This window comes from Cygnus olor, chromosome 1 (genome assembly GCF_009769625.2).
Source record: "Cygnus olor isolate bCygOlo1 chromosome 1, bCygOlo1.pri.v2, whole genome shotgun sequence".
In the NCBI taxonomy this organism is placed as follows: domain Eukaryota; kingdom Metazoa; phylum Chordata; class Aves; order Anseriformes; family Anatidae; genus Cygnus; species Cygnus olor.
In genome coordinates, this window is record NC_049169.1 from 194,557,820 (window position 1) to 194,804,989 (window position 247,170).

The following is a 247,170-nucleotide window of genomic DNA, read 5'->3' on the forward strand; positions in this document are numbered from 1 at the left end:
ATAGCCTCGACTTCATCAATGGCCAACAGAGAGAGAACAAGATGCAGATGGTCCTTCATCCCACCTATGAGTCTGTCATTGTGGTACAGGACTATCTGCCTCTTGGAAGTGACTGTGTCTTTATATTTGACTGAGCAGAGAACCTGATGAATGAGATAAGAAAATTTTCAGATGTCCTGAAAGTCTGATGACCAAAATACTTACATTATTCTGTCTCTTCCCATAAGTTCCCTTCTCTTGTAACAATTGCATTGGTTTGAATAGCACAAGCCAATGACAATGTGCATTAAGGAAAAAAAAATTCCTTTTGCAAGTATGATTGGACATAATGGGGTATGTGAGAATGAAAGCGGGAAATTGCAGGAGCAGACTAAATCATGATCCGTTTCTTGCTCTATTGAATAGGAGATAGACATCCTAGAAGAATCTATTTATAAGTGCCCTTAGAAATTAACCCCTGGAAACTCCCATTTTTAGGAGGAAAAAAATACTTTAATCAGTCTGTATTCTTTTAATTCCCTGCAGCTCTTGATGCTGCTCGTATCATAGAAGAGAATATAGAAACTGCTGACTTAACATGTACCATAGATATGAAAGAAAGTCAATTTAACAGAGAAGGAAAATTCAACAGTTTTTATCCTCTGGGTTCAAATTACAGTAGTTATTGGTTGAGTTGATTCCAAGAATTGCCATCCAAAGTGCACTGTGCATTTTACTACAACACGGGAAATTTTTCCCATTTGATGGGCCTCATGTTGAGCTAAGTTATTTATAAGGAAGTGAAAGAGAAACAGGAGGTGATACAGAGATGAAGAGGAATTTTGAACAATGGGAAGTGTCCCTTTTCTCAATCATCTGCCTCTTACCGGTGAAATCTTTCTGCTGATCTCCATGAGATTTGGATCCTGACCAGGACAATGATGTGGCAAACAAGGAAGTGTGAATATCCAAAACCTCTTGCATGCAGCAGCTAACAACTGTGCAATTTAGCAAGAATATTCATATCAACCATCAGTCAAAATTGTTACAGTTTTTTTTTCACCAAGAGTTTTGTACTTTGATATATGCCAAAGGGTTGAAGATCAATCAGCTTACAAGAATCATTTTAGGAAGGATTTTTGCTGCTTCCTTCTGTTTCCTAGCTCTGGTCAGGAACAGATTTATCTACTTGGGAAGTTAAAAGTTATCGCACATATTCTCTCTGTCATTTACCCCTCTCAGCTTCCCATCCACACTGCTACTGCATCTGACCAAAAATATACATTTCTTTTGAAGTGCTCACTATTGAAACATATCCCTCCTCTCAATCCCTTCTGCAGATGTGCTCCTGATTTCAGGCCAAATTTGACTTTTCCCAAGGAAATAACTACAGGGCTGGTACCCTAGGAAACCACAGAAAAAAAAAAAAACATAACGGAATTCAATGACAATAGTTAAAGACATATTTATTTCAAAACTGATTTTTTCCTTTAGGTTGATTGGTGATGGTGGTTGTTGGTTGGTTGTGTTTTTTTTCTGTTTGTTTGTTTTGTTTTGTTTTGTTTTTGTTGATGATTCATCAGTAGGATATCATACTTTTGCACAAAGTTGTGCACAAAGATTATTCTCCATAATGTGAGTACTTCAAAACAGAATAAAAAAAATTATAAATCAGGTTTAAATCAGATAGACAAAACATATGTAATTAACTCTGTAAATCGTAAGCAAATACTTTTTTTTTTTTTTACACTGTGAGAAAATTCAAAATAGCTGATCGCAACTGTACCTTCTGCTCTAAAAATCATCAGGTCCACATGACTGATTTATTGCAATACATCACAGAAGACTCAAATTAACAATCTGTCAAATAACAAACTCTAAGTTTATTATGAAAACTGAAATATACTTTCAAATTTGATGTTAAGCCTAATGGATCTTTTTTCGTTTGTTAGGACATGATCTGTTCATTGGGATGTGACTGCTCATGAATTTGACAGTTCTCTTGGACAAGGGCACTCCAGAAATGCAGACTCTCTCATGTTCATAGAATAGAAATTGTTCAGCTCTTATTACTTGTCACTCTGCAGTATTCTGGAACAAATCCAAACATTTTGGTACCATTTCAGGATTTAGAGAAGTGAGGTGCCCTACAATGTAGTGTTTTCAGATATGTGCACATTTTCCCTAAATACGTAGGTAAGGGCTTTTTTCATTGGAAGTAAGTATCTGGCTTCAGTGAAAAATAAATAAATAATAACTTTAAAGTGTGTACAAAACACAGAAGAGTCCTTTTTGCAATGGCAATGATGGTGGGAGCAAGAGAGGCAAGAATGGTTTAACATTCCAGTAGTTGAGTCACACAGGTTGGTAAATCCAGAACTGTGATGGTCCATTAAATGACACTGCACACAGACCTATTACTGCTGGAAGTTTTTGAGGGATCTTCATTCATTCTTGCAGCCAGTGAGAGAGTAAAGCGGATTATAATCCATAGCACTGGGTTAACGTTTTTTCAATATTCCTTATAGCTCCTGCAATGGCATAATTAACAACAATGAGCTTTTAAGCCATGTTGCCTCAACCTGGATGCAAATAGTTGTGTATTTGCCTGGTGAATGTCTCTTTTGAACATTTTATTTCAGTATATAAACACTGAAGGCGTTGTCGGATGCTTTAAAGCAAAAGAAGAGCAGACTGAATATACAATTTATATTCTAATGGTCCCCAAGTTTTATTTTAAGATTAAATTGGATCATCTTTAGATGATGAGTAAAGCATGTCCAAGAATTGTGTTGCTTTTCTCTAATACAAGTTAGAAATATAGATTCATTCAGTATCATGCCTTGTTTTTTACATATGCTTTGCAGGTGTAAGTATTCCTTAGAGAACACAGCCTTGAAAATGAGACAATATATTCCAAAATCTGTCTCTGGGTAAAAAGAATGAAGAAAAAGGCCCAAAACTTATGTCCCTGATTATGAAAAACTAAAAAAACAAGCCAAAAGCAAAAATAGCAACAACACAAAACACTTATTTACTAGCAGGTTATACTTTAGTTTAAATTCTTTGTTTTAAAAATTTTCTGGTTCCTCCAGAGAAGAAAATTGAGAAACATGGCTACTTCATAACATTTGACTATTTTTGGAAATGATCTTTTTCTCAAGATTCGTAAAAGTTTATTTTCACAGTATGTAACACTTAGTTATCCGAAACCATATTCTATGCCTTAGATTCCCACCTAAATATTTGAAGAGCATGTTCTTTGCTACCTTATTCATTCACCAGTTACTAAATTGCAGACCTAAATAAATAAATTCTCCACAGTTTCTAGGTCATTCTCAGTCTAGAGCAAAACTGTATCCATCACTATTCTTGTGTATCTTTCTGTGTTGAACACTATAATTTTGCGTAAAAATGCAGTGGTGACTAAAATAGAGAAAGTATATATATTTCTGTGAGTAAATTCACACTTACACACATTATCACATTGGTGATATTTACATTACCATAAGCATCCAATAGGAAAAAAAGCCAGATGACTTATTCCCACCCATGTGTAGATACCTTCTCCATGCTGTCATTTGTTTTCATGAGATTCTGATAAAGTTCTTTAAAACCAAAAAATAAAAAAAAAAGATATACACATTTTTATTTCTTTGATGAAATTCACAAAGTACTGAAGTACTGGAGTGTAACAAAACCCGAGAACTTTTCCCATAGATTAAAACTGCTGAAAATGCAGCATTTGAAATAGGAGATGTGTGGTAAATGTAACTTTCCTTTGTTAAGCCACAAAAAAAGTTTTAAATGTAGTATTTTTTTCACATGTACTCTTGACTTTGCTGAACATACCAACTGATTCCATCAGGCAGCTATCAATACAACCTTTAAATTACTCTCATGGTTATTTTACAGCAGTTGTAGGGTCATAAAATGACAAGCAGAGCTTACTGAGACCACTGGCATACTACAATCATTTCTACAGAGCACAGAGGAGAAAAACAGATGCTCCTCAGCCTTTTACATTGCCTTCACTTTGGTCTGTGGTCAAGAAAATCAATACTGGCCGTGGTCCAGCACACCCATTATTTTCTTAACCTCAACAAAGTTCATTGTTTTACACATAATTCATAGGAACTGTAAACAAGTAAAGCTAGATTAAGATTTTCTTCCTAGATTTCATTTACCTATTTACTGACTCTGAAGAACATTCAAGCGACTATAAGTAGGAGAAAGTCCTGTTTGAATGTTGATGTTCGGAGGCATCAAAAGGACATTGTCAGTGCTGAGCACTGCTTTGCATGCATGCAGCTTTGAGCATGTGGGTATTCATGTAAGTATACTCGTATTTCAGTATACTAGCGCCTACAGCATTGCAAGAAAATGATGCAGGGAATGTATATTTGTTCAAATGAGTTAGTACCTGTAAAATGTTTCACTTGATTTTGTACCACAAATCTAAAGCTCAGAGACTCAGTATTCTGGTTGTCATCCCATCTTCCTAAAACCCAATGTGCACTTGGTTCCAAAACTCCAAGGAGAGTAGTAGGTAAGTGACTAATGTCTTTTTAACCTGTTGTTCTTCTTACCAGGTACTCTGCTGCACCACTCAACTACCCTGGCATTAGAGCACTTACTCTAACTGCTAAGCTAAATCTTTTCACAGCAGACAGCAAGAAAACTTCCCTCCTTCTTTCCCCTTCGCCAGTACAACCCATGTATCTGTGGAGTGGTGTCACATTTTTCTTCAACCCTCTCCTCTAGACTTAGCGATCCCACTGCCTTACACATTTTCATGTAGGATATGTTTTAAATAACATTCCTGTGGCTCACCTCTGTGCTCTCTTCAGCTGATCTCCGCCTTTCTAGATGCATGGTGCACAAAACTGTACATGAAACTTTCCTCAGAGACTTATCAGAACCTTATGAACGATGATTTCATTTGTTTTGCTTCCTGGATGATGTTTGTTGTCTTCAAAAGATGAAAACATTTTTGAGCTTGTGATCAACTATTAAGCAATTCCTCATTCTGCATGGTAATGTGGAATATTCAACCACAGCCACAGCATTTAAACTTCTTTATAAACTGCATCTTTTTTTTTTCACGTCTTGGAGATCAAACTTAAATGCATATCTCAGTCTTCCTTAATGTGCACCTGCAAATTCCAGAAGTCTTCACTGCTTCTATACACAATACCTGTACTTCACATTAAATACTTAGTTAAAAATTGATAGCTGATTTTGTTTCCTAACTCCACTATTTAAAAAACGCTTTTTCTTTAAATATGCATTCTTTTGTCTGTGAGTCCTAATTTGTAGTATTAATCATTCACATAGCCTACTAAGAACTGATACATCCTTGTATTTATTCCAAATAGGAATATATTAAGCAATAATTTAGTAACCAAACCTCGGAAATAAAACCAGTGCCCTCCATGTTGTTCAGCTTTCCTTGGGTTACTCTGTGCAGGATTATGAAATGAAAACCCTGTTTTCTGCTACATGTGAAAGAATAAGAAATATTCACACATGTTTCTAAGAAAATAAAACTAAGCACTTTGAATGAGATACTAGTACAAATCATCCCAATTTTTAGTAGCATGGCCAGACAGAACTTGGCTAGGTCTTTGTTAAAATGTAGTAGCTTGGGTAGGTCTAATAGTAATCACACCTTGTCATTTAAAGCATTTTCTATAACTCACAGCAGGACTTTAGCATCAGGTAAGAGCAGCTGTTGAAATCATAACACCAAGTTAAGCCAAAGCACTGAGGGAGAGGATGACTGGTACTACACTAACTTCTCCAGGGACTCTATCTGTGCTCTGGAAGTTCAGCAACCATGGCATGCACTGGGGCTGAGCTTGTAAAGGACAATGTAATCCCAAGAGGGAAGTGAATGTTGCAAGTTTTTATCATACGTTTTGCCAATCTTTGTCTCAAAGCCGTGTTGCCACATTTCATGTTTTATTACTCAACTTACTAAAATTAGATTTCTTGAGATCTAAAAAAATGCATATTGTTGTTTTGTGATCTCTTCCCTCATTCTACAGTGTTCAAATGGTTCGGTCACCCATACCAAAATTCCACGCTCCTCACATGACTCCAGCAACTCTTTTTAAGGACAGATTTGTTGTAGGGTTTGTCTGTCATTTTGCTCTCTCTACAGCAGTCACAGGTTAATTTATTGCTATAATTTTATATTTAATAATGCTTGATATTTCAGGCACCTCATAAACACTGAATTAGGTTAATATACAGTATACCTTCTCTTTCTGTGCTTGCCCTTTAAAGACAATTCAGTCCACCTTAATCTGTTCAACTTTAGCTATCTCAGAATCACAGGATCTAATCTCTAAGTCACAGAATCACAGACCTCTGAAGGTCATTTGCTCAAAAAGGGACACCTGCAGCAGCTTGCCCACGTCCAGGAGGCTTTTAATGGTCTCCAAGGAGGAAACCCCACAGCCTTTCTGGGCAGCCTGTGCCAGGGTTCCATCACCCGTCCAGCACAGAAGTGCTGCCTGGTGCTCAGACGGAGCCTCCAGGGTGCCCGGCTGTGCCCATTGCCTCCTGTCCTGGCTCTGGGCACCACTGTAAGGACCCTGCCTCTGTCTCTTTTCCACCCTCCCTTCAGGTATTTACAGACACTGATGAGATCCCCCTCAGCCTCCTCTTCTCCAGGCTGAGCAGTCCCAGCTCTCTCAGCCTCTCCTCATAGGAGAGGTGCTCCAGTCCCTTCATCAGCCTGGTGGCCCTTCGTTGGACTCTTTCCAGTATGTCCACATCCCTCTTTCACACAGGGTCCCAGAACTGGACACAGGGGTATGGTGCAGAAAATAATAATAATAATAATAGTAACAAACAAAGCAAGTGTTGCACAATGCAATTGCTCACCACCCACCCAGCCAGTCCCTGAGCAATGGCAGCCCCCCCAGCCAAATCCCTCAGCTTTTGTTGCTGAGCACGATGCTATGTGGTACGGGACATCCTTTTGGCCAGTCTGGGTCAGCTTCTAGTTGTGTCCCCTCCCAGCTCCTTGTGCACCCCCAGGTACCTCACCGGCAGGGCAGCACCAGGAGCTGAACAGTCCTTGGCTCTGTGAGCCCTGCTCTGCAGCAACTAAAACATCCCTGTGTTATCAGCATTATTCCTGAATCCAAACCACAGCACCATACCAGCTCTGTCCCAGCCAAAACCAGGACACAAGGCTGAAGCTCTAAGCCAGATTTTAGTGTCTCGTCTAGATCTGATGCAACCTTGAGTTAATTGGTCTGTGTTATGGCAGAGAGTGGTGCAGCAGTACCAGGTAATAAGGAAGTCTGGTTGGTTCTCTGCTTGGTGTTATTCTTCTCAAGGAAGGCTTGAGAAAAGTGCCACAAGCCAATGTGCCTCTTTTTTGGAAAAAGGACTGGGATCATGGGAAAGGGAAAAATGTCACAGTATCTTAGGCAAAACTAGAGGTTGGGTAAAAAGTGTGTGTATTCTAAGTCCGTTTACTTTCTTTCCTACTTTCTACTACACTTTCTTTTCTACTTGTTATAAACTTCTTGCATGGCACTTCTGTCAGAACAGTAATTGCTTCAGATGTCTCATTTTCTGTTATAGTGATTTTATACCAGTTATCTATTATTTAGAATTCTCTTTTCTTAGTCCTACAGGGTTGTACTCTATAAGCATTAAAAGTTAACATAACTTAATTTTTTATTCTTTCATGTTACATGAAAGAAATCCATGTGTAAGGACAAGAAGCTGTATAGTCTAATTAAAGCTCTAGTTTCACAACACAATCTGTAAGTACATCACAGTTTGCAGATTTAACAAATCTAGCCCAGCTGAGCTGTGTGCATTGCTTGCCTATTCTCATTCACTCTAGAGCATAGTAATGATGCTATGGGCTATGTTCTGTTAGCAAAGTAAGCATGATTTGAGAACAGGTTGTCCAAAGTATTCAGAATGTTGTATATTTCCAAGAAAACTCAGAATTCTGGCAAAAGGCATCGGCTTTGGTCCTGACTTACCACAAGTTTTGCTCCTTGTCAAACTAGAGCAGATATGTAGATTTGAGAATGCAGGTCTCTCAGATCCCAGTTCTATGAATCCAAAACCTTTTTCTGATCTTGGTCATGCATTCAAGAGCAGGTTTAGCTGCCAGAGAGATCCATCTGACATCTAACTACTAACCCTAGCCTGAAACTTCTCCCATCCCACAGTAATGATGGTAAAATGAAAGCTGAATTTTATTTTCTTTGGTATTGTTCAAAAGATGGTAGCAGCAGCAATGTAGTTTTGGCTACTCTATATAAAGTATGCAAACCTCTCCTCCCCCCAGAAAGATGATATGCTGTAGCATCGTCATGTGATACTGCCTAGAAATTTGCTGAAAGCTACATAAGAGGCCAGCTATACATTGTGTCCAATAGAGAAAAACTGTCAACCAACATAAATACAGTTGATCAAATATTGATCCAAATTCTCATCTTAAAGATCTCCAGTACAAACATGTGAACTTTGCCTTCATGCAGCAATGCCTACAAATGTGACTTGGTGGGCAAGTATAGAGCTGTCTAATGATCTGCCGCAGCTTTCATTCTCGCAGACATAGGCTGGGCTTTTTTGAAGCCTTGGAACAGGTATGGCAAACAAGGGCAGAGTTTCCCAGAATTTAACACTACCCACTTGTAATTGATGCAAGTGACCTCAGTGGTTACAGTCACACATCCTGAATGAAAGCTGAACAATATGAAGGTTTCATTTTTACTCAAGGAACCGCGATAATAAGGCAATGAGTGATGTTGCATAATGAAGACTCTAATAACTCCAAAAACACTGGTGTCAGTAAGCGCATGATGTATCCATTCATTTAAGATCTGGCACTATTGACCACATTAACCACAGGAAAAGAAGTCCTTTCTTAGCAGGAACATTCACATCATTGAAGTGAGTACTTTTTTTCTCTCAGAGTTTCGGAGGCCATCACTATTCACAGTACAATATCTATAGCAGCACACACGGGCTAACATCCTTCTGTTGTGAGCTTGATAGAGAACACCTTCCTGGTACAACGCCTGTGACTTCACTGTACACCTATGATTAATTTAAACTAATTGCAAACTACAGAAAAAAACATCTGCATGGGAATTTTATAAAACATAGTGGACTGGTTTTTAGTTCTCCTTGTCATGGTATGGTCACTGATCTGTTAGTGTGGTGGAGTCATATTCCTTCTGCCCTTTTTAGAGCAGTAAATGACAACTTCCTCCAGAGCAAGCCAGAGTAACATCAGGCTAGGGCAGGTCATGTTCAGACATCTCACTGTGATAATTAATTCTAACTGTGGCTTTTGATAAATTAATTCTAACTGTAGCTGTTGATTTGTAGCAAAATACTTCTTTATTTTCTACTCACCAGTCAGGTTAACTAAGCTAGTTTCCGCCTTCCATTAAAATGTAAATTTGTATTATGTAAAAATGCAAACTATGAGGCTACAATAAAGTTCTGGGACACAGAACCAAGACTAGGGAGAGTCTTCCTTTAATGTGTAATCTTCCTTTGTTACACATTAAAGTAAAGAAACATAAAGGATTAAAATACACAGCAGCCTTTTGTTCCTGACCTGTGCCCAGTGATAATCACCTGGCAATTGCAATTGTTTCTGGAGAAAATGTAGTGACGTTAACTTGATTTGGAGGGCCAGGAATGATGGGTGTGCTTCACCCTGGTAGTGTTTCACTCCAGACAAGGCCTGTGCTTTGAAACCAGTCCCCTGACCATCCACATTCTTTACACTCGTGTCCACACTGGGAGCAGATGGACGTGAGCAAACATGGTCCCTTTGGGATGGTACTGAGCCCAAAAGTGCATTACCTTGCTGACAGATGCTCAGTCCACTGGACCAAACCTGAATTGGTCTGGAGTAGCCCCTTCCCAAATGGATGCCCAAGCCTCAGCACCCATTGTTTCACCTTCCACATCTGTTTTATTCCTTAATATAGACATAGACTTTGGTGCCTGGAAAGAGTGTAGGCAGACTTACAGTAGTGACTGAATTGTGGTGTGGAATTCCCCCTTCTTTCAGACTGAAAACTCTCTAGTTGGTGCCTTGTCCTTAGCTGGTTACCAGAAGCCAACCCAGCTGGTCTCTCACTCCTGGTCCTCATCAGGACGGGGGAAAAAATATGATGAAAAATGTTGTGGGTCAAGATAAAGACAGGGAGGTTACTTCCCAACTACCATCACAGACTCAAATTGGGGAAGATTAATTTTATTTATTGCCAATAAAAAATAGAGTAGGAAGGTGAGAAACAAAGACGACACTAAAAGCACCTTCTCCCCACCCACCTCTTCTTCCCAGGCTCTACTAAACTCCTTCACTCCTGACTCCTCCACCTCTTCTCCCCAATGGGTGCAAGGGGATGTGGTCAGTTCATAACACTTTTTGGCTGTTCCTTCCTCCTCACACTGTTCTCCTGCCCCCTCATACAGGATACAGTCTTTCACCAACTGCTCCCAAGTGGGTCCTTCCCACGGGCTACCTTACTTCACAAACTGCTCCAATTATGGGTTCCCCACAGGCCACAGGCCCTGCCAGTCTTCCTGCTCCAGCATGGTCTCCTCTCCTCACGCGGCAGCTTCCTTCACGGCACATCCACCTGCTGTGGCATGATGTCCTCCATGGGCTGTAGTGTGGAGATCTGCTCTGGCATGGCCTTCCACAGGCTGCAGGGGGACAGCCTGCTCCACCAAGGGGCTCCTCCACAGGCTGCAGCGTGGAGGTCTGCTCCATGTGGGACCCATGGGCTGCAGGGGGACAGCCTGCTCCACCAGGGACCTCTCCACGGGCCACAGGGGAACTTGTGCTGCACTCCTGCACAAGGAGCACCTCCTGCCCTCCTGCTGCACTCACCCTGGGGGCTGCAGGGCTGCTTCTCTCTCAGCTCTCACCCCTCTCTCCCAGCTGCTGTAGCACAGCAGATTTCCCCTTTCTTCAATCTGCTCTCCCAGAGGCCCACCCAGTGTCACTTGTAGCTCAGATCTGGCCAACAGCAGGTGTCTTTGGAGCCGTCTGGAGCTGGCTCTGATCTGACATGGGGCAGCTGCTGAGCTCTGCACACACAGGCCACCCTTGTAGCTCCCCTGCTACCAAACCCTTGCCACATAACCCAGTATGCTAACTTCTACCGACATTCTGTCAATTTTATTCAAAAATGGTTGTCCCTTAACAGTTTCATTGTCAAAGTCAAAATCTCATATTGTCATGAGAACTATAATTTGAAAAATGTTTTAAATTAGGTTAACTAAAATAGCTTGCTTTGCCTTTTATGTTCTGTATTTCTTTTTGTCATGAGGTAGCAAGCTTTGAAGCAAATATTTGTTTAAGCTGAAAAAAAATGATTTTTTTCACTCAGAAAGTCTCAAAATGCATAATTTCATCACCTTCAAAGTACTTTAATGTAAAGCAAAAAAGTGACCAAAACTTTGACAAGCCTTTTTTACACCAACAATTTTAATCTGGACATCTCTATCTATGCAGGTAAACTACTTTTGGTTCAATAAAGAAATTTTCTAAGAAGCTTCCACACGTGAAGCAGTCACTGAGAGCAGCAGTGATATCTTTTAATGTTTATCCTTGTGGTATACTTTTCTACCGGAGAAGCTTACCACGCTGGCTTATCAACTCAGCTTTCCAACAGAGAAACATTCCACATTACAGATTTCATTGAGAGAAATTATTAAAATCACGGAAAAGAAATTAAGTTGGAAAGGATGTCATCTAGACCAAAAAAGAGCTATTTCCCTTAGCTCCTGCAGGTGAATCCCATTTGGCCCCATGGACTTGTGTATGTCCAGTTTGCTTAAGTAGTCCCTGACTGCCTCTAGCAAAGGTGATGCTCTGTCCCCATGGTCACATGCTGCCAACAACCTCCAGGGCCTGTGAAGCATGAGGCCATACAGTGAAAACAGATGAAGAGACAGCCTTAAGTACTTCAGCCTTTTTCATGTCCTTAATCATTAGTTTCCCTGGGCCACCGAGTTGTGCAACCACAGATTCCTTAGTCTTCCCTTTGCTGCCAATGTATTTGTTGCCCTTCACATCCATCACAATTTTAAATTCCAGATGAGTTCTGTTTTTTCTAAATCCACCCCTGCGTGCCTAGACGAAATGTTTATACCTCTCCCAGATAGTCCATCCCCATGCTTATCTTCTGTGGGTCTCCTTTTTTGCATTTGAACTCTCTCAGGAGTTGCCTGTTCATTCATGCTGGCTTTCTGCCATGCCTGCTGGAGCTCCTGCACACCCATGTGGACTCCCATGGCTAAGTCCAAACAGTCTTAAAGGAGTCAGACATAAACAAACATCAGCTTGAATTCCACCCTCAGGGTTACTCTCTCCTCACAGGTGTGGGACTTTGATGCTGCTGCACAACAGACAGCATGTGTAAAACCCAGCAGAAGGATATGGTCCCCCTAAGGAACGTGACTATGCGTAAGAGGAATCAGAAAGAAAATATTTTTATTATAATAGTAAGCCATCTCAGCACTTCTTGTTGGTATGTGGTTGAACAGACATCACTGATTTTCTAAAATTTCTTCTCTCTCTTTTCCATGTGTTTCTGATTTGGTTAGTCACGTGGAGCCTGGTTAAGCAACCACTCAGGCTGGTAAGCAGCTACATGAATAACTGTGCTAAAGTTAGCCAGACTGCTTTGTGACTCACTCTTCTCCACTTGAGTGCAAACAGCCCTTATTTGGTTGTGCAGGCCTTTTAATGCTTGTGTTGCTTTTTTAATGATGCCAAGGTCAAAATGCACCATTCTAGAAAACTCAGTATAACTTGCTTTGTGTGAAACAAATGCTGCAACTCTGCTTAAAGGAGAACAATTTTGGTGAAAGAATGTCTTAGTAGTATAACCAAGTTTATCCAAGAAGCTGATGTTACTGTCTTTATACTCAATTACTGGAAATCAGACAGGAGAAGAGAAGGACCCAACTCAAACCCAGGAGCTGCCTGACCAGCAGGCTTTCAGCTTTCCAGACATGAATTAGTGTCATGAATCAGAAATCATTTCCAGAAAGAAAATAACATGGTCATATCTGACAAATTCTAGGAAAAAAAAAAAAAGTTATGATAAAAAATTACCAATGCATTCACATATGGTTGACTTTTATTTTTTCACCATTCTTTTTTTCTCAGTTCCATCCTTTTTGATTTAGATAAAAGTCTCACACTTTCACAGTCTCACACTTTTTATTCTAGAGCATAAAACCCCAGTGGTATGTCTGTAATTCTTCTGGAATTGCTTTGCTGCCAGTCATATCTCAATGAAGTCTGTAGCCTCTCTGAGGGGCGGTATATTTTCATGCTAGAAACAGAATTTTGCAAGTCATGCTAAATGCAGAGTTTGGGGTTTTACTTATATTCCAGAGATCTATAGAAATCATCCAGGCTCAGCACAGGTCAAGATACAAGAACCTGTCTTTCTGTGTCTACCCTGCCTTTCAAAAACCCAGTCTCTGTCATCACCAAAACCCAAACTCACTGTGCTGTCCCAGCAGGTATGGACGTGTGCAGATCCACAGGGTGAGTCAGGACTGCCTCAGATTGCTCCTTATTTTGGGTTGTGTTTAGTGTGGACAAACTGAGTGCAGCATTTCCATGCAACCAGCCTTTCCATGCTGCTACAGCAGCAAGAGAGTAGTAAGGGTCTGCCTGTCCTTGCAGCACCACTACATGATCTGTCTCAGTCTGTTTTAAATGAGACTCTGCCACTTATCACAGAAATCTGCTGCTGCATTACTAGAAATCTGAGGTTACCTTAAGCCAAGTATGAAATTAAAGGTTTCCTGCATGAAGGGATATAGTGTCTTTTTGTTTGTTTTGTTTTGTTTTTTAAGACAAGACATAAGCAAGGCTTTAAATTGCATCTTGACCCAGTCCTTTAAAGATAGTGTTGAGCCAGACTTACAAATGGGTGGTGAGAGCCAGCTACAAAAACAGAATTCACAAATGAAAGGTGGCTATAGGAGGTCATGCCCCTGCTCCTGTGCCAGCAAGATTTGGATCCATACTGCAGCGAGATGCAGCTGACTGACCATCTGCCCTCTTCCCTTCTCTCTGTCCTGTATGTGGGCTTCTGGAGGAAGGAAAGACTGCATGCACCCAAAGGTTATATCTTATGACTTAAATTTAAAGTGAATAAAGAAAATTATTACATGGAAAATTTTAAGAGATCCATATATTTCTTTTACCCAGAGGAAAAAGAGATTCCTGATTCATGGCATTGACCAGAGAAGCAGACAAATTCAACAAAGTACGATGTCAAACCTAACACGTGAATGTAACATTCACAGGAAGGCTATCGTCCTTGTGGTTTATTGCTCAAGGTGATTATTGTAAAACCTTTTCTCTACATTTGCATCTTTCTCCCACATGATGACCCAGTCAAAATGTTCTAAATACAAAGTTATTAATTGCAAAGTAACTCTAAACAACCATAAGATGGTAAATCAACAAGTCGAGATATGTTAAGTGCAATTGCTTAATTACTAGTAACCTAAGTCTGTTAGTTCTTATCACACTGTTTGTGCTGCACACAAATGTCTAATCCCTTCTTCAGGCCTTTCTTCCCCTAAAGCAGTGGGGCATCAGGTACATCCTGCTGGGAAATAGCTCAATGCATCTTAACCCAGAAAAACAGGAGGGAAGAACCGGGTTGCCTCTCTCCAGAAATGGGCTGACATGCTGCTGAGAGGCCTCAGCAGTGACTGGAGTGCTTTACTTTCACACAAAAGGGATATGTAGCCCTGGTTTCCCTGTCTCAAGGGACTCCATTGAAGAGACACCCCTCAGGGGTGAAATCTATGGAAATGGAGTGCAGAAACCATGGAGGTGGGACACCCTCTGCAGTATAGACTTAGATAAGAAAAATGGCTAATAATAACCATGCGGGAACTCCAGATTTGTGTTGCTCAGAGGCAATTTTGCATCCAAAAGGAGTGTGCCATGCAAAGTTGAGATGAGGAGAATGAAAGGCGGTTTGTGGAAAATATCAGCAAGGTTCTACGTGCAGATTGGGCCTCACTGGGCTTAGTCCTGAGAAACTGAGAAATTGAAAAAAAAAAAAAAAAAAGAAAAGAAAAAAAGAAATTAGCCAAGTCAAAGATATGCCAAGTCTGATTTTTTTTTTTTTTTTAAATCAAATTAAATAACCAGAACAAAAGGTATTGATTGTCCTAGAGACCATAAGAGTCCAGGTCTATCCGGTTTGGTTGGAGCTTAAATAAAATATTGCATAATTCACAGGGGACCCAAAAAAAACATTTCCCAGGAATTTTTGACCATTTGTTTCCATGGTATTTGCTATAGTGGGGCTGACCACAGGCAGCAGGTAACCACCACACAGCCACTTGCTCACTCCCACCCACACTGGGATGGGTGAGAGATTAGGAAGAGCAAATGCAAAAAAAAAAAAAAAAAAAAAAAAAAAAAAAAAAAAAAAACCCTTATGGATGGAGATAGAGTGAAGAAATCAGAAGAAAAAAGAAAAAGTGATGCAAAGGCAATCACTCACTACTTCCCACAAGCAGATTGATATCCAGCCAGTCTCCAAGAAACGACTACCTCAAAATACAACCTCCGTCTCCACCTTCTTCTTCCGGCAGCCCAGTTTTACTTCTGAGCATGGCACTCTATCATACAGAATTCCCTTTGACGAATTCAGGTCAGCTGTCCAGGCTACATCCTCTCCCAGCTTTTTGTCCACCTCCAGTCTATTCAATGTGGGAGACAAAGAAAGCCTTGACCCTGTGCAAGCACTGTTCACCAATACTCAAAGCACTGATGTGTTATCAATACTTTTAGCCACAAATCCAAACACTGTAACATACAGGCTGCTACAAAGAAAGTTAACTCCATCCCAGACAGACCCAATGCATTCACAAAGACAATTTAGCAACTCTTGACCTGCACTAACTCCACAGTTTGCTGCATTCAGGTTGGCCAGAGTCCAGCTGAGCCTTCTGCCCAAGTCAAATGACCAGGAAACAATGATCATTCACCGCTGAATCATTCAGTTCTACTTCACTTTTTCATCCCACTGCAGGGCACAAAACTGCTCATGTCCAAAGGAGGCTCGGGTCTTGATTTTATATATATTTTTTTCCCTAGACCACAGAGACTGGTGCCCATCAATGGGTTCCTCATAGGACATCTTTCATGAAGTATCCTTGTTCACAGCAGAATTACTCACCTCATAAAATATCACAGTGTAAAAATTTCTGTGGCAATCTTGTGAGCCTCCTTAATAGATCTTTACGTCATATATATACAAACACTTTTATTTTCAATGTGTGGCTACAGTTATTCCTATTAATTATTAAATGTCTCTAACAGTGTTTCTTCTGACTTCCTTAATCTCTTCTACTCTCTGGCATAGGCACAGGTTCTCTGCTGAATGCAAATGATGTGACTATGACATTTGGACAGTAAATTAGTTTTCCTGACCCACAACATTTTGTGTCATTCAAAACCAGGCAAAAAATATAAAGTGTGCAAAATTCACACAGAAAAGTCTTTAAATTAGCATTCAATCCCTTTTAATATTGATCTTCCTACCAGAATTAGATTGATTCCCAATGGTTTTGAGCCCAAATAAAATGAGTCTATTCTCACGGAATGATTTTTTTTCAATTCAAGCCCCACATTCACTTAAAACCTCTCTCCTGAAAAAAAAAAAAAAAAAAAAAAAATGTGGGGGGGGAGTTGACAGATATCCATCAGAAGATAAAAAATGGAGCATAAAGTCTGTCCTTTCTCAGCAAAATCTTGCACTTACACTCTCCTTTTCAGCTTTGTCCATGGCCCAGTTAAAGACACAAAGTAGATGTTCAATAGTCTGTCAGCTGGAATGCCTTTTGAGGCCTTCAAATTCCACTCAAGTATGTGAGGAAATAATCAGTACCACACACAAGATTCATGGAGCTTAAACACATCCTCGTTCTCGCCTGCCACACAGACCCTGGTCCAATATCAAGAGAAGCCCCATTCCTTTAACAACTATTTCAGACCTACTGTGTAATGTAGTTCTCTCCTGCATAATTCAATAGTGTTTTGACATAGATCATTTCTCTCTGAAATCCCAAGTCTTTCTTATCGGTCAGGAGTGCACTGGACTTAAGCCAGTAACCACAAACTCGTCCATGTATGTTCACCTACTCCCCTTTGAGCTGTCCTATTGTAAGAAACAGTAACAGTCTTTTCCCATTTATGTGCCTTTCCACTTGGGTAAGGATAACACTGCCACAAAAATACACAGCCTGATTAAAAATCGCAAGCCTGCTTGTGGACTGGTGTTTCCAGCCCTCAAACCTACCACTTCCAGTGGGCTTTGGTGGAAAGCAGCTGAGACCAGTGTTGGTCTCAGGGGACGGAGGTTGTGGCTGCCCTCCTCACCTCTGGTTTTCTCTACCAGTGCTCCATGAACCTTCATCAGGTTGCACTGGTACAGCTGGAGGTAGAAGATGGCTACGTATTTGTTAGGGTAAGCTCTTCTCTCTTTTTCCTGTGGGCTTTCACATGTTCTTGTAAAGTGAGATAGCACTGCCATCCATCTCACCTCTGCCCCTGCATCAACTAACACACGCAGGTTGTCTGACCAAAATGTTGCAAAATGTCTTTGTGTATAAGGACTTTGAGAGAGGCACTGTAAGAAGTGATTATACAGTAACTGTATTGATGAAGGTACAGAGGGTGACTTCCCTGTGACCCTGTGATTTCACTACTGGAATAATATGAAAAGAGAGAGCCAAAGTTGGCTGCTGGTTGTGACATGACATCAACAGGGAAGTCAAAGGGAAGATTTGTTTAACGTGCCTTCCTTTACTTCTTGGAATAGTGATGCCATTACATTAACACCACCAAAAACTGAGTCACGTACATGATTGCTGCATGGAGCTAACAGGATCTATATAAGCATTTTAGCTGTGGTCTTGGGAGACAGAAGGTCGAACACTTTCTGCTGTAGCAAGGCTCATTGTCAATGCTGGGGACTATGCAATACCTACTTCTTTGTGCTGCCATCCTCCTACCTCAGAGTTTTGCTTTTCCAATACAACTTAACACAGAACTATGGAGCACACTGATTTAGAGGCTATAAAGGTATGTTACTAGGGGGACAATGTAACTGCATTATGAATAACCTGATTTTTAACTTAACTTCTACATTCCTTTCCTGTCTGTTTATCTTATCTTACATTGCAACGTTTTTTGCAGAGGTGACATAAAACTATTTAGATTTGCTGATTGACTTAGACACCCTAAGTCTAACTTGTAAGAGACCAAATTCCAACTGTCAAATGAAGGGGAACACATCATTTTAAAACACCTCAACAATATTTTATATATTATTTTGGAGGTTGGTGGATTTGAATGCTGAGTAAATTGCATTTATTTAAAAGGATTCCTTGTTTACTGTGTTGTGCTGCTAGTAAAATTATTTTCTTATATGTTAATCTATGCTACAGAGAAAATGTCGTTTGTTGCACTGAAATGGGAAGAAAAAAATACATCTAAAACTAGCCATGACTGCAGGACAATGAAACAATTCAATCAAATGTAAATGCAGTTACTGAAAGATCACAGATATAAATATTAATGTTTATTTTCCTTTTCCTTTTACAGGAGTATCTCAATAAGTTCTTCCCAATTCTTGACAGAGCCCCTAAACTCAGCTTAGAGGAGAGGATTAAAGAAATGCAGAAGTTTTTCCACCTGACTGTAACTGGAAAATTAAATGCAGAAACAAAAAAAAATACTGCAACAACCCAGATGTGGAATCCCTGATATAGCAGATTACAGAACATTTCCTGGAAATCCAAGATGGAATAAGAAACTTTTGACTTACAAGTTAGTGATGTTTCAGGTTTTATGCAAAAGGGGTTATTTTGTGCTTAACTAGGCAGGCTTCCTTCACAGACTAAATGCTATTCTTCTGTTTCCTTTTGCTGCCAGGATTGTTAATTATACACCTGATCTACCCCAACAACATGTGGATGACGCAATTAGAAGGGCTTTTATGGTATGGAGTGATGTGACTCCACTGAAGTTCAAAAAAGTTCCCTGGGGATATGCAGACATCGTGATTAGATTTGCACGTCGTGGTGAGACTAAATCATTTTTAAAATGCAGTGCTCCATAGGTTTGACTTGCAGCATCTATTTTTATAGCCAAAAGTTTAAGAAAGAACAAGATGTTTGGAATTAAGTTTCCATGGAGTTTATCATCTCTTTATCATGCCACCAGTTTTATATATCATAAATCAATTTTACTCCCATGCAAACATTAGAAAATCCCTTAGGAGTTACAGCTGTGAAATGGAGGCAGAATTCAGCTGCAGTCTGAGACACCTAAACTGAGATGTTCGGGGGTCTGTCTGCCTTGACAAGCAGTGCAAACTAATGGGAAGAGGTCTGCAGAGCAAAACAGATGATGCTGAAGAATCAGCATCCACAGGTTGGAGTCAGGCAGGATCAGGCAGCTTTACTTTGGGATAGCTCTAGTCTGGTTGTCTGGACTGAGCAAACCTTTGGAAGCTGGGTTACATTAGGTTTGGCCCCAAAGAGTATCTTCTGGTTGATTTTATTCTAGAAGGAAATCCCACTAGTGCACTCCAAGACTGCACAAAGGGGCAAGCCAGGGCATGGTAAATGGGGATGACTGGCAGTATCACTTCAGAAGCTCATGATCCATATTAATACATGAATGTAGGCATACCTTTTACTCGTGCCTGGCACCTAAACTGACTCAGCTTAACCAAACTAAGAGAGGAACAGGTATTAAAACCTTGTCTTGAACTAGGACTAGGGTCTCCTCTGCCTGTATTAGGTCTGCCCCAAGGTCCGTCCATGTGGTCGGGGGGAAAGGACACAAATCAGCATTCGAGTCCCCCCAAACCCTCAATCAGTCGCAGATGATAGCAGTAGATAATAGACCCTACAACAAGGCTGGGGACAAAAGAACTCAGATATTCAGTTACATGGTATTCTAGCCCAAATCATTGGCTTCCACTATAATCTGTATAAGTGAGTGTCTAAAACTAAAGTTGCACAGCACCATCCAACAATAAAAACATTCAGGTGCTTATAATGTTGTCAAACATAAAGTTTTTATTCTGAAATAATCCCTGAATGCTGCTTCAGAAACACTTTTCTGGCAAAGGCTCAGCTGTCTCTGAAGCTGTCTCAGAAACCTCAATTATCAAGTCTAATTCTTGAATTTAAGTCATGAATTTAGAGAGTGTTTCCTAAAGCCTTGCTCCTTGTTTTTACAAGCTTGTTGTTAACAGAGAATTTTTATTTTTCAAAGAATAGTAATGAACAAAAGTAGCAGAAACAAGCAACATGCTAAAATTTGCTGAATTTTAGAATTAGAGCTGACGCTATCTGGTGACATTTCTTTCTTTTCAAATATAGAGCACGGTGATGGATATCCTTTTGATGGAAGAGGTAACACATTAGCTCATGCCTTGCACCTGGAGAAGGGATAGGCGGAGATGCTCATTTTGATGATGATGAAAGATGGTCAAGGTACAATCAAGGTAAAACCCACATTTGTGTATGAAGGGGGAAGGACAAATATTGTATATGTCACAAGAACACAGCCATAGGAAATACTTTCCATAACACTTCATGCTTCGGTACCATTTTGGTACCAACATTTCTTTCCTTCTTTTCAACTATCTAAGTGCTTTTGCTTCCTTATCATAAGCACCTATATAATGCCTGTTCTGTACGGATTTTAAAGAACTTTTCAAAGACTAAATAAGGACCATGATTGTCTGTTTTCTATATAAGGTATGAAAAGGTCCTATGATTTGCTTGTAGGAGTAAGGCTGACTAAAATCAGAGTTGGAAAGAGACTCAGGGTGTCTACATATGTATGCAAAGGATAAGCAATATTTTGATTAAAATATTAGAGTTAAATGAGAAAGTTCAGTAGTAATGATTAATAAGTGATCAACACTCCAATGTTTCCTTCCAAGGACAAACCAAGGAAAGACATAAATTCTCTCACTGCTTAACTGTTTGTATGCTGAAAAGAAATGTCCTAACTTAACTTACTTTTCTATGCTTTTATTGTGCAGAAGTTAATTTGTTCCTTGTTGCTGCTCACGAATTTGGCCATTCTTTGGGACTCGCCCATTCAAATGTCCGTGGAGCTCTGATGTACCCTCTCTACTCATATGTGAACCCAGAAACCTTCACACTTTCAAAGGACGATAGGCAAGGAATTCAGAAGTTATACGGTAAATTCGTAAGATTTGATTTTCAAGATAAAACCTACTGGTATATAGGTTTCTCTGCTCTCCCTGATTGCAAGGGCTTCCTCATAATACCAAAAAGAAAGAAGAGGAGTAACCTGGGAAAAACACATTCCTGTACACTCCATCCACTATGTGTCCTCTGTAACATGTCCCCATTGCAACCAAGAGCTGACGGAGCAGCAGTGCAGCAGCCTGGCGCACTACCTGTGCACAGCCAAACACATCTGAGGGAATGAGCTGTTTCAGCAAGTGGGGCCACATGCTAAGTAATATATTGTTCTCTAGGAAGACAAGAGCTACTGTCCCACTTACCAAGTCAATGGGACAGTTTAGTTAAGGCAGAAACTACCCAGCAGTAATAGTGGGGCTTAACTAGAATTGACCCCATGGGATACATGTGATAAACTTTGCCAGAGTTAATTTTCTTTAGGCACCATTTTTCTCATGGCATGCTAGAGGAACACTAGGAATAAAACATAGTTGTTTGCCTTGTCTGTTTCTAACACAGTCTCTATGTTTTGTGTTTCTTTCCCACAGGGAGCAAGCCAGCAAACTCTTGAAGAAAGGTTTCAAAAAAAATTAAGAATTCAGATCGGTGGTTTTGGTATTCCAAAACCATTTTAATGCTCTGGCTAATTAAAGTGGTAAACTTCTGAATGCCACCTTCTATCCTGAACTTTTCATAGATTTGTTTATACTTCATACAATTTCACTTGACAATTAAAAAAAAAAAAAAAAACACCTTGTATACTCTGTTGTTTAATGTTTTTCTTTCTTCTGGCATTTCGCTGGTGTATTAAATAACTCCTACATGTGCAATAGACAGGCAGGCAGGCAAATATCCTTCTGAATAGAGGTGCAGCTACCAAAATGGCCTGTGTGCATCTACTGCTGGAGCTACGAACTCTGGTCCTGGCTCACTTCCAGTTTCCACACAGGAGTCCGTCACACTAAAGCAGTGCCTTCAGCAACAGCCATCCTCTGGGCCCCACTGGGACTCACTAAGGTGCATCACACGGGGTTTCCATACTCTCACAGTAGCCCCAAGCACTTCTCACACACCACCATCACAGAGGAAGACACATGAATACTAACTTCGTAGAATCATAGAGTGGTTTGGGTTCGAAGGGACCTTAAAGATCAACCAGTTCCAACACCCTGCCATGGGCAGGGACACCAGACCAGGATGCTCAAAGCCCCATCCAACCTGGTCTTGAACACCTCCAGGGATGGGGCATCCACAGCTTCTCTGGGCAGCCTGTTCCAGGGCCTCACCACCCTCATAGAAAAGAATATATTTCTTATATCTAATCTAAACGTACCCTCTTTTAGTTTAAAGCCATTCCCCCTTCTCCAATCACTATCATTTCTGGCAAAGAGTCTCCCCAGCTTTTCTGTAGGTCCCCGTTAGGCACTGGAAGGCCACTGTAAGGTCTCCCTAGAGTCTTCTCTTCTCCAGGCTGAGCAACCCCACTCCCTCAACCTGTCTTTGTAGGAGAGGTGCTGCAGCCCCTTGATCATCTTCATGGACTTCTTCTGGACTAGTTTTAATACTTCTGTGTCCTTGTGTTGGGGGTCCAAGAGGTGAACACAGTACTCCAGGCACTACTTCCAAAGGCAGCAATAGCTACTTTCAGGCAGCTACTTCCAAAGGCAGCATATCAGATGGCATAGCAGAAGGTACATTTAGCCACAAGACTGGTCTTCCCACTTGGAGAAAAGTGAAAAAAATAAAAATAAATAAATGACTGTGACAGTGGACGATGACCTGAGGGGTCCTGGAAAGATGCGATGTTGACATAATGTAGCCTGTTCTCTTGGCCAAGATCCCCACGGGGAACATAGCACAAAACAGACACACATCATGCTTTTTGTTGAGCTCAAGCTGTTTGTTAGTGCTGCTCAAATGAAGTGGAATAGAATACAATGGAATAGAATGGAACAGAACGGAATGGAACGGAACAGAACGGAATGGAACAGAATCACAGAATCACAGAATCATCTAGGTTGGAAGAGACCTAGTCCAACCTCTGACCTAACACTAACAAGTCCTCCACTAAACCATATCACTAAGCTCTAAATCTAAACGTCTTTTAAAGACCTCCAGGGATGGTGACTCAACCACTTCCCTGGGCAGCCTATTCCAAGACAGAATAGAACAGAACAAGAACAAGAACAAGAACAAGAAGAACAAGAACAAGAACAAGAACAAGAACAAGAACAAGAACAAGAACAAGAACAAGAATAAGAATAAGAATAAGAATAAGAATAAGAATAAGAATAAGAATAAGAATAAGAATAAGAATAAGAATAAGAATAAGAATAAGAATAGTTCGGTTGGAAGAGACCTTCAAGGATCATCAAGTCCAACTGCCTGACCACTTCAGGGCTAACCAAAAATTACAGGCTATTGATGAGGGAATTATCCAAATGCCTCTTCAACACTGACAGACATTTGGCATGAAGCGCCTCTCCAGGAAGCCCCTTCCAGTGTTTGACCACCCTCATGGTACAGAAATTTTTCCCAGTGCCCAGTCCGGCGCAGCCTTGTGCCATTCCCACACATCCTGCCATCGGTCCCAGGGAGCAGAGACTGGTGCCTCCCTCAGCGCTTCCCTCCTCAGGGGGCTGCTGGGAGCAGTGAGGCCACCTTATTCTCCAGACTGGACAACCCAAGAGTCCTCAGCCTCCCCTTGCAGGACATGCTTCCTGCCCTTTTACCAGCTTTGTTGCCCTCCTCTGGATGCTTTCATCCTTAACATCTTTTTTATATTGTGGAGCCCAGAACCACACACAATATTGAAGGTGAGAAATATTCTAGTGTGCAGTTACTTTCCATATGAACTGAGGTGAATGGGATAACCCTCCAGAGGTGTGTGTGTTCCTCAGAAGACCATCCTGACCATGGGACACATCTGAAAGACCACATCCACTAAGTGCATGAGCTGCCTGCCCTGCAACAGGGCCCGCACACGGTGGGACAGAAGCACCCTCATATCTTCAAGGAGGCATCTTTAAGGGGCAGGAACGCTCATCCAACACATCCATAGCATGTGGAATATAGTAGGAGCCAGAATCTTCTGCTTCAGAGAGGGCAAAGGTCAGCGTCCTACCGCTTGCTGAGCTCCCGTTGTGCTTCCAGTCTCATAACAGGACCTCTGCTTTGGGGAAAACAGCTGCCACTGGCTCACCTCTCCTTCAGTATGCTCCTTGTCCTGCTTACTAGATGTAACTATGCAATATCTGCCTCCATCTAGTGGTACAGCTCGGCAAACTCTGTGCTACACCCTGATGAAGGTGTCTAACCTGTTCACAAGCCCACAGCAGTTACAATACAGCTGTATTAAAAGGGAAATTAGGGACAAGAGCAATTTTAGCAAGGGGCCACTGCCTCTTCCCTCTTCACTTTGTTCTATTGCATTCTGTGTAAGTTTTTACATGATCTCTCCACTACAAACCTGAGGACTTCTAAGTTCATTTTGTTTTTTAAATAGCATCTGCTTGCTCCTCTTCCATATATAAGAAGAAATGGGTAATTGCACAGTATTTTGCGTTGGTAGGACTTACAGTTTTATTGAATAGATTGCACTATGGTCCTGTTAAATAAAAAGATATTAAAATGCATCTTTGCTATTCCAGATAGTATAACGAGCAGCAAATGTAGTCTGCCTTGGGAAAGAAAACTGTCTACATTTATGATGAGTCCTTTGACCACACACATATAAAGGATAATCCTTACTCCTGTAAAAAAGTCATGGTTCCTACCCTAGAGAAGCTATTGTTGGGACTTTACCCACTTATTCAGGTATCCTGAGCCTACTTCTTCAAACACAGGGTGACATTCTGAGAAAGCAAAGTTGATATACTTGTGATAGAATTGAAGTACAAGGACGTCTAGGAAAAAAGATGGTTTAAATTCACACTACATTATTGATTCTACTTCATTAGAAATAGCATCTGCTCTCTAATAAAAGTTTAAGACAAAATGCATGTTTGTATAATTTTAATTGTACCATCCTTTCATTTTTCTTTCTTTTTAGAAGTGGTTTTAACTATAATTGTCTTATATAAATTCATCTGTACATGTAGATATAAATACAGATCAAAATTGATTAGCTTAAATTGGAACACTATCACAAGTTAGTTATTTTATTCCTTGAATAAAAGCATGGTAATACTACTGTGCTCTAGCTCTTTTTTCATTATCCAGATTTTAAATATTTATTATTTAAGAAGTCTTAAATAGTTTGTATATCTAAAGACATCAAATGAAGTGATGAAGTTTGTAGTTTCCTGAGCCATCACTTTGTCATTTGGAGGCAAGGAGGGGAGGGAGATTTATCAATCTCCTTTTTTTAGTTTTAAGTCACTGCTTTTTCCCTTCTCTGTCAGGTTAGATAACATATTCTCTTCAGATATTTTTTAGGTATTATTTAATTAATGCATCTGGCATTGTTTCCTCTTCTCTTTGGTGACTGTAACAGTGGTTGGCTATGTTGAGGTAATGCACATTCAAATGTGACCTCAGTCTTTTTTTCAGTCTAGAAGGATACACGGTGAAGAATCATCTTTAATCCAGACCTTCTCTGTGAAATGTGTGGCACTGTGTCTTTTGGAATTCGTTTCCTTTGGAATCTTGGGAACTAAAGCATTTAATTCTACAAAGAAAGCCAGGAAGGAGACTATAGTAGGCATAGGGACTCTTTCATTTGTCTTTTAATGCATTAATTTTCCTAAAGAACATCGTACCAAAAAGAGACATATTAGTGGAATAAAAGATATCAAGACAGTGCATCAGGAATGAAGGAACATTTTGACATTGCCCAGATAAATGCAGAATACTACTTGAAATATCTCAAGGTAAGAAATACACCTTTGGTTCAAGTTGTCAGCTTCAGGAAGATGGTTTGCCAACACATGAAATAACAATAAGCCCAGCTCTAAAGTTCCTCAAGCAGCCTACAACTCTTCATTTTCTGGTTCTCCATGCCTGAGATTAAAGAAATAAAATGTTCAGGTCATGTCCTGAACAGTACATGCTCCCAGAGCTTTGTTTTTTCAGTGACATATTCTGCACACAGTATTAACAGTGACATTCAGTAGAGCTTGTCTGATTTCAACACATGAGAATCCAGTCCTGGTGTCATAATATAAGGCCCAACTCCTTTTTTCTTCCTAAAAGGCCACCATTCTTGAGGAAATTCTCAAGTCTGGAATAAAATTATTTTACACCAGGTAGTAGGGGCATGATATGAGAACTGATTTTTTAAAGGTAATGGGTGTTCACCAGAAGAGCTTGGTTTATGAATATGAGCCCCTGTTCTAGAAAGTAACTGCAATCAGTACAGCTTTCTAATTACTTAACTCATTCTGAAATTTTTGCTATTAAATATTTTTTTTTTACATCATTGCCATAGTTGATGCTAAACTACATTTCAAAAAGAAAAATAATGTAAATCATCTTACTGTAGCCTGAAATGTGACTGCCTCAGAAAATCTGTTTGTATATATAGATGTTAGTTATTTATAAGCAGCAAGTAAAACCATAACTAAAAAATACACATTGATTTACCAGGTAAATTTCCTTCAACCAGTTGCCAGATTGCATGTTTTAAAACCCTAATGAGAAACACTTCAAATTATCGGTGTGAACAGAATTCAGTACATTCACTTTCTTAATGCAGTCTCACTCTGAGCTAACAAAAGTGTCTTTAGCATTTGCAGTTCTTTGTTGAAGCCAGATCAGGGTTCATTTTAAATTATAAATAATAACTATGAATGAATAAAAAAAAAAAAAAAAACAGTATTTGTGGTCTTCTGCTAATTAAGGAGAGCCAATGAGGGGAGAGGGAAGAAGCTGACAAAAGATTCAGAATTCTCTTTATATTATAATCAGAGTCCTTTTACATGGTTTCAAATACTGCCTGAAGAAATTCATGGAGGAAATAATAATAATAATAATTAAATAGGTAAATACAACACTCCTACCCACAAATTACTAAGCCCTAAGCCATTTTTTTGAGTGGGGTGGTAAAATTATTAATATTTAAGATTTGAGAGGTCTGGCTAAGAAGCTATCTTGACTAAAAGCACATTCCTTTTGACTAAAAGCTAGCAGTCTGATTGTTTCCAACCTCCTCACTTCTGAACCAAGATGATACTGGATGTGCTGCTGCTACAGTTCCACCAAAAGCCACCTCTCCATCCTGTCAGCTGTGGCGGATACAAGCAATTTAAGGAGCCCACTGCTCCCAGGAATGGATGCCTGGCCATGCTAACACATAAATGATTGTCTGGAGTCCGTCCCTCCCAAGGATGGCTCCCACACCTGGCTTTGTTAACACTGGAATGATTTTTTCCTCACGTCTTCCTTTCTTTTGAAGCAGTATGAAAGTGCAATCGCTTGGCAGAGAAGAGAGGAGCAGAGTGGGGCCTGCTGCCCAAATGATCTCTCACTATGATCAGAGTGCACTAAGCTTCTCTCTGACCTGCCTTCAACTGTACTTGTGTTACTCTGTACTTGGAGTCCGTGTGTTCTCCAGCATGGGGAATTACTACTGTATGCTTGTCCTGTTATTATATTCTCATCCAGATGGTCCTCATGGGAGATGAAACACTGAGCTATACAGATCTTTTTTGGACTCAGTACAACTGTCCGTATGTTTGACTCTTTTATTTTTGTTTCCTCTTTACAAGATATATCTTAAACCCAACCCGTTTTTTTCAAGCCTCTTTGCAATCTGCCCAAATGCTCTCTCATACCCTGCTTTTGCAAGCTTATTTCGCCAACCAGATCTCCCTATCTTCATCTGGCTATTTGATGACAGTCTGCCTCATTGCTTCCAAATAGTTCTCCTTTTATTTCTCATTTATACACAAATCCATCTAGGGCCCCTTTTCCTCTTCTAATGAATAATAAAAATATGTTTGTCTTTACTGACTGCTGTTCATGAGAGACGAGGGTATGCCTTGGCACCCCACCTCCTGTGATGCACTCCGACACAGGGAAAACCAGCTGAGCTCCCAGCCCAGCCCTGCGTGGAGCCTGGCTTCACACAACAGCTCCTGTTGTTTCAGCTTTTAATTCCATAATGTGGCTTAATTGCTGCATACTCTAGATGAGGTCCAGTGATACCGGGTATTAACAGGGGGATGAGATCTCTGGAGAGCAAATTTAATGACATCAGCAGCACCAAGTCCAGCCTTAGCAATGCATACTAACAATGCTGCAGGTAAAAAGCTCACAAATATGTGATGGGAAAGAGCTGGTGAGCCGCAGAAGTACGAAGCTATGACCTGTCACAGTATCATGCTCTGGCTTTTCTTTGATAGTGTTAACTGGAAACGTCATCCAATCCGAAGATGCTTTTTTCTCTGTTTTTATAAAATAATATCTTCAATAAAACCCACCTCAAACAGGATGTCTTAATAGTATCATAATTATTTTTCAATTTCAGTTATGTCAATCTGAAGTAGTGCCATTGACGTCAATGGAATTGTTTTGGATTTATGTGTAAGAGTAAATGTTAGCAAAGGACTAGAGAAAATATTATCTGTTTTGATATTGTTACAGCAGGAACCATCACAAGCCAGGGAACCACAGATAACCACTGTTTGTTGGAAAAGACGGAGGAAAATTATTTGGGGGTGGAAATTGTTACTGTTTTCTGTCAGCTCTAAAATAAGTTCACAGATAATAGAACAAGAAGAATAGAGAAAAGCAAAGGGCAGATCAGAGATACAGGACAATACAGAAGTCCATCTGTAACAGAAAAACAGAACACAATAGAGGTCTTCAGCTTGGCCACATGAAGGGAGCTGACAGAGCTGATATGCTTGCTGAGTGTAGTGAGATGCTCTTCTTCTCTGGTAACTCAACAAGTAAAGCACTGCCAATTAAATGTTCAGGGAGATCTTAGGTGAAGAAGGAAGTACTTTTTTTACATAACAAATAACTCAGTTGTGGAATTCACTAGCACAAGATATTTACTGACTGTGGGGGCTCAAATTATAAATGGATTTTGGAAGGTTCAGCCGTATTCGTGTAGGCTAAGAGCTATTAAGCATGAGGGTCTGGTGGCAAATGGTGACTCACTACCTTGCTGACTACCAAGGAAAGAATCAATTAAAATTTGCCCAGTTTTGTTAATGTTGCAAATCTTGCTACAGGTGAAAGGAACGCCTTGTCAGAAAAGCCAAGAATTGTAAACTTAGCAGCCTAATTAAAGAATTACTATTACTCCAGATTTAAAATATTACAGAGGAAAAAAGGAAAATAAAGAATACTAATACGGAAAAAGTCTCAATGATACAGCCAAAATAATAACATACACTTCTCACTAATTAATCCTTTCTCTGTTGTTGTGTTCACCCTTCCCCAGCCCCTCTGGATCTACAGTGCTTAGTGTCCATCTGAGGGGAGAGTTATGGTGAGGTGCCAGCATCCCTAGTCCTTCCCATGGGTTCATGATGTTGTTGATGGTTTCTCTCTTCACTCTAGAGCCTGCCTTTTGTTGAGCTAAACAAAACAAATTCTATCTTTAGAACACATTCCAGTTTTCTACTCAGTCTGCTGAGTCCTCTCCCATTCAACACCTTTTTTTTTTTTTTTTTAATTGTAGGCCCCAGAAATGGATATATTCAAGTAGTTACTTATCATGTCAAATGGTAAAAAAAAAAAAAAAGGAAACCCCTATCAACCCTGCCTGCTTCTTTCTGAGACATCCTTATTTATTATATATTTTACATTTTACATTATACATTGGGGTATATGAAATGCTTTGGTTACTGTCTCACACTGGAAGATGATGTGCAACTAGTTATCTACCAAGACTTGTAAGTCACGGAATCACAGAATAGTTGATGTTGGAAGGGACTTCTGGAGGTCATCTGCTCCAAACCCCTGCTCAAGCCACCCATCTAGAGCAGATTGTCCAGCACCATGTAAAGTACTTTACACAATCAGTGTCCCAACATGTAGGACAACAGCATCCTGCTCTAAAGGTCATGTCAGGGTGAAAACGATATGTGGTATTACTGTGGGCTTTCTCTAGATGGAGCTTTGCACTCTAAGAAGAGAGCTCTAGGAGCAAAACTGAGATGGTGCAGAAATAACATGCGTTCAACACATCAGAGCACACCATCTACCCAGTTTCAGGCAATGAATTACAAAATAGAGTACATGGACAAAAGCATTTGCCTATTCCATTAGACGTTTTTGCAAGCATTTTGAAGATAAGTTAGAGTGTCTAACATTAAGTATCTTTTGTTTCTCAACTACAGTAAAGTCTTGTGGTGGCATTCTTGATGAGGCTACTACTCCTCACAAGTAATTCACTAGGAATTTAACTGTTACTCTGACATCAACAGTTACCTGATAACTATTATTCCCCAATTTTTCTAGCTCAGCTTCTGCATTACAAATCTTGGGCAAACCAAGGACAGTGCAAGAACAGTCAATAGCATAACAGAGACGGCAAATAAAGCAATCCTGCACAGAGCAATATTTAGTGCAAGAGTTTGGCCACAGTGACTGGCTCCAAAATGTAAGATTTATGCTTATGTGTATAATATATGTGCATGTGTGTATATTCATATTTATCAGCTAGACAAATACACTGCATATAGAGCATATGGATGTATTTTAACTACAGGTCAGTAGTTTATATGTCTTTTGTGACATGCAATTATTTCCTTAGCTGCAATTTCAACAGGGAGACATTTCACACTGAGCTTTGACTTTGAGATCCAGACATAGGTGTATACAATATGATGTAAAAAAGAAAGGCAGTAAACTGCCACTTTGAAGCCAATTAATCAGCTATAGGAGAGCTGAAATTTGATGTTAAGCCATTGCACAAATATCTAAAATATATCTGTTTAGACTCTGAGGATCTGTAGATAAGAGAATCAAATGATCCATGTACTATGGTTACTACAGAGAGGTAAATTATCAGCTGCTTGTCTTCTTTTAGGAAGAATTTGTGAGATCTGGAACACACGATCAGGGGAAAAAATATTTGAATTTACAAACACATGGTACAAACTCAGGAAACATTCCATTGTGCAAATCCATGCAAATGGAATGAGGGTTCATACCATTTATGACTAGCGGTGCCTTTCTTTCTCATGACATTTATGAAAAAAAAACATGTAGCAGTTGAGGATGAAAAGGGAAATTATTGCAAAATACATTAAGAGACTGCCTACTCTCTTAATGGAGCTCTTTAAAGCTTCCAATTCTGTTGTATTTATATAGTACTTGGGGAAACATGCAGTATGAACATCACTTTAAAAATGAACAGTTGAAATGTTTGTGAGAATAGTGGTTGTCATCAACTGGGATTATTAGAAACATTTTTGCAACAAGCTTCTTTTAATATTTTCTTATGCTTCTGAGTATGGATGGAAAGCGTGATATAGGACGTGGGAGAGAATCATAATGTGGTGAAGAAATGGTGTAACTTTTTCCTCTCTGCCATATGCTTTCCTTCATTCTTATTTTTTGAATTAGGTACTCATGAAATAAGAATTCATCTTTCCGTAAGATTTATGGTTTTACATCCTGGAAATGAGAGGTTAGGTGATAATCTGTGCAGAAGTCATGTAAACTAAATGCTGGGACAGCACCATAACAGCTCAATATTCTTCAAATGTGCTTTATCTTGCAAATAAAACTTGATCACTTTGAGTTCCCTTAAGGTAATTTACAAACTGTGTAAAAGATCTAATTTTATTTAGCAGTGAGTAGAATATTGTATGGTAATAAGGAAGACACCAGTTTATAAGAAGCCAGAATAATCAAGGAAGAAATCATTTCCTTCTCTTACTTGTGTTTGCTATGGCTACAGAGCAGAATGCTGATATCACGTCACTATCAAGCTAGTATCAAACTGTTCAGAGTTAACTCAGGTTGCCACTTGTGTTCAAGACGACAGATAAATATTGGTCAGTACTTTCGACTGAGCTATTCAATCCTACAATATGGCGACTGCAGCACAGAAAACGTTTGGATGTTGGACATTGGACTGCTCTAAGTATGTAAACTGAGAAATGTGACCAAACTATTTTTCCATGTTCCCTATACAATTTTAAGCATTAGAAAAGCCCAACACAAGTTCACACCACTTACATTGTCCATCTTCACATTTGTCTTAACTATTTCTGCTGAGGTTTTTCCAAAACCACTCCATAGTGCTTAGGGATCCAGACACCTTTATGCACTAATCCTAACCTTTGCATGCTGACTTCCTGAGAGGTTATTGCACTGTTATCTCTTATCTTCTATTGTGTTTGTAAATATTTCAGCTGTTACCATGTTTTCATCCTGTTTATACACTACCTCATACAACCAGCCCTCAGTCCTGTGTGTTTAGCCTCTTCATAATTACAGAAGATGTAGTGGTAAAAATAATACTCTCTCCTCTCTCCCAAAACCTCTATGTACTAGAATTCAGAATCACTTACATAACTGATAATATATTTCTGCTTATACCTCAGTTAAAAACACTGCAGAGCCTAGATATCGCTAGCAATCTAGATGACTGCTAGAGGCTGTCCTAGGCAGTATCTTAGCACTACTTTGTTCAACAACCTATACAGAGAAAATAGAAAAAAAACACCTGGCAAGCAGTTCAGTGTGAATATCCTGGATGTGCCATATCAGACCAAACATACTGCTTCAAAGAGGATCCTGTGTCTGGACCCTTTTCCTGTCATTCCTCCAGGTAGCTCTAGTTTCTGCACATCATTTGTAAAATGTTTCCTCTGTGGTGGTTTTTGTTTGGTTTTGTTTTGTTTGTTTTACATAAGATATATTGCAGTGCTTTCTACTTACTGATTCTGAGAATACCACAGTTCTTTCATGAATTCAACCCCATTTGTCTAAGTGTGCACTTTTGAGGCAAGAATGATAACATCCACAAGAGTTTCCATGAAAAAGGAAAAGGAAAAATATACATGTAAACTCAAATATTTTGCTCTTACTAAGTAAACCATGCAAAGAACCTGCATAAAGTAAACAGCGCTTTTATGAACCAAACCTTAAGTTTGGTTTCCCAATTGTTCCCATTTAAAGAGTTGAAGCAGAAACATCATCTTTGCAGCCACTATAAATGAAACACTGAAACTTGTAAACCTATTATAGACCTTTTTCAAAATGCCTTTGCCTTAATGTAAGAGAAGTATTTCTCCTTATGGTAATTTGTGCTATCAGAAAGGTATAATGAATCTAATATTAGTTACTCTAGGTACCTTACTTCTAGGTTATGTCCATAAAATATCAAAAAATACGATTTTAATGACTTCAAACTTAATTCAGGTATCATACCATGAAAATCTTTCCAATCTGAAAGTGAACTCACAAACTGATGTACACCTTAGACAATTTATATGAGGTGCATGAATGAGTTCCCTTTCGTTATAAAACAACCCATGGCCCACAAATATGATAACCCAGGCCAAGCTGAGATGTGAGATGTTCACTAACGATTTAGATAGGGAATCAAGTTTCAAGGTGTTGTCTGACTGTTGGCATCCATCTTGAAAATCAATGTCACCAATTTCAACTGTCTCCTTACTATAGAGGCAATAATTATTATCACTGAAGAGAGTGAAACATCGTTTTATACTCTATGAATTCCCTGTGCTTAAATCTCTTTTTTTTTTTTTAACCTGGGGATTCCCAGGAGTTTGTTTCAGCAAATGACTTAAATGAAAGAAATCAAATGGATCAAATACAAATGCATAGGTACCCATAGTGAGAAGTCCAGATATTTGGTAAAGCTTTTTCAAAATGCCAAGAGTTACTGCTGGAAAACAATTTCTGTTATATCTGCTTTGCCTTCTTAGTTCTACAGCAATTTTTTTCAGCTCAGGATCAAAACCCATTACTTTGTCACCCTCATTGGTTTATGTGAAAGTGGTTCCCAGCTGCTTTGTGGCCTTGTACAGTACTTGCCCGAGTGCACCAATATCATGGTGCTCACAATGAGCAGTGTGTCAAAGCCTCATGTGAGTTTGCAGCTAACAAGCTGTTAATTCCCCCAAAGGTGACTCAGTCTACCAAACAAAATGACTATCTGCTTGAACTAACTCCAGTATAATACTTCATATCAGTGTTAAAGTAGATTTTAGAGAAAACAGAAGCAGAAGCCTCTGGAATCTAAAACATTTACACAATGAAGAGTTAGCTTTAGCATACTGCAGCACTGACCTACTTCGCACGCATTTTCATAGCAATTACAGACATATGATTAATGTTCACTTAGAAGACATCAGTAATAATTAGGATCTCAAAACAGTATCTGCTAAACTGGGTGAAAGCATTTAAAGACCATTAGTAGTGAAAGTGTTGAGATATATGACAGACATCATTTATGGATTTTTCTTTTGCTAAATCACACACAGTATTTGTTGCTTTTAGAAAGGGTTTCGGTTTGTTTTCTCTATATCAGTGGTTGATTCACTTGCCTTGACAGTTTTCATTAACAGAGATAAGAATAAACAAAAATATACATACACTGTACTAGAAAAGCCATCACATTTCAGGATACTCTATAACATTAAATAAATTTAAAAAATGGAATAAAAACTTGGCAGCCCTGACCAACGGAAGTAGACCACTGAACACTGTCTTTATTACAATGCACTGTCAGAGAGTGTTAGGCTCTAATTCATAAAGTCAGAAGATAAGAATTCTTTGTAACTGATCTAGAAAGTTGGGCTATTTAAAAATAGAAACTATTTACTGATCTGCAAGCATTTTTTTTTTTTTTGTATGAAGCCAAAAGAATGCAAAGCATGTTTATTGCATATGGCTGTGAATAGTTTATTGGATTTGAGGATTTGTTATTATATTCAAATAGTGTGTCTCCTAAAAACATGAGATGAGAAATTATAGCACAGGTATGTGTCTAAATGTATTACATAAAAAAAAGGAAAAACAAACAAACAAACAAAAAAAAACTACTCTCCAGCAAACAACCTATGTGTAGGGGTCTCTCCATCTTTCTCTGTATACCATGCAACTTCATTACACAAACTGTGTATGTTACATTAGAAGACAATATATGACTGCATTGAAAATGAATGATACAATTGTATCATGCCTTTAAAACAAGCAATGTTCATTATTTTTACTACCTCAGTATATCTAATTTCTCTTTAAATTTCATCCAGTAAACATCATATTTAAATCAGATAAGCCTCCTATGATCCTATAAAATACACATGAATTTTCATTCTTTTCCCTTCAAGTCTGAACAAATTTTATACATGCTTTGGATCTATGTAGACATACTCAGCTGAGTTTGCTCCCAAAGAATGTGAAGATAATGTTTTATGCTAGTTTACTATCTTTCTTACAATGTCTTTGTAACAGATGCTTTTCACATTATTGGTCTGATACATAGCGCATTTAAATCATGTGTAGTGCTCAAAACTTAGTACTGGAGATTTTTAACTTGAGCCAGCATGCTCAACTGAAGCCATGTACCTAAATACTGCATTATGTAAACATGCAGCAGGGTAATCCATGACTCTTTACACAATTCTGCAAAAAAGGCTAAACCACTTGAAAATGATGAAACAGAAACTACCAATTGCTGTTGTGAAGATTTGTTCTGTTTACAAAATTGACAGGCTAATTATTTGAATATTTCAGGAGAAAAATATGTATTTGAAAATAAAGTTATTTTCAAATCTGTATTTGGATAGCTGAGTAAGAATAATAATAATAAATCATTTAGCAAGCATGTAGTCACCAAAAAGAAAGGATAAATAGCATTTGGTTTCAGACACCTTTTATCTCTTTTGATTGAGTTGTTATTCACCCTACAGAAGGAGGATAAGGACTCATCACTGTGCTTCATCATATGTGGCGATCTTCAACTCTGCATTCTGTTTTTACCTAGTATATTTCACCTGTGAATTCTTTAGCAATCTCAATGGATTCTCCTTAGGTTTACCACAGAATCCAAATTTATATGCTGGAGGAGATTAAAAGAGAGTGCCATCTTTAGATAGATATCCCCAATGCAAGAACACTGAATCTGCCTATTCACAAGAGATAGGATTCATTAAACTGATCTGATGCAACGGCACAACCTCCCTAAATAGCACAGAAATGGTTAAGACATGCAACACAGGTTTAGCAATGAATGGCCAGAAACTCTTTGAACTGGAGCTGCCTGAGCTTTTCACAGTGTGGAATGAAAGCCAGTGTTGCATTCCTCCTTATTGATATGCTTTGTGTAGTTTCTTATTGCATGTTTGCTACTTTGTTCATTGATTTAAAAAGATGATGAGCATTAATTCTACACACTGTTAAAGAGCTACCAGTCAGTCCATTAAACGTAGCTTACATCTATGGGTAAATGACACAAATTCCCAACAAAAGAGGGGAGCCCTGTTCTCAATCCTCCCAGGTAATATTGTGGAGATGTTCCTCTTTGGAGAATCTATGCCATCTCCTTTATTTCTTGGTATCAACCATTTTTGTATTTTCCCAGTGGAATGCAATCAACAACATGGAAGCAATATGTCTTCAAATTTTTACAGGATTACAAGCATCAACCATTCAGGACCACATTGCAGAAAAGTTCATAAACTAAATGACAAAAACGCCTATACTACAATACATGCTCTCCAAACAATAGCATTACTTCAGTATGTTACATATTGCAGTGGGTTGAACTCAGCTGGCTACCAGACACTTACCAACCACTTCACTGTTACTCCTCAGCAGGACAGGGAAGGAATAGGATGAAAAAGCTCATGGGCTAAGATGACGACAGTGAGATTGGTTACAAGTTACTGTCATGGGCAAAACAGACTTGACTTGGGAAAAAAATATTTTTTTGCCACCTAAAATAGGCTTGAGTAGTGAGAAACAAAAATTAAAACAACACCTTCCCCCCACCACACATCCTTTTTCAGGCTCAACTTCACACTCCCATGACATAGAGCTTGCCCTACATGACACAGGATCTATGGGAGGTCCCTGGAGTGCCCATGGGGGATCAGACCAGATATCCAAGGATATCTGAAGTGCACTGGACACCTAACTTTAAGCACTAAATTATTCTGTACAAAGTGTTCAGTTCCTCACAACCCTGAAGTGATTCTGCACAGCATGGTCCTGACAGCTGAGCCCTGCTCTGTGCAGCAGGGGTGAGCTACCTGGCCTTAAATGAAGCCAGTGGGCTTCTAGGTGTTATAACTGGCATTAAAATATATATTTAATGAAATACGAGATGCCCTAGTGCACCCCTCCTGGCTGACGTACAGGCATGCATTATTCCAGGTTCCAGTGTCCAATCTGCCAGTTTCATGTATATTCATAGGGGTATTAGGCTTTAAGATGGCCAAAGTGCCACTAGGTAAGTATTAAACACCTAAATTGTCCCCCAGTGTTTAGACAATCATTTATTTATTTTACTAATGAGGTCTGCAGCCTCGTGCTGAGCTTCACCTCCCACTGTCCTGGCCCTGACAGCAGGAGGAGACCCAGGGGAGGTGGCATGAGATGGGACAGGGCAGTGAAGGGCCACAAGGTGATCACAAGATCACCTGGTCAAGAGGCTGTCCCCACGAACAGGAGTGACAGAGAGCTCTCTGCGTCAGCCATTTTCCTCATGGGCATGAGTTATTGGGGTTTGTCGTTCCACTACATTTGAGCAGGCAAAAGAGCGACAGACCCTTTCCTCTGGGCAGTCGAGGACTGAGCCTTCCATCAGCTCCTGGTACCCACCCCTGGTGATGTGGTGGCTGTGTCACAGCGGCAGAATGTTGGCTGTGGCCCATGTCACAGATGACACAGCCACCCAGGATGGAGGCGAGGAGCAGGCGAGCAAGGGCTGAGGTGAGGAGGGGAACACGGACAGGAAGGGATGGGTCTGGGTAGGGATGCAGGGGTTGTCCCTGGTGGGTCAGGTGGTGGCTGTTCCTTTTTCATCCTCTAGAGCTGGAGGCTCATGCAGGGACACAACCAGACCATGGCGCACTCCTGTCCTCAGCCACTCAGCTGAAGGGATTTGCTGCTTTCTACAAGGACACCGACATCAAGATAAAGCATCAAAATGTTATCTCTGGGCACCAACCCCAGTGATGCAGTGCCCATGTCACAGCAGGCAGCAGGCTGGTGGTGGCCCATGTGCTACCTGTGCTGTTGGCATTAGCCAGCTTTGTGCAGCCGCAGGCCCAGGCCGGGACACAGCTGGGCCATGGCACGCTCCTGGTCCCACCTTCCTCAGCCCTCTCAGTCAGAGGTTTCTGCAGCTTTCTGTGGTGTCCTGGACCTAAGGGTGAGGAACACATACAGCCCCAGACTGCACTGCATCATGGGCTCACAGGTGTGAGACACACATCCCACAGCCATGGATGAGCGGAGCTCCGTGCCACCCACACTCACTGTTTCTCTATATGAAGAATCTGAAAAGGAAATGCATCTCAAAAAAAAAAAATATTCTAGTTCATGAACCTGTTGGCTACTTCTTCTGGTTTTGTGGTCTTTTTCAGGAAACCTTTTGGGGTTTCCCTTACTTTCCTTATTTCTGTATTATATTCAATTTAAATATCTTCATATATATAAAGATAGATATATATGTATATTTATGTATGTTTGTATACACATATGTATGTACATATATAAAGATATCTTTATTCATAGCAATATAGATGTATGTGCATGTATAAACACATCTAAAGTGTATCTGTATTAAAATATCTATTTGTGCATAACTGTATACTCATATATATATGTACAGAAGAATCACTATATAAATCTGTATGTTGTTATGGGTGAGCACACACTGATGTATAAGGAGTGGGAAGACAATCAAAAGGTGCTCTGAGATCACAATAGCATAACAGTTTCCAAACAGGGCATCCAGCCAGCCAGAGAGCAGTATGGAAATGTCCTGTGTGAGCGTCCCAATATTTCATTATGTAGTTTTAAAAAAAAAAAAAAACTCAGCTTCTCAGCCAATTGTAAGTCCAAATCAATAATAATATACAGTACCGGTGTCTTAATGATATCTTAATAACATCTCAAAGTCATGGTAGAATCTTAGTTTAACCAATGTATATAAGCCATTTTGTTGTGATCCAGATGCCACTGGGGTTGGCCATGCCATGAGAGCCAGCACAGTGCCCTTTTAATTCCTATGGAATGGGATCTCATTTGCTGCCTTTCTACAGTTCTTTTTGTTATTATTTGAACTAATGAGACCACTAATTGAATAATAAGATGGAACTAACTACAGAATTACAATATTGTCTATAAGAGACTCAGAGCCTTAAATTCATGGGTGATTTAACATCTGTGCTACTGTTTCCCTCTGCTCTGATATTTTGAGCCAGACCTTTCCCAAAAATGTCAATGCTTATAAAGGAAGTGCATAGAAGTCATGTTTGCAAAGCCAAGTGTGACATCCTTATGCTCCTCAAAGTGTCAAGAAAAATATTGGTTTAACATAGGAATATTTTTATAAAGGATCTATCATGATCAATATTAGTCATGTTTCAAACTGTACTATGAAATACTCTTACTTTTTGCTCTTTAAAGGGAAGGGCATGCCGACTTGTGAGATGATACATGCTACAGTTCATAGTAAGTTTGAGATAACAAGAACTCTGGACCTAAGTAGTTTGGAATCAAGATTATGTCACTAGGATGACTGCAAAAAGCAGCCAGAAGCATCAGGGAGACCTTGCCATATTAAGCAAAGAGCATCCCAAAGCAAATGGTTCCTATGACCAGCACACCCCTTTGCAGCTAGCCAGCTCCTTTGGACTCTGACATCAGCGAAAGATACTTGCCTCATTTCTTTTATTAAACATCATAAAAATAACCTACTCTTACTTTATTACTATTTAATTTTAATGATTTATTATTTACTATTTCCTCAACTCTGTATATGATTGCTCAAAATAAAAGAAAAGGTAGAAATCATTGCCATGATCATCACAGTATTCAGCTGTGGAAAGAAAGATACTATATTGTATAAAGAAAGATACAAAAAAAATGTATAAAGAAAGAACTGTGGAAAGAAAGATACTGTATTGTTTTACAGAACATGCCATATATAGAAATATTAAAAAGCATCATTTTTATTGAAGTGTGTTCTGCACACTCCTTCTGTCTCTATTTCAAATTATTTTTTGTTTTATTTTAATCTTGAGATTTCTACTCAGTGAATGTCCTTGGTGGCACTAATTTTCTAGCATGCTTGCTATGAGGTCAGGTTAGTGTCTCTGGAACCAGGATCTCTTCACATGTTTAGTTTTATATGGTGATCATATTTAACTTTCTGGAACATCTGTTTCATAAAAATTAACATAACAGCGTGTTCATAACAGGCCTGTATGAATGTGTAATGGAAACAAAGAGAGAACTAGCATCCTCCCTTTCCTGAACATGACACAAGCAGCCAAAAATGAACCATTGAGCACAAGCAGGCACCCCTGAGGGCAGACAGCCCCAGCCCCGGTACAAATACAGAAGAGTGAAATGCTCCTTGCAACAGTCACACAAGACCCACAGAGACCACAACGAGGGCTCAGGCACTTTTTATCTCATGATGCTGTAATAATGCAAAGGCAAACCAATAGATTTATGAGAAAATCAGGACAGTTCTAGCAATGGATGCCCATTGTTAGCAGCCTCACTCCGCTGGACTGAATGCTTCCCAGCAACAGTCCCTCTTTTAGTAAAATATTCCTGCTTAAATTGCATCAAATCAATGTGGATTTAAAATGTTTTGAGGGACCCCTTTATTCCATACATATCTTTCAAACATCACTTACAAAGGCATGATGGACTCCCTTAATATTTAGTACAGAAGTACTCTGGTCCAGAATTCCACTTACTGGAATTAGAAGGAAAAGCATTTGGATATATTAGTCTCTTGTCAAATATCATACAACAGTAAATTCTGTGAGGGAGTACAGCCAATTTCTCAGAAGCTGTGATTAGAAATATATTTTTAAGGTTTATCTAGAAACATAAGCATACTCCAGTATATGTATCATGAGATTAGCATCAAAATGAGAAAAGAAAACAATTATATTTCATGGGAGTACCAAACAAACCATCTGACCAAAACAGAGACAGAAAAATTAATCCCTGAATCACATTGGTGTAAGCCCAGAAAGACTCCAGTAAGATTTATAAAAGTCATCCTGGATTTACTACAGACAACACAGAATAAAATTTAGCCTATAATATTGATAATAAAAACAACACTTCCTGACATTTTTATTCTATATTTTAAAGTATCTACAAGGAATTTTTTTTGTCCATTCAAACATATCTCAGTACAATCAAATGTGTCACATTGCCTATCCTTCCCATGTTTCCAAAAGGTTAATGTACTGTAAATAGCTCTGCTTCAGGGGAAAAAGAACTTCCCCATAGATCTTTCTCCCACATGAAGAGGAAACTATGACTTACTAGAATTTCTAAAATTATGAAACCCATTCAGCAAAAAGGAACTTTGACTGATTGTCAGTTAGTTCATTAAAGCATTGACTTTCAGAAGTGGTTAGTATCTAGTCAGCCTCAGGAGAGCTGAGGATGCTTGAGGTGTTTTATCTCACTTTTTTTTTTTTCATAGTACTCTAAACTGAGGCTCCAATACTTGGACTGAATTTTACATTAAATTTTAAAGGCTACTCTTAATATTGTTTTGGTTTTTGTTTTGTTTTACAAATTGTATTGCTTCTGTTGCTTCTGGCTAATTAGGCAGATTTTTCCCTTCCTTCAATCTGCTCTCCCAGAGGCCCAACCAGCGTTGCTCATGGCTCAGCTCTGGCCAGCGGCGGGTCCCTTTTGGAGCCGTCTGGAGCTGGCTCTGATCTGACATGGGGCAGCTGCTGGGCTCTGCTCACAGAGGCCACCCCTGCAGCCCCCCCACTACCAAAACCTTGCCAGGTAAACCTGATACACTCCCTCTCTTTCCGTCTATGTAGACACACATCTATGTCCAAGTCTGAATCAGATCCCAGAAGCCAGGTGGGTTAGTTTTAACCAGCTCTAGGACAGACATGCTCAAGAGGCACCTGCCCAAAACAGAAGGAAGCACCGTTGTCCATGCCAGATAGGTAAACCTTCCTGTTCAGGACAGTGTGGAACCAAAGTACAGTTGCACCAAGGGCTGTTCTTAGCTGTTCCTCAGTTCCACCCATCTGGCCAGGTTCCAAAATCAGCTACTACATTTTGTACCACTGAAATTCACCTGAAGTTCCAGTTACATGTATTTATTTTTAATATTTCCTTTTTTACGTCATTAGAGACAGCTGTGGCATCACCTCTGTAGGTGGCTGCAGTGCACTTAGCCAACAACCCCCTGCTTCCGTCACAGCACAGCAGGGAGAAGTTACCTCTCTTAAACTCCCACTCACCACCAAAGTATGTGAGCTTTCACTGTAAACTGAATAGTCAAAATAAGATGTCTGCTACATTTGAGTTTTATAAAGTGCTGTGATCTGTACAGAAAAACTGCTGTACATGATGTATTTTTACCATTAAAATTACCCATCAATTATGACTGGAAATGTTTCCGTCTGATAAGCCAGTACATTATACAAGAGGAAGCTAGCTGTTGTAGTCAGTATCTTACTCATCAGTATGTAAAACAACAGCAAAAAGTGGATAAGAACTAAACAGGTGTGGTTCCCATGTTCCTGGTAATACATAAGCAAGACTCCTGAGCATCCTCCATAGCAGGCTCCATGTACCTGTACCAGATCTCTGGTTGAAAGGATCTATATATCAGGACCTGCATGCAAAGCTAACTGCCAGGCACAGGATCCACTGAGATATAGCAATGTGGTTTTAGTACAGAACTCCATATATGAGATAGCATCATAGAGTTTGCAGAACAGAAAAGCCAGCAGGAGGTTCATACTTATACTGAGTATAACACAGTGATGAATAATCCGCTGCATGGCTTGGAAAATTAAAGGCTATCCAGGAATAGAAACTTCATAGAGTAAAAGGCTTCCAAACAATGATGTATACAGATCTTTCTGACTGAAATAGTTGCATTATGGTTTGTTTCATCACAGTTGTTCACTCTTAGACCAACAGAGAGCTCAAGGAAATGCGTTTTCATTCAGAGTGTGCTGGTGCTTCATGTGGGAACTGCTGCTCAACAAAATACAGCTAATCCTGATAGCATCGATATAATTAAGAACACAATCCCTTACTCTTTGAAAATATGAATGAAGAAACCCAAGCAAATGCAGATTGGCTAACACTGATTAGTTTGGTCTACCTTGGTTCTTACCTCACTTAAGAAGTAGATTTCTACAGAGCATAAGTGTAATATTTGCAACACCAAGAAGCATGAATTAAAGTTACTCTTGCTAGTATTTCAGCAAAACATGTTGCATATTCCTGTATTTTCCTACATAGAAACACTTTGCTGAGCTAGCAATGTCACTCTGATGTCTCAGAATATAAAAGCAACAGGATTTGTAAAGCACAGTGTCGTCTATTATGTTTGGAACAACACCTTTGGGGGTGGGGAATAAAAACTCTTACATGTTGGATCCAGACACAGCAGACATCAAACTAAGTACAGGCTGTGAATGACTGCTCTGGGTGTAACCTAAATTAGTGTTACTCAAGCATTGCGAGAGAGGAAGACAGCTGATTAAGTATGTTAACCAGGAGAGATGACAGTCTATGAGATGTAGGAAAACTACAGTGGTCATAAAGCTTTCATTGAGTAAATACTGAGTCCAAGGTTTTGAATACAGTTTGCTGTTTTAGGTCCTTACAAACAGCTGTGGCATTATCTCCGTAAGGTGGCTGCATTGTGCTTAGCCAACAACCCCGTGTTTCCGTCACAACACAGCAGCGAGAAGTTACCTATCTTAAACTCCCACTCACCACCAAAGCACCTGTGAGCTTTCACTGTAAACCAAATAGTCAAATTAAGAAGTCTACCACACTTGATTTTCATAAAGTGTTTTGATCTGCATGGAAAAACTGCTACATAAGAGGAAACTGATATTACTCAAAGATCTTGAGAGGAAGACAGCTGACAAGGAGAGATGACAGTCTATGGAATGTCATTCTACACCTGCCTGAATTGTGAGTGCACTACTGAGCCTTAACTGATAGCAACAAACCCTGACCAGCCTCACCTGGAACTTCCATCCACATGCCATGTGCTCATTCATTCAGGAGCTCTATTTCAACTCAGGCCTGGGCCATCAGTCCTTGCTAGATCTACCTGATAGCTGTGCCTGTCCCCAGCCACCCTCAGTGACTGACAATGGGGGCAGCATTATGCCCTGCCTTGTCCCCTGCATTGACCTCGGACCTGTGTCATAGCCTTGTTTCCGAGCCACGTCCATTCCCAGCTGGGCTCCCTGAATCAGGCTCATCACCTTGCCTCATCTGAGACCAGGGCTGATCACCTGGAACTACCACCACCCTGCTCAGGTCCAGCCTGTGCTGAGGTCACCCATAGTACCCGTTACCTGCACTAGGGATAGCCCTGTTCTTGCTGCTCCCTGACATGGAATACCACATACAAAATTTAGGAAAAGAAAAAAAGAAAACCCTCACTTATTTTTATTTGGGAATCTAGATGAGAAATCATTTATTACACCATGTACCAAAAGAAGATGGTAACTTCAGTAGATTTTCCCAGAACATTTCTTTCTTCTCAGCACATGAACAGTTCTCAGCCACCCCCAGACATATTGTCAGAAATTCACTTCCCACAGGACTATGAACATCAAATAGAACTTGATCAAGCCAAAATGACAAACACCAAGTTTTCCACCACCTCTGTCTTTACACGGCAGAGCTCACGCTATTTTTCAGCGCATCTCAGCTCCTGCTAACTCATTGCTTCTTCCAGAGTTATGTTTCTATCTTTCACAAGTCTATGACTTCTTTTTATTCTATGTATTTTGACCACTCTTCTCTTGCAGATATACAAGTTGAGCAATGTTAATTAGGCTAGTCCCAAAATAAATTGTTTCCAGTCTGTTCTAAGTCTGATGTTTGCCAGAGTTGTGCAAGAGCTGAAGGAGGACTTACATAATTAATACCTTTATCCTCTAAATACATGTTAGATTAATAAAAAACTCTCATTACAAGCTTTGCTTCTATAACCACAAGCCCTTATACTTAATAACATATGTATTATTAGCTTTACCGGAGTTAGGCTAGCTGCAGACATTATTCCTACTGCCATGATAAAGAAAAGCTTTGGGGTTTTGAGGGAATCATTTCAGAAACTTCACAGGAAAAAGGCTCACGTTGGTCTTCAGTTACCTTACTCAGGAGAACTACATGGGAAGCAACGCGAAACAAAGGCATAAGAAAATACCCTAAGTATAACACATATTACCTACTTTCACCAAATGCAAGGCCTTTATTTAACATTTTTGTTTACCACTCTCTTGCTGAGACTTACAGAGCAAATGCATGTGAAAGGGTAATTCCATCATAAGGAAGTGAGCCAGGTCTCGAGCAGTGCCTCGGTACAATGTCACTGCCTGCCCTTCTGCTCTCAGGCCAGTCCCTTTCTTTGGCTTGGCATGCAAATATCTTTTTCCCACAGGGAACATAAACATAGTGATGCATGCTAACATCCTCCTGTGACCTTGATGAGGATGCTACAATCACCCACATTGAAAGTATTTTTCTCCAGATTATTAGAATGCAATTTGTAGCAGCATGCAGTCATTTTTCCTTCAATAAAGGCTTTTCTAGCTGTTTTAATTCTTAAGAATACGTTCATAAATTCCCTTTACTAAGTTTCTGACACCAACTTTAATGTTAGTAGCATGCAAGAAAACTTGCACAGTAACAGACATTATCAGTTCTTTTACTTTACTGCCCTTGTAGTCAATTTTGTAGCTGACTTTGCTGTTAACGATGTATAGAAATTTTAGGATAGCTCTGTGGCCTCCACTTAGGTTACAGAGCTGCATTAAAACATGAGTGGAGACCGTACGATGGATGATCTGTACCGAATTACCCAGTGTGAGTAGCCTGGCAGTCACAGTAGAAGCACAGTAAGCTGCAGAGGACTGATGAGTAGATATTATTGAGACAGGCATTACCAACAGCAGAATAAGACCCAAGTTCACCATTGAGACTCGAGAGTTATTAAAACAGCACACAGAAAATGCATTTATTTATATTAATAGCTGAAAGACATGCATGTAGCACTCCTAGCACTCAGCCCCCGCTTCCCCTACCGCTCACAGACCCACAGCACTACTACTCAAGCACCGTGGCAGGTCATCCCCCTCTTTCCCCTCCCCTCTCAGCACCCACTACACCACCCCTCCACCACCAGAGCCCCCAAATCCCAACTCGACCCCCGGCCCAGCGCTGAGGCAGTACCGGGCAGGGCGCCCTGTAATGGCCACCGCCCCTCGCCCCGCCCCGGCCCGGCCCCGGCAGCGCCTGGCGTGCCGCGGCCGCTGCCGGCCCCCGGCTCTCTCCGCGGCCATGCGGCTCTGGGGCTGTGCTGCCTGCGTGCTGCTGCTGCTGCTTTTCGCCCCCGGTTCCCGTGAGTAGCACCCGCGGGGGGACGGGAGCAAGGGGCTGGAGGCTGCGGGGATGGGTTGAGGGGAGCCGGGGAGCACCGCGCCCCGATCTGCCTCAGGCCGACCCGGGGGGTCGCGGTGCCCCGGGTGTGTTGCACCGCGCTGGGAGGGTGCCCCCTTTTCCTGCCCTTTTCTGAGTCACGGTGACATTGTGGCGAGTGGTTCTGGGTGGCTTTGAGGGAGTTTGGGCTTTGCTGTTGGGACAGGTGGTGGGGTTTGGGGTGTTTCTGTCCCGCGCTGCAGCAGCGCGTCCCTGTTCAGTGACTGGCTCTCCTAAACGGCTAGCTTCTTGTTTTGTGGTGGTAAAAGGCGGGATTCAGGCGGCAATTGTCAGAATGCGCTCGAATAAAAGGAGAGAGACAACGGTCCGAGCTGCCAGCATCACCTTTTCCAAAAACTGAAGTGCCTCGTGCAGTACTTTGCAGTTTTCAGAAGTATGTAAGCCAAAAGATGGGTACCAAAATTAACTTGAACAAAACAACATTATTGCCCTAAAAAAAAAAAAAAAAAAAAAAGCTTTTCTTTTTTACGCTTTTTTTTTTAACAGAAACTTACTTGTAATCTGTTTACAGCTTTGCTGAGATTATGGCCTCCATTTCACAAAGATAGACTGCCATTTCATTTGATAGGAGATTGGCCTGATCTGCCTTTTGTCGGGCTGCTTCCTGGTTCTATATGCTGGTTTAACCCGCGTGCTGTCTGTGCTGTCTCCTGGGGCAGGGTTGGTCTCATCTAACTTTAGGCAGGCTAACTTTAGTCCTTTTATACTTGAGTTTGTTGTGTAGGTTCCACTTATGACCTGGTGAGAGAAACTGTGCCCTTTTAAGTTCGGTTCAATGTATCTATTGAGGTGTCTACTGTAGGATGAGCCAGGGAGCCCCTTAGAAGTTATTATTTATCAGTATGAATGGATACACTTGATTAGATAACAGCTAGATTTGGGTCAGGCTCTGATGCGCATAGTCTAGGTCTGGTTCCTTAATACAACGGGTTGAAGTACAGATTTCACATTCAGACAGAAGTGAAGAATACATCAGTCACTTAAGCTTGCATTTTCAGTTAGTCACAGAACAGCACTTATACAGTATACTTTGCTATGTCGTTTAATATTTTTTTTAATTGTTTCTGGATCTTTTTATTCTTCCCACACGTTCAGCAACTTCCAGAAACTCCTGCTGAGGTCTGTGTTGGTTTCAGCAAGGATTGGTGTGATGTGAGAAAGTGGCAGTAGATTTATCCTCATTCCAGTCAAGATTGTTGGGCAAACTGGTTATTTCAATATAATGCCGTTCTTTTACTCTGCTAGAAAGTTTATTTCTGTGTGTCAAGTCAGTGGAAGAAACATTTACCAAAATAGTATGGTCTAGAAAAGTCCCCCCCCACTATTATATAAAATCCATCTGGTTTCATGACATCTTAGTAAGGAGAATTGATGTTCCTGTGCAGGAAGCCCACCCCCTTCCTACTCATTCAGAAAAGGTCTTCAGCATCTCCTCTGAGCTTACTTGTGTACAAAACTGCTCATGACACCAAAAAAGAGCAGCAGCACTAATCTCCAGACCTGAAAATGGGCATGGCATTTTTATTTCAGTGCATCTCCATACTTCTCTTAGATCCTTGGGTGGCAGTAAAATGTGTAATTGTTTTTCAGTCTCAAATAGACTGAGGTTGAGAATCAGTTACTTTCGTCCCTGTTGTTTCCTTAAGCATCTGTGTAATGGTATGCATGCTTTCCTGTGCAAGATTGTAAGATAACTTCACAATGTTAAGGCATGAGGACCTGTCCAAAGAGTTGCAGAGATAATCCTGCCTGATCTTTGTCACAGGCTGAAGCAATAACCTTGCTAGCTCAAGACCACTTACACACAAAAAGACCTTGTTGAGTTAAAGGGAAAATAAATACGGAGTTTCTGCATAGCAGCAGGGTTTTAGATTTATAGTTGTCAAAATTGTCTGGTTAATGTTGCAATAGATTTGAGACCAGGGGGTTGTCTTTGTTTTAATCTCCAGAATTTGAGTTTGATCCGTTTCCACTGGGAAGAAGGAGAATCCTAATGGTGGAGACTGTCAGGGGGCTGGCTACATTCGTGTTGCTGCTTTAACTGTTCCAGCACCTTGACTTTTACTCATTTGGATTGTTAAGAGGCTAATGTGCAAGCCAGGGATCTGTCTGATAGACTGTGTGCTGTCAGTGCCTCTGTATTATGTTGTTGTTTTTAAACTAACAAAAGCTGAACAGTTCAGAGACAAAACTCACCTACTTACCTGCTTGGTGTCCAATGTGAAAAGAAAAGGTTCTCAGGCACAATTAAGTAGGTGACTCTTGAAATGTCCTCAAAATGACTGTGAAGTTGTGCTTAGAAAAAACCTGAATCGTATTCTGACATCTTTCTGCAGCACTAGGTTTGGTTAGACTGGTTACAAAGCCTGTGAATCCTTAGAAATGTGTTTATCTTAGCTGTGAGTGTCAGAGTGGGCAGATTGTCCTTCGTCTGTACTGGGAATGGAATGAGCAATGCCACCCATTTATGTGCATGTCTTCTGTCAGGCTTTGTCTACAGAGAACAGTGATTTGGTGCATGCCTGAGCTGGAGACTGCAGATTTCTAACATTAAGGGTTAATGGGAGTTACCCACTGTGTTGATTCTTTTTTTTTTTTTTCAGGATATGGCAAAATTAAGTCAATTTAAAATTTTGTCCTGCGTATTTTCACATTTACCTTGTATCTGCCTCTGTGTTCGGTTCCCGTGTCTGAGCACCACTCCTGGAAGCTGCGTTCGTGCTGTAAAGCTGGAGGAACTCGAGTGATTTTGACCTTTTGGAAGTTTGTTTATCCAAATTGTCTCAAGCTCGTGACATCTTATGCATTAGACCAACAAAACCACAGAGAGGCCCTGAAAGTGCTTGTTGTAGCTAACTGTGCCGTGTGTTTCACAGGAAGCACGCTCGCCTTCAGCTGCGCCCCAGCCAGCCACAAGCAGTTAAGTTTGTAGCTGCATCTGTGCCCGACCTTGAAGAGAGGAAAGCACAGAGCTGTCTGACAAAAATGCTGCCTATCCCCTTTCCCTGACCTTTTCTCGTATTTGGAGCGTTTGGTGCATTGTTTAAATCGGGTATTTCCTTGGTTCAGTTCTGTTTCGTCATGAAAAATGAGGATCTTCTCTTTTTTCTCCTCTGGATCACGGTAGAAGCAAGCATCAGCAGATTTTCTCTACCCAAGATTTCTAGCCCCAACACTGCAGCTAATCCTGTGACCCATAGAGCTTTATCTCTGCGTGTGTGCAGTCTTCCATGCTGCAGCTGTCTGCCAGCTCTCTTCCCCCTTCCTTCCTGTCCTCAAGCACATGCGTGTACATGTGAGTCTCTCAAGCCATCTAACCCTGGCACTTCTGCTCCTGGTGACCCCAGAAACCCTCGCTGCTCTGCTTTGGACCAGTTGCACCGTGCAGTCCGTTGTCATGAGTGAGAGCTGCTGACTGTCAGTAGAGCCATCGCTGCGCAGAAGGGCGTGCTGCTTTTCCCTTGGCTGTAACACGGGATGTCCTTCCAGTCTCCCTGGGTGAAGTCTCCTGCCCTCCCCAGGGTGATACACGCACCCCTGATTCCAAAACCACGGTTTGAGGATACAGAACAGTTCAGAAATGGTGGTGTTTTCAGCTTTTCCTCGCCTGTCCCGTTCACTGCCACGTGTTCCAGTGTGGCCTGTGCTTCTGCAGTACCCCCATATAAAGATGTCTTGGTATGCAAGGGTGCTGGCTCTGGTGGGGGTCACGTTCTGCAGGATTGGGACCTTCCTGGCGAAGCTTAGCTTGCCTGTCTTGCATAAAACCAGGGGGCTGCGTGGTGTTTTCCCCTAAGCTTCGTAATTAAATATTCTAACGCATCTTGCAACGCTGCCCTCAGTCTTGCCGCCACAGTGATGAGATAACAATGAGTGGTTTATTACTTGTACTCACAAACTTTACCATTCTGAGTTCTTTCTTGACTAAGGTTTTGTAGCTACTACTAAATGCCTTATTTCTGGGATATTTAGTTCAAGTTATTTGCTTGCTTGTGATGTGAGATTGCCTTAAGTGATCAAAACTAGACACTGCTGTGCAAAGGCAGGATCCGCAGCTGGTCCTCTTGCGAGTGTGGGAATGCCAGACACTGCGTTCTGCGTGGTTTATGTTGAAATCTTGCCACTTGTGTGTAGGACCAGGCCTGAGGACAGACTAAACAGGCCTCAATCTTAAGGGTATGATGATATTTCGCTGGCAAACGTGGTCTGTCTCCATCCCACTCCTAACCTTACAAACACTCAGCGGATTCATTAACAAGCTATTAGTCCCAAACTCAGCAGCGCAGCTTCGTTGTGGAGTTATCTCACCATGCTCTCCATGCAGGGGCAGAGCAAGCACTCGTCTGCTGACAAAAGCCTTATAGGCCTTAGAGGAAAAGATTTATCTGAGAAGTTCTCTTCCTTCTGCTGTAGGTGATGCGGATCGTATGTTGTTACTGAAGGAAGGTGCCTGACTTTCTACCTCTTACTTCTTTCAGTCTCCTTGCTTCTCAAGGAAGAAGAGAACTTGGGATGATGATGATGGGGAAGATAAAACTGAGGATGGGAAGGAGTTCCAGCTCATTTGATGGTTGGGTAGTGCGGTTGCCATTTTTAATGTGCTAAGAGCAGGCTGTCATGGTACCGTTCGTTTATATCGTCATTACCTAACTCCTGTCCACAGTAGTTTAGTCGTGTAGATGCCCAAAGCAAACGACAGTTGCTGTACTATATACTAACTTCTTTTTTTCTCTTCATGGTAATAAAACACCTAAACTAAACCATCTTTTTTTTTTTTTTTTTTAAGTTGGAAATACCGATGGAAAGACAAACACAACCGTCAGTAATACAACCCTTAATGAGAACTCACACTCTAAGGAGCAAGGTAATACTCCTGGCACTTCTGTTTCTACTTTTCAGTAGCATTGAGAAAATATGTATCACTGTATGTGTTAAACTGCCTTGTAACAGTTGACCCTTTATTGATTCATGAACAGCTGTAGGGCAGGAGGGGGGTACTCTGATTGTCACATCCATTCCAGGACGACTAAAGATATTTAAGAGAAACTGATGAACAGTAGAAGAAGACAAGTCAATTCTCATGGTCTTAGGTACCCCAGAGCAACAGGATGTTACTCCTTACCAGAGAGAGATGATATCAAGTGGGAAAATTGTATGTGCAGAACTAGAAATATCTGCCAACATCAATTTACAGTTAAAAAGAGGAGAACCAGGTCAAGAATTCTTCTAGGCTGTTGACTTCAGTTCTGCTGAGAAAAAGGCAAGGCATTTGCTCATTTAAATTTTTTTTTTTTAACATCAAAGTGGATTCTGGGTCCGCCGTGCTTGAGCTCATTGCTAAAGCATGCATTTATTTCATAGTGTGATCTCATTTTTACTGCATTAAAGTGCATGGCTTTAAGCAATGCATGATGTTTAAGCCACCCATGCAAAAGGGATTTTTCCTTGGGTCATTTTAACTCTGTACTCCTTTGCTTGTCTCATTTGCTGTTGGCTAACAAATGAGATGAATAGCCAATACTCTGCTCGTTGACTCACTTTGTCATTGTATTAATTGCATCACTGACTCACGCCCAAATTCGAAGTAATCTACACAGCTTCTTTTCACCTGTATGAGCATGCAGTCCACATCCAGATGTGTTCCCAAGGTTGCAGAAGCAAGCACTCAGAACCTGGGGAAAACCCAAAGCTGCGTTCTGGCTTCAATATTGGGCCAGTGTGGGAAAGGTTTAGCCCCAGGCATATCCATGGCTTATACTGATAGAAAAATCAACGTATACAAGAAAGAATGTGTTTGTAATTGTACAGTCATAGACTGGTTCTCAAAGGCAATTAAATCTGCAACCTAATATCCCAGATACTTCAGTATAAAAGTTGTGGGTTTAGTACTTAACATTGGGGCTAGTTGGCTATGATTATACCAAGGAAAAGGCAATGAAATCATTCTCTACTTTTTTCTTTTTTTTTTTTTTTCCCTCCTCTGTTTTGGTGGATGATACAATGGTATAAATTGGTGCTCATAAACCTGAACTCACTCGTAACGTGTGCAATTGCAAAGAGGGTTGACAAAACTGTTCTAAAGTAGCCTTCTTCAGTGTTAAGAACAGGCGATCCTTTCAAAAGAGTTATGCCTGCTGCTTGATTCTGATGGCAGTTGCTCTTCTTGTCTCTATTATGTACTTTATTTTCCAGCCACGATGAGAAGCAGTAGAGCTGCTGCTAGTTACGTAACACTTGCAATGTGGAGGATGCTGTAAGAGACCAGTTACTTCAGAGAAAACAGTAATCACAGAACAGACATAGGCAACAGTGCAGAACTGGATGTATGGACAGTGACTTTGTCAGGAGTGGGAGTGTAAGAACAGCCCAGGAAATCATTGCTAGGCGGGAGAGACCATTAACCTTTGGCTAATTTTGAAGAGGGACACAGGAATGAGGACTGAAGAGAGAGTGTTAGGGTGCCTGAGAAACTGAAGTAGCATGAGTGGGAAGGGGAAAAAAGAGAACTGGAAAAGCAGAAGTGAAAGAAAGGAGGGAAGGAGAAAAACATTAAAACTGAAGCAGTTTATGTTTTAAAAGTCTGTTGAAATAGGTGCATTCACAGGAGCCTTTTTGTGCAGAGAAAGCATAAGCTCACAGAAGGCTGCTTCACTGAGTGTCAGTCCATCCCTGTGTAACACAACTACAGTATGTTCCAATATGAGCCCAGTTTGTAATAAAGATGAAACAAAATGAAATAAAAGATTGGAGGACAGGAAAAGGAACTGAAACAGATGAATAAAAGCTAGAGAAAACACAACGCCTGAGTAGGTCAAGAGAGTCAGTGACAACATGGCAGATAAAACAGCTGGATTAGACCATAATGTGAAAATGGAAGAGAGCAAAGAGAATGAGATGCAAAGAATTCAGATCGCAGAGTATTTGAGCACTGCTGTACTTACAGTGTAAATATGTTCTTGCTGCACTGAAGTCTGAAAGCATTCTTTAGAGGGGAAAAAACAATCTGGTTTGAGGTGGAATGCTCTCTGCTCTATTCCCACTTGGAGCCTGCAAACGTAAAGGAGAGCATTGTGCTGTGAGTACTTTAATTATAGCAAGTTAAAAATGAAAACAAATAACATTTCTTTTCTTGTTTTCTTTTGTCCTTGAAGAGAATAGCAGCAATTCATACAGGCTCTCTCCTACACCATCCGCACAACCTACATCTACATCAAATACAACAGGTATGTGTTTGTTCATCTGTTCTTTGCTATGCATCTGGAAGATAGCTCCAAAACTACCCCCAAACCATACCAAATTCCAAAGGAACATCCATCAAAAGTGGGTATTTGAGAGAGGCATTATAATTTTAGAAGACTGGGAGCCAGCATGTAAAACAAGTCTAAGATGAAACTATACTATTTTTAAAGTTCAGATTGCATGCTTCATGGGTGGAAGCAATGACATTTGCAGTGCCACAGAATAACAGGAATCAAAAAATAAAGTTTCAGGGAAGAGTTGAAAGGAATGCTCTTTTTTTAATGCTTATTCTTTGTCTCCAAGCAAACTTCCTCCATTTTCATGTAGTAAAACTGAATGTGTTGTTATGTAAACAGTGCGTATCTGCTTATGATATTTCACAGCAAATAGAGTTAGGGCATAATGAAGGCACTGGGACTTGAGTTTCAAGACTCCATTTCCTTTTAGGTAAGACTCATGGCACCTTATACAATAGCAACTAGTCTTTGTAGAGCTCATAGCACGAAACACTGGAGTTCATGCAAGACATGAGCAGCAGATCTGGGACAGTCTGTCACAGTATTTTTGTACTGTTCTAGCACTACCATCTTACCTTCACACCTTGGCGAAAGAACTGTAGGTAAAAATGATTTCTCAACACTGTTGCAGTTCTGGTGCTCCAACACAAATAACGTGTTTACAAAACACATCTTTGTGGAAATGAGAAACAACTTTATTAGATCAATTACTAGAGTTTGAAAGCAGATTTTTAACCTGAGACACAAGCAGTTCATCCACTTGGATCTGCAGTATTCCAACCTTTGGCTATGTTAATGTGAGATTATTAAAAATGGAAATTAAGAAAATGTTTTTCTGGAAGAGCTTGAGCAGGCATATTTCACCACATCGGTAAAGACTGGGTAAGAATTAATGTCATGCAGTCATTCAGTCTGTGATGCACAGATAAAAGGTTGTGTCTGAGAGAAGAAAAGAAGAGCTAGTTTCGTGCATACATCAAGTCCCCTTTGTGCTAACAGCCATGTGAAAGAAGGGCAGAAATGTTGTGCCTACCCTAAAATACCTTGTGTATTTGTGGAGTTTTATGCTGATCATAAGGTCCCAGCTAAGTCACTGCATTTCCAGTACAACTCTCACTTTGTGCATCTACAGTCTCCAGATAACCTCTGAGCTACCATGATTTGTTTGCAATTCATTTAAGAATAAAATACTCATCAGGGAAAAAATAATCTTTGCAAAGAGCTTTGTGTAGCGAGGAAGTTTCTCATTCCATTGCCTGCAATATACCAGTTTAAGCATGCCTAGCTTGGAAAGTGGAGAGGAGAGATTTTTGTAATCCCTTTGTTGCCTTAGGGCCTTCCCCATGTGCAAAGCCAATGTTAAACACAGGTGTTTAATCCGCCCTGCACGCCAGCCCTGACTGTGGGCTTTTTGCAGAGGTCTGAGATTTATTACATAGAGATAATAGTAGTAAAAAGAGTCCTGAGCCCTGCACTATTAGGCACCATACCAACCTAACAGACAGCCATGTCTTGCTTCACCTGGTTTACGATTCACATCCTTCAACGTTTTTGTCTTTTTGTTTGTTTGTTAGAAACTTCAGAGATTTTTGCTTAGTCTTTGCTTTGTGTTTTTTTTGGTTTGGTTGCTTTTTTTCCATGGCAGCAGCGAAAACCTCATTCTTCAGAAAAAACATCTTCTGTGAAAAAGGAAATATTTATTTTATGATGATCAGTAATAATTATTCTGTATGTTAGCACAATGCTTATGCAGTTTGAGCAGTTAGTTGTGCTCTTTCCTGTTGAGTTAGAACACACATGGTGTATTGCGTGGTGCTAAGAATTATACACTGTACGTGTAGTTTGATGGATGCATATAAGATAGCTGCTTATTCTTTAAACACAAGTAGCTTACAAAGTAAAATACCTGTCTCTTAAAATAAAGCTTCATAAACCTGAACTATATTACTGGCATGCATCCTTTTCAAATAATAAAAATTAACTCATGCAGCCTGGGTTTATTTAGCATGTTCAATTAAGCCCAGCTGGTCTTCTGGGGGGAAAAGTAATTAGGGAAATAAAAGATAAAAGGACAGATGTTCCTAGCAAATGTTCTTTCATCTTACCTCTGTTGGTAAAACAGTACGGCTAAGATTTCTCAATGACAAAGAAGAACAGATTGGTGTCCAATTCATATCAGCTTCTCAGATTCCCCACATGCCTCTGAAGGCCTCCCACTGATGTTCTGAAGTGACTGGCACTAAATACATCATGAAAGATAAGTCTGTAGAAGATTAACCAGGCTTTACTTTTAATATAGAAGTTCCATCACCAAGTGCTGTAATCCTGATAAAGTAAGAAAAAAGGATCATTAATAAGAAAGAGAGGGAGAGAAGGTAATATACAAACTTGCTAAACTTCCTCGTGATAGCTGTTTGGATGTTTTTTTGCACTGACTCTTGTTTTCTTTAGGGTAATGTAATGCCCATGGAGTAAGTACCATCTTTGTGTAACAGCATTTAATAATGATATGCCTGGAACCATTATCACAGAATCATAGGATAGCTTGTGGTAGAAGGGACCTTAAGATCATCTAGTTCCAACCCCCTGCCATGAGCAGGGATGCCACCCACTGGAGCAGATTGCCCAGGGCCTCATACAGCCATGTTAGCCATTATGTTACTCAGAAACACGAGCCAATTTGACACTCAGAAATCATGGTTCAAAAAACCAAAATCGTTATTGATTGACACTTGCATTCGGATTATTCTTTCTTCACTGTAGGTGTCTCTTTATATTAAGAATGTAGTGGCCAGGTGTGATTTCATGTCATATGACTGTAGATGGTTTCCACATAGACATCCATATCTTACTTATTTCTTACAATGAGGAACCATTTGATATTTATAGATCGTTGTACATTTGGGGAGCTTGCCTGCCAGTATTAAAATGTGCCCTGAATTTTATCTGATGTATTTTATACATGCTTCATAGAGGAACTGAATTTCCTAATTATAACAAGGTAAGCACATAAGTGTGGTACTCCATATGTTCCATCTCAATATTTATTTCAAAACTGTTTCCCAGGGTTATGGCAAAATACAACAATAATATCAAAGAGCAAGAAGATAAATAACATTTACTGTGGGGACTGTATTGGGCTGTTTCAGTAATTTTAATGTTAAATGTCTCAGAAAAGCATCATGTAGGCCTGTTCCTTTCTGAATGCTTACATTGTCTTAGTGTTTCATTGTTAAGAAACATTTCAGGTGCTGTGCAAATAAGCAGAAACTGAATATCAGGTTTACAGTGGAATTGAGATGACACTACCTTTTATTCAATTGTTCTAATATTAGACAATTTCAAGAAAACACAGGTGTCATTGGACATTTGAATTCCCATAGTGAAAATGAATCCAGATTGTATGAGGTTGTAGAAATAATACAGCAGTAGACAGTGCAAAGGGAGCTTTTTCCCCTTAAAATTCCTTCATACATAAAAGCTATTTGCGTCATATTGTCTGCTTAGAGAAATTTTAGTTACACAAGAGGCTCGTGTTTCTTGTTACTTCCTTCTTAGAAAAATTAGTAATTATTCTTAAGATTTTTCTAGCTGGCTGCCTTTTGTCAAGGTTCTAAGGATTTTGCTATAAATATCAACCTCCTCTATTATTACTCTTGCATTTTGCCTCCTGGTACTTTTATTCTGAACAGTTCATTACTGCTTTAAGTGAAATGGGAAGGGGAAATATTGGGTAAAAGCAGAATAAAAGTTAAAGACGTTAAGTGTCAAGCAAACTTGTGAAACAGCATTCCAGTCCTCTGTTTTAACCATGGCAATATAGGCAGCTATTAAGTAAGTGATACAAGCTACCAGAGTTAATTTAGTTGAACTTTTACCATGTGTGGAAAACCTTTTGAACCTTAAGTTTAATATACGTGCGGAAATTTCTCTGCTAAGTTTAAAATACATGCAGCCTCAGTAAAGTCAGTCTTTCAGTCAGAAGTAAATTATTAAATCATTGATAAAATTTGGTGTTTTCATGCAAAATCTGCTCTTATAGAAAAGCTTAGTTACCTGGAAAGTTGGAAAATTATTTCTTGATTCAGAATTTTATGACATTTTGAAATACTCTAAGTTAGGAGTGATTCTATGGAATTGAATAGTGTTGCCCAAAAGATTTGATACTTTTAAAAGTTATTAGATATTATTCAGGTCTTATTTACAGCTTTTCCTTAAAACCATTCCTGACCTTGAGCCCTACAAATTGGGAGTTAAGTCTTTCTAAAGGAAGTGCACAAGTGAAGGGTCTGTATGCAAGCCTGGATGTACGTGGAATGATTGTTTCATTGTTACCCTGTCATTTTAGGTGGGTGTGACAAATCTTGTGTTATTCAATGCGTGTACATTTGATTATTTTAATATATTTTTCTGAGTGATGTCAAAAGTACAAATTTCCCAGGTACACCCGCCAATACCAGCCAGCCCACCAACACCACGATGTCCACCACTGTGACTACTCAGCGCACCAGTACCAGCCGGACAACAACTTCAACTACAACTTCATCAGCCACATCTTCACATCTCAATATTACAATGACCACTTCCAAGATCCCTCTCACTTCTGTAACAGGTGAGCTCACACCTCAAGAAGCTTGTATATGCGTTGACACATGTACAATTCTGGAACTGTTATTTTTGCAGTAGTGTTGCAAAGAAATAATATATTTGCATGCTGAAAAGCAAGAGTGACTTTTTATTTAGTTGGTCACAGCAACATTCCTCTGAACACTCCACATACTCAATAAAACTTCACTTACCCTGAGTGACCTGATGTATTTAAAAAAAAAAAAAAAATAGTCTGAACCGGCATCCACCAGTGAGGAGATTAGTGTGTTAGGAGACAACCTGTTTTTTATGAGACTTTGCACTAGGCTTCTGAGTGCAACTTCTGTAGTTCTTGTGTTCTTTCTTCTACAGTTTACACGCACTCATCTCTACTACTTCCTTTCTCAAGCCAACCTGTGGCTCAGAATACGTCTGCTGGCTTGGTAGAGGGTCTGAGATCTGTTAGCCCCATTTGTAGTAATGTAATGAATTTTATCCCTAACAGAGGATAGGGTATGACTATGAATGAGTCACACTTCATGTGAAAGTTGTAAAATTCAGTTTGACAGTACCCTTGAATTCAGAAACAGTACCTGTAGAGTTCACTGTTGCCTTACAAGTGAAGCATTATTGGGTAGGTAGAGCTGTCATCAGATCTTTGTTGGCCACGTAATTTTCCTTTTAGCAAATACAAACCAGTACAAACTGAGTCTTTTGGTGGCAAATAAAACCAGTTCTCACATGGAAACTACTAGGGCTTATTGAAGGTCATGATATCTATGTCAATATTTGATATTTGGGGGAAGCTCATGTTGGGCTGCAGAGCTGATCTCAGTCTGGCTGCTTATTCCTGCAGTGAGGATGCATACCCATGAGACACAGTAAAACAATCCATTCATCACCACCAAAATACTTTACTCCCACCAGTTAACTATGCTGAATGAGTTGGTGTTTGCTGGCCCCTCTGTAGGCTGACCCAGTATGTTCATCTGACTAAAACCAACTTCCTTTCCTGCTGGGTAATTTCAGGACAAACTTAGCAAGCTAAATTACAGAGTCTGAAAAATGCTGGGACTGGTGTGTAAGAAGGGCAGGAGCTGCATGCATGGAAGGAGGTGAGAGCAGGGGAAGAGAGGGTTGGAGAGAAGTGGCAATCAGTCTTTCAGAGAGAGGAAGCAGTTGGATCAGCTGCTCCCATGTCACCAGAATTTGTCACTTTAAAAATTAGCTCTAGGTTTCAGTGTGTTTGGTTGGTACCTTGCCAGTTGGCCTACGTTAAATTTGTCCAGCTGGGTCTTTAGAGGACATGTCAGTCATCTGGGGGATGCAGGAGACAAAGGAGTCCCTTGAAACAAAATTTGTAAAAAGTGAATTTTGTTTTCTTCTTTCAGCCACATCAAAATCTGAGACTGTCGTAGACAAAAAAACATCCAGATTTGACGTGGGCAGTTTTGTAGGTGGCATTGTGCTGACACTTGGTGTCCTAGTTATTCTCTACATTGGGTGCAAAACATACCACTCCAGAAGAGGCATTCAGTACAGAACCATGTAAGTTTCAGAGAAGTTGTTTCTGGTCAATTTATGACTCTTCTGTGTGTTTTTTTCCCTGTCATCTATTATATTATTATTTTTATTTTTAAGGACATATGCATATAAGTAAGAAATGCACGCATACTTTCATCCTAACTATTTGCTAGCACTGTAAATACTTCTGCCAGCTTCTGCTCCCTGTGTTGTTTACAACAATATTTGTGAGTTGTTTGCTGTATTTGCTAGACTTCTGGTTCTTCCTGATGCTTTTTCCTGGACTAATTTGTCTGTTTGATTTGCCTTCACTACCTCACCACCACCCCACCCCATTGTTTCTGTTACTAAATGGTATTTTATTGAAACTGTCACCATCTCTCTTTCATATCACCTTTTTCATACCTCAAAGTTTAGTTTGCCAGTTTTCAAGCCAGACATTTAATATTCCACTTTCGTAAGCCACCACTGTTGAAACAATTAATTTGTTTATCACAGAAAACATACAACTGCAGTAGTGCCATTATTCGTGTTTTTAAAGCACAATATTTGATTGTTGTCAATACATGAAATCAAACTTCTGCCCCACTTCACAATATAGGCAGGGCAGCTGGTTGATTTCTAACATGTATTTTTGTGTTATCATGTTCAGATCTCCAGAAACCTGTCCATAAAATTGTATGCACTGAATGTGCTTTTAAGTACTCTTCACAAGTCTGTGAAATGAGGTAGAATTCATTCTAACAGGATATAAGCATCTGCATCTGTCAAATCATTTTTATTACCCTAAAGTGGGCACTTAAAATCTGCTAGATGAGTCAACCTACCCATGCTTGTTTGTATTCATCCACTATGAGGACAGATAAGAGCCTCAGATAGAGAAGCATATGTCAAACGGTATGGGCCGGATCCCACCTAAGGTCACTTGTTCATTTCATGTGCACCAGTGACTTTCAGCCTTCTGTGAGCTGCAGTCCATTGGTACTTCGCCTGTGGAACGTAGGTCCTACAGAGCAGATACAAACCTGCTGAGAGCAAGCTTGCTTTTCTTTTAGATTCTGTAGAAGTTGTCTGACAGCATATAGCCTACAAGTGGAAAACAACAATTTTAAACGTTTTCTCTAGGTGTTTCCCCAGGTGGTCTAAATTAAGTGTATGTCAACCAATTTCATCCAGGAAACTGACTTGTGAAAGGAGATTGTGGGTGTTCTTGTCTTGGGCACGGTTCATCCTCGTTGAGCTACTCCCTTCCTCTCCTGTACAGCGTTCACTTCTGAGAGCAAAACACATTTGTGTTCTGACTTCACACTTTATCTCACTACTTTTGCAATGAATGCTGCAATTTTGATTGAACCTTATTGGCTTATCAGCTTCAAGTGATTAATAAAAATTAAATGCTGTTTAGCTTACTGTAGAGCTGCAGAACTATCTCATTTGCCGTTAGCACCCAGTTCTACTCAGTTTTCTTCCAGGCTTGCCTCCTTGTCACATATTTAGTTTAAGAACTGGGAGGTTTTGTAACTAGGTTGCTTTCCTTTTTCCTGTTCAATATAATGCATATCAGTTGTAGGAGCTTGTTTTAACTGAGGTGATGTCATTAGACTAAGTGAGAAGCTAGTGTTTGGGACTTCGTTTTCTCTCCATCTTTAACTACTGTTGGCTGGCCATGGGATTCAACAAGTCCCCACTGTGCATGTTTACCCACAACAGTGTTTGAACAGATAGTGTAGAATTCAGGTGAACAGCGTCTTTAAAACAAAGGAACTTATAGCTGAGCTTGTAAGCTGCCTTTGATCAGCTGTTACTGCTGGATATAGGTAAGACAGAATAAAAATGTCCAATAAACTACTGATCTGGAAGTATTAACATTTTGACTTCCATATTTCATTCAAGTAAATAAGGCTAGTGAAGCTTGAGGAGTGTTGACACAATTAAGTTCTTTTAGCTTCTGACTTGGCTCGGAGAGGCCTGTGATTCCAGATTAATGTGTACTTTGGCCTTCTCAGCAAGATGGCCTTTGTTCACAAAATATCCTTCTTAGCAGCAACTGGGTGGCTGTTTCTTACGTTGACTGATGCTTGTACTGCAGAACGTTAATTACTGTGTTTCTATTACAGTGATGAACATGATGCCATCATTTAAAGAGACTTCAGGGAGGACAATAATGGAAACCCATCCTATCACACTTGTCTTAACTTACTTCTGGAAAGAGTTTATTTCATAAAGATGATCACCATCTCTAGAACTGTGGGTTTGATCCTGCAAAATGTTGAGAATCCCCTAAGTGACCTGATTTTCTTACATTGGCTTTGATAACAACAAGAGGAGCTCAGCACTTTTTAGAGGAAGTATCTTCTTTTTCCAGTATTTGTAACCAAATTTAAAGAATTACGCGTATTGAGTTGTTTGCAGGTACACACACAAGGCTCTGAAATGGCTAATCACTAGCCCAGTAGATCACATCATTACCTTGTTAAGTTCAACTATTTCTCACATAGCCCAATAAATCCATTGCGTTCCATAATGGATATAGTAGAATAAATAGGACAGACTGCCTTTGAGACCAAGAATAGGCAAGTAAAATATTTTTTCTTAGTGTTTTGCATTAAATTGTATTTATTTTGAAGTTTGATGTGATCTTTAGTTTGGAAATCTGGGGTTTTGAACAATTCGGTTAATTTTTATTAGGATAGTAAAGGGACATGGTTTGCTTTGCTAGCTGTACAGAAAGTGATAAGGAGTACTTTAAACTTCAGTCATTAGCTCACAGTGACCTGTAGAGACTTCCCTTAACAGGCTACACAATGAAACTAGCTGCAGGAACAACAGGCAGACTGGAGGTACCTATTCACAACCCCTTTTTATGAATGGGTCCTTATTATTAATAATAATTTTTAAAAAGACTATGCAATCCGTAGCTTCTTTTTTATAGCATGTCCTAGTGTTCTGAAGATAAACTCAGAATTGTCCCCATCTTAAATACGAAAATTCTTGCTAAAATTGTTTTTTAAGTTCAATGTAGCAATCACTTCACTTGTAGGTTTTTTTTATTATTATGAGAAAGCTGCATACAATGTTTTAGCATTTGACAAGCATTGAAAGTTACACAGAAATGGAAAATCTGTAGGATATCATTTTAGAAGAATATAATCTGCATTTTTAGAACTATTTGCTGAACTTGGTACTGCTGTACCCATGTACAGCAGCCTGGTCAAAATGCCACGGAAGGCAACAGGGCATCTCCCAGAAAGCTTTGGATTAAGTTCCAGGTTACTCTGGGAGTCGTGCGCAAGACAGCTGACGCTGTTTCCATATTACTTTTGCATTTACACTGTGGTAAAACTGCTGCCTTCAGTAGATGGGCTCCTGATTTACACTGGTGTAAGGAAAAGTAGAATGAGGATCAAGAAAGGCTTCTCATGCACCTCTTCTACAGCACCAAGAAATTGTTGGGTCCTGTTCAGGCTCCGTTTGTAGACCTCTCCCTGGAGATCAGGGTTGGTGCAGTGGGACTTGGCTGTCCTGGTCACTGCTGGGACACGTCCGTCACGCAGTGCCAGAAGGGAGGTGGTGATAGCTGAGGAAGGTCGTGAAGGGAACTGCACGCGAGTCTGTCACTGGTCAGGGGTGCAACAACATTGGGGAAGTAGAACTACAGCTCTGGCATAGACTGATTTTTTTTATTTTTTCCAAAGAGCAGTTGATTCTTACACTTGCTAACCATGCTAAAATGGGTGGATGGATTTTCTTTTCTTTTATCATATGGAGTACTAAAGCTTTTGTCTGAGGCACAATCAAGTCCAGCAAGCCATGGTTTATGAGTAGTACCAGCCACACTTGAAATGTAGGTTATATGGCTGTTTTGTTTGTTTTTTATTGTGATACAGCAGAGGAGTGACTTGAAGTAACTTCTGTGATTATTTTCTTTTTTTAATTAATTGCCTTGTTTGGTGTTTTTAATTTTTTTAACTTGAACAGTTTGGAAAGGATTGTTACATAGCACTGCAATTCTTTACTTTGTGGAAATTAAGAGAATTAAATTCAACTCCATTATTGGGATTGCCTCACCTCTGTTGTACAGATGAATAAATAAAGTGAAATCTTTGGAGTTACTATATCAATCTCAGTTGGATTTTTATTTTATTAAAAGTTTTCTATATTTTTTTATAATTACCATTTCCACAATCATAACAGTTGAGTAAGATATATTCACTGTATATACTTTTAAATGACAGAATACTGGAACTATGACCCTTTTGCCCAGCCCAATCACATGTAGTCCATTTTGTAACTTTACTACTACAATAAAGCAAAAATTATTTGCTTAAGGTTTCAGAGGCATCAGTGCAAATATAAAACTTCACTTCCTTCCACGTCTTTGGATACTAGACAAAGTGAGGTACAATTGATAAGTCTTACCTTTAACTTTGCATTTGCTTTCCAACAATAAATGATGTATGTGACTTGAAAAGGGGATGAATAGGTCAGTTTTTCAACACTCCATAGCTCCACCAAGTACTTATTTAGGCCTCAGTCCCAGAGGTTGTTCAACAGGGGTGGAACAAGCAGTGGATTTGAATTTAGCTAGACTCTAGAGGGGTCAACTGTATGTAATAACTAAAATAATAACTTAGCATCCAGTAATCCTGATTATGGTAATTGAACATTATCAGTTCTTATTTCTGCAAGGATTTCAAAGGATTTGGTACAGCAGTCTGGAAATCTTAGGCAAATATGACCAAGGTCTAGCACTAGCACCATCCCAGGCAACTGGGCCATAATCCCTATGATAAGATACATTTCACAACTTCCTCATAGAAATCTCTCCCCTTCCCTGCTGATTAGTTCATCTAAATTCCATCATAAGTCTATCATCTGCGCATACTCATTTTATGTAACAGACCTTTTAGCATGAATGCTGCTTCTCCCCTTCTCTAGGTATATTTATACCACAGTTGGCATCTTTCAGTTCCTTAACTAAATTAGAGTTTATCTGGTAAAGATGATTCACCTGTTCATTGTCCATTCACTCAACAGGACTCTGTAGTTGTTGTTTTGCTTGATTGTGTTTTTTTAACAGTACTGGTGCCTGAGCAATGTGGTTCATAGTTCTCTCTTTTTATTAGGTATCCCTCTGGTGACACATCACAGAACTGCATTTACAGTGTCATAGTTTAGTACCATCGCCAGACATTGATTACAGTTCTTTCACACTACCTAGACACTCATTTTTAATTCTTAAAATTCACATTTTTGTAATTCCATATTAAAACTTACTACACTTACTACTGCAATCTTGGGAAGTCATCCACTAGCTGCAGAACAGGGCCAAAACCTTTGGTTATAGATCATGAATGTTACTTTTGCCTTTACCAAGTAATAAAAAATGAGTCAAGCTCAGCCATATGACCAAATCTCAGGACTTCAGCATTCTGCCTTCCTCCCACAGGTCATTTCCTTCTGTGCAGTGCTCCCTTAGCCTGTACTCTGGTACCAACTCATAACCTTTCCAGCTTAATTTTTTGGTGGGGCCCCTGTATCAAAGGTTTCGAGGCAGTCCAGAAATACAGGAATGCTGTATTTATTTATTTAATAATAACGAAAAAAAGTCTATTAAGATTATCTGAGTAACATGATCTTGCATCCCTTTGTAAACCTGCTTCCATACATTTTCCTTCATGTTCAGAGACTGTTAAAGCTCTTACAGTCTCATGCCACTCTCAATTTTTGCCCTGAAGACCTAGCATTCTTAACATGCTTTATTGAAAAAGATACAAGCAACAAGATGACAATTTCTTATAAATCAAATATTGCCAAAAGCAAAATAAGGAGAATACAGGTAAGTGTCTACAGAAGCGGATACGAATGAAAACAGACCTGGGAAGAATATAAACGTTCTCTGTATGACACTCAGCCATTTAGAGCAAACCAGCAAACCCTGACGTGCGTGACAGAGATGGCAGTCTCAAAGACAGGAAACCTAAATGAATTTAGGTCTGCATTCGGCTGTTCTCACAGAGAGCACAGAGCGGGCCTGCCAATTCCTTGTGTTGATCGTAGTGTCTAAGCGTGGGCCTGAATTAGAATTTAGTGTTTGTGTCACTGTAAGGCACTTTGAATAATGACAAACTTTATCCTTCAATGCCAGGTCATCGCTACACTTCAAAGTGTCATATCCAGTAACTCCAAAAATTGAAAGAATAAGAGGAACTAAGTTCTGGAGGTTCTTAAGCATCTATTTAGAAGACCCATGAGTAATATAATCTCACTCTGATACTTAAAGAATTTGTCTGTTATTTGTTCTGACCTTATCAATGGAAAGTTTCAAGCAGCTTGGAAACCATGGCATTGAACCTGGCCAGCAATCAGTTGAAGGATGCTTCTGAAGTTTTAGAAGAAAAACTGAGGAAGACAGGGTTCATAAAAATAGAAAACCAACAAGCGTCTGTGCAAATGGGGTACTTTCTTACTACTATTGTTGCATACTTGACAATCTTTTCTAAAGACTCTATTTTTCACCGACAATTGAAGCTATCGTCCACTGGCCAAACCACAACCCTAACTAATATCCTATTCTCCATAACTACCCAGTATTTCTCATTTCTCTTTCTGTGGAAAGAGTAGAGCATCGGTAAGTCAAACTGTGCAGATCTGAAAGGAAGAGATCTTTGTTCTGAAGAGGTCCATACACTACCTGAAAGCACACGAGCAAAGAAAGCTTTGGCAAGTTCTAGGATACTAGGACCACATGCTGTCTTCAATTTGAAGAGAGCTCTGCTTCCTGGTCAATGCTCAAAAACAAGTAAAAGACAGATACACATCCAGTCCAAAAACAAAAACAGCAGGAAACTCCTAAATAATTATGATAACATTTCTTAGCACTAGCTTTACAAAAGAGCCAGCTGCTACTTGTGCCTTGCAGTATCTCAGGACAGTATCGTAAACTGCAGCTGCTCTGGGCTAGAGCCTTTGCAGATAAGTGGCTTCACTCAAGTAAAGCCACTGCTCATTTATAGCAGCTGGGAATATTGCCTTCTAGCTTTATCTTAGCGCAGACCTGGCCACCGAACACCAGTGACACTGAAGGTCTCACCTTCCACCTGTAAGCCATATGAATGCCTGCTGCTAGCTCGAGCCACGCGGTGGATGCGGAGCGCTGACATCTGGCAGCAGGGAGCCAGGCAGGTGGAAGGGCTGCTGGCTGCTGCCTCCTGGAAGACTCCTGTGAGCTGCTGGTCACCGAACGTTTACTGTATCAGCACTGCCAAAAAGACACAGCTCTTGAGCTTTCCCAGTGGAAGCTTTGGAAAATGCTTTCAAAGGAGATGGACACGGAAAGAAGTGTGAGCATGGTCAGCTAGTTCACAACTAGCTAGTTATGAGTGTAACTGCTAGTTACACGTGTAACTGCTCAATTGTAGAGCATTACCCATCAGGGCAACCACAACCATCACAGCAGGGAGTAATGGAAAGCTGCAACCTACATTAGCCTCCCTGCCAAAACTAGGTCAACGGATTTTACCCAGCAGTTTCTAGGTCAAGTTCTTCCACTTCTCAGAAAGTGGTTCAGGTGCCTGGTGGAGGAGGAAACCCCACAGCCTCTGGGCAGCCTGTGCCAGGGCTCCATCACTCAAACAGCACAGGAGTACAGCCTGGTGGTCAGAGGGAGCCTCCCGTGTGCCAGTTTGTGCCCACTGCCTCTTGTCCTGGCACCACGCATCACGTTTTAGTCTTCCCCAGCTCCCTGTTCAAGCACAGGGCTTACGTGGTAACACTTCATGTGAGCCTGACCCCTCCAGTTCTCCTACCAACTCTCATCTTAATCGGTAGAAAGTTTACATGGTTCTACTATTATTGCTTTCTGAGCAATAAATGAACATAAATTTCAAATCATGCACATTACGCTTTATCAAGCTTTTTATAATCCTTTGCAACTTCTTAAGTTGCTGCATAATACAAAAAGCGCCTTTAGAAACTTCAAAAGCAGAAAAGCAAAAGGATGTTAATCAAAGCTGCTTAAAACTACATGCAATGCTTGAAATATTTTCACTTTTAAACTGCAAAATTAAAAGAAGGTTATGTACATATAATACAGTTGGATAAATGTACAGTTAAAGAATCCTATGTACTGCAAGGTATGTATGTCAAAGCATTACAGTAAGCAGGGTGCCAGCTACTGTACAGCATTAAACACAACACTGCAGAAATTATGGAAGAATGGATGAAGCCACAAGTCAGTGTCCCTGATTTCACACTAAAAATAGAGAACCAATCGAGTCGTCCCCTCTCCTCAACCCCCCTAGACAGCAAAGCAAGGGTACTTCAAAAATTGTATGTCCAGTATTGCCCTGAAAGGGCCTCTACAAACTGCTTGGAGGCAGGGCAAAGACCAGCAGATGAAAACCAAAATGCATTTATATCTTCCTTTGCAGAATTGCCCCACTAAATTTAGTGATTTACAGTACTACTGGTGTAATAACACACAATCTGCTAAAGTCAGTCTCATTTGCATAATTAACTCAAACAAAATGACATGGTTTTTGTTTTGTTTTTTGTTTCCCTTTTTAGCTAGCCAGAACTTCGATTCAATGCTGTGGCTGCGATTGTTACCATACTGGTAGCCCCACGCAGCCTAAATTCCAAACTCAACAGGAAGCTTTCCCAAGACGGCAGCTGGTTAAGCCAGGAGACCCGGAGGTTTCTTTTCGAGACTTAGATGGGACGCTGTCATTAAATTACAGTGCAGATGTACAATAGGAAAGATGTGTACAGATGCCAACCATGTGACATCTCTAACTATGAATGGAAATTTATTTGCTAGTGACAAGCACCTCCCTGTTTAATGCAGGTCTTGCTCTAAACACCAAGCAACCGTTTCGCAGGGTAAGGCACTACAACCAGCACAACGTGCATCGCCTGCACAGTAGGTATAGACTTCACTACCTTCATACACGAGGTGCTCCTTTTACAAAAGATAACGGGTACAGATAAGAGCCACACATGAAGTGATGAGAACCACTTACATGTGCACACTCATCCTGGAACCTGAGGTTCAGCATTTTCACATCACACTAGAGTATAAGACACTGAAGTACCGATAAGCACATCTTATTGCTGGAAGGTCTGAAGATTGAGAAGCCTGTACTTGGGCATTAACATGACTTGGAAAGTCATGACTTGGAAAGACTGGTTTCACAAAGTCCGACAAATTGACAATGCTGCATGACTTGTTGGGAGTTATCCCGGCAGTATTCTTCTCCCACTGTTTGGTGCTACGTCCTTGAAAAATACCGATGAACATTTCCCCCTATAGGTATCTAATATGCAAGTCCATGTATCCAGAGCAGAAAAGGGTGAAGAACCAATCATTAAGGAAACCGGAGTCATTGGATTACCAGTTTATAACACAAGCCCCAAGACTTCATAGGAGGTTGGAAGATCCTACTATTTAATTGCACAATCAATGTAAACTTCCAAATACAGAAAAGCAGCTTTTACATTTTAATCCTCAGCGTAAAGGTTACATGGCTGCATAGCTACCCTCCATTTCATCATTTCATCTCTAAGATCCTGAGATCTGGTCAGGATTTCTATTTGAAAAAATCAAGACAGAAGGAAGTACCAGATGCTGTTTCTGTTTCCAAAGAGCACAGGAAAAAAAAATACCACCACTTCTAACAGGAAGAGTTTAGTCACTGCAGCCTGCAGAGAATAACCAACAATCAGAATAGAATGAACAAGCACTCATTTGCTAAGTAGAAATATTTTAATTCAGCCTTCATATAAACTATTATCAATACACATTACACAAATATCTCAACACAACATTTAAAAGTCTCACTGTTCCTGCAACAGTTAGCCTCTTTTCTCCACCCTGTCCACAAGAAAGCCAAAACAGAACTGTAACAGTAGCTGAAGCCATCTTAACTATTTCCTCACATCCTGTACTCAGCTTACAAGGCAAGGATCTTGGTGGCTTGCAGGGGTGGCCTCTGTGAGATCAGGGACAGTTCTAGCCAGTTCCAGAATGGACTCACTGCTGGCCAAAACTGAGCCAGTGAGCAACCCTGGTTGCACCTCTGATGGCATATTAAAGGGAAAAAACTGCACAACAGCACCTAAGTGAGAGACAAGCGAGAAAATGAACTAAACAGCCCACCAAGGTCAGGGAGTGAAAGGGAGGAGGAGCTCCAGGTACCAGAGCAGAGGTTGCCCTGCAGCATGTTGAATCGACCATGGTGGAGCAGGCTGTCCTCCTGCAGCCCGTGGAAGACCACATCAGAGCAGCCATCCTTCCTACAGCTTGTGGCAGACACCACGCCACAGCAGGTGAATGCACCCTGAAGGAGGCTGCAGCCCATGGAACACCCACTGAGGAAGGCTCCCACCAGGAGCTGTCACCCTAGAAAGGAACACGCACTGGAGCGAGTCTTCTGCCAGGAAATGCAGTACAGACCTGTGCTGGAACAGTTCTTGAAGAACTGGAGGCCACGGGAACGACCCATGCTGGAGCAGGTGAGAAGCATAAGTAGGCAGGAGCAGCAGAGACAAGCGGTACAAACTGACTGCAACCCCCACTCCCACTAAGGGCAGGAAAGAGGTAGAAGAGTTAGAAGTAAAGCTGGACCTGGGAAGACGAGGCAGGTATTTTTTTTTTTTTTTGAGTTCTCACTGTCCTACTCTTATTAATAGGCAATAAATTAATTTAGTCTTGCTCCCTGTCAAGTCTGTTTCACCCATGACAGTGATTTTTGAGCAATGTCCCTGACTTTATCTTGATTCAACAGGCTTTTCCGTATTTTCTTGCCTCATGTTGCTGAGGGTAAGTGAAAGTGCAGCCTGTTGGGCACCTGGCAAGCAGCCAAGGTTAGCTCACCCCACATCCAGATGAAAGAAACCCACGACAAGAGCTATGCCAAGCTCCATTTTAGGAACTTGACAAGAAAGGTCTTTTTTTTTTTTATTCAAACAGATAAGGGCATACTAATCAAGTTGCTTTCCTTAGAAAGGAAAGCTACAGGAACATCACCTTAGTAGTGAGTTAGTTTTATAAATAGAAATTGTCTTTGGCAAGGAAGACTCAGTATATTCATAATGTTGATATACTTCATTACACAACAGTGTTAGGTAGCTGATTAATCATCTTCTTTAACACAATTTTCCATTCTCAAGACTTTGCTGGCTTAAGCTTCAGTGCCTGGCAGATGACTTTTTGCAAGTTTCCTTCCTTATGAAAGAAATGTACGAACTGTGCCCTTTATCGTTCCCCTGCAAATAGGGCATTTTCTGAGGGATGGTGCACATTCTTTGCATACTACTAGGTGACCACATGGAATAAAAACAATGGAAACTTCTTTGTCCATGCAAACTTTACACGTTCTTTCTTCTTGCAGTCTCCTCAGTTGTTCTTCCATAGGTAAACCTGGAAAAAAGTTAACCTTTTAAGAAGCCTGAATATATGTGCGTTCTACTTAGAAAGCAGATTGGAAAATAAAGGGTGAAACTGAATGTGACTATGTTCACTAAATATAGATGGCAGTGAGAAAATAAGCACGCTTTCCAGAGCTCAGAAACCAGCGTGCAAGGAACCAGTCTGTACTTTCCATTTCTAAGGGACAACAAACAGCTCGGGGCTGGAGACCAGCTATAGTTCTTGAGACTTATGTTTATATTTCAGCATATGCTGTACTTTTTGTGTTTGGATATTAGAAGCACAGAGCACAACGACTGGTGGAAGTGAGCTATATTCAGATTTGTGTACCTTTCCACAAGTCTGTTAACATATTAAGTTTCATATGCATCTGAACTACAAGAGTAAGAATCAGAGCTAACTCAAACTCAAGTCTGACAAGTTTATCCATCCAGGTGTTGGCCAAGCAAGATCTTAGGACAGCTATAACCCACTTTGGAAAAGTAAAAATCACGGTACCTCCTATGAAACGCTAGCCTATTATTCACTGCTTGATCCCTCCCAAACGCCTTCGTGAGAACTTGTACCAGGACCAAGCCCAGCATGTGCCTGAATTTCTTGAGCTCCAGAAAACTCAACCTCCTAGTGCAAAGGGTCCTGTGTAAAGCACAATGTATAGCTTAAGGCATATAGACTTGCGTGCAAGCCTGCGCATGCACTTAAGATGTGCTTATCTCAAAATTACCAATATAAATCAGGTAGAGGGTCAAGCATGAAAAATCAATTTCTTAACCAAAGTTAATCTCTTTTTAGGATGTTAGTCAATTGTCCCAAAATACCCTTTAAAGTAAGAAAGTGGAGTTTAAGATACCTGACACGTCTTCCGTGGGAACATACTTCATGCTCTTCTCCACTAAAATAAACGAAAATGAACAACCATGTCATTTCACTAATCTACATTCCAACAGCATCTGACTTTTATCTTTAGATGGCAAAGACAGCACTAATTAGTCTTTGATAAACGTACATCCTTTAAGGAAAATGACATACCAAATAAATCTTTGTAGAGTACAGGGTCACAATCTCGTAGACAGTTTCTGAATATGCTGGCTGCTGCGTTTCCTTTCACTAGGACTGTGTCTATCAGTTCCCTTGCTTGCAATGCTGTCTGAGTCTTTTGTTTAATAACGTCATGCTCAAGTTCCGTTATCACTTTAGCTGACAATAAACTCCCAAGGATTGGAAGTACACATGTTAAACGCTGGAATAAAGCCATTCGGTTCTTCCGGATTAAGGTCAAATCATCTGGAATAGAAAGTGGATTGGGTGTTTGTTAGGAACACAGTACTCCAAGCTGCATTTATGCTTAGTAACCGACACGTTCTATAAACTCTACTTGAAATGTTCACTTACTAAAGAGCATTAAAAAGACCTCAAGGAGTTTTAGCAGTACTTACATAAAGAACACACTTAAGAAAACCACATACAAGCAGCTTTGGAGCTGAAGCCTTTTCATTTACAAGGCCTCCTGCTCCCATCTCTACATTAAATGGTTTGAGGGGATCTTGTCTAACTTCATACAGGTCATGCTCTCTGCGGAACTGCAAAGAAAAGAAGTGGAACAGCTCTGCATAACAGAAATGCTAACCCACTGACAATTGACAAGTTAACTTCAGTCAGCGACGGTCAAAACCATGACTGAGGTGTAGATGGGATCAAGCTTTTCTAAGAGGTGTCCAACAGAATTATGTGCAAGCAAACCAGAAGCATAGCACAACTAGATTCAGTTTTTAAATATAGCCTATCACAATTTTACAAACAAAGTCTCTTGAAGATTTAATGGCTGAATCCATCTCTGCTTTTGTGGCAGAATATACAAATAGGAAAGAAGCCATTTTATTTCAACTTGTAATTGAGAAGCTTCATTACTGCTTCAAAGACTCTAAAAACACAGGGGTGAAAGGGATGTCTTCAAAAAATGTACATAGTCTTGATGCAATAGGGAACATAAAAGGTGCATCAAATAAACACCATTCAATATCTGACCTACATGGTTGTTTCAGACTGAAAAGCTGACCTTTGACAATCTTACAAAACCTAAATTTGTAAAAGCTAGCCAGCTCCTAGAACAGGAAAATGTTGGCTCACCAGTTCAAGTACCTTAAAAAGCAGGCAAATTTGGAAGGAAAAGGAAAAAAAGTATGTTAAAGTATTTTGTTTCAATTTATTTAATTAGTAGTGATATAAAGGCACACAGAGTTATTAAAAAAAATATGGCTTTGTTCCTGTGGAAAGAATAAGGTGATTCTAAACTCCTGGAACCTCTATGAACCATCTTCCTGAAAGGGAAAGAAATAATTACGAGACTGCTAGCTATACAGATTGCCAAATAATGCTCTTAAAGAAGTTGATCCTAAGAGCAAGTAAATTAAATCACTTTGCGAATAAAAACAATTATAAAAATCACACCAGAAAGTAGAACGATACAAACCACTTCTGCTTTTGTTTTTATTCATGCCTTATGCATACCTGACGCCACTTCTTCAAACTGTCTCTCTTTCTCTTCTTCCCTCTTCTCATCTTCAGCAGTGAGCAAATCGGACACAAGATCATTAACAGTCTTGTAGTTTTCTTCAGTGGCCAAGATTTTACTTTGCACTGTTTGCTTTATTAGCCGTCTGCTGAATCCCATCTCCAAGGCAGCTTTAACTACAGGTGTGTTCATCATGATTGCATCTTCTGAATGATTCTCTCCAGGTTCAAAACGAATGACTAATCAAAGAAGAAAATCACTGTGTATAAGGTAAAGAACAGAATACTCATACAACCTACAAGTCAACACATCAACATTACCTACACGCAATACCTAACATTAAAAAGTTCAGTAATTTCAATAGGTAAACAGACTTTTTTTTTTAGTAATTGGTTTCCATTTTTAAAACTAGTTACTTGCATTCAGTTGGATTGAATCCATCATAAACTTTGACCCACGTCAGGTTTCACAAAAAAAAAAGTCTAGGATAATCCAGAGAAAGATCAGAGACTCCTATTATGTCTTCAGGTTGTCGTTCCCCCCTCCCATACACACACACTTATAGTCATGTTTAACTTTAGCCTTAAAAAGCATCTTGACTGAATCTTGAGTTAGAAACTCAAAATTCGGGGCTTCTAGTGCAAGCAATTGCTCTATTTCAGCTCTTGATCAATCCATCCATCTTACTGAGCACCAGGCACATGGGACTGACTCATCATCCTCAACCAGCAGGGACTACGATATTATCTCCTACTTACCCTGTGGGAGGAGTTTATTGCCACCATAACTGGAGCTCCACTCACAATGGAACTCGAAGACTTCACTTTAACAGCTTGTCCTACCCTTTCTCCAACTACTGCCACTCAACTCACTGTTTACCTAGCTCTGTGCCTAAAAATGGAGTTGCATTAACTGCATGACACCTTTAGCAACTACTCCACCAAGGTCGATACCACAGATCAATTTAGCAAACTCCAGCTTGACTTGTTTCTGTTTAACTCAACAATGAAACAAAAAATAAAGGAAGTGCCAAGCATTCAAAACTAAAATCTAAGCAGGATATGGCAGTATGTAAATAAGGAAAATGAAAGCAGATATGTCTCAAAGGAGCTTCCGTAAAGTCTGTTCTTTAATGTTACATAGACAGTTATAGTATTGTTGTTCCCAAGAAAACCTAAGATTCGCTAAATAAATTAGTTTTGGAGAGCTTATCATTAAGTCTGCAAAGTGCTGAGGGTCTTCACAAACACGCTTTTCATGTTATATTAATATACATACTTGGAGGATCCATGTTTTCATCTACAGGTGTATCAGAAGTTGACAAGAGCTGTAAAACACAATGGAATTGCGTTAGTATCCAAGAATTGCTTTTTCTTCTACATACCCTTCTAGCAACTGCTTGTCTCAAGAAGTTGGGCTGGGCTTTTTATCTGAATGATATCAGTTAAGTATTTTTACATATGGTTACACAAGTCTCAATTTCTTCAACTACATAACCAATATAAAGTTAGTGCTGACCACTTCTATTAAGAGAGTTTTGGCTTATTCTTATCGTATCTTGTATGGATAACGATAATTCAGCTGTGAGGAGCTGCACAGACAATTAAAAACTCCCTGTGACTGGTTTCTGAAATACCAATTGCTCATCTGCACTATTCGCCAAAACTTACATAATCATAACTTTCTTCTCCTGACACAGAGGCTCAAAGAATCTAGTTGCCTCATAATGAGGAGCAAAGGTTTGTCTGTAAATGACCGGGTGTTGTAACCCCTGAATTACTACTATAATATTATACCACCTACTTAATAATTTCTCATGAAACTCCTTCCACGAGTAACCCTCTACAGGGTAAGTTCCAATATTTCAGTTCCTTTAGCCATCGTTCAGCACCGAGTTTATTTTTTTGTGCCCATAAAGAGCATATACCATGTGAGAAACTTGGTAGAAATATATACAGAAGTAAGGCAGAAGGATGTATGGAACTCCCCAAAAGAACACAGCACTCTTCAACAAGGGAAAAAGGAAAGTTCCAAAACAGTAAGGTTTACCTGTTCAAGCAGATGGGGAAACCTGGCCTGAATCTGACTTACAAACTCTCCTCCTTTTACACGAAGCAGATACTCACACCTGAAACATTGGCAAAAATGTATTCAATTATACTTTCTATTTCCCAATAAGAAGAAAAACAAAGAAGAATGAAACCGTCTACAATAGCACAAAATAATTTAAATGCACGTTTCATGCTGAGTGAAGGAAGAGATGAGTTTTCTTAACTGGAAGCTTGATGTAGCCTAGTACCTGGTAACACTTCAATAAAGCTTTTCCATGATGTTCAGCAGTCAGTAGTCTTACGTACATAAATGCAGCAGCTTTACATTCTGCTACCACTTTTAATCAAAATGACATATCATAAGAAATACTACGTCAGCTTCCTTGCAAAGAGCAGTGATAAAGTTTCTAACTCAACTTCTTATTGTTCTCTCTCTTACTTAAATCATTTTAAAAAAAATTATCAAAATTCAACACCACTACCAAAGCCAGATCTGCTTCATGAACGCAGAGTTTTCTCTCTTTTTAAGTACATTTATTGACCAGGCATAACAGAGGGAAACAAAGGTGTCATTTAACTGTAAAAACATCCTGTATCCAACAGGAGCTGGTAAATTGCCTTTGTAAGATTAGTTGGAGCGTAAAGAATAATTATTCACTTTCCTGAAATTAAGTGCAGCTATTTCTGTCATTAATGAACATGGAGATTTCCACAGGCTCAGACAGCAGTCAGGTATGCAACTGCCATGTAATTACAGGGAACGTATCCACAAGTTATTTCTGTCATTTTTCCAATAGAGATGTGTTAACAGTCACTGAAACCTTCTACGCAATCCTTCCTACACCTAGGAGACTAAACCACACCTGCCGAAAGGCTCGTTAAAGAACATCCAGTGTGTGCGCAGAACTAGACTGAAGTTCTAAGTTCTTCCTACCTCAGTGCTCAGAAGCTTTTTTCTCCTCCGCCTGCTTTCTGAGTGCTTCCCTTATCTGCATATGCTCACTAAGAATGCAGCATCACTTGCTAACAGTGATTTGGGGATGCACACAGCTTTTAGTTATGAAGGGGAAAGACTTAAGTATCATGCTTAATGAAGAAGCATTTTAAGACACCTTTAGCACTTCAGAGCTTTCAAAAGGAGGAACATGAAATACATCCAAGTGATAGAATGAATTTGTACACTATGTGGCAAAATTAAGAACATTCAGCGCAGCATATAGCTGCCAAAATTAAAAGTACTTAAGCAGTAAGGATATGAACAAATTATGATAAAGAGTTTGCAAGTTACCTTGGAAACCATTTTGCATGCTCAATCCATGGATCATCTCCAGATTCCCAGCACCTTAACCCACCATCACAGCAGAAACACTTCACATCATCGTTGCGGCCTTTAAAAAAGGAGGCAAAATATCTAGCAAACATTTACACAGGTTACTTTAAAACAAATGTTGAAACAGCAGTATGAATAAAATCAGAGATAGCAGGTTTTCGTACTTACCTACATAGTAAAAGCCAGCATCTGCAAGCTGTTCAGGTTGAACTGTAATCCTAGTTGGCCAATTTATGAATGTTTTAACACGTGCTTCATGAGTCTGCATGCTCACATTTGAAACATTGAAACTTGTTTGGTCTGGGGTGAGATTTTCCACAAAAGGACAGTTAGGAAAGTGTCTCCGATGCTCTGACAAGGCATTATCTTTTGGTTCCCAGTTACTCAACTGACCACCACAGGAGAAACAAGCAACTTTGTCTCCTGTCCCCAGGTAGTAAAGTCCAGCCTTTGCCAGATCAGCGGGCGAGAGAAACATCAGGGGCCATGCATGAAAAGTGCGTAGTCTAGCCTCTTCAGTACTCATTGAAGGATTGTGAGGCTTATGTCTTAAGTGTGAGAGGTCTTCAACAGCCCTAGTAGTTACTGGGTCTTGAGGAAAACTGGAAAAAGAGCCACTGAAATAGCCAACTTGTTCAAAGCTTGGAGAAAGCGTCATGGAATGTAGAGATGATGAGAGACCGCTTGTGACCAGAGGTGAAAAGGCGGAATGAGAGGACAGCCCGAGGTTGTTCACTGAAATCATGTCCTGAACAAAACTGCAGCTAGGATATAGCTGTTTGTGCTTTTCCATAGCATTATCTCCTGGTTGCCAGTTGTCCAACACCAAGCCACAACTGAAGCATTTAACTTTATCTTGCACACCAGTGTAATAAAACCCAGCCCGGGCAAGACTCCGTTCTGACACTGGCACATTGACAGGGAAAGTAGAAAACGTTGACATTCTGTAGAGTTCACAGGATACATCGTATTTCAGTTCACCACACAGAGCGCTCTGCTTCATCATGCTAGCCAAGAGAGGGCTATTTTCCATTATGTTCATAATGGAGTATTGTTGGAAAAATGGGACAAGTCTTCCTCTGGGAGGTAGTTGTGTGCATTAAAGGCAATTCTGAATAACCCCTGCCTGTGCAAAAGTAAGAACCTGAAAATGAAATATTTATGTGCAACTTTCAATACAGGTACGAATAGAATTAGCCACATGATTAACAGACTTCAAACATTTGCTGAGTTCTTGTACTTGTGTCTACACAACTGCTTTTGCACAAAAGCTGATCTATCCCATCAACAATTAAAGAAAGCATGTTTAAAAGGACAAGGACTGTCCCTTGAACTACACATGCATCACATGCTTTCCTTGTGCTTTGTATCTGGGAGAGCAGCGCCAATTAGTCAGGCTAGTAGAGGCTGGGTCCAGAGGGCAAAACCTCAGATGGGTTTATCAAAATCCTTTGTCAATAAAGAAACTAAAACTGAGCGGGGGGGGGGGGGGGGGGGGGGGGGGGGGAGGGAGAAGCTTCAAATAAAATGAAATAGTATGTTACAGTTCAAAATGATGTCAAGTGGTTTAGGATCTACTGCACCCTAGACAACTATACACATGCAAACTTTTAGTTTTTAACTCTCATTATGAAACTGAAAGTAACAGCTTCTTAAGCTCAAAAGAGCCCCTGAACTGACATTACTCGATTGATCTGGTGTATCTGCTACTACTGAACTGACAAAAACACCCTCAACATCTGCATATTGTTGTAGCGATTGTTAAGACTTAAGAAGTCAGTTTCTACTCAACTTCAAGTGTATCAAATATTCAGCTATGAGATGCATAAATCCTATGCATTGCCTCTGACAAGAACATACTGCCTTAATGAGCCCCAGGCTTTTCTGTCTGTAACACTGTCAGCACAGGCTGAACAGAGCATTTCAGTTTTAACCTGGTGCCTTAGTTACAAGTATGCACTTATCGCATTTAACATAAATAAATTGCTTTGTGTCAGGACATTCTAATGCTTTATACCAATAAATTAAGTTTTTGCTGTATGCCATATTTATAAAACAAACAAACCTCAAACAAAGGAAAAAAATAAAGCTTTAGTTTCTTTACTGTGCACAGAACTACCTCCCAGAGTTCAGACTGAAGTCCCTTCTAAGGTGCCTACGTCTCCATATTTGATAATGACTGTTCACAAGAAGAAACTGTAGATGTCTATAGCCTCAATGAACTCCTTTGGGTGGAACAAAACCTGTAAAGAAGGAAGAGTAGTGTTTCAAAAAATGCAAAGCAATGTGCACATAGTATCTACATAAACAAACTACACAAACTGAAGCACTAAAATCGCAGAGGAAGCTTTTCTGAGATGTCAGCTAGTTTCAGGAAGTCAACTTTATGTACTGTCATATGGAATGGATCTTACACAACTTCCCTGCTACTGACACATATGCAAAACTGTTTAATCCACAGGCAGAAGCATTTGGCAGATGGATGAATCAGGCTGCACGATCACAAACTGTATCAGCATAAATAGAGGAAAAATCTTGTACAGAAGATGGTACGCCCATTTAAATTTGCTTAAGGCTGCAGAATCTGAACCAATAAAGATCCAGTTTTGTTACACTGTCTTATATTAGGGCTATTGAAATTTCTTATTTAGCTAGATCTGACTATATTTAAAGGGTAACTTCAGCAAAATTTGGAATTTCACCAAAAATTTCAGTCAAGAACAAAGTTCACAAGTTCTTAAATATAACATATATATAGTAACCTGTTCTGCAGTATCAATTTGTTGCAAGTTCTTCCAGAAAGACTCAAAATGGATGTATTTGTCACAATGACACAGCCTTAGAAAAGTCCCCTACAGGAAAACTGCATTTTCTAGCTCTTACCATGGTCATCCACCCTATTAGTGCCCCCACTAATTTCCTAATCCCGAGGAAGTGATTAACAATGGCACAAAGGCCACGTGCAGCTGGGACTGGGACATCAAGGTCTGTGCACAACACTAGTCCAAAAAGTCTCCCGACTGGGAAAAGCCAAAATAAGCGAGTTATATCACAGCACGATGATGTATCCCTAGGAATCACTGACTGCTTGGGCTGTTACCTGATAACACTCCTCTAGTATTACCGTGCGTTATATCCCTACATAGCCTCGATGCCCACAACCTCCCGCCCACCAAACCTCATGTATCCCCCCGGTTACCCCGCAGCGACACCGATAAGTTAATTAAGCCCAAATAAGCAATATTTAACGAGCCCAACACCACACAAGGGGAAAGCGAGCTGGCTCAGGCGCTGCCGGCGCCGAGCGGGGACACGCAGCAGGGGGGAGCTGCCACACAGCCCCTGAGCCCCCTCAGGACCTCTCCTTTCCCCCCGTCCCTATCCCCGTCCCTGTCCCCATCCTCCCCGCTCCACGAGGCGGCTCCCCAGCTCCCCACCAGCCCCGCAGCAGGCCGCGTCCCGCACCCCCGAGCCCGCAGCCCCTCACTCACAGCCTCCGCTCGGGCCCCTCGCAGCAGGCGGCCGGGCTGCGCGCCCCAGCCTATATGGGGCGCCCGGCCACGGGGCTCAGGGGGAGCGGAGCCCCCTCGGGCACCGCCCCGGCCCGGGGAACTCCGGCCACGGCGGTGGCGACGCTGGTAAAGCCCCGGGATCAGCGGAGCGCATGCGTTGCCCGAAGGGAGAGGGCGGCCACCGCCTCCTCCTCCTTCGTCCCGCCCGCCTGAGATGGCGGCGGGGGGCTCCCTGCGCCTCCCGCTGTGTGGTGGTGTCTGGGGGAAGGCGCGGTGCTGCGGGTCATCAGCGCCCCTTAGCCCCCTCTCAGCCCCCCGGAGCGGGGCTCGGTCCCCGCCGGGGTGAGCGGGAACGCTCGGTACTTTCCTAGCGGGCGGGGAAAGCCCCGGGGGCGGCGTGCTTCCCGCTCCGCCCCGGGGCTTTCCAGGCTCCTTCCTGCGCCATGCGGGACCCGGCGGCAGGCGGGCGGGCGGGCGGGGGGCGAGGTGCCGGGACCCCGCGGGTCCTGGCTGAACCCGAGCTGAGGGGGTGCGGGCCCGGAGGTTAAACCTTAGGGCTGAAAGTCTCAGGGGAAGGCAGTGAAAGTCGCGGGGGGAAGGCAAAACTGACGGCACGTTTCCATCGGAGAGGTTTAGGACGGTATCTGCACGTAAAAGTCTGCAGAACTTCCACAGGAGGTACAGTACTACTGACCGGCGCTCAAAATCTCCCGGCAGAATTACGATATGAGGTTTCATATAAAGAAACGGCAGACAGAAGGTGAAAAAGCCCCGCTTGGTGCATTTGTGATGACAGCGATAGCGGGGTGTTTGCACAACTGAGAACTGAAGGGTAAAAATAAAGGAAGCATGACTGAAGAGCGTGTTATGACACCGACGGGTATTTTTTTGTAAGTGTTCCAGTAAGGTGAATTTGCAAAAGACTCATTCATATCTTTTCTAAAATGGTTTCAAATTTCCTGTCATATGCGATGACGCTAATCAATAATAATACCGAGTCAAATTTCAGACATCTAAGTGCAGTAAGGCAGTACTGGAACACCATTTAACTTCCCTTAAGTCTTGACATAGAAATGTTTCAGCACTTGCTAAAAAAGAAAAACAACCTTAAAGTTTAAAATTGTTATCAGATCACCGACGCGTCATTTTAAGGAAGGTTCTGACATTGAGAAGACAACAGTAGGGATTCAAAAATGGACTCAGCTCTCTAAACACCATATCTGAAGATGGATAGGGTGTGGGATTTCAAGTTTGTTGCACACAGGGAGCTCAGTATCACATAAGCAACTGAGCTCTGTGTATGTGTGTATGCATGGCTTTAATTGCAGCTGCTGAAACATTTGTTTTCATGGACCAAGCTGCTGATGTTCTCAGCTTGGGACTTCAAGCAGGAGTTCCCAAATGAATCTGTTGCTATAGATTCCAGGTGGCCTCTTGACTTTTAACCACATTCTCCCAAAGCTCATTAATTCACTGTTCCACCTTAACTCTCTGTCCTGCAGTGCTTCCCCGCTTGGTGCCACTCCATGAAATCAGAAGATAACTAAAGGTTTCTTAGCACTGAAATTCCCAAGGAGTGATGTGTCACCAGCAGCATCCCAACTCCAGCTTCAGCATGGGACCAGGGTAACTCTCCAGAGGCAGGGGCAGAGGAGTGCAGCCATAGTGCTTCCAGTCATATGCAAGCTAAAAGCAGCACATGCACAACATGAGCATTCCTTTCACCGATTGCATCAGAGTTTGAAGATCACGGGCTTGACCTAAGAAACAGTAGGATAAACAAGATGCTCTACTTTGCAGATTTGTTGCTCTGGAGGAGGGGAAGGAAGGCTGTACTAGGATAAAGCTCTCCTCAACCAAAGGGAACTGCTCTCTTAGCGAGTCCCATGTAATCAAAGAGGTGACAGGACTAATAAAAGTGTGGCTGCCGCATTACCAGTGCTTGTGAAAATAAACCTAATGACAGTGTTGACTGAAATAGCAAAGGTGATATAGCCAGTTTCTGGAGGTGGAACATGGTGAGCCTGCAGCATGAGTGCATGATGAATGCCAGCGATAAGTAGGACAGACAGGCCAGGAAGCAGCTGATAGGACTGCACGTCCAGAAATCTTCTCCAGGAGGCCTGATGAATGTCTGTCCGTGCTGGGACCCATCTCTTGATTCCTTCTGCAGTTTACCGTCTTCCACAGCATTAAAATATCTTGCTTTAATGGTGCCTCTGTAACGCATGCCTAAACATCCCTGAAGAGGAGAGGGTAAAAACACACTGTTGTTTGCCTTTCCATTGCTACTGCTTTGCTCTCCCTTAAATTACAGGGGACCTGTAACCTAGTTTTTCACCACCATAAGTGACTATGTCAGAGTATCTCACTAGGATTTCAACTTTACCGATACCCGCTCTGGATATGCTTGGATACTGACAGTGATTTTCTCTCAGATGTTTCCTGGAGATACAAGCAGCTCAAAGCAGTAAATTCATCGTGTCTGTGCTACCAAGGATGAGATACAACATAATCTGCAATTTCAGTAATAGTGCTCTGGTCTTTAGCCAAGAATGGACCCCTACTTGTTTTTTTGTTTTAGGGAAAAACATTCTGTTAGATGAAGAAAAAGTACTCCCTAGAACATCGCTTGTATTACTTCAACCATGTCTATAGCATACCTATAGCCTGCTTGGCTGTCAATTTATAGAAACTAATGAAAGTATCTAAATTCCAAAATTGCTTTTAGGAGTGAGAAAGCATTTCTCCAAGGCCTTACAGTGCTTCGTCTGGGAGCCATGCAGCTCCACCAGTGAAGGAGACTCCTGTACCTTCTCTTCCACTCATCTAAACCCACCTATAAAACTCCGTACTTGTATTAAAAAGGAAAAAGAGTTATTGCCAGCTAGCGTCCACACTTTTCAGCTTCCGAAAGGTATCAAAAGCTGCTATGGAGAGTGTTCTAGCAGCTGTGCTGATGCTACTTATTTTGAATCAGTAGCTGCCATTCACAGTTCGTTGGTAGCGTCACCCCCTTTCCAGCAGTAAAGAGGTAGGTTTTGTCTGCTAAACTGATCTAAGATGGCAATTAGCATGCCAGAAAAAAATAGCGAGCAAATTTTCTTTGGAAGATGTGGCTTATCAGCTCTTTCAAAATATTAGAGGAGGAGGAGGATGGAATAGGAAAAAAAAGAAAAACAACAGATGTTAAGGGCGACTTAGGAAAAGCCAGACTGGGACAGAATATTTACTGTAGATAAAGTAGTAGGACCTATTTGTTTTAGAAATGAAGCCAAACCCCAAGAGCAGAGCAGTTCTGACATCTTGTAGACATGACGTCAGACAAACTATGTTTTGATAATCTGAATGAATGCAAACTGCTTCCCACTTCACTCCAACTAAACACAGCAACAGGGCACCTATGTCTAGACCAGCAATAACTATTACTTTAATTTTGTGACAAGACTTTATTAACTGCATTTGGGCACATAGCAAAACAAAATAAAAGCGAATATCTCACAAAGGACAAATATCATATCTAGACAGTAAGGGTATCATGACTCATTGTAATAACCTCTAATGTTCAAGAAAAAAAAAAAAAAGAAACTTCATCTTGCAGCTCCCATACTGAAGGTCAGTAGATTCACCATCCAGAAAGTTTCCATTAGCTGTGCAGCCAGACAGTTCTGTTTTACACATCCTCCTACACAACGGAGCACAAGAACAAATGTTAAAGTTTGCCTAAATCTGTTGTGGGTTTTATTTCATCACTTTCAGTGCAAAGAAGAACTCCCACAAGACATAATTAGTCTGAAGAATATATCAGAACCACACTGAATAAGCTGAAGCTTTTACATCAATAAAAAACTTTCTTTCATTGTTATTTGCTTGGAGAGTCACAGGAAAATTTGGTAAATTTTGCATTCAGTTCCCTTTTTAGATTTGAGAAGCTGTTCGCTTTTCCAAGTTTTATTCTTGGCTTCTAGGAAGACATTTGTGTTCTGCTGATGGTTTAATAAACCTTACATTCAGCAGGAGAAAAGAGCCTGAAAAATGCCAAAGCAGAGATGACTGGGCTAAAATAAACAAAGTTTATGTGGAAAAGAGGACCACATGTACATCGAGGAAATCGAAAGGCTGCTATTCAGCTGCATTGACTTGTTTAAATTCAGGGCTTCTCATTCCTGCTTCCGTCAGAGGTGCTGTCTTTCTAAACAGCAGATTGTCTACTTTGACTCAGTTACTTCCTGCTGTTGTAACACAAAAATTTCTCTAGGGGTTTTAGTTCCCTTTGCTTGAACTAACTATTGCTATTCACATTCTTGAGCAGTGTCATGGTTTTGGCTGAGACAGAATTCGTTTTCTTCACAGGGGCTCGTAGGGTGCTGTGTGTTTTGGATTTTTGTTGAAAATAGTGGTGATGACACAGGGATGTTTCAGTTGTTGCAGAGCAGGGCTCACACAGACCAAGGACTGCTCAGCTCCTGGTGCTGCCCTGCCAGCAAGGTACCTGGGGGTGCACAGGGAGCTGGGAGGGGACACAGCCAGGAGCTGGCCCAGACTGGCCAAAGGGATGTCCCACACCCTGTGGTGTCACGCTCAGCAATAACATGGGGGGCAAAGAAGGAGGAAGGGGGGGATGTTTGGAGTGACGGCGTTTGTCTTCCCAAGGAACCATTACACGTGATGAGCCCTGCTTTCCTGGAGGTGGCTGAACACCTGCCTGCTGATGGGAAGCAGTGAATGAATTCCTTGGGTTGCTTTGCTTGTGTGTACAGCTTTTGCTTTGCCTAGCAAACTGTCTGCATCTCAACCCATGCCTTCTCGCACTTTTACCTTTCGGATTCTCTCCCCAACGCACCTGAGGAGAGCGAGGGGCTGTGTGGGGCTGAGCTGCCTGCCAGGGCTAAACCACAGCAAAGAGTCATAAGGAATCTTGTATGCTAATGCTCCTTCAGTTGAAAGAGAGCCTGATGTGACACTGTTTGATTTTGTGAGGATTACTGTGGAGGTTTACCACTAAGACTACTGTGAGGCTCAGGAATATACAAGGGGTTTGGGAATCACGCTACATGTGATGGCATCACACTTCACTGTGGGAGTGGGTCACAGCTGCGACAAAGTGTTCCGTTTAAAAGAATGACATCAGAAAGAGTATTGTCCATTCAGAGGTTTCAAATGTCACTTCAGAGCATGGGAAATCAGTGACTTCCAAAAACCTACATGCAAAGAAATTCAGCCTTATGTTCCCACATGCAAAATAAAGCCCATAAGTCCAGAAGCAAAACCAGAGATGTGAGCTATGTGCCTGAGTTCCCAGTGCAGCAGCTGGGAACTGATCTGTGGTTTAAAACAAACAAACAAACAAACAAAAATGCTCTTCACAAACTGAACAAGCCATAGATCATCTCTACAGTCTACTAGAACAATGATGGCTCAAATACTTGTAGCAGACATGGGATCTGACAATAGGAGTGGGGGCTGCTTATGTTAATCCTGCTGACAAATGGTAGTAAAACTGCAGCCTGAGAGAAGCTGGGCTTTTCCTTTTAGCGTTCTGCAGTGTTCCTTAAGAATATGTTGAGAAATATGAAGAATCATAGTTTTACTGTAAACCCTTTGTATTTTTAGCACTCTATTAACTGCAGTGGGAAGACACTGACTTACAGAAACATGGGATCAAAGAAATAAGGAAATGAGGCCTGCTGAAAAAAAAAATCTCTTAAACTTTAAATTTGTAATATTTTCATGATATTTTCATGTAATATTTTCAAGGATATTACAAGGAAAAGCATAGTGAAGACAGGAAAAAGTGATGAACCTTTGACAAGAGGTTAAGCTAGTATTTTTTTTTGATTGTGACTACAAATTGAATATTAACTTGCACACTGATACCCATTGGGTATGTATAACAGGAGGAAGGATAAAAGACAGTAGTTGCTGAGTTAGTGGGTATAAATTACTATTTAGTGAAAAGGCTAGAAAACTGGGTTGGAGGGGCTGGAGTTTGCTATCAAGTTTCCACAGATCTGGTATTAAATCAAACAACTGAAAAATTATTGGGGTAGAGTGGGCAGACAGATACATTCTCACAAAAAAAAAAAAAAAAAAAAAAAGATTGCATAAACCAGATGTTAAAATCAGGCTGAACAGCACACAATAGTTGTCATGCTGATTAGTCACTTTTTTTTTTTTTCCCCTTGGTGGAGCAGGAAGGAGAATTGCTTCTCTGCTGGTGTGCTCATTCAGAAGGACCACCGCAGACTCAGAAAACAAAGAGCAGACTGACAGGGCTGAATTTAGAAACCAGCAGTGGCTGCACTGACCTAAAGTCCATCAATCCCAGTACCAGCTGGTACCAGATATCCCAGATAGCAGATAATCCGTTTATGCAATAAATCCTATCTTGACCTCTAATACCATAATCTGGGGCTGCTATCCAAAGTTTGGTGTTGTTACTCGTGATATAGTCCAAAAGGTCACTCAAGTTATTTTATGAACAAAGCTTTGGAGGAAAAAAAAAATGCCTGTATTGTAGTAGAAACATTCCTGGGCCAGAAATTCAGAGTGGCACCAAGAGCAGCTGGCTCAGGGAGCTGGAGGCTGCTGCATTCATTACCCCACAGGGCTGCAGAGAGAGGATACAGCAGCCTTGGAGGAGCAAAGGGGTTTTGTTACTGTGTTGAGTAATTTTCAGCAGGGAGAGACCATTTTCAGCTGGAACGCCCCATTCCTAACACACAGAAGCAATAAGAAATATTTGCACCAAAAAAGAAAGCTGGTAAAATATGCTTGTACAGCATCTGCAATAAGAAGCCCCATGCTCTGCAGCTTTAAGTTGCTATTATTTTACAAAATACTAGTGTTGTAAATAGTCATGAGACTGACTTTATACTGCTCTCTTTATCTCTTTATCCTGACAGTGAGGCACATATTTAAAATGACAAGATTCAAGGTGCTATGCCCTCATCAGACTTTGCTAATTGTGGAGATTAAATTACCTTCTAAGGGCTAGCAGAGAGGAGGTCCGTGTGTCTCAGTATCAAACGTGCCAAAGCCCTACGCACACAGTATTGTTTCCAGCACCGCCTGCACACTGAAAAATCCAAATGCAAGGGCCTGAATAAAGTACCAGCATCTTGGGGTTTGATAGTGGCCCTCTTGCCAGTTACCTTTCATCCCATCTCGAAGCCCTTCCTGATACAGCTCTGAATGGGTATCTGACTGTGAACCTGGTTTGTGCCTGAGCTTTGTCAAAGACATGCTGTAGGTCTCCAGAACGCTGTCTCCTTCACTTGGACACTCAGTTCTGAACATAAAATAAGCTACTGTGAGAACGTATCCAAAATTAAGCAGGTTATCTTCCTCTGAGAGAATATATAACAGTTTGGCATCTACCGAAGACTGAAGGAGTTTCTCTTTTTAATGTATTTCTTACTTGGAAACAATGGCAGTATTCATGCCTAGTTAGTTCATAAAGTTACTGCTTCTGAATGTGCACTTCCCAAAATGCAGGAGTCGCTATAAAAGATGCAGGATATTTTGGACCTTAGCAAGTTCAGTGTTATGACAGTGATTTCCCTTCTGCTGGCTCCTCTGGAGTAATTGAAAAATGAATTTATTCTGAAGTCAAATGTTGCATGTACATAGTAAGCCGCTCAATTCTGATCCAAACATGTAGGCCTGTGGGCCGAGTCTTTGTAGATTGAAATCCGTTTATATTGTGAGCGCTATTCTTTTATTTCTGCCCTTTCAAATCTCTCTTTCCCCCTCCAATCTGTTTGTTTCTATCCAAGGCTAATCTTCTGCACGCAGAAAACCCCCACATTTCTACAATATCCTGTTTTTCAAACGCTGTGTTATCTCTGCAGTTGCTGCGCACGAGGACTCTTCAGCTGACAGGCTGTCAGCTACATTGCTTGCAGGTTGTCAGGCCTCCCGCGTTACAGTATGTCTGTCCGGCCCCAGCAAGAAAGACCATCACTTTTTCAGAGACAAAGATAAGCTACAAAACTCATTGTAAACCAATTTCTTCTGCTCAATAAATAGTAGGACAAAAGACAAGCCTCTGCAAAGCAAAGTGTGTTTGTCTTCTGTAATACGACACTATGATGACAGGCGCTACAGAAAGCTTTAGAAGGCAGACATTGTACAGCAACTCTGAAAACAAAAAGAGCTGCTGACCAGCAAAACTCTTAGAAAACACCAAAAAAGAGTGCAGAATTTGGATTTCATGCAAGAGAAGGACAAAGGTTACAGTGATGCAATTAGCAAGAGAGAATCATCCAGTGAAATGCAGAAGAGATATAGGATATATATATACATCTGAACTGGTCAGTCTTTATATTTAAATGGAAATTAAAAGGTGCTTTTAAGATGTTTAATGTGTTTTTCATTAAATCCAGAAGAAAAAAAAAAAAAGGAAGAAAAAAAAAAAAAAGAAATGCTTAAAATGGATTACACGAACCACCCTGAAATGATGTTTTCTCTCTGTAATTGCAAAGGAGGTGAGAGTGTTAAGTCGCTAGAGAGCCTATTCTCAGACAAATAGCAAAAAACAAATCTGGTTTTAATCTTCTGTTTCTCTAACATCATAGGGAAAATGATAAAGTAATAAGTCAATGGTTGCTCCAGATCTACATGCTTTTCAGTGCGTGCTTTATGTAGGATAAACAGGCAGGAACCCAACAACTGTTGCCTTGAACCAGACCTGTGGTCTGCCTGGGGTGTTCTGCAGTTTCTAGGGACCTTCTAGCAGAAGGTACACAAAGTCCTACAGCAGGAAGTTACAGATAAACACAACAGATAAATATGCTTGGGGTTTGTTTCTGTTCATTTTCACTTTTGTTTCATCGAGGGCAGGATTTGATAGAGCTGCAGGGAAATGAAACTAAACTTTTCACTGCTACAACAGGGAACCAGAACCAAACTGCTAGTTTTTTTTAAAAAATGCACTGCTTTGGGGTTTTTCTTTCGAAGATAATCTGGAAAGGGTCGTTATTTTACTGGGAGAATTACAAAGAATGAACTACAACAATAACATGTTCCTAGTAGGACAGTAAAAACTATTTGTAGATGTCCATTTGGCAGGCCTGGGCTTATAAAACACCAGCCCAGGAGGCCTGGTGGCTGGGAAGCTGCATGCCCTGCTCTGTGGCTACTTAGCATCAGGCATCCTCCCTGTGACTCAGGGCATCGCTGTCCCTGCTGCTGCTTCTTGTTGGCTCTGTCAGCTCTGACCTGTCGTAATCAGAGTTAGCTCTCTTTTCTTTAGAGACCTCTCATTTTCAGTCATGACCAAAGGAGAAACTGAAGGAAATTAGAGAAAACAGCTCATCCACCATCTCACTTGGAGTGTGAAAATCCAGGTACCCACCTGTCGTGGCAGCTGTATCTCATGTATTAGCAACAATTCTGCAATCTCGTCCTCATTCTGTAAGTCTGACAAGCAAAATGCGATTGGTGCCTGCTATTTGGGCTGTTTGGGATGGGCAGAGAGGGCATGGTGATGAGCTGCCCCTCCGGAGGACAGTCCTGCAGCGGAGCACAGCACAATACCATGTTTCACACATCAGGATTTTGGAAAGCTGAGCAGTCTATGGGCTGGTCCAGACACACAGAAACTTTTGACACACTTAGGAGGTGCAGCATGGTGCCAAATTTCACAAGACAAGTAGTCAAGTTAATCAAAATGATCTGGCTCTTCCCACCAAGGACCATGTTTTCCAGAGCACGATCTATCCTGAAGCATAACAGGGGGATTTTATTGCCAAGCAGGCTTCAGTGAAATCCTAAGTGAGGTTTCAGATTGCTTTCTGGGGAACTGAGCTCTCCCTGGGGTGTGGGCAGGAGATTTGGCAGGATTCCCCTCAAAGTTTGTGGGAATCATCTTCTGAGGCTAAAGGGTGGGAGAGACCATGGCCTGAAGATGGATCTCCCCTGCCTGTGGAGCTGAGGACTCACGGCACAGAGGCACGCCACTGCTGCAGACCCAGAGTGTTTCTGCTGTGAACATCTACTTTTCCAGAAGTGTAGTCAGCGGGGAAAGTCCATCCCTGGGGTTCCTATCACAGCCACTGCAGACCACACACCTCAATGGAAAGCTGCTAGGAAGAGCGAGCAGTGACACAGCCTGGTGCTGGCTCCTTTGCCTTCCCCTTGGTGTTCCCCTACCCTAAGGCCCTCACCTCAGCACCTCCTTCAGCCAGAGGCCATGGAGGCCATGGGTCCATGCTCCCCTTTCTGCATCCTAGCAGGGAGCCACAAACAGCTGCATCTACAGGGAGAAAGCGAGAAGGGGAAAGAGTAGAAGTTATGGGGCCTTGTTGACTTGCAGCACAAGAGGAGCCAGGGTTCAGGTAAATTCGTGCTTGTGAACTGGAAGAAGCCCAGCCCTGGCAGAGCCTCAGCGCACCCACACGTGTCTTGTCACCTCACCCGGTGCAGAGGACAGCCGGGCCTCGCCCCCGCCACGTGGCCATGCTCCTGGAGCATGGGCTGTTCTTGGGCCCTCACGCAGCCAGAAGATAAGTGGTTAACAGGTCTGTGCACATCAGCAGTCATAAACTGTAAATTAGGCCAGGAAGTTAATAAACAACAAAAAAAAACTGGTATGGAGAGGAAGAACAAAGTACTGCCTTGTCTGCAAGGAATTAGCTGCCCATGTACTAAGGCTTGCTGGGGATTTTCATAAAACCAGAGTCCAGAGATACTGCTGCAATTGTCCACGTAGCGTATACTGCAAGAGTTACTACAACAACTGTAATCATGTCACAGGCTATATGCTTTTTTTTCTCTCCAATTTTAGCTTCAGAGACTTCTCCCCTTCAGACATGTGGATCCACCTGCCCTATTTTTCATGTTAACTCTGAGAATTAGGGTTAGGAAGCTTTCCTGGCTGCTCAAATCCCAATCCTTCTCACTCTGAGCTGCTCCACATGGGATGGGCTTAGCGCTGGACACCAAGATGTGTGAGTCACGTGTTGCAGATTAAACTTGTTTTTTCTTTTTCATCCATCTTTTTTTCCTACCAGTTGATTAGCAGATTTATTTATTTTTATTATTATTATTATTTTTTCCCACAAACTTTGCCTAGGGGCACTAATTCCTTTTGGTCATCTCTTTTTGAAAACAAAAGTAATTTTGGTAGCAACATTATCCCAATCACTTTTCCTGGAAAACAATGCAGGGTCCTGAATTAATCAAATTATAATCAACAACGGAGAAAAAGATTGTAGGTTTGCTAATCTCTCGCTATGTAATTAAGCATGCCAAGAGCTTTGTGTTGCTTTTCTCTATGCCACAGGAAACAGAGAGCTGAGGTGCAGGGCAGTGACCCAGGAGCTCATCAGGTTTCCCAGTTATTGACTTTGCAGAGGTAGATCTTTACAGCCAGAACTTGAACGTCCCCCAAAGACACCAGACACTCCAACTGATGCACAGCAGTGAGAAAATGCCAAAAAAGGGCTGGTGTTGTTTTAGCACCACCGAGTGGACAAATAAGGAAAGAAAAAAAAAAAAAAAAAGTTCATTTTTGAGACTGGATAGCCAGGTGTAGCTGGGCAGGCAATGGCATGGTGCTGGCTGCTGGAGCCCTGAGCAGCGCCAGCCACCCCAAGTCCAATGCTGTGGCCATACATCCCACACCCTCTACAGCCCTCTCTCATATATTGGAAAAGACACACGAGATTCCCATCTTTGGGAGATGTTTCCTGGGAACTCAGCCTGTGACCCTGCGTGGCCACCAGCTCCCACACCAGTCAGCATTCATATACCACCTGTGCTCCAAACCCTTTCCATGTGGCATCTCAGCAGTAGCAACCCAGTGGCTAATCACAAAAATACCCTGCTCATTTATTTATCACTTGCAAGAGGTCTCAAGTACCTCAATACCCTACAGTTCTTATTAGTGAATTAATTGGTACCTCCTCACCCATCTTCTTATGGTATCCACAGACATCTTGGCAAACTTTTGTACATCTTGTCACCAAATCAGTCTGTTTTGTTACGCCGCACGTAGCTCCAGAGTCTGGAAAGTCACTTCTGAAAAGTTGCGCCTGAAAATATGAACATGATATCTGTAATAAACAAGTATGACTGTAATATAAAAACAAATGTAAAATCTGCAATTCTTAATGCAGAATTTCAGTTGCCTCAGAAGCAGCCCAGGCACTGCCTACTGTTTTCTGCCAGCTGTGTGCCTCCACTGAAATCAAAGCCCTGTTACATAGATAAGTGAGTTTTTCCCTTAGTCACAGGCAAAAAAATATATTAATGTAGTGTTTCCAAGTGTTCCTTATACCCCAACTGTTCTGTGGGTTTGGGGCAGTAACTTGTGGGTGGCTGGCTGGACTTGAACAGCTTTTAACGCTGTTCAGAAAAGATATATGAAGACATGTAGCAGCTGTAGCTATGTAAGAGCTGCTTTCCCCTGGTACCAGATAAGATAGTTTATTAAATTAGATAAAACTGCCTTCATCCCCCCACCCCCGATATTCTCTATACTTTACTGTCGTACTCCTGCCTAGAACTTTGGCCAGCTCTGTCTCTTGTGACTTATCAGTTGTGGATCTGTTATTTGGATTACCCTGCAGCCTGCAGAGCCCTTTGTGCTACTCCAGAAGTGCACGCGCCGTCTCTGCGCTGGAGAGTTTACAGTCTGCCGAGATAAGAGAGGGAGGAAAGGAAAGGAAAGGCACTCGGCAGCAGGGCGGCCGCGATGGGCTGCAGCGCGCACGGGAGGGCCCAGGTCAGGGTCTCCGTGTCCTCTCCTACGGAGCCGGCAAGAGCTGGCCCCTGTCCAAGAGAGGGCCTGCGTGGCTGTGTAGGAGATGGAGGGAAGCAGAGGCAGCTCTCCTGAAAAGCCATCTATCAAAAGTTGAAGCTTGGAGCAATGGTAAGTATCCTTTGGGATACTTGACTGCAACTCTGCAGGCAGCAGAGCTGTCCTGGAACAAGCGCAGGCGCAGACTACACATTTTCTGCAAATTCCACTTTTCATATCATGTTTGTTGCTTGCTTATCACATACAGCCTGCTTAAAATAGAAGCATTTAAGAAACTGCTGCCATCTTAGGCCCTCTCAGCTTTGAGCGAAGGAGAAAAAAATCCCCTTCAGAAGTTGAAGGGTGCCAACCTCCAGTTCTAGCCAACCTTTGCTGCGTACTTGCCCTTGTTCACCCCACCCACACACCTCTGGAGGTCGAGCAAACACTCAGGGCCAGGTCTGACAGTAGGTTTCTCAGCTGTTGGTAAGAATTTGAGTGCCTAAGTCCAAATAACGCAGCCAAAGACAACTAGTTTTGGATCTAAAGAAAGCAAGAAAGAGCCTGACCACTATTTTGCTTGTTACCAGCCTAATATTTCCAGCATTTACCTTGGAGGCCTGAATTCCACTCCCTGCCCTTAAGACCATTTCTGTTTTACCTGATAGCTGTTTCTGTGTTTGATAGGAAGCTGGTTTGGGAGAATCCACCTCCAGTCTGCCTGCCACTCTCCTGCACTAGATGAGGCAGTCATGTCCAGCACTCTCTAGTCCTTGGCTGCTCGACAGCCCAGCTACCTATAGGAAGACAGGGAAATCAATCACAGCATTAGTCCAAGTTACCTATAATCAGTAGTCTGGCCCTGTTGGTTGTGCTGGTCTAAATCCTTCAGAGCAAGGAGAGGATTCTCACCAGGTACAGCAGGCTACTAGGTCAGCATGATGGCACTGTTGCCACTGCTGGGTCACCTCCTTCTGCTGATGGCACCAGTTTGCAGTCACAAGAGCACAACATCATACCTGCACATGGGCACTGTCACAGCTCTTGGGACTGGATACCTGAACACATGGGGACACAGAAATTACTCAAAATCAGTAAGAAGATGAAATGAGTTTCTTCAATCATATGCAACATGCCCTATCATGACAATCTCTACCATCTCCCCTTTTCTGAAATGAGACTGAGCCTTTCTTCCTCTGGCCCTAAGTAAAGCAAGGTAGTGAGAACTCTGAAACACAAACTGTTAAGCTATGAACTTCTTGCCAGTTCATTCCAAGAGGTTTCGCACCAAACAGCCTAGTATCAGATAGCTCTCACTCTTTATGTTGGTGTTTTGGATCCCTCTGAGATAGCTGAGTCCTCCTAACGTTGCACACAGGGAAGGTGGGTACCTAACACGGGGTCCAGCTTCCATTCTGCATGGGAAGCTCCTTAAAGTCCAACTTTGCAACGTTCAATTTGTAAGCACATAAATAATCTTTTACATCTGGTTCTCAACATCTGGGAAATCTATTACCGAGCTTGTTTAGAAAGCATATTTGATCTAAGTTCTGGCTGGAGCACAGTGTCTGCATTTCATCTCTCCTCGTCCTGCGCTGCCCAGCTGTTTGTGTACCAGCTTTCTGTGTAAACAAACCTGCTCCTGCCTGATTCATTCAGCAGTTTCACAACCCAGCATCTGTGACCTTGCAATTCCCAGGCCTCCTTTGGAACAAGGCTGATTAAAGGCGAGCCTGTACTACCCCACAGTTGTCTCAGTACTTCACAGCAATAGGAAAAGGAATACTGAAAGCGAGGACCACAAATTCATTTGAATACAATGAAGATACTGTTCCAGTTCGCCCAGCTGTGGCAGTGACATTAAGGAAACCGAGGAGTTTGGTCTCTAGATTTTCATACAAGGAGTAGGATGGCTTTAAAAAGCACAGATACAATACGTAGCTCGGGTCTCCCTTATGCCTGTTGCCACATGGCCAGATCAGGCCCTTGGTCTGGTTTACACACTGCAGGACTTTTTGGAGATGTAGCAAAGTGTTTTATCTCCCTGCTGAACTTCAGTGGAAGATACAACCTCGAGAGCTAAACCCAGCTGGCTCAGCAGCCTCACTGTCTCCCTGTCCCTTCCCTTCTTCTGGAGACCTGCCTGCCACCTGGTCACCTCTTTGGGCCCTGATCCTCCCCAGGAGGCACCAGCGAGCAATTAACCATTCTCCTCCTGAGCCTACATAGCTGCTTCACATCATCACCAGCCAATATCAGGGTAACTGAAAGCAGACATGGAAATAGACACTGGCACAGGCTGCCCAGAGAAGCTGTGGATGCCCCATCCCTGGGGGTGTTCAAGGCCAGGCTGGATGGAGCTTTGGGCAACCTGGTCTGGTGGGAGGTGTCCCTGCCCATGGCAGGGGGTTGGAACTGGATGAGCTTTAAGGTCCCTTCCAACCCAAACCATTCTGTGATTCTAAGTAAAACTCTGATTTTCCTACTGTTCCAACAGTTCCATTTCGGGCACCTTTACAATGACACCTGCAACCTATCTCTGGAGCAGGATTCAGCACCTGTGCGAGGGCAAACGCCTCTCAGTGAAATGTGTCCCACCTTCTCAAAGTTTGTGGGAAATGAGATTTTTCATTGATAGAAAACCCAGGCGATTTAACCTATTAGTAGATTGCAAATTAGTTTAACAGCAAATTACGTAAAGGAGCCTGCTACTGAAATGCAATCGGCTATTTTCAAGACAAATGTTCCTTTTTAACATCTGCAGTAGGTGGAACAGTTCGCATCCCGGTGAGGAAAACGTTTTCCTGTTGGGTAACAGAGGTGCTCATTAACATCACTGTGATTAAGCTGCTGGGGTTAGCTGGCAGCTGGATAACTGCACATCACAGGCCTTCATCGCCATTAAGACGCCAGCTATTTAGGGAACTTGCAGGGCTCTCTACTCACACCCATGGTTAGTCGTGGTCTGAAGCATTACGGCTGCAAAATCTGGGGGCTCATAACGCCCAGCGTGTGAAGTACCTTGAGCTACCACAAAACTGTGCCTGGATGTTGGCCTTTTTCAGGAAGACCGTGCTCTAAATTAAGTAAACATCCACTCAGGGAAGCCCCACAGCCTGGGTTGTGCAAGACATTGGATTAGGTTTACAAGGCTGTCTCCTGGATTTACAACTGCAAAACGGCCCAATCCGCCCCCCAGCTGACTGGGCACGATGTTACCCCCCGGAAATCTAAGCAAGAGCTGGCTGGGCGAGCCAACCTGTGAATAGTTCCCACTGCCTGGCTGGCAGCAAAATCCGCTCACAAATATGCCATGGTTATCTAGTAACTTATTTTTAAGCTTATATCTAGAGATTGTACAAATGAAACGCATCAGTGAGATTCATTGTCTACGGATGTGAGTTACAGACTGCTGTTTTGTTATGTTTTTCTAAATTGGCTTTATCTGAAGCTCACTTCTATGCTAAACTGTAAGTTAATACTTCTTCCTTGCTTCTCACGGGTATTTTCTGCAGCGTTAGCATTTTTTTGTTGTTTGGTTGTTTTGTTTGTTTAATAATCATTAAAAAGTAGGCAGTGAGGGATGAAGCATTTATTAGTGCTTCTAATTTTGGGAACAGAATAAATTTTAGTAAGGAGTTCTAGGAGATGGAGCTATTATACACTAAGATGTCAATGATTTTTTGCAACTGATTTTTTTTTTTTTGCTTTCTAATTTAAATAATGTCTCATGATAAGGAAATAGCTTTACATAAACTGTCCACTGAAAGACAAAAGTATTAATGTATTCAGGATCGTAAATATTTGATGATTTGCCTCCTTTTTTTAATACCTTTTAAAACAAAATCAAAATATTCTGAGTTGAGTAAACCATTGCAGAGATGAATATTAGCGGAAAGAGGAGAAAAGTAAGACCAAAAGACAAGGGACCCCAGATATGTATTTAACAGAAAGCTGAAATTAGAGAGTAGAGAGAAGAATATGAGAACGCTCTTCCAGATGGCAGGAACTGCAGAGGAGGAAGAGCATGATGGCAAGAAGCAATGAAGGGAGGCTCACGATGGGTGAAGTAGGATGAGAACAGACACTTTGGGGCACACATCCAACTCTTTGGGTTACATAAAATTATCTTTACCGTTTATGCACTTCCCTCTTTTCTTTCTGGGTGATGCATATTACAGATAGAGCTGGTAGCACTGCTTGTAATTACCACCGCCTGACAGTTCTCGTTATGAGATTCTGCTTTCGATTGCTCATGAGTTTGTTGGATGTTACTCACGCGGGCTGAAATGTCTTCTGCCAAGGACTGGCCTCGGGCTGATTCTTTCCCCCCTCCATTTTCTTTTAGGAGGAGGGGAGGGGAGGGCAGTTTCAGTAAAAATGGTTCTGTGGTTTTCAGGGCAAGATTAGGCAACCATTTATTTGAGCAAGAGTCTGAAATTTGGCAAAAGGCGTGGAGGTCACCCTGATGCCAGAAGACGTAGCCAAGTTATAAATGTGTTTTTAAAAAGCCTCAGCTCACGTACTTCAGCAGAGACTTGTCAGCTTGGCAGATGGGCTTGCAGAGGGTTGTGCCAGCATGGGGCATGCTCCGTCCCCTGCCAGCTTCCAGCCCCCAGCAGGGCTGTCCCCAGCAGAGCTGGCTACCGTGGGCCACCACTGGTCACCAGCCTGGAGCAGGGGCAGCTACGTCCCTCCAGGGACAGGGCTGCAGCTGAACTGGGGGGCTCAGAGCTCAGTGGGGGTGGGAGCAGGGAAGTGGGGCTGAATTAGCAAGGTAAATAAGTGCTTGGTTATAACCCAGTGAAAACAGAACTGTGCTGAAATAAATCACTGGGAAAGTAAATACCAGCACCACCGCCTAGCAAAGAACCCAGGACCAGAAGGAGGGTGGGTGTCTGGTGGGACAAGACGAGCAGGAGGAAGGAGAACAGCAAGGAAAGGGAAGAAACCAATCTTGGTGGCAGCTATCATGTGCTCTCCAGAGCCCAGAGCTGAGCCCAGGCCATCCCCTTTCCTCTATCACCAGCAGAAATCTGGAAGTCCACTGACACACGTGGTTCCTCCTGCTTGCAGTGCCCAGGATGAGAACATGTTGCCCCCGTTCTTCTGTTAGGTCTACAGGATTATCCTGACCCCCTTCTCCAGCTGCTTTCTTAATTTGTGCTCAGGGATGGTCTTTGTTGTCCTCCAAACCAACACCGACAGTTTCTGGGAGGGGGCCCTGCATAGCCAGCTTGCTGGCAAGGGGTGGCTCAGCAGCAGCCTCTTGGGCAACCAATGCCATCGGCACACAACTGGGCAATACCACCTAGTGGTATGAGCTTGGACCTCAAAGCATGGTGTAGGAATCAACTTGTATCACAGTTAGGCACAGAAATGCCACAGTGGTAAGCAATATTGAAAAGAAGGAATAAGGGAAAGTTCCAGGAGTGATCTTTCCACAGTCTCCTTGTTCCTGGAAAATGCTCTTCTCAACGAAGCATTGCTTAGGATAAATACATGACATCCTTTGTTAAGGTCGGTTTGGTCCAGTTTGATCTACTTGACCTGAATGGCTTAAAAGTTTTAGAGATGAGAGCACAGATGAGACGACAGCATTGTACACTGGAGAAGTACAGGGTGTGCTCATACCTGGAAAGCTCTGGGCAGTTTTCTCCTTCAAAAATGATGGTGTAGAAATTGAAAGGTTCAAAGAAGGGCAACAAAGTGATGGAGGCTGTGGACCAATTTCACACAGACGGCACTTAAGCAAGCTACAGCTTTTCATTTCAAAAGTAGAAAGAACGAAGGAGAAAGTGCAAATAAAAATAAAAATAAAAATAAAACAGTGGTGATAGGACAGGAAACAATTACCCTCTCTTCTGATGCAAAAAGCATGACATCAGATGACATGGGCAGGGACCAGGTTCAAAACACGTAAGAGGCAATGGCTATTTGCTCAACATTTAATTAGCCACATGATGTAGCAAATACTGAAATGTTTGCTGTGTGTCAGGAAGCGTTCAGAACTTCTACACCTTACCTCCAGAGCACAGTCCATGATAATAGAGCTACACTCTGTACTTCTAATGCCATGAACCATCCTGTGCTTGCAGCCTTTTCCTGGCAATGGGGAACCTGCATCACAGAGCTTTGGTCTGAGAAGAGCAGCTGTTCCCAGGGGTGCTCAAGGGTCTGTTAGAAAATGTTTTTTATTTAAATATGAGTTCAGAAACCAAAACAAAGTCTACAAAGATATATAGAGAAAAAGATCTAAAAAGATCCCAAAAGTTTTACAGTAGTGGGAAACCCTAAGAATGATTTTCATTGTGCAATGACACAAGGATATCTGAAATACCACTGTTTTCCCAAAATTAATCTTGGCTCCAAGGCTCTTTTACATAGTATAGGTTGGTTGTTCGCTCACTGGATATTTTCAGTGTGTACTTCCGTAGGGAAAATAATTTGTAGCTGTATTTATTTGAAGACTATATTACAGTGACTAAGCATAAATAACGTATGTGGGGAGGCAGTGTAGAATTGCCTGGCAGCCTTCAACGTGACATTGCCATGACTGCTGAGTTGGCAATCTTAATGTAGCTCTTTGTGTAGGACAAATTACAAACCAAATCGTAGAATCAAAGAATGGTTTGGGTTGGAAGGGACCTTAAAGCTCATCCAGTTCCAACCCCCTGCCATGGGCAGGGACACCTCCCACCAGACCAGGTTGCCCAAAGCCCCATCCAGCCTGGCCTTGAACACCCCCAGGGATGGGGCATCCACAGCTTCTCTGGGCAACCTGTGCCAGGGCCTCAAAACCCTCTGAGTATAAAATTTCTTCCTCATGTCTAATCTAAATCTACTCTCTTGTAGTTTAAAGCCATTCCCCCTTGTCCTATCCCTACACTCCCTGACAAAGAGTCCCTCCCCAGCTTTCCTGTAGCCCCCTTTAGGTACTGGCAGGCTACTGTAAGGTCTCCCGGGAGCCTTCTCTTCTCCAGGCTGAACAACCCCAACTCCCTCAGCCTGTCTTCATAGGAGAAGTGCTCCAGCCCCTTGATCATCCTTGTGGCCTTCCTCTGGACTCATTCTAACACATCCATGTCCTTCTTGTGCTGGGGGCCCCAGAGCTGAACGCAGGGCTCCAGGTGGGGTCTCACAAGAGCAGAGCAGAGGGGGACAATTCCCTCCCTTGCCCTGCTGGCCTCGCTGCTTTTGGTGCAGCCCAGGATATGATTGGCTTTCTGGGCTATAGGTGCACATTGTCGGCTCATGTTGAGTTTCTCATCAACCGACACCCCCATGTCCTTCTCCTCAGGTCTGCTCTCAATCCATTCTCCACCCAACCTGTGTTTGTGCTCAGGATTGCCCTGGTCCAGATGATAAAATAATCCTGAGGTAAGTCTTTAATTGCCTAGATGTTATTTTTCAGTTCCATTCAGGTCCCAAGTGCTGTCAAAGTGCTAAAGTTTCAACCACTACAACTTTTCATACTGAAAAATCTTTTTTGCTTACTGTAAGATGGAGCTGTCACATCTCTGGTAGCAACAGGGGTGATGGTTTTCACAAAGATATCAAAAACCATTGAAACTCCTCAAGGTCTCCTTGAAAATTCCCACATGGAGACAACACTGTTGAGGTGCAATGAGTCAGTGCCACATCCAACATCAAGCTCTCTGGGGGCTGACAGAGGACCTCTTTCACTCTGATGACTGAGCAGGTGAGGAAGTGATGAACAAGAGCTGTGATGAGCATGCTGCGTAGCCATGAGCCTGAAGGCATCCAGGCAAAGAGCATCACCTGCAAGCAAGGGCTCTGCAGGGTCCCCTCGGTGCATGCCTCCAGCAACACCTCAGGCGTGGTGGCTCTTCATGGCGTCTCAGCCCCAACTCACTAAAATGGAGGAATATTACTCCTTAATGTGCAGCATCTGCTTTCTAAGGTGCTTCGGTGCTTCCAAAGGCTCTTCCTTCCCTTTGGATATGGGCAGGCGGTGGTTTGCCTGGGAGTTAAGAGGAGAGCAGCCCTCCTGAGGCTCTGCAGTAGTTCATTCCCTTGTTCTTCATCAACCAGAGGGCAGGAGGACACTGAACCCACTCTGGGGACAGGCTGGAGATCCAGCTGATGCTGCCAGAGAGATTTCTTCCTTATTTACTACTGCAAAACAAAATACAACTACCAAAGAATCGTTTAATCTACCATGAAAAAAATCCATTGACCTGAAAGTTTGCTACTTTTCTTTATATCAATACAATTGACACACTTTTTGTTGTCTTAATACTGATGGCACGAAAGCTTTCACAATCAAGAATAGCTAAAGTAACCATGTTAAATTTGTAAGTATGTACCGTAAACAAAATAAAAATAGCTTAGGATGCCAGAATCAGTCCAAAGCAAACACAATCTAAAAATAATAAAGCTAAATTTAACAGAAATCAAATATATCAGGGTCCAGAAAATATTAAACTAAAACACACACACACACACACACAAAACACAGCCAACCAACCAACCAAACAAAAAAAACTCTCTTTCCTTTGATCCTTTAAAGAGTTATTTCAGGAACATAAACACAACTCAGATTTATATTGAGCTGGGATTTTTTTAGATGTATATATTATCTTCTGTTTGAGGTCCTGGCCTTTAGATGTTCAACCCTGGGCATTTTTGAAATAACCATTTAAAATGGACATACCCAATTGACTGTTATATCTATATTTTTTTCTAGGAGGAAAAGTATGGAGGACAAAGAAAATTCCTCAGTTTCAGATAGAGTCAGTTCAAAAGTTGAGCACTGCTCTGCATAAGAGAATTGTGGTTGAATAATGAAATTTTAAAACAACACAGAGACGTACGCTGCCGCTTACTTCCCCCTTGGTAAAACTAACATGCAAGCGCAGAAGTAAACATAATCTGTGATGAGAATTTCTTCTGGCTTTCAAAACATCAGCAAGAGGATACTCAGGCTGTACATTTGGGGCCTCTGCTGATGCATGACCTTCTCAAAATTTATGTGTGTGGTTGCTGCCAACAGGCCTCTGAAAAGCACCGAAGTTTTTGAATTGCTGTTGGGGTCATCTTACTCAGCTGGGGAGCCATGACTTGGTGGATATATCAGCTATCCCATGGCTACGTATGATATGTTTCCTTTTCCTTCTGCGTGTGGGCAGCCAATGTGAACTCCATCTGTTACGAAATCAGACATCAAGTTTTTCATTTTTTTCTTTCCTGGGAAAGAGGTTTTATTCATCTTGTATTTGCCCATACTGGTGGGATGAGGTGGCCATTTTGCTTGATGGATGGATGGAGGGGAAAGATGTCTGCTTAGAGTAAGACTGGCTGCATCCATTTCATATCCCTTTGCTTTGGAAAAAAAAAAAAAAAAAAAAAAGCACCAGAGTTAGGCCAGAAGAAAAAAAAGGGAAGGGCCAAAAAGCTCAATTAAAAAAAAAAATCAATTTGCTGACTGCTCCATTTATTCTGAATGACAAGGGAATGGGTGAAGGCCTGTTCTTTTCTGTTCCTCAGTGAGTAACAGATTATCCCAGCTGGTTACACAGCAGATTTCCACCCCCTACATCAATGATGATGAATTCCTGCCTCTGCACTGGATACCCATGAACTTAAAAGCTGCCATTCACACAAATGCTGCAGAATAACCGAGTCAGGTCCAGCCTGAGAGCAGCCACTCTCATCACCAATTTCTGTCATTGGTCTCACTTTGACCATACCAAAGTTGTAGGCCGCTCTGACCAGCAGGACCTCATCAGGGGGTTCTCCAAACTAGCCAAGCCAAGTCTACCCATGCACAGCTCTTTTTAGATCTTCCTTAAGCTGTGTGGATTTCTGAAATACTGAAGTCCAGAGAAGGGCAATGAAGCTGGTGAGGGGTCTAGAAAACAGGTCTTACGAGGAGCAGCTGATGGAGCTGGGCTATTTAGCCTGGAGAAAGGGATGCTCAAGGGAGGCCTCATCATGCTCTACAATTATCTTAAAGGAGGCTGTAGCGAGGTGGAGATTGGGCTCTTCTCCCAAACACCAAGTGATAAGACAAAGGGAAATGGCCTCAAGTTGCACCAGGGGAGGTTTAGGTTGGACATTAGGAGAAATTTCTTCACTGAAAGGGTTGTGAGGCATTGGAACAGGTTGCCCAGGGAAGTGGTTGAGTCACCATCCCTGGAGGTCTTCAAGAAACATGTAGATGTGGAACTTAGTAGTGTGGTTTAGTGGTGGACTTGACAGTACTAGGTTAAGGGATGGAGTATAAGATCTTAGAGGTCTTTTCCAACCTGAATGACTATGATTCTACAATTCTAAGTCCCCTCTCACAGAAGTAGCACTGCCAGAGAAGCCCTGCTCGGGGGGCACTCCTGTCCTTACTGGGCTCAGGGGATGAATCCTGTTGGCACTCAAAGTTTGGGGGTCGTCACAGGAGCTTTCAGCCACATAGGCTTCTGATCACATCTCTGGCAAGGTGGCTGGATCGCTGGTGGGACAGGAGATCCCAGGCTGCTGTATGCAGACCCTTGTTGGGAGGGCAAAGCCCGGCGGGCTGCTGGAGCATCTGGCATCCTGGCAGCGGAGGGGATGGCACAAAGCAGAGCAGCACTGTACCATGTGGATTACTTTCCAGTTCCTCCCAGGTCTTTTAACCCAGAGGTGGAATTACACTGCGAGGGGAAGGTTAGAAACATGAAAGTGTTCCTCACGCAAAACCGAATCCAGTTTGTTGGAGGTCGCGTACATGGCTCTGTGATTTACTTCAGGCTGGGAGCAGCGTTTAGAGAGCCCTGTCACCACTCTTAATTATGTTGTGCAGAGCTCCTGGCTTCTTTTAAATTGTAGCAGATGAGTGTAATTTGCGTGTTTAGGATCAGAGCGATTCACTCGGCCACACAAAAGCCCATGGCCAGCACCAGCAGTGGGGCAGCTCCAGCGGGGCTCACCGGCTCTGCTGAGAGGGGTTTCTGCTGACACCAGCTTCAGCTATGACATTATTTAAAGCCAAGAGCAAGGAGCAATTTTAAAGTAATAGTTGTAAGTGAATTACTGCTGTAAATCAGGGGAAGAAAAATCCCTCTAAATGGAGAAATCCCTTTTAGAGGATGTACCACGTACTGCTTACTCAGCTGTGCTTCAACATAACCCCCCAAAAAAACTTTCTTTCCCATACAGAAAAATAAAATAGGAACTAAAACAATTGCATTAATTGTTATTTATTTTTTAAACTATTTTTAAACTATTTTTAATGATTAATTTGCAATTTATTGCGTACCAATGACTATCCAAAAGGGTGCTTTTTTAGCTGTCTCTGTATTTGCTTTTATCTATCCATATTCTGAAAGGACGTACTTAATTCAGTTTTTCTTATGTTTTAACCACGGTCATGCTCTGATGATTGAACTAAACCCTGGGAATGGGAATTACATATATTTCTGACACCTGGCCATCTCACCCTCCAATAAAGAATAACTGTAAAGGAATCTCAATGATTTTTTGTAAGTGAGGTACAGACTCCACATACTTACCGAATGGATTAATTGAGCAACTCACCTGTCAGCAAAAGCATTTTATGGTAGCTTTACAGGATTAGTAAACTTCATGGGAAATAGCAGATTAATGACTGCATTTTCTTTGATATAATTGCACTGGGCATGCCTGCATGCTTAGTTACACCTTTTCAATGCTGTTTTCAGTAGTGAGCCTGACTGCAGATTTCTGTTCCCCTTGTCTCACAAGACAGAATTGTATTCACGGGTTTATACTGAGCAGCAAGCACAGTCAAAGAACATCCCGGGGAGAATTTTCCAGGGACTGTGCTACATGTCGTAATTCATTTCTACATCTGTGATTTGACTTAGCAACATTTTGTTCCTGCTTTTCATAGAAAGAACTACACTGTATCCAAAGCAAAACAGTCAAGCAACCCACTGGTACAAAATGAGAGATGCCAGGCTTACAAGAGAAGTTTTCTTGCGTGCCAGGGTTTCATGACAGATACAAGGGCTGCCAGCCCTGCAAAGGTGACGCCACGGAGGAGTCAGGCTCCACGAGCAGGCACTTGAAATACCTCTGGAGAGCAGCAGGCCAAGCTCACCTTGGCTCTGAGGAACCCTCTCCAGGCCAGGTTTTTGCACTTTCAGGAAATATTTTGGTAGTTCTTAACCTTACTGTTCTGTTTGCTTGTTTTGTGGATGCCTTTCAGGAATGACTCATTAGCTTGCAAGGGAAGAATTTTGAACCTATTTGATAAAGCAAGTGATTTTCAAAGTGGCAAATTAATGATACCCATTTCACAGGTGAGGTATGTGAGAATAGGTATGCCAAAAGTCTGAGCTCTATCAGAGTTCAGTATTTGGTTGTGACCCTGTGGGGCACCCCTGCCCTTCCATTCATGAGCGACCACTTCGCCAGGCAGAGGTGTCAAACAAGTGGTTTCACTCTCTGCTTTTCCGTGTAAACTAGAAAAGCTCGCTTGGATAAAATGAGGATATTTTTACTCTCTTATTTTCCATACCAAGAAATCAAGAGAACCAGTGCATTTTATAGATCAGCCTCCTTGACTGCTGGCATCAGTTGTGGGCTGGGAACAACGTGGTCAATAACCTCGAAAGGAAGGGATGTTGTTTTGTGTGAGGTGGAAGCACACGTGTGCTGGGGAGCTCTCTGCTAACTTGACTGAAACACTACTTGAAGGGAACAAAGTGTTCTCATCTCTCTGCCCAAAAATAGAAGAGGGAGAGACAATGCTCCTTCAAGCATTTGCCAAAATGATAAGGGAGACCAACAGAAACCACTCCCACCGCCAAAGCCCTAGTTTCAGCTCACCAAAATGCTGCCTCAGCTACTCCAGTGCTGACCCCAAACATCCCATCCTTCCATTGCAGGGCAGGGAGAAGCTGCAATATGACCTCGTCTGCATTTTAAAATAAAACCATTCGAAGAAAAAAAATGATAGAGAGCTTATGAAGGAAGTGACAAACTCTTTGATGTTATCACTTACATTGGCGTGCCCGGGCTTGAGATCTCGCCTGCCTGCATGTTGTTTGCTGTGCGTTTAGCTCACTGACGTACGTCTTCAGGGAGAGGCTGTCTCCTGAAAGCTTCAGGATCTATCGCTTCCTGCCTCCCTAATCAGCTGTACGAGAGGGTAAATTTAGAAATGCCAGGCAGCGCAGCAGCAGCACTGGCAGGAGGGGTTCGCGCACATCAAAACCCGCTTCAGAGAACTCAGAACAGGTCGTGCGTGCCTCCAGCTCAGCCAGAGCTGGCAGACCCGGAGTGAAACGACGAGTGGCTCGAATGCATTCAGCACCCCTCGTCCCGGGAGGGCCTGTGGTGCTCTGTACAGCAGGAGCTGTGCATGGCAGCCCGGAGGGGCAGGGTGGCACGTGAGGCCTACCTCCACACCTCACGCCTGCGGGAGAGATTGGGGTGGGCACAGCAGCCAGCTGGGCTGGGTCCTCGCCAGGAGAACAGCGCATGAAATAGCCCCTGCCTGGCAATAAGCACAATGAGTTATTTAAAGACCCTGAGCGAAACGCAGAGCATTTCATCCTAACTCACGGGAACGGCTCCAGAGTCCCAGACAGGTCTGTATTCCAAAAATTCCCTTTCAAGTCTCTTGAACCCTATTTATTTAAGGGCACAATTGCAAACGCCAGAAAGTAAACTGCAAGAGAGACCTTCCTCAATGGCAAATAAAAAAGGAAAAATCGTAAAGAGAAAGTTTTTAGGGGGGGAACACGCCACTCCCTTAAGGGAACTTTATACCAGTAAACAAATGATGCTGTACGTCTGCAGGCCATCGTTTTTACCATGCTGCTCTGCACCAGAGAACGTGCAGAAGATTGTTCCATTAGAGGAGACCACACACTTCTTGTGTTGGATTTTTTTCCCCTCTTACCCAGTTTGATGCTTTTGTTTTTGCCAAGATTGGTATCTGGGCTTAGCTTCAAGCTCATCAGTAGTTCCCTTGGAGTTGCAGCCAAAAATACATCTTTTCCACAAAGGCTGGATGATTTTCAGGCTGATTTTACTTCTCCGCAGGAGGTTTTTCTCCTACTAAGTGGGAGCTGTGCTCAATCTATTGTATCTTGGCCACACTCGGGCTCTGCTAGCTCAGTCAGTGCAGACAAATTGAAGACATGCAGTACAGTCGGTCAGAAGACAGATAGCACTACAGCTCCCTTTACCACAGTGGAAACATTTTGTGCAGTTCATTAAAGCAGCCGAGCTTAATTAAAGCACGTAAGTGTTTCCAACAGAAGAGAAGAGCAGGTAACTAAAAGACTTGTTAAGCAGAGAAAGAGCCAATGCTTGGAAACCAAATCGGGGCAAATGGAAAGAGCAAGTAAGGTTTTTTCCGCGTTTAGACAAGCCATGTGGTTGTCCTTTGGAAGGAATTACCAAATGAAGGGGTAGATCTCGGTGGAGTCAGGACTGTATGTTTCTGAGGCGTTTACCCGAGGGGATGACGGACAGCAGAAGCAAGGGGTTAGCACCAGGACCACAGCTCTGTCTGCAGGCTCAGGCCTCCAGCTGGAGCTCTACCAGGAGCCCTCCATTTGCCCAGGCTGAGGAGCAGACCCCAGCCCGGTTCAGCTCTTCCACACGTTTGCCAAACTTGTCCTTCGAGCTCTGCCACCATGGAGCTACTGCAGCCCCTTGGGCACCTCAGCCAGGGCACCCCTAAAAGGTTTCCCAAACCTGTTTTCCTCACTGCAACATAACCTTGCTTTTAACCAGGCTTCTTGTCCTGTGCTCCATGGATAACATCCTCAGTGGCTGCTGCTTTTTACTTCAATGTTATCTTTATTTAATTGCCATTTCTTGAGGTGAATGACCCAGCTACTGCTCTCTTCCTCTCCCACATTGTCCTCATTGCCACCGCTCTCCTCTGGACCACCTCCAGGGCAGGTCTTCCTTCAGATGCTGTGCCCACGAGTTGGCCAGCACTCCAGCTGCTCACTGCCCTGTGGCTGGTTGTATTTATGTTCGTGCGTCTCATGAGAGCATATACGTTTTTACAAGAGTGAAAAGTTGACAAATCAATTTTGTGATGTTCTCTTAAAGCACAAAAACGATTTTATTTGCTGAACTACCAGTTCCTCATCTTCAGTTCCTGTAGCAAAATCAACTATCTGAATGCATACCTCTGTATCTGCCTTTTTTTTGTTGTTTCCTTAGCTTCACTATCTGATCTTGTCTTAGTGCTCGGAGCCCCTCCAAATTCTGTGTATTTATTCTAAATACAGTTCACAAATATATGTAAATGCATTAACACGCAAATGCATGAATTACAAAAATTCCTGCTGAGATCTGAGTATTTGAATAATACAGGAAGCATATCATACATTTTTACAGATGACACGATGGAAAAAAAGAGAAGCCTAAGAGAACAGCCACCAGAGTCAGGGCTAGAGACAGTCGGAGCACTCTGTTTGCCTATTATGGGATATAAAAGTCTGCTTGTTGTTCCAGTAGCAGACCAGATCCTATGCAAGCACAGCATACAGTCCAAAAGGCTCATTCAAAACCTAAGGTCAGAGACTTGAGACTTGAAAAGCACACTGTAACAACTTCAAATGCCTAGACATCGCCTTGTCGCCTTATATACCAATGCTACTGTTCTACAAAGGAGGCATAGAAATAGTTACACTCCAATGTGGAATAAACCCACGTTAATACATTTTAAAACATTGTGCCCACCCAGGGAGGCAGCTTACATCTACAAAAACAAAAGAAACCCCAGCAACTGTCATGGGATTTTGGGGATGGAGAAGTAATCCAAAAAATGTCTTAATCTCTATTTAAAAAAAGTAACTGAAGCAAGCAGCAAAGTATGTGCTGTGTATCAGAGGAACGTGGCTCCCTGTTACAATTAGGCACCTATTAGGGCTTTAATCGCAGCTACAAGAGAGCATCTTGCTCCATAGTATACCAGCTCCATCACCTTAGGCACACACAGCTACCTGTGTGTGTGTACGCACGCCATGAATTAGGCATTGCAGAACGCACGTATACTGAGGTGTGCAGCCTGAGCCATGCCTTAAGCTTGAAGGTAGGCTTCAGAGCAGACAAATCTCATCTGAAGCCAACTTACTTCCCTTATGTCCCAGCACAGAAGCAAGAGATAGGCTTTCACAGGAGAGGGAGGTGAGAAGCAGCTTGTCTTCTCTTACCCCAGCCCTTTTTAGTTTTTTGCAAGGTGCCTTTAAGCTCCCCATAGCTAAACTAACTTGCACATGGGTCTCTCCAGAGGCAGCATAGCTGAACAGTGTGCACATTCATATTAATTGTGGTGTTAATTGTGATTGAAACACTCCTGCATCACACCTAAAAACCTGGAGATTTGAAGATAAGCAACAACCACACAGACTTAGTAATTAGGATGCACTTTTACTGTTTTTTTTCCTTATGAGTCTGGACCAAATGCTCATGAATAAATGAGTTGTCTTTAGGCACAAATTTAGTGTTTGTGTGTGTCTATACATAGATATGCACACAAATGGATGCAACATTACTCTATGCATGTGTGTATATATATATATATATATATATATATATCTAAGCATATGCATAATGAAACAAGATTTTCTCACCTTCACACATAGGATTAATCAATACAATTTTACAACTAAAAGCCTACTCAGACTTCCCAGAAAGATGACTCACTAAAACTCCACCAAAAAGCTGAATCAGGGGAACAGCTAAAACCCAAGGACTTAGGCACAAAAGTTTCCAGAGAACAAAGAAGTGGTGCACATCGCTCGTGCACTCTCACCTTCCAGCAAGCACCAGGTAATTTAAGATTTTGTCTGGCGAGCAGCAGAGGAGGGTGACTTGAACCAGCCCCCTCTTCCTCCTGAGCATCCCGCTGCCAGTCAAAGCTGTTTGACATGCGCTAACCTATTACCTTTCTGCAACGGATTTGTGGGATTAAACTAGTAGAATAAGATGCATTTCTCATACTATATTGCATGAATTGTACTTCCACTTCTTGGCGATGCCACTCGGTAAGATTAGCCAAAACCAGCAAAGCACTTTTTTACCCTCAAAACACTTTGCAAACATTAATATTTCAGTGCTCCCATGAAATGAGTAAAACCATGCCACACAGCTTTCCTGTTCAATGCTAAAACGCCTTGCTTAAAGGCTTTTTAAGCAAGGTATGGCCAGGTGAGAGTCCCCTTTATCGGGGACAGCACATACCCAGCTTGGGTGTACCTGACACCACTTTTTAAAGAACATCTTCATCCTTGGTTTCATTTGTCACCAGCACACTCACTTCAATAACGTGGCCATCTGTTAAAAGTTAGTGACATTAAAAATAAAAAGCAAGCAAATGTGCAGCCAGTTCACATAGAGACGAGTCCACCAGATGTCTTCACTTCATCAGAAGGGAGACATCGCTAAAAGCAGCTGCAGAACTCTGGCCAACACAGCAGCAGGGATCAGCCGCCCTCCTATTTTCATGGACTTCCTCAGACCTCATTCACTGCTTTGTTTTCAAGGTGACCACAAAGCAAAAAGCACACCACAAGTTAAACTTCACTTGCAATGAGATCAGTCGTAGTGAGCCCAAGCCTTACTGCAATCATGGATTTTTTATGTTAAAAAACACCTTATTTTCCAAGCCCAGGCTAGTATACAGATAAGAGAAACTTGGTATCACTGTTTGGCTGACTGGTTTTCTAGTTTTGTGACTAAGCTGCGAAGAAAAATTTCTGTTTTTTTTCTGATCTACTTGTGCTTCTCCCATTCAGATAATTCTTGGAGGAACCTATATCCATATAAAACTTACCAAATTTAATTCACCAAGTGCCTCTAAAGGACTGAGCGAAATGCCTGCGGGTCAAAACCCTTGCTACTCAAGTAAGAATGCAGGGAATGCTAAGAGGAATGATCTCCTTTTCTCTTGTTATTTTGAACCGGGACCAGGTACATATTTCAGTGTCTAACAATAAACATGCTTTTAGGGGAAACTCTGGGGTATTTATGATTGCGAGCTCTGCTTTCCCCGGACATTACTTCATGCTCAGAAGGCTATTTTAGTCTTGCATTAGAGAAAGATCCTGAAATGCTGTTAACAGCGAACTTTATTAGGAGTCACGCACTATGCGAAAACAAAAAAAAAATTAAGGAATAAAGGAGATTGGTTTAAAAATACTGCTGCCTATGAATGCAAAAGGCCAGGCTGCAGTTGCAGCAGGGGTTTAAGTCCTGCAGTTGTCACCATTTTAGACGCTGGGACTCTCTCAGCAGCCTCAAGCTGTCCCGCTCAGAAGCGGGGCCTGCCGGTGAGGCTGGGCTGCCCTCAGCAGCTTCTGGCTGGGCACAGCTCCGCAGCCCCTTGCAGGACCACAGGCTGAAAGCCACCAGTCCGACCCCCAGGCACCTCACAGGTGCTACCATTTGCTACGAGATGCTGCCATTGGAATCACATGGCTTAAGAGCATGGCTCTGGGATTCAGCTGTACAACCAGCATCTCCTTAACTGGGGACATCTTCCAGTTACAGCTGGACCTCTCAGAGGCCTCCGAGCCATCCTTTCATACCCTCTGTCCTCAGCTGAAGGAGCAGGTCGCTTGGTGAAGTCTGGAAAAGGTCTCTGCTCAGCCTGTTTCCTGCTACAGACTTGCAGCAGAGTGACAAAGTCCAAAGGGCAGCAACTCCGGATGAGCCCTATGGTCCCAGTCTTGGTTAAAGTCTCAAAGTGTTATATCAGAACTTGGAGATGAACAATACAATAAGTAAATTCAGAAATTAAATCAAGTTCAGAAATACCGTACATGGGAGAAGGAGAATGGGATAGTATACCCCACTTGAAATACCCTTTTTAAAAATAAAAATATTTTATTGTTGCTCAACATCAAAGAAAAAACTTCTTGTGCTACTCTTGACCATTCAAGCCTTTTTTTTTTTTTTGAATAACAATAAAAAGATAGGAAAAGCCAACACCTTGCTCCTCCCATTCTAATACAAGCCTGTTTAATGTACAAAGAATTGAGATCTGGGTGACCAACTCTATCCCCATATATAGAGAACACCACTGGTCAGCCTGCATTTGCAGTATTCACCACTACAGCATCTTCACTAGAGAGGAGCACGTCAGGAAAAGGAAAAATCATGAGTTTTCCACAAAACTGACTGGACAGCTTTATCAGATGCACGGATATTTATATGCTTCTTATTCAACATGCTTCCTCAATTACTTGTTTCTTTAGAGAGAAAAATACCCTAAGTTTTTTTGCTTAAGAGATATTAAGTACCGGTCATGGCATGTTGGTAAAGCTCCACTCTACACTCTGAAGACAATTTGATTTTTTAGTTGGCATAACTTTTACCATTTCACATCAGCCATGGTTTCTCATTACAGCTGTCCTCCTATGTTGATGACGCCTAAATTCAGAGTGTGCAGATGACTATTGCTAGCAGTAAGAAGTGGCAGTGACACAGCACAAGCAGCACACCTTTACTTTTCTACAGGAAAACACAGGATACTGACACTGTAAATAAAAATGATGTGCCCACTTTTATCCCAGAAAGAACCTCCCACACAGGAGGAGCTTATCAGATTGTAGCTTGATTTCAAACAATTATTTTCTTAATGATCCTGGGTGAAAAATGCCTTCCTCCCCTCCCCTCCCCCTGCTAACTCGCACATTAGCATAAGGAAGGCTCAAAGCTTCCTTGGAGGCATGCTATTTCTGGCTCAGTAAAACCACTACTTTTTAACTGCATTGAAAATATTTCAACCAGAATTCCCAAGCGAGCCTGGAACACCTGGACCAGATATCCTGCTTTGCTGTAGTGCAGCCTGTCTGTTTGGGGCTGCCTCAGAAGGTCACTCGTACTCCAACTGCTGCAGTATGTCACCACCTTGTAAACGGGAGATAGTGATAGTGCTATCAGCAAATAAAACTGGTGCCTTGGCATGCCCTGGCACAGGCTTTCTACTCCCAGGTGTGAGGTACGATAGGTTAGGTTGTAATTTAAAGGATCTGAATGAGCAAACATAGCTATGAGCTCATGAGTAAAAGACACTGATGCAGAATCATCGAGCCCTACACCTTTAACTAAGGAAACACGCAACTGCATTGAATTTTGCAGGGCTGAGGCATTTCAGTGCTCAATACTAGTAACTCCAACTACTAAGATACAAATACTGTGACTTAAGCCATCAAGAACTGCATCGCATAAAAAAAAACTTCTCCAAATTTGTTTTATAGGAGGTCAAAATTAGCGAACCCCATCAAAACTTTAACTTGTGCACTTTCAAATTATGCCATTACACATTTCACATTTCATAAGTCAAAACTTGGGAATGAGAATAGCGTGTCTTTATTGATGGTCTGCCACAAGTTATTGCGTACGCTTTGAGTTAACCAACAAAGTGTCTGCTATGTGGAAAATCCAGAGCATTGCAAGCGTACCTGCAAAAAGAGGATGCTTCCTTACAGAAGATAAGGGATTTTGTTACCAGCTCTCGCTATACTGCCATATGCAATTGCAGTGTTGTTTTACACAAACGGTACAAGGCTCAATAGAGTCTCTCTCTCTCTTCATTACTGCAAGCACACGGAGATGTGTACTTCAATGCTAAGCGTTCAGTGGGACTCCTCTGTCCCTTAGGTAAGCTTGTACACAACATTTGCAGGACTGGAGCTTATGATTACAAAAACTGTGACGAGGAGGACAAGAAAACACAAACTAAAATAGGAATTCAACAGTTCAATGCATCCATCTCACTGAAGGAAATCGATGTCTTTACATTCTATTGAATGTTAAAAACGAACCAAGATGTTTAAGCACAAAGTATATATTTATACCAAATAAAACAACTGAAAAAAGTATTACATAAAGAAAAATAATGTAACAGAACGTACTTAGGTACCTAACTTACAGTCATGCTCATATCTAAAAAGTAACATGGGTAACTAATATATGTAATTTTTGACAAGGGTGCATTTAAGAGTTCTCTAACATACAACATTCTAAATGTGTAGAGTATTTTTTCCAAGATACAGAAAACAAATTATTTTACACAGGCACACTTGTTAATTTGTATAAAAAACATGCTTGTAAGTGAAAAGGTCACTTTAGTACTGATTTACCAGATGTGTGAGAGCTACGTAGTGTTAATCATGTTGAAATCGTCTCTTCGCCTTTTGCATTGGTGAGCGCCAACACTGAATGGTACAATATTTGATCCATGTGTTTTACTGACACTGCAACCTGTTCCCAAGCAGGAGCCCTGCCCGGGTGTTGAACAGCCCAGTACTGCACAGCCCCATCTGTCTGCATGTAGTGTATTTAAAACTAAAAGCTATTACAATTATTACAATGATTTGTTTCAATATATACATCAGTATAAAATACTACCCAAAACACTTTCGCATTTCGAACAATTTTAACCACTTCATCAAACAATGCATTTGCAGAATAAAAAAATCCAAATTAGTGTTGATTGCCAACAGTACAGCACGTCTATGGTATGTTTCCTAATAAATGAGAGAACGGAAATGTATTAAAATCAATTAAAATAAGTATCACAAAACAGAATTAATGTTAGAGCAGTTCAAGGATTCCCAGTTTGTCAGTATCTACCCTAAGCAGTGCTACCCGAATACAGTATAAGCCATTTAGTGTTTTTACAATGAGAAGAAAACATTCAAATATTAAAGCTGCAACAAACACACAAAAGCAAGGAAAGAAAACCTGTTCTGTACACAGCCCTGTTGTACCAAGGTACAGCATGTCAGGAGTCTGCACTCAGTGCACTGTATGTGCTATCATACCTGGATACAACTGTGGAAGACAACTGAAATGGAAACAATGCTGAATTTCCTTGCTGTTGTGGTTTTAAGTCATACCATTCAAGTTATAACAGCTTAGTGTCATTTTTTCCTGAAGGGAACAAGAGAGAAGAATTCGTAATGAAATTGTAAAAAATGCTACTAAAATCCCTATCTTGGACACAATATACTGCTTCAGGAGCTACCGTGTCATTGCACAATATATAAGTGGCCTATTAATTGCTGAACGTAGCAGAATATACTCGTCATTGTGGAAGTGTTTTGAACATTGCTATTTTAAAACCTGCCTGTATTCCATAGCAAGCCACAATTTTGCGTATTTCAAATAGTAATATCCTTATGTAAAGTACTAGAAGTACATTTATAGTGGCAAAATTCAGATCTCTGCCTCTGCTGCTTCAGTTTTTAAGATGAGACTTTTTCAGTTTTCATTCTTTAAATTTATCCTAATGGAACAATTTCTGAAGCATAAAAATCCAAGTAATGGCAATGATTTTTTTTTGCTGATCCATTCCTAACATGAAAAAAAATTGTAAAAAAAAGAAAAAAAAAGAAAAGAAAAAACAAAACAAAAATAAACCAAAACCAAACAAAAATGAAACAAAAAACAAAACAACAACAAAACACACCAAAAAATCTCCCCCTGGGAGAAGTCCCTGCTAGATGAGATTTTTTTGAAAACCAAGTTTCATGCTTACAGTATTGTTAAAGTTGTGTTACACACCCTTGAAAATAAAGGCTCACGTTGAGAATGGTGACAGGCCCTTAGTTATAGAGGTGCTAACTGGTGACACTATTTTTCATCAGAAGAAAACAACCCCCCACAAAACGTCATAGCTTATACTGAAAGTTTGATTCATGCTCATTTTGTTCATTTAAAAATACTCTTTGGAAACTGTCAACTCCTGCAGACAACTTAGTGATACATCTTTTCCTGTTAAAATAAAGATAACTCATATTCACCTCTACCCCATGCTAAGCTCTACTACTAATATACACTTCATTACTTGCTCATGTCACCATCTAACACGTATCTTTACAGTCTTCTACATAGTGTCCAGGGCTTATTTTTCACCAAACGGAATTTGACAACTATTACACTTAGGAGTTTTTAATTGAGGATTTTTTTTTTTGGTGTTCTAGCCTTTTCATTGCAACTTAAGAGTGACATTAATAGTTCAGACTATTTTTCCATGCTAACTTAAGAGAAACTTTTCATAAAGGTGTTTTTTTTTTCACCCCCATAAGGATTCTAAACTCACTTAGATATCAAAACTGAAAACCAGAAGAGAGATAAGATGCATCTGTCATTTTAAAATGGTTTCTGCTACTTTAAAATACATTTTAAAATTATATATACCACACTTAGATTCTAATTTAAAATCTTGCAAAGAAACATGAAAAATAAGCCACTGGTCATGAATTCTAATGATTACATTCAAAGCTAGACTTTAAAAAAAAAGTTACAGGGAAAACATACTGTTTTATGTACTCACTAGCTTATCAGGCTACAATAGGCATGTTTTAGGTATAAAAAAAGCAGACAATTCAGATTTAAATAAGACTATGTGAAATCAGAAAAAAAAACTTAAGATTTCACTATTTAAAAAAAAAACACCTAGAATTACTTCCCATCCTACAGCTACAGTTAAACCAACTAACAAAAATAATCAAACTATTTTTGACAAACAAGAGTTAGGCTAGAATAAGTGGCAACAATCAAAGTTCATATATGTTTCTATGTAAAATGACTCATGATTTACTATAACAAAATATGAACAAGAGCACTTTGTGGCTAATGAAAGAGCTATTGGTAGAAACTCTTAATGCCAAAGTCTTCAGCCCTCCTTTAAGTCGTATCTCCAAATCAGTATTGACTTCTTTTGACCAGATACATCATTTTTGGCTTGTCACCCCAGTATGTCACGTTTTACCACTTGCCACAGGCAGCAGGAGACAACTAGCTGAGCAAACTACAAGCAGTGTCATGCAGAAATTAACTCTCAAATCTGCGTACTTAGATAAAATGATATGCAAGCGCACACTAGGACAAAAGGAATGGCATTCGTCATCCAAATAGGCTCATCATCTCCCCCCCACCCCAACAGTAGTTGCAACAGCAATAGAAAAAGATCAAGAAGATGTCTGTTCTTCAGAGTCAACTGTGGAAAAAAGTCAGCAATATATAACAGCAGCGATGGACAAGGAAGAGCAAAATGAAAGAATCTTGTTGAGTATTTGTTCATTTACTTTTTCTGAACACAAGCCAAAGTGTGCCACACTGGCTTGTTCTGAACTTCAGATACAGGTGTCCTATTCTCCTTAGATCCTTCACAGATTTAGAATTCAGTCTCCCTGAGGCCCCTATAACCAAGTAAGAAAACTCTCTTTATCTAGCTTGGTGGCTGCCAAGACAGATTCCATGTCATTAAGGATGTCAGAGCTCAAAGCCTCTTGCAGACTTGGCATCAGTTCTTCTCCTTCTATATTCATTCCATCTCCTTCCAGTGTCCCAAGGTCCACATTTGTCCCTGGAATGGCTTCAAGGTAGTCTGGGAAACGGTTCTGATGGGACGGTATGTTACTTTGGCTGATACTGTCACCTAGTTATAACACAAGGCAAGATGGACGTTACATATACTGGAAGTACCAAACCTACAACTTATCACAACTGGTTAAAGGTTAATCCTGGATCTCTTGCATCATACAAGCAGCGTGATTCACAGAAATCTATCACAAAAACTCAAGATGACTTGACTGCATGCAGACCTGCAAAGAACTTGCCTTTGTTCACCTTTAACCTACTAATGTGAATCTCCACATATCTTTGATGTCATTTAGCATATTTTTATTTTTATAATTAAAAGACAACGCTCAGTCAAATCCTGTTTGGAGTTATATTAGCAATACTGGATGGGGTGGTGTTATAACTAACTTTTTTAAAAAAAAGCAAACTCAAATTCCATGTAACTAGAGGAGTGATACCATTTATGAGCTCTCCCCCACCCTCCCAATAGAATTTATTACAAATATGCTTTTCACAAATTTAACTGTAATGTTTCTGTTATAGAAACAGAAGCAGGAAGAACAGCTATGCAAAAAATACCAGAGTTTCTCAGAGTTGCTTGTTTCCATTGCAATGGGGCTGAGCATTTGACATTAACATATTTGGAAAGCATGCATTAAGACTGTTTAGAAAAACAAACCTGTATCCATCTCATCAACACTGTTCAGGAAGTCATCGGGGGTTCTGGGTACACTGTAACTGCTCATGCTAAGTCCGCTATCTGTGCTTTCATCTCTGGAGTGATATGTTCCACTATAACAAAAGAAAGGCAGAAAAAAAATGAGGGTAGAGTACTGAAGAAATTAAAATAGTTAGATGTTTGTGTTAGAACCAATTCAAGGGCTTTGATAACATTGCTGTCACAAGAAATACTCTATTCTAATTAAAAGCTGAAGTCTGTCTATAAGAGACACCTGGTTTTTATTTTATGCAGACCTTTTCCAATTAAAACCACATTATTTAGATTCAATTTAATTCAATAAGAACACAGTTAAGCGGCTTTAAAAAATGCCCAATGTTCTGCATTGTTTTAAACTTTTCACACCCACCCACAGCTAAAAACCACCAGAAACATATCACAGTCCTTAATGGTTACAAAACTTAATAATGGTGTACCATTTCACATTTCTAGAAGGTTTTAAAAAAAATTCTAACTACTAATATCCCCCTGTTTAATCAGCCACCGAAGTGTATTTCTAGGTCACTGAATAGGAGCTACAGTTGGAACTCCTTTAGCAATTCGTCCATTGCTTCCCAGTGTTGCATTACTAATGGTTCAGTCACACGTGTCATAGCAAGAGAGTGCCCTAATATAAATCAAACATTGGTACAGAAGCCATCCTGTAAACAAATCCTCTTCAGAATGACCTTGCTGACAGAACAGTTAGCAAAACAGATGGCACGGGGCCTTACATACATTGGTTTTCTTACTGCCATCTTACTGCCAGCAGAGCAAGCAAGACCAAGACTGCTGCAATGGGAAATTTGGGACAGGGGAGAAGAGTAGGCCAGCCAAATGATCAACTTCATCAGCTTGAGGGGGGATGCATCCAGTTTTCAGTTGACTTTCTTATAAATTTGATCAACTGTTTCTTTGAAAGTGGAACACTAAGAAAAGCTATATTCAGCAGTACAAATCATTATCCTGGCTAGAACAACAATTTTCAAAAACGGGAAGGGGGGGGGGTTGCTACTTGTTATACAAACGATACAGATCGGCATAAATCTGAAAACGTTTTGCTATGATAGCTAACGGATGCAAACAGTCACACCAGACAAAATGAGCAGAAGCAGCTGTAGGAATACACCATTACTTCTCTCCCCATGTCTACTGATATCCAAGCTTCACAGAACATTCTCAAATCTGCATTTCTTCTGGTTGTGGTTGCATTCACTGAGGACCTTTACAGATTTTCCATCTTGAATACTAAGTGCAAATCAGCTACAAAATTAAGCTGTACATCAGCTCGATTAGCATTTGAAGACATACTGATCCTGCTTGTAACGTGCTCATGAAATCTGTAGCGTATGCCTTGTCAAGAATGCAGAACCAGACTGAAAATAGTTTAACAGCTGTTCAACATCGGATGCAAGTCAAATGCCATCAGCTGTGTTTATATAATATATATTACATACATTTTATATACATATTATATATGTTTTAGATTTCATGAGGACATCTTTGCCACAAAAGAAAGAAAACTAGCTTTCCTATACCGTTAAAGCACTTCTTTTTCCCCCCAGACTGATTTAAAAATAGTATCACCACACATTTGATTACAATCTTAACAAGAGAGCTATTTAAAACTTCTTTGAAAAAAATGCTGGTTTACTTTGCGGGACAAAATACTAGGAACAGAACTGAGACTATGCTGAACTAAATCATTCTGGTTGAGAAGGCTTTTTGGCTGCTGCTGTCCGACTTGGAATGTCCAGCCCTCCTCTCTCCAGATCACTCTAATACACATTTCCTCACTTCAGCAAGGACTTCATCTAGTCATCACACTACCCAAAATTACTGCATGCAACTAAACTGCATTACCCGAAATAGAGCGGATGCTTCTTCAATAAATACTTGTCAAAATGTCTGTATACAAAAGAAGAAAGCCCGATTTAGGAATTAAATGGAGAATTACCATCACTGCCAATATAAATCTAACAGCCAAAAACATAACCAGAGTGGCAAATCAAAAGGTGAAATCATTTAATAAAGTCTACATTGTTAAATATTTCATTTAAAAATAAAACATAGCATAAAGATAGTAAGTAGTGAAGACAGCAGGGAGAAGACTGACTGCATAAATGAGAACTCCACTGTACATTTTTTCAAATTGCGTCGCTGTAGCATTGAGATGTTTTGGTCTGGATATGTAGGGAGTGGAAAATATTCAACTACCTGAACTTTGGAATGTAAAGTTAGGAGGACTGTTTCAGCAGGAACTTTATATACACTGTAAAGAAAAAGAAGCATTCCTGACAGTATTCCTGGAAGTCTGAACTTTAACATAACAGACTTCACGGAGACCCTTAGGACAAAACTACTGGACCACCAGACTGCAGCATCTGGTTCTCAGATCCACAAGTGAGATCCACTCATATCCACAAGTGTCCTTTAAGAAGTCTCTTTCCCTTATGCATACGCCAGAATTAAACGCAATGATGTGCATAAAATTTTCTAGAAGTGAACAACGCTCAAAAGAAAATGCAAATGAAAAAAAATCTGAGCTCAGGTCAGGTACAGATTTTTCAGTATTTGGTGTGGGGTAAAGGCTACAAAAAAAAAAGGCATAGCTAAACATATTTGCAACTAGGCAAATGGTAACTTTCCCACTTTACAATAAATACCCTTTGCCGATTATCAACCTGGCAAAAAACTACTAATAACTTGAATTTGTCCTTTCTAGCTTTTTTGTTGTTTCTAATTCAAGGCAAAGATCCATCATTTTACATTTCGTATGTACAGAAGCACAACAAATTAGTCCATTGCTAGAATATTTGGCACAGAGAAGAGTACAGTGGCCATTTGAAAACTAAAGACGCAGAAATCAAGTTTAAGATGTGAGGATATTACCTTTTTTAAGAATAAATTTTAAAATATACTTGGGCTTGATGTATGATGGCAACAGCCTTCTGGAAAAGGCCATCTTCCATTTACAGGAATTTCTTCATTTCAAAGTCATAGTATGGAAAATTATTGCCCACAACTGCATTGCTCAAAATGCAACTCTAGATAGATCAGTAGGTAGTCAGTTTTAAGATTTCTTGTCTTTTTTATTCGTTGGCACAGGGCTAGCACAGCTAAGGATCACACCAGATTCCAGGTTGAATTCCATGGAAAACAAGCCCTCCCCCTAACAAAAAAATGAAGTTTTCTAATCAGATTTGTTTGTGTAGGAGGTAGGTCTTCCTGAAATATTGACCCAAAATTTGGAAACAGCACTTACTTCCTTGGGGATCTGAATAACAAAACACCACGATTTTCTTTTCCATATGCAAGGCCTAATTTTTTGACTTGCTTTTCTTCAAAAACACGTGTACCTGTGTACCTTGAGAAGTCAACTCCTCTCCTCTCCAACAGTAGCACGCACAAAACTAACACACACAATACTTCAAGTAGTGGGAGAAAGACCTATGAACAACAGGTTTTATTTACGTCATCTAAACTGTATGAACATATTCTATTGGCAAGATGCTCTAAAAGCATGCCATCCATCTGCTGAACTTTTCAAATCCCCATTCCAATTAGTAGAGATGGACAAGTCTCCTAGAAAAAGTAGATTAAACCGACATAAACTAAGATCTCAGAATATCAGCAACTCAGAAAGTTACATACAATGAAGATACTTTTTGACAGATGAAGAACAGGGATGTAGAGATGTGAGAGATCAGTAACGTTCCGTAATTTAAAAGAATGGAGGAAGAAATTTATAATTGCAGCAAAGGTTTACCAAGATTTTAAGTTTTCAATATCTAAAATTATAGCAGGTATTTAATCTTGCTCAACTCCAGAATTATGCTGGTCCTAACATGATGTGGACCTCCTATCTTGCAAGCAGAGCTGAAACGATATTGGTGGCAAAAACATGGAAGTTAAGACTTACATCAAAAGAATTAAGATTAGCGTGTGGGTTATTTTCTCCCATACATATAATAATGCACCATTAAAGAGAAGGACAAGCCTGTTATACTCCATAAGAACTTAGAGTAAGCACCCTGAAGTTAGGCTAACATTTCAAGGAAATGCAGACAAGTACTGATGAACTCTGATAGAATGCGTAATCTTTTTGTCTAATGGTAACAGACGAGTTGGTATCAGTTTAGACCACTGAAAAAATACAGTTCAACGGAGCACTACAAAATTAATGACCACAACTTAAGTTCAACCACTTAATACTGGTGACAATAGGTACATTCTTCACTCCATTAATTAAAAAATATATGTGGTTCAGAGATTAGATTCTTTTGTCATTTCCATCTTTCCTTTTCAGCATGCTAAACAGAAAATATAGATGCAACTTATCACAAGCTGCAGCAGGTTTTCCAAAATAGCGATTGTTAGTATGAAGTATTTGCAAGCTGTAATTAGAACAGTATTTCCAAGAAAACAAACACTCCTCAACTCAGACGGATTAAGGAAAAAGTTACATAAAAACACCAGTCTATACTGTAAAATTCTAACTCTTAAATTAAAAGGCCCACACTTCAAACTAATACTGTATTTAAAATTAAACATTCCACTGTTTGTACAGCTAACATTTAACAGAGTAAAAATACTGCTAAATTAAATAACTGAAGCGATCGGGAGGGGTGAACAGAGAAACCTTAAAATGAACCTCAAGGTGTAGTCCTAAATGTGCCTCATAGTTCATCTGATCTCATAGCAAGCTATTCACAAATTCTTCTGAGTCAGTAATTTGAAATGACTGTTAGTCAACAGATTATGCAGAAGCAACATGTTATGACTTTGAATAAAAACCTTCCTACAAGTCTGAACAGACTACTTCCTCCCACAGGAGACAGCTTTTAATCCTCAACTTTTACTAGACTTGCCATTTAAGGAAAGATTCATTTACAGCTGTGGCTTTTGGCACAGACAGATGTTCAAAATAAACTATTACATGTACTGAACAGAATTTTAAATCAATTTTTTTTCCTCCAGTAGCTACTCCTACAAACCTGTTAAGAAAGGGATCAGAACTATTTGTAGTCATTGTTCTCAGTTCCTGAGACATTCCAGGAGATGATACGGGATTTTGAGATCCACCATCTTGTTCCATTGTTGGAAGCTGGCTACGGAGAGCCAATTCCTAAAACGGGAGTGAAAAACAGGGAGAAAAGAAAAGATCATGTTAGACATTCAAATATGTTCCAGATACATAAACATATGATATTCTAGGATAACTGATGCTTTCAGTGTTTTCAGTTACAACATTTAAATGAAAGTAAGTTTCTGAAGACAAAGCAAGAATTTTTACTGGCTTCAGTGGTAATTGAAGAAGTTCAACTAGTCAAGCCCAGTATTACAGGGACTTCACTTTAAATATATTTATGTATATAAATATCAGTACATATAATTTTTTTTCATTGCACTTCAATATCCTTTTACTAAGTTTCTTCTTAAGATCAAAAAGAATTGTTAACGCTATCTGACCTCTGAAACATCACTGTGACTAGCTCTTTTTCCCCATTTCTTGTAAGTTCCTATTTAGTCCTTGATTTCCTTTTTACCACGCCTATTTCATTCAGCAAAGTTTAAAGCCTTTTCCTACAAATTCCCATTCACTCATTTGATACATTTTGAAATTTGTGATTGAGAAATTCAATGACTTCTCCCATAAGTAAATCTTAAGGCTCTTCAAATTCCTGATAATTCCTTATTAAAACTAAGAAAGACTGCACTTTTGAAGTCGCAAACTTCAGATTACATATGTATTTTTTATTCATCTGACTACACACCAAATGTAGAACCATACAATCCATCCATACAGCTTATCATTATTTACTTTAATTAAGTTTTAACATAAAAAATGCAAAACTAAAGGTGAGTGGAGAAAAGGAGCATTTTCTATCATTTCTACTGTCCCCCCTCTCCCTTTTTAAACAGATAATCCACAAGTTACCTGTTATCTTTTGACTATCTTATTACCATTATTAGTAGTACATGATATCCAATCTGTGCCTGGGAAGCTAATCTCAAGCAAAAGTTATCTTGTCAGTCTTAACAATACTCAGTATTTCTCATTTGTAAAATGAGAGGTCTTCATCCAGTTATATGCACTATCTACACACACACAATAATATATAAACTATATGTATATATAGATTACAATACTCTTTCTCCAATTCTTCAAAGTGATTTCTTTAAAAATAAGATGTATGGTTGTTTTATTTTCCAACAGACTGTGCCAAATACACAATGCTTCCCCACCATACATTTTTTTCATAAACTTGCACGTGATTCACTACAATTCCTGTGAATTTATTATTCTACATATTCCTTTAATAGCAAGTTCCATATCTTGTACTAGGTTTTCTCACTCCAGTTGATTAGACCTTTGTAGAAACATACCAAACATACCAAGTGTCTTTTTTCTGAATCTGATGCACCTGATTGTCTCCCCAAGTAAATATAGTCCGGTGTTCACCAACACTTAATTGACTACTGCTCTAATAAATACTAACATTCCTTGTCCGTGTTTTCAGATCACAGGATGGTAGGCATCTTTAACCCATTTCTATAGGTTTATCAATATGATTTTCATTTTCTTATGTAATAAAACCAAGTGCAAGGGCTATATAATGAGGTGTTGGTGTACAGCTAAGTGTACCAGCTTCTATCAGCTACATGGACTTGATAAAAAAAGTTGGTATGAAAAAAAAATCTTTCTTGGAATGCTTCAAAAATGGTGGTCTTAGAACATCCAACCCAGAAACAACTCAAGAACTGCAAAAACTGCTCGCTCACATTTCTACCCTTCTGGAGACTAGAATTCTTCCAAATGTTACTTGGATCTTCCCTTCTCTGAGAGACTACTTTCAAATGATGCTTCATGTGATGCAACTACTTCTAACTAAATCCGTCTTGCTATTTTGTCCAACGAGAAGGGCAGGGGGTGGAAATCACTTGAATTTGCACCACTGCTTTTAGAATGTTTTCAGCCATGGGTTCACACCTGGAATACAGGTATGACACACGTTCATTCTCTGACAGCAGAACTGTCAATCTGTGACACCTCTGCTATTATGCCTCTACAACTACCTGGCTGTGGCAAGAACTCTCTGGCCTTTTCCCCTTCACTCCTGATTTGATCCGTATGTTGCATTTTTATGTCCTTGGGCTGCAGTCCCTGCCAAGGACAAAGAAGAGGAGCCAAGTGCCAGCAGCCTGCGGGAGAAGCTTCGTCAGAGAGCAGCGACAAAGCAAAGCCAACATGTAATCATTTCTGTATGTAAAGCACTGAAGCGATATTTTATCTCAATGGAAAGACTAGGTCTACCACGCAACCAGCACTGCCTAATGATGCAATAGCTTTTAAAAAATATCTACATGGATCCCTTTTCTAAGGGTTGCTGACACCCGTTAAAAAAAAAAAAAAATCATCTCTGTACCTTAGGAAAAACAAGTCACTACAACAGAATAAGGAATTTGGAAAAGAGAAAGTTACCTTTGTATTTTCTAAATACTCAGCGGGTAGTAGAGATTGACTGGGATTTCGCAATACATGACCGTAAATATTGTGTTAAAAATAAATGTTACTAATATACTGGTCAGCTACAAAATGAAAAATTACATTTCACTGAAGACCCGCTGAAAAGAGATTAAACCAGTGGAGAGAACTGCATTTTGCCTATTCTTAGGTGTGTATGACCTAGGAAAGTAATAATATTAGTACTAACTTTGTCCTTGTTTCAACAACAGCATTGCTAAAGTGCAAAACCACAGCTGTTTGCACTAACGCTACTTATGCAGGAATCAGAACTACGGCTCCCCCCACTAGAGAGAATGTTATTCCATTACTCATTCAAGTAATAAATTTATATCAATCGGGGAGTCTGGAAGGGAAAGGAATTACAGAAAAGCCAAGCTATTCAGAAACAAATGCAGAATGACTTTCAATAACTCCGTAAGATAGGCAAAGTTTTCTATAAACCTTCAAGACCGCATTAAGTGTATTTTTCCTAAAAGGTGCACGTAATGGAAGCTAAACTCGGTTAGCTCGAAGAGTAGCCTTTTTATTTCTTCCTTATAAAAGTGACTTTCAATAAAGAAGCTATGCGCTTCCTATAATTAAAAAACATGTATGGGAGTGTATAAGCCTGTCCCAGCTCCAAACAGAGCAATGTGAACTCTAGGCTTTTAATTCATGCTTTAAAAATATAACCTTTATTAGAAGTATTTAAAGTCTGGAGGCAAAAATAAAACCATGACAGAACCCTGGCTTAGATTTCTATAACTTGATCTCATCCTATTTTTGTAAGTATCTCAAACTTTTTAAAGTACCTCTGGGAAAATTAAAGCTTAGCATTCCTATTGTTAATACAGAATCTGAAGTTTGGATATTACATACAAGAGCAAAATGCCCTGCTATCTCCTTAAGCAAAGTAATTTTAAAAGTAAGGTAAGTATTGTGTAAATTTATCAGGCTGGCTTTATCCAGTATTTTTCACAGTTGCATACAGTTTTACATCAAGTTCCAGGTCACACACACCATGTTCAAATTAAATTTATAAACTACTCTTTTCAGAGCACTTTTATCTTTACCAGAGTTCTGAGAACAGGTAAAGACTCCCTTGTGCAACTCATGTATCATATCCTTACTATATTAAACATATGACAAACGGGTCAACTTCAATGGATATTTATTTTGGTAAACTGACTTGAAGAGGGCCAGTTGTATCATTTCTGTCTTCAAACACTGCTCAACTATCAAACACTCCACAGGCTTCAATAGGATCGAAGAAAGGTGTTAGGGGAAAGACTGCACTTTGGGTAGACTATCAGCACCAATTATTTCATCACTTCAAATATTCTAGGTCTCATTTAAGAGCCACAAAGTTAAAGCATATGTAGAAAAGAAACAGGGAAGATGCATGAACAGATGAAGACAAATGAATTTGGCAATGAAGAGTTATGCAATTAGTGAAGAATAAGGGGAAAGCATAAATCATTCAGTGTTGCCATCATGAAAACCAGCAAAATTAATTTAAAAGGTGATACTGATAGAGTGGTAGTTAATTGTGTAGTATACACTTGGCACAGAACTCAATTCTACGTAATGTCTTTTGCATAAACACTTTGTTAACAAAAGCTTTTAAACAACACCTTTGCAAATGTGGAAAGGGCAGCATAACATGGAATAGACATTTGTAAGTAGAGTCTGGTTTCTTGTCTGGTTTTGCAGTCCTCTGCTGTGCCACTGCTTCCTATTCCTCTTGCTATCTATCAGCCCATGCCTCCAAGCACTGCACCTGCCCAGATGGCGTGTCCCAAAAGCATCGGTTAACCAGGTATGTGTCAGCAATCGTGAAAACCAAGCAGAGCTGGACAGCCTCCCTCTAACAATTTCCGCTTCCTTCTAGCAAAAGCTGGTATGCACTGCCTGCCATCCCATACTCAGGTCAACATGACTCATCTTCTGCTTTAGCAGTACTTCTGGCCTTTTTAAAATGCAAGAAGTTCTTTGAAAACACTCCCTGTAACTCTCTTTTTGTTGGGAGCTTAATACCCTTGATGAAACCAAGACAAATCATTTTTATTTTGTCAGTCTAGGTCAGCTTCAGATAACACACGGATGGCTGAGAAGAGAGACAATGTCAATGGACAACACTGGGATTCACTAGGAAACAAAAGAAACATTTTAAATCTTAGTGAAAATGGTGTGCATAAAAGTGTATCTTAAGTTAAAATAAGCACATGAAATTCAAAGCCATAAAACTGAAATGTATCAACAATACAACGTATCTGAATCTTGCTTTAAACTCCACAACATTTTTCAAGACCCAACAATAACTGCACTCTAGTTCACTCCCTAAAAAAAAAGCTGCAAGTCAGCAGCTTAATACGATACCATAATACTTAACCATCATATACAAATTTATGCTATTGACTTTTTTTTCTAATGACATATTACATGGGAAAAAAATAAGTGCTCAGTAATACTTCCAGCTTCACTAGCACCATAGAAGGTGCCTGCAAAATTTAAAAGTGGACTTGTTTTTAATGCTGCCTTCCATGCTTTCTAGAAAACATCACAAATCTGACAATAACACGTCTTTATATCGGTATATGTACAAACTGACCACCAGCTAAAATGGAGACAAAATTAATTAAAGGACACTGAAATAGCTTTCAAAACCAGCATCTATTTAGCACCATAAGTGCTTATACTTTATGCAGGCAGGAGCAAATATCAAACAAGAACAAGCGATTCAGAAAACAGTGAGAGACTGGCCAAATGTCTTTGCAGATTCTTCTAAGAACAGAGGAGTTTCCAGAACGTCCCTCATAAGTTGGTAAGAAATAAGCCTGGGGCAACAGAACAAGAATGTGAGAGAGGTACTTCATAAAATAAAAAGGATCAAAAAAAAAAAATGAAACGATGAACACAGAGCACATTCCAGGTATGTAGAACTACCAAGAAAGCAGCACAGAGATAACAGAAAGGTAACTCAGAAGGCAGAACTGAGCAGACTGGGCAGGGCGTGGGGCCGTATCTGGTTCCAAGACAGGGCTCTTCATTCAGTGCTGAGAACAAGCAGCAGATATGAAATAAGCAAGCATACCCAGAGGAGCCTAGCACATAGGCAGCTATGTATTAAGCTGATCTGACTAGCAAATACCTCAATATCAGTGGCAGACAAATAAGAAATCTTCCAGTCTTATCGCAAGTAAGTAGTCTGCATAACATCCAAGAATAACACCATCAGTTCCTCAACACTGTTTGCCTCTTTCTCTTTCCATTGTATACTGGAAGACAAGGAATCTGTTACCCAGTTATCTAGCCAATTTTATGATTTATGCACAAGCTGGCTGACAGTAGGTGAGATGCTGACAACTGGATGCTAAATGCAGGAAACTACTGGAGGCAGGGAGAAGTCAAGTCACTCAATCTTGTAACTAAGACAGGTATGCATCCTTAGGATGGTTCACAGATAATTCATGATGAGAATAATTGAGTGACCAGATGCTTGCTGTTTTCAAATTCCTTGGACGTAGCAACAGCCAAAAGTACTTATTTATACACAGTAAGTATGGAAGTCAACTTTTGCTTCAAATACCTTTGCCTTGGACATTTTCAGAATTATAATAAATATGTCCTCATTCAAACAGGAAGAGTATATTACAGGACTTACTACAGAAGATGAAGCTGAGCAATTGTTTCACCTTTCCAGGAGGCACTTAAGTACTAAGACTTCCGTACTTAACACTGAGCATTACTACAGGATACTACCGTATGATGGCAGAGAAAAACTAGCAAGGACACAACATTCACCCAGAACCAGAAAACCTGACCAAAGAGAGATAACAACTTTGTATCCAAGTTAGGTTGACAAAAACCTCAAGAAGGAAGAAGAGGGTTGGGCGAGATGTAAGATGTTAGACTAGATGACCTCCTTGAGTCCCTTCCAACCTATCTGATGCTATGATTAAGAAAAGCTCAGAGATCTAGTTGAGTTGAAAAACATTTCTCAGCATTCATTCATATAAGAGATATTTCATGAAAGACAAGCTTCAAGAATGCCAGTGTGAGAAATTTAGTAACAAAAGCCATTATTCTTCCCTCAAATGCATATTTATTATCATAACGCAGAAAACTCCTCTAAGCTTCATGAATTTTATTCACAAGGGAACGTATCTGTCCACAAGTTGACTGAAGAAGTGTTATTTCTCTGCAGATTTTCCAGATTCACTAGGTTGACCTGACCATATGTACATATTAGGACTTCAATAACAGCACCATTAGAGAAGACAGACAACATTTGATCCTGTAGCGTAAGGCCTCAAGAAACATTTAGAAAACAATTTAGAAAACTCCTTGTTCCACATGGACACTACGTTATTGAAGTGGCAAATGAAAGCACAGAAAACACATCCTGGTGATGTGACATGAATAAGCTAACGTAACAGAACTAAAAGTTGACATGGTTGCATATTTTTCTATCAGATTACTCAAAAGACAGCTTGGCTCATTATCAACTGCAGACTGATCAGTCAAGTGAGTGAGTATACATGGGATCCTGGTATGAAGCCACTTTAAATGTAACTGGAATTCTGATTTTTGCTTAAGTCCTTTCACTGGTTCCCCACCCGACCCAAAAAAAACAAGTGATCAGTAACTCGCAAATGTGTATCAATAAGGTCCCTTGAGCTTTTGTAGCTTTTCAGTTCTTTAAGTGAGAATTTCACTAAGTAAGTGTGAAACCGATTCCAAAGACTCCCATTTGCTGCATATTTTTAAGTTGGCAACAGGAAGAAGTAGTTACCGTGGAAGAGGGAACAACAATATGATAGGGTTTCAGGCATACCAGGAAACACAGAATACAGTTTTGGCATTTAGTAAGAAAAGCATCCCTTCTGAATGACTTAATTGTAGCAGAAGATAAGATGTTTCCAACTGGTGTGAAGGAGTGTGCTTCTCTGCTTATTTCCTTCTATACCAGCAATTCTTAAGTCATTTTTTTTCTTCTCTTTCATAACAGGATCTAATATTGATCAATAAGAGCATTATGTGGTTAATGCTCTGTAAAAGAATAAAATAGTTGGATAATGATTACATCTCAGGTTCGGTTTTAGAGCTCCACTTACACCGCCAAACAAGAAAGATTTTTTTCAGGGTGTCAGTATTGTTTTTGTTTGTTTGTTTGTTAAGTCCGAGTTTCTTATTTTGAAGATGATCTTCTCAGATGAACTAGTAATGTACAAATTCTACAGTACACTTCAGAATGCAATAGTATACCAGTACTCATGACTTCCAAACACAGGACACTTTCTTCTATTCTGGTTTTCTTGCAGAGTGCATAATACTGTTTTTCTTAGAAATACGAAGTACAATACAAGCCAATATAAATATTGTCCTAAGAACCAGTAGATTAAGAATAATGTTAGCAATAGCAAGCAAGAAGCTCTCTGAATGTATTCATAAATCCACCCTTTCAGGGATTCATTCCATATTCAACTTCTTAAGCATTCAAAAGAAGTCCACATTCAACTATTTATTGTGCTACAATTTTGACCATTTTCATCTGCTCTGAGCTTTGAAGTCTTTTGTTTCCAATAAAGAAAAATGTATCTGTGCAGGAGCCTGCAAGTATCAAAATGGAATAATTATATATTATAACCCCACAGCAATTATTTTGTTAGTCTAACCTATTAAATAATTATTACACTGCACACGTTTAAAAGTCAAATATTTTAAGTGAATTTTTATTAACTGATTTACAGATATCCTCCTTTAAGATCATACCTGTTTAAGCAAACTGGTAAGAACATCCATATGAACAGTATTTAAAAGTTACAAACTACTACCTTCGAAATAATGGGAGGTTTGCTTTAGATATACATCTTGACATCAGGACTGGAGCAGCAGTATCTTCAAGAATGCTAAATAGGAAGGTTGTTTTCAATGCAGAAAAACGTGTGATGAATTCCTCATTTGCTTTTAAATATTGATATAAAGTTGTGGTAATGCTGCACTCAAAAACAATTTTAGGGTTGTGATCAGAGAAGTGGTTCAAAAACATGTATGGCAGAGCTTGTTTTTTTTTCTTAGAATGCCTTTATGTAGCAAAGTTCCTCTGCTAGCCTAATGCTTTCATGTTTCTAATTATGCTGAAACATCAGTTAAGAGCCTACCTGATGTTTTGGAGAATTTGCTGTGCTGGGATTGATATTCCGCAATGCCTAAGAGTAAAAATAAGATGGATAAAAATTACTTTAGCTGCATGGTTTGCCTATGCAGGCTGTCTTATAAACACCATCTTGTAGTATCAAGCCCCCAAGACAGGCCAGATCAGACAGGATAAAGGAGTTAAGAAACTATGAAATCATGACACAGTGAAACAAAACTTACAGATTTACCAAGGATGAGCATTTGACAGAAAAGCTGGATGACCAGGGAGAACAACATGAAGGGAATTGACTGTCACCTGGTCCAAAGTTAGTCAGGTTTTCAATGACAACTGAGGTAAGAAGAAAATTAGAGGGCCTACCTAGAAGCATGCTAGCACAGGGTAAAATGTTTGTTGGTGGATTAATAGCAAAGCAAGAACAGCAGAGGCCCAGATGCTTAAGCACAGAAAATCCTGATGCCATCTTTGCCATGTATTCTTACCTAGAGTACTATAAAAAGTAACAGCTTTAAAGATGACCCATCTGATACCAAGAGATGCTGAAGATTCCTACAAAAACAAACCTTGACTACAAAAGAGATAACACAAGTCAGATTCCAGGACAGAATACTGTAGGTGATGAAGAAATAGAAGAGCTGTCTTTGAGGACTTTAAGATATTATCCTCTCCTGATACAAGGCCCATCACCCAAAGTGAAAAGGGAGCAGGGTAAGATTTTAAAAGGTTTTCCTCAAAGAAAAGATTAGTGCTTTCTTCGACAGTGTCAAAAAAAAAAAAAAGACACACCAAAGAATATCTTAAATATCTAGCACAGATGGCAGTCACCTCTTCTAAAACATTCAGATGGAAAAGTAGAAGCAGAAGGCTTAAACAAAGTGAAAAGTCAAGCCCGAATTCAGGATCCAGAGATTCCAACATCCAGCGCTACACTTTGACATTCTCTATGGCAATACTTATACAGTAGAAAAACACTAAAAGGAATAGCTTGCAGCCTAACTGTGAAGTTTGAGACTCCTCATCATAAGAAAAACCACAGGTTCAAAACGCAGCATGAGTGATTCAGTTGTTCCATGCTCCTGTCCACTGTTAAACAGATGAGATTTTAGCAACAAGCTGTCTCCTCGATGTATCTTATATAAACTGTAAAAGTGCCTCGGAATCCTACAGACATGTTATGAAAGTGAAAGACTTTCCTCCGCTTAAAAGGGAGAACTAAAGCAACTGTGGGAACCAACTTCTTCTTTTTGCATGACTCAGAACTCAGTGAGTATGAAATATATTCTCAAGAGCAATCTCCAATCAGATCAACAGTCCATGATGTCATCCTAATAGCAGAAACCTGCTCTCAGAAAGTTTTGTTAGAGAGGGAGGAAAGCAAAATCCTTCAGTGTGATAAGTCAGATGCTTTCACTACCAAGCTGACACCAGTAACAGAATGACTTCAGACCCTTTTATGTCTCAAAGCTTTTTGTACAGTCACTGGTCTTTAAGGCTCCCTGAAACATCAACTTAGCCAAAACAAAACAAAACGTAACATAACATACAAAAGAAATAGTGGAAGTAGGTGTCTAACCTGTGGCCTCACCTGCCGAAGCAGTTCTTGATGCTTCAGTCTCAGCCTTTCCTTCTCCATCTGTAGCTGCTGAAGTCTCATCTGTTGCTGCTGATTGGAGCTACTCCCACCCATCACACCACCTTGGGGACTCTGAGGAGCCAGAGGGGGTGGCTGTTTCACTGGAGCACTTTGGCTGATTCGCTGATTCATGGCTAAGGAACCAAAACAATAAGCGTTTAAAAATAAAATTCAAACAGATACAGAACAAGTATTATCCTAAGACAACACACATTAAAAAAGTACAAGTGCCAACAACACAAAACATTCAACTATACTGATTTTCAGTGTGAAATGTATGCTCATATGTATTGTTCCTGTTAAATTAATGCAACCTTCTCATGTTTAAGAGCACATACTTGTTCTAAAAGCTTCTGAAAACAGCGTTAAACACGCAAGTTGGTGAACGTTTTCAAAGTGGTAGTGAAATATTTCAATTTTAATGTTCTCTCTTCTTAACAAACTATTCTCAATTTAGAAACAAATAATACAAAAATCACTTGTTCACATGAAATCTTAAAATTGCTAAGAGAACTTGAGAACACACAGGATGACAAAACAGATCATCACACTTATATCCAGCTACATTTGATTACAGGCTACCACTCTTCCTGATGTGATGCAGCTCATCCAACAATCACTCACATCCTTGTCACAAGTTTTGAGTATTATAGGCTCCAGTTAGGACATCCTGACACACAAAATTAGAGCTGGTACAGAAATGGCAGATGAATTACGCAGCCACATATACTACCATTTGCACAGGAAACATTTTACTAATGCTTCGTTTTCCTCATCCCCACAAAGGCTATGTGGTACACCTTTTTTGTGCAACTAATATGTGAGAGCCAATCTCCCCTTCCCCAGGAAAGCAGCATCTAACAATTTTGTTTTATAAAATAATGCATCTACTTGACAGACCTGCTCCCCCGCTAACCTGTTCCCCTCAAGAGACCAGTATGGTTAAAGTCAGAGGCACTGGAGTTCCCACAGAGGAGCAAAGGCTGGGAAAAGCTGATATATAATAAGGGCACGATTTTCAGAGACTTTCACTTTTGGAATTAGCTCCACTTCTTGCTTGAAACAGCCTGAATCTGTTAATATTCACAATATGCCGCACAATGCATTTGTTGAAGCAGTAATGGGAGAGGTAGGATTTTTTTTTCTGGGAATGAGGATTATGGTTTATGGGAACTAAGAAAAAAAGGAGTGAGCTTCTACTTAGGATGACAGGCTGCTTTGGTGCAAAGAAAACCATCTGGTGTCTTAGTTTGAATTAATGTTTTCATCATATAAAAGGATTCCTGGAACACTAACACTTAACTATTTTAAGAAAGGAGCATTATCTCAAAGAACTGGTATCACCTTTTCCTCTGAAGAGCCCTTCACTCTGCACTGTCTTTTGAGTGTTCAGCTTAAGGTACAGAAGTGCCTTTGTTTTAAGTCTAAATACATTTATCTCATAATAACAATAACAATGGTCGTTGCTTCACAGCTTGTCTTTCCATTGAGAGGTAACGTATGAGGAAATGCTTTATTTCTTGCTATACTGAGAACAGAAGAGACAAGAAAAAAATTCAAGAACAGTTAGTCAACTCTCTAGTTTACCTTTTTTACTATTCCATATGGTGCTCATGTCCGGCACTGAGTCAATATTTTAATGGAATGGTGTGACACTTTTTCATGGGTCAAGTAAAAAGAAAATGAAGTGTTGAATAGCTTGAAATAATGTTTCATACATACGATCACAAATAAGACATAACTTCCTGTAATGTAAGTGAATACATGAAGCAGGAATAGAAACTGGATCAAAGTGCAAGTAGAAAATACACAGTGAACACAAAAAAAGAGCTGGATATTCAACTACGACCTGCAAGTCCCATCCTGACTCAGTGAAAAAGAAAAGAACAGGGAGAAATTGACGATGCTGTGAATAAAGCTCAAAATAAAGCAGGTGTTGTTGTGAGACATCCAGCATCTGAACTGTGTTCAGCTCTGGGGCTCCCAGCGCAAGAAGGATGTGGAAGTGTTAGAACGAGTCCAGAGGAGGCCACGAGACTGATCAGAGGGCTGGAGCACCTCTCCTTTGAAGACAGGCTGAGGGAGCTGGGGTTGTTCAGCCTGGAGAAGACAAGGCTCTGGGGAGACCTTACAGCAGCCTGCCAGTACCTAAAGGGGGCTACAGGAAAGCTGGGGAGGGACTCTTTGTCAGGGAGTGTAGGGAGAGGACAAGGGGGAATGGCTTTAAACTACAAGAGAGTAGATTTAGATTAGACATGAGGAAGAAATTTTATACTCAGAGGGTGTTGAGGCCCTGGCACAGGTTGCCCAGAGAAGCTGTGGATGCCCCATCCCTGGGGGTGTTCAAGGCCAGGCTGGATGGGGCCTTGGCCAGCATGATCTAGTGGGTGACATCCCTGCCTATGTCAAGGGATTTTGGATTAGATGATCTTTAAGGTCCCTTCCAACCCAAACCATTCTGTGATTCTATGATTCAGGAAGAAGTGACCAGGAACAGCCAACCTACCAGCTGTGCAATGTGGGCTATGATCTCTAGTCCAGCAACAGGACAGCTTGTTCCTCTGCTGCACAGGATACAGAAGGTTCATATGCCCCAAGACATCAGAAACTGCTAAACAAAAGTTTCAACAGCACCAACAGCTGTCCTATAAAGGATGTGAGCCATGACCTAACACAAGATCCAAGAGGTCTTCCAGTAGAGGTTGCCCAGAGGAGCAACAGCAGTTAGGCTACCTTCATTTTCCAACCTAGGGCAAAGCTGAAAGTAGAGACAGCAATGCAAAAAGGCAGCCCATCTAGCAGCTCTAGACAGGCTGGACATGACACTACTAGACCGAGGAACACATCTCCTTTCTTCTTTTTTTTTTTTTTTTACCCAGAATTGGACAACCAAAAACAGTATCTTTCTCCGACTACTAGCTAATTCTGTAACTCAGGCAGAAGTCTGTGCTGTGCTTCAGAAGTTCCAGGATTCAAACCCTGTTATTAAACAAGATGGAAGGTCAATTACAGTTGAAAGTAAAGAGGGACAAAGGTTAGAAGATTACGACTACCTACAAAATCACCTGAAAAAAGGTAATCTAGGTTGAAAGCAAACTACCTAGCTTGTAAAAATTAAGTACCTAAAAGTTGAAGAATGTCAATTCTCATTTGGTTAAAAAGGCCACCTTTACGGTCTAGTCTCCAATTGCATAATCCTGGTTTCCAAAGTCCCCATCTCATGTGATTCACAGGCAAGTCATGTTACAAATAACCTCACATACATTCAACAGTTTGTAACCTCAGTCAAACATAAGCGTGGATTATTGACATCCCTTCAACATGTTTAAAATTTGTTTTTCCTGCATGGAACATACAAGTACTAGTTCCATCAGTCTCTTTTCCACTAATACGCAACTTCGGGAATTGTTTTCCTCTCATGTCAAATTTTCATGTTTTATATACCTGTATCTTTCTGACAGCTGCTTGTATTACTCGTGCTCACCCTGATCAAAGTTTGCTCCATTTTTCCTATCTGTTGACTGCAATTTAAACCGTAAGAAATCAAGTTCATCTGATGCTTTTCATTTTATTCCATCATCCTAGATCCCTGAAATACCTTGTAATGATTTTTTTCTAACTAGAAATGTATTTTAAAAGGAATACCACAAACTATTGATACATAAGTGTATAATATTAATATTCAACAATAAATACATAGGGAAAAATATGTGATTTGGTGACTTCAGAAACTGAACCTAAGATCTAGTTTCTAAATTTTTGTTCAGGTACTCACTAAAAATATTTTTCAAGCATTTTACTGTTTGAAGAATGTAAGAATAAAAGACTTTAAAATTGGCAAGATTTTAGAACTGTTCTCTTAACAGATCATAAAGATATTTTCATGTAAGGGGACTATTTTACGTATGAAATTAAAGTTTGGAGATTAAAATAGACTCAATAAAACTCAATTAGCAAATATATCCAAGTGAAGAACCAGTGGAAGAAAAAAACCACTACTACCATCAGCCTTCTTGGCTGATTACACGATTATGCAATCTTCAAGGTAAACAAAGAAGAATGTAGTTTTCTACCATTTCCAATACATTATTTAACTAAAAAGGGGAAAAAACATCTTGTTTCAAGTGACAGAGAAAAAACAGATGCTTTGAAGTTGTTTTGTGTGTGTGCGTGCATATGTGTTTTTTGTTTAATTCTCAATTCTCCATTCATTACTTACTAGGGACATGACTATAGAAATTTGCACTAGATAATATGCTTATCAGTGAGATCTCATATATGCACATTTAATTTTTTCACACCTCACAGGTTTGTCATGATCCAGACACACACAGCTCTTTTTAAATACCTTGAATTCAGAGGCAAAGAACTTCATTTATCTATAAGAGTTAGGACTTATCAGTTTTCTGATGCATCCTGTTCCTTACCTTCCATGGGTATGGAAAGCATTTAAATAAGGGGCTCTGCACCCACACAGTGAAGGCTGCAAAGACCTCACAGGCAGAGGAGGAACAAACAAGTCTTTGTTTCTAGAAGAGGGGAATTGGAGAGAGGAGGAGGAGGGGCAGGCAAGTTAAAAAACACAGGCAACTTAAGACAATAAAAAAGATCGTGCAGTCCTGTAATATGGCTTAGATTCACAATCTGCAGAATGCAGTCAATCATAACAGCTGCAATATGCTTTTGAGAACAGTTTAAGAATTAGTGGTCTTCAAATGTTATATATTAAGCATTCTACTACCTAAACTCAACAGCAAAAAGCCTGTTCTGTACTGTAGCAGATAATACTTGACAGTTACTGAAAGGAGTTTAGACCGCTGTCTATATCCTTAATGGAAAAAAACAGAGAAACAATTACCAGGCATTGGTGCTAGAGAGAAAAGGCCAGCATATTGGTAACAACTCAAACATAAAAGGCTAATTCTCTCCCGAGATCCTATGCCAATTTAAACCGCATCCCAGGGCGCTGACAGTTTCCAGCAACACAGTACCTTTCACAGTACCATCACATGCAAACACTGCTGTAGAGCACCCTTGCTGGTTACGAGACACAGCTGAACGTCTGAGGGTCTCCCTTTGGTTTTTATCATTTCACTCTTGAAAACCAAACTAATTTCCATCTCCAAATGTAAAGACATTTATTTAAACAAACAAACAAAAGCGCTCAGTATCTGGACAAACTGTAACTTACTGTTCTTAACAGTCAGAATCAATATTTTGTTGAACGAACTGAAAAAAGAGCGCTTTTCCCCTTCAGCTGCACTTGGAAGTTAGACAGTTCTTTGTGGATCTGTTTGGCTATGGCTTGGCTTTTTAACGATGCTAACTTGTACCACTGCAACAGAGGCAAAAATCCTCTGATCAAACTGAAAAGAGCTGTGAAGAAAGTTACCAGCAGGATCTGAAAGAACGAGTCTCGGAAGTAATTAAAGCTTGTTCCAAGTGCCTTTTAAAGAGACTTGGTACAACAATTTCTTGGCTTATCAGGATACAAGCCATGTTTCTGAACTGCATTCCTATATTACTTTAAGGAAATCCCAGTTGGTGTTTCCTAATGCTGCTGTTATAATGCAACCTAATAAAATATTTTATTTTCTGGATTTTTGTTTTCAATTCAGATTAATCTGAGAATTAGGGAGCTAAAAGTGAGGGGGGAACCCTACATCTTTGCCGCAGTAAACATGCAAGGAAATCTTAGCATCATAGGTAAAAAGAAATATTCACATACTTCAAAGCTAGATTCTCGGTTAAAATGATATATCTGATGAAAACACTATTACAGAAGCATGGTCAAACTGTGGACTGATTATTCTGCATTTATTATTTCTACTCAAATTAAATCAGTATTTTTCTATTTGTTCTTCTATCACTATGGTTCCCACTGATTACAAAACTATGAATTATAGGTTCTTTCTTTTCTTTTGATAAAGCTGCCGTTGCTTTTTTATGAGTCTTCCTGTACCCTAGAATGCCACAGCTTGATTGATTGACCATCGTTAAGACCCTACAGCATCTCCAGACTCCATGCCTGTCAACTGAAGATCTGTCAAAATATATTTCATCAAAGCTGGCCTGCATTTTAGATCAGTTTAATCAGCAAAGAGCTACACATAAAGGTACGTTCCCTCACCACATAACACTTCCTGAGTTAATTAGGCCAAAATGTATGCTTTTGCATAATTTGTCATTAAATTGTTTTTTCTTCCTTTTTTTTTTTTTTTGCACATTTCCTTCAATTCATTTGTTCACTTTTTGAGGTTCACATACCTGATGTAAAAACATGCCCCATTCTGTTTTTTTTTTGTTTTGTTTGTTTTTTAATCTCTACTACAAATCCATTAGAAATTATTAAACAGGAGTTATACAACCTTGCAAAAACTGTTATTAAAAAAAAGTGTTCTATCAAGAAGCAGTGTAAAACAACATTCTGTATAAGAAACAGAAATCATGTTTCAACATGACTGAATTCAAGGAGGGAAAGAAGAAAGGTAATGCTTCTTTGAATTTTAGATTATGTATGATTAGATATAGAGTATATAATTATTGTGTGTATATATATTTAGATTACAGATAAACGATGTGTTCAAAATGATGCACCTTCAATTTCTAACATAGCACGTTCATTAACAGAGAAAAACTGCAGTGCTATAAGAACATGGTGGAAAAAATGGCCTTATTAGGATTACAGATTTCTTTTACTGTCAGTTGTTCTAACTATGTTCATCCACAACAGTGGAGGTATACATTAACTATACTGGCATAAAGATACCATTACCAACAAATCTTTCTCAAACTGGTTTAAATTATTCTGAAAAGAGCAAGTGTAAACTCATGTAAACCTACTGTCCCAAGAAATCTTCCATAAAAGGTTTTATTTTTCTCCTTTTTATTAGTATACTAAATATTCTACATAAAGTAGTTCACACAGTACTTGTGAGCAGATTTAATGATTTCTTCAATGAACTCCATTCAGTAAAGAGGTCTAAATACATACTGCTTTTGAACAAAACAAGATTTCTGATAGATAATGAACAACTAATAAGCATTTACTGTCACTACCATTTTATAAGGGCAGCATCTCGAAAACAATGGGATGCTTACCAGTGAAATTTTGTCTGGCTTGCAGATTCACAATGAACTTACTTTGACAGAAACCACTGGTTCAGTGAAAATTGATGTTGCTCAGTATGTACACATTCTGACAGTCATACTAAAATAAGTAAGTCTATTCCCCATCCTGAGTGATCTCCTAAAATTGTTCTTCTGGAAAGACAGAAGCAGGAAAGTGAAAAATCTAGTAGCAGACCTCTCAGATAAGTCAAATCCATTTTGTTTTGTTTGAGTGACAGAGCACGTAAAGAAGATATAACATTGAATTTGCAGATCAAAACCAACTGTTGCTCATGTTCTGCTTTTGCACAAAAGTGGAAGGTGGATCTGGAACTCGCAAAATCTGTAAGGCCACTGTGACCAGGCGGCTTCTTTGCGACCAGATAAAAAACTAAAAAAAAAACAAAAAAAACAAAAAAAAAAAGTTCTCCAGGCTAGAGTTCTAGCTCTGTGTTGTCCACAAATCTGCCTCAGTGAGGCTACTACAAGGTAATATGAAGAAACACATATTAAACAATGAGTTAGACAGGTAAGGAATAAGAAAACACTACGGAATACCTCCTTTTAATCTCCTTCAGTAGTCCTGCGCACATCCTTTTTGTTGTTTTAGAGGTATAATGTTCTTGCATTATGAAAGAAGGAAACAAAGTCCTGATGTGTATTCTCTGTACTCCAACTGTCATTATTACTCCTTTTCCTACTTGTGTAGTTTAAGCAGCTACTGTACACCAAGTCCCTGTGGCACTTTCCATAATGATGTTAAACACTGTCTTGCCATCCCCTCCTCCTCATCCAAAATTCATACAGACCTTCACAAAAATCTTAATATGATCCCTAAGTGGGAGCGATAAAATCGTAGCAACGATTTCAATCCAAGGTCACATCTCTTGCTTCATACCCCATTTGGCAGCTCCAAATATGAAAGAACAGAAGGAAAAAGTCTGGGATATATAACATTAGTCTAATTGCTAATAACAAACCTCTAACACTGAAGTTTGGAATAAAATAAGAAAACAAACAGTAATGTGTTATATTCCAATTCCTGCAGAGAGGTTTGCCTAACTTCTCTAATGGAGTACTACATTCAAATGCAAGGCTTGCATTAACTCAATAAAGACACAAATTAAAAGCCAGTTTCCAGTATTTTCCCACTTCAAGTTCACCAAAGGCAAATTATTTCTACTTGTGTTTCAAAAACCAGCCCTGCCATCTGCAAACTGAACTAACAGTTAAAATTCCTTTAACAGTATTTGATACGAAAGCCAATTCTTGGAAACCTGTAGCAATAAAGTTGAATAATTCCAAACTTCAAGTGGTTCTAGGAAATTTAATTTTATAGAAAAAGCAGATGTTCTTCTACTTCAGTAGCTCTGGCCACTCAGAGTGCTTAGCTGACCTGCTTCGCACCAAGACAGTCTGACTACCAAGAAAACATATCAACGCTGCTTGGAAGGCCTACAAAAAACATCAGGATCTGTGAAGAATGAACAATGCACAGTAGCAGAAGCTAGTAAAGGACAAAACATCACAAAACACAAGCTCGACCTGACTATTTCTCTTAAAGACGTAACCTTAAAAATAGTAACTTGAAGCCCTTTCCTATGAGGCCTGCAGAAGCGCTGCGAAAGGCTGGACAGCATGTTTGTACCAGATGCTCCACTAGCACAAAGAATCCTGCTGACACAGGCCTAAGAAAGCCCCTTCCCAACCCCCATCCTTCGATCCCATCTAATCTGCTAAGATTTGTCTGCACTTGGCATGAGAAGACCCTCTTTTCATATTTCATCCTCTCCTAGATTTTAAACGTTGTCAATTCTCCCAACTCACAACTATTCTACTGCCAACTACGTAGCCTTGGAGGATCAACATCTGAGTGAGCCAACAAGATTTCTGTGCCGTTTAAGCGGTGTAGCCAAAGACCTCGGGCCCACTTCAAAGGTGTTAGATTTGGGTCTTCGATCAAAGCTCTTATCTTCAACTTGGAGCACTCAGATTTTAGACTCAGCCTACCTCACAGCACAGTATTCTGACAGAAACTTTTATTTGATGCATTAGTCTTAAAAGCCTGCTTCAAGAAAGGATCCGTATCAACAGCACCCTTTTTTTTTCTGTTTAAAGACATGAACGCAATACCCAAACTCCCTTTACCAAACAAGTCAGTAGGTATGTCTGCCTAAAACAATTTCTTTAACCTGATCCTCCTTCCTCCCTCTTTTCCAGCCACATTAATGGAAGATTCCAAGCACTACAAAGCTGCCAACTGATGAGCAAAACACAGAGAAATAAGGGTTGTCTCCTTAGAAGCTGGGAATTCAAAAGCAGTAAAGGCAAAAACTCTTCAAACCTTCCGTTTCTGAAAACTGAAATAGAAGAGTATGTTTGCACATACCATTCGACAGTTTTACTGTTTTCAATGGTTCTTCAGATCAGTCAGAGGGGTACTACTGAGGAAGAAATGAACTTCTTCATTTTCAATTAATGTTAGTATTGTAGTGATCGAAGACTTTACTATTACAAAGAAGAATCCACCTAGGTTCCCTTCAGAAAGTGTTAGTAGACAAAAAAAAAGTGAAATTAAAGCCCTTATATTAAAAGACAGTGGCAGAAAAATATGGTGAACTGGGGGGCTGGGAGTGGGGATTTTCAACCTGCATTAAGCATTGAAAGGTAAACTTTTGAGTCATTCGTGGTCTATTTAGGGTCACAGCACTTATTAGTTGAGGATCTCTACATGATAAATAAATGCAAGGCTCACTAAGTTAGCTCTGTCAAACTGATTTTTTCTTCTTTGCTGGAGTGGTTTATGACAGTCACAAGTGAGAAAGCATCAGGAAAAAGACTCAGTATTTTCTTGGCTTGAATGACAAAAACATAAACCACAATACGATGTGTACAACTTCAGATTTCAAGGAAAACTCCTTCAAGCTCAACAGCAGCTAGCAGCTTGTCTCTATTTGCCGTCACTCTAGATCAGAAGAGCCCACATGCTTTTTTTTTTTTTTCCTTCTTCTTTCCTGCCCCTTTCAGTTACACTTGAGCTCTTTGACTGAAAAGGTCTGGAACAGATTAAAAGTCCGACCACAAAATAAAGAGCCTTGGCATATACTCAAGCCTGTCTGGGATACACATACACAGTGGGCCCAAAAAGGGAAGCTATGCAGCAAGAAACCCTTATGCAGTCTTTTGGACATTTCTAACTTCTTTCAGTTTAACTGCACAGCCTTCACATTCGAGGGAGTTTCAGTATGTACAAGACAAGTAGCTTTTACCCTTACGGTTAGGCTGCACTATTTACAAAGGAGCAAAACATAGTTCTGAGAAGTAAGATTCATCTCACTCGTGACCTTTGCCAATTAAAGCCTTCCCCCCACACTCCTTTTAATTCCAGCTGGTATATCCAGCTCATCATCCGGAACTGCATGGTAATGCAAAGAAGAGCAAAATGCATATCTTGCAAGATTACTTAAGTGAATATAATTGACCTGCCCATTTTAAATGCAAAAGGTAACATTGATTTTCAAAATGACTGCTTCCTTTTCAGCCTTATTCACGTGATTATGTAATTGTGAGTTGCGAATTACCCACACACTCCTCTTGCAACACACAAACAGGTCCACAACTCTGACTGCAGTTAAAGCCAGCATGGACGCTTGCCAAAGCTGACAACCTTCAATATACGCCCCACCTTTGTGCTCAAGTTGCACAGTGGTTCGACCTGTCTACAAACTGGAGAGCAGTTTATAAACAAAGTGTGACAATCTAATGATTTCCATAAGAGCAAACGGATGTTTAATGTGAGCACTCAAGCCTACAAAACAAAAAAGCTGAAATTTCTAACAGCCATTTCAGAAAAGCAAAACAGAACAGTGACTGTTGAGTTTTGCAGCTCTGTGTTTATATGGCATTCATAGAGTTAATGCCTCTCCCAAAAGGGGCCCACAGTTGTTGTTAGGTCAACCCCTGTAAAGCTTCAAAGGCTTTGTATCCCCTCAGCCTGACCTACTCAGTGATCTGCACACTGTTTTCATTTAGTTGCACCGAGTCCAAAACTAAAGCTTGAAAACCACAATGATTTTTTTTTTTTTTTTTTTTTTTTTTTTTTACCCCTAGTGTTCCTTCCATGTCTCTGGAAAAGTTAACTGAAATCCAAAAGAGTTGAAAATAGTAAGTTCTTGGGAAAACAAATCGAGGGCAAATTAATGCATCTAATAAAGCTCACACACACAGAGATCATGACTTTAAAGAAAAACTGAAGTTATAATACCACCTTAAATACATCGGAACAATCCCTTGGACCATCTAGTAAACCAGACTCAATGTTATTGCTATTTGTGTTCATCAGTGCCAATACTTTACTGAAGTGCTTGCAGCTCTGCTTTTCATATAGATCAAAGAATTGCAAAAAGCTGATACCAGTCCTATTTTGTTACATATTTAGATCTACACCTTGTGATGCCTAATTTAAGTTACTATTTCTATTTTCAATAATAATAGTCTGCTTAATAGTCTTTACCTCACACAAAGGAGATTCGAGTAGAAACGACACATCTAAACATTTCTCTCTGTATTGTTTAAAACAAAGTTTCACCATGATCATCACTGTGACAAGCTGGAATTATAAGCTGGTATATGTTTCAAGTGTATTTAAATAGCATAAATTATTATTTGACAACGCCCTCCCTTAGGGTAGTGCAAAGGAAAATAAGTATTTATTTGGGAATTAAAAGATTCTACTGTTGTAAAGAATTGCAAGTTTAAGGGAAGAGTGAACTTGGCTGAGACTGTCTTTAGATAAATCATTTCCAAAGGCCACCGAGTTTGGGAACGGTATGGATCATATGGCAAAATCCCAATACCTAACATTAGAAACTTTGGTGACATATTCCTACAGGATATATGCTAATCCTTTTTTATATTTTGTTTTTAAAATAAGAATTTAAATAAGGTCTATGTTTCAAATTAAAAATCTATTTTAATTATAGTATAAAGAGTTTCAAACTATGCCTGCATAATTAAAGCTAAGTGAACTGAAGCGAATCAAAAATTCTGAAGCGAGATGAACTTTTACCAAAGCGTGGGTCAAGCCTTGGGTCTAGCCAAGATGTTGTCTTGTTCTTATGGTTTATGTAGTAAATTTCTCCATCCTGGGTCATAGCTTGTTCCCATCCATCGGGGAGTGGGCCTGCAATATAGAAGGAAGGAGTTCATGGCGGGCTCTTGTTTGCTCCAGCTGAAATTGATCTAAAAAAAATTCCAACATTTTACATATATAACAGTACATGAAACAAAAGAGTTTCAGGCTCATGTCTAACATTTCTGGGATAAGGACAACAAAATGGCGGGTGGGAAATCAAAGAACAGAAAGCTCTATCATTTTGATTTAGGATTTGGAGTTTTATTTTATAATTTGTTTGCATCCTTTCATATGCTTTTGATGCTATCTTTTGCTATAGCATTATAGTACAAAACCAGCAATAAGTCAAGCCTGCCAGAATGAAACCAGCATGAGCACCAGAAAAAAAGAACAAGCATATATATTCTAACTTTCATGGGAAAGTTTAGCTAGTGATTAAGGCCCAGCAGCAGCAGCAAGATAATAGTGACAAGTTTCAGAAGTACTATTTCCCTGATCCTTCACAAGCAGTTAAAGAAGTGACAAGACTTATTGGCACTTTCTTCACACTGTAACTTGCTGTAAAAGTGTTAAAGGCTTAAGCAAGCACAAACACAGATCTGAAGAACAGGACGCAAAAAAGCAACATAAAGGTAAGAAAACACCAGAAGCAGACAGAAACAAAGCGCTACAACCAGCAGTGCTACATCTCTATGTGCAGGAAGGTACATTCAGGGAAACCTACATTTAGGAAATGGTAAAAGGAGTTGTGCGACTGTGTTCAAGAGTCCAAAGCTAACGTCTGAACGCAGAGTCCTGAGGTGTTTCCCCTTATATTCCAAACAGCGGCTTTGGAGGAAATAACCTTTCAGTGCTCTACAGTTCAGAACACTCTCATTCCCGTCTCTCTATGATCACGGACATTCACCTATATTTTGCTTAGACCGAAAACTATTCTCTCAACTACGCTCACCCCATGCCATTTAGCAGGTGCTTTACAAATGCATGTTTTAGAATCATATAGATATGGACTTCTGAAATAGCTAAATTAGATACAGGAAAATTTTGCCTCAATTTCTTTAGATTTAAATACAATTTTAAGACGACATAGCAAAAGATCCACTACAAATGTTAAGAATGTACAAGAAATTAGAACAAGACCTGCTCCAGGAAACCATCATATACAACCTCTCTTTCCACAGCTCCTCAGCATAACACAGTAACACACTAGCAAAAGCCATCCCTCTGCTAGACTCAGACTGAGACCACTTTGCATAAGACACATTATCCACAAAGATTGTAATTTCACATTGAGATTCAGACATACACCCAGAAATTAAAATATATGCCTGAAATATCGCCTATATCCACATTCAAAGTGCATTAGCTCTTTGTCTGTCGTATTGTGCTACTGCTGAAGATTTTAATTGTTTAAAGCCTTGGGAGGGCAGAGGATAGATTTTTTTTGCTTAATCTCAGAAGACGTTCCTGGAGGAATGTCAGAGAGTAAAATCATCATTCAATTGCATTTCAGTAATATCCCAAGGCGTAACCAGGACAAGAATTTCTTACTGTAGTCTTTGGCCTAAGAAATCTCCTACCAACTACGTTTCTAACTCCCTCATTTGGTCCCAAAAGCTATGCCTTTCTCTAGCAAACCCTCTATTCCACTATCAGAGCTACATGCTGCCAAATGAGGAAAACCAGTGATCTAGGCACTGGGTTTTCCTTTCTTACCCTTAATGCTCACAAGCTTTAAATGCTGCATACAAGTAACACCACTACCTCCGCTTTTATCTGAAGCTGTTGAACAGAACAGCAAGAAAGAGTGACAATGCTGGAAAACATTCAAAAATCCTACCACATCCACGGTTAACAGGACTTCTGTGCAGAATTCAAAGCTCAAGTGCAAAGAACCCTGTACTTAGTTACTAGACCCCAAAGGCAGCCAAGCTGATCAGATGCTCTTTTATAAAATAGGTACATACCCCATATCATCCAACTGTAAAATCTGATGAACTGAAAATGTTCCTTGACTGCTGAGTCAACACCCTAGCCATGCGGGCAGACCTTCTAACCACTGTTTGCCTCAGAGTCCTTCAAAGCCACACATCCCTAGAAGATGAAACTCAGCAAGAATATCTCTTTTGAACTGCAAAGCCAAAAACCAGCTGGCTCTAGGAAAAAACAAAACTACCCTTGGGGTATCAGTCCTCTTGAACATTGAGTAAAGTATATTCTGGTCTGGCATGTTTCTTTGTAGAAAGAAAGGATAAAATGCCTTTGAAGCAGGGTGCCAGGAGCTGATCAGTCCACTTACCTCCTGGAAGAATTCTGCTTATTAAATTCAATGATCTGATGAGTATTAGCTTACTAGAGAGAAACCTGGCCAAGGTTCTCTTTCTAAATAAAACACACAGCTGCAGACAGGACAGTAAAGGTCTGTCTGCTCACCTGCCTGTCAGAGTAGCCAGTCATCCTTATTAAGTGCCATCAACAGCTGCAGAAATAGAAGGTTTGTCCTAGAAGCTTTTGACATTAAGCACTATGTTGCTTTCTTCTCTAGCCAGTAAAACGCTCTTGTGTTCTGCTGACATCCCTACATGTTGAAATAGTAGATTAAAAATTGATTTGTACTGCTTTCTATCATGTCTGTAATTCCTATTTAGTTTTGTGAGCAGTTACGAAACCAAAGACTTCCAAGTCTGACTGCACTCCTGTGCAATTACATGCCTCCACATCTCCTCCAAAGGCTCAACGGGAACAGAATTCCCAGAATTAACTTATGTTTTAGGTGACTTAAGTTATATAAGCTCAGTAATGCTGATCTTCAGACGTTTTCACTAAAATTCTCATAATTACTGGAGCCCATATAATACAATAACAGCCATTCTGGGCCTAACCAGAAATCTTTCTAGCACAGGCACTTAGCCTGGGTGGACGGACAGCCCTTACTAAATCACTGAATGATAAGTGACTGAAAGGAGACTGTTTACTATCAGACTCCTAAATCACATCTAAATCCAGAAAGTATAGTGACTGTGAATCCCTTGGCCTCGAGGTACCTCAGGTGACTTCCTCAGTCAGATTCTGTCTATTTACTAGGTGCCAAGGTATCTGTCTTTCAGAAACTTTTCCATTCTCCCCTTGAACTTTCATAAACATTTAGCACCCACGATATCCTTGTGGCATGGTCTCCTACTAGCTCTGTTTGATGCCTCCTAGGTCAATCAAATACAACCACAAAATTCCATTTCTACTAAATTATTTGCACAGTGAGAGACAAGCCTTCTAGTTCAACTCACCGTTTACTGGTGGTTTTTTTTTTTTTTTTTTTTTTTTTTTTTGGTATTTTTTCTATTTATCCTTAAATTAGATTCCAACTTCCAGAACATAAGCCATCATTAGAGACCTACTGATAATGCATACCTCTAAACCTAAATATTTATATATTGCTGTAACTTAACATAAATATATGTAGCTTTAAAAGTCCGTGTGCATGCCACCATTCAGTGCAAGTCTTCATTTTTTGTTTTTAGTTTCTCAATACACCATTTTTGCCACGAAATGCAATGAGTCTTGAACACAAAGCAGAACTCACTGCTGGCAGATAGAAGGCAACAGAGTAACCAAAGCAAAAACATAAATTCAACCTACGCTGAGATACAAATGTAAATCTCACAAGTCCCTACAATTTCTGAAGCGTAAGTATAAAATGTAAGTAAAGCTGTTTTTTTAATCACAAGACTAATGCATATTAGAGAATATCTGTATATAGCTATTAAAAGAATATCCACTGACAACCAAGGAACTGAACACCTGTAATTAACAACAGGAATCACCCAATACATTGATCTTTAAGGACTTTCCTAATCTTCTATGAAATCACTGCGATTCCCCAACTTTTAAAAATTATATCGAAATTTACAGAATTCACCAAGAGTCCAAGTTTATCTCGTCAACTGAGCACAGCTTACAAAAGGATATTATTATAAAATGGCAGGGCAGTAAGGAGTGAACATTACTGTCATGCGTATACTTCGAAACTTGTTGTTTCACAACAGAGCATACATGGTGTTGACTGTGCACAAAGCAGCACTTGTAGCACAACTGGTTACACAGAAAGGAAGTCTGCAACTGAAGTGAGCAAGAATTTAAGAGAAGAGCTAGAACTTGTTTTAGTTACTGGCATATTCCTCCCTGTCCCACAAAGGAAGAAAAAACCCACACCTTAAGTTACAAATTAGTCCATTTTCCTACCAATCTTTAACATGACACTGAAACCTTACCTGAAGGGGCAATGGAATAACACTAGGGCTACAAATTTTCACCAGGAAGCCCAGTTCCAAACTGCAACGCAAGGGGAAGACGAAAGACGATAAAGACAGGGAATCTGCTCCAAAGCTAATGATCTAATGTCTATGTGCAAGCAGAAGAGGCTGAAGTAAGCAGTGCTGTGTTAAGCATGACTCAGGAAATAAAATTATCTGAAGAAGGGAAGTATATAAATACACATTTACTTATCCCATCTATATTATCTCAACTATAATTATATAACAAACAGGCCTTGTTTCATGTTTCATTACTTCAGTAGGAACTGTACAGGACAGGTCCTCAGTAGAATAACTATAATTTTATTACTACATATGTTCTTATGATTAAAAATAAAGACAGAACAACATATTTTTTCCTGCAGTACCTTTAGGGAAAAATTGTTAGAAGTGCACCAAAAATCAGAACAGTCAAAACCAGTTTTTATATACATTGCATATTTAAAATTAATAGGCATGTTTCTTTCCGTTATTGCTGCAAAAATGCAATCATATTTAGCAGAAGATTAAACAACAAATGGCATCTAAAAACACACTGTGCTTCTCCACATACATGTGGCACAAAACGTTTTAGTTGATTACGTGATTTAGTCAAGCAAGTTAAGTACAGCTGAACTGAGACAAAAACATATCAAAGAACCAAACCAAAACCATCCTCCCTTTCACATACTGATACCCTCCTGTAACTAATGTATGCTTACATATTATATATAATTCATATAGCACTTCATTCACAAAGTCATGCTAGGAATAGATGAAGCTCGTTCAGATGCCTTTAATTTCCTTAAAGAAACATAACTTGCAGCAAGATACCTGGCTGCTCTCTCCCAGTCTCTGCCTCAAGAGGTGGGATTTCTCAAGAAAAACAACCTTAAAATCTCCAACTACATCCTCCCAATGCAAATCTTGATTCCAATCGCTTTTGTGATTTGCCTTCATCCTTACCACTAATCTTTTTGTTTTGCTCTCTTCTGACTTCCCCTGAACTCCATTTATCCTGCTTATCCAGAAAAGACAACAGGTTTATCTTCAATATGCAGCAGTTTTCCAAGGTCTGTTCTATCCCTCCCTCTTCAGTTTGTTTTTCTGTTCTTAACTCTAACTAATTTAAGCCTCTAATGGCTCTTAAGGCAGCTCCTAAAAATCCTTGCTTTTGTATTTTACCACAACAACTTTACTCGCAAGCTCCTACAGCAGTCTGCAATTAAATATACTAAAACTCGGTCAGTAACTTCTGATTAAGGGCTACAATTAATTGGTGCTATACAAGGATGAACTGTATAGAAAGAACAGCTTCCTCTTGCGGCATTTCAGACTTTTTTTTTTGCAGGTCAGTGACCCCCAGCTGTCACAGTGCTTACTTGGTTTTTCCTACCATCTTTCCTGAAAGGCTCTCAAAGCACTGGTGCGTGTTTCACTGCCAGCAATATTTCATAACAGGAAAAAATCTGACTTGAAGGTCTCAACTTTATTTCCCAGTTCTTGAGGATGAATTTCCAAATTAGAACATTAAGCAGTCCTATCTATATGAAGCTACCACTCAGATTTAAATTCCACTGTGCTGAGGGGATAGTTACTTGATTTTTCCATTTCTCTCATTCTTTATGAGCCACCAAGGAAGCAAGAATTACCATAAATTCAGTAGAAGAAAGTAACAAAACCACATATAAGAAGCTTTAGTAAAAACAAATACACAGTTATAATTTAAAGTTAGTACCTGAAGATTTACCAAATCAGGCATCAGAAACAGAATCATACAATAAATACAGATTAAATATTATTTAAATCAAAATAGTTTTTTTTTGTTAAACACGATCAAGTTAAGCGGGTGCATCCAAAGAGTCAGTTCCAAGCCATATTACTTCAAGTGATTTAAGCGGAAAAAAAAGCACCATTTAAACATGTAATTATCAATATACACCAAAGTTTTGGTTTCTTCATGCACATGATCAGTCAAAGCACTGGGGAAAAACCCTTTACAAGATTTCAGTTCATGTTCAACACAGTATCATTTGTGAAATTAAAAATGAACGTTCAATTTGTATTCAAATAAAAGCTTTCTCAAGTCACAAGATAACCCACAACCAACTTTCAGTTTTTCTTTACTGCATGAACAGCAAGATCTATGCAAGATCACTTGCTCACACATTTGTGATTACATTTAATTTCTTTATTTTCTTTTTGAAATAATCCTTGAGAATTGCTATTTTTAGATTCTTACCCCTGACAACTAATCATTTTCTTTATTTTTTCTTAAGTATTTTATACATATTTTTCTAAGTATATAAAATGTATCCTACTTCACTATCAACATTTTTTCCTGTTAGTTCTGTGATGCAATGGAAGGTTTGAGGAGTTAACTTAAAACACAGAATTTGTCAGCATTCAAACAGTCAGCAGCTAGTTTTAGTATAAACAAGAAGATAAACCAAAGAACACATCAAGAAGTTGTTTTCTTTCTCCTGTTCCCTGTTCTTCAGAAGGAACCCTACAAAAACACATTGTCTCTATTGCTGTAGTTTCCTGGGATATATTTACAGAAAAAAATAATCACAGATTGTATTTTCACATTAGAGACTGAGAGCTTAATTGCTCTGAATCATGACTTCCTGAACTTGAACAGGACTCTTTCATTTGTTTCAGGATAATCCAACCTCCTGGCCTAGCCAGCAAAACTTTTGATCAGCTTACCCTCTAATACTCAGCCACGAACAGCACAGTTTGGTCATGCCTGTTAAATCTTTCAGTATTGTCTGCAGCATATGAATTGCAGCAAGAAACAAAGCTGTCTAAACGGACAACAAAAAGCAGCACCGAAGAATAACCTTAGTGAAATACAGGAACAGCAGACATACACGAAATCAGACAAAAAAAATAAATAAAATGTGAACCTCAGAGACAGACGGTGACAAAGCATAGAGAAGAGTGCAGCAGCAAAACTAGCACGGGGCCAAATTTACCTGCTTGCTCTCTGCATCATCAGGACAATAGAACTATGAAAACATGTAGCAGATTTTAGAGTAAGAATAAGCACACTTTACTACTGTCTAGTAACAGCCTCCCCTAGGCTAGCTGAAAAACAATTCTAATTCCAGGAAAAGACATCCTATTTCCTCAGCTAGAGGAACAATCACAATACAGGATTTTGAAAATGACTCAAAAAGAAGAGGAAAACCAAAGGATCTCTGCTTCAGAATTTTAAGGTGTTTATTTGTTTAGTAAAGACAGAAAAATGCAATGTCTATTACAAATGCAAGAAATATAAATAAACAGGAGTACACCAAGCATAGTAAGTGATCAAGGGGAGGCAGAAAAATATTGCAGAAGCACTAGCTTTAACGTAAAATTACACTGATATAGCAACATTTCATTCAGAAGAAATAAATGCAGGAATTCACTTTCCTTAAAACATTTGAAGCATACCTTTAAAAAAAAAATAAAAACACAGACCTAGAAACTACAGCATACTTTTTGCTGACAAACATTACATGTTCTCTTACCTCAAGTTATCAGCCTCTCGTTAGATGCATCAGGTTTTTTAAGTTTAACGTTTCAAACTAAACAGACAATTGTGAGATTTCAACAGCCCTACAACAACCCCGCAGATTAAAATAGCTACTGGTATCTTTGTTTGTATGACCTTCTCCACAAACACAGATTTTGCTTACCTGATGCTGAGTTCATTAAGTTCTGTTGCACGGGAGGACTGGTGGGAGCTGTGACGTTCATCTGGGAAAGCATGGCCTTCCTCGGATCTTGCCATGTTGTTGTTTGATCAATATGACTAAGGAAACAAAGCGAGAGTTAGGACAGTCAGACATTCACAATAATGACCTGCTAGCTCAGAAAGTTTAGCAACAAAAGGTTAAGGCTGCCAACAGCAGCCACATTCAAAACCAAACAAGAACTTCTGGATTCTTTCCAAAGAACTCTCAAACCCTTTACTCTGGTCACCACCACTTTCCCAGCAAAGAGCTGTAGCGATTAGAGCTGCAGCAATGGTGAGATGTGGCTCAAGATGAATACTGGAACCTAGATTACTGTACCATAACGCATCCATGAACTAAACATTCTCTTCCTTTCTTGTTTAGTTACTTGTCATTTTTAAACGCGACTTCAGTCTTTCAAACCGAGCCAGTTATGCCTGGAATCTCAAGCACAGTCGAGTAACTTGGCGTGATGAGTTCACATCCAGTGCCTGGGGAGCTGTAATGAACTGGCTGGTGAGTAATCATTAGTCTTCCCAAACTTTCTGTGCGTAGACCGCATCCTCAGATTATTTGAGGCCTACTCCCCTCCCCACCGAGGGCTGGTTACTTAAATTACCACAGAGATGTTCAGTCACACCAGAGCAGTAATTAAAAAAAAAAAAAGTGATGTTCAGCAGCCTTTCAACTTCATGTGAAAAGACGAGGACAGCTGGATTGCCCAGGAACTCAACTTAGTCCTCTCTAGAACCTAATTACAACACTTTGGGAGCTTTGATTTATCTGTTTTGAAAAGAAAAAAAGCCCTGGAAAATACATTCACCACTGTCATTCACAAAACTATTTAAGTCAATGAAAACACAAAGTGTAATGAATGATTACTTCACCTTTTGAGTATGTGATTAGCATGCTTTGATAATCTAATGAATAACAAATGCAGGCTATTCACAAACAAGCACCACAGTATCTTGGTGCCATTAATTGAGATTGCTCTGAGAAGTATACGTGGAACAAAAATAAAACTAATACATTCTAAGCGTTGACAGCAAGGCTTGTAATCAATTCATTTAGAATTGGTATCAATTCAAACTCATATCCAAGTAGCCCTACATCAGTTAGAATCCAAGACATCGCTAACTTGGTGCCATTCTTTCCTTACAGTAATCAAAGTTCTCTCTTTCTGGATTACGTGGAATGCTCATTTTCACTTCCGCCAACAAAAACACTACACTTAAAGTTGCAATGTAGATTCTACTGGAGAGCTGAATTCAAAACTAGGTACTCCAGTTTGTATTTGTGTATGTACCCATGTTTTGCATTGTTTTGTACATAACCTTGATGCATCAGTATGCGTTTGCTACCAGTCAGGCTGTAAATTTTCCAGCTTTATGTTGGGATTAAATTATTATTGTGCAGTAAATCTTCCCAATTCACGATTAACATTACTTTAAGGCATATTCAAGTTTAGGAGGTGGTGTTGTATTATATTTTAGACATCCTAAAAGGATAGATAATTCAGACTTGGTCACCTCAACACCTACATCTTTCTGCACAACAACATCTGACCTCGTCACTCTGCTCCCTACTAAATAGGAAGGAACCTAAAAGAGCACTGTTATGTTCATTTGATAAATTTAAGGAATGTACTGAAGGTGAATCAGGCCTATTTTCTCCGTTGAGAAAGGAACCTAAGGTAACTAGGTCAGATCCACTGACATCAGAGGAGGTGAATCTCAAACTTGATGTATTTGCATGGCCACAGCACCCCAGAGCACTGGTCATAAATTAAGATCTCCTCCTGGGTCAAACTGGCTTAACAAAACATAACATCTCTCCACCCCAAGCAACCAGTTACTGTGACTAGGAACTTACTAAGGAAACCCTTGACTTCAATTAATAAAACCACATTCTGCTGAATTAGTGTTTTTAATATGTTCGTTGGTGTTCAAAAATATTTTTTCTTTTTTTTTTTCCTGAAATACTAGATTCTGTCACTTGTTTGAAATGAATAGCTACAAACCATGAATAACTACAACTTCAGAAGATCATAAAATGGGTCATTAGTCACCAAAATAATTACTTATATATAATTATTTATTATATTGTAACATGAAGTCCCTTTAATGATTATAAAGTGGAAGGTATCACAAAGTAATTTTGAAAAACAAGTTTTATTTTAAGCTAAGTATCTTTTCCCTTACATTTTACCCTCTCTAAACACACACGATTTCAGACCAAGAATTTACAGGCATATTCTACTAGGATCACAAAATAGGAATATTATTTTACAAAAATCTGATAGTAAACAAAGCCTTACTTTGTCTACGTGTGGCAAGTAATGCTAGTTTTCCCTTGTGGACAGGAAGCCCCCCTGTTACTAAAGGTTCAATTAAAATGGTGTCACTGCCATGGTGTTACTTTCCATGATACAGCTCATTTAATACAGGTACTATTAAGCATACTGTGTTTTTGCTCGCACACATTTTTCAACATGCAGCCTAACCAAGAAACATGCCACATGCAGCGAGACTTCTTCATTTCCTTTTTAGCCTATTTATTTATAGAACAGGGAAAAACATAGTAAAGACTGCCATATATATACTGGAATGTACATAAAACTTTTTTCCAAAAAAAATTTCATTTTTCTGCCGGTCAATTTTGCAAAGCAATGAAAGCAGGAAAAGATAATACAGATGTAAAAACACTGCACAGTAATGCTTCACAGACTGTGTTTAAGTTACAGTACCAGCATGTGCCACTCCTCCCCTCTATTTCTAATTTGTTATATTTGCTCAGTTCAGTTCTGGGAACAGAGGAAACTGGGAAAACACCACTGCGCCCATGATTACACATTTTTTATTTCCATTTAACTCTTATAAAAATACTTGCAACGCTATACAGTTATAAAACATATACCTAGGGTACATATTTTACAGCCTTTGTTTTTATACCCTATTTGAATGTAGAGCATAAAACAGAGGGAAAAATGTTGCCTCACTGCATTGCAGAACCGTTTCACAGTTACCTGTAGGGACACACAGAAACAACATTCACCAAACTTTTCCAAACATATCTGAGCACAGGATAGATGAAGGGACTGTGGAAGAAGCCATCTCAGAAGCACTGCCAATTCTGAGCACAAAGGCAGCATTATCAGCTCCTCAAAACTGCGCAAGTATACCGTGCAAAGTACAGTTAATGTTCAGAGGGGCTTGTTAACGTGGTTAGCTATTTTAGACAGCAGCAGCTTCCGATTTTTCCCCAGCTGAGTATCACTTGAGGAAAGTCAGCATGTTCCTTACTTTACCAGCACATCTCCAGCCAGGATTTTCAGAACAAAGAGCCACAAAATAAAAGCCTCAAAGCGATCAAACTTATTATGTTCAAGTCATACGAATCACAAGGCTGGTTCAATAAGGCAACTTTGTCCCGTCCCACTCAGTTTTCCGCTTCCTGGCCTACATATACATTTTCCCAACACCTTCACTCAAAAATTCTCTATTTTCCTTCAAGCCATAGTCCGCACACATACCTCACCTCTCTGTGCCGTATCCTGAGTTTTTGGATGCTACATATAAAAAAACACCCCAAACATCACGACGCATCAATTCTTTCCCCCAACTTCCAAATCATGCTAACCAACTGAAGGAACGCGAAGCAGGCAGGCACCCATTTATGAGGATGGAAGGTTTAAGTAAATCCCAGTACTACAGTAACGACTACAGGTCTTAATTTTGTTAAATATCTGCAGCACGTGCACCAAGGTAACTTACTGTAAACATGCATTGCTCATTATCAGTGTAAGTATGGAAGCAGGACATTCTCTGCAGGTAGAGATCTTTGCCCCTGTTTTCAGTATCAGAGCAGGAAAGTCTAAAATGAGAACGCCGGCCCCAATGCAACATTATCTTTCCCTGCACTAAACAGATTTTTTCTGTAGTAGCTCCATTACCTGCCAACTGCCCCAATCCTTACCTTTAGTAAAGCTGATCTGAGCCACATTTTGACAAAGTACTACTGTCAACCTCACTTAAAAAAATTAGTGACATATCAAATCAGCCATTATATTTAGTACAGTACTATCAGATTAAAATTAAGCCTACTCATGAGGTAGAATCACAGCTTTGCACAGTGTGCACAAAACCAAAACACCCAGAATATGTTAAATAGTTGCTAGCAAACTTGTATCAATTCTGGTATCAAGAAGAGTGATTGTTCTAAGAAACAACCTGAACCAAAAAGCAATTCTGAAGTGCTATGCATTATAAAGACAATCAAGCTGTTCCCCCCATATATATATATATATATTTAATAACTTTTAATAAAATTTTCTCATTTTTTTCATGCTAAGAGAATGTCTGCAGTTACTAAGAACCAGAGTTCTTAAGTGAAAGCAATCTTTTTTGGCATTAAACGCCATTGCGTGCCAGATTTGTCATATTCAGTTCCTAACCGAATTTTAAAAAAGAAAAAAACAAACACACACACACCACCACATCTGTTACTTCCTACTGAAAATCACCTTTAGGTGCTAAAAGACTAATAAAATACAGCCATTCCTAAAAATGGAGAACTGATCTGCCCCTGCGGTAGCGTGATACACCTTCACCTTTGTACTGTAGTTGTTCTGCTGAAGAGACGTGAATGGTATTACTGGAAGCCAGGTCAGAAGTGAGCTAACACAAAAAGGACACTCAAAATGTACTTAAATCCTCCAGTAAAAGTTTCATTCCTTAGGAATTGCATATCCACTACAATCCAGGAGTTATATGCAACCATACAGTCACCAACAATAAATATTACCTAAGAGGCCTTCAATTTTGATATTCTGGAGTATTGCAACTGCAGTCCCTGTTGCTCAACATACACTTCCCCAAGGTGTGTTAAGGACTTCATTCATTTAACAAAATTCTCAGTCATTACAAAATCATGATTATTTCTTCCTCTTTTTTCCCCTGAATTGGCATAAATATTCCTTATATACAGTGCACATCTCTATGTCATCTGCAGTGAGAATTTTCATCTTATAAGAAAGGTTTCTCTCAGAAAATATATTATTAAGCTGAGCAAGTCAGAAATTGCCAAATCATTACCCTAAGATGTGTAAAAAAAAAAAAAAAACACGTGCCATTAGGAAGAAAAGATGTTTTAATCTTAGGTACCAGATGAACATAATATATAAAATTTCTGCAATAGCAAAAACTGAAAAGGCCTGATCTACACATGAAAGGATGTAAGCAAGACAGAATAAACAACTCATCACTTCTCTTTGCAGTTTGGACATGACTTCACTAAAGAACATTCCAAGAAAAATAAATAGGCACAAACATTCAGAAAAGCAAGCTGTTGTTCAATATGAAAGCATCCATAAAGAACTACCTTAGTATCTGTCAATACAGTCATGCTTCTATGTTTTACTATGTAGACAAGTCTTATATTTTACGCCTGCATGAGAAAATTATTTCCACCATCTAGTGAAGTCAGAATGACTAACTTGGATTTTGGTGTTCAGACTTCCAGGACTATTTTAAGAATTCACTGGAAGTCCTGTTTTATTAGAAACAAAGTAAGAACACAAGCACGTACCACTGACCGCATTGTGACAGACCTACCAAAACTGGTGACTAGGCCTCATGCACTTTTTATATATTTGGGGATGAATAAGAAAGTCTGTGTAACATGAGCAAGTGGCACAAACAAAGCTACGCCTAATTATTTTCTAAAGTTGGTGTGAAACTTCAGCTTTTCATTATATCCCAAACGTGAACTGCTCCATCAGCAAACGCGTCACCTATGATTCTGTTTTACCCTAAACGACTAGGCCACAAATTCTGTTCTTCCAAATTTTTCCCCTTGTCTTCTTAACCAGCTGGTTTCCTCAATCTACATAATGCATAACGATCTGAAAGGTTTTTAGAGCTCTCACCCGTGTATTTCAGTACATCTGGACTGGATGTATATACTGAAAGCTGGTTCTTCTGCTGGCACTGGGAGAAACTGAACGAGCATTTCTGCTCTTGGAACTGCCATAAACTGCCTCTCACACACAAAAATTAATTTCAAACTAAACCCGGTGCCAAACCTTATACAAACTTGGCCTGTGTCTAAGCAGTTTAGGTTACCTGCAAGATAACCAACACGCATGTAGTGCTAGCAGGCAGAGAGGAAACCAGAATATCCACTTCTGCAGAGGCCTAACCTCTACAGGAGCATGAAAAACGCGGCAGCGTGACTGTAGAACAGTTGTGAAAGTGACGGGATCTACTAATTCAATAGCAGAGGTGAACACAAATGTCTAAGAGGGGTGGTAATAGCTAAAAGGTCAAACTCAGTCTGACACTGCAGCTGTGGGGGCCCCTAGCCCATCTGTTTTCTAAGGTTCAACTTAAAAATGGGATAAAAGAAAAAGTTTAGAGTAAAAACAGCCTCAGTCTGAACTGCTTTCATTACCACTCTTGAAAACTGGAGAATAGGATGTAGAGATTTCTGAGTTATGACTGATACGCTCTTCGGATATTATTACACAGAATGGAGTGGATTCAGCTTTTCCTGAGGGTGGAAACTGACTTTCTTCATGCATCCTTTTTTCTACCCTATTAATGGTACTTCCAAAATTGGACGGGTTAAAATGTGAAATCAAGTCTTCAGTTCTATTGGCCATTTTTAATTAGGGGTTGCTAACTTAAAAGTGAAAGACGGTTCTTTGCAAATGGTGTAACAAAGTTACAGATTTACACCTTACCTGAACTAAAACACTGGGATGACACAAATTTCAGTGCCAAGCCGCAGCAGTAAGAAGAAAAGGCTGAAGGGTAAATGAGACAGCTCTGTTGTTCGCAATGATATCTATCTCAATTCAGTACTCCATAAACACTTTCCTAAATTTGAACCAGAGTTATACAAGAAGATCTGCTCAAAATGACCCAAGATCCTTTAAGAACCTTCCATTTCTCTTTTTAAATTAAAAAAAAAAAAAAAAGGAAAAGCTGTTGTTCACAGCATGCAGAGAGATGATACTCCACCTATTGCTAAGAAAGCACAGCTTCCACTTGTCCTCTCCCATTAACTTGCAAAGTTTCCCTGGGCTCCAGGATTATTACAGACTAAGTTTGGGCACACAGCAGTAAAACTGATAACCTCTTAATCTGACCTCTTTAGAAACTAAAATTCCTACCGCAATCCGTCTCAAGGATGGCACGGCCCAACTGCTTCACAGAAATAGGAACAAAGTTTCTGAATATTGCGGCCATACATGATGTATTTTTTGAATTTTCCCTGTTAGACCTGTACGTTAGCCAGGCAAAGCTTGTGTTGGACTACTTGATTGACACTGCTGCTGATGTCCTCACCAAACCACACCACCAGCATATGACAACAGAGCACACTGGTGATAGGATGATACACACAGCTCTATCCTACTTACAGCTTGCAAAAGCGCATCCCCAAATCAACATGCAACTGGAAAGTGTGCAACTGTGTTGTGCCACAGCTGTGATTTCATTAACTTTGAGAAAGAACATAAGTGTATTAGAAGAATGCTGGGCACAACATTCCTCTTGACAGCTACATTACCAGGTAGGAAGAGCCTGTCAGAGGTGTGTCCCCTCAGAGTATTAAACAGACCTGGGCCAGATACACACGATGCTTCATAAATACAGTCCTAGAAATTCATTCCACACATGAATGGTTTGAAGCTGAACTAGAGCAACGCAACAAGGAACGCCTAAATGACTTAAAATGGCGCTGACAAAAGCCCAGTTGGTACAGAAATACATTTTGCACAAACTCGCTAAGGGTCAGGCACGTTCTCCAACAGACCCCTCTGGAATTTGTTCCTAAAGTAGATCCAGTTTGCAAGATGCTAAGAACTAGCGAATTCCTGAAGGCACGTCCCATAAAGCCACAGACATTGGTACATGGAATAAGAGTTATGGAAGAAGTTTTTAAAAGATACACCAAATACTGCATTTAAAACAGAGTATTCAAAGGCAGCCTTTATTAGCACTGGCCTGTATGCAGACAGTGCACAATGCTGGTACACTGAGGATTTAGCATTAGGCTCACTGCTCTAATTATAAACATCTCGCTCTTTGGGGGCGGCAGAACAGCACAGCCCTTCTTAGGAAGGCACTCTCAGAAAGGCCCTCACTTCAGGGGAGCATATAATCCTAAAAATGGACAGGGGGCAGTAGGCAGTCTAACCATACGTGCATGCCTAACATGAGATGAAGGCATGATAGGCACAAAGCTTTGCCAGAGGTGGCCTCACTTTTATTATAATGTGCTTGTAAAACAACTGCCGTTTGTCAAGTAAAAATGGAAGTCATGATATGCTGATTTCTGGATTTGTTCTTTTTTCCTCCTGTCCCTCTTCCTACTCTGAACTCAAGGACCTCATGTACAAAAAAAAAAAAAAGGAGTTAGTACCACAACACTTAAAGCTTAAAAACATTTAAAATGTTTAAAAACATTTAAATGACTTTTGAAAAAATGATTCCTGGATTTCTCTTTGGATCTTCCAAATGAAATGATATTCTTTTCCGAGTCTGAGATGAAAGGAATGAGGACACTAATTTCTAGGGCTCTTTTCATTACTTTGAAAACTGTAAGAAACAGCAGTATTGCAGAGATTAAAAAGAAAGGACCTTGCTTTTACTTTCTTTGTATCAACTCAATCATTTTCCAAATTCTGTAGAGGACTAAATGCTGGTAACACGGTTGATATCATCAGATTTATTTGAGACTGTATTTAAAGGAAACCTCCCCCTTCTCTCCACCCAGCCCCCAAAGTTAAGAAGTTTGTTTCCCTATGGTTGAGCCACTCAACATGCTCAAAATTCATGTTTCTTTCCTTAACTTAAAATGAAAGAGATCGAGATATCACTGTGGGCAAACCTAAAGGAAGAGCTGTCTCCACTGCTATTTCAAGTGAAGTTAATTGATTCTTTTAACTTCACGGATGCCCTCCTACGCCCCTACTAAGCAAGCACAGAGAAGACCTTCTCCAGATGCAACCATTTTGTTTTCTGTAACAATAAAGACGAGATTACACAAACACTAACTTTCATGTTATTAGGGGAAGGGCAGACCATTTTGAGAAGCCATGTGCCATAGAATCCCTTATCACTTTCCTGTCCTTTTATCTCTGAGATTCTATCTCGTGTCTCTCCCCCCAGTTAGCTCATAAAGGAGACAAAAAGCAAGAGGGAAATCAAATGCATCTCTGCATGAGCAGAAGCCAGTTTTATGCCCCCTTCCATATACCTATTTTTGGTTGCCTGAAGGTTGCAAGTCAGAGAGGCTTGCCTAAGCATGCTGCAATAAAAGCTGCTACAGCCAGCTGCCTGAGGATCTAAAGGGGGTTCCTAGCAATCCTGTTGAATAACCCTTAGGCTAGCCACCACCAAGGAAAACAAAATATTAAGATAAAAAGATTCTTTAGCTTGTTTCCTTATTGCTCTAAGTAGGAAGTCTCGGAGGGCAGTTCAAACTGGTTGCTTGAGTGTTCTGACGATGATCGCTCCCAGATGGCCCTGACAGGATGGGCTGGCTACAAAACCACTAGGTAGGGCCTACTGGAAACAAATGGATAGCATTTTGCTGAAAAAAAAAAAATATATATTAAATGAATCTGTTTTTCTTGCCATTCAAATCAATATCATCAACTACTTTTAAATGTATGCTTCAGAACAGGCACTTCACACCCTAAGTCAATCAGCTGTTTAGATGTGATGTTCCCAGCTTTAGTCATATGAACAGCCTTATAGATTATCTTTTCCTCATTTGAGACTGAAATAAAACAACCCCCATACCACAACTCCTTTATTTCCTTTCTCCATACTTAAGTGTTCAGGCAACTGTATCCATCTCCCATTGTTAATGTTTAGTTTTTCCTTCTTATTATTCAATATTCTTTTTTTCCCCCCCTTTCCACTTCTACTTCCTGTATTACTGGATTTTTCCTTCCCTTTTTGACTCCTCCTTATGATCACGTCTCAGGCAGAGCTTGTTCCACTTCCAGTTCAAACACTACGTGCCACTGAGGTTGGAGGCAATTATTCATGTCCCTGAAGACTTTACAGATTGCCACGTAAAACAAAGAAGAAAATCTTGACTGAGCTACCTGCTCAGCCAACTCTAGGCAATACAGCACTTTGTATTTTTCACCAGCAGATTATTCCTTTTCATCACATGCTTCAAGCCCCTGCAAACAGATTTCCCAAGCTGCAAAGCACCAGAAGCAACAGATTTCTCTGCACCCAGATACGACATACGGTCTAAAGGCTATGCTTTGAAAAGTTGGTTTTATTTACCCATTTAACTGGGGCTGGCAAAGACAGTACAGAGCAAAGGTGTAGGAAGAAATTACTTAGCTTAAATAGTTTAAAATGATAGCTAAAATAATTAAACATATAATATACTTACATATTAGAGCTATTATATTTATTTTAAGTGACCTAAAAATGGTTTTCTATCAGAGGATTTACAGTCCCTTCACCACAAAGAGCATCAGTTTAAAAAGCATTTTAGAAGCCCACAGTGTTAAATCAATAATGCAAGATAAAACTCATTTTGAACTCAAATTTCATTGCAAACTTTCAGAAACCATCAAGTGGAAAATTTCCATTTCAAATGTTTGAAATAGCAATAAAAATTGTTATATTATTACACATATGGGGAAGCAACAGAGAAACTTAAGACAGTGAAATCACCAAGAGCAAAACAAACCCTACTTTCTTTCTAGAAGCAAAAGGTAAAGACCTATGCAACCTCTAAGACTAGTCTTTAAAAGAGATCTTAAGTTTTAATTCATTCCATGAAATCAACATTGTGATACCAATACCTCAGCTTTTATACATTTGATTTGCAGTAATGTGACTTGCTTTCTGCATATCTTTTGGTATACAGGGAATTAAAAATAGCAATTATAAATCGTGACGCACAGAAGTTTATTTAAAATCACATCAATTAAATTACTAATGATTCTTAAAGTACAAGGGATATGCAGGGATATGTAACAATTTAATCTTTGTCGAATAAAAAAAAGTAACTACCATGTCTTATCAATAAGTATAGTGAAGTACTTATTTAGGAACTGTTCAACCCTATCCTTAGGTGCAAAACAGACCACTAAGTATAATGGATCTCCAACTTTCCCTTAATTTCAGCATGGGATTTCCAGTAGAGTTGAAGTCGCCAATAAATCCTAATTAATGAAGATTATCACCTTAACTTAGTGTATAAATTAATTCCAGCTTTGGAATCCCTTCAGTCTTCATCAACCACTTACCACAATCAGCATTCAGCCATTACGGAAAGTGGGAGGGGAGGCATAGGAATAAGGGGGAAGAATGTAGTATCTGCTTATTAGCTTTTTTTTTTAAATTATTATTTACTTATAAAAATATATGTCTACCATTTAGACTCCAGCTTACGAGTAACAGACTTCCCCAGTACAATAAAGATAGTAACACAGATAAAGATGAGGTTTCTCTAATAAAATAGACCCTACCCAAAAAAGAGACGAGAACCCAGGTCACACCAGAAGTTAGCTGTCTTTTTAATGGCTAAAAGCATCATCCTAATCAAGCCCTCCTTCCAGCGTAGCCCCTCCCCAGCTTTTAGCAGTCCAGCTTAGACTTCCCCAGGCCAAATTTTATGCTTGAACAGTTTGGGCTTTATTTTCCTTTTAGGAAGTGAGGCCAGCTTTTAAACACAAGAACTCCCTTTGAGTGTTTGCTGACCATTAGTCAGCACTTCCCTGTGACCCATCCCTTTCCTCCACTCCCTTTCAGTTCCAAAAGCCAACATTGTCAGCTTCCAGCTTTTCCTTTCTTTGCCTGCAAAATTCACCAACTGCTTGTCAGTGCAGGACCCTTCTTCCAGAGCTCCACTCTGAATTCTTGGACAAACCGAGATCCTTTAATCTCTTCCAAAAGATTGGCTTTCTGTAGCCTAAAGTGTTCTCACTTCTCAGGGCTACTTTTGATCTGGGCTTACTGACCAGGTGGCCAAAGTTCTTTTAGGCCCCTCATTTTAAGCAAGGATGTAACTGCAACAATGTCGTACATTTAAGTTCTGCCCGTTTGCACGGATTTGACTCGTTCTGTAACTAGAATATAAGATCCTGGGGAATAATGTATTTGTTTTATAACCTGTGTTCGGAGCTACGTTGACAGGGATTTCAGAAGTGCCCATGTGTGCTGCCCTATCAGTGATTTCAGGAACTGAGCAACAGGACACAACTTTTCTGAATTTTAACTAATGAGTCACTTGGAACAATCTTCACTCCAATTCTACATCAACTTCTTGCGGGCAAGCCTTTACACAGGTTATAGGTCACTGACATACGCCTGCCGGGACAAGCAGCGTGAACTGCAAGTGACTGCAGTTTGAGCAGGGCTCCATCACAGGAACCCATCGTCACAGCAAACTTCAGTGTCTCCACTGCTGCCCTTTAAACCCAGTGATCTAGATTGCTATCTGTACTGTAATCTCTAGATCAGGAGGTGTAAATCAGTCCTTACAGGCAAAAAGGAGGATATACCAAGAGAACAAACCCCACCATCTTTTTGATTAATATTCCTTACAAGTCATCTGCAATCCCTTCAGCCTGCCCCGCTCCAGTAGTTTTCATTATTCTCACAAAATGCCTGATCTGTTTTCGTGATCTGAATCAACTGCTGCTAGTCACCACTTACCGCAAGTTTTTAAAAACCAGATGTCATTTTCTCACATCCAGTTTGTAATCGCAGCCATGGAAGAAGGAAACAAACCACCCTGCTCTTCAGCTCCCAGTTTCTTAGTTTTGCACTGAAAGGCCGAGAAAGTAAACATGCACTTGGCGAACGCCTTCTGAGCTGTGGGTCAGTACTTACCCAGCAACTTCCTTCCAGAATTTATCACGCTCTCAAAGCTCAGTAGCAAACATGCACTGGTTAGCGTTATCTTTAAAATTTATTCTGCTATCATTTTGAATCACTACGCAGGTCATAACTTCAAGTTTTATCTCAAGACCTTTTAAAAGTAAACTATACATGAAAAATATGCTTTTAAATCCTATGACTAGTTCTAAAAATTTGCACATTACAACTTGTAGTTATTCTTCTCTCATAGCTTATTATATTTTAAACATATTTTCAGAAATCTGTTCAGGAAATTGTTACAAAATATTTATGTTCCAATGAGAAAGGGGCTGTTACAGATCTGATATCATGTTCTTCTCTACAAGAAACCTACTTCTGTATTTTGTGTTGATGAAGAAAAAAAATGCAACAGCATAACAAAAGCAAAGAATAGGCCACAGGAAAAAAAAAAAAATCCAGTGTGAAACTGTTAGAAAGTGAGCAAGGCCCTGGAGTTGAGTGGCTTTATTTCAGAGTCCCCATTTCTTTGTGCTCCCTTTCTCCTCATCTCTGACTTCACTGCTTTCTGAGCTCTTTAGTATTTCTTCTTACTCCACTACCTAAACAGGCCTTGACTGCAATAGCCCGTTAATCCAGCAGTCTGTCTGGTAACCCACCTACCTTTTAGTACAGGGAACAGCTGCTTGGATGGCAGGCACCATCCCAACATCCCACCGCGCTCTGTGCTGGAGCACGCCCAGAGCCGGCTGGAAGCTGGTGCTGCCAGCACCGCCTGCACATCAGCCAGGAGCAGGGGAGGGCTGCGGGCACGCTCCTTCTGCCCACCGAACTGGCCAGGAACAGCTCTGCACTGATTTTTGTCAATAAAATCAAAGGGGGAGGCAGTGGTCAGATGTTGGATTTGCCCCCTAAATACAGTACGTACAGACCGTGCACCCTCAGTGCAGGCAAGGGAACCAAACCCTGCTGGTGGAGCCGCTCAGCCTCGTTTCACTCGGATGGACTGGTGAGGAGGGATTTCAAGCAAGCCCATTTCCTGTATATCTTCATCAGATACCAAGTATCTTATCTGAGCACCACTGCAGGTGTTGGAGTAACAGATGCCCTGCAGGTGAAAGGTGCTGAAAAAGAGTTTGCACAGAAATAAATTATCTTCATGGAAAAAGAACTTGCATCCTGTCCAGAACTGTGCGAGGATCTAATAAGCTGTTTAATTACTGAAAACCTGTAGCTATCTTGTTAGATGGTGAAACTCATTTAAATTTCTCCACTTCCATAAAATCAAAGGGCGCTGCTCCAAAACAACACAGACCTGCAAACAGCTTGCCTGGCCCCAGAGCTGTGGAGCTGATTACTTTTTTTCAGACAAGTAGAAAAGAAGAAAAATCACTGTCAACCACCCCAGCACAGTACCAGGGGTGATTAACTAGGGAGTGGCTGAAGAAAGGATGAAACATCAAAAAAAGTGAATGGTGGAAGTCTAAAAGAGGAAACATGACTAGCACAGGAATCTGGCAATCTGGAACATCAAAATCTTCTAAGGAGCCAAGTGTCATGAAGAAAAACCGAGGTAGCAAAGGAAGGAGGTAGAAATTTGCAAAATTTACAAACCACGGGAAGAATTCTTGCAGAGAATGAACAAAGCTTGAGTTCACTGGACAGAAATTGTCTGGCAAACTGAATTGTGAGGCAGACTCTCACTGAAATGGAAGGAAGTGCTGAATAAAAACAACAGCAACCCTGTGCTACTCTCAGGCAGAGGAAGGATACAGAGCACTTAAGTTCAGGTGGAAGAATTAACGCCATGTGCTGGGCAGAAAACTATCACACAGCAGGAACACCACTTACCAGAGGGACTAGGAACTGTATCAGAAGGATACAGCTGCATTTAGAGATCAGCAGCTGAAGAACAGTAAAAAGAACACAAGGGAGAAGTGAAGCTAAAAGCTAACATAAAATATTGCCAATATAAGAACTGATTTTTTTTTTTTTTGAATCAGTACAAGTTAAAACAAAACCTTACATACTTGCAAAGTAAAACCACTGTTTCTTCCACTAGGCATCTGAAATGCATTGTAGGCATCAACCGAGAAAAACACCATCAAAAGTTGGAAAGCAATAAATAGCACAGTAAAAATTTATGCCAGCTGCATACAAGAAATGTCTGCCCCTCAGTACCAGAATTATTTTTGAAAAGTATTGTGCAAGTCCTTCTCTTTTGAAAATCCTGCCCAAAAAAATAAGAAAGGAAAAGCTCCCTCACTCTCGCATTGCCCAACTATTAGATGAAACACTTTCACCCCACTGCAACTGGTAATGACCACAATTTTCCCTTATTTCTGAACAGAAGGATTTTCTAAAGCTATACAAGAGCCATCCCCAGACCCTACAGAAATGTGCATGTATTCTATTTAAGGTGGTAACACTGCTCCCGAGCAGAGAAAGCCAAGCACTGACTTAGCAGTTTTGCGCACAAAGCTGCCCATTTGCTCCTTGCTCTCCGTGTTTTTGCTTTGCTGATCAAAGCAGTTGCCAAGTTTTTTCTTTACCATTACAAGGCAGGAAAAATGGCTCTCCTCAGAGAGGCCCCTTGTGAAGGTCAGAAAGGTTAGCTCCACAAGCCCTGGAGTCTGCTCTGATGCCGGAGTGATTGGCTGGCTTCCCTGCAGTTACCCTGCATTTCCCCTCCTTCACAATAGTGCGCTGGTTATGGAAACTAAATATGAAAGAACATGGTGGGGGAGGAAGGAATTTCTATGGAGACAGTCAAAAACACTCCGAAGTTCTACTTTTTTTCAGCAGCCTGAAAATCCAGCGTCCTAAAATGTTTGATTTCTTCCTGGAACACTCTATAAACTCTGGAAAACTCTATAAAATGCTATACACTCATTTTCTTGACCCTCCCTTCTTGACCAAAATTCTAAAGAAAAGATGTCAATGAGTGTGCTTTTTCTAAGAATATGAACAATTGCATAGTGGTCTGCCTTGGTCTGGAAAATGGTTATTTCTTAAGATGTTTACTTGCCCCATCTCTGGATTTAATCAACTGGAACCCACAGGTCACACCCTCTTAATGAAGCTTGAAGCAAAGCCAGCTAATCACAGCCCACATTTGTAGCACCTTCCCGCTCCTGAGCGGCATCACGCTGGAGTCGTTTCTAAAATCTTGTAGAATAATGAATGTTATTTACAGGCACTGGACCCCAACCACTTCTAGGTCCTAAAGTCAAGTAAGGAAGGTATCTTGGAATACCCAGCAAAACACTCGGTACGTTTCAGATGGTTGATTAAATACACTCAGTGCTTTCTATAAATTCAAATCTACCAACCCAGAGGCAACCACAACCATTTAGTTTTTCTCTTAAGCATCAAAAACGTAACTAGCAGCACAGACAATGAAAGACCTAGCCTCTCTGAAGCATCTACTTCAAAGAAGCAGATTCTACGCTAGTTTAAGCGGATGAAAATACCACAACTTTTCTATTTTCAAATGGGAGATTTTGAGATTTCATATTTGGTGCTACCACTCCGTATCACTTTAGAACTGAAACTGACTCCCAGGATTGTTCAAAAAGCTTTCTTACCACCCTGGAAGTCAAGCCAGGCTCTCTCCTCTCTGCATAACTGTAGGTGTCAAGTTCTGCCTCCAGTGCCATCACCCATGTTTGGACAGGTGTAGCTAATTAAAAGTCAGCCCATGTGTTTGATGCTGAATGCACCTCTGCAGCTGTTTTGAGCTCGTTATGTCACCAGCAGTCAAAGTACTTCCAGCAGTAGTCAAGTTGTGCAGCCTCACTGTTTCAGTACTCCCAAGATTTACCAACATGCAGTAACAGAGAGGCCCTGCACTACAGCACTCTCATCCCAGGAGGAATCAACAGGCTTCTTGTTCTTCCTTAGCCATCCCAAAACAAGTAGGAAAACAGCCCCTGTACTGGGAGACAGCAGTAAGCAACTGACAATGACAACATCCTCAAGGAACGAAGCCAAAACCATTAAAATTGCATTGTTAAAGAGGGAATATCACAGTCCATACAAAAGCATAGAAGTGGGATTTTGTACAGGCACCTCAAAGGGCCTCTGGACTGCTTCACCAAGTCCACCTTGAAACGCAGAAGCGCCAGGAGAGCAGGAGAAATCCTCACGACAGCCGTACCATAACAAAAAGCAAAAGGTATACATAGCACAACAAATGGTACACGCGCACAAGACGCCACATTTCTCTTTTACAGGACAGCTTTTATGACCAACCCTTGCACTTCTCAAGCCTCTTTGGGGAGGGTACAAAGGTCTGGACTGTGAGCACCTACTGACCCCACAAGCATCACTTGAGCTCCCACACAAAGGCCATGCACACAATCTGCTGGCCAGCACGAGGAAGAGTCACCAGAAATATTTATTTACAGCTCCTTCAGACTGCTCATCCTCCCAATGTGCTGTGACGATGAAACCTGAGAGGAGAAAGTCAGAGTGGCAAAAGCTGGACAACTGTTACCTCGCCAGTGGGCACGAGCGCAACTTTCATACAATCACAGAATGGTTTGGGTTGGAAGGGACCTTAAAGATCACCCAGTTCCAAACCCCCTGCCACGGGCTGGGACACCTCCCACCAGACCAGGTTGCCCAAAGCCCCATCCAGCCTGGCCTTGAACACCTCCAGGGATGGGGCATCCACAGCTTCTCTGGGCAGCCTGTGCCAGGGCCTCACCACCCTAGCTGGGGACACGACCTCTTACCTTCTGGCTGATGTTGCCAAGTGGGCACAGGTCTCCCCTGGCACGTCCTTCACCCAGTGAAGGCACTTCTGTCCTTGCCTGGTACCCAGATGACACAAGTATTTTGGCAGAAAACTTTCTTTTGCTATCACCTCCCGAATCCACGCTAAGGGGCTCTGCTGATGAAATCTCATTTTCTGAGAGGCCCGCGACGCATAACTTCATTAACCCTCCTCCATTAACCCACTCCTGTCTAAGGAGTTTTATTCAGCATCTAGAAGAGGTGAAGCGACATTGCTTTATTACAACTCCTGTATTACAGATGCCACAGCTAAGAGGAAGAAAAAACTCCGAAAATACTTAAAAATATCCAAGAGTATCAAAACCAACTTTAGAAACTAATAAATGAATAAAAAAAATCTGTCAGCAGCAAGACCAAGACCCTACTCAAATCTAAAGCATGGGAGGAGGCTAATGCTTCGGACTATGTTTTTCTAAGTTTTTATGTTAAAGGTTCAGATTGCAGTAATTCTTTAACGATGACACAACTGGGCCAAGGACCGGGCACACTGCAACCAGCCCCTTCTTTCCGCTGTATTTAATGCGGGCAGAACTTCCCAGACAACTTCTGAAAGCGACCCCCTTCAAAAAGATATTTTTAAGAAAACGCCGAGTATTTCCCTGATACAAGACTCCAGTTATGCAAAAATCCATCATGTGGACATAGTACCATGTGCCCTATATCAATCCTGAAACTGTACAGAAGAAAGATGTCCAGAAGTACTGTCCTTCTCTGAGCAAATTAAAATTAGAGCAAAATTACTAAAAACAGCTTGAACATCTATCTTCCTCAAAATTTGAGCTGAAAAGAGTTTTGAGTATGGCAAAAAGCTAAAACATTTCATGAGGTGCCTTAGTTTCTTTTAGTTTTATGACTTGCTATGTAATCAACAGCTCAAGTTCATGCTTTCTAAATTAACAAATTTATGTAAATAGATAACAAAGAATATTAAGAACAGACCAACAAGGACAGAAGCAAGGATACAGTAAAATTAACTAGTTTCACTATTTCTATTTCAGGAACAAGGATGGTTCAACCTGCCAAATATCACATCTGATCTTCTCCAAAGTTAGGTTTTTTACTCAATGACTTTTTTTTTTTTTTTTTTAATTCAGCCTATAAACACCAGTAAACCTAACATTATGTTGTATAAATGTGGCCAGCATTTCTTGGAAATGTAAATTCTGATATCATCTAAAAATGCAACTACTACAATTTTTACACCAGCACAACTGAATCAAAGTGATCTTTCCATAGGCTAATTGTTCACTCCAGACAACCTTACGTATACCAGCACAGGTTAACCTGACCTGACCAACTAAAAACAAAACTACAAAATACTTTGCTCCTAATGTTTTAAAATAAAGCTATATGAGAATATGAGAGATTTGCCAATAGCAAAACAGCAGGAGAAAGAATCCAAAGTACCAAAATGTACCAAAACTTTTTTGTAAAGTACCAAAGTACAAAGTACCGAAACTTTTTTGATCATGCACCCCATCAATAAAAGCTTGGAACACACCCCCCCCAATATATTCGTGCATCTAGATAACTTATAAATATGACTGCATGAATGTGTTATACATATTACAAAACATATACAAAACCAGAAATTAAAAAAGCAGAAGATTAATTAAAGCTATATATATTTTGACTTATTTATAGTACCAAAAAAATTTTCTTCCCACACCTCAACAGGACTTGGAAGCATGCAAACCACTGTGGAGACCACTGGCTTAGACTGTCCAAGTGGTGAATGTCATCCTTAAGAAATGTACACCATTTCAGAACCTGGAATGTGATTTCCCCGAAAGTAGCCAAAATGCAGTTAACTTTTTTTCTAGTTATGCAGTTTGACCTGCATAAGGCTGCTCTTACAGGTTTGTTGCTAAAAACAGACATTCAAGCACATCTTTGTATCATCCTTTTACTTTTAACAGCAATTACATTTGTTACATTCCACCAAAAGCTGAGACTTCTAGAGGTGTAGGCAGGACACAATGCAAAGATGGCAGCATTTAACACAGGAGAATATTATTCTGCTAGAGATTACTTAGTTTCATGTTTGCAATAGGTAAATCCATTTAGACACATCACAAATCCTACCTGAAATTAGCAGTCTCACAAAACTGCTTAAAGGTTTGCTGCCTTTCTGTTCTCATACATAGAATGAGAATGCTGACCTGACGTTCATGCTTAAGATCCGTCCCTAATAATTCCCCATCAAATATAACAGTATTAGAAGAAAGAGGAAAAAAGGTTGTTTTAGTACAAAGCCAAGTCCAAATCCAAAAGACAAAAAAAAAAATATAGCCAACAATGAAGACAGGCCTGACATGAAAGGTAAAAGCTACAAAAACGAGGCTTTCCTCCCATTGTCTGCTTTCTGCAGAGAAGGAATCCTTTAGTTTGCCATGATTTTTGTATCACCAATTGTATTGGGTTTACATGGAAAGGTTTTGGTGGCAAGGGGCTGCAGGGTGGCCTCTGTGAGTAGAGCCCAGAAGCAGCCCTGCAGCCCCCAAGGTGAGTGCAGCAGGAAGGCAGGAGGTGCTCCAGGCACGCAGCACAAGTTCCCCTGCGGCCCGTGGAGAGGCCCCTGGTGGAGCAGGCTGTCCCCCTGCAGCCCACGGGTCCCACATGGAGCAGATCTCCACACTGCAGCCCGTGGAGGAGCCCCCGGTGGAGCAGGTGGATGTGGCCTGGAGGAGGCTGCGGCCCATGGAGAGCCCCCGCAGGAGCAGGCCCCGGGCCGGAGCTGCAGCCCGTGGAGAGGAGCCCACGCAGGAGCAGGGGGTCTGGGGGGAGCTGCCGCCCGCGGGGGACCCGTGCTGGAGCAGTTTGCTCCTGGGGGATGGACCCCGTGGTACGGAGCCGTGTGGGAGCAGTTCTGGAAGAGCTGCAGCCTGTGGGCAGCCCCCGCAGGCTCAGTTCGGGAAGGATGGCATCCCGTGGGAGGGACCCCACGTGGAGCAGGGGCAGAGAGTGACCATGAAGGAGCAGCAGAGATGAAGCGTCAGGGACTGACCGCAGCCCCCATTGCCTGTTCCCCTGCGCCGCTTGGGGGGGGAGGAGGTAGAACAGGGTGGTTGGGGGGAAAGTGTTTCTAGTTTGCTTTTAGCTCTCACTAGTCTGCTAGAGATAGGCTATAAATTACATTAATCTCATTATGCTTTTTTCCTTTTTTTTTTTTTTTTTTTTTGCCGCCTGTGATAACAATTGGTGAATTGGTGAATGGTGTCCCTGACCATCTCTCTACCTTTGAGCACTTTTCCATCACTTTCAAGCCTTGTTACTTTGAGGAAGGGAAGTGAGAGGGCGATTGTGGTGGAGTTCGGCTGCCCATCAGGGTAAAACCACCACACCAAAGCTTTTCACTGATCACCTGCTGAAAACTGCTTCATTAGAAGATGCTGACTTTAACTTGAAGAATGCGCTATTAAGAAAGCAGAGACCTGAAAAATCAGAGACCTGAAAATCTATAGAGGTATTCATATACCTCATATTCAATATAGAGGTATTCAATTCATGTAACCATAGAACGGCTCAGGTTGGAAGGGACCTTAAAGATTATCTCACTCCATCTCCCCACCACAGGCAGGGATGCCACCCACTAGATGAGGCTGGCCAAGGCTCCATCCAGCCTGGCCTTGAACACCTCCAGGGATGGGGCAAGTTCTTCTTGTTGTTCACACTTCTTGCCTGATAAAGTGACTAGGTGTTTAAAACGTATTCAAGTGAACAAGTGGGACAGGTAGAAGAATCAGCACTATTAAGGATTTTGAGTACCTGCATCCCACATTCCCATTTCTGCATACGGATAAGCAGAAAAACACCAGCAAGACAACACTTTGACCAACTTAGCCTTATCTTGATCCAGCACTTCCTGAGCATGTAGTAGCAGCAACCTAAGACAGTCATCAGAAAGACTAACTGCATCAGTACAGTTGACTCAAAAAACCCGATGAAGTGGCAGGGGAAATTATGGCCCACTTACCAAGCCTACATTTGTTATGTGAGAATGCTATTTACAACGTCACATGCTGGAACTTGTTCCCAAGCTAGCTAAACCTACATGCTTAATTGACTCAATAGACAATGCTGTATTGTCAAGACTAATCTTTTCCTACAGGCTACAGTTTCTAAACCACAAATACTTTTATCCATTTTTATTTTCTTAGCATTTCCCAAACCAGAAAACTTGAAAATATACACGAACTGTGCATTTCAGTAACTATTAAAATGCACATATTCATATGAAAACTGACTCATCAGAAAGTCCAAGCATTTTTAAAGAACAAGAGAGTCAACGGGTTCTTTAGGTTTGTATTTCAAAAATCCAAGACTGAAGTGACTAGGCTAGCAAGAAAGCCTGAAACCAGACTCACGTCACCAATACACACCATGTGATGCATGGAGCAGCAGCTCTTGCATTGTAGTAGATTTTGACTGAGCCACTGTATGAAGTATTTGTTTCGAGTTACTGCCAAAGAGTAAGGTTTGGAGAAGAAAGAAATCTAGTTAAAGTCTGAGAAACTGTCAATTTAGAACTAATTTAAACAAACGTTTCCTTGGATGCTCCAGACTACTTTTTATTCATATTGATGAAAAATGCCTCCAAGAAAAAGCACGTTTAGAAAAAATGGGAGATCAGAAAATAAGACAAGGATTTACACAGCAAACAACTCTTATGAAGTGATATAGAACTTGAGTTTTTCAGCATTTCTATGCCAACTATCAAAATAACTGGTGAATTTTAGGAACTGAAGGGGTTCAATTACTATTTGTTTAAAAAGGCAAACTGACTCAAGCTTTTCTATTAGCAGCTTTAGAAAGCTGAAGTTCACTAACTTAGGAGCCACCAAACAATTTTGTTTAATATTTCTCCAACCTTCCCCCAAACTGATGAAAATAAACACCTCAGAGATCAACAATATTAAATCCCAAAAAACTGTTGATCAGTTTGGGGGGAGGTGGGGGAGGGAGAGACAGGGAACATACCAAAAACATTTACACTGTGCTTTCTGAAACTACTAACAGAACTGAAGGCATCATAATGCCATAAAACAACTGTGATTAGCTGATCAACTGATAGCTACGAATCACCTGGTCTAAAAGTACCTATAAACCACAGAACAAAATAAACCCAACAGCCACCAAAAACAGGAAGACAAAAAGTAAAGCCAAACATTAAAGACATCCACATGCTTATGTATCTAATCTTTCTATACAGAATGGTCATTTAATGAGTTTACTTTTAATATTATTACATTTAATATCATGAAGACTGTCTTTTAACTTTTTTTTTTTGTCATCAAAAAAGTACCAACAAGATAGTACTCAACAACAAAACACTTTCCCTTTTAAAAAGCAATGCCTCACTGTAGAGACTGCCTTCAAAATGATGTATTCAAGTATATGCAACAGTTCTTGGATTCATGACTGATATGGTTGAGCACGTTGCATCTAACACGCTGATGATAAAACCTGTGTCAGATAGTCTGCCAGCTCTCGTGCTTAATCAACTCAAGTTGAAAACAACCTTCTACAACAACAGAGGGTTAAATTAACAACCACTGTGTCTTTCTTCTACTGCCTCTCTCCCCTCTAATTTTCCACACCAAGCTTCCATCAGATTTATACCGTAGGAGGATAAAACAGCTTTGCAAAAACATATTACCCCCTTTAATAACATGCTGAAGAGTATCTGGTTCCATTTGTTTCACTTTTTCCTGATCTTCCCTAAAATACCCTCATTCAACTCAACTGCAAAAATTAAAGAAGTTGTAAATAGAAAACTATTACATTAAAGTATAAAAAATGGACTCCAAAAAGCCAAGCCATGTTGGGAAGATGTTCTTTCAGTTGCCACAGGGTCTAATGATATTTTGACAAGACTGCAATTATGCTTCTGTTACAAGAACAGATCTTGTTCTCCACGTCTTGCCAGGGTAATACTGCTTTTAATTAACGCTTTTGTTGTGAAGTGTACCCTCAGGCAGTAATAAGTTTTATAATAATTTCAGTATGTAGCATGTATTTCCCCACACCATTTATTCAAAAATTCTCATCATTCAGCCTCATAGATAATGTTGAAGCCTTACTTCCCAGAACTCTTCAAAACATGGTTAAACTCTACTGTGTCTACCAAGACACTGTTAAGACATGTCTTCGTATGACTGCTTTCCCCTGCTTCCTCATGAAGGAAGGAACATTATGTGCCTATCAGACTGGCACTACCACAAGAAAACCAAATTTCCTTTTCAACTTCAGTCTCTATTTCCCTTTCAAGAATCAGCACGTATGTCTTCTTTTCAAATGGCTGATAAATGCTTTTAGCGTATTGCCTTTTTAATCAGAATTACAACCATTGCCAAAGTGACATGAGGTGCTGATCTTCAGTTACATTTACTGATCACTAAGCGTGTTTATACACATACACAAGTGCACTTTTATTCTTACAACCCACCACTCAAATTTGAATAGTCTCGCTAAAGGAAGTCACAAACCAGAGCTTCAGCAAACAAACAGGCAATTACTGAAGCCACAGAAATCTAGACACATATTTATCCGAAGTCTGAGACAAGTAAAGTACTGTGTGGGAAATGTTATGAAATCCCTGTCAAGAAAACTAGGCCTCAAATTTAATCCACTGCCTTCTCTCTACCACAAACAGCTGTGAAGTAACGAACTCATTTTTGTTTTAAATAATATTACTTAATAAAACACGACTGTCTAATTAACTCCACAAGAAGGTGGGAAGTTTCAAACCAATTCTTATATACCAATTAAAATTGGCTTCACAACGAGTATGGATAGCTTGCATTGACTCTGAAAAGCACAGTCAATACGCAAGCTGTCGCCTTTTCAGACTGCAGGGACCCATTTTTATCTGAGACATGTTCTTTGATCATATTCTAGGTAAGAAATTAAAGTCTTAAATCTCACACTGGAGTATTCAAGCTTTTTTAAATTAGTGGTGTCTATATTTTAGTAGATTCAATTCTCTGAAGTGTTCAAGCACTAAAACCTATGCTAAGTTTACACCTTTCTCAGAGAGGAGTTAAGGTTACGTATTATTTCCATTTCTTTTCCATTACTTCTGCGTTCCGCCAATAACACAATTCCAGTATTCTGTATGATCTCTCAAAAGAGAAATTAATTTCAGAATCCTAACTCCATGATCCTCAATTTCTTCTGCATGGTTCTTTCACTTCAGTGAAAGCAAACATTTAAATAGGACATGATTTGGCAAGAATATATTTACATATCGTCAGAGAAATTCATGAATGGCAGTATATGGCCTATATCAAGAAGGCCAGACTAGGTGACTGCCATCTCTACTGCTTCCAAATTAAATTCTCTTCCTTTTGCTGGAAGGTGTATCAGCCTAAAAGGGCACCATTTGAATTTCAAGGTCAGGTTGAACTCATTCACACAGTCTAAAATCTGATGAATCAGTAAAAAAAAAAAAAAACAAAAAAAAAAACCAGCAGGTTGAATTCCAAGTTGTGTTAATGTGTATTTGCAAAAGCAATCAGTGCAAAAGTTCAAAGGCTTGCAACACCACAGAAAATTAAGTTAGTCTACTTAAACAGCCTAACAGACCTAAGACCACTCACACACACACTCAATTCTGTTGTGTGTACATGTCATTTTTAGAATCAAACCTACCACAACTTTGAGCTTTTTCAATCTTAACTGCCAGTTTCTTCTGCACCCTTGAGATACTTGTGCAGCAAATAACTACTGATGGACTAAGTAAGAGGTCAAAGCCAAACCATAAAGATCTTAAGTTCACAGGCTTTCCTTACAAGAATCAGCAAATTATCAAAATCAACAGAAATCCACTGCTAGCTTCTGAACCACATGGTAAAAGCATTGATTAAATAAATTACCCTTTTGACCCTTCCCTTTTTCTTTAAAGAAAAGCCTGACTCAGTTACTCAGTTCTTAATATGTTTCTTGGTATGAAGTAAAATGTAACCTTGGAATGAAAATGGAGTCTCCAAACAGAAGCAGATGGAATAACAAGTGTTAAAGCATTAGACTTCTGGTAATTGATTTTAATAATGTTAACACCAGATCACTCACTAAAGAAGGAAGTATTCAGCCACATAAAAGTCAACCTGTACATTAGCTTCAGTTAACTGTAAAATCAAAAAGTATGTGTCTTGATACAGAGCATTATTTTAAAAGGAAATTAAAGCCATTAATTTTTACAGTCTACTAGGTGACGTTATAACCAATGGTGTATCTAGTCCTTTTAAAATGAGAAAATAGGTCACAACCTAGGGTATAAAAATACATATAACTCACAACCAAGATCTCTTCCTTCTCTCTCTCCCTTTTTTTTTTTTTTTTTTTTTTTATGATTTTGGTCATACTGGCTAAGCTGCATAAAAAGTTACCCCATGAAGACTATTAAAGATAGGCAACTCTACCTCACAAAATAACTTCAAATACAAAAAAATCCAGAATCAGAACTACAACCTGTAGATCTTAGACGCATCTGGTAATTCCTGCTTTGGAAGAACAGAAATGTCACGCTATATACGATATATATAAGTCCTTAACTGGATTTACACAACACACTGAAATATAACACTGTTAGACCTTTTCACTCCATGGGTGTGTCAATCACTGAAATTCTATATTGAACATTGAGAACTGTAGTGACATTTATTTCTTAAAACAAATTTGTGTGTTTTAATTCCAACTTCTGAATAAAATTAAATTGTTTACCTTCTCATTTACATATCTGCTGTCAACCTTTCATTCTCCCATCAGAGTTGAATACATCTTTCTGTAATGAACACACGCACTGAAACTATTTGCTCTATCATCATGTAGTAGAAAAGTTAATTAAAACATTCAAAGTTTACTTTAGTTTTACACAGCACAGCAGTTAAACCAAGCAGGTCAACTGGAAGAACAAGTCATAAATCAAGAAGGAGCTGTGTATAGCAAGGAACAGCTTCAGTTTTTATTCTGGTTTTTGAGATTAACCACAACTACAGCAACTATTTACACAAGGAACAGAGAGAGAAGAGACTAAAAAAGCACTGAACTTTTTACAGTTTGTAAAATATCAAGGTGTATTCATACTTCTAAACATCTAGTAGAATATCTGATGACAGACAATGGTACAGGCTTGATTTTTTTTTATCATCATCAATTCCTCCAAGAATAAACTGTGATCAATTCCTATACTAGCAGACCTGCACATCCCTTCTTTTCTTGCTTTCCCCACATCAACTCCTGTTGGTCAAATACTCAGCATTTTTTATCATCCTCCTTGATAGAATCATAGAATATCCCGAGTTGGAAGGGACCCATAAGGATCATCAAGTCCAACTCCTGGCACCACACAGGTCTGCCCAAAAGTTTAGACCATGTGACTAAGTGCACAGTCCAATCGCTTCTTAAATTCAGACAGGCTTGGTGCAGTGACTGCTTCACTGGGGAGCCTGTTCCAGTGTGCGACCACCCTCTCGGTGAAGAACCTCTTCCTAGGCCCATGGCGAACAAACCACCTGTATTTTCAGAGCAAAAAACATCGTATAAGAGAAGCTTATCCCTCAGGCTGCTAAATCAAGCCCAGCTCCACTGCAGGAAATAGCATGCTAGTTACACTGCTGAGAAGAGTAATACACCATCATATTGTACAGGCATGCAATTATCATTTCGAACCACCATTACTACTTACAACTATGTTAAATCACTGCCCATTCTATTGCTTTTGTGGAACAACTTTGTTTCGTACACAAGGGAGAGAAATGAGGAACTGCCAGTTCTGCGTTATTTCTCAGTTCCCTTCTACAGCAGTTTCCCTGTATGCCCTCCCCAAGTTACCTGCACTACGAGTCTGGACCTTCCTCCACACTGCAATTCTGCTGGTAACTGTGCTTCAGGAACTTGCAAGTTCATCAATAACTGTACCTACACAACTTTTAACAAAGTTATGCTATTGCACTTTTCTTTCTAAAGCTTGGTATGTTTATTAATTGTTCCACTGATGTACACTTCTACATGTAAGATTTTTGCTTACATGTGCGTACTGACAAAAATTCTGAGGACTGGCAGGACTAATTCTGATTTTATCTAGACCAGAGTTGTAACAGAACTACTACTGAAGAGCTGTGCAGCATAAGTACACTAGCTTCTGTGTTAAATATGTCACTTAAAAACAGAGCAACTAGATTATTTTTCAATAGAAAAATAATCCTTAGATCTCAAACACTTCTATTTCATAAGAGCTTATTTTCCTCCATTTTATTGAGAGTATGCTTTGATTAAGTTATTAATGGAAATAGCTTTGCAGGAGTATTAGAAGTCACTCAGAAGTCATTCATTAGTTAAGCTGTATGTTTTTCCCGTCATAATTTTAAATACAAGGTGCACAAAATCTGTAGTGTTAACAAGCTGAAATTAGTATTCTGATCCCTTATTAAAAGTTGTTACACTGGTGTATTTATTTCATCCAGATTTTAAATCCCATTAAAGCACTGGACAGACCAAAATCCTGTTCAGTATTCATAGGCTAAAATATACAGATATAATTTTATATAAAATATGGACTGATAAAAATCCAAGCTATCTTCCTCCCAGTGCTCTTTACAAAAAAGACACTATTTCAGGCCTTCCAGTTTAGCTGGAGGGTTTTTTTTTTTTTTTTTTTTAATCTGATAAATTACAAGGAAAAAGATTCCATACAAAAGCAACGAAATTGAGTTTCAAAACAGATGTTAGCTACCTTAGCGCAATACGTCATACTGACTAATAGCTCAATACCCAAGGTAGCTTCTTAAAATAAATAAAACACATAAAAACAAATAAAAACCCACACACCTTGCTGACTTCAGTTAAACTTAGTTCAAACATCAAGTTCGTAACCACAGCAAAACTAAGGTTATGAATATTGTTATAAGTGTTTAAAAACAACCTTGGTCATTCGAGTATCAGTTACAGAATGTATACTGGACTACAGCGAAGTATTGTTTTTTTATGTACGTGTGTATATATATATTTATTTTTTATTTTTTAAACTTGCGTGTCCCAAGTAACTATGATCTATACTGGTGGGACTGGAATGGACTAGAATTACTGAACCTTGGTTCAGTTTCTGTGTAACAGGAAGGTGGTAACTCCACACAGATGTCCGCAATAAAACTTCCTCAATTTCAGTTTACAAGCCAGACAAACACCTATGTTTTTGTTGTTGTTGCTTCCCTTCTCCATACAGCTGCTTAAGAACTGCTTTTCCCCGTTATTTTATTTGCTATTTTAAAGTTCACAGTAAGCTATACATTAATGCATGGTTGTATTTTAAAAAAAGTCTTTTTATACCAACTCAACCATACTGTCACCCATGTATGTATGACATAGTCCTAGTAGATGACTGACATTTACTGTTAGACACTGAAATAGAAAATCTTGGGCCATGCTTCAAATTCCTCCATTCAGCGAAATCTGTGCTTCTATATGGAGCATGGAAACATAAATTCCACAACAGAAAGATGTGCAGATAACATACCTACACAGCTCATATACAAGGAGGTTTTTGTTGTTGTTTCTTTTTTAAATCAAATATCTCAAAATGCAATATTGCAAGTGAAACTTGGTAGGCTTTCTTTGACTACAACTCTCACAAAAACTAACTACCAGCTCCCTGAATTTTGGATTAAGGGTAGCTAGTTTTGCTGAGCATCACCATCACTGACAGGCTATGCATAGAGGCTTAATTGGAAAACCTGAAAGGATCCCTTTTCTGTAGGTTCATAACAGAATTTGGATTCAAGGAAGGCAAAGTATAAATGTTATGCCTATTACTTGCTTACTTCTTGGAATGACTGTGTTTAAAACTCACAATGAATTTGTTTGCAACTAGCAACAGAAGAATATTGCTTAGAAACTAGAGTCAAGAATTAAAAGGAGACATTTAAATAAAGCTTGTTTTTTAAATATTTATATAGTTTCTCCTGTAAGTGTAGTTTTATCATTCAACACAGCCATTATACAGTTGTTAAAAATATCATTTCAGTAGAGTAAAAACAGACTCCTATGAAATCTCAGATATATTTATTGCAGACAATACAAATGCATTGAAGCCTGTCTGAGGCTGCCAAAGATAGAGCAACATAACGTCCCTCTATTTTTCCACAGGAAATGTTAATATGATGTTACATTATAGAGAGTAGTATTGATAGTAATTCTAAAAAGGAAAAAAAAAAAATGAACTCCTCAAAACATCAAAAACACATTTACTATGTCCCAAAGAGTAAAACAAAACTGTTTTACTGGCTCCAAACCTCCTTCTAATCTTTTAGGATATTACTAACAATGCAGGGGACATGAGAGGAGGAACAGAACTACACACAAAAAAACACTAACTATCACACTCATTTACTACAATTCTGTATGTCACCAATGCTATACAATTATTTTAAAAATTCTAAGAAACAATTGGTTTATGTTACATTGAATATTGAATTTAAAATACTAAAATCCATCAGAAACACATTACAGTGTGGCTTGTTTTAACTAAAGTAAAACTGGATTTCTGTGTCAGATGGAGTGACTCCACATGCATCTGCAGCAGCAGCACTGCTTTAAGGGGCTTCGTTTACTCTCGTGCACAGCCCACCTCATCTCCTCTAAGCAGCCTCACCATGAACTGGGTCAGAGAACCAATCAGTTGAAATAAATACCATACTAGAAAAAATACTTCGGTGTGCGGCTCATGGTGTAACTACACAAATAATTATGCCAGCACAACAGCTCTGAAACTCAAGAAACACTTTCTCAAAGTCTACAGAGTTTTGTTTTTTTTCCACTCCTCAAACCCGATGTGAACATAAGAACACCTTTAACCATATCATGCCCTGCTGTCTTCCCATGAGTTTTACTCACATCTCACGCACCATGACAAGGTCTCCCATCACCAACTCATAGGAAAAATTAAGACTAACCGTAGCAGGAAGAACTACAAAGTGGCTCCCAAAACAGATCAAGAACTATGGCAAACATAATGGCCATCTCTGTGTGTAATTGTGCCCCCCTGGATGGTAGCTGAACCCATATTGATCCATATTGTATTCAGCTGCGAGGTTACACTTGCAAGACTTCTTTTTTAATATGTATATATAATCAAACTACATTAAAAATAAAGGACATACTTCCCCAGTGGATTTATCCTGTTTATCTGTTCTATCTAGTCCAGAAACCCAAAATTACAGAACACCAAGAGAACAAACACGGAGTATGATTTCATAGGCAAGCAGCAATTTCTTCTACTTTGAATACAATTCCCTGCTATTATGACTTAACACGCAGCGCCGATCACTGAAGAAGTCATTTCGTGCGCTAGCTGAAATGTGATTACTGTACTACATACCAAGTAACCTACCAGAGCTCCAAGCAAATTAAAAGGAATTGCATAAACACAATCACAACACTGAGCAATAACCTAGAAAACCAATATACATCATTCAAGCACTCCAGGAAGGTAAGTCCCTGTATAAATAATTGAACTCTACATACAAGACAATAAGAAAATCCTACCCAAAAGTATGTCACTTCACTTGCTTGGTTTCAAGAGAAACTACACCCCATTTTAAAAGTCATTAGGTATGAGCTGTCCACCAGGATCTATGCTATAGGCTTTACTCTGCTGTATAGAGCCATTTTGTGAAGGAGCATATTAACAGGAGGAAGAAGGGTTGTGGGATCTCCACCCTTGGAGGTTCTCCAGACTTGGCTGAACAGTCACACCTGACCCAATCTAGCACTAGCCACGTTCTGCTCTGAGCAGAAGGTTGGATAGATGACCAATCTTCATTAAACACTATATTGGCTACATAGCAATTAAGACACAAACATTTGCATTTGTGAACTTCGAGAGGGGAAAAAAACCACAAACATGTCTAGATCACACGGCACATCCACATCTCTTTGCATCTTTCAGTCTACCTAACATTCCTAACAATCCTGAAGCTCCTATGCCAATTCAGTCAACCTTCACTGCTTAGAGAAGAAAGTTTTCATCTCACTTGAACTTGAATCACACAAGGGTTTTGTTTGTTTGTTTGGTGGTGGTGTTTTAAAAGACCCAGATGATTACCCCTTATTATACAATTACTGATCACCACATCTGGAAACAACGAACTCAACTATCACAAGATAGTTACTACTGGTTGACAATCTTAATTAGTGCCAAGTACTCTTATTTTAGTAACAAAACTGTCTTGACATGCAGCCACTATTCTTCAGTGTTGTACAGTATGTATCTGGTGACTATAAACTAAGAAATTAAGGCACAGCATTGACGAACTATAACTAAACTCAAAAGTCGAATTTGAAATGATGATTCAAAAGGAAGGTTCGGGTTGACATTCTTTCTGCATTATTGGAATGACATATACGAACAAATTATCTGTCTTCCAAATACCTTGGTATTGCTTACTTCTCCAACATCACATACATTCAATTAAAAACCTACAGGTGTGTGTGTGTAGTATCAGCTACAAGACAAATATTTCATTCTGGAAATGAATCTCTTGTATTTATTTTTTAATGACATAAAGCATCATTTTATCACACCACCATACTTCCCTTTTGTTGGAGCAGTTCTCACACACGGTCGGGAAGCAAAGACCTTTCCCTTTCAAGGCAAATGCACCAGCGTTAAGAATTTGTATCCCAAAATTCATACAGAAAACTTCTGGGGACACAGCTATAATAGCAGGCGTTAAGTTTCAGAAACTGATGACTAGAAGATCTGATTAGGAACAGCAAAGGTTTTTTTTTGTTTCTTTTGTTAAAAAGGCAGCTACAGAATAAGGATAGGTCCTGATACGACATGAGCAATTAATACTATTAAATAAGAACCAGGAAGTAGAAGTCAGCAGCTTTTGCAACAGAGATAGGCCTGGTCAACTTCCACAGGGGCCTATGGACTACGATCTGTGCTGGAAAAAGGAGCACAGCAGCAGCACAAAGTCTCCCAGAGATAGAATTTTACTCATGGTCATCTGCTGACTGCAAAAAACTGAAAAAAAAACATACAAAGTCAAAGGACAATAAACAGCAGAAGGAATAAAATGAACATGGGATTACCTTTTTCTTATTGTTGTTAAGATGGAAGGTTCAGAATGATGGGTGCTGCACAATATCTTAAAAATAAGAAAAACTGGAAGAGGCTCACAGAAGGGCTACAGGGATCACTAAAGGGAAAAAAGCTTCTGCCCCAGAAGACCCAGCAGATTAGGACTCCTCAATTTTCAGAGAAAAAGATAATTTGCAGAGAAGATCAATCTTGAGCAGCATGGACAAGCATCAACTGTTCATTGTCACTTCCAAAATAAGAACTGGGCACCACTGATTGAAGCTGATGGGAGCCAAGTTTAAAACAGAAAAAGGCGTTTCTTCATGCAGCGGATAGATGGCCAGAGTGAAATTCCTTGCCAAAGCACACAGCAGATGCTAAAAGCTTACATGGTCTCAAGGGGAGACAGCACGAGTCTTGGAGGACAGAGCTAGACAGAAACCATACCTGGCTCAGGATACTCCTGGAATGAAAGCGGCTGTAAGCCAGAGAGTACTCAGAGAGAGTATCACATATACTTGACTTGTTCTTTGTCCGTCCTACAAATTTAAATTTACTCATGACCACTACCAGCAACAAGATATTGTGTTGGACAGTACTTGGTCTGAAGCAGCATGGACACGTTTACAGAGATGCTGCTAATAAGCCATCTTATGAGAGCAAAGCTGGCAGGGCTCAGCAGTTGCTAGGTTTTAAAAACTGAACTTCTAATCAAGAACAGTAGATAAAGACTTCGGGAGAACAGTGTAGCTACTTCTAACTGCCTCCCGGCTGCTAGCATTCTCATTTCTTATCTCCAAGTCAACTATACAACATCTGATTTATTTCCTTCACATCATCATTATATTTATACCTTAGATGTATCACACAAAAGATACCTATATGAAACAACGCTAAAAAATTACCGTCTGATTCCGCAGGTCAGCCTTTCTGTGTCTGCCAAAAGCCAAATATTGGATCTGTAGGATCCACCGGAGAGGTAACAGCTAATAGGTTCTCTGAAATGCTGGGCAGGAACACGAGCTAACCAGCCTAATAGCTTTGAAAAAATATATTTTTTCTTTAACAGAAATATTGCCTATGATGCAAGTGATATACTAACCTCAATGAAAAGCAACTGGTCCTACCGAAGTGAAAATGAAGATTGCTTTATGAAGCAGAACAATGGGACAGAACCAGTTGCTACAGTGCTGCAGCCTGTGTATCTTCTTTTCATAATTTTTTTTTTTTTTGACTCATCAGTTTGATAAAGTAACTGCTTCCAAGAATTCACATCTTATTTATTTTTCTGCAGCTTGAAAAATAGACAAAGATTTTAGTTGGAAGTCAAGAACTGAACCACATCCTGTACAACAAAGTAACACGTGCATCTATTTCTTTTACACAAAGCGCATCTTGCAGTTGGACTAAATCAAAACAAAGTACACACATACCTACTCACATACGGTAGATGGGACGGGGATATTTTAATCAACAGCGGGCAAGTAACTGAACGGCTACTATTCTAAGCTCTCGTAACTTCATATCACAGCTGCAGGTAAGGGCAATACAGATCAAATACCTTTACCTGTAGAGATAAGTATACGATAGTTGTTCCAGATACTTATGAATTAAAGGCATCACGTAAAAGCAAACTTAAAACCTTGCAAATCTCTCTCATATAAACAGTTTTACAAAGTTAAAGAAAAAAATATAAGCAGATCCTGGCAAAGTAACAAGCACCAGAATCTCCCGTATTTCAAATAAATTCCATACAAACAAACTTGTTCTGTGAGCACAAAAAAGTGCCTAATGTCTTCCTGTGGGGAATAAAGACTTCTTCATGTAAGCTTATTTACATTAAATTTATCCATTCCAAAAGCCAGCAATCTTCACTTTACTGCAACTCCCTCAACAACTGGATAAGTTAGCTATTACCTTGGTTTAGAAAGCATTTTAAATCCTCCCCCTTCAGTTTCACAGAGCAAGCATCTGAAGACATTCTGAAAGGGCAAAACTTGGCAGAGGGCAGGGGCTACGCTCCTCCTGCAAGAGGACTGTGGAGTGGAGGAATCAATTACAGTTCACACGCAACCTCCGAGTTGCTCACCATCACAGCATAAACAGGATTCAAATTGTAGCCCTGAGCAAAAGCCACACAAATAGCTGCGCCAGAAGAAAAAAGCTCCCCTCCTGCCTACCCCCATTCCAAAGCAACCTTAAAACCAGAAGTTGGACAATGGGCACCACAACTTTTAAATTGAATTAAGAACCATTTTTCCTGGAGACATTACCATGCACAACTGACATTCAACTCATCAGGAAAACAATGAATTGTCCAAATTCCTCCACAAATGTCTATAACACAAAGCTGATAGTGTTAGGACCCACCTAACTGTGAATAAAAAATGGGCACAGATTTGAGTTGCAAAATATTTTTTGAGGAATATAGTTAAAACTTCCTTTGACCTTGTTAATAAGGATACTTTAAAATGTTAATTCTTAACTAAATGGTTATGGTTATTTATACTAAAGGTTCTTCCTTATGCCTAGCCAATGACTAAATTATCAGGATATTGTGAAATACCGATAGATTTTTTTCCAGTTATTAGTCATTATGGTGAAAAAAATATGGCAAAAACAAAAAAACAAAACCCCACAAGCATACAGATTATAACAGTTCTCTTAACACTACAAATCTGAACGTTCCTATCCTCTGTTACCTAGTAATTACTTGGTCCCAATATCATACTTCTGCTTTAGAACAGCTTCAGAGAATGATTCCTGTACGGAAAAACCTGAAAGACCAGCTATGAAAGAAAGGGAACACTTATTTCAGTCCAAATGTTAAACTGACTGGCTAGAAGAGTGTAAGTGTCACATAAAGATGGAAATTAAGCACATACGTGTTTAGGGAAAGAAGTAGGAAAATGAAACATGGCTCTACACTGATGATAATGCGATTATGTCAACAGCAGCCTAAGAAAAAGCTCTCAAAACCCACCCATTCACAAACCAGAATACAGGCAGTTTTAGCTTAGTCAGGCTCATGCCTACAAAGCACTGCAGCCAGGGAATGTGCCACCAACTGCACTCACTAAGACTAGGAGTGTTTAAAACTTTTTACTGTTAAACAGGCGTAATTCATCCTGACCTAACGGCAAGCAGAGACGTCAAGGAACAGCTCTGCTCCAATTAACGCACAGTATTTCTTTATTTCTAGAAAGACATTTTTGTTATATATACAAAAATGGCCTATAAAGTCAGGCGTAGAAGGTGCTTCTAAGACTACCAGCTAGGACAATGAAGATTCACGTTCGATACACAGCTACCGTTGCATGTCTTTATTACAAAAAGATTTTTAAACTCCGGCTAGAGAACAAGAAGTCCACGCACCGTCCTTTGTAAACAAGGGAAACGCATGCAATCTGCGCTGTACCACTCCGTCCTGTTACATTTTGTTTCAAAAAATAAGATTTCCACTATAAAGTTTTTAGCATTATTAGTAGCCCTCATGCTAAGAAAACTTTTATTGGGACAGTGATTCTTTAATTTCACCTTTTCTTTGTAACAACCTTTTATACTTCAGATTACACTTTTGCAAATATTTCCTTGTAAATATTTTCCTTGTAAATATTTCCTATCCTTATTTAATGCAAAGCTGTTCAGTCTGATAAAGATTTTTTCAATAATAAAGTATTAAAGAACACCATTGAATTGTGTGTACCAGGTATTTAAAGTCTTCCAACTATACCATCAACACAGTAAACGTGGAAAGGAATTTCTTTTACTCTCTCTTAGCATTCTAAAGAGACCATGTACATTTTAGATGAAAAGTAACTGCAGAGGATCTGCCAACCAGTGTTCTGAAAAAGTGACATGAAAATAGAAGGAATTTTTTTGAGATCCTATGACAAAATATACCTGGAATTAAAGCTTACTTAGTGAGTTGTGCTTCTTTCCTTTACCCAAAGAATTCCGTTTTGCATATACAACCCGTGCTTGTTTGCTTTCAGATAATGTACTGCTACGTCACAGACGGCTAATTTTACAACATATCCGGAAAATACAAAAAGTTTACTTAACATTTCAGTTACAACAGGTAATTAGAAAGGGAAAGGCATCCTTAAAGCAATAACTATTTGAATAAACTCATGTAGCGCAGACAGACTACCGACAAAGCTCTCCATAAATCAGAACCCTTTGGAGATAAACTAGCAATAGTAAATGACCTTTACTTGACTTACCTATAAAACAGTTCAGCAGGAAAAAAAAAAAAAAAAAAAAACAACTGGCTTCCCAACCTCAGTGTGATAATCAATAACTAAACTTACTGCTAACACCAATCTAAGTTAACAAACCGCATGCCAGAGTCTCAACAAAAGGGATCTGGTCTTTCACTATGACACAGCAAAGTCTCATTAGTGAAATTAAAGCAAAGTCCACGACTGTTTTCAGGACAGCTTTGTTTCCTTAGCAACTGCCATGACTGACACGCAGCACACTGGTAAAGGTCTTACTTTACAAGGCAGCTTTATATTATTAGTTTGACTTAACCAGCAATTTAGAAAACCTAGCTATACTTGCCTGAAACACCGCCTGAAGTAACTTTGTTAAAACCAGATTAAACACCAGCTGAGCGAATCTCAGAAAAGAAACTCCAAGAAGCACTTCAGGAGGCCGTGAAATGGGGGCACAGTCTGGTTATGCCTTCTGAAAACTCCTGTTCTCCAAACAAAACTCCAGAATTAATTAACAAACATATATATACACACACACACATATCTGTATATATACATATGTATAAGGTACAGTTTTCATAAAAAAGACAAACTCCCCCCGTGCTCTAGATATATTTTATCTGGTAAATTTCCAAATATCCCCTTACACAAAAATGAAGTTTAGCAAGCTGTTCGTGTGACTATGTCCTGCCATTACACGGCATTTATCTGCTAACATTCCAGCACAGCCTCCTCCCAAGAACGTTTCACATTGTGAAAACTCCTCGGACGTCAAGTTTCCCCTGCAGACAGTCCTGTCCTTCTTCCATGACAACTAGATGCTATCCTTTAGCATACAGCAGGTTGGGAGACCTTTGAAAAGCGGTGGAGTCTCCCTGACACTTTTTGGAGACCTCCAAAAGCCGCCTGGACGTGGTCCTGGGCAGCCTGCTCCAGGTGCCCCTGCTTGAGCAGGGGTGGGACCAGATGGACCCAGAGGTCCCTTCCCACTATTTTGTGATGCTGTGATCCCAGCCACATCCTAGGGACACCCGCCAGAGGACTGCTGCTACTCATAGAAGATTCACGTAAATTTCCTGCATTCAACCAAGGGAAAATTTCTCTAGGAGTTACTGAAGAAATTGAGTCATTTAAATATTAGGGGGGTTACATAATCATGCACAGCTTGCTTGGAAGGAAAAAACTTAAAAGAGGGAACAACTCTTATATAAAATAGCGAAAGACTGAGTTCTACCATTAAGGAGTTTTACTGTGTAAGTATGTTTGGACTGTACAAACAAATGCAAATACACTGCAATCTACAAAAACGTTAGGAAACAAAATTAATAGAACTGAGCAGCTATCAGTTTCAAAAGGTTAAACTAAATCGAATTACATCATCTGAATTTGTTCCCAGCTGTGAAGATAAACACATGCAGTGGTCTGGCCACATATAAAAAGAGGAGAAACATCTCTGATTTGGCTGACATCTCTATATAGTCATTTACCTCATTTTTTTGTTTTTTTTTCCTTTGGTTGGCTGGCAGAGGGAGGATACGTCTAGTCTTAATCAAGAGTCTGACCAAAGTTGCTTGCAGTTAATACCAGAGTAGTTTTAACAGTTAATCTTGTATTTCAACCTTGAGTAAAACACCTTGATCTCCTGGGAATCACGCAGTAATTGCTGATGTCTGATATAGGAAAATGTTTTTTTGGGAGCAAACTAGGACCAAGTACTCTCCTTTCATTTTACATGTGATCCAATTCAGGTCCCACAGTTAAATATTTCAGCATGCCCAGTGCGCTAACAAGTTACTTTCTCTGAAGTCTACTGTAAAGATGGGCAAACTGAGTGAAAAACCCACTTTGCTTGCTCTGTGCTAGCTTTTAAAAACATGCAGTTGTTGTGCCACAAGTGCAGAGGAAAGTGGAGGCTTTGCATATGAAATTTTCAACCTACTGATTTTCTTCATTTGCAGAAGAGGAGAGATAAGGAAGCAAGAGATGAATCTTATAAAAAGGTCTGATATTTGCCACATACTACTCAGAGTTCAATTGCACTTACTCATTAGAGTAATGAGTTTAATACATTTTTGTAAAAACTGGTGGGGTAGTGTCTGTCTCAGATTTACGGGAGCTTTCAAATTAATATCATTTTATTTTACTGCTTTCTACTGAGTGAGAATTTCCATATTGTGGCTGACAGGTTACAGGTTACACTATGCTACAAACCAAATGACTACTAAAAAAACTCCTATAATTCTTTGTCATCTTCAACACTCAGAAGAAAGGGTAAAGGATAAGAGAGTCCAGAAGATACTCATCTTGATTTATATCAAATTCTTGTTTGTCTTTAGAAGAGGTCAAGACCTGAGCAAACAGAAGTGGTTCCATAGTGGCGTAATTGCTTCCATGGAGCTCAATGCTACTACTTTTAAACAAATACAACCTGACAAAAACTTTAATAAGTGGAATAGCAGAAGCATACTTTATAAATATAGAATTCTGATTAACCCTGTATCAGAAGCGTCTTATTACTGATCAGAGAGACTCTAAGATTTCTCATTATGTAAGACTAGTTAGCAAAGAATTTAGTCACAATTGTAGCAGTCGCCACATTACAGTTTTCAGACCCCAGTAAGATAAACTCATCTCAAATTAGATGTAGGAGATAGGTATGCATGGCTATAAAACAGTATTATATATTTGAAGTACACAAACGAAAAGTTTTCTCAACAGATAAATAGGTAGTAATTCTGACCAACTCCATAACGGAAATTGAAAGGTTTAACTTTTATGTTTGATACTTGAAACAAACACATTTTTCCACCTTAATGAAAATAGTGTTAACACAATCTTAATTTCCCAAGTATGCTACTGCTTTCTCTCTCCAGTGCATGTATTCGGATCCAATTTAGATTTTTAAGAACTATATTCATCATCTTCTACAGTTGGCCCATGCTCCCCTACAGCACTAGCAGCTCGCAGTGGAGGTTTGATCCAATGATTTTCAGAATTCATGGAAAAGTTCCAGTAGGCACTGAATCAGACACTATAAAGCACAAAGATCATTTTTAAGAGATATATTGAGAGGCAAAACCTGTGGGAGGAAGAAAGGTGCAGATCAACAGCCAATTAAAAAAAACCATCCTCAAAGAATTTAATTATCTTAAAACTAACTACAGATTCTGTATTTGTCCCTGGTTTCATTTTTTCTGAGAATAATTAATATAAACACGCTCATAAATAAAAGGAAAATATGTTAATGAAAACCACAGGGTACATATTTTGTTTACCAAAAAATCACATCAGCTTAATAAAACTGTTTTTGGAAGAGAGTCCTATAAAATTATCTTGTACGGCAGTATACCGAATGCAAAGATATTATCAGTACCTCTGCAATTTTTCTTAGGCAAAACAAAATCAAACACAGGAGAAGCACCGTGTGCCATTTCTTTCACCTATGCCCACCCAGTGAGCTGGCTGCACGTTCTCTGAATTGAGAGAACTGGAGGTGTGCTTTCATCCTCCTTCCAGCTCAGGCTCAGTACTAACACAAATAAAGCAGGCTTGCCCATCTTCTTCTTCCACCCTTTTAAAGATATGGAAATCTTTAGTACAAGTGCACGGTCAAACTAGTTTCTTTCATTGTTCTTTCACAAAAGAAACTTCAGGTTTCTTCAAGTAAGAGGCAGAAGGAAAGATATACGCTCTAGTACTTGGTCTTCCAAGACCAAAAATCTTAAATTGCCAAAAAACATACCACAGCGTGTTCTACTTCAAAAGCATTTTAGCTAATATTTCTCTTCTCTAGCTACGTTCTGAAACTGACGGTGCCCATTTTCCACTGCACAAATCTCACGGAATTTTTTATATCAGCGATCTCATGAATACTTTCATAAAGTCAGAAATCACCAATATAAACATGAAATGAGTTTGACATATTACAAATAGAATTCAGCAAACAGAAAAAAACCTTCAATTTCTTTTTAGTGTAAGTATGAAAAAGTAGTCAAGCCTGCCAAAAGCGGTGGTTGCAGTTTTGGTTTCCAACAGTACACCTCTTTTAATGCCAAACTTGCCTAAGCTATAGAACCACAAACACAAGAGCTCCCATAACTAATGATTCCAAATATGCAATTCCCCAGTAAATTTAGGTATTCAACAAAATATACAACTGCGGCAGCAATTTTTCCAACAAACACTTTCTGCCCTGGAAGGTTAGAAGGGTGGGAAGCAGAGGAGGAGGAAGGGAGCAAATGATATTGCTGAAGCAGTTGGTTCCAGACAGGGGCAAAAATAGAGACGTGAAAGAAATTTAAAACAGCACTGCTGGTTATTTTTCATGTATGACATAATACTCTTGTACACACAGAGTCCCATGAGTTAAAGAAAAAAAACATAGCTCCCTGTTATCTTAAAACTGTTTGGTATCTTAAAACCATTCAGCTTCACTCCATACAGCCATGCCTCTGTGTAGAGTAAGAAAGAAATGTGTAACAACGATCTATTTTTAAGGTTTCTGCCAGATGGGTAAACACCTCAAACACGCCCACAGATACTAATGAAAACCACCTTGGCCTCCTTCAGGAAGTCATTCAACACTTCACAGAAAAAATAGGAAGTTGTTGATAAACTGCTTGCAAGAACTACTTCCTGTAGGAAAAGTAATTACAAGACTTGTTTGCTGGACAATCAGTTAACTTTTCCCCACACTACAAAATGTGAAGTATTGCACGACCTCTGTAAGGATTAAAAGCCTAACGCTGAGTTAAAATGGCACAAGAACAATCCCAAAATCGAACTGAGCCCGTACGCATTTCAGCTTCGGGGAACTGTCGCCTGCTCCTCCCGCGGCATATTTTCTTTTGCCTAGAGAGTGATCCACTATCTTTCTCCATAGTTCACTGAAATGTCAACCAGCAGCTGGCTGACAGGAAGTGGTTAAAAAGCAATGCAGTTGACATCGCCACAGAAACCAAGCAAGTCTCTTTGACTGCATGCTTAAGAACGGGCTAAAGCCTACCGCACAACAATGCCGGGATGACTCAGCTATGACCACTTAGGAACCAGGCAAGTCTCGACTAATAAGTTCTATTTAAGTAGCAGTTTCAGTAAAAAATAGAATTAGTTTTACCAGCTGGATAGCAAGCATGTTTGAACTCACCGGCCAAAATCATCTGCATTTTCATTAACAGAAAATTACACTCGAGAGTCCTGCTCATAACAGCAAGATGAATGCTAATGAGTGGAAATCATACGTTGGCCATTCATGCATAAAGGGGACTGTTTATCTAGATGACAGACTGATTTACCAGAATAATTCTGGATCACTCGACACTACCACTCTCACCCTCTTTCAATAGGCACTGATAGGTGTGTGCCGTCTATCTGGCCTCTATACACATAAACACACGCATTTATTAGGCCAGACAGGTATCTCCCCCCTATCCTTACTACTTTTTAATTTATCTCTTTGCACAAACCACTGTACGTGTGGTGCTTTACCTTTTGCTTAGTGGAAGCGACTAAAATCCTTACGGTATTAAGTACGAAACTCACTTTTAAATTATTCGGTTTGCAATGTAGCGTATTATGATAACTATAACCATAAGGCTTACTGACATCTGGAAAAAATCTAATACTGTTACCTATTCTGCAAAGATCTTTCTAGAGCCTGATTACCAGACCGTTCATGGAGTGGCTACAGAACAAATGGAAACAAAGAGCAATGCAGCCAATCCAACAAAAAAGCTGAATACTTGGAAGAGAGACCAAAAATCAGCATAGAAGGAACCATATTAAATTTATTTAGCATCAGGAATCTCAGTCCTCATGCTCTGAGCAAAAACGTAAGGTATAACTAGACAAGACATGATTTTAACAAGTTTGCACGTATGAAATTGAACTTATCACTCAACAACGAAAAAAGCTTCTGAAATACAAACTTGCTACTTAAAATTAATTCTCAAAAATACTTTGGATTTCTTAAACATACAAAGAAAACATTTTGCTAGTACTTAAAAATATTGGGTGTTTTTTTTTCTTACAGATCTTCACGAACTCCAATGAAGGTGGGGGATCTCACCTGTAGATAGCATTAAACAATCTTTTAAGAACCAGAAACGTACTTCAAAAGTGTGAACAGAGCCTTCGGAACTGTCCTCATTAGCCTCTCCATACCACGGCATCACCCAAGGAAAGCCAAAAGAAAACAGCCCATTAAGCTGTTTAAAATCTCCCAAGGTCAGCGTGTGACCCAGCAGAGAGAGGTTCAGAAAGTACAGCCTTTATTTTTATTCCTAACAACCTGGTTTGTTTCCACTCCTTTCCCCTTCAAGACACATCCTTCACAGCTAGCAGCTCTTTCAATCATTTACTTTGGATGTCTGCTCGAGAACAAACGATCTTGCACATGCAGATGAGTTTGCCAGACTTGTGTGTACTTTCCAGTCTCAGGCTCTTTATTGTTCTTGCTGAAACCTGACCCTTTGAAATGGATACCAGAACACCAAGAAAGGACAAGAAACTTGCAGGAAAAAAGGAAAAGATATTTTTTTTTTGTGATAATAATGAAGCTGCACAAAAGCTTTCCAAGATCAAAACTTTCACTCTGATTTCACCTGAATAAGCATAATTTAAAAATCAACTTTTTGTGTAAAGACACTGTATCTCTTATGTTGGTCTACTTTCTGTAAAAACGACAGCATTAACAAAAGCATTTGTAAGAGTAAAACTTAAAAAGCAAGTATCTATTTTTCAGGTTTCATAAGTTGTTCTTTAAGAGCTTTCACTAACACAGTCAAAACAAGAAAGTTTGCTTTTCATTTCAAAACTCAGTCTGTGCTTTCTTCAAGGCCCAATGAGCTACCGATCTCAAATGGCATAAACTCGCATTGTTCCAAGAAATTCTACTTGTGCCCACTGAAGTTCACACATTCTAGAATATGCTGATCTGTTAAAATGCACCAAAGAAAATACCACATCTTCGACATCTTTAGGTAATGCTCATTTTTGTTTTCCTAACACAAAATGATAGCTTTCAAAAGTAACATTCAGGCTCAAGTAATTTCAGACAGCTTCTGTAACCTATTTTTGGTTTTAAAAAGTGACACTAATTTCTCTGTATGAAAGCACCACCACTATAGGAACAAGAACGTTTTAAGAAGTTCTGAGATATCCACTCTTACTGCAGACTACGTAAATTAGCTTTAAAAGCTACAAGCTCAAATACTTCAATCAAATGGAGGTATTAATGACAATGTTGGTTTTTAGCAAGAAAGGTAGGAATACAGACGTTTTACTTGGCAGAAACAAGTTTTACATAAATAACATACTGTGCTGCCCCTCCCCTCTCCCGGCCCTGAAAATGACACACAATGGGTTATTTAGAGCCTTCCAGTCAAATAAAAAGTTCAAAATATAGTCAAAATATTTGAGGGCCAATTATGCGTCATGGTGGGCACGCTTGCAGAAAGAAGGACAAGCTCCTGCTGTTTCAGAAATGGCAAAAAAGAAAACGCTCCCTGATGGACTAGCTGTCAGATGGCTGGCATATGTAACCCCTCCTCAGTTACAGAAAAGGTGATACTAATTTCACTGGGTGAAAAAGCCACAGCAGTAGGAACAAGAAACAATGTTAGAAGTTCTGCAATTTCCCTTTCACTGCAGGGAAGGCAGATGACTTAAGAGTTACAGACCCAAGTACTACAATCAAACACATATTAACTTCCTCATGAGTAGAGTAGGCAGCAACGTTTTGACTCTGTACTTACACAATTGTACTTATTGACAAACCAAGAGGTCCTGATACAGTCTCACTATAATAGTCTAAAGTTAATCTGTGTTTTAAATCTGTATCATAAAAATAGGTAAAGTGTATTTTGACCTGAATGAGAACTCCGGCAAGATCCAGCAGCTCCAAAGGTCATGATGTTTAAAAATCACAACATGCTTTTCACTGATTTTTTAGTATACAATATAACGGACAACATTCTTCAGCTGAGATTTAGATAGGATAAATATTCACAGAGCAACATACAATTTTCAGAAACAGTAGTGGTGATGTGGGAGAAATTCCTCAATGGCAGGATCTCCTCTCCTACTATACATAAGGAGTGTGTTTTTAAAATATGTATTTTAAACACAGTGAACTTTACTAAAATTCCAAGACCTTGGAGAAAAAAAAAAAAAAAAGAAAATACAGCTAACTGAAAACAAGTTTTACTTACTTAAGGAAGTATCTCTGTCCAGATGGCGTCTTTGCCATCTCCCAACCTGGTGGCAAAGGTACATCATCAGGGATCTCAAAGGAAGACTGGCGGAGATGTTGAGAAGACGGAGCTCCAGGTCCAGTCACTACTCCAGAGGGTGTAAGCGTCCCTGGAGAAACGGCTCCCAGCTGCAGCGATGCTGGCGAAGAATGAGCTCGGACATGCTGAGGGGTCAGGGCTCCTGCTGTCCCTGCATCAGTGCTGGCCTGTCAGGAGCAAACGTATTCCCAGTCAGATTTTTGTCCTTTAGCAGAAATACATCTGTTAAAAGACATTTCACATTAAGTGAATCTTTCAGAAGAAATTCCAGTTAGTCATTTCCAATGCTCTGCTCATTTTGCAGTTGTTGCTGTTGAATAGTCTTGAACTGGGCTGGTTAATTGGCATAAGTCCTTGTAAAAGTCAGTATTAACTATAAATAACTCCTTTCAGTTTTATTTTGAAAACTAAAGTTCTTAATCCTTGGTGCGGGCTTAAGAAGAAACCACGTCTCCAGTCAGCAGACCACACACAGCACGCTGCATGGTTCATTGCTGGACTGCACCCACCCATTCCTATCGCACCCCCATCCTACTTTCCCACTCTCCTTTTGAAACGGGGGTGCAGGGTGCAAGGACACCCCGCACACACCCTCCACAGGGCTTTAGGGGATTGCACAAAGAGAAAAGCAACGCAGGCAGGCCCACTGACTGCAGCGAGCTCCGAGAGAGGAAGACTCCTGAACTCAACAACAACAAAAAGGTATACAGGACTGAATAGAGAATTCCCTAACCCTTGCACAAACTGTACTTTAAGGGTATCGGGAGCTTACAAAGAGCCTGCCTGAGCTTTATCTAAAGCAAGCTTCCGTGCACGGTGTAACCGGTCAGTCAGAAGTGACTCACAAAACCCTTCACGCGAGCCACCAGTCTGAGGTGACCACAGCTCCTCTGCCAGTAGTAAACACACGTCCACCATGAAAGAGAAAAAGCATCTCTAAAAACTGGATTAAAATGCTAGCTTTTCTATACGTTGACAGATTAATTAGTTCTGTAGATACACCAGAACAACATGGCCACCTACAATAAGATGCACGGATCAGCCCTTGCCACACCTCCCTACGCAAAGGATTGCACCATACACGAGGCCCCATTTATAACTTGTACGGAGGCTTTCTGCTCCAGCTGTGCATGAGCACACTCCAAGCTTCACACGGTGCACTGGAACCGAACTGCCTTACTTTGGGTTATAAACACAACACACAAGTTGCAATTCAACTGAATTTGGGGTGCTTTAGTTCTTGAGAGTTACAGAAACGTGAAGTCCTCTCCTGTTCAACTATATTGTTAGGGCTCAAATGAACGAAAAAGGGAAAATGAAAGCGGTCTTTTAAAATAAGACGGCCAACAATGAAGCAAATGATTCTCTGGCTTCAGCTGAATTTCAGGTTTATATTTTAGGAAATGCTGACAGAGATGAGGGACAACGGCCCAGCTGAGGAGCAGGCGTTACAGACGTGGGGTAACGTACCCAGGCGAGACAACACCAAGCTTACAATCACAAGCTGGGTGAACGTCCCGCAAGTTCAATGCGTTTCGAAGGCCATTTAGCTGCAGTTACTGCACTGAACACGACACAGCAGCCGTTGAGCGTGGGCCAGTTCATGTCCGTGCACAAGCACACCGCGACGGAGCTCGCACAAGAGGGAGAGAACTCGGCGCAGAAACTTTCCGATCCCGTCCCGAAGCCCGGCGATGTCAGCCTGCAACTCAGGAGCAAGGGAAAAAACTACAGAGGCAACTCGGCCCCACCCCTCTCTATTTTCTTTTCGGCCTCACAACAGAAAGGCCGGGCTGATTTTCGAGTGCTTGGAAAATGAATCAACCCCTAGGCGAGCCGTAAAACCCCCAACCCCAAACCCGGGCAGGATCACGGAGGGGCTGGCCGACCCCATGGAAGGGCAGCCTCCCTCCTGCTGCCCCCCCGGGGCCAAGAGGCGACCAGAAACCCTATTTATTCCCCAGCTGGACCGCCGAGCCCGGCCCTCGGTGACCCCCTGGCGGTGGGCACGGGCCGTGTCCCCCCCCACACACACACACATTTCGGGCGGCGCCGTGCCCCCGGCCCCGGCCCTGCTCGCACCGGGGGAGGGAGGGCTCAGCCCTCAGCCTGCCCAGGCGGCGAAATGGTGGAAGCGCCGCTCCATCCATATTGTTTGGGAGAGGCGGGGGGGGGGGGGGGGGGGAGCGGAAAAAAAAAGTTTGGCACGGCCTCCCACAGACGGGGCCGAGCACGGCGGGGCCGTGGCAAGTTTGAGGACACCCTCCAAACTTCCCCTCAGGAGGAGGAGGAGGAATGGGGGAGGAAGGAAAGCAGCCAGCACCCCGAGGTCCCGCACCGGCCCCTTCCCCGCACCCCGGGGTGGGCAGCACCGGGACCCCCCCCGGGCCCCCCCCCTCACCTGCCGGGAGTGGGCTTTGGGCTCGGGCGGCTTGAAGAAGGAGTCGGGCAGCTTCCTCAGCCGCATGGGCAGCGTGTGCGGCACGTTGGCCCCCTTGGGGTTCATGACGGCGTTGAAGAGCGCCTCCAGGTCGGTCTCCGAGTCGCCCCGCACATGGACGATCTGGTGGCCCGCCGGCGGGGGACCCCCCCCGGGGGGCTGAGCCCCGCCGCCCGGGGTCCCCCCCGCCGCCGCCACCACCACGGCTCCGGGGGGCTGCGGAGGAGCCTGCTGCGAGGCCGGGGGCTGCGCCGCCGCCGGCGGCTGCTGCTGCTGGGGCTGTTGCGCTGAGGGCTGCCCGGGATCCATGGCTCCGACGGGACACCCCGGCGCTGCACGGCGCGGGGCTTGGGCGGCTCACAGCCCGGCTCGGCGGCCCCGCATGCCCCGCGGCTCGGTCCTGCTGGCTCCGGGGGCTTCGTTAAGCCCTGAGCGGGGAAAGCCGGGCGGCCCGACGGTTCTGCTCTGCCCCCCTGGCCCCAGCCCGGCCCAGCCCGGCCGGCGCCTCCGTCCCGGCGGCGGAAGCGAAGTGGCGGCGGACGCCAAACAAAAGTTCGCAGTTACGCCCGCCCGAAGCGCTTTCGGCGCCCGGCTCCGCCCCTCCTGAGCCCGCCCGCACCGGATCCCACACGGGCAGCGGCCCGCCTGCCTGCGCCCGCCCGCACCGCCGGACAGCAAGAGGGGTTTGGGGGGGTGAAAAAAGGGAGGTTCGCCGCCCGGACCCCCCTCAGCCCAGACCCTCCCTGCACCCCGCAGTCTCTTTGTGCCCGAGCTCGCTCCTCCTGCCCGGCGCCCCTCTGTGCGCGCCCGCCTGCCCCCCTCCCCTGTCGCTCCCGCCCGCCCGCGCTCCCCAGCCGCGGGGCCGCGCCGCCAACCACAACTTTTACCCGCACCCCCCCAGCTCCTCTCCCAACTTCCAGGCGCCCGCGCTCCCCTCCCCCGCCGCCCCGGGGTGGGGGCACCTCCAACACCCCCCCTCCCCCAAAAAAAAAACACAACTCTCCCCCAACACCCCCACACCCAGCAGGGAGCTGCTGCCGAGCCGGGGCCTCGATCCCTAGCTGCCCCCGACCACCCCCAGCTCCCCAAATCCCCCCCCCCCCGGGGCGAGGAAGAGGAGGAGGAGGAGGAGGAGGAGGAGAACCGCCTTTAATTAATTAACCGGGCCGGCGCACAGCCCCGCACACACCCCGATGTTATGTTAGGCTATGCACAACTCTTCCCCCGGCCTCGCAGCAAGGTGTGGGGGTCCCGGCCCCATAAGCAGCGGTGTTTTAGGGGCAGAGCGCGCTGCCCCCGTAGCAGTGGTACAGGGCGTGCACGTGGCGCCGGCAGGGGTCCACCGCCAAGTAGGAGAAGGTCTGCTCGTGGCTCCTGCCCGAGGGGTACCGCAGGCCGTCCTCGTCCTGGGAGGAAGTGAAAAGAAGTGTGTTAATGGCGACGTGGAGGCCGGGCAGGGAATTCCTGAAAGCTGGGTGAAACGCAGCGCTTTGCCCCAACGGCTGGTTTCACGGCAGAACAGGACAAACGCTGGTTTGTGTAAGGGTTTTGTCTCCATTCGGATCCTGACGCTACATCAGGCACGGAACTTTTATCCGTCCCAATAACCTTAACATCTTAGGATAAATGCAGTTCTAATGTAAAATGCAAAGTTAGGCACGTAAACATAGGGTTACGCGATACAAACCTAAAATACAGATGATTAAATATACAAGGATCCCATCACGTTTCATCAAAATACAAAATTATTTAGGGACTAAGTATGTAAAGCTGTTCTATCAGCGAGTCTTTCTCAATGAACATTTGCTTATGCATCCGTTCAGCCTCAAATACTTAAGGAAAACCCTCACTCCAGCGCTTACTAACAACTTTGAACTGTTACCGAAAATGATTTGTGCACCAACCTGCAGAAAGCATCTGAAGAGAACCTAGACACCTAGCTACACAATTCTACTTCTGAAAAAAGCATGTTCAGTTGGCACCAGACACTACAAGAATTGGGCTCTTCAATTTAACGTCCTACTTCTGTGCGTGTCCAGAGAGGCTTCAGCCTTGACAGGGCGGCACAGCTCAACACCCGCTTCGAATCCAGGTACACAGGAACTAGAGGGGGGCATTCAGGGAGGTGTTTGTTTGGTGCATTCAGCGTGGTAGTTGAACATCTTAAAAATCAATATGTAGCTGGCACCTCCTGTCCTTGACACACTATAGTATCATCCTGCTGCCCAACACCTTTATACAACACAACATTTGAAGAGATGTAGGTTCTGAGGGAGTTTATATAATGCACATATTTTCCATTTTCTCCAGGAAAATTTTAAACTCCTCGACTAAAGATTATTCCACATTAAAGGAACATCTCTCACAATCTTTTGTTGAAGCTGTCTTCCCTTGCATAAAATAATCCATCTTTTTCTGGACCAAGAAATCATGGAAACAGTAAGCTCTCCTAGTGGTTAATGCAATCAGTCAGCTTAAAGGAAGAGCTCTGGGTTCCAGTTTCTGCTCCAAAGTTCATCTATGAATTTTATCCAGTAGCTGTTGCAGGCACCCCAGTTTCTCTCCTGTTTTTTCAAGAGGATGAACCCCTTACTATACGTTCTGACATCTTCCTTTGAGGGATTATTCAGGACCATAAATCTTAAATTAAGATAAGCACCACCGTAAAAGCATTGTTTAAGACAGGTAGAGATTTGATACGTTTATTCACCGCATTTTCTGGTGGTAGTCAAATACCACAAGCTAAAAATAGCATTCTATTTTTAAGGAACACAGCATACAAACCCTGTAGCTCCAATTTTAAGATACCTAACTCTCTACAGATGTTTTACAGGGATCCGTGTGTATCAAATGCTGGATTCTCAATAACAGTAAGGAGAGCAAGCCTTATGATTTTACAGTACTCAGCATCACAATGCCTTGGAGTTTGATCCAAAAGTTACTTAAGTTCATGCACAAAACAAAGAAAGCAAGAGACCAACATCAAGATGTGATTACTGGTTAGATTAAACTTATTTTCTATTGCTGTTGAAGATCCCACTTCTGCAGTCCTTACTGAGTCGATCTACATCAGCTCAGTTTTTGACTGTTTAAAGACAAGTTTGCACATCAACTCAAGAACAAAAATAACTTCTTGGTGATCAAGCGTTTCAAGAAACTCCAGAGTATAGCAAACCTGGTATGAGGAAAACAATAAATCTAATCAAGTTAAAAGGGTCCTTAAATTTATTTTAGTTAGTAAAGAGGCCATTAAAACAACAATAACAAAACTAAAGGATTTGACCATAAAGGCACTGGAATTTATGTGGAGTTACTCTGCTCCTTATAGCAATTGGGTGCATAAGGAATCATACCAATTCTATCTGCAGTTTGGACTTAGGTTTGGAATGATTTGATGTGCTGATACAGAGTGGGATCATTTTACTTTTTCTTTGTAGGAATACAGATAATCTGCAGATGATTGAAAAAGAACACATGCATAGCGTAATACAGAAATGATACTGCTGAAAGTCTCTCAGAACAGCATCCTTTAATCAACATTTTTTAAAGAATTTTTGAGTAAGTTATTTATTACAATGATTTCTAACATTGCTATAGTTAGGTTTCAGATAAAAAAGATTCCAAAATAGCAATTACCATCCAAATACTTCAGCTATAACAAAGTTTCACTAGCCCCAAGATTTAAAATGATTTCTCTCGTGATAGCCAGGTCTACAAAGTTCTGATGCTAAACAGATCTGTAGATATTTATAACTACACCCTAATACCTTTAAATATCAAGATTGAGAGATCTGACTACTTCAGGATTAAATTTGTTCCAAACTGCTTTTTAACCATACCCCTTTCAGAGATTATGTCAGTTTCCATCACTGATTTTGATATGATCACACCACAGAGTTATAGCTCTGTCGACACAGACTTGCTAAAATGGAGGCACCACTCACAATTTTCATACAATATCGATGACAGTTTACTTTCTCATTACCTGATTTTAATAATGTTCTTTTTTCTAGATACTGTTTACAAAATGAGGTCTCATTAGCCAAAACTTAAAAACTAAGTAAAAAGAAAACGATGGTGTCAGGATGGCGTTACATAAAATTAATTCCTGATTCCATTTGTACTTGTGCAAATATACAAGTATTTATTTATCCATTTATTAATTCAGCTTGCAAAAATGTGGGTTCTTCTAACTTCTCAGCTGCAGTTCAAGTGACCTTTACCAAAACAACTTTCCTTTATGTCAGGCTACGAAGCTATGTCCATTTCTTTCAGATACAAACCCAGAAACTATGGCTTATAAATTGTCACCTCATCACAAAATACTCTACAGTTATTTACTAAATGAACTCAGAAACTACATCTACTGCAGAAATGTGTTTGTCTCTTTGAGAGAAAGTTTTCATCAAAAGCACAAGACATTTGTGTTCTATTAAGTACCTTTCCTGTAATTTCCAAGTAGAGTTTTGTTTCACAGAACCATCAGACAATCCAGACCCCTTTGCTTAAGACTCTGTCTGTTCTGAGGGAAGTTTCTTCAAGGTTTCATTAGAGGAAACCAGAATTTTAGAACTCTCCTTCACCTCACAAATTTTCAGAATATGCAGTAAAACTGAACTTTCCCCCAAGGCTGTAGAAAGGATTACATATTCTGTATTTACACTGGATTTTCTTTTGTCCATCCATTTCTTTGTTTTCAAAAAAATTTGCTGAAGGTTGCTTTTTTTTTTGCCTTTTTTTTTTTTTTTTTTTGTAATACTGATGATATTTGATGTATGGCACAGACAGCTATGGGAGCTCTTAAATATCTAAACATCTGCCTAAACATAGGAGTAGTCTGCAATGTTCATGCCCATATGTTTGATTCAGAGATGGGGGGAAATCATTAATAACAGTAAAATATCACATTATCAGTTGCGTTTCTTGTTTTACTTTATTTTTTATTAAAGTCTGCAGACCAGTAGAAAGGTGAACTGTGATACATAAGTGCTTATTTTTAGAAAACATTTTAGAAGCCTTCTATGAATTACACATACTACTTAAAAGATGATGACCCACAGATGAACAACCGGGGTATTGGCAACCTAAAGGGAAGTTTGCGCAGTCTGAAATGACATCAGCTATTTCTTTTGGATGTAGGTACATTATCTGCTTACATATTCTGGTTACTCAAGAAGGCTTTGGAGTAGTAACAATTAAACGCCAGGTATGCTGAATCTAGTAAACATGCAGCCAGTTCTCAAACTTATCTTGATGGTAAATGCATGATTTTGCAAGAGAAACAGAAAGGAATGAGACTTGACAAGGGAGGGGAAAAGAGGTTAGCAGTCATCTCACCATTCTCACCCTTTCATATACTCAATTTTCTTGCAGTCTTTACAGTAACAGATGCAATACAAGCTATGCAGAAAGCTCTAGCAACATTTCAAAGAACAGAACTATACAAAGTCGAGTGGATTCTTAATCCTTACTTCTCTCTTAAGCAGATATAGAATTACTCAGACCTAAAGATTTTGGTTTTTTTAATAAAGTAGTTTCTGGATAACTATTATCACTTTAAGTGTAATTCAGTAAACCTATTTTTAGTGAACTACCCAAATAAAACTTTGGCTGGTGATAATTGATGAAGAGTTACTCAAGAGTGCAAGCAGGATGAGATCAGGGACAGAGTTCATGAATAAACAATGGCAACAACTATGGAAAAATAACCCTTGAAAATGGAGTATTATATTTTCGTTGTGTAAATGTCAATTCAATATTTTCATGCTATGCATGTTACTTCCAGTAAAATCCTGTACAATAGAATTGTTAATACTTACATATGCAGACACTCTGAAGACAGTTGAAGTAATGCTTATTTCTTTTGTTTCAGGATTCTTTTGAACACTGAAAACCAGGGGAATAAATACATACTTAATATTTACAGTATTATTAGAATCCTTCATTCAATAAATACATTTATTAAATACATTTAAAATACATTTTAACATATTCATTGTTGTTCTTGCTCAAATTTGATCAAGTTCAAATTAATAGTTAAAATTCAACTCTTGTTACATTGACCATGAAAAGCTACACTGTTAGATAACAGGGATATTATGACAACTGAAAACTATTGAATAAAAATGCGTCTAATCATCTGAATTGGTCTTACTGTTTTCAGCCACTAAATCTCAGCAATATTACCCAGGCCTAGAGTATAAAGTATCCAGTATGAAGTTTGCATTTTGATAGCTATGAAAAGTGACTCAGCTAAAGATTTTGTTAAAATCCTTTCACGTATTCTGCAAGAAAAAAAGCTGCAAAGTGAACCGCATCTTAACTCAGACTACAAATGGTAGCATTAGTATTTTTAAAGAAATGCAAACTTCAGCTCATTTTTAATCAATATATAATTATGTTTTAAATTCATTTTTCCCCCTTTAGAATGTTGTATATATGGACAGCTATGCAACTCGGGATGGTATTATTTCTGAATTTTTCAATTTCTAGATGTGTTTGTTGTGGACTGCCAGTTCTTCTGTCGCTATTACTGATCACACTAAGATACTATTGCAGAGTGGCCAGTTATCTCAACATATTTTTAAATGAATTATTTTCCTCAGGTCTGCTTTAAGTGATGCTTATATTTCTTCCTGAGTTAGATGGTGTAACTTGTATTAATTTATCTAATTTCACAGATTCTTATTTAAGATGACAGCATGGATTAATCGAGCTTTACAGGTTCCATACTTACAGAGTTCCAAGGAGTACATAGCTCAGAACGTGCCTTGTCACAGGCAGGTTCAACTCCCTAGAAAGGTCTCAAAAATAGCCAAGTTTCTATAACGCGTGTGTTAAGCACAGTCTAGTTGTACACTGCACCAGCTCCAACCTATGAGAGCAGTTCCCCATCATCATTGCTTTCACAAAGCTTCTTTTTATAAGGACAAACAAAACGCAGGCCGACCAGCATCATTCGTGTTGATTCAACCTCTTTAACCAGTTAAAAAAATGACTTTAACTGATTTCATCTGCAGAGTAACAACAGTCATGTGTGAATTAAGCCTATACTGTGAAGTTGATCTTTCCTGTGGTGAGTCAGTAACGAGGCTTTCTCAGAATTTTTGCTGTAACTCACATGTTGATAGACTCAGCAGTGGATTAAGACGGCATTGCTGAAACTGGTACCGGCCCCAGTTGTCTGCCTTACCACCCCTCATGAGATTAGTGCCTTCCCAGCAGGGACAGCTCAACTGGTTCATGACTCAGCTTCTGAACCACTGCAGTTTACAGACCAGCATATTAAGATAAACTAAAATGGATGTCAGTTTATGCTAACGTACAGGGCTGTAAACTCCAGCAGTTCAGGAACTGTTTAACCGTGTCTGCTAGAAGAGTGACAACTTTGAGAACAAGGTATAGAGCAGAAGTGGGGTCAACACTTTCTACCACGCAACACCACCCTGAAAAGCTGCAGTTGTGTTTAAGTTACTCTGGCTCCACATTTTTCCATCTGAGAACAATAGCCTTCCATTTCTGGTTTCTACATTTTTGTATTATATACATATATATCTAGGATACCAAAGCAAGGAGTGACGGAAAATAAATCTTCGTATTTATTCCACTGCATTGAGAAATTTTCCTCTTGTGGTTAGCTTCCTGTAAGTCATTTTTCAGACTGAGTGTTTATTTCTAGTACTTTGGTTAATTTTAAGGCAAAATAACGTATCTGCCAAAATCAGATGAGATACTCCTCTTGCTGGCTTGAGAGAAACCAGGATGTTGTCTTTGACAAACTTTTTATTTTTTTTAAAGGTTTTAGAAAAATACTGCCTTGTCTTCTTGAAGATGATACTTTTCTGTAAAAATATTTTCATAATACCCACTTTTTTCTTCCAAATTGTTAAGTCCTACACTACTCATTGAATATCAAAGTTTCTTCATCATTTCAATGTGAATCTATCCTCAGTTTATGAAGAAAAAATCTTTCTAATCATGTCTCAATTTACTCTGAATTGAACTTATATCCTAACCTTACTGGCAATATTTTACTAGGCTTTCCAAACATTAAAAGAACAACCCAGTGCTTTCACATAAATTCATTTATTTTCAGGGGAAGGAGAAGACACAGACGGAAGGAGAAGAGAAAAATAACAAGACACTACAGCAGCTGCCATCAGTGAAAGACACTGTCAGAAAAATCAGGAGTTTAATACAGAAAACAAGATTTATCAACTTAGGAGATCACAAAGATTTGTAGATTATATCTTAACTAACGTGCTTTTGTCATGTAAATGTGTTCTTTAACTAAACCAAAAATACTACAACAATCATTTTGATTTTTTTTTAGGTTACACAAGACACGACTAAAATTCTGGATGGACTCAGTTGGTCACAGGTTAATTACTGCTGGCTTAGTATCAATAAGTTGTTCATAAATTCATTATGAAGCAATTATTACTCATTTTCCGAAGCAGAAAACCTCTGCCATTTCATTGTTTGATTTGGAATTCCTTAGCTGTGCTTGTTAAATAGCTAGAGCAGTTAATTTCAAAAGATTGTTACCCTCTCTCATTATAAAACCGTATAAGTGGAAATGGTTTAGTAAAACGAAGTATCAAACTTTTGACACTATTTTGAACTTTAGTGCCTGGGAGCTGGAACTCAGGAATGGCAAGAAGTAACTGTAAGAAAAAGAAGTGGGAAAACCTCGTAATAGGTCTGCTACTCTGGACGCTAGAGACACTTTTGTGGAACTCTTCATATGAAGGCTCTTTCCCTTAAGAAAAACTTTTGGACCAAACAAACACCAGTGGGTTTAGTCTGGAAGCATACCATGATTGGCCTAAGTTCACCTGTAGGGACTAATTTTTCAATGCACATCAACTAAGACCTAATAATACTGTCAATTTGTTTTCTACCAAGTCTTCTGAGCTGTCAAGACAAAAAATAAAAAAATAAAGTACAGTTTATGGAACTTCTCAATACTGTAAGTTTACATCACTTTACAAGTTTTTATCACTTTACAGAGAGTACAATGTATCTAATGAGATTGCAATCCAAGATGAGAAAAAACCAGACACAGGATAACTGTCTAGAAAAGAAGAATTTAAAAATAGTTGGGTTTTGACAGGAATTTTAAGGTGAACCCTTTGGTAAAACAATTTAAGAGACCACTACTGTCATGAGCTATTATTTACAGAAAATAAGAGGCCATAAGAAAGTACTTCCATCACTTTACTGTCTAGTATACATTGTGCAAAAATGAAGTAAGTACAGAGCACAGACTGGAAATTAGAAATCAAACAAGTCAAGACTGGCATGAGGGGTCCTCTTCAGAGCTTCATTGCTTACCCTTTCAATGTTTTTTTCTCTCTTAAGAAGGTGGTAACAAAACAAAACAAAACAAAGAAAACACATCATCATTTTGGATAAACCAGGGACAGGAAGAGTAGAGAGAAAGCAATGTGACAAATGTGACTGTGAATGGGGAGAGAAAGTCTGAAATGAGGAGATGGAAAACTTTTCTGATTGGATTGACAAATAAGTTTGTATCAAAGGAGCAAGATGAAAAAACAAGTCACAATGTAACTATATCTTTTAAGTACTAGTCAGTGCAAACACCAGCTCCACTGGCAGCGAGACATCTACAGACATTAGTCACAGGAATGGAGAGACACACGGTAGGTAGATAAGTATCAAAGAACAGTGATGTCACATGAAGTGAACAGGTGTGTTTTAAAACTGTGGAGGATAGAAAGCCAGCTGACAACTGAAAAACAAAAAACAAAAGTAGCACACGAGAAAAGTCACAGAAACACGTAATGGGACAACAGGGAATGGGTTGAGGATGTAGGAAAAGCAAACAATGAAAGCAGGATGAAATTTTGGGGAAGACTTTGGAAGGTGCTTTTGTGGTTTTGTTTGTTCATTTGTTTGTTTGTTTTAATAACGAGAACTACTTAACATCCTTATCAGAGTTTACCATAGGAAAAGTAAGAAGGGGGAAAGGTTTAAGGAGACGTGAAAGCAAGGACGAGGAATGGCTCAGAACAAAGCTTTAACCTGTATAGGGAAAAAAAAAAAAAAAAAAAAAAACCAAACTCATCATCAAAAGGAAACAAGAAAGTGAAGGAACTGATTAGATTTGGTGTTTTGTCCTAGGTCAACTCAACAACATAAGAGCAGAAACAGTTGCAGTCAATGCACAGCGAACTAAGGCCAAGGATTAGCATAAGGAACAGCCTGTTTCAAGTGCAACTATTTAAAAGAAAGGGAAGGCAGAGCTGAAGTACTGATAGATCCTTTTACATCACATTATGTATTTCTGAAGGACCCGCTAGATTTCTCTCTACATGAAAATATCAAAAATGAAGTTCACACTAGTAAGAAAGCTTTGGTGACTAATCACAAGGTTCAAATTAATAAATGCAGAAACCCAATGTAGTTATTTCTAAAAAATCTTCTTGGAATATTTATAACTTTTTGTTTGTTTGTTTCAGTGGTTCCTTTAGAAGTATCAGCTGTTCTACTGCTACTTTAATCATTTATTTATAAAATTTTTAATTTTATAAATGATTAAAACTAAAATTTATAAATAATTCCCTGGAAACAGCATATGACTAAATCAATGCAGACCCTGAAAAGTATTGACTAGTAGAAAATCTGGGGGCTGCTTAGCAGTTATTAAGGTTTTGTAAACTTCTTTGGTTAAGTATTACAAAAAATGCCAAGAAAGAAGCCAAATATTTTGTTTTACATATTCTGTTTGGAGGCAGCAAGCTACACACAAGTGCTACAGAAGTCAAGAAATATTCAGGTGAGCCACTGAATCTAATCCTTTCACCATATCTTTGTTCAGGCAGAGTTTACTCTTAAGTTTCACCGATGGCATTTTAAGAACAGACTCAACGATGAAGATAATTTACATGTGATTTTTTTTTCTAGTGTGCTTGTGTATAATCTTAAAATAGGAGATGAAGTAACAGTTGGTAATCCCACCATTCCGAATACAGCCGAGGAGAAAAAAACAAACAAAAAACCCCACACAATTTCTGCTCTAAACAATTTGAAGTCTTTGTTTTGTTCACTCCAGTGCATTACGTAGTACAAGAACTCTGATAACATGGATACTATCTCACATTTCAGAGATCTGCAATTGTTTTCTATTGTTCAGATTCATACTGTCCGTTATACTATCCCACCAATACTATGGTGGTAAAGTATAGAATATGAATACAGTATAGAATTTTAGTAACATGGCTGATGAGCTGCTTATTCCTATTAGCTCAGCTAGGAATGCGTAACTGACAATGACATTCCATTTCCTGCAAACAAGGAAGTAAGAAATTTTGTCAGTCAGTGAAGTCAGCATAGGGGTATACCAAAACAGGGAGAAACTTGCTATTTTTTTTTTTTCCTGAATTGGCATCTTTGATCAGTCACCTCTAATCTCAAGCAAAAAATACATAAATGCCAAACAATTCCATATACCAGACCCAGCAAAAAAATGTGTGTTAGCTCACTGTCATGCTGACAGCCAGATTCTACCACAGCTATATGCTACAAGAAGTGTATCTGTGGAGCAAAGAATGCCAAAACCCAACTGAATTTTTAAAAATAATAATAATCAGATGGAATAAAGCATAAACAGAACTAAAAAATTCAACTGATGTTATTCAGTTTTTAAATCCTAAAACAAAAACAGCTTGAAACTAGTCCAAGACTATCCATCCAAGACTAACTGTTGATAGTTTATCAATGACAGTGGAAACACAATCTAGTTCCGGTGGCATGCAATATTTTCATTAGAGGACTACAGAAACAAAAATCTTTAAAATGGGAGTGAACTACAAAACATCAGTACCCATTCCTGTGATACAATAAAAAGGTTTTACGTAGGACAGCTGCCATTAAAATTGCATATATTTTGCCACTGAAGTACTACCATTGTTGCAGTATTTTAATAGCTGAACATAAATAAGCTTGCAGATTTATTAAATAACAGACCTATTTTTGAAGCAGTAATGCACAGTAAATTTACAGTAATTCGCACAAAGTACCTATGCCCAGCACATACATACACATTTGTATAGAAAAGAAAACACTTGCCTCACCAGGTCTTTATATAAAGCTTTTGTGGTTTCTAAGTATGGGCCAAGCATGTCTTCGAACTGGCAAAGAGCTCCTCCAATACAAAGATGCTTAAAAAGACAGAACAGAAATTCTTTGCGGTCTGATTGACTGAATAAATCATAATGGTCCGAATCTTCCAGAAGCAAGACCTTATGGAACAAGAAAATAATAAAGAAATTAAAAAGACAAAAATTTCTTATTTGTGATTAAGTATACAAACAACTACTTTGCTGTATATCACACAGTTACGTTCATTATGTTTTATATGAATGAGGGATGGAAATATTTAGTACTTTTCTCTAAATCCTTCTTCCAATGATGCAATTAGATTTAAAATACTGTCAATACAACTGTCAGATTTGTGCCCACAAAACATAAGGGAATATTTTTCAAGAATCTTGTGATTCATTGTTTAATTGCTCATCAACCTAATGAAACAATCAATAACCTGAAAATAATCTAGCTCTATCTGGTATGTTGATCACTACCAATTAGTTTGTCTTTGGTAACTTTGACCGCATTTGCTTTTTGCCTCTAAGCTTTTACAGTTATCTCACATTCCTAACGGAATCCCAGAGGAGATCACTCAAATTCACACCATTCTTTACTGCAGAGTTTAGTGAGTGTTTATCTGTACCACGGATAAGCCAGGCATGCTATTCAGCTGCTTCCATGTGTCCCACCTGCCTTTTGCTGCAGTATTATGTGAACACAGGGTTCTTGCTAGATTAGCCCCGACACTGCCAGCTGTAAGGGTGGGCAGAAACTAATTCAGCACGACAACAAAATGTAGGTACCAACCTAGACGCAGGCAAACAGGTCTAAGCTAGACTTGAACTTACTGCTCTGTGGCCCTCTTTATAGCTTCGCTACACATCTGAGTAACAAAGGATCAGGACAGCAGCTGTTGTTGGTCACCACATACATATTCCGATCCCCTCCTTGGCTGAACCAAGAGAAAGCACAGCAGGTCAAAACGAAACATGAAGTTTTACAGCTCAGGGCCACCCTCTGCCACCTGCTGACACCAGGACACTGGACAACTTGCTGCCCCCTACAGTCTACAATTCTAGGGTGCTGACTAATCTAATCTGAAGCTTTTGAGCTCAGTTGTGGAAGATCTGACTCTTAGCTCTTTCTGCCGTCTTAAGTCTTGTAAGTAGGAATCATGCTCATTACAAACGAATGTGAGTCCTTCACCCTGTAAAAGCAGTCACGCATTTCTTCCAAGGGAAGGAAAATGAAGAGAGACTGAAACTCCAATGACTCATTTTAAATGTTGCCTCTAACTTTATTACATCAAATATACTTAATTTTCAGAAAACATTTCACACAGACCCAACTTATAAGTAAATAGATAGCATTTTGAACTGCGAGGCTACAAACCACATCTGAAATTCAAACATGAGCTTGAGTTCTCTGCTTTTCCCAGAACTTTACAAGACAGACCAGTATTTCAGGCCACATCCTGTAACCAGTGTCACTGGTTCAAATACATCGTCTTCAAAGGATTTGCCAAGTGCAAATGAGTGCAACTCTATAATTATTAAGTACTTACGTTGATTATATATACAGGGAAGAGCAAAATCCAGTTCTCCCACACTATGTTTTGCTAATGCTAAACAAACATAAGTAATAAAAATTTGTTTTAGCTTATGAAGTCAAAAGAAACACTTACAATGAAGACATGTTGATTAAGAAGGTGACACTCTTAAGAGAGATTCTTTTTCAGAATCATCTGCTCTCTAACACCTCCACTGGAATGTGACAAACAATTTTCACCTTGCAGGCCTGTTTAAGGGTTATATTTAGTCCTTTCCCAATGTTAGAGTACGAAATCATTTCTCTTTTCTTAGTTTCCTCTCCTTTATTTCAGATCAAAATATCTGAAGCTACGTTTCCTTAAATACCTTCACATATGATATGGTCAGCATTCCTGGTGAAGAATGTTTCAGGATGCAGCTATTGAGTGCATTCAATTTCATAAGCTACCTGGATGGTTGGGTGAACCTGCAGCTCTGGGTATCATAGGACCTTTCCATTGGCACCACTTGTTTTTCCAGGAAAAAGAGTAGCTGGATTTCCCCACACATCCCCAAGCAGTGACTGCTTGTCAAAGTGGTGGGGAGAAGAAGGTTTTGCCTTTTTCTCCTACTTAAAAAGATAAGAGGCCCCAACTGGAAAATAGCCACTGTCTGGATACTCAGGCACTGCAGTGCTTTAGTCATTTCTATCACATGGCTGTCGATTCCCATTTTTATCTTCAAAGGTACTGTCAGAAAAAAAATACTGGAAAAATACTGAAAAACGTGTCCTTTGGAACCTAATGGAGTACAAGAAATTAGAAAGAATTATTCATTGCTATACTGACCTTCCTTAATTCATCAGAGATGAGAATATCATCATAATATTCATCATAACATTTCACAATGTGTCCAGTTTCTCTAACAAGTCCTTCAGTGTAGAGCCGATCAAAAAATGACATGGAAATCTGTGTACAGGGCACTACTATAGCTTCAATTTTTGTCACTTTGGAACCTGGAATATAAAGGAAAGAGTCACATCAAGCCTGTTGTGATAAATACAACAGAAGAATTTCCATGTACTAATTGTTTCACAATTATTCATAATTTGATATGGTGTGGAAATAATTAACTTCTGTAAATGGTTGTGTGGCATATTCTTAAAAAAAAAAATACAGACCACATAAGTATGACTCAGTCATACAGTCCCTCAAAAAACAAAGAAAGCTGAGAAACAAGGGTAAAGAAAACATTAAATTCAGCCAAACACTACCACTACATTAAGGCTCATGTGTTTGCTCCCCCTGTTGGCAACACTATCAATCAAAACAAATAATAGATAAAACACCATGTGAAACTCCACATCACATTAGATCACACCCTAGAAAATCATATTCCACAACTTAAGCTATATCTGAGAACAAAATACCACATTTAAAGTAGAAAAGTCACTAGCTGCTAACAGCAGCCAGCAAAGCAAAACAAAATCCCACAACCCCAACACATTTTTCATTTATCTGAACTTTTCACAAAGTTATTTTGTAGCTACCTACTGTAAGCTTTACTAGTTAGCTATTTCAGAAGATGAAAAAAGTACTGTCAGCATTTCCTGCATGAATAAGGAGTATTCTTTCTGCAACCAATAAGTACAGGTATATTTTCCTATTTTTTTTTTCTGTTTTCTGTGCTTGTGAGTCGTCTGAGGCTGGATCTTCTTGCTCATAGACATTTAGTGCCATCTGAGATGCTCTGTAGTACTTTGTTTAACAAGGTATCAGTCCATAAGGGCACATATCTTCTTTATATACAGTGTTACATCTACAGATCTGTATGCATGGTGTTGGTAACTTGAGACATCTTAAATAGCATTGGACTCATATGTTTAAGAAGCACTGGACACAGTCCAGTTCCATCTGCTCTCTACAGACCAAGGGTTCAGCGAGACACAGGGCTTTGAGCAACCTGATTTAGTGGGAGGTGTCCCTGCCCATGGCAGGGGGTTGAAACTAGACAACCTTTAAGGTCCTTTCCAACCCAAACCATTCTATGGTTCTGTGAACATGTGCTCTGGTCATCTCCAAGCCCCCCCTGAACATCCTTCAGAGTGCTTCTGAAAAGGAGAGGAAGAGAGAGCACGACAGAGGATGAGCATGAGGGAAAACATGAGGGTGAACACACTGGCAATGGTTCTCAGCAGAGATAATATTCACAAAATTCCAACTGTCTAGGAGTTTACTCTCATCTTTTCTCATTTGTAGATTCCCTCAATGGTAGACCAGTCAACATCACACTATCAAAAGAATGTTAATTATACAATTAATTTAAGTGGTGAGCTGACAAACTGATCTAAAGGATCACTAGAAGTAATATTTTGGAAATTTCCAAATTTCACTCTAGACAACAGTATTTCAGGAAAAGAAACACGTCAAAAAAGAGCTGCATGAACTGTGGTGCTTCCAAAAGCATATATGACTCTCCATTCTGATCCTAATCTTTGCAAGCATAGCATAACCTAATGTTTCTCTTCCCTCACACTTCCAAAAAACTCAGATATTACCCATAGAGATTATTTATTCACAGGTTAAGTCTTAACAGCAGACTTTTGATACATAAATCCAGGTAAACTGTACACCTACCTGATCAACGCTAAGAAAATCAATTAGAGAGAAGTAAATAGATGGCTTGAAAATGTGTCTATTAAGCTAAAAGTACCGGCATGAAATTGTACATTTTTTTTATTGGGCCAATGTCATATAAAGAAAATCAATTATATGGAAAAGTTTGCCATTCAATTGCTTGGCTTCATATCTACAAATATGGTTATGACAAAGGGTAACTTTTGTTAAAGAAAAAGTTTTAGGACATTCTCTTTGCTGTCCACGTAGGGATTATCAAAAAATCATTAAATTATGTAACCAAAATCACAAGTCAGAAGAAAAAAAAAAAAAATGTGACTTAAAGCCTCTTAACCTAAGCAGGGAGGGGAAGGAGACCTTTATTTAGTTAGTTAGTTATTACTTCCTTCCAACCCCTCATCCATGGACTCCTCTAACTTTCAGTTCTCTTTCACAGGGTTATCAATTTAATTTTTTGAGATTTAATAAGAGATAAATCGGCCTCTAACATATACATTATTTTGTAAAGATAAATGAATCAAAAACTGATTCAAGATTAATAAAGATGTTAAATGACTTGGGGAAAAAAAAAAAAAAAAAAGAGAGAGACATCTTACATTTTCCCAGTTCTCCAGCTCAAAGTATAAGAAAGTGACCAATTTATAGGCCTTCAATTTGTTAGGATTTTACTGGGGGAGAAGGAAAGGAAAGGAGACACACTTCTGCTCTGAAAAAAGATGTCCTGAAAACTTCCATTGGAAGAAAAAATAAAATCAAGAGCCTATTCAGTACTTCAAAAAACTAAACTGTAAACGGAAAAGTTTGAATATACTGGAAGCTCCTATTCTCCATTTGAGAGGTGAGGCTTGAAACAAGATTCACAATTTCCTGGATAAGAGTAACCAGCTTTAATAACACTGTAAAAGTGAGCAATAAAATAGGAAGAAGAAATGTCCCGACAACTCTGCAAATGGAAAACAAAGAGCTGAGAAGTACTGAAAAAAAAACTTCGTTTTGGAACATCTACAAAGTGCTGCCAATATACTTTTAAAGGAACATGTTGCTTATCTAGTATGGGGGAGATAAACCCCAGAAGAGATACATTTAGAATTCCTCCAATGTTTAAAAAAGTCTTGTTCCTCAAGGAAACCTCTTTCAACTTGCTATTTACAAAACAGTTTACACAGAACATATGTAATGCAAGTTTAGGACTCAGTAATAAAAAGTTGGTACTTCTGAAGTAAAATTTGTAAGTTCAAATGACATCTACAATTTTTGCAAATGAAAACCTGTAACAGCAGCCTAAAAAAATGATTATTTAAAGTTACCTCACAGATTTTTAAACCCAATTCCAAAACCAGAAACCATTTAATCTTCAGGTACGTATGGCAACTCAGAGTCTTTCTTAGACAAATACTGAATTTTTACTTACAGAAAAAAGAATGTATCCGTATCCTTTGAAGATAACTTTTCAAGCGTTAATTGAGTTTAAGCAGATACAGCCCTGCCTCCTTAAGACTGCTGACAGGTGCAAGGCCGGTAATGTGTCAAGAGAAAAACTACCATTTAGTTTTCATTGCTGCTATTTAAAAATACAAGAGTCAATACATTAGATGGAATGCATCAAATGTATTCCTTGTGCTGCTTCTATTTTAGAAATATGAAAGTAAGAGATGAAGGGAGCTTAAAATGTGACAGAACGGTCAGGTACTCTGTTAGGAAGTCAGGAAGAGGGGAAAAAGTCCATCCCTACTGCAGTAAGTTAAAAAGTGTGGTGTAAGAAGAGGCAATAAAGCGTGTCTAATCAAAAGAAACAGGAGAATATCCTTACGTATAGTTTACTTAAAATGTTGTATTTCAAGTAATGTTAAAACTGGAGTACTTAAGACATTGAATTATTGTGGGATTCTACTGGGAATTCCAGCATGTGGGGCAGCTGGGAAGAGAGGGACATTTTGCACTCCTTGATGCTGACTGGGAATACTATGTCTCATAAAATTAAGGTGAGGATGAAAAGCAGCAAAGAGAAACAAACACTGAGATTAAACAACAAAATAAAAGCAATAAAGCCATAAAAGCAATAGAACTTATAGAGACAGATTTTACAGAAAGGAGACAGACAACTAATAGAGAAGAGGTGGAGATAAATATCAAAGTGAAACCATAACCACTGAATTCAAAAGGAAAATAAACTCTTAGTAAGAAGGTAAAAGGGGACTGCAGCCTGAAAAAAAAAAAAAAAAAAAACTCTAAAATATTATATTGAAGTTTTAAATAAAGCTGACAGGGTCTACAAATACTTTCTGTCCAAATTCATGCTGGGGGAAGGGGAAGGTTTTAAGAACCTATCTAAACTCCACTTCATATTATGGATCATCCCCTAAAAAAAAAAAAAAAAAATTACTTATATTTTGGTTTGCTAAAGAATAAATAATAAATGCAGTATTATAATCAATCAAGATTACATAATTTTCTTCAGATTTTCTAAAAAACAAAACAATCCCACTAGCAGTAGTTTAACTCAAGAACAGAAACTTGTTTTTAAAAGTTACTCCACAGTGACAAGTAACTTGTATATCTGGATTAATATTTTAAAGTGTCTGAAGAAGAAAATACTAGATGATTTTGTACCTCCTCCCACTCAAAGCTAATTCTTACTATATTTTCAAAAAATGCACATGAAGACTAAGTATAGAAAAATGTGCCAACATTCCTCACCAAAAATAGGCAAAGAATGGGAAGATGAAATTTTAAGAGCAAATGGGGTATACCAGCTGTTCAGGATTTAAAAAGGGAACCCTTCCAGTCCTCAAAACAAAATGCATTACTTCTGTGCTGAGGAAGATTGAGCAGAATCAGGAGTTAAGCTGGGATCCTTGGCAAGTGACCCTCTGCTCTTAACATGAGGTATGTAACCTACTGACCTTCACTACAGGGACTGACAATTCATAGGCTAGACAGATAGCCTTAAAAGATTCTTGCCCAAAGCAGGAAGAGGTTCACCCAGGCTTTGAAATATATTTATCTTCTTTTTGCCAGAGTGAAAAAGAGGCTCCTGAAGGGGGACTTGAGATTTATTTTTTTTTTGCACGTTATATAATTCAATTGTTTTAACAGCAGGATAGTTTGGAAAATGGATTCTGCTGACAAACAGGTGTCAATGTCTAGTGTCACTGTATATAGTGTGGAAAACCTATGCCAATTCCAGAGAGATGAAGTGGAAAAGCTAAAAAATTCCCAAAGCTCCATTAAATATTCACACATACTAAATTACTTGCAGACAAAACAAAAGAACTGAGGACTTCCCACAATACCCTTTTTAAATATTCCTGTTAAGGAGAATCACTTTGGAGATGTCAGAGCTCATTTTACGTACAAAATCCCACTACATTATCACATGCAGTCTCCATGACAATTTATGTCTCATTTACATAATTTAAAAAAAATTCAATTTCAAAGTGTTGCCATAAAATCATGTGCTATTGGTCTTTCTTCATCAGCATCTCACCTACATCTTCAGACATAAGCAAGTCTTATAACAAAAAAATTAGAAGTCAATCTTATACCATGATGGCAACTACAGCAACCTATCACATGGATCTCTCTTTGCACCCAGATAACTTTTAATGTATGGATACAGCACACCCCTGAGCTTGTGTAAATACATTAAATATTTTTCTGCTTCCTTAGCTTTAATTTGTAACAGAGCAATAATCTCAATCTGTCCTAAATTAGCTAGCTGCATATGTAGAAAAGTGTCTTTCTCCAAATATTATCTAAGAACAAGGTATAATAATAATTCAGATTATTCAACTAATAAATGGTTGTGTCTGGATAAATCATCAGGTTAACTGGATGTCACAGATATTAAAACCACCTCTAGTAGCTTGGTTTATGAATCAATGCGGGTCTCAGGGGAAAAAAAATGTAAAATTTGTTAATTTAGTTTAAAAAAAAGTTAAAATATTTTCCTATTATTTAGTAAAAGGATTCATTCTTTAAAATATTTCAACCAGATGAAGGTACAATATATGAACTGTCATTATTACAAAATAGTAAATTAGAAGAGAACAGTTACAATACAAACTTTTTTCTTTAAGATTAAATTATTCTAAATTTACCCAATGTAGTCCACTGTCCTGAAGGTGAGAGCAACTTTAAACTGGAGTTCACATTTGGATCATTAAAAAATGCCTAATATTCAAATAAAAAAAAATAAGAGTTAATTAGATCAAACATTAAATCATCATATACAGTGCCTTAGATATTTTCAAAATAAATTCTAAGGATCCAATTAGGAAGTGCATTCTGTATGATCTTTCACTTTGGATACCAAATTTCATACCACCAAATACATGCTTTTGTAACTTTGTGTTGCCATTATCTGGAAGATTCAGTATCTTCATAGACGCCTATATATGCAGTATGAAGTTCTTGCAGTTAAGAACTTACAGTCCAAGAACAGACAAAAAGGATTAATGAAATCATGGGAGATGCAGAAGGAAAACGAGATGAAACAATTCTACCTCTGCATGGAATGTTGTTGAGATCAAAAAGGAAATGCTAAAATTTACATTTTGTAAATAAAGTTGAAGTTTTGACAAGTGTAGATAGGTAGAAATTATTAAATTGATACAGAAGAAATCCATAAGTTATTGAAGGAATGGAAAAAATGTCCTACAGTAAGATTTGCAGCATTCCATTATTAATTTATCAATAAAAAAAAGTGCATAGTGACGTTGATAGTTGACAAGTTTAAATGATAGATAAGTCAATTAAGAAAACCCACCCTAATGTATACGCATACCACCAGAGTGAATGACCACTGAACAAGCTGCTAAGGGAAATGATGGATTTTTCAATCTCTGTATCACCAAATCTCATTATCACCTCTCTAGGACACAGAGAGATCAGACTGTGTAAAGTAATGCTCGCCTCGTTCTCCATTAATTCACAGCTACTTAGAGTCCATCTCTTGTTAGTGATACTTTTACATTTTTAATTCAAAGGAGACAAGCATTGAGAACCTAAATACATAATTTACAAAGTAAAACTCTTTTACAACTTCAATAATTTGAGATGTTTTTCAGTGGGAGATGAAATATTAGTGTATTTTTGTGTGAATTCCTTTAAAATACCAAGAGGCTCAATTCTTCATCCAGAATAACAATATAAAATAGACCTACGACAAATAAAAAGTTGTTTTTTTTTTTAAACAACAGAGTTGAAGACTATGCTGTTTTTTAAACCACAGGTGATCATTTTTTTTCCACCTGCAAACAAATGAACAGATTTGACTTTGCAAATAATAAAAGTCAAGGACACAAAATCAGCATGAGAGATGAGTCTCAAAAAGCTGAGAGCCCACAATTCCAGTATAAGGAATGGTATCCAGTATATTTAAAAATGATGCATTTTCAGATACGTGGTGAATATGCATGCCTAATTATACTGTATATTTACTGTGAGAAAGAAGTAATAGCTCTAAGCTAACAGTACGAATGGCATGTATAAAGTCCTTGGTGGACTTCCCAACATTAAGCGTGGTGGCCAAAATGAGTATCCATCTCAGATTCCCATTCTCAGGCTTGAGCGATTAAATTGTTCTATCTTAAAACAGTAACAAGTGTATAGACTGAAATACTTTCAGTGGGCCATACAGTCAACCCATATGACATGGTTTGAGCACCATACCTAAATCACCTACTTTCAAAGTGAGCAAATAACATGTTAACATTCCTCCAGTGTTTTCCATCGTGTAGGTTTCCAATGTATGTAATTTCAGAGTGAAAAAAAAATCAAATACAAAGGACTTAAAACTACCAAAACAAATTCATCCTTCTGATAGGGCTTAAACTGCTGGTCAAAACTGAACGCTTGTGCCGTGATCCTGCCGTGCATGGACCTGAAACGGAGAAATGAGAAGCAATATTCTGCATACGCACTAGGTACTTACTCACTGTGCACATTTGCCTAGACACACTACATGAGGTCCCACTCAGACCAGTGACTACACTTTTTTTTTCTCTCTCTTTTATCCACATACACACACACACAGCGCTCCGTGGAGGGCTGGGGAAACACAGCTGTGGAGCTCCAAGAGACCGGGGCTGACGCTGGAAGACAAGGATCAACACCTTTCGCCTCAGAACAAGCGTTTTGCACCGCCGGAAAATACTGAGGAGACTTCCAAGTATATAATAAAATGGGAGGGGGGGGAGGGGGGGGGGGGAGAGGAGGAGACCCGGACCCGCCGCCGGTTCATATCGAGAGCTCTGCTCCCTCCTTCCCCCCCAACCTCCCCGGGGGGCAGCGGGCTTCCCCACGCCCACCACTTGAGAAGCCGGTCCCGAATGTCCCTGTCCTGCAGGCAGGGAAAGGCTTTCTGGGGCAGCGGGCAGAAGGTAAAGCCCACCGCTCCCCTCCGCTCCCCGGCCGCCATTTTACAGCGCCGCCGCCTCGGCGGTTGCCTCGGTAACGGCGCGGCGCGGGCGGTGCGTCCCCGGCTCGCTCCCGCCGCGGGGCCCGGCCCCGCTCACAAAGGTTCCGCCGCCTCCTCCTGCCCCGGCAGGGCACATCTTCTGACAGGATTTCTGTGGGTCTCACAAAGCAAATCCATTCATTAAACATCAACCCATTCCACCCTTCCCTCTACTCCTATCCATGCAATGGGAAAACTCAGGCTTGCCGAACGAGAGCCTGTGCACGCCCGCAGGCAAAGCCGGGAGTGGGACCACCCCTGTTGGCTGAGCCAACGCCACCCAGTCATGCCAAAGTGAATTACGAAACGCCCAAAGTTATGAATTTTGAAGCTGTAATGAATCAGGGCTTCTTCTTACTTCCCAAAGTGTTGAGCCATAGGGAAATCTTGAGGTTCTGCTTCCAGGCTTTTCCCATTGGAAAATTTGAGGAAAGTATGTTGACACTTAAGGAAGTTATTTGTAAAAGCCCAGTAAAGCAAGTGACGCCTTGCAAAATTTCGGAAATTTCCTGCCCTTTTCAGGGACAGCAGCAAGAGCAGAAGGCTGCTGCCTTATGCTACATCCCCTAGCAATCCACCCCGGCTCCAAAACCAGCTAAGGCTTAGCTGCAAATCTCCAAAAATGTCATTTCCCCATTAATCTGCTGCTTTGGCTAACCAGCAGACCCATTTATAAGTAAGAAGTTTAACAGTAGCTTTGTTTGTTTCTAATATTGTTTGTTTCTTTTGTTTCCTAAAAAAAATAAAATCCCTGAAGCGGAATTGTGTCCGATTTGAGGGGAAAGCAGAGCACAAGGATACAGCGTGTGCTGGGGGCCAGAGCGGAGAACAGAGATAAAACCACTGGCATTGGCCCTGGAAAGACATCCCACAGATTCAACTCTGGGATTAATAGAAAAATAATTTTTATCATGGGATAAAACAAAAAGCATGCCTTTCTACTTAGTACTTAAATATGATCAAAAAAGGTGACACCTGAAACAAATAATTGTAACCTTATTCCCAACACTTCTCCACCTACTCCAGTGCTACCTCATCTGGTGAATTCCTCTTGCCACTAATATTACTAGCCAGAGATTAAATAGCCCGAGTGAAAGAACTGGTTTGGGCAGGGAGTGATGTGTAGCAACAACTACCAAACACACATTCTCAATTTCAAGTTGTGTAGAGTCAAATACAGATTAAAAAAAAAAAAAAAAAAAAAAAAAAAAAAAAAAAAAAAAGTGAAATTTTAGGTCCTAGACTTCTGAGGAAAAAAAAATAAAAGAAAAGAACACTGGCTTTAGTGAGGATTTTCTGTGATTAAAATGTCGAATCAACAGCTGTATGCTTAAATCCCACTGAAATCAAGAGTGTTTAAATGCTTTGATGAATCAGAGGTAAGGAAATGAGTAAGGACTTCAGAACTGGCTCAGGAGGATCAGGACAGGAAGCTCTAAACTACTGAATCAATGTCTTTAATGTTGTGCAATGTACCTGTCGTAGTTTTATAATTCAACATTTCCAATTTTAAGCAGTTTACAGTAGTAAAAGTTAGAATGGGACTTGGAGTTTGAGCACTGGCTTCATCTTGTGTTGTCACAACAACACAAAGTAGATAGTCAAAGAACTCTTAAACATGAACATTTAACTTTTTTTTTTTTTTTTGAGTTCATGCTGCTAAGGATTTTATGGTCTCAGGGAAGATATTTTGAGGGAGGAAAATATGTTTTTCTGTTGCAGAATGAAGTCTTGTAAGTAATATATTATTAAGCAATAGTAGTGCCTCGTTCTTTGCCAGACCTATTTTCAGTATTGTTTGTTTTTCACGTATTTACTTACACATGATTTTGAAGAGTTTTACAGTCCTGAATAAACCATGGCCTTTAAGTGCAAAGCAAACAAACCAGCCTTTCCATGGCAAACAAAAATCAAATTACAGAGGACCAGCCCTGTTGCACCTTTGCAAAGTGCATCAGTCTTTGAGGCAAAGGTCGGCTGTTGGCGGATCAGCAGCTGGTTCCAGGCAGGGAGGCGGCAAAGAACCCGGGCAGCAGCTCCTCCTGCCCTGCTGGCAGAAGTCTTCAACATCTCTGAGGGATAGTTAATCTGCACAAACTAGTGAAAGAGAGGAGGAAAGGAATAATTATCAGCATACATTTGTGAAAGAAGTAAGTCTTTCCAGTATTAAAATCACTGAATCACACAATGGTTAAGGTTGGAAGGGACCTTTGAAGGCCATCTGGTCAAACTGCCTGCTCAAGCAGAGACATCTAAAGCAGCTTGCTTGGCACTGTGTAAAGACAGCTTTTGAAGATCTCCAAGGAGGAGACTCCACAACCTCTCTGGGCAACCTGTGCCAGTGCTCCCACACCCACACAGCACAGAAGAGTTGCCTGGTGCTCAGACAGAACCTCTTGTGTTCCAGTTTGTGCCCATTGCCTCTTGTTCTGGCACTGGACACCACTGAAAACAGCCTGGCTTTGCCCTCTTTGCACTCTCCTTTCAGGTATTTGTAGACATTAATGAGATCCTCCCTCTGCTTTTTCTTCTTTAGGCTGAACAGTCCCAGCTCTCTCAGCCTCTCCTCAGAAAAGGTGCTGCAGTGCCTTCATTATCTAGGTGGCCCTCCCTTGGACTCTCTCCAGTATGTCCATGTCTCTTTTGTACTGTGTGTATGTGTGTATGTGTGTGTGTGTGTGCAAAACTGGACACGGGAAGTGTCTGACTGAGTAAGTTATGGTCTAGATCCTGCATCTTGTTTGTACTGTGGTCAGAATAGGAAGCACTACGTATGACGGTGACTTCCAGCATCAGCGAAAGACTTACAGGATATCAACATCCATCTCTAGGTACTTGGACTGATAAAAACACCAGACTCACAAGTCCATGAGACAGACAGAAGAGAAAGGGCTTAATATCATGGAAGCTAATTAAAATTACCAATAAACTAGCAAATAAGAAAGACAATGACATGTCTGAACTCCCCATTTACTCCACCTTCACACCAACTTCTGCCCTTCAGTAATGCAAAGGTGCAAGGCAGGAGTCCCTGTCCTCTTCAGAGCCAAGCTGAGGAAGGCAGACACCAACACCTCTGCTTGCAGATAAATGCCACAGGTTTTCTTTCAAAACACAACCAAAGAGCTCCAAGTGGCCACCTTCATACAATGTGACTACAGCTCTCACCCAGAAAAAGGGAGATCTGCATTTTAGCATTTTTCAGTATGGGAAGGTCCAAGCTCACAGCTCCTAACTGCCTCAGCTACTGGGATTGGTGTCGTGTCCCCTGTCCTAGCAAACTTATTTTTAGGTCATAGTGTCAGGACCCCAAGTGAGGTGCAGAGCAACCTCAGAGCAACTTGGCAACACACTTTTCCCCAGCAGTGTGCCTGCCTTCATTCTAGGCCAGTTCTGCAGTAACCTTGGGTCAGACAGCTGCAAGAGCTGTGAGGTGCCTCGATGGGAGCCTGGTCCTCTTGGTTTGGGAACACCGTATCAGCCCTAGCTCTTGCCCTTGCTCCTTTCTGGATCTGTGTGGATGGCATGCCTGTGTGGCTGTGAACCTCACCCATCCTGAGCCTGACCTCAAACTCAACCTGTCTTGTCACTACAGACTTGATGAGGTTGAATCTGGTCACTGCCACTGGACCTGCTTTGCTGTTCTGGCTGGGGTCTGTGGGACTGGGCAGTGCCAGGAAAGTCTCTGCCCTGCTGGCCTTGCCATCACCTGCAGCTCTCAGCTCATCCCCCTTTACAGAGTAGCCCAGTCTCATCTCCCTGACACACAGGACAGGGTGAAAAGATGGTTGTGTTTATGCTAGATTTGTCCGTGTTGCCTGTTTTAGTTTAATCAAGAGACTGTTACATTAATAACCTCTGCTTCCAGAGAACTTGTGATATATTGCTTTATATATGCACTGCAGCCTTTTATGAAGTTTAATTCAAAAAGCAGTCCCAAAATAGAAAATTTACAGTTTGCATCATAAAAAGTGTTTAGAGATAAGTAGTAAAAGAAAACATGTGAGGCTAAATACCAAAAATGAGTGTAGGCAACAAAGCAACAAGCATTGCAATGCCTAAATTTTCTTTGGTCACTGAAAAAGAAATATGAGATGCCTGGAGATGTGTAATAAGAATTAGAGTGAGGCCCAGGAAACCCAAAGCAGTGTGTGTGACACCATCCAGGCCCATTCAAGGAAGAGAAGATTCCTCAGACAAAGGAGGAAACAAAAAAGATCAGACACTCTCATCTCATCTCCCCTTTACAATTTACATATTCCCCTGGAGATTCACTGCCTTAAAGCTCTTCCTTGAAGGCTGGTTTCTAAACACACTTTTTAAAATCAGATACAGGTTACAGTTTCTTCTAAACCACCAGAAAAGAAAAGGGTTACTGAGCTGCTGTTCCGCTTTTCGAGCAATATAAGAGTTGTTCATATGCACAAGTAGGAACTGGGATGCCCAGTTCCAAATTCATCCAGTACCCCTTTCTTCTAGGAACACAAGCCAAGAACACACAGCTCACACACGAAGTTTTCAGTCACAGTTTACATACAAAGGCTTACAATGGATCTGGGTAATTGTATCTCAGAAACCATTTCTCCATGTAGAAAATAACATTTTACTATGGTAGTTAGAGAAAACAAACCTGAATTTGTCTCTATAACTTCTTGATTAGGGTACTTAGCAGGGAGGGGGCAACTCTGGGGCCTGTCCAAGTGCCAAAGACCTTATTACTTTGATTCAGTGACTGCTTGGCTAATATGAAATATTGAAGTAATCTTGGATTTAAACATGAAAATTCTTCAGCAATACTATTTCAAACTCGTCTTATTGATCCTATTTTTTTTTTCTTTGTTGGTTTGTTTATTTTTTAGTATTTGTAGACAGGGTAGTAACTGTGTAGCCATACTGCGGGGCATTTTGTTGGTCACCCAGCAGAGTTTTTACAGATATATTAAGAATTATATTTTGCCAATGGATATGCTTTTGTCCTGATTGATTTCTGATACTCACATCTTTCCTGTTGAAAACATGTCTCTACATTGTTAACAAGTTCTCCATACTTTTAAAAGTGTAACATTTCATCTCCTTTCTACGTGCATGAAGACAGCAGTACCAGGCTATGGGATGTGCTGCTTTTCTCTGGGCAGTGATCAGGGTATTTGTAGGAGTTACCGAAGTTCTAGATGCTGGAGGCTTGACTCAGTTGCTTGATCCCTCAAGGGATTGGAACATCTCCAATGGGCTGTCAGATACGACACAAGACCTAGGGGACAACTGTGCTCCTCCAGTCTGGTGACTGGAGGTTGGGTGGGCATTTCAAATGGCACTGGGTCTAGAGATGAGAGCTAAGACCTGGAGGTGTGTTTCGGCTTTGGAGATGTAATTTGAGGTGTCTACTTGTAAGCACTTACAGGCCAGCAAAGCTTCCATTATCATCAGGAGAGATCAAGATCTCAATTTAATTGCACAGAGAGGTGTTTCAGATGCCCAAGGTATCTTTCAGATTGCCCTAGATATTCCTTTTCTGATTTTCTGGAATGGCAGCTAGAGGCTGTGTGTACTCCAAGTAATGATATATCTGCCAGCTCCTTAAAGGGAAGCTCTGCTTTGTCTCAGGCGGAACTAGGTGCCCATGTGTAGGCAGCTGAATTGAGTCCCAAGTCAGTGCTGCCCTTAGAGTTTATGGACTTACTCAGCTGACGAAACATCTACCAAACTGTGAGCTATAAAGCATCCCAAACTCCATACTTCAACTGTCTTGAATATGATATGAATATGAGTGTGATGGCATGGATACCTACTGTACATGTTACCTGTATACATCTACCTAACATGCCCCTAAAGTAAGGGTTCAGGGATGAGCTCCAGCTGTGGAGGTGCTGGCTGAGTGATTGAAAAAACGTGCCTGTCCCTCCTATTGCGAATGCATTTAATCTCCCTCCCAGCTCCGTGCAACTTATTCTCCGCCTATGCTCTTTCTTGATAAAGGATCTGAGACTGTTATCTATTATCTTCCCCAACAGTGTTTTGCACATCCCAGCTTAGCCCCACTCCCCCATACCTACGAGCGAATGACAGCTATCTCCAGGATCCCAGTTCCTGTGCTCCTGCCCTTCCTCCCTCCCACTGTTGGCACATCCATCCTACCCAGCCTTGAGCTACTTTGTTTCCTCTCCTCCCACTCGCCCTCAGGAAGCTTTGCACCCTATGCTGCTTTCTGTGCCACACCATTCATGTTTTACAGCTTCTTCACTATACATAACGAAGTCACACAGTTGTTGACTTTCATTAAAAATATCGAGGAGAAATATCACCACTATCTTTTTCACCATTTTTTTTCTCCTCTGAAAAGGGCTATATACAATATCACTATTATATTTAAAATGATTCTTTTTGCATTTTTTATGTTTGACTACTGAATTAAAATTGAGGTACTCTATTTATTTTGACACTTAGTTTGTTACATCATTCACGTTGATATTCCTTGGCTTTCCTTCTTGTTGAATGGGGTTTTCCATGGGTTCCATTCCTGGATTATCATATCCAAAATTCAGCGAGTACTGAGGGGTTAACAAGGTGTGATACCACATTTGAGGAGATTATAAAAGGTTTCAGCAGGGAAAAGAAAAGCTTCATTTCAAAAGGAAAATGCGTGTGGTTTTCCAGCAGGACATGTTTACAATATATATATATATTTAGGGCGACTTAGAAGAAATCTGTGTGTGCTGAAATTAGCAAACAACAAGCGAGGGCTTGCCTGCAGTATTGCTTTTACACTGACAGGGGTAAGTCAGTGACAAATCTCAGCGTAGCTTGACATGGATGGCTTGAAATCAGCATGCTTAGTACCTGCAGAGTCCTTGAATTCTCTCCTGCAGCGCATGTGAGCTCAGTGTTTACACATGCATCTCATGTATGCAAGCTACTCATCAATATACTTTGCTTTGAAAAAATTACCTCGTGAAAAATCAGGGTGGTCTCAGTAAAAGTCAAAAGCTATGAAGGGTTAAGCCTGACTGCATTTTTTTTTTCTCGTTGAGAGGGTGGGGTTATGGCAATAGGGGAAGCTATAAACATGTAAGATTTGGAATGTAACACTGTTGCCTAACAAGACCTCTGTCTTTGACATTAAATTCAGCCTTTTTCAGGGCTGGCAGGCAAAGCAAGTTCTATTGCTCTTTTAAAAGCTGGGTAAGAGGTCATGTGACTGTTTTGCTTTCATAAAAATAGCTTTTATTGCAAAATCCAGTTTCCTTTGTCTACTGTTTATACTGTTTAAACAAAGTTTATAAAGCAGTGTAAAATAAGGTACCCAAATGTCATTGTCCATTCAGTCTGACAAGCATCCTTCATTGCATAATCATGAATCTTAACCTAGGCCATCTGAGAGGCTGGCAATCGAAACCCTCAAACAGACTGAGAGGGTGGAGAATCTGCTCTGTTTTCAGTTCTGTTTACTAAAATGGTGAGGTCTTTGCTGAACTGCCATATTTGTTCTCTGACCTTTGTGAAATGCCTTATGTGTGGGGTTTTATTTTAATTTTTTTAGTCTAAATTCCTATGCAGATTTGTTTCTTCCTATTGTTTCTGATGGTGTAAGGAAATCTATTCTATTCTTCTTAGAAAGGGGAGGGAAAGACAGTCTCCACTATGGATTGCATCTTCTGGGCTTTGGAAAACTGAAGTCAGTTCCCAATGTGACCACAAAGTTTCTACTGCAATTTAAGCAAGTAATTTAACACTAGATCCACAAAGGACATAGAAGGTAGCGTTGTTGGGCTGAGATGCCTATCAAGATCCAGATTCTTGGTTACATGTCTGGTCTACCACCGCAAAATGCGAAGAGATCCTCCCCCAAAGAAAACCACTCTAAGCAAAAAGCCACCTAAACTTGCCAAAAGGAAACAGCATATGACAAAAGGAGAGGTTCCATGTGAATTAAGAGAACTGAGACGTGCCCTTGAATTGAAGTCTCCCTCCAGTAACTCTAGATTCATTGTTACGCTCTTCAGCCCAACCAGTATTACATTTCTACACAAAAGAGACAATTTCAACAGCGAGGCTAACACAGGTCAGTGCTATACTGCCCTCTGATCTGGAAGTTATCAAAGGGGATGTATGGATATATATTTCCCCCATGGGTAAAGTCCAGCTTTCATCCACAGGGATGAAAGGGTAATGCAGACGCTGGCTCTCTTGGTTTGTGCAGGATTCTGTCTACTGGGACAGCTCTGGGAGTGCTTACTGAAGCGGGCTCAGGAAGTCACATAAAAGAGGACAGTCTGTGCCATGGATCCTGATAAGTGTTTACGTATAAGACAGGTATTTAACTGTTCCATAAAGTCAAGCCTGAGGTTGTTGTAGGCTTGTCCAGAGAAAGAAAGAAAATACAACAACAACAAAAATTCATTTGGAGGGAGGGGAAATCTTTCTTCTTTTGAAATTTTCCAATTGCTTTGCTGTTTTCCTCCACAATTATGACTTCTGCAGCAGCCAATAGACTATCAACCAAGACATTTATTTCTAGACATAATGCCAGCACCTCCTGTACTGTAAAAGGCAGAGGAAGAGAGATGTTTCATGCAATTCGCTCTGCTCAATTTGAGATTGAGATTCTGCCAGAGAACTGGTGATAAGGAGTTCCATCAGGCGCTGGGACTGTCCTTGGTCACCTCTGCAAATTCAACCCTAGGACAGAAAAACATGTCTAAGGATCTAGGGATAATAAACACCTGGGAACAGACTGGCACCCATGTAAATGTCTGAAGGAAAAGATGCTTGTCATTCTACTCAACCTAAGAGACAGGCTATAGCAATCAGGACTAATTGAAGAGTGAGGGTAGCCTTTCAAGGACGTCTGTTTTGGATGCGTTAGGGCAGCACAGCCTGAAGTCAACAAGTATAGGGTCAATGTAGGAAACACTGGTGTTGTTAACACAGAACTATCAACCAGTTTGAACAAAAACTTGACATTTCTGTACTTTCTACCAAAAGGAAAAAAAAAGAAAAAAAAACATTCTAAGGATTGTGCATTTTGGAAAAAATGTAAAAAAAAAAAAAAAAAAAAAAAAGGTAACCATTTCAGTTGGACTTCCAGGAATCATGAGGTTAATTCTCTTTACAAACTCCTCCTCCTGGATCAATTGGTGTTTTTCTTCTCTATTTTCTATTCTAAGCTGCTGTTTGATTTTCTGTGCAGTGTTAGTGGTCTCACGATCATAGTATGCCTCAGAAACCATGCTGAATGAAACAGTTCCTCTCCCCAGACCCAGGTCCAAGTCTGCAAGAAGAGTGTGGAACTCTGGCTTACAGATGTGAATTGTGTGGCCTAAATCTTGTGCATGTCCTCTGGAAAGGAAACAAATGAGAGAGCTCACCACTTTGACTACAGATGCCAATTACATAAGAAGATACGTACACTGGTTTGCTTCAGTAATTTATCTGGTGAGAATAAATTTCCACGTGTAAAACAAATGAGCAGAAAGGCTGCAAATCCACAGTAATTATACCAGGATAATATATTACACAGGTGCATGAATTCTTCTAAAATGTGTCCTTGTATTGTTTTCCCCACCTGGTGTTTTCCTCTCCTTTCATTCCTCATGTCTTTCAAATCATACTGTGCAGTTAGTGTGTCAGCATCAATCCCCTCCCTTTGACTCCATTCTGAAAAGACAAGTATAAAAGAAATGAGCTTCCTCTTAGCCTTCCAAACAAGTGATTATGGCTCAGATACTAAAGCACTACTGTCTCGGTGAGGAAATGACATACTCCTTCTAAGACACAGGCTAGGTAAGAGTCTCCCATGTTTCTTATTCTGCACAGTATCATTTGAATAAAATGATATGCAGATGCTGTCTTAAAGTTTTTCCAAGAATATATTTCTTCTAATTGGAATAATAACAAGAAAAAATGAGCCAGAAAGTATGCAAATTGATGAAAACCAATCAGTTCCATCCCCTGCAAAAAAGACAGGATTGTTCTTCCTGTTCAGCTGACATGGTGAAGAGTAGACAATCTGGTTTTATTTCTTAGGAACAAGTCCAAAAGGGAAGTGGCAACATTTTACTTTCAATTATAGTATTTTCTGTATTTCAGTTTCTGAAATAAAATTCTGCTTGCTAAAGGGTAAGCTGAGAAGTGATCGATAAAGGTTTCAACGTACAAACTTATCAAAATCAGAAGTCCTGACAGAAGGATGTGATGCCTTTTCCTTCTGAAGGATGTGTGATTTACTGTGCCCAGTCTGGCTCCCAGAGGATCGTTGCCATTTTCTCTGAAGTTTCAGTTGTCTTCCTAATCATGTTGTAGTTCATCTGTGGAATATTTAGACTAGAGTGGTAAATGTTTGGGTATTAAAACCATTTTAGAAGAAAAAATGGATCAGGGAAGAAACATTTGGAAAAATTATTTATACAACAATAGACCCAGTGATCCTTGCCAAAAATAGACCGGTTGTTCTAGGCATGTGCATACAGTAAAATACTTTGTAATCTGAAGAAGGGGTGTTAAGGGTTTTCAAGCCTGTAAGCAAGACACAACAAATACTTCTTGCTGAGAGTAGCACCTCTCCTAAGAAGAAAGACTGAGAGAGCTGGGGATGTTCAGCCTGAAGAAAAGGCTCTGGGGAGACTCATTGCAGCCTTTTAATACCTAAAGGGGGCTTGCTAAAAAGATGGAGAGCAACTTTTTACTTGGGCAGATAATGATAGGACAAGGGGGAATGGTTTTAAACTGAAAGAGGGAAGATTTAGATAGGTAGGGAGGAAATTCTTCACTCAGAGGGTGGTGAGGCCCTGGCACAGGTTGCCCAGAGAAGCTGTGGATGCCCCATCCCTGGGGGTGTTCAAGGCCAGGCTGGATGGGGCTTTGGGCAACCTGGTCTGGTGGGAGGTGTCCCTGTCCATGGCGTGGGGGTGGAATTAGATGGTCATTAAGGTCCCTTCCAACCCAAGCCAATCTATGATTCTGTGATTCTATGAAGTAGGGAAAGGCTATGGTGCTCTTAATAAACCCATACCTTCCTTTAGAGCTCACAAAATTATCTTTTAAATGTATTCAGAATGGTACACAATTCGATGCTTTATAATTATATCAGGAGATGTCCAAATGTTTCAGAAAACATTATTTGATTTTCTAGAGAGCTTGAAAGGCAAACAAGCATTTCAGTAGTCTGTAAGCACAAAGAGATACAAAGATTTTTCCAAAGCACTTTTCTAACAGAACTTATGCCTGACAAGTCTGGAGTTGGCTGTAAGGTCTATTTTTTTTTTTTTTTTTGTCTTGAAAAGTAAATTTAAGTTAATTCATAAATAAGTTTTATTACTATGGGATTTTTTGTTTGTTCTAATGTGGCCTTTTTTTCTTTCTCTCTCTCTCTTTTCTTTTCTTTCTTTTTTTGTTTCTTCTCTCTTTTTTTTTTTTTTTTTTTTTCCTTGCTAACACTTTCTCTTCTCAATTTCAGGTTCCTGAAAGTGTTTCAGATGCTATTGCCACTACAGTTGCTGGAGTTCTGCCTTTTAATTCAACAGCAGAAGGACTGGAGCTTTACATACTATTCATACGTGAATATCTTCAGATGTAGATATATCACTCTTGGTGGATAACTGGATTTTCAATCTTCAGACATAATTTTTAAGAACACAGTTTTTCAGGTTAGATTTAGAACACACATTCAGAGTTAATAAGGGAATAGCAAAGTATTCCACGAATAAAAAAGGGGTCTCAGGAAGCAATTATTATAGCCATGTATTCACATCCTCATGTTTGTCTTAAATTAGATCAGTGGTTCCAAATATCCTGTGAACTGTAATTCTGTCAAATCATCTGGCTATAAGATAAACTTGATTAAGTTGGAAGAACTGAAGATCTTTTAAGGTGTGTAAGGAGGCTTTTATATTCAAATGTTGACAGAAATAGGTCAAATGCATTGGCATCTGGTTCACTGAGGAAATTGAAAACATAGTCAAAGTTAACTTATCCCCATTCATTATGCAGTTAGCAAGCAACTTAAAAGGTTGGCAAGCTCTACCTCTTTTCCTCTGGGGAAAAATAAACATAAAGTGAATGCACTTCCTAGGATCCTGTTTATTTTAAGTGTCCTCCTTATTCCAGATTCTTATTTTACCAAAATCAACATGTTGAATACCTCTTAGTCAAGCGTTGATTGTAAACCTGTACTCTCCTCGCAACATTATCAGAACCGACAGATTTCTCAAACTCTCGTCCTATCACCCGACAAAAGCTCTTAGCTAGACAATACAACACCGTGATTTGTGGGGAAGGCGGTGTTAAGAGCCCTAAATTGGCATTAAATGGAATAGGGATTGTTTGCTCCTTTTCATCTCATTGAACATACAGACTGTTGGCTGTGTTTATACTGCTGAGTTGATTCAAGCCTTGGGGCTGAATAGCGCTGTCTGGCTTTGCATCCCCACTCTGCAAGGTCAACTCCCTCTAGAACTGACTTTTATTGAAAACTGGAGCAGCCCACAACAGAGTAAAGGAGAGCACTAAGAATTAAGCAATACAACAATAAGTGTGAATGTCTAAGCTCATTCCTTGTTCCTTGTTTGTTTAGATATGCCCTAAAGAAAAATAATAAAAAAAATCCAGTTGCTGTGAAAACTTAAAAACAAGTCACCAGGCTAACAGTGATGATGAACGCATTAGAAGACATATTATGACTCTATAGGAGTAAGTGTCACAGCCTAGAAAGAGGGTTCCTCCCTGGTATTCTCAGTAATATTCATGTGTAGAGAAGCAAAACAGAGACCTGCTTCTCAAGATTATGGTCAGAGCAGTCACGGATCATGATGAACTCCACTGCAACACTTCTTACAAGGATCACAACGTATCTTGGTACAGCCAAAGCAGTAATGCCTGGCTGCACCCAAGGGCTGGTTACCCCTCCTGCATGTATGCATGCACACAAACATACACACATGGGAGACAAAACTCATACGTATATACATATCAATATACACATACGTAGATATGAAATAGAACCATCAGTGCTCTTCAGCTGGTATGAAACTATCTGGTACTATAGCACTCAGAATAATTTTAAACTGCTGCTAAGAAATCTTCCTGACAATGGACCCATTGATTTGGGCATGGTCCTTTTAAGATGTTGCCCTGGGCTGCTGTTGGGAAGCTGCTTTGCAGCCTGCCAGATATGTCTTTTTGTTGTGTAACACCAAGGGTGGCTTAGGACATGAGGCCATGGAGGGGCCTGCTGAAAGACCGGTTAGTCTGGGAGAAGCCAAATCCGACATGAGTCAGATTCATGCTGCACCTTCCTGCAGTGTGGGGGTGGGACACTGGCACACGTCTCTTGGGCTCCGCCGAGTTCTTCCCAACCCAGAGACTTCTGAGCTTGCTGAGTTAGCTTGAGGGTGAGCTAACACTTAGGCAGCGTGGACATTCAGGAGAGAAGAGCTGACAAAACTCTAGCACAACCCAGCAAGACAGTAGAGGTGTATCTTTTGTGTACTAAATTTGAAATAGATTTTTTTCCCTGTCTTAAATCTTCCATTTGGAGTAACTCAAACTTTTATAGTGGAGTTGGTCAGATTGGAATTGAGAAACTTACTTGGATAACAATGAAGATTGTGCCTTGAAAGAATGAGTCTAGAGACCAGGAAGGTGTAATATTAAAACCCCACTCCAGTTTAATATTGAGCATGCTACAGCAGTGTATTATCTTTCCTTGATATGTTCACAATGCGAGACAATATTAAAAACACAGCCATCTATCCAATGCCCATGGCCAGATTATCTTTGTGGAAATTAAAACCAGGTCCTAGGTATAGGGATATATATGGTCTGATGGAAACCATAATCCACATTCACACGACACTATGTGCCAATGTGTTTTATTAGACTCTTAAACCTCCTCTGTAGCTACTCTGCTGTAGGAAGCTACATGTAGGAACACAGGGGATGAGTTTAGGCACTGAGCTGTTGGTGGTCCATGCAGTTTAACTGGCAGCACAGGTCTGTGCCAGGTAGCACTCTCCCTGACAATGTCCAAGCCCAGCTCAGGGCCTACCACAGTCCTGGGACTCTTCCCAAACGCATTGTGAACAAAGCACCCTGCTCTAGATGGAAGGAGAGCTTAGCTGTGTTGCTGCAAGAAGTAACAAGGCACTTGCTTTTGGAGTCAGGGAATTGGCTCTGGTCCATTTTATTTAGTGACGGAGCTATAAGCAAGCTGATCTACACAGAGTCAGCCCAGCATCTCTACACCAAGTGTACCAGTGGCACCAGACACTTTAAGAATTAGGTTGCAGAGATTTCAGATGTCCTCAGTTTAGGTTTGGAAGCACATGTTTCATTTATTTGTGGAAGCACAAATCTTTGGTTATTTGGATAAAGGAGAATTCATTGCAAGTGAAGAAAGTTGCATCTACAGACACATGACCAGTTTGGCCAGGATATGCCACAGGGTGTACTGGTGATAGTCAAGTTCTCATGTTATCATCTGTTTGTAGCTAAATTCAGTAATCTAGGTTTGAGATTTAGTGGGAAAACATAAAAACACACAAACATACCCCCCCAAAATGACCAAAAATTAACCAAACCAAACCAACAAAACACCACCAAACAATAAGAAAAAAGTATGCCAAGGGAAAAAGTGAAGAGAAGTCAGTAGGCCTCTCCTGGGTCTGCCTACAAGGGCATTCATACCATCTACCTCCAAAGGACTACGTAGCACTTATACCTGAGCTAGCCTCTAAGCTCTCTTTTAAGTAATTAGAAACAAATAGGCAGTGTTAGGGACTGATTCCTCTGACCTATTTTAGATACACACCTTAGGGGCAGATTAATTGTGCCTTAAAAGTGCTTATTTCTCTGTAGTATTTATAAAGGAAGCAGGGCAATCATCTCCCACTCAATTTCTACACATCTAGAGGAGACATATGAAACTTCTAATTCCTCGGTCTACATTGGTACCATACATTTATTTTTTAACATCTTCTTCCAACTTTCTAAATACATCTATACACAGGACACCAAGGGGCAGCTTTCAGCTGGCGTCCCGTCTCCGCACGGTGGCCAGGCAGCAGAAGGCAGGGGTGCAGGGCCCAGAGGGGTGCAGGTGACATGGTGGCCTTGGGGGCAGCTTGGGGACTTCCTCAGCACACAGCAAACACGGTGGCCGTGGACCTGGTGGGACTATGCCTCTGCTACGGCTGCAGATTTACTGCATGTGAAACCTCCAGCTGCTCAGCTGCCAAAGGAAACAAGAGCAGCCACGGTAGTAATGTTCTTTATGGGAAATGAATAAGCACAAAAGGGCCATCCGATACCCGGCATGCTGATGTGCAAGGACTTCTTATTAAGGAAAAAAGAGATCTGAGGAGCAGGAAGAGATGTGAAACATGGTACTCCTGCTTTTTAAAATATGTTAATAACTTCATCATCCTTAACCCTTCAGCTTTTCTCTTCCACAGGAAAAAAATAAAAAGTGTAACTTTTAGACTCATTAAGTTTAATATACCTTGAGTTTAATAGTTCCTGGAGGATCTTAAAGTGCTGTATTAATTATGGGCCAGATGTTGCACACGGTGTCAAGCTAAATTGACAGGACTGTGCAGGGCTTTAAGGGCTGTGCCCCAAAGTTATGTGTTTGTAGTAAGCTCTCAGGGGAAGGGTAACAGGGCTGGCAGCTGCGAACCACGGAAGGAGAATTTTGACCCATGGAGGCAGGGAAAATCTTTATAGTTTTAAGAATTATTTTATTTTTAAAGTCTCTTCTATATGACTTCTGGAAAGGATTTACACGTTGGTATTCAGGAACTGAACTATACATTTCCACTGGATTCACCTTGATCTGCTGCAGTCTGCTCTGTACATTTATTGCTCCTTCGGAGGAAAGGTGCTCTTCAGGTACTGTGCTTGTACTTGGTTTATAAATCATACCTGAGATTTTAAAATCTTTCAGAAAAACATGAACACCCAATTTCCATTAAAATAAATGGGAACTTCTAGTCCTATCAGGGGTCAGTACACACTTCTGAAACTACCTTTTAAAGCCTTGGACTATTATAACATTGTCCAAAAATTATTCCTTTCAGTATGTTGAATACCTTATTTCATCTTCTCTGCTTAGGAAAAAGGGAAAGGAAAGGAAAGGAAAGGAAAGGAAAGGAAGGAAAGGAAAGGAAAGGAAGGAAAGGAAAGGAGAGGAGAGGAGAGGAGGAGGAGGAGAGGAGAGGAGAGGAGAGGAGAGGAGAGGAGAGGAGACTCGAGGAGAGGAGAATCGAGGAGAGGAGAGGAGACTCGAGGAGAGGATACTCGAGGAGAGGAGAGGAGAGGAGAGGAGAGGAAAGGAAAACAGTTCTTTTAATGATTTCATGGTAACATATTTGTCTTGAGTTTGGATTTTTGTCAATAACACAAAAACCTAAAAGAAAGTATTCTGCAAGGGCTAGTGTCATTTTTCTTCAGAATCTTCTAGCTATTACTTTCAAAAGAAATCTCCTCCTGTATTTTCTATATGCCTAGTTCTATGCAGCAAACCAGACCCACAAAACTCAGTTTTTTGTTTTTTGTTTTTTTTCTTCTCATTTTGTAGAGGACACCAATAAAAAAAAATAAGTATGTAATAGCATTATTAGCAGCATATAATAATATAATCGTATGTATACAGTATAGTATATATGCTCTAATACTCATTACATATATATATGTTACAAGAATGTTGCAAAATAGTTTTTATAATGGTCCCCCTCCCTGTGGTGTACTTAGATTCCCAACATTTTGGGAATCTGTGATGAACACATTCTGAGTTAACAGCATTCTGAGTTGCTAGCAGTATCTTACTCCCCAAATGGCATCTGATCTATTATACATGATTTGTTCTAGAATATAATCATACTTAACAAATGCCTATTTGGATTTAATGCCTCCCAGTAATCTCCTTCCTCTTTTCTAAAAGCAAGGGACATGGTCCTGTGCATAGTTTCTTTTAAGAATCTTTGACATGAAGAATAAGGAATCAGAAATGTCCTTTGTTGGAGCAGCCTGTTAGTATAAATGCTACAAGCCAAAACTGTCACTTGCAAGCAGAGATGAAAGAAAGCATCTTAGTATTTACTGTTCTTGTTGGAATAACCAAGCCCACATAGGACCTGAGACAATATACCCATGAGCCCCTCTGCAGGGAGCTGATACCGGCATTTCCTCATGCTGTTCTGGTGCTGGACTGAAAGTATGGAGGGGGGTGGTTCTTCTGTATGAGGTCTCTGGTGCCTCATGACTGGGAGAAGTGGAACAACTTCAAACTTGTTGCAATGTTTCTTTTTGTATTGGATGAATGGAAATGAACCATTCTCAAAATGGAAGGAATAGGCCTACACTGAAAATAAAACAAGCTTCTTTTAACCACAGTCAGAAATCCTGAAGATATTCACCCACGTGGACACCATCTATATGTCTGTGTAGCCACAGTTTTGATGTGCAGTGCCAGGTGCAGTTTTCCTGTTGGAAGTTGTTGCTATGTCCATTACAGTGCTACCTCCTCTCCTTTGCTGTCATGCACTGGAGGCCAGAAAGAGGATGGGACATCTACTGGGTCCCTGGAAAGAGGGGAGGCGGGTGGGTATTGTGAGCAGACATGGCAGCTCCCTTTTGCAGGCATATGTTTTTTTATCTAGTTACCTCATTTTTTTAATGTCCACTGTCTAATATCACTTGGGGATAGCTTGGCAGACAGCACTGCTAAGATACTATGCTTTTATTTCCAGTGCTATCCATGAGAAGCCTTGTGAGTCAGGGCCCCAAGGTGCCCTGTTCTGGGCCGTGACGTGGAGCCGAGCACAGATGGCTGCATGCCCTGCCAGCGGGATGCAAATCTCCTGGGATGGGGAGGATGGACAGATGAGGGCTGCAGGTCCTTAAGTGGCTCAACATGAATTACCAGAGCTGGCAATTAAGGGACCTAACAGGGGTTCAACAGCACTGAGAGAAACCTGATCCCTGCAGTTGGACCATGGCAAATGAATACTCTGGAGGCAGCTGTATAGATTAGCATTTAACCTCAACAAGGTTGGAGAAGTCTTTTATATTCCTCTTCGATGTCCTAATTCACTCAGATAATATCTGTGAGGAGACAGCACAACCACTGTGACTGTTTGTGTCTATAGAGTGACTAGAAGCCTGGGGTAATCACGTAGTTCTCTGAGGGATATTAACCTGTGGGAACATTCAGAGTGACATGCACATGTCTAAGAGGATAAGTAAGGTCAGGACAATGGTCCAGTGCCAAACCTGTGCCCAAAGTTTGGCTCCTGCCCAAGCACAGAAATGCCTTGGGTTAACAGACTGTTTGGGCATCAGTCCTAGGTCCAAGGCTTGATTCCAAATCTGCAGCCAGAAGCTTTTGCATAGCATCCCCCTGCTTTTCTCACTCCAGACCTAGGTCCTCAGAAACACAAAAAGTGCAGTTTTCAGAGGCAGGGCTTTCCAAGAAGGGAAACACAGAGCTGCAGTTGAAAACTTTGGGGTTTGGATTGCAAAGGTTTAACAAATTATTCATTGCTTTAAGGATTGCCTTGTTAGATCATTGAACTGTGACAGAACTTTAGTATTTAGTAGCTGGAGGAAACTCTGTATCGTCTCTTCCAGCTTTTTGTACTAATGGAGGCATAAAATACTGGAAATCAGCTGCACTTGGATAGGAAACTTATAACGGAGAACTTCCTTGATGGGAAATATGATTTATGGGAAGTAAAGAGATAAAGAGTAATTAATACATTTGGGAGAAAAAAAATAAAAATAAAAGAAAGAAAAGAAGGAAGAGTTCACATTTTTCTGTCACTTAACACCAAACATTCAGCCAAAGAAAAAAATGTACAGATTAAGCTGAAGACAGTCTAAGTTAGTAAAAGCTTATCATTCACATATTGCCTAGAAAATGTCACGCATTACTATCCTGATTAGTCCATATTTGGGCTGTCTGGCATTCAGTGACAAGTCGTTAGCAAGATAGAAAAGCTGCGATTGCAGTACAGTCTGCTCTTCTGGAAAAAGCTTGCAAAACAACGAATAGCACACAAAAAGTGAGCAAGATGTTCCTACTTCCCTGGGCTCACCAGAGAGCTAAGGGACATGATATGAAGCTGAGATAACCTGAGCCAATTTCAAAATCTATTAAAAAAATAAGACTAAAAATACTTTGCGGCTCTTCTTTATAAGACTGAGGGCAGGATTTTATTGAGAAGATGCTGCATTATTTCACCCGATCCGTAGTCAGAGTTCAGGCAGAGGAGACCAAAAGGAAGATCCAGCTACAGCAGGATGTGAGGATGATCTCCACTGTTAATTCGGCATGTGAAGACTCATCTGTTGCACCTTTACCGGGGAGAAACGTGTCCTATTTTCACCGTACAAATTGCACATACCACGGGTGCAGGTGTCTGCATTCACACCCACCTTCCCCTGCCCCTGTGGTGTTACACTACACGTGGTGGGGCAGATCCCCTCTCTCTGCTGCAGTGTGCACTATTTAACAGCAGTTTTCCGTGCTGTGGAGCTGCCTACCATCTGAAGGTTTGCCTAATGTTTTTTCTGCCCTGGCTCCTCACCTGCTCTCAGCTATTTAATATGTGGAAATTGGCCACAGAGTTTGTATTTGGGCAGTGTCTCATCCAACATGGGCATCAGATGTCTGAGAAAATGTAGTTTACAGGAGTGCTCCCACAGCGCTCGGTGTCTATCCAGGCCGTGAGCTGATGGCACTGCGTGGTTATTTATACCCGCGACAGCGCGGCGGGGAGTGCAGGCGGAGCTGCGAAGTCACGCGCCTTGCTAATGATAACCTGCCCCTGTTTCAAGGCGGTATGGAAAGCGGTGGTGACAGCTGGGTGGCACTTTGAAGCCTGACGCCGCCTGCCCTCAGATATACCGGCCTTTAATCCCCTCAGAGCCGTGCTGGAGTTCATGGTGCTCTGTGTTGCGCTTTGTGAGGGCGTCCCGCCGAGGGGCCGAGCAGGCCTGCAGGCCTCGAGCTGCGCCCTCAGCACACGCCGCTGGGCTGGGCAGCTCCGTTTTCTATCACAGCGAGGCTGAAACAGGACCTCTGCTTCCTTCTTACTGCCCGGCAGCAATGTTGATGCATTAATTAACGTGCTGGGTATCCTCTTTTGTGCCTGTCAGCACAGAACAGGCCCCGGGCCGGTGTCTTTGAGACCCTTCATGTAGCACAGCGGCCCTGGGGGCTGCGGGAGAGAAAGCAGGGAAAGCGGCTCTCGAGGTGTTGTTACTCCACCCACTAATGGTTCTTCAGCACAGGGAGAAAATTCTTGCAGCGATTACATATGATTTGCAGCTAATAAGCCATCTTAGAGTGACTCAGCTGTGAACCAACATAAATATGTGAAAAAGTATTTTAGGCCGTGTCTCCACAAATCTTTAAATCTAATGGGCTTGACTGTGGCATTTGATCCAGTAATCATGCTGAGTCTTATTAAGGCCAGAAACATAAGCCATAGTAAGTGCAGAGTGAGACCACTTTATATTTGACTAGATATTTTCCTGAGAACTTTCTGACCCGTGTGTGTGACAGAAGCTTTCTTTTTTAAATAACTTTATGAATGTTTGCTGGCATGGCAAACCACAAGAACAAGATACAATAGCCTCTTGGTATAAATCTCAGTTAATGAGATCAGGACTAGAAACCTCATTGTTCAACTTGCATTCTGTCTGAACGCAATCTGCTTCTCAAATTATAAATCAGGGGCAAGACACTGTACCATTGTGTAACCCTACACCCTGGCTCTGGAATGTTTCCTAGTCACAAGAGGATTGTCATCGTTTCATTTACGAGAGAACTATCAAACAGGCTTGGGCCATATTTGGTCTACAAAACCCCCTCAAATGAAGACAGATCCCCCCTCCCGGCCAGCAGGGTATTTTTGTAGCAACCGCACAGAAGCATGCGTTATCATACACCACATCCTGAAATCTAAAAAGAGTAGGGAAAAAAGTTATTATCTCTACCACTCTCGCAAGCAGTGCTAACTACTAAGGATAAAGAATTTATTTATGTATGCCCTATATATGTCCATCCCTCCAGAAAAGGAACCCACATATGTTTAAATCATTCCACTGGAAGGTTCAGTTGTGCTTGCAAAGGCATATCGTGTGTGCAAAGCCTCTGCTGTTCCACAAGACCTTACAGCACGATCCGCTTCAGAAAGCAGATCCCTTCTGTAGAGCTCAGACCACCAGAGAGGAACTCAATTGCAGGCTGCGGATGGTGCAGCAATTTTGAGAGGTCTGAAGGACATAATCACTTGCACATTTTCATCCAGCTTTCTAACAACCCGAGAAAAAGAGGGAAGACTTACTAATGTTTGTTACTGGCTTAGGAGCTGTCTAGGAAATATTCCGCTCCACTGAATGCAAGCTGTTATATGCTTAACCTAAAGCTTTTTGGTCAACCAAGTCACCTTTCATTTCTGGAAGGAAATGGAAAGAGTTTCACCCAGAGCAACCTGAGGTCAGCCTCCCTGGCTCAGCTGTTAAAAGCAATATCCTGAAATCTCTGTGCAAGTACTCATCCTTGCCTCCATATACCTGCCAGCTGAAACCTTGCTGTGCTGTCTCAGCAGATCTGGTCTCCAAAGGGAAACTGTGGGCATGGGCTGACCAGGAAACACCGAGATCCATGGTACAACATGAATAACCAAGAGAAAATAACTCCAGCAAACTGACCACATGATCTCTGAAGGCCACATTCTCCAGTGCAAGCCCTTTGCCTACAGCTGAGAACAGAGTTCAGACCTCTTGAGCAGATAGTGCAAATAATTTTTGCTTTTATTTAGGGGACCAAACTGAGAAATCAGAAGGGAGAATAATTTCCATTGGCGAGACATGAATAAAGTATTTAAATAGACCTGAAACTAAACATCTCATATAGCTTCCAGCTCATCTGATTAAGCTATATTTAGTCTCAACACCTTACCTTGAAGTGAGAAAATAGACTTTTAAATATGAACAGAAAAATGTTAACATTTCTGATCTTTTTCTTTGACCAAAACTCTTTGCTGAATACGAAGTATTTCAGGATCATCTCCTTCTTTAGAAATAAGTATTTTCATTTATTTGACTTTGTTTAATGGCACAGTTCTTCAATGACAATCAGATAACAGACAACAGTCCATTTTATTGGCATTTTTACCTGGCTGTGCAAGGGCGTAATGTTAAAGAGATTCAGCATCTTTCAGTGTCTCATCCC

At 40.2% G+C, this 247,170-nt stretch overlaps 5 protein-coding genes and 1 long non-coding RNA gene across 17 annotated transcripts; 3 read left to right on the forward strand and 3 right to left on the reverse strand.

Moving 5' to 3' along the window:
- Positions 1–17,931: 17,931 nt before the first annotated feature.
- On the forward strand, positions 17,932–22,044 carry MMP7 (matrix metallopeptidase 7). The gene is given in 8 exon segments (XM_040544160.1): positions 17,932–18,133; positions 18,656–18,778; positions 18,780–18,880; positions 18,986–19,134; positions 20,446–20,499; positions 20,502–20,570; positions 21,117–21,278; positions 21,834–22,044. Coding segments are annotated over 8 exon segments (711 nt in total). The 5' UTR covers positions 17,932–18,103; the 3' UTR covers positions 21,857–22,044.
- Positions 22,045–46,667: 24,623 nt separating this feature from the next.
- On the forward strand, positions 46,668–64,423 carry TMEM123 (transmembrane protein 123). The gene is made up of 6 exons (XM_040544163.1): positions 46,668–46,843; positions 51,728–51,805; positions 54,093–54,164; positions 58,639–58,809; positions 60,176–60,332; positions 62,426–64,423. The coding sequence occupies exons 1-6, from the start codon at positions 46,693–46,695 to the stop codon at positions 62,448–62,450; spliced, it is 654 nt and encodes a 217-aa protein (XP_040400097.1). The 5' UTR covers positions 46,668–46,692; the 3' UTR covers positions 62,451–64,423.
- A 4,429-nt stretch (positions 64,424–68,852) lies between these two features.
- Positions 68,853–81,939, reverse strand: LOC121063590 (inhibitor of apoptosis protein). Of its 2 annotated transcripts, none has more exons than XM_040544161.1 (9): positions 81,124–81,939; positions 77,801–79,875; positions 77,591–77,690; positions 76,301–76,379; positions 75,530–75,578; positions 74,248–74,490; positions 72,769–73,023; positions 72,590–72,631; positions 68,853–71,730 (listed from the first exon to the last, which is right to left on the reverse strand). In XM_040544161.1, exons 2-9 carry the CDS (start codon positions 78,672–78,674, stop codon positions 71,537–71,539), a joined length of 1,836 nt encoding a protein of 611 aa, XP_040400095.1. In that variant the 5' UTR covers positions 78,675–79,875; positions 81,124–81,939; the 3' UTR covers positions 68,853–71,536. The 2 variants fall into 2 exon arrangements, with proteins under 2 accessions (XP_040400095.1, XP_040400096.1); XM_040544162.1 differs by having other exon boundaries at positions 80,395–81,503.
- Positions 81,940–114,684: 32,745 nt separating this feature from the next.
- YAP1 (Yes1 associated transcriptional regulator) lies at positions 114,685–202,778 on the reverse strand. Of its 8 annotated transcripts, none has more exons than XM_040544164.1 (9): positions 202,162–202,774; positions 199,680–199,927; positions 154,463–154,578; positions 146,419–146,532; positions 134,181–134,374; positions 132,612–132,659; positions 123,935–124,065; positions 118,899–119,011; positions 114,685–118,295 (listed from the first exon to the last, which is right to left on the reverse strand). In XM_040544164.1, the coding sequence occupies exons 1-9, from the start codon at positions 202,507–202,509 to the stop codon at positions 118,057–118,059; spliced, it is 1,551 nt and encodes a 516-aa protein (XP_040400098.1). In that variant the 5' UTR covers positions 202,510–202,774; the 3' UTR covers positions 114,685–118,056. The 8 variants fall into 8 exon arrangements, with proteins under 8 accessions (XP_040400098.1, XP_040400099.1, XP_040400102.1 ...); XM_040544165.1 differs by having other exon boundaries at positions 134,193–134,374; positions 202,162–202,773; XM_040544168.1 differs by lacking the exon at positions 146,419–146,532 and having other exon boundaries at positions 202,162–202,778.
- A 556-nt stretch (positions 202,779–203,334) lies between these two features.
- CFAP300 (cilia and flagella associated protein 300) lies at positions 203,335–225,547 on the reverse strand. Of its 4 annotated transcripts, none has more exons than XM_040544173.1 (7): positions 224,903–225,547; positions 224,279–224,360; positions 222,577–222,649; positions 216,689–216,855; positions 214,294–214,466; positions 208,020–208,086; positions 203,335–203,606 (listed from the first exon to the last, which is right to left on the reverse strand). In XM_040544173.1, exons 1-7 carry the CDS (start codon positions 225,031–225,033, stop codon positions 203,475–203,477), a joined length of 825 nt encoding a protein of 274 aa, XP_040400107.1. In that variant the 5' UTR covers positions 225,034–225,547; the 3' UTR covers positions 203,335–203,474. The 4 variants fall into 4 exon arrangements, with proteins under 4 accessions (XP_040400107.1, XP_040400108.1, XP_040400110.1 ...); XM_040544174.1 differs by having other exon boundaries at positions 224,788–225,013; XM_040544176.1 differs by having other exon boundaries at positions 224,163–224,360; positions 224,903–224,937.
- Positions 225,548–227,472: 1,925 nt separating this feature from the next.
- LOC121064778 lies at positions 227,473–236,995 on the forward strand. Its single transcript, XR_005816678.1, has 3 exons — positions 227,473–227,562; positions 234,191–234,368; positions 236,389–236,995. It is a non-coding gene; the product is annotated as an uncharacterized LOC121064778 (long non-coding RNA).
- Positions 236,996–247,170: the final 10,175 nt, after the last annotated feature.

Bases quoted from the DNA above. Each gene is read 5' to 3' on its own strand.
- TMEM123 (XM_040544163.1), top strand. From the start codon at position 46,693: ATGGCCACCGCCCCTCGCCCCGCCCCGGCCCGGCCCCGGCAGCGCCTG. The intron at 46,844-51,727 runs GTGAGTAGCACC...TTTTTTTTTAAG, and splicing joins GCTTTTCGCCCCCGGTTCCC to TTGGAAATACCGATGGAAAG. The intron at 60,333-62,425 runs GTAAGTTTCAGA...TTTCTATTACAG, and splicing joins GGCATTCAGTACAGAACCAT to TGATGAACATGATGCCATCA.
- LOC121063590 (XM_040544161.1), bottom strand. From the start codon at position 78,674: ATGAACATAATGGAAAATAGCCCTCTCTTGGCTAGCATGATGAAGCAG. The intron at 77,691-77,800 runs GTAAGTACGAAA...CCTTTTTTAAAG, and splicing joins TGCTGGCTTTTACTATGTAG to GCCGCAACGATGATGTGAAG. The intron at 72,632-72,768 runs GTATGTCATTTT...CGTTTATTTTAG, and splicing joins ACTCTACAAAGATTTATTTG to TGGAGAAGAGCATGAAGTAT.
- YAP1 (XM_040544164.1), bottom strand. From the start codon at position 202,509: ATGGATCCCGGGCAGCCCTCAGCGCAACAGCCCCAGCAGCAGCAGCCG. The intron at 132,660-134,180 runs GTTAGACACCTA...TTTTACTCTTAG, and splicing joins TTCGGCAGGTGAGGCCACAG to GCATTGCGGAATATCAATCC. The intron at 124,066-132,611 runs GTAGGCTCTTAA...CTCCCGTTTTAG, and splicing joins CAAATTCTCCAAAACATCAG to GAATTGGCTCTCCGTAGCCA.
- CFAP300 (XM_040544173.1), bottom strand. From the start codon at position 225,033: ATGTGCCCTGCCGGGGCAGGAGGAGGCGGCGGAACCTTTGTGAGCGGG. The intron at 214,467-216,688 runs GTCAGTATAGCA...TTGTTCCATAAG, and splicing joins TCTCTGATGAATTAAGGAAG to GTCTTGCTTCTGGAAGATTC. The intron at 203,607-208,019 runs GTAAGTATTAAC...ACTTCCTCCCAG, and splicing joins TCTTCAGAGTGTCTGCATAT to GACGAGGACGGCCTGCGGTA.